At 45.0% G+C, this 275,043-nt stretch overlaps 1 protein-coding gene and 4 long non-coding RNA genes across 6 annotated transcripts; 3 read left to right on the forward strand and 2 right to left on the reverse strand.

Annotated features, from left to right (window-relative positions):
* Positions 1-41,790: 41,790 nt before the first annotated feature.
* LOC146019663 (uncharacterized) lies at positions 41,791-137,004 on the reverse strand. Its single transcript, XR_014450648.1, has 3 exons — positions 136,929-137,004; positions 133,773-133,825; positions 41,791-41,835 (listed from the first exon to the last, which is right to left on the reverse strand). It is a non-coding gene; the product is annotated as an uncharacterized LOC146019663 (long non-coding RNA).
* Positions 86,849-90,035, forward strand: LOC146019661 (uncharacterized). The gene is made up of 3 exons (XR_014450646.1): positions 86,849-86,874; positions 88,606-88,791; positions 89,930-90,035. It is a non-coding gene; the product is annotated as an uncharacterized LOC146019661 (long non-coding RNA).
* On the forward strand, positions 94,029-99,246 carry LOC146019662 (uncharacterized). Its single transcript, XR_014450647.1, has 4 exons — positions 94,029-94,254; positions 96,527-96,567; positions 97,059-97,288; positions 99,069-99,246. It is a non-coding gene; the product is annotated as an uncharacterized LOC146019662 (long non-coding RNA).
* A 6,260-nt stretch (positions 137,005-143,264) lies between the features above and the next one.
* Positions 143,265-159,269, forward strand: LOC146019664 (uncharacterized). The gene is made up of 4 exons (XR_014450649.1): positions 143,265-143,393; positions 150,868-150,896; positions 152,411-152,613; positions 158,894-159,269. It is a non-coding gene; the product is annotated as an uncharacterized LOC146019664 (long non-coding RNA).
* Positions 159,270-164,307: 5,038 nt separating this feature from the next.
* COL6A2 (collagen type VI alpha 2 chain) lies at positions 164,308-201,108 on the reverse strand. Of its 2 annotated transcripts, none has more exons than XM_083154619.1 (28): positions 200,950-201,103; positions 197,817-197,909; positions 191,738-192,348; positions 186,846-186,866; positions 186,449-186,514; positions 185,393-185,446; positions 185,257-185,301; positions 185,126-185,152; positions 185,015-185,041; positions 184,875-184,919; positions 181,852-181,905; positions 180,930-180,992; positions 179,443-179,505; positions 178,306-178,395; positions 178,088-178,150; positions 177,921-177,983; positions 177,095-177,157; positions 176,905-176,967; positions 175,527-175,577; positions 175,400-175,435; positions 174,702-174,764; positions 174,543-174,605; positions 174,283-174,318; positions 173,580-173,625; positions 172,464-172,616; positions 170,960-171,412; positions 170,761-170,799; positions 164,308-166,311 (listed from the first exon to the last, which is right to left on the reverse strand). In XM_083154619.1, the coding sequence occupies exons 2-28, from the start codon at positions 197,902-197,904 to the stop codon at positions 165,713-165,715; spliced, it is 3,045 nt and encodes a 1,014-aa protein (XP_083010745.1). In that variant the 5' UTR covers positions 197,905-197,909; positions 200,950-201,103; the 3' UTR covers positions 164,308-165,712. The 2 variants fall into 2 exon arrangements, with proteins under 2 accessions (XP_083010745.1, XP_083010747.1); XM_083154621.1 differs by lacking the exon at positions 164,308-166,311 and adding an exon at positions 166,331-167,466 and having other exon boundaries at positions 197,817-197,911; positions 200,950-201,108.
* Between the last annotated feature and the right edge of the window lie 73,935 nt (positions 201,109-275,043).

A 275,043-nucleotide genomic window follows, 5' to 3' on the forward strand; every position in this document is an offset into this window, starting at 1 on the left:
CAGCAGAGGCTGTGTGCCCCCCGCCCAACCTCCATACTGACCACAGGACACTGCTGTCCGGAAGTTGGGCCCCCTTCCATTGCTGTAAACAGAAGCCGGCTCGGATGAAGTGGCATACCCATTTACACTGACCCCCACCCGGGTCCTCACAGCACTTGTATGCACAAAAGGGCACAGTGAGCTATAGCAGAAAAAAACAGGGTCCCACTGTGTGTAGCCAGACAGTGTGCTTGCAGAGCACGCAGCTTACAGTGCATGCATTGCGCCGAGCCGCAGCGCCTTATATGGGATGCAAGTCCCATGAAATTCGACTGGGATTTGAGTCTTGCAGGAACACCAGAGTAGTGGCTTGGGCGAGATTCTGTGGAATCTGAGCCAATCATCCCTAGTTCATAGACCAGCATTTGAAAATAATAATTATAAGAGTAAAATTGTAAACATTGATATCTTCATTGTAAAGATACAGTACATGGTTCAACTCTTCAAAACATAAACACATGCATGCACATATATAAAGTAAATTAAAGTGACAATCTTTAACCAGTATTAAAAAAATGAGACCATTAATTAGTTCCATAAATAGTGTGGATAGTCAAACAAGAAATAGCCAAATCAGCCACAGACATCAATCACAGGAGTTACATATACTCTGACTATTATGATATAAAATAAGGCAATCACCTAGCACTGACTGGCAAGTGAACTCCCAAGTTATGGCACTAGGGGGCAGATCTGAGACAAATATTGACTTACTTTTCAGCATGTAATGTAAGTGTATGGTAAACTAAAAAAATTCTAACCAACTAGATTCTGTCATAGATATACAGTAGGTGGATATAACCTAATTACTTCTAATGTAAGGGATTTTTTTTAATGCATAGTGAGCCTGATAATAAATAATATTATATAATTATTAGTGTCCTTATCCTGCTGCTGATTACCAGTAAATAAGTTAAATCAATATGGGGATCCCACTAATTATAGACTAACCATCATGGCAAGCCTGGCTGCGAGCAGGGGCAGATTGGCAAAGACGGGGCATCACAGATGGTGTAATGGTTAGCATTACTGCCTCGCAGCGCTGAGGTCATGGGTTCTATCCCCACCATGTGTTATATATAGGGGGCAGTACGGATGGTGTAATGGTTAGCATTACTGCCTCACAGCACTGAGGTCATGGGTTCAATACCCACCATGGCCTTAACTGTGTGGAGTTTGTTTATTCTCCCCATGTTTGCGTGGGTTTCCACCGGGTGCTCCGGTTTCCTCCCACAATCCAAAAATATACTGGTAGGCTAATTAATCCTAGACTGTCTGTGTGTGTGCGTGTACATTTGGTAGGGAATATAGATTGTAAGCTCCACTGGGGCAGGGACTGATGTGAATGTTCAACTATACTCTGTAAAGCGCTGCGGAATATGTATGTGCTATATAAGAAACTGTTAATAAATAATAATAGACAGAGAGGTTTACTGGTAGGCTGACACACCAGTGAGGCTGCTTGTCGCTCAGTGACTTTTTGTAATGAAGTGGTTCTGCCCTGAGTACTGAACACATCCCGTTCCATACAAGCAACTTTTGCCGGCTCACAGAGCTGAGTACACAATGCTGAAAATCTTGTATAAGGTGGGCGCCCATCTATGGGGTTTTTTAAGACCAGATCGGTGCTCTGAGAAATTGCATCAGATAGCCAGAGTGATATCCCGCCCTGTGCATGGCTGCAAATACTTGCAAAAATCACGCTCCCTATAAATCAACTAGCAAATGGCTAGCGATCAGGAAAGACGCTGGATATTCTAGCTAAAAGGTCTTGCACATGTGCGTTTCGATGCATAGAGTACATACAGATAGAGCCCCTCTCTTCCTTGGCTGGAGCTCGCTCCACCGGCAAGCACTGGCGGAGAGGGACTCCATCAGACTGGGAGGCATGCGCTTCTCACACGCACACACATCCCATGTGTGTGCATGCGACCATGTCTGACCATGTCTGTCTCCGCTTCAGGGAGATGGGAAGGGTTGGGGGGGTTTTGGGGCAGCGGAGGGGGGTGGTGGTGGGGACCGGTGATGGCGCAGTAATCGCTTCGTTGGAACGGCTGGTGATGGCTGGCGATAGATTCGCTAGTCCCTGCAAAGATGGAGCACGCTCCATCTGTAGTTGAATGATAATCGGCGGCCTTGCAAAATCACAAGGCTACGACCAGGTCTGAATAACCCCCAATATCTATTGTGGCTTCTGTTGAAAGGACAGGAGTGGGTGCTATCTGGGGGTGTAACTATTTTTGGGGTGTTTATGGACTCCATAGGTGGCAGGCATTGTCCCGCGATGGGGGGGGGGGGGGGCAGTTGTGAGACCCCCTGTCCCTCACTGCGGGGGGGGGGGGAGATTGGGGACGACGACAAGTGTACCTATAAGGTTAGGGGGCAGTGTCAGCATTGCATCCCAAGTGCCGGAAGCCAGCTGCCAATCCAGTAATGACCAATGGCATAAAACACATGGGGCTTTGATAAGGAAGATGGTCACCCTCAGGGACGGATTAAGGGGGAGGAGTAGGGTTACCACCTTTCCCCTTTAATTCCGGACACATATTAATTACACAGGTTCTGTGGCTGGCTGACTTCAAGACTCCATATCACCTGGTTTGAAACTTCCACAGAACCTGTGTAATTAATATGTGTCCGGAATTAAAGGGGAAAGGTGGTAACCCTAGGGAGGAGACTCAGGGGGTCAGTGGTCGGCACGTATTTAAAAAAAATTCAGCTAAAGGTTTTGTGCATGGGAGTGGGGTAGTGCTGCAGCTTCACCTATCTGCCAATATGACAATGATTAATGGTGCTGAGCATCAGGAGCTGAGGCACACTGGGTGCACAAGTGTGCAGTGCATTTCTGGGAGTTGACAAAGGGCCAGATGTATCAAACTTAAAAAGTGATAACGTGGAGATTGCTAAAAATCCATCCAATCAGCTCTTACCTATAATTTTTTAAACCCAACCATGACAGGTAGGAGCTGATTGGCTGGCTTTTTATCACTCTTTATTTTATCACTTTTAAAGGTTGATACATCTGGCCCTTAGTCCCATGAGACTTTGCACAAGAGGTCAGAGGCTGAGAGGCTTGATAGAGCTCATCACATGCTTCTCAGGCCCATGGAGGACAGCAGCAGCAGTCTCCTCTTGGGAGGGTTTTTAATCAGAGGCAGTGCTGAGCCTGTGAGGTCTCTTACAGAGTAAGGTACAGAGGGACAAACACAGGCTTTTCATGTGGTATATATCTCCCCCCTACAGTTACTCATTGACCAAGTTTATACTGCCTTTACTCTGTATTTTGACAGTGTAATATTCACCCGTGCAGTTTGCGGCCAGTAATGACAAGTGGGAGGGGGGCCCTCTGTTTAAAGTGACCCGGGCCCCCCAAAGGCTTAATCCAGCCCTGGTCACCCTGAGGTCTCCTGCTGCATCTCCTCTCCGGACTTCTCCCAGAGAAGAGACAAATAAAGTAGGTAAGTATGCTTCATGCTCACAGCTCTGTATTGGAGATTATAAAGAATTGTGAATTATATAGGTTGAGTATCCCGTATCCGTGCATCCCTTATCCGAATTATTCCAAAAACCGTAACCCTCTTTTCATACTTACCAAGTCCCAGGGTGTCCACATCAGTCCACCGGCATCTTCTCCAGGGTCTCCAGGGGTCCCAGGAATGCATTGCGTGAGTGTGCGCGCGCGCCGGTGACGGCACACTCGCCGGCACACTCACGCAATGCATTCCTGGGACCGCTGGAGACCCAGAGAAGATGCCGGAGGCCTGCTGTGGACGCCCGGGGACTGCGTGGACGCCGAGGGACCACCGGACACCATCAGGGGACAGGTAAGTATGCCTAAAAAAAATTATTCCAAAAACCGAAAAATTCCCCTATCCGGAATGCTCGTGGTCCCGAGCATTTCGGATAGGGATACTCAACCTGTATATATATATTTTTAGATAGGCATTTTAGAAGAGGATGGGGCCAGGAATTAAAGTGGTCATGCAGAGGTGGGGGAATTCATTTCCCTATGCCACCCAATTACCCACCCTCCCCTCCCCCAATTAGGCAGAGACAGGGCCAGTGGTAGGGTTTTCGGCATCCCCTGCAAACTAGAATGCTTTTCTGTGAGAATTAATGTGCTGGGCCAATGTGGAGGATAACATTTTCCACTTCACCATTAGAGGTGGTGGAACTCAGTTCCACCCCGTTCCCCCTCACTTTAACCCCTGGAAGTGGGCCATGTGCAGGCTCTTCCTTTCCGGGCCGCCTCCTCTTTACCTGGTAGCACTGTAGAGTCTGAGCACTAGAGGGAATATCTCACAGCAGACATGTGTCTGTGATCTCTACAGCACTGCTGCCGTCGGACCCTCCTGGACTTTGGGTCCCTTGTGGACCATTCACATTGCGCCCTTTATAAATACGCCAAAGTAGTTCTCTATTTTTCTGTTAAATAACATGGTGATTAAGAAGTGCAATGGGAACATCATCTGCTTTTGTACATAATGAAATGATTACTCCTTATGATGCATGACTAAGGGATGTTTTATGAACTATGTATTATGTGCTATTAATGCATTATTGGGGCACTTATATCATCATGGAAATTTATGTTTTCCATTGAGAGTCCTATAGTTAGATACTGTAATAAGTGTTCATTATAGTGATCTTGGTATTTTCAGTATACATTCTCTCCTTTGTTCTTTCTCACGTAAACCTGCGTACTTCCAGTTGGGTCATAACTTTGGAATTTAAAAAAACAAAAGGCTGTAGTAGCATGAGGGAAGATGTACTAAGCCGTGGAGAGTGGAGAGGGATAATGTGGAGATCTTTTTGTGTGAAATGAAGATATAATTGTTACTTATCACTAGTATATATGGCTTTGTTCACTACTGTATATATCATTTTAATTAATAATTCATATATACTTACCTTTCCGGTGATGCGATCTGGGCAACAGCAGGCCTCACTTCCGCTGCAGTCCAGCGAAGTGGCATGGAGGTGATGGCAGGTTCTTCCTTTGCATGTGCCGGTGGCTAAGCTCAGGGAGGCTGCAGTGGCTGCTGGGAATTCAGGGGGTGTAGCCAGAGCAAACGCCGGAAAGAACACTTGGAAATATGCAACTTTGCTGCACTGGTCAGGTCAGGTAACTCAGTCTTTAAATAACACCAGGCAGGGAAAAGCCGTATTTACCACAAAACAGGGCATTTCTCATCTCCATGAATACACTCCAAAGTACCAAAGTACCAGATGACAGGGGTGGATTGGCAATAGAAGCCACAGGGAATATTCCTGGTGGGCAGATGTACCGTTAATGTGGCAGGTGGCATTTAAGGGGCCACTTTTTGGAAATGTTCCAGGGTACTTTAAATTCCTAATCCACCCATGCCAGATGACAAACTCATAACTGTCCTGTTACAGATTGTATTTGAAAAATTAGCTAGGAGATCACTGTATCTCCAAAGCTTAGTAGATCTGCCCCGTGGTCTTAATATCTGCTCCACCTTGTGAATGACCTTGTGAATGACCTTGTTATTTACCTTGCTCAACTTTTCCTCTGCTACAAGGATTCCTGAGACCACTGCAGTGCAATTAAGCTCTGAACTTCCAGTTCTAATTCAGCATTAAACACCTTTGTTTCATCTCTGAACTTCAGTCCTGCTGGTTCAGTCCCTGGCAATCTACGGCTACTACCCATTTTGGTCTTCAGTCTGCATCTGTTCCTACTATCTATTATCTAAGGTACTTATCCAGTGTACAGGTTGGTTACTTTACTGCTACACTCTTCCTTGCTACATATACCATCCTTTCGCCAACACCATTTCGCTGGTTTTCCAGCGGTCAGGATACGGACAGTGGCACCAAGTGAGGAAGGGTACTCTTTACTCGGGCCTGGGTCTGACGAGGGGCCCGGGGCCTGCTACATCCACCTGTTGCAGAGAGCTGGATAGTGGGAGAGAGAGGACGGGCAGCTGTAGCCAACATACGATCAGTGCTGTGTGCTGAGCTGTGGTTCATCGCCACAGTACTGGGAGACTTTTCCCCCACCGGGAGTATTCTTCCTCTTCTTTTGCCATTACAAATATTATTTTCAAGTTCCCCTAACCTGTATGCAGAATAATCCCAGAGGTACACATACCCCAGGTACCCCAACCACTGCCCTAATACATATATAGGTATTTTTTTAGGATAAAACTTGAACTGACAATGACCTAATATATGTATCATGAATGCCTAAGTACACCACTGCGGAACCACTGCGGAACCGTGTAAATCCTCTGCCTTCTGGAGCACCATTTATCATACACAATGAGTTTTTTCACTGGTTGATAAACGAGCACCTAAGTTCTAAGTTGCCACTCTAAACATTATGGTCACATTTATGCAGAAGTTCCAAAAATTTTAAAGGGTTCACAAACTTTCGGCCACCGGTGACCTACAATGTAAATCAGCAACACTCAATAATAAAAGTGAGACTTAATATATTACATACTGTATTATCATTACCAGTATGTTACCAATATCAACAACACTTACTAGTACAGGGTCAGAATATTCATATGCGTTTTCCAATTGGGAAAAAATGGTAATAAAACAAGAGTTGGGAATAACAAACAAAGAGGTAGGAGGGCCCCGCTCGCAAGCTTGCAATCTCTAGAATCTCTATACAATCCATACATGTTGAACAAAACTTATCATCTTTTTTTCCTCTGTCATCGGCTGACAAACTTGTTATTACTGTACATATAACCGCAGGTGCCTCAGAGGATGGGAATGTCTAGTAGTTAATTAAAACTTACTTGGAATGTAAATTGAGATGCCCGTTCTGTGCCCAGCCTCTAGTATCATTTGCATATGTTATACCACCCTCTTGCTGCTATAAAAGTAGCAGAGTCCTATTTGAATGATCATATGTCTACAGCCTCTGCTGTCAGTGTCAGGTATGTATAACATATGCATTATTTGTGAAAACATCTTCCTGCCCATGGTACGGAGGATGTAGCAAGGAGGCTGTTATATAGGGGGTGTGGCCTAACATCAGGAGGCGCCTGCCCCATCAGAGACCTCTGCTTCAGTCAGGTATTCTCGCTCCCTCTCTCTCACCCCCTCTCCCACCCTGACGTTCTCTCTCCATACATGGTGAGCAGGTGGCTGTGTAGGAACATTTCCAGTGGACTTGAATGTGCCCCCCACTTTCTAACACCCACCTGTGTTACTCATGAGACATGGACATTTATTCAAAAATGTTCCCCTACAAGCATCCGCTTCCCCGTAACTGCATGGGGCCCTTGTATGGCTCACCTCCCACAGTGTAACCTTCGTAGTGCGCCGAACATGGCTGCCTGATCCTATAATATCACTCATTTGATTCGAACATTATCACTCTCCCAATGCCAACTGTGGGAGTGGCTTAGTCTATATTTGCTTATTTAATTGACTCAATAATAATTATCTACTGATAGACCAAAGAAGGAGACCATTTCATCTGTATTTTTCATTACCCTTTTTAGACATCACATGACTGTTTTTAATGAGCTTAAATTGCATATTGATATTTGTCATTTATATGAGGATAGCTATCCTGCTTTTCAATGCAATAAATTGTTTATTATTATGTTAATTTTGGTAGCTATTTTTGTAGTTTTTTTTTATCAGCGATACCGTGCGCTGTTTTACTCTGTATCTATATCTGTTTATCCATTGGTGGAACCTAACACACCCCACGGGCACAGCTGTGACAGTAATCCTGCTCTATATAGTTCTAGCTTACATTGGTGTATTGTGAGTAATTTTGCATTTGTTTATTTTTAAGGTCACTCCATCATGTCATACTACGGTAAGTAATCGCTCCTGACCATTTATGATCATGGTATCCTCCAGTATAGGGGTAGCCAACTCCAGTCCTCGAGAGCTACCAACAGTTCGAGGTGAGCTGGAAAAGGTGAACTGTTGGTAGCTCTCAAAAACTGGAGTTGGCTACCCCTGATCTAGTAGACCTTTTCTGATATTTTTCTTAAATAACACTGATACAATATATCACAAATATGGATCTCACATGTAACTCATAGGGGGTTAATTAGATCTCATTGGACATCTGCAAATTCCTCTCCACTCCCCCTACCCCTCCTCTGCTCCCTCTCCTCTGCTCCCTCACCTCCTCCACTCCCCCTCTCAACCTCATACTCTCCTCCACACCCCGTCCTCCTCAACCCCTCTCCTTTACTCCTCGTCCTCTTCACTCGCTCCTGTTCTCCTCCACTCCCCCTCTCCCCATCCTCTGCTACCCCTGACCCTCTCCCTCTCCTCTGCTCCCCCATCTCCTCCTCCTCTTCCTCTCTCCTCTACTCCATCTCCTCCACTCTTCTTCTCAACCTCCTCCTCTGCTCCGCACCCCCTGGCTGGCTGATTTGTCCCAGTTTAAAGGGATACAGTAGTAGGGTAAACCTACTACTGTATCCCTTTAACACTGTACAAAGATTGCACCTTAATAGCCATAGTCTCATTTAAGATGGCAGCAGCCATCAGGCAAGGATAACATAAAGCAAAACTGTGTAAATGGTAAAAAAAAGATAAAATGACTATTACTACTACTACTACTACTACTACTACTACTACTACTACTACTACTACTAATAATAATAATAATAATAATAATGTATTTGGATATATGCTAAACATTATAAAACTGTAAAGCTTTATTTAGAAAACTGAATGTGGTTGGTGTGATATATAAGAAGATTTAGAAAAAGTACACCAAACACTTAGACCAATAAAAAGGGGTATGTCTTTTCGGGTAGAGAATGTAGAAGTCCCCAGCTGAATCATTACAGCATACCTTCCCACATCTGAGCAAAAACCAGTAAAAATTCTGAAAGGGGGCGTGGTGACGGGAAAAGTACAGGCCATAAAAAGACAGTACTGTACCTGCCACAAAGGTACAGTTGGAGGGTATGTTACAGTGGGCATGGCCTTCTGGAGAGTCCCCAATTACCTCACTCCGATGACACGCTGTTATGATCCAGAGAGGAAATACCTGAGTTAACCAAAGGGAGCGGGCTGAAGGGATCGGATGTTCTGGAATGATGGTCAATGGCATCCATTTTCTGGACACTTGCCCCGGTACACCCAGGTGTAAGACTCACAGAGGTCACCAGCAGCTCTTCTTACCTATAATAGCCACGTTCCCATAAGGCTTTATACGCCTACTGGTACTTGGATGCCACCAGGACTTATGCTACTGGTACCAGAGTAAGCTTACTGCATAGTGACCAGGACAACTGTCCGTATTATAAAGAAGAGCACACAGAAAAGAGAACTACTATACTATACTAACAGAGTACTAAAAATAATTACACATAATGAATGACGAAGCCTATAATTAAGAACTAATACTATTGGGAATAATATATATAATTGTGTAATAACAATTCCTAAATCTGCCAGATAGCGAAATACAGTTTAACAAAGTAGAGCAAAGTATAATGACGCTAACAGATATGTATATATATATATATATATATATATATTCTAACAGCATGCAAATATATATAAATACAGTATAACAAAATATAGAAATGGTAATTTTGCAGAGCATATAAAGAGAGAGAGATATGCATATAAATGTATGAGTATAAGATTATATATATACTGCAAGATGTATAACAGCAGAATAATGGTATTTGCAAAACAGGTTCTGGCAGTAAGAAGGACTAAGGACCCATACATTAGGCCAACAGCCCTGACTTTCCCTGAGCTCTCCTGTTAGCTCCCCAGGAGAGCTTGATAAGATTTGGCACTTGATGTGCCATTTTTTACACATGATAAATAGGCTCAATTTATTACATGTAAGGGAGCTGCAGGAGAGCAGGGTCCGGGGGGAGCTGCAGGAGAGGGATCGGGAGCGGCGGGGTCTGGGTCCGTGGTAGGTGTTACATAGGGGGCGGGGAGCGGGGACAGGAGAGCAGAGTCCGGAACCCGTGGCAAGCAGCGGAAGAATATAAAAAATCCTATTCAAAAGACTGGGGGCGGCCGCCCAGCTTTTTTAATAGGATTTTTTCTATGCTCCCGCTGCTTGCCATTACCCTGGACTCTGCTCTCCGGTCCCAGCTCCACACCACGGACCTGGACCCTGCCGCTACCTCTTCTGCAGCCCCCCCCCCCAGACTCTGCTCTCTGGTCACCGCTCCCCGCCATGGACCCGGACCCTGCCGCTACCTCTTCTGCAGCTCGGCCCAGACCCCGCTTCCCGTCCCCGCTCTCTGCCTCACTGACGGCTGCACATAAGATTTATCTTATGTGCACACCATCCGACCTCCATATCTGATCCGATGGGCACGGGACCGCTCATCGGATCAGATTGTATCTCATACTCTACGCAATTTGGGCAATTTCACCCAATTTCATGGCCCAATCCCAACAATCTGGTGAAATCGGGCCCAAATCGCATAGTGTATGGTGAAACACCTGTTTCATCAGCTGCCGGGCATTGGAGAACACCCGTCCGTCATCAGCATCCCCGTTACCAGGCAATCAGTGGCTCCTGGTAGCATCTGCACTATCAGATGCTGAATGCACGCCGCCAGCCACTACAGCCGGAAGAGACACCGCATCTGGTTTCCAAGCAACCACCGTTGTGTCCCCGATACATCACAGGGCAATTTCTAACACATGCCCAGTACCAGGCTCTGACTACACTGTAGGCTCCTCCTCAGTGACAGAAGCCAAGTGCACACTGCAGCACTTGGCACCTGTCACTGTGAAGAAGCAGGAATTTTGGTGTCAACCCCTGAAAGAATGAACCAAGGTTTGGCCCATACCAGCATTGCAATGCCTTTGAACAGTAAAGCCATTGTGAAATTTCTGCATTATTTATCAATACACCAAAGATAGAGAAGTGGTCTGGTTCTTTGATAATACCAAATAAGGCCCCATACATACAAGTCAGTCCTGATTTCCCTGGCAGCTCCCCGGGAGGGCTCACATACGATTAGGCACTTGTGCCAATTTTTGTATGTGGCATAATAAATAATTAACTTTCAAACTGATCAAACATCATCCCTGATTCACCGAAAATGTTCAAGTTACAGTACAATGAAATGTATTATATATGTGTGGTACTAATATTATTATCAACACCTGAAATCTATTTTCTTTTTCAGGCAATCATAATATCCTCCGGCCAGCAGTCGCTGTTATACCTGTCCCCATTGTTGTGAATCCAGTGCCCAGACCAGTTGTCCGACCGTTCTATCCACCCCCTCATCACAATCATTTCCATCCCCGACCCCCTCCTCCCCCTCCTCCCCCTCATCACCATACACACTACCCATACTATAACAATGGTGGGCATTATCCCGGACACAATGAACATCATTAGAGAACAAGCATGATCACAGCAAGGTGAATATGATTCTCTTCTCTCATTTAAATTGTCCCTCTTAAGGTGGCCATACACTACTGCGATGTACCGCAGCAGTGTATGGCCATCCGACCAACCCTGAGCAGCCTGAGACATTTCCGGGTGGCAGGATTACATGCGATGCGATGTGTCGCATAAGACCCGCCCCCACCACCAGGAGAGGGGCAGAGCTAGAAGTCTGGTGGGCAACAGGTCTAATCTCCGGCTTAGGTCTGATGTGCCAGTGATGTGTGCTGAGCAATCTATCATGGGCAGTGTGAAGTAACACTGGCAATGATTAGATCTATACTGCATAAATTGTCAGACGATAGGGACGTTGCAGGGGGCCATACACAGGAAGCGATCCGTGCTTCGTTTCTAAGCGATCTAGCCAGAACGCTTATAAACGAGGCTTTAATCGGCCCATGTGTATGCCCCATTACATCAGCACAACAGTCAGACTAAAAGTTCAGTTCCATATGAAATTTTTAGGAAACCACCCTTGATATAGGGCCTTATTCTGGTTCACTGGCACATTCCTTCTCAGATGGACAAAACCATGCTGGATAGAATTAGATTTGGGTGAGTTTTTTTCCAGTGCAGGGAAAATACTGACTGCTTTATTTCTACACTGCAATATAGATCTCACTTTGAAGAAAAACCCCACCCAAATCTAATTCTATCTGCACAAGTTACATCTGCCCCACCTGCAATGCACATGGTTTTGTCCATTTGAGAAGGAATTTGCCTCTAAGAGTGAACCAGAATCAGGCCCATAATCATCTGCATAATGCGGGGTTATTCAGACGAATTTGCAGGCTAGACTATTATCGATAAACTGCGCTTGCGTACGGCCCATAGTATTCGTGCGTGAGGCCATCCTGTGATAAAATACTGCTGCGGTTTTTATCGCTGGCTGTACATAAGTTGATTGGCAGGAAGCCGGCACTATATCTGCTTAGGTGACCTATTTATTTATTTATTTATTAACAGTTTCTTATATAGCGCAGCATATTCCGTTGCGCTTTACAAAAGGAGACAGTGATACAACAAACAGGGTATTTACAGACAGTCAAAAGGTAGGAGGGCCCTGCTCGCAGGCTTACAATCTATAGATTACAAGTGGTGCTGACACTGCCGACACGCACTTTCATTATATTCATTTATATTTATCTAGAATGTACATTAACCTCTTATTTTATTCTCTTTTACAGAGCGGACCTGGAATTAAACTGAGTCTGACAAATGTTTCCAAATCCACTTGTCACTGTCACGCTGAGGACACAGCTGCACAGGGACATGTTTAATCCTTTAATCTTAAAAAAATAATTAACATCAAAATAGTAGATTGTGTATTTCCTGCCTTGCTTATTGTTATACATTCACTGCACTGTATAATATATCATACATAAAGCTTGTCAGACTCATAACTCAATGTATTTCTGTGTGGGTTGTTTTTTCCATATTATTGATACATGAGTGAACTGGTTACATTTGTCTATTAAGCCAAAAAAGACAATAAAAAAATTGTCCAACTTGCCCCATCTTATAGAAGCCTATTACCCATACATGCATACATTCCCAAAACGGCCAGGAGGCTTTTGAAAAATGGGAGTCCCCCCTGGATCCTCCATAAAGGTGGGCAACTCTTATGCATCCTGTCACGACTCAAGGTTTGAGAAATACTTATTTACCATTTAGATGATTCACCAGGCTTGCGCAGAGACTGTCACCTTCCTTCTTCCTGCAGCACGCCGGTCCCTGACCAGCGCCGGGTGCCTGCGACCAGTGCTCCCCGCGGTGTCATCTGAGTGGGTGCGGTTGGATCGCATCGGCGTCCTGGTCAGTACGGCGTCTGGTGCTGGCTCCCCGCTCCAGTACAGGCCTCAGGCCTCTCCACGAGGATGCCAGTCGCAGGCATATTGGTTTGGAAGGACCATGTGGGCGGATCCAAGATGGCAGCACCCATGCCGCATGGGTGCTGCCATCTTGGATCCGCCCACATGGTCCTTCCAAACCAATCCCCAGTCAGCCATCTCTGACATCATCCCACTGCATCCAATCATCTGCGTGCTCTGTCTATAAAAGGGCAGAAGCTGGACTCAGAAGTCAGCAATGTTGTACTTAGAGAAGCAGCATTCCTAGATTTCTGAGTACTACTGCTATTCACAGCACCTGCGGCTTTCCACTTTGCTGCAGACTGACTCCCTCCAGTGTCCAGATTGGGATATTGCATCCTTATTGCATCCTTCATTACAGTGTTACCTGTTCCTAGCTGATCATCTGCAAAACCTGCTATTTAATACCCCATTCACACCAGCCTAAATTCCCGTGTTGAGTCCGGGAACAACCCGGTACTAGAGTGAAAGGTTCCCGGGACAAAATCCCGGGCAAATTTCAACCCGGCTAGGTACCAGGGTTGTTCCCGGGTTCAACTGTGCTGTCTGGACGGGAATCCACACAGGCGGCGGGCGCAAATGACGGGACAGCCGGTGGATGATGATGACGCAGCTCTCCGGCGGCAGTGAGGACGCCGGAGAGCTGCGTCTTCTTCATCCGCAGCCTGTCTCATCATTTGCGCCGCCGCCTGTGTGGATCCCTGGCCTGCACGGAGGACCAGCAACCGGGGTGAGTATTCTCCCCAACTCCGCCGCCATCCCGCAGACTGCCCGTCTCCTCCCCACCTCCTGCCGGCCTCCTTCCCGCCCCCTTCTCACACCAGAAAATGTAGGGACATTTCTGGTGTGAATGGGTCCAAACCCGGGAATGTCCCTGCTTGTCCTGGGAACTGAATTCCCGGGTTTGTCCCTGCATTTCTGGTGTGAATGGGGTACAAGTGTGCCTGCAATCGGTTCCTGTCTGCTCCTCATTTTCACTACAGTTACCAGTCACCATTCGGAGACAACATCAATACTTCCACCATAGGCAGATATCTGCTGTTGCCATTATCATCATCATCAGTGAAGTCTCCAGTAACTATATTAATGATATTTACCAGAGCATACTTACCTGCAGTGACTTCTTCAAGCAGTCTTTATTGTTGGTCAGTGTCAGTCAGAGCCAGTCCACATGTACCTGTTATCACCTGGCTCCTCCTCTTCAGTGACTTCATCATTACTCCTTTGTGGAGTTCCTCTACCGTCTCTCGTTATCTCATATGCAGTCTAAGCTTATCAAAGAACCCAGCTTCTGTTATACTCCAGCTCCAGTCCAAAGTCACCCCTCAGATGGGATACATCCTTCCTAGATCCCCACCAGAGGCGGAACTACCATTGGTGCAGCAGGTGCATTGCACCGGGGCCCCTGAGGACTAAGGGGCCCACTGCTGCCATCCATTGCTGTGTGGCATATTGTGAACTTGGGTTGGGGTGGTGAAGGGGGGGGGCATATTGCGAGTGGTTGCACCTGGGCCAACCACTCGTAAGTTCCGCCACTGATCCCCACATCTGCCTCAGCCGCAGAGACAAATACAGGCATTCGCAGAGCTTGGGGGAGGGGACCGGGCTAAAATAACGAAAATCATATAATTTTGCATCATATAGGGGTATATTCAATTAAAGTTGGATCCATTCCGACAGGCATTTTGCGGAATGGATCCTACAAAAACTATTCAATCTGCAGCCAAACCCGACAGTCGGATTTGGCTGCTGCTGCTCACCTGGCCTGGCGCGAGGACCGGGTGAGAAGCAGGAGGACGGTGCCAGAAGGACAGCCCCGGGTGAGCTGCTGCTGCTGCTGCTCACCCAGCCAAGGTCAGCTGCTGCTGCTGGACGGTCGGTGCTGGATGAGGTGCTGCTGCTCCCCCGGTGCCGTCCTCCCCGCCTCATCTCCTCAATCCAAATTTTTTAAAGTTGAATCTAAATGGACCAAAACCTGTCAAATGTGGCCCCGTTTCTGACAAAAGCATGCGGATTAGAGGCTATTTCGCCAATCCATGTGGTTTCCGATAGGTCGGAGCATTCCGACCTGTCAGGAAAAAAAATATTGAATAGGTCAAATCATGGCGTCGACTAAAAAAAGGCGGATATTGCTGTTTGCTGACAAAAGTCAGTGTCAGTTGAATACTGTCCTTTAGCTTTGTTAGGAATCATGGCATTTGACGGCTTGATAACATCAGAATCCATCCCCTCTCCCCAAAGTGCACACCTAGGATTGCTGGTTTTATCTTATTTATGAAAAAGGGATCAATCATATTAAACTAATTTGCTCAAATTGGAATAAAATAATAGAAGGCTTCATTATTATTATTATTATTATTATTATTATTATTATTATTATTATTATTATTATTATTATTATTATTATTAATACAGTAGCAAATACCATTTTGTGACATTACATGGTCCTTTCTTTGGTTAAATGGGGCATGGCTTCATGGAGAGGGGGTGTGGCCTTACAGCTCATTATTCTCTCTAGCTACCCTGGATATGTTGAGTTGCCCCTGGATCAAGGGCTAAAATCAGTGGGAATAGGGTGGAACTTACAGTAGTTCAACCACCTGTAATGGTAGGGAAAACTTGTTCTACCTCCACCACAGACATGCACAATAACTCCAATAGAAAGCCTTTCCTAGTGGTTTCCTTTTCTGGCACGGCATACTGCGATCTCATTGGGCTGATTGGGACTGTAGCTAAAGTCACATGACTTCCCTGAAAATGCTTAGGCATGTCTGCGTTTTATCTGACACTTCCAGAAAATGGCTGGGTGACACCTGGCTTCCTGTCAAACACAAAGAATGGGGTATCGATTGCTCTCAATTGACGACTGAAAAAGGTAAGTATTAAATGGTAAACACTAAAATACAAGAAATTAAATTAAAAATATTGCAAGAAATTGGAAAGGCTGTATCCAGTTATTGAAACATCACCTTAGTGAGAGTCCACAGTTCAGTGTGGGGGGAATGAATGACGGAAGAATCCTCCAGACAGTACACAATGTGGTATCCCTTACAATGCTTCCTCCAAGTAGGTGGTGGGGGTGGCGTTCCTCCCAATTTTGGAATATCTGAAGCTGTAGGTGGTCCACTGGGTACCCGGGTAGGTGCTTTACAGAGGTGGCTTTCCTTCAGTAGGTAGTACCATACCCAGGTTGGTGTAGAATGGCCAAATGTAGTCTGGGTCCCCGTTTTTACTGTTCGGTGATTCTAAGAGGTGGTAGGTGGGTGATGTCTGGAACAGCAGCATGAGGGGTGGAAGGGGCTGGATGCCTGAACCAATGTGTTTCACTGCTGAGTGCCGCTTTTTCAAGGACTGCCTGGGTTTTATCGGACACTTCCAGAAAATGGCTGGGTGACACCTGGCTTCCTGTCAAACAACTAACATACTGATAGAGATTAGAAAAAGACACTGGATTTTATCACTGGATAGCCTCGTGCATGCATACTGGGAGCCGTACGCATGCACATTCGTTGAAGGATGGCTCTTGGCAGTAGCGCACGCAGGGGGGGTTTCTGAGTACCCAGAAACCCCCCCAGGAGTCTAAGGGCCCTCAGCTGAAAGCTGAGGGTCCCCTCTTTCCATGGGTATAAGAATTGTAAAAATCGGCCCTTGGGAACCGGAGATATCTGACTTCAAAGCAGTGGTCCCCATCCAAGCCTGTTAATTGTTATTCCCAGTCAGATATTTCAGGTTCTGTCTGACTTAGAGTTTTTCTGAGGGTATATTCCAAAAGCTGGGACTCTCCCCCTTTGATGGACTCTAGTAGCTTGTCTCTACTGTTCCCAGAACCAGAGATATCAGCCTTCCAGCAGCTGGTTACTGCTCCAGCTTCACACACCTGGTATGTAGTTTTATATACTCGTTGGCAGATTGCTCTGCATCCTGAACTCTGATCCCCTAGTCCCCAATACCATTTGGTAGGTGGGATTCTCTCGTTTGTAATTCCAGTAAAATCTAAGAAATCTATTTCCGGGAACTGGAGATATCTGCAGTCAAGCAAGCTGTCCTCCCACCAGAAAATTCAGAATAATAAGCCCACTCCACTATAAACCCCTCCTCTGCATATTAAACATCCTCTACCACCCTGGAAGTTATGTATCAGGGCCCCTTCATTCAGCCCAATGCCCCCTTCTCCGACCTCATCTCCCACCATCTGTGCAGTAAAGGGGTAATTAGTGGAAATTACTGATCCAGGCCCTACATGTTGAGCGGTTGATATAATACCCCCTACCACCCGCGGGACATCAAAGCTTCCCCCACCCCTACCGCTGGAGGATCGGTAGGGGCCCCAATACATTGCTATGCCCAGGGGTCATACACTGCTGTTGACGCCCCTGTATGTATGTATGTATATGTATGTATATATATATATATATATATATATATATATATACATATATATATTTTTTTATATTATTATTATGTATATACATTTGGTCTATCTATAATACTTTAACTGACACGGCATATACTGGGTCACCTAAGTGTCCATCTCCATGCTTTGCTCCACCCCTCTGGAAACCCCCTTCTGAAAATCCTGCGTTTGCCACTGCTTTGTGTGTCATGAGGCTGCCACCAGCTTGGCCCTCTTATAGGACAAGCTTGAAAGAGCAGCCGGCCAATCATGGTCAATAATTTCTTAATTTAAAAGCATTTACTTAAAAACTTATTGAGCCCCGCCCCCATTGCAGCCAAAAGCCGTGATACGCAGCAGTTCAGTGAGAGGGCGCATCTAAAATGAAGCAAAATGATGCAAATGTGTGTCCTTTTATCCCCACCCCCTCCCGAACTGCTGCGAATGTTGGCTTTAAATTCACTTCCCTTTGGCAATGCAATACGGTGGACAGGAGGTCTGGGATCACAGTAAAAATGTGGGGCACCTGCCTATCTTTCTGGGGGGCCTGGAGGCAGACCCATTTTCCGGGCTCCTCCCAGCCATTCCGGGAGGGTAGACAAGTATGCTAAGAATAATATAGCAATGTCTCATTTGGTGTTTTGTAATGCTTAAATGGGTTGCTGAGATTAAAATAAATGTGTTACATATACAATAAATGGGCTGCTATTTTAAAATAAAGACGCAAAAAAGCATAAATATGCTGCTAGTTTGAAGCTGATGCATCACAATGTGGTTTTATATAGCAGAAATGCGCTGCTTGTAGCTAGGGCACAACTCATTTAACAACTGGGCGTGGCCTGGTGTGATCAAGGCCACACCCATTTTTGGCATGGTATAGAGGCTTCTGATAGGTGTTCAAGGATTATTTAAAAAAGCATTTTATGTGTATGTAAGTAAGAGATACATGAAATGCATTAGTAAGTACATCATAACTGGGGGATAAACACTGAAGTATGGGGGTTATTTTGGTTGATTCGCAAGGCTGCGAATTCGCAGCCTTGTGAGTCCACCAAACACGCCCGGTTTGCAGCCTGTGCGTGGGAACACACACAGCGAGGCGGGGGGGGGGGGGGGGCGCTACCCCTCACAGTGTGTGTTTCTACGCACAGGCTGCAAATGGATGTTTATTATAATCCATTTGCATCCATTTGCATGCTGCGTGGAACACCCGCATCTTTCGATGGTCACCGACCATCGAAAGATGTGGAAGGTGCATGCATAGGGACTTTCTAGTCACTTACATATGCGTGCACGCTGGGACGGAAATCCGCGTCACGGCCTCATTACCATGAGAACGCCCATGAAACGCATTTTGCAAATGAAGAAGAGAAAAGCAGATAGCAAATTCTGGAAAAAAAATTATAAAGAAACAAAATTGGACCAAAAAATACTGTAAACCCAATAATATTGTATTAATTCCTTATCTTGGTTGTACCTGGGAATTTATTTCTCTACCTATTAGTGTTCCTTATTTACATGTTTGCATGTTTAACTTAGAAACATAGGGCCTGATTCAACTGTTTCCTGCACCCCCTGCTGACCGTATATAGCAATACACATCCACCAAAGCTCCTTCTTTGTAGTTCTGATCAGATGCGCATTATCCTCGGTACACACATTTGTTTTCACAACCTATCGAGGAGCAAGAGTCCAATCACATCAATCTAGATCCAATTCCTACTATTTGGATGTAGATTGTGTGGTGATTGGCCCTTTCTGTCCTGTTGTGATCCGAATCCGATCAGATGCGCGGCCCCGCGGGTCGGTCGTTAATCAGATCCTACCTGCAGCAGGTAGGATCTGGACACGACCATACACCCGGGTGCGGGTTACGATCGGTGCACATCATGAGTGGTCCGAGCGCTCCGCGTCATCGTGAGCGGGTCGGATGAGACACTGACGACCCGCTCACGATGTGCATCGTGAGCAGGTCATCCTGGTGTGTACCCTACATTATATAAAGATGTAGCCAGCTTCAACCAGCCCGCCAGCTTGCCATGTCACATTTTTCTGGTGGAGCTGGTGGACGGCGGGTGGGGATGGTGGGGACGCACTAGTGTCTGACACGCTTGCTGGGGTCCTGGGGTTGGTACAGGCTTTGGGTGCAGGCGCATAGGCTGCAGGGTGAGCGGTAAAGCAGATCTGTGGGAGTGGGAGCTCTGCTAGAAAGTGTCAATGGGACTGCTGCAAATGGGGCGCGCGCACGTCTCGTGCATGCGCGCCCCTTCCTGGTGCATGTCGCTGGATGGCGATGGTGACACAGTAGATTCTAATGGACGTTTGTCCATTAGAGAATTTTTGGTGCTTGCTTCCTAGCACGGCGCCCATCGCATCGTATACCATAGGCATGCGATGCAATACAATGCATAAGATGCCATGCGATTGAAAATCGTGGGCGCCGTGCTAGGAAACAAGTACCAAATTTTTTTTTTCAAGCCCTTAATACATCTTCCCCCATGTCACTATGGAATTTTGTTTTATAAATTCCTAAATTATGATATTATGACCCAACTAAAAGAAGGCAGGTTTAAATGAAAAAGAACAAAGAACATAGGAAAGAATGTATACTGAAACGACAAAGATCATATGAAAAATGACATAATTATCATGAACACTTATTACAGAAGGGATCCCAATGCAAAACAAACTACTCATCTATGGAAGATATGCCATAAATGCAGTGTATACATCACCAATTAGATAAATAGAGCACCAAAGCCAGTATTTCATGCTAAGATGTCACTATGATTATGTCCAAGGCAGTCATACTGCCAAATTAATTGCATTGTAATTACTGTGTGTATATATATATATAAATATATATATATATATATATATATATTTATATATATATTATTAATTTAACTCATTTATGTACAGTATATGCAATCTAGGTCTCATCAGTCATCAACTGACAAACTTGTTATTATATTATAACCACAGGTATTTTAGAGAATGGGAATGATTTTGCATCTTGTGGAGCAAGTAGTAGTTAATTACAAATAACTTGGAATATCAATTAAGATTCTGTACTCTAGTATGATTTGTATGTTTTATTCCACCCTGTTCTCCTGTTGCTATAAAAGTAGCTGAGTCCTACAGTATCTGAGTGATCATATCGTAGTCTACAGTCTCCGCTGTCAGCGCCAGGTATGTATAGGATAAACATTATATCTACAACATATGCCGGCTCTTGGTGGCTTCCACATTATTGCTTTGCTAAATCTCCTCTCTGCCCAGTATTACTTAGTATATTGAGTGAGAAACCTCTGCTAGGATTCTCAGTCTCTCCTCTATTCAGTAAGGTCCCTGCACTCACTAATAGCACAACGCATAGGGTGAGTGCGGATGGACCTTATTCAGGTAGTTTCGCAGCAGGACTTCATTCACACGTGGACTGATGTTGTGTTAGTGCGCATACGCAGGGCGCACACACCCATGGCAAACATTCTGTTCGCTGGGTGCACACACTCAACACAGTGCGGAGAGGGGCGGGGGCGCCAGCCAGCCCCATTAGCATATGGGAGCACCCAGCATTTAATGGGCATTAACAGGAGAATAATGCTAATGCATGAATGACAGACAGGCGGGTGGCGGACAGCCTGTCATCAGACATGAAGTAATCAGAATTAGCAGGTATATTCAGGGCCGGCGCCACCACTAGGCAGCTCTAGGCATTTGCCTAGGGCGCCGGCACCTGGAGGTCGGCAGGGGTGTGTAAAAAACTTGCGGCGCCGGCGTCCCTGCAGTGCTGGAGTGGGCAGGGGTGTCCGTGCCGCGGGGGTACCTGCGGGCGGCGCTGTCATTGTGTATAAAGCTGGCGGCGGCCGGCGGGGTCCCTGCAGTGAATAGAAAATAACTAGCGCTTCCCGCGCCGCCGCTCGCATAGCGCTAGTTATTTTCTATTCACTCCAGGGACCCCGCCGGCCGCCGCCAACTTTATACACAAAGACAGCACCGCAGGTACCCCCGCGGCACGGACACCCTGGCCCACTCCACCATGCAGGGAAGCCGGCGCCGCATGTTTTTTACACAGGTACCACCGCCACCGCCCCCACCCCGACTCGCCTGGGGCGCTCCGGTGCCTTGCACCGGCCCTGGGTATATTCATGTAATCTGCTTTGCATGACTTCCAAACACCGGTTATATCAATAAAGACCTAAATTATAGATGCCAGGTGTGGAAAATTTCTCGTAATTGAGAGTTATCGGTTTAGAAAAATAACATCAATCACGGTTAATTGGGCTACTGTATATCTACAGTAGATGGGACCACCAGAAGAGTGACTTATAATACAGTACAGTATATAATTTTCATGTATAATTAAATTGTAAATATCGCTAAATTATTAGAATTTAAGGTTGCCCCTAAATGGATGTATTATGATAATTTTTTTGTTTGTTTATTTTTAGGGTCATCCAATCATGTCACACCACAGTAAGTAATCCCTCAATTACGGAATTGGTGATTGTTCATCTTATTACAGAATTGGTGATTGTTGATCTTTTTGACTTAATGAGTAGCCGTCTCTCCTCTCAAACACAATCATGAATAATTATGCGTGGTTATCAAATATGACTACAACTATTATATCTTTATAATCATTGTTTCATTCAAGATGGTCGCAACCATCTAATACACATAACATAAACCAAATACAATGTAAAAGGTGAAACAAACAAAGGTGTATATCTGTTGTATGCATTATTAAACTATAGCTATATTTCAAAAAGTGAAACAAAAATAGTTTATGGTCAGTGCCAGTGTCATCCAAAATTAGCAGGCTGGCGCAATCCCCAAAACACCCCCTGTATAGATAACTTAAAGGTATTGAATTTCATATTGGCATATTTGGATGTTTAGGCCATGAATGGTATATATGTGTGGATGGACAGTTGAGTTGTGTTCGAGGAATATATAAATAAAATTATTATTATCATCATCATCATCATTATTACTTAATGTGAGATGCACATCGCAATAAGATGTGAACCAAGAAACATACTGTAACATACATAAATAATACTTTTATTAAGCAAAAATCACACGTATGTCAAAGATAAATGATTTACTGTAAAACAAGTTTTCACAATTGATGCTTAAATTACATGATTAGATTAAAATTAAAGAAAGGGAAAAAATAAAAGTAAAAGGATCACAAGATAAAAAAAAGTACTAATTGCTAATCCTGAAAATAAAGCATTTAAAACAGTAAAAAGTGTTTTTTTACGCGTTTCACTGCATTTTATGTAGCCAAACATGGGCTCAGATCAAAAATTAGTAAATTATTATTGTTTAAGCATTATTTACACACCAAAACAGCACTGTGGTGTGGTTCTCAAAAATAAATAAAATAATCCTGTTGTAAATAAAACTTAAAAATTACCCCCACATCAAGTTTAGTATGCACCCTAAATGTAATAAAAATTAGAAAAAATGCAATAGGCACTTACAATCATATAACTGAAATCTGTAAGTATCTAGCAAAAAAAGCCAAGGGGATCAAGACATTTAAGCTTGCAGCCCATCATCAAGGGACCACAATGCTCTGCAAGCCCTTACACTAGCATATATGCTAATGTTAAGGTCCCCATACACTAGTCCGATTTGGCCTTTTTTCACCCATTTCTGACAGATCGAGCTGAGAAATGGTGTGAAAAGTGGTCAAATCAAATGTGTTTGACAGCCAATCAGATGCGCGGTCCCGTGCACATCGGATCGGAAACGGAAGTCAGAACTGCTGCACATCTGACCCCCGACTGGACTCCCTCCCCACAGTGGGGAACATGGTCGCACGCGATACATCATATGTCAAAGCATTGCATGCTTTATATTGCATTCAAGCCTGCAGCCTAGGAAGGTCCCAGGTGGCTCAAGGGTAATAAGATGACTCTACACTGCTGCGAGAAGTCATGTTAACAACCTAAATTTTACCAACATGTATGTACATAAGTAAGAGAATGAGTACAATTTTCATTCATACACACACACACACACCTAAAATAAGTTGTATACTTTCTTTAAAAGGTTTCTGTATAATTCATCCTCTCAGTCTCTTTGGGCCTTATTTTGGTTCATTCTTTCTGACAAAATCCTTCTTAGATGGACAAAACCATGTGCACTGCAGGGGGGGGGGGCAGATGTAACATGTGCAGAGAGAATTAGATTTGGGTGAGTAATTTTGTTTCTGTGCAGGGAAAATACTGACTGCTTTATTTTTACACTGCAATATACTGTAGATCTCACTTTGAAGTAAAACCCCACCCAAATCTAATTCTCTCTGCACAAGTAACACCTGCCCCACCTGCAGTGCACATGGTTTTGCCCATCTAAGAAGGATTTTGTCAGAAAGAATGAACCAAAATAAGGCCCTTTGTTCCTACATGGACAATTCTGGAATGCAGAAATTAAGGGGTTAATATTTACAATACTGCAGGCTTTTTTAATGTGAGATGCAAGAGTGTAAGAATGACTTTTGCATATTCCCGTCCCAAAAAGTTGTATCTTAATTTGTACTATATAATGTATGAAGTGATTACGTATGTCCTCAGAGTCTATAAAATATGAATACTCTGTACTGTAGTCATTCAAACTAATTTAATTTCAGTTGACAAAGGGCAAAGACGTATCAATAAAATGTGCAATAACTCAGGGCCTGCTCCAGGGTCCATTGTCAGTGGCCAATTAATCTACCTGTACATGCTTTGAACCCATGTCCTACTGTACATTTTATAGTTATAATTATCCAGGAATATATTTCATTGCTCTTTATTAACTTTCAACTTTTAAATGTTGGTATTTTGACCATGTTGGTCAATTGAACACGTTGGTATAGTTAATGTTGGTATACTGACTGTGTCAGTATTTTGACTGTTGGTCAATGGGTGTTGGTATAATGACCATTGTTCAAACATCAGTCGAGAAATCATACTGAACCCAGGAAAGACATTGCAACGTCTCCGATTCCCGAAAATGTTACAGTCATAGTACATATACTATTGTTAATGGTGATTAAAATATAACCAGAGTGACAATAAGTGAAAAGCGTTGATTACGTAATAAGTCCGCAACCAACGTACCCTTTATACCTAGCTACGTGTGAACAAAGCGTAGCGCAGCGTAGCGTACCTTTTATTGTATTATGTATACCAAGAACCAATACCTTAATCAGAGATTCCTTCGCAGTACTTTGTCTCTAATCTGCGAATATACCTTATCGGACTGTGTCCGCAATATACCTTATCGCTATTATGCGAATAAACAGACAACGACCACTGTATAGAAATATGGAGATAAGAGCTCCGTAAAAAGGTTGTATTTGAGTCCCTAATGGACAAAAGGGGGTTACAGAAATAAGAATAAACAGGTATAACAAGTAATACAATATACTAACAATGAACGCTAAACAGACTCTGCTAAGGGGAAAGAATACAGATACAAGACACAACCAGCCAACTATACAATAAGTATAAATACCGTTAATGCAACCGTTACCGTTCTCATCAAATATGCGAAGTGTAGTCCGGTCAGAGCTCACTATCGTTCAGGGATGAACTATAGTCCGGTGGTCAGGTCAGGGAAAGGTAGATGTGCCGAAGAGACTTTGGCTGCTCTGGGTCGCCTATCTTATAGGGTCAGAAAGGGGAGGTCAAAGGCCATTCTCATTGGTCAGAGATCATATGTCCGGTCCACTGTGATTGGAGGTTAGACGCTGTACCTGGTCTGACCAGGTGCAGGGGAGTGAACTTTAAGAGTCCTTTGTTTGGTGGTTTCGGCGTCAGCAGGGATAAGAACTGGTTTCATCTAGTTTCCTTTGTTAACTACTTTCAACAGAAACTGTCTCTGAGTTATGGATTATGTCCATAACTATCGGGCAGTGTACATTGTGAAATATTCGCAATGACCGGAATACTTCGCATAATGAGCTGAACGGAACGGTACTAAACACGATACAGATAGATGTATGCAGGGCTAACTAAGCTATGTGTGGCGTTCTAAACCTTTAACTATATTTTACTTAGGGTCAGTATGTATTTATGAATTTATGTGTGATAGTATGGCTACTCTTCTGGTCCACTTTGCCACGCATACTCGGGTATGGAAACTTTATTTGCGCAACTCTGCGAACCAAAATGGCGGCCATACTATCCTAAAATGGCGTGTGTGTAACTCGACTTCCATAGTCCACCCTTTAACAGTAATTATAAAACTGTTACAATACAAAACATTTCACACGACAATACAGAAATTCATAATCCTAACAGAGAAATTGGGATACATGAATTAAACATATAAGGGGAGTAAACCATCTGCTCTCGGCCGATCCAGGATCATGGATAAACGATGGGCCGCATTTATCGAACAACCTACTCAGGGTCACGAAGGATAATGTACAATTTTGGGATAAAAATAAAAACAGGGGTGGTTACAACATATACACGTTCACAAATATGGTTTCCTTAAAGGGAGGTGGTTTCGATTTTAGGGTCATATACCAAACCCTGGTCTTCCTCTGTATCTCTCGTTCTTACACTCATGATTTCGGTACGTTTTGTCTTTCCCCGGGTCACCACCTTTATACATTTGAACAATAGCACAAAGACTATGATGGCACCACCGATACAGAGAAGGAGTTTTCCTATGCTAGCTATGATCCCTTGCGCCCATTCTCCTAAACCAGAGAACCAGTGCATTGGATTCAACCAGGAGGTCCATTCACTAACTTTGTTACCTATTTCTGCCAGGCTGATATTATGTTCCCTTCTAAATTCCCATTTAAGCTGAAGAATCTCATCCATCCGATGATCGATGATTTCTTCTGGGTCTTCAGTATTGTTGGTGATATATGTACAACACTTCACCCCAAACTGTGTAGAGAGGGTGACACAATATCCTCCTGTCATAGCTGTCAGATAGTTCAACACCATTCGATGTTGGACTAGCTCTCTTTTATACGCTTGCAACTCCTTCCCAGTGTATCTAAAGGTGTCATCATAAATCTCAGTGATGTTATCTACCAAGCTGGCTAATGCTTGTATATATTTAAAATTTATGACTCCTCTGGCGGTATGGGTGATGTCTAAAGCAATGAGGAGTTGGATACCGAACGACTCGTGTATCATTTCGGAAGCTAGGGGTTCTTTCCTGATGGTTAAATCCCTTTTATGGATTTGGTCATAATGGGTATGAGTGTAAGGAGGAGAAATACCTCTGTGTATGTTCATCATCTCATCATGTGTGAGGGTCATCACTTCCGGTAACACTCTGCCTAGATAACAAATACCAACGTAGTTCATGGAGAGCCATTTGTACGCCCTCCTACCACAAATATAATAAACATCGTCAGGGAGAAAATAGGGGACAGAGTATTTCATGATCTTGTCACACATTATCCATAAGAACATCCCCGTCCCCTGTTCCCTGACTTGTTCCTCACAGATTTCTGGCTGTAGGGTTACATTACAGTAGCCGGCTGATACTCTGCCGGCCATCATTTTACTTCTCTTCACCGTGTAGACATATTTATAGTGTCTCCCACTGGTTCGGATTTTTAACAACAATTCTTTATCAATAGGCTCTCCATCTGGACGTTGGGAGTAAGTTATTGTCTGGTTATGCCATGTCACTTCCCAAGTACCAATCGCTCTGGAACTCGAGAAGTTCATACATACCAGGGATTTATCCACTTGGTATGGGTGTAATCTAAGACTAGGGGACCTGGTATACAGGTATCTCTTATCCAATGGCCTCCCCTTATTTAATACGCTTATCTCTGAAATATTAAGCGGGTATGGGACTAGGCCTACACTACTCCTTTTATGTAGCACTTGTGAACACACCCAGCATTCTGTTTGGTTTAAAACCTTACCCACTAGTGAGTGGTAATCACTCAAGGGATGTCGGCCGGTAGTTGCCTTACTTGTCGACTGACATCGCTGGATGCATTCTTCTTCCATTTTAGGTTGACTGGGTCCATTATTACACTGTCAGAACTCCGCTCCGATCGCTCTAGGATGTGGCAGCCACCGAGTATCTTTGAGTGAATAAAAGAACACAGAAAGAAAACAAAGACATATATGCATAACTGTGAACCTTTTGCTTGGAGTCCTTCCATCATCTCTACCAGGGGACTTTTATTTTGCTCTGCTCTTAGACCTTTGTTCGCTCAGGTTGCTCGACCTTGGCTGCTTCTCAGTGTTCCCGAAACAATGCTTCTAGCGACACTTCTTCTCTCTCGCTCTCTGCACACTGGGACTCTGGGTTACTGGCTTTCTTGCAGTGGGACGAATGTATCCAAGTCTCTCTCTCTGCGACTTTAATTGATGTAGTGCTGGTCAACAAAACTTGGTACGGTCCTTCCCAACGGTCTATCAAACAACCTGAGCGTAAAAAATTTCGGATCATAACAAAGTCTCCTGGTTTAAGATTATGACAATTCTCTGTAGGCATATCAGGGTTCAGTAATTTCAGCTGCTTTTGTTGCTCCCTTAGCTGTTTGTTTAGCTTTAGGAGATACTGTACAGTTAGCTCATTGTTACATTTGAGATCATCCTGTGGGTCTATCATGATGTGTGGCTGCCGACCAAACAATATCTCGAAGGGGGACAAGTTGAGCGGAGTCCTGGGAGTGGTCCTAATGCTATACAACACAATAGGCAGTGCCTCTGGCCATAACAACCCTGTTTCAGCCATCACTTTACCCAATTTGTTCTTAATAGTACCATTCATTCTCTCAACTTTGGCGCTCGCCTGGGGACGATATGGAGTATGAAGTTTACTATTAATCCCCAGGAGTTTACACATGATTTGGAAGACCTCTCCTGTGAAATGAGTGCCTCTGTCACTCTCAATGACCTTTGGGATACCATACCTACAGACAAACTCCTGACATATTTTCTTTGCTGTAAAGGTAGCAGTGTTGGAGGCAGCGGGGAAAGCCTCCACCCAGCTAGAAAACATGTCAACACAAACTAATACATATTTCAAATTCCTACAGGGTGGTAACTGTATGAAGTCGATTTGTATTACCTGGAAAGGGCCTTCTGTAGGAGGGATGTGGGATGGCTCTGTTGGGATGGCTTTTCCAACGTTCTTCCTCAAACAGGTGAGGCATGACATTGCCACTCTACCTGCTTGAGAAGCGAACCCTGGTGCACACCAGTAGGCCTTTACCAGCTTGCACATACCTTCCTTCCCAAGATGTGTCAGCCCATGGGCCGCCTCGGCTAGACTAGGAAGGTATGCTCTGGGGGCCACTGGTTTCCCGTGTCCATCTCTCCAAAGTCCGGTAGACTCTTGGCCACATCCCTTCGACTTCCATACTGCTCTTTCCTGTGGGGAACACAAATTCTGCATGTCTATCAGTTTGGATGTGGATACTATGTTCAGTGTACAAAGGTTGGTAGGATGGGTGAAAATATTTACAGGGCATGCGGCCCTTTTCGCTGCCTCATCAGCGCGGCTGTTACCAAGTGACACCGGGTCCTTCTCTGATGTGTGAGCTTTGCACTTGATAACAGCCACTCTGTCTGGAAGCTGAATAGCTCCCAGAAGTCTCCTAATATATGTCGCATGCGCCACTGGTGTGCCAGCCGCCGTCATGAAATTTCGGAGGCGCCATAGGGCTCCAAAATCATGGACTACTCCGAAAGCATATCTGGAGTCGGTATATATGTTGATTGATTTTCCTTGGGCCAGTTCACATGCTCTGGTCAGTGCCACCAGTTCCGCTACTTGTGCTGAGTGAGGTGGTCCCAAGGGTTCAGCTTCCACAATACCTTCTCCATCTACTACTGCGTAACCTGTGCACAGCTCTCCCGTGTCCGTCTGTCTATGACAGCTACCATCTGTGAATAAGGTTATGTCTACCTCACTTAATGGGCTGTCGCTTATGTCAGGACGTGCTGTGAAGGTCTGATTCAGGTAGGACATGCAATCATGTTTGTCCTCACTCTCACTAAACTCTGCTTTACCATATTCAGCAACATTCCCATCACCCTCCACCCTTTGTGCCTCGGAAGGCACATGAGGAAGGAATGTGGCTGGGTTTAGTGTGTTGCATCTTTTGATGGTAATATTTACTGGGGCCATCAGCGCCAGTTCCCACTTAGTGAACCGTGCTGAGGACACATGACGTGTTTGGGCAGAATTTAGGAGGGCAGAGACAGCATGGGGAGCATGAACAGTTAAATCGTGTCCCAACACTACGTCCTCACTCTTACTTACTAGTTGTGCTATTGCAGCCACACTTCGTAAGCAAGTTGGGAGTGAGCGTGCTACTGTGTCCAGCTGGCCACTGTAGTACGCTATTGGTCGGTTGGCATCACCATGTTTTTGTACAAGCACTCCTGCCGCACACCCACCTGATTCAGTTCCGTACAGTTCAAAGGGTTTTCCATAATCTGGCATTCCCAGTGCTGGGGCCTTTGTTAGGCTCACCTTTAGTTCCTCGAAAGCCAGTTCAGATTCCTCAGTATGAGAGACCCGATCTGGCTTAGTTGAGGAAACCATCTCTTGTAGTGGTAATGCCAGAATAGAGAAACCTGGGATCCAATTGCGACAGTATCCACACATGCCTAGGAACGTACGGATCTGATGCTGGGTCTGTGGCAGTACCATATTCTGAATCGCTTGGATTCTGTCGTCGGTGAGGTGTCTCAGCCCTTGGGTAAGGCAGTGGCCCAGATACTTAACCCTGGTCTGGCATAATTGCAGCTTATCCTTAGATACTTTATGTCCTGTCTCTGAGAGATGCATCAGCAGCTGTCTAGTGTCATCCACTGATGACTCCAGTGACTCAGAACACAACAATAAGTCATCAACATATTGTATCAGTATCGAACCACTCATGGGTTGAAAGGATTGTAAACAATCATGCAAGGCCTGGGAGAAGATGCTGGGGCTGTCTATGAATCCTTGGGGGAGTTGTGTCCAGGTATACTGTACTCCTCTGTAAGTAAAGGCGAACAGATACTGGCTGTCAGGATGCAAAGGGACGGAGAAGAATGCTGAACACAAATCAATGACTGTGAAATGAGTACAATGAGGTGGGATTTGCATTAGGATGACAGCTGGGTTTGGCACTACGGGGAATTGGCTCTCAACTACCTTGTTTACCCCTCTTAAATCCTGCACTAGTCTGTAGCCCCTCCCCCCGCTCTTTTTCACAGGAAAGATGGGACTATTGGCCGTGCTGGAAGTTCTAACTAGGATTTCCTGTTGGAGCAATCGTTGGATCACTGGAAATATTCCTAGCTCAACTTCAGGTTTTAAAGGGTATTGCGGTATTTTTGGGGCTATCCTGCCTTCTTTTAAGCGGATTTCTACTGGAGCTACATTTGCCATTAGCCCAGCGTCCTGTCCATCTTTAGTCCAAAGGGAACTCGGTATTTGTGCTGTAATTTCAGCTACCCTAGATGGATTTGATTCTACAACAGTGGAATACAACATTAGCCTCTGAGGACTGTCCAGCATATCTTGCACTTCTTGTGTAAGATTTTTAGGAGTATCTAGGAATACCCCATCGGGAGTACAATAGATGACACATCCCATTTTACATAGTAAATCTCTACCCAGGAGGTTAGTCGGGGCCGCTGCAGCCAACAGAAAAGAGTGTTTGGTATGCAGAGGCCCGATTGTAACCTCCGCTGGTTTCGTCAGTGGGTAATGTTGTATTTTTCCTGTTACCCCAATTGCCGCTACTGATTGGTTAGTGAAACCCAAGTGAAGAGGAGTGTTGAGAACAGATCTGGCCGCCCCTGTATCAACCAAAAAGGTTTGCCTTACTCCAGCTATATCAACCTTCACCTGAGGTTCCTCTCCAAGGTGTTGTGTTAGTCTAACTGGCTGTAGGATACAGGTGTGACCTGTTTCCTATGGTCTGACCTGGGTTGCCCTTAGCACAGTGTCAGCCATCAGATGGGGAGGAGGCATGTTGCGTGACCTGTCTGTCTCCTCCCATTGTCTAGGGGCTGGGTATCTCCGTGTCTCACCTTTGTGAGATTCCCATTCTCGCTTATGTGTCTGATAATTCCTGTGGTTTCCTAACCTACAATGAGCTGCAATGTGTCCCTCCTGATTGCAGTTGTAACAGATAACTGGCTTTCTACCTGTGTCCCTGGTGTTTCGTTGGTATGCAGCTTTGTTTGGGGCATTAGTAAGGGCTTGGATGCTAACCATCATCAGTTTGTCAGTTTGCAGTTCTCTGCGTTTCTTGATGTTACGGTCGTGGTCTACAGCAGATTCCCGTAGGGCATCCACTGTCATTCCACGCCAATTTGGAAAAGAAGTTTGGACTCTGGCTCTCAGGTTTTCGTTAAGCCCTTCCACCAGCACAGAGACAATCAGCTCCCTCAGGTGGGGATCGTCCTTAGGCTCGGAGACACCAGTGTACTTTGATACCGCCATCAAACCCCGGTTGAAATATTCGCTAGCTACTTCACCATCTTGTTGTTTGATAGTGAATATCTTGCTATATTCCACTGCTGCAGGAAAATACACTCCCAACTGTAAGTTAATCAGGCGTATATTCTCCTGGTTGATCTCATCATTTATCTCCTTGTCCACTTTCAATCCACTATCCTGAATGAATTTCGGGATGTCAATGTGAGTGGGGAGACAGGCCCTCAACATGATTCTCCAATCCTTGTTGGTGGGCTCATCAGAGTTTCCTAGATCCCTTACAAATTTCCGGCACAATGCCAGATCTTTCCTTGGGTCAGGGAAATCTGTAATGATGGACCGCAGCTCTAACCGTGTCCATGGGTTTAGCATGGTCATCTTTCTGGTAGGTATCACACCCTCTCTGTCTGCCTTACCATAGGGAACCTCCAGTGTGCATACAGGGTATGTTTGTACCACATTCGCATTACTGGGACCTGCTTGGGAGTCATTTGTGTCTGTGCTGTGTGGTGCATCATTACCTGAGTCCAATACTATGCTGTTGGCATCAGCCGTCTCCTCCTCCTGTGCTGGGGCCTCAACAGCGGGTTGAGCTTTTCCCTCAATCATATTAATTGCATGAGAGACGGCCAGTGCCAACAGCTGCTCGTTTTCCTCTCGGGTTTCCTTGTAAGGGGATAAGACAGGGTACAGGTTAGCAACGGATACATTATTACTTATACTTTTCTTATGAGTCATTATCCCCTTCGGCACATATGGGGGTGGGGGAGCTGATTCTATTATGGCAGCGGTTGCATTTATATTTTGGCTGATTGTGTCAGGTATTGCCAGACCTCTGCTTCCCCATTGTTCCTGTCCTTCCTTCTGCCACAATTTAAGAATATTGATATGCTTCACTCTCTCCTTACGACTGGAGAGTAGGCATATTTCATCTTTTACTGCTGATAAGATTTCCGGATCGAAGCTACCAACACTGGGAAATTCTAACTTGCTGCCTTGTGTCATTTTTCTCCATTTATTTTGGTAAACAACTGCGAGTTCACCGTGCTTCCTGCACATAATAAAAGCAGCCGATCCTCTTGGCCGGCTTGCTTCCTCCCTATCCTGCACGTTATCACAGCGTGACCCGTTATTACCCATAGTTACAGGAATAAACGTTCACAGCTTAATAGATAATCGGTGGGTTATTACTTATCTGAGAGCTCCCCAACCACTCACTTCTCCACACAGCGACACTACAACGCAATCAAGCGAAGAGCCCACAATGCGAGGTAACGTACTCAATCACCAAGTCTTTCAACTAGCAGCGAACTTCTAGCCAACTTGCTTGGCGCGGCACAATTTTTCCAGGGTATAACAAACTTGTTTTCCTATACCCCCAAAAATCGGATTTCTAAAGTAGCTAATCGGAAACAAGTGCGTTCCGATATATCTTCTTGTACCCTCCTAGCGGAATCAATTCCACTGAAGGGGCAGTTCCTATGGGCACGTCGTCACGTGAACCCTAACCTTGTCCTACCTGGACTGTCCTACACTGGACTACACTGCGCTTGAGTCGTGTCGTCACACACCCGTTCGCCTCAGTTATTTTTCACACTGGGCGCTGGTTACACCTTGGTCTTATGCATATATTTGAAATATTTCTGTACAGAAAGTTTTCCCAGGCCGGTAGCTTTTCACTAGATACTTATGCAGGTATAAATCCCTTATAATACGCTATAGGAATCTATTAAAATAATGCTTGAGTTGCTTGCTTATGAGAAAATGAACAAAAAGAAAAAAACTTATTTTCTCTTTATTTAATCACCACCTTATCCACAGTATATTGCTATACTGTTTAAATAAAGCTAGTGGTTCAATACTGTTCACCTTTGAGTTCCTATGTGTGCTGCATGTGCAGTACTAATGAACAGTCACGTGTGTACATGCGCTGTTCACAGGCCGCCGGTGAATCGGCCACCCACGTGTTCTATAGTGTATTTGCAAGGTTGCACTCGGGTTTCGCTATACGCAGTAATTGCGCTTAAATGTGGAATAAATCCCTTAACTCCGTCCGAAAGTTACGTATCAAGATGCGAAATAAATCCCGCACTTAATCCGTAAATCACGTACAAAGATGCGAAAATTTCCCGATATGGGCACGTGCGCGCGCACCTTGCGTAATACACAATAGACGCTTTACGTTACTGCAAAAGGCCCAGGACTTGTCGCCACGTGGCGGAGTCCCTGTTTTTGCGGTAACTAACAATAAACAATTATAGTTTTGCACAGAGGGGATCCTCTATGTACTATAATAAACACAGATTCCACGTGTGCGAACCTTATCGCACGTGGTACATATACTGTAATGAACAAGCAACTCAAGACACTATACCCCGTTAAACTACTTGTGGCAGGCAGAAGTACAGTTTACTAAACACTTAATATATGTTTTAAAACACGTGGCTTTCACTTATTGTACTCCGGGTTCAGCGCTAGCACTTCCCGAACCCCGCACCGCCGCGGACTCGGCCTATCCAGCAATGGAAACAAATAAATACTTCCACCCTTTTGCTGGTATAGGTCGGGTCGCACGCCTGGTACTGAGTTCTGGACTGTGGAGCGGACGGACGAGCCCCCAATTGTTAATGGTGATTAAAATATAACCAGAGTGACAATAAGTGAAAAGCGTTGATTACGTAATAAGTCCGCAACCAACGTACCCTTTATACCTAGCTACGTGTGAACAAAGCGTAGCGCAGCGTAGCGTACCTTTTATTGTATTATGTATACCAAGAACCAATACCTTAATCAGAGATTCCTTCGCAGTACTTTGTCTCTAATCTGCGAATATACCTTATCGGACTGTGTCCGCAATATACCTTATCGCTATTATGCGAATAAACAGACAACGACCACTGTATAGAAATTTAGAGATAAGAGCTCCGTAAAAAGGTTGTATTTGAGTCCCTAATGGACAAAAGGGGGTTACAGAAATAAGAATAAACAGGTATAACAAGTAATACAATATACTAACAATGAACGCTAAACAGACTCTGCTAAGGGGAAAGAATACAGATACAAGACACAACCAGCCAACTATACAATAAGTATAAATACCGTTAATGCAACCGTTACCGTTCTCATCAAATATGCGAAGTGTAGTCCGGTCAGAGCTCACTATCGTTCAGGGATGAACTATAGTCCGGTGGTCAGGTCAGGGAAAGGTAGATGTGCCGAAGAGACTTTGGCTGCTCTGGGTCGCCTATCTTATAGGGTCAGAAAGGGGAGGTCAAAGGCCATTCTCATTGGTCAGAGATCATATGTCCGGTCCACTGTGATTGGAGGTTAGACGCTGTACCTGGTCTGACCAGGTGCAGGGGAGTGAACTTTAAGAGTCCTTTGTTTGGTGGTTTCGGCGTCAGCAGGGATAAGAACTGGTTTCATCTAGTTTCCTTTGTTAACTACTTTCAACAGAAACTGTCTCTGAGTTATGGATTATGTCCATAACTATCGGGCAGTGTACATTGTGAAATATTCGCAATGACCGGAATACTTCGCATAATGAGCTGAACGGAACGGTACTAAACACGATACAGATAGATGTATGCAGGGCTAACTAAGCTATGTGTGGCGTTCTAAACCTTTAACTATATTTTACTTAGGGTCAGTATGTATTTATGAATTTATGTGTGATAGTATGGCTACTCTTCTGGTCCACTTTGCCACGCATACTCGGGTATGGAAACTTTATTTGCGCAACTCTGCGAACCAAAATGGCGGCCATACTATCCTAAAATGGCGTGTGTGTAACTCGACTTCCATACTATGTATTATGTCTGTGTGATCCTAATATCGTTATCAACAACACAAGTATCATCTGAAATCTTTTTGTTTTTGCTTTTTGTTTCAGGGGAGTCCTATACCCAGTAGATAATGGGGACAAGGGGAGGGGGTTGAGGGTCCGCACACACGTTTTTCTTATATGATGTTGCTTATATTTTATTCAGGGAAACATTATTCTGACGCCGTTATTCTGTTCATGTAGGCGATGGGTGCTATCCGGGCAACAAAATCGTAATAGTAGTTTCGAGAGAGAAAAGAGTTGCACTGAGGATGCACACCAGAGAAAAGAGGATCTTTTGCAAGGCAGAAAAAAGAGTCCTTACGTTTTGAAACTTATACTTTTATTGATATTTGTTAAAAAGAAGAAAGAGCAAACCTGTGTGGATTTTTTAGCATATAGAATCTCACTAGGTGATCTTCTTCTGTGCCTTGTGAAAAATTTTTTTTTTTTTTCCTGGGCCAGTACACCATTCTGGGCCAGAACACACCACTGTTATTGACCCTGTTCTAATTGCTGTACCGAACAAACCTACTCAACCACATCCACTTTTTGTTTCAGGGGAGTCCTATAATCATCCTGGGCCAGTACACCATTCTGGGCCAGTACACTCCACTGTTATTGAGCCCGTTGTTGTAATTCCTGTGCCGGACAAACCTACTCAACCACATCCACTTTTTTTTTCAGGGGAGTCTTATAACCATCCTGGGCCAGAACACCATTCTGAGCCAGAACACCATTCTGAGCCAGAACACCATTCTGGGCCAGAACACCATTCTGGGCCAGAACACTCCACTGGAATTAGGCCCATTGTTATTGCTGTGCCAGTTCAACCACATCCGATACCATTTATTCCTGTTCTGAATCCGCATCATCCCCCACCTCCTCACGAACACGATGGACATCATTATTAATAGAACAACCATTGCTGCAGCAAGGTAAATTTGATGCCCATCTCTTGTTTCATTTGTTGAATGTAACATACAATAACTGCTTGGTACTTCATAAATAATACAGATTTTGGATCGCTATTCTCTGCAAGTCCATATGCAATTCACTCACCATTGAATAATTTCCCTGGTCTGTACAAATGTGAGAAGCGCTGACCATTCTACAACTGTGCAACAGAGTTAGGCTGATCGAGGCCAGTGCTGACATCACAGACCACTTGGGCACACCTCCGTTTTTCCGGACACTACCAGAAAACGTCCGGTTACCATCAACAAATGACGACTATCTGTCAGTCAAACTGCGAGGGGATAGCAATTAGATCCATACGATATATGTTTTTTGCTAATTTGTACAGCAGCAATCAACTCTGAATAACCCCTTGGTTCAGAACCCTTTGGCCAACCCCTTTAAAGACTAATTAGACACTTTGAATTTTTTTGATAATTTTTAATTAGGCAATATTTCAAAGTCAGTTTTGGTTTGAAAAAAGTTTAAGGAAATGGGAGTACAAGGTATGGGACAGGTATATTGCGGTGCTTTATGAGTGTGACAAGTGTTTTCGTACTTGCAATTGGGAGTAATCGGTTTAAACTCTTTAAGACTGCCTTTAACTGACACAAATATATATATTGTGCCACCAATGTTTTTATCACTGTTTTTTTTTTTTTTAATGCATATTCCAGCCATTTAACACATTTTAAAACTCCAAAATCTTTTTATTTTGCCCTCTAATATATTTCAATACTGTTATCAGATGTTATCAATCCATTTCTGGGGGTGCAGGTTGAATTTCCCAATTTGACCTCCACTTTTCGCTGGTTAATGTATCGCCGGTCACCAGTTTTGGTAATTTTCTAATAGGATAGGTTGAAAAATGGGAGCGGGCATACTCATGATAAGAATTCTTTTCAGGCAAAAGGTGTAATAATTTGACATGTGATTGCGTTATCGCGGCACATTATGCAATACAATATGTCTCCCCTATTTAGATGTTGTGTTTGAGCCCCACCTCTGGATCCGCCACTGCTCAGTCTTTGTACAGTGCTATTCAATATGTACTGTATCCACACATAAAACACCACAAATAATAATATCAATAAGCGGCACCACCAATTCATCTGCCTGTATCTCCATTTAGTTTGGTGCTGAAATTCCAGAAATGCCTTTTCCGGAGATTTATTTATATTTATTTTAAATGTGACTAACCCAAAATGTTGCTCTCTTTTACAGTGTAGATATGACTTTATATTGAGTCTCTACTATCAAAAGAAAAATATTTCCAAAACCGCTCTACACCTTTACAGATGCCTGGTGAACAGTGAACAAATATACAACAAATACATGTTTAATCCTTACCATACCAACCCTATGAATTAAAATATAAAATAAGAATAGTAATTTGTATTTTTTTCTAATCTGATTTATACTGTTATCATTTACCGTACAAGATTATAATAAAAAAGCTTGTCAGACCGAGCACAGTGATGAATTATGTATTATTTTACTGTTTTAATATTTCCGTTTTGCTTAGTCCTATATTTCTGTGTGATGTTGTTTTGTATTATTTAGACATTTTTTCATTAAGTAAAAAAGCGAAGCATAAAATCTGTTTCCCCCTCATTTGCCCAGTGGCGTAACTACCGAGGGTGTAGCTGCTATGGGGCCCGAGCTGTTTTCAGGGCCGCGGCTACCGGCCTGCACTCAGCCACTAGCTGCTCATAAAGCCCACTGGCACCGCTGCTCCCTCTTCTGCTCCTGCCGCTGGAGTAAAGCGATGGCGAGCTTCCACTTGAAAGGTAGCACGCTCCCTTCCCTCCCTCTGTCCCAGCTCTACAGCAGCATCTCACACAGGGCCGGAAGTCTGGGCCGCAGACTCAATGCTGGAGAGTGCTGCTGCCACTTGAAAGGTAGCACCCCATCCCCCGGCTCCGCAGTCGAATCAACGCTGGCGGATAAAAGAGCATATGCAGCGGCCAGGGCCTCACTGACTGCTCCAGTCCTCCTACTCCCCAGTCCAGCTGCTTGTCAGGAGACACACGCAGGGCACATAGGTATACTTCTTTGGGAGGGAGGTGGAATGCACGCCCCTGGTTCCTCTACACTTATATGTCTGTGTGTCAGTGTGCCCCAGGTGCCCATGCAATGTGTGTGTGTCAATGTGGCCCTGGTGCCCATGCAATGTGTGCGTGTGTCAGTGAGCCCCTGGTGCCTATACAATGGATGTGTGTCAGTGTGTTGTAGTGTAGGAGGATGTAGCACCCACCACACACTGCGGCAGAGTAGGTCCCAGCCTGGCCGACTCTCTGCAGTGAAGTGATTCCTGAGTATTAGTGAGGTGCCCCCCCACCATCAGAGACCTGTGGCGGTGCTGTAGCCAGGTAGTGCTAACCCCTCTCTCACTCTCTCTGCCTTACTCTCTCACTCTCGTTTCTCTCCCTCTCTCTCTCGATCTCTCTTATTCCCTCTTTTTCCATGAAATACTCTCTCTCGCCCCCCTCCCTAACTCCCCCCCCCAACATATATCTCTCACCCTCTCTTTCTTGCTCCTCTCTCAATCTCTTTGTCTCCAGCAACATCCTCTTTGTCTCTCACTCCTCACCCCTCACTCTCTTCCTTCTTCCCTAAAGGTCATTGTAGTGACAAAGGGGTGGGGGCCCCCTTCACAATTTTGCTATGGGGCCCACGAAGTTCTAGTTACGCTCCTGCTGCTACCATGAGACCAGGACATTTATGATTTTATCAAAATAATGGTTCCCAAACTTCCCCCCTTTTGTTAGTTCAGTGTAAAGATATTTAATATCATGTGCTTTTCCTATAATGTTTACCTACACAGATTGCAGACCCTGCCATAGGTGACCTACGCAATGCCCAGATGGTTGCCTCAGATGGTTCCTCTGTGGGCAGAATGTGCTTCACGTGGATGTCTCCTTATAGGGTATATCATACTACTACACAAGCATCCGCTTTCCCATATCTGTATTGGGTCCTTGTATGGCTCACCCCCTACAGTGTAACCTTTGTAGTGTGCCTAACATGGCTGCCTCATCTGGTACACATGTGGTTGAGATGTAAAATACATGGACCTGACTGTTTTGCTGGGACCCTACTCTTCACTGCAATCACCCCATTATTGTGTCATTTCTACTAGAGCTAACCTATTGCACCCAGGGTAATCCTATGCAGTTAACCCAAGATGGCTGCACACCTGGTACCTTGTGAAGGAATCCGTGGAAGTTATTGTCCAAAATGTCTACACCAATCCTGCATTATGCTTTCTGTACGCTTTAGGTTTTCTTTTTATGTATGTGTGGTAAAACCTCCAGTAATAGCAATTGTGAAAAAAATAAAAAGGAAGGGAGTACATTCGGCGCTGAAAAAGAATGTGGGATATCAATTCAATAAAAGTCAAGTTTATTATTCTTATTGAACAGATTAAAAAATCAATACTTCACAGAAGAAAAGTTTATAATAAAAAATCCATGGGACAAAACACAAAACAAACACTCAACAGTGATCCCTTATGTTGGAAATCCATATGGGGAAGCATAAAAAAAATTGGATGAAATATGCTAGTCAGTGGGACATCATGGAGCATAGAGGATACATTTTAAGTGGATATTACCTCTGCTCCTGATTTTATTAGTGCATGTCCCTCTCTCCATGTCTGGAGTTTTGTGGAGAATGTGCTCTCCTACCCGTGTCGGGCCGATACCTTGTGCGTGCAGTGTGCTCCTCTCCCTGGTGGATCTCACCAGTGGGAGGTTGATGGAAACAGGAGACGATGTTCAGTGTCAACAAACACCTACTCCTTCCTTCCAAGTTTCAGAGTGACGTCTCTAACCCGTCACTGTGACGGGCAGACTGCTGTGCACTATACTGTACATGCATCCAACATCACCGGGATCAGTGTAAGGGTCTCCTCTTAATGTGTGTAATGGGGGAGATCAGCCACCAGAACTGCATCAGCGCTGTGAGGGAACTGTCACTGAAAAGACAGGACTGTGGTTCAAACCACTTCAGCCGCCTCGGGAATCAACACCACCGTCGACAGCAGAACTTTGTTCCTGGATGGAACAATTATGGGTCTGTTTAAACTGTGCAGACATAAAATGATTGGTTACCCCATTTTTCACATTTCTTAGGTGTTCATCCATTCTCAAATATTGTTTATTGCATTTACATTGTAGCAAATAGATGACATTCTTACTACTACAAGTGGCAAATTGTTTGATTGCATACTCTTTTTTAGTAACACAAGATGAAAATGTTTCTATTTTATTTCCTTGGCTAAAGGTATTCAGCAAAACCAGTGCACAGGCGTCATTAATACAAAAATATTGCCCTGAAGAAGCCGGAACCCCGGCGAAATGCGCATCGGTGTGTCACATAGGAGCACTCTTACTTAATGGAATAGGATTGCCACCTAGCAACAGCTGGTGGGTTGGGTGGCAAGCCTCCCGACTTCCGCTCGAGTAAGTAAAGTGAAAATAAATTTATCGGGGGAGTGGGCTGAAGCAGGCTGCGCAGGTGCTTGTGCGTGCGCGCGCACATCTACTGTGCACAGCGGCACCAGATGTACTGCGTATGCATGCATATTAATAAGGCGCGTGCAAATGAGCTCCACAGTGCGATCACGCTGGTCACGTGAGCGCATAGAGCATAGAGCATAGCAGGGGAAAGCTCGCCCCCTGTTCAGATTTTACAGAAGCTTATGGATGGCAATCCTTAGCACATGAATACTAGAATATAATACCACGTACTACCGTATTAAATCAGAGTCAAGAGACCGAATGATGCAAGATGAACAGTGTTTAATTAACTCAACAACAAGAGAGCAATTAACTCGTATCTCAAATTCCTTTTTGTTGCTTAGATGACTGCGCTTGCTGTTTGTTCTGGTTCTTTGGAGCGCCTGTAACCAAAAGAGAGAAGAAACATATAACAACGCAGCAAGCGTAACCACCAGACCTAGCAAGGTAATGGGTTGGTTGGGTGGATGCTGTTGCTAGGTTGAAATCCTATTCCCTAGAACAAAGAACGTTTGCAGGTCATAGATTTCTGCAAACTACTGTTTGTTCATCGGGAGGCTTGCCACCTAGCAACAGCTGGTGCGTAGACTACCACATACCTGGTGGTTGCTCTAAGGAACTCAACCTTTTGGTGGTCAGATGGTCTCCAATAGTGCCTCACAAAGGTACGAGGGGAAGACCATTGAGCCGCCTGCATAATAAATTGCAATGGCAAACCCTTGGCTGCTGCAGAGGTAACTGTAGCTCCGCGGAGGGAATGTCTTTTGAATTGTGATGTGTCTATATACGCATCCCGCATTACCGACACAATCCAACGCGGATTGTGCCCAGTCTGGCTGGGCAAAAGGGTCTATGACAGGTAAGGAATAGTTGGGAGTGTTCACTTCTTATTGGTGCTGTTATAGAAAGATATGCGGATAAACACTCTACGAGACACAGAGCAGAATCTGATTGATCTCTAAGTCGAACTCTACTAAAAGTCTAAACATAGAATTTGTCTTTGTGTGCCCTTTGAGAATACTGTGGAAACCCACTGGGGTTGCAGTCATCCATGAGGCAGCAAAAGCTTACTCAATTGTTTCACTAGCGCACACAGGATGGGGGGGGGTTTCTGAGTACCCATAATTCCTCCCTCCTGGTATGGTATGGCAATAAGAGCCACCCAAGATATGCAGGGACTGATTTAAGTAGCAGGCTGCCCATAGGCACAACATTGTGCACCCCCCCCCCCCCCTGTACCTGCTAATGTATAGCCGTCACAGTCCCAGGTCTGGAAGAGGCACCCTGTCTTCTCCTTCTCCCCAGTGCTGGGAATGTCGCTACTGCCACTTCAGCTGGTGCTGCAGTCACTTCCACAGTGCTGCTGGGATATGGAGCAGCATCCCTTCTGCAACCCCCCACGATTCGTGGACCCCCCTGCGACCCCCCCAATTCGCAGAACCCTTGCGACCTTCCCTCCCACGATTAGCAGACCCCTGCGACCTCCCTCCTGTAATTTGGGGAACCCCCCACGACTCCCCCCTCCCAAGTTTTGCGCCCCCCCCCCCGCAAGATGGGGGAATGCCGTGCCACCCCCAGCAGGTGCCTAGTGGGAAATTCAGCCCTGAAGATAAGAGTGACTGATCCAAGGTTTCTTCCCATTCCAAATAAAGTTTTTACAAATACAGTAGTATAAGTTGTGGCAAGGAATGAGCCAGGGAACGGAACAAGTTTTAACTGTAAAAAAAAAAATTAGAGGGAGCATATTGGTGTATAAAACCAAGAGATCTAGATGGGATTCCAAGCAGTGATATCATACTAAAACCCCATACACACTAGGCGATATTGTTCACAATATCGTCCAGAAAGGGTTTTCTGAGTGACATTGTATACAATATCGCCTAGTGTGTACACTCCATATCGTTAACAATGTGCGCTCGCATAGAGTTCCTGCCTATTGGATTTTATAACACGGAACATGAATCAGCAATAGTACTGGGTTTTATGCGCTACATCAAGCATGGCCAACCCTTGGCTCTCCACTCCAACCATTGTGAAACTAAAAGTCCCAGCATGCCCTGCCACAGTTTTGCTATTAGGTAATGCTAAAACTCAGAAGAGCATGCTGGGATGTGTAGTTTCACAACAGCGGGAAAACCACGGGTTGGCAAGGCCTTCACTGCATATAGATGCTGTGTAACATACAGATGGGGCAGGTCCCATCTTGGCAGGGGTTGGCGATGGCGACGCCAGCCGCCATCCCCCGCCAGCGCCATATGCATAACGAGAAGGGGATGCGCACGCACGAGAGGCGCGCGCGTCCCCTTCCGACGGCGCTTCCAGCCGCACCCCTGGGTCACCACCGGCTTGTCGGCTGTAACCCGGGGTCCCCGCCGCCTGCCCGCACCCCCCCCCCCAACCCTGTCCATCTCCCTGAGGCGGAGACGGACAGGGTTCCTGTCGCCCCGCCGATGGAGATTGAGACGCGTGTGCGCGTGAGACACACGCGCGTCTCAGTCAGATGGTGAGGCAGGCCGCTGGCGGATCGTCAGCGCTGACGTTCTGGCGATTCGCCAGCAAGGAAGAGGCCTGCCCTATCTGTGTCTTATATCCAGTGCAATCTTGTCATCTCTGTCATCGGCTGGCAAACTTGTTATTATATTATAACCACAGATGTATCAACGATTGGAGGTAATTAAATAGGTAATTAAATAAGTAGGTAATTAAAAATAACTTGGAATATAACCTAAAATGTTGTGCTCAGCCTCTATCATTTGCACAGTATGTTTTATTCCACCCTGTTCTCCTGCCACTATAAAAGCAGCCGAGTCCTATCTGACCGATCATACCGAAGTCCACAACCTCCGCTGTCAGTGTCAGGTATGTATATACGATATTTATTATTATTTCTGAAAATATCTGCCTGCTCCTGGTGGTTTCCATTTTAAATAATTCATTTGCAAAATCTCCTCTCTTCTTAATATTAGTACATTAGGGGAGGATTTTTACTCTTGGATTCTTTCAAATCCCTCTATTCCACAGGTTTTCAAAGTCGGTCCTCAGGACCCCACACGGTGCATGTTTTGCAGATCTCCTCACAGAATCAAGTGAAATAATTAGCTCCACCTGTGGGTCTTTTAAAATGTGTCAGTTAGTAATGAGTGCACCTGGAAAACTTGAGCTGTGTGGGGTCCTGAGGACCGAGTTGGAGAACCACTGGTCTATTTAATATGGTCACCACACTCATTACTAATAAAATGCATACCTCCCAACATGACCCATTCCAGGAGGAACATGCTCTGTTCCTGGACTTCCCTCTTAATGTATGATTGCCATCACCTGTTCTAAACAGGTAGATTGATAAAAAAGATGTTTCAATATAGGTGATCGTAATCATAAATCAAAATGGAAGTCCAGGAATAGAGCATTGTGTCGCTCCTGGAAAGGGTCATGTTGCGAGGTATGACAATGGACGCTGGCCGTACATCAGACCAACTTTCCTCCAAACATCCAACTAATTGGTTGAATGGAATAAAAACCTGGTACTGGATAGAAGCAAATGTAATTTGTAATTAAGCCATTTGTTTCCCAAATCTCAAAATGGACAACAATTGTCACTCAGACAATGTACTGTAGTTGGACCTATTTGATTTAAACAATTTCACTGAATGTTTTTGTCCATTCTCCTGAGTTTGTAAGCAAATTGCTTATTGGCAGTTGTCCCCATACAGTACCAGATTTTCAGTCCAACCAACCAACTAGAAATTACGGTAAATTGACATAGTGTTGTAACTGCCAACAAGGGGCCAATTTATCAATGCTAAAATTAGTTATGAATGATAGCACATTTGGTATATGATAAATGGCACTCCAGTCAATCAGATCCCAATTGTCATTTGTTAAACATATCACAGTTAGGAGTGGAACACATGGCAGTTAGGAGCTGAACACAGGACCATTTGGAGGCGATTGGCTGGTGCACCATTTATCATGCTTGTCAATGATAAATGAGCACCCAAGTTAGAATTATTATGCAGCGTATATTGGTGGTATTCGGTGGTTTGGCATGTACGTCAGAATCTCCTCATAGATGTTTGGGGGCCCTAAGATGATCATATCTCCCAACACTGGAGGAGAGCTGGTTGGGACATGGAGTATTGCCGTGGAGTGCACTAGGCTGCCATTAACCCTCCCCTATAACTACCCTACAATGGCTGTAAATATCTGTCAATTGTTATAACCTAATGTTTTCACTAGTTAACCAAATCAAGGTATTATGATCATTTTATTTTTAATATTTGTTTATTTTTAAGGTCACTCCATCATGTCAAAGCAAGGTTAGTACTCACTCGTCAATCACCCTGAGAGCAGTGAGGATAGGCTGCGGGAGGATTACGGTTATGCACTAACAAGGAGGGGGCTATTGTTAGGCTGTGGGCTGAAGAGGGGGTTAGGTTTAGGCAGCGGAGTTCGGGGGTTAGGTTTAGGTACTAACAGGGAGGTAACGGGTCAGGCTGCGTGTGGGGGGGGGGGATTTGGGTTAGGCTGCTGCAAGACAAGTTAGGGTAACGGGGATAAGGAGAGAGCCGGGTTAGGTTCCTAACAGAGCCCCTGTCTGGTTCCTCCATATTGGGATGCTGAAATTTGTCTTCCAACCACTGGCATCCCCACGCTGAGGGGGACCTGCTCCAGGATCCATAGTGAGCAGTTCACTTATCTAGTAGTATGTGCTATGGTGATGCATATACACAGTGAGATCATACAAACTCCACACAGATAAGTATACTCTATAATCTTTTTTTTTATTGTTTCAGGTGATCTCTATTCCCAGCCTGGGTCAGAAAACCCCCGTAAATATCCACCCATTATTATTATACGGCATCCAGTAATTATTGATCCACCGCCCGCTCCTGCCACTGAATACCTCCTTCCAACCCCCTCATTTGCTCCTCAGCCACTTCCATCTCCACCATCTGATCACTGACTTAATAGACATCATTAGCAGAACAAGCGCAGTCACACAAGGTGATTATTATTCCCTTCTCTTCCCTTCTCTTCATTACTATGCTGGGTCTTAGTGTCCGGCTCTTACTGTGGAACTGTTGGGTGGATGTATTTGTCAATAGATGGGCAGCACGGATGGTGTAATGGTTAGCATTACTGCCTCACAGCACTGAGGTCATGGGTACAATTCCCATTATGGCCCTAACTGTGTGGAGTTTGTATATTCTCCCCATACTTGCCTGGATCAGGTATTCTGATTTTCTCCCACACTCCAAAAGTGTGTGTGTGTGTGTGTGTGTGTGTGTGTGTACATGGGCAGGTAAGTGGTTCTTATCTGCCCTCACAATCTATGGGGGGGTATTCTGGTTGATTCGCTCTGATGCAAATTGGCATCCTTGCGAGTCAACCAGATCCTGCCTTGCGAATGGTGGCACGCCAGCCCGCCATTCACAAGAAGTGTACATTCACACTGGCTGGGAATGGATTTGTTTTACATAAACATCCATTCGCAGCCGGCAAGGGAACACCCACATCATTCGATGGACGCTGAGCATTGAATGATGTGGAACGCATACGCAGAGCAACCTTAGATCTGCAGGCACATTCTGTGGGAAGTGGGCGGGCAGCTGACATCCGGTGATGTCAGCTGCCCGCCCCCGCACCCGTGTAATCGGCCCATTAGCATGACAAAGTCAAGAGTTCTCATTCGAACGCCCATGAAACGCTGGGCATTCCCATATGCTAACGGGCCACCCAGCCTCCCACACCCTCTGCTCGCAAGGATGGGTGTGGGTGCAGGCACCCAGTGAACAGTTTGTTCGCTGTGGCCGCACACACCCATGCACGTGCACAGAACTGCGCAAAGAGAAAACATCGGCCCCGTGCGAACGGACCTGAATAAGGTCCTATGTTTCTATACCATTTATAAGTGGAACATCAGTCGTAGAGTCACAAACAGTTAATAATTCCACACGTAATTACTAGGTAACAACCCTTGGTACATTCAGCTGTAGAACAGGAATCACCGTAAGGTGCCAACAGTTACAATGTTGATCATCACATTACCGGCAATGTAATATGGAACCTTTACCAATCTCTTCAATGCAAAGCATCCAACTAGTTACTCTAGACTTTATGACCAGTAAACAAAAATGGGAAAAACTCACGTGGTCCTTTTGACTTTCCCATTGTCGACCTGATGCTTGTGTCGACCTTCATACAGTCGATCCTATGACCCATACCCCGGAGGGCTGGGCTCTTTTCAGTGCCCCTATCCAGGCGGGTGGTATTTGATACATTGGGGCACAGTGGCGTAACTATAGCACCGCAGCCCCCGCCACCGCAGGGGGGCGCTGTGCATGTGGGGGCGTCAGGGACTGCGGTGCTATAGTTACACCCCCCCCCCCAATCCCCCGCAGACTTACCTATCTCGCTGGTCCCTGGCGGCTCCGTTCTTCTGATGAGGACCACCACAAAATGGCCGCCCCCATATAGCACACAGTTCTCTGAAACTGTCTGCTGTATGGGGGCGGCCATTTTGTGGTGGTCCTCAGCAGAAGAAGAACGGAGCCGCCGGGACCAGCGCGATAGGTAAGGCTGCAGGGGATTGGGGGGGGGGGGGGGGTTTGCATGGGCGGCGGGGGATTGGAGGTGCGCGGCGGGGCAGCGGGGGGGCGCCCAAAACTTAGTTACGCCACTGTTGGGGCAGATGTATTAAGCCTTAACAAGAGATAAATACAAGGGTGATAAGGAGAGATAAACGTCCAGCCAATCACACACATCCTAACTGCCATGTTACAGGCCGTGTTTGAAAAAAGTCAGTAAGAAGCTGATTGGCTGGACGTATATCTCTCCTTATCACCCTTGCATTTATCTCTTGTTAAGGCTTAATACATCTGCCCCATTGGTTGGTATATAATTTCTTACTGCCCCCAAATAGCGGAGATAAGAAATGACAATGATTGTGTCTGGAACCATTGCGTTATTTAAAGTTTTTTATTTATTTTTTGCTTATATTACATTTCCATTAAAACAGATTGAATTTTTCTTTGTGTTGGTGACTGTATTTGAGCAGTATTGTAGCCATGCACGGGGATCAAAGGGTCGACACCAAAAGTTTGGCATGTGCTATGTGGACCTTGACAGAAGTGGACCCCCAATAAGTGTAGCAGGTTTGCCCATGCATGGGTACAGCTGCTCTCCACACACTGTACTGTTCCCAATCAGAGTCCACGCTGATATATGTCAAAATTTGTGTCAACCTTTTCATGTGTCGACAATTGCTACGTCAACATTTTGCTTGTGTTGACCTTTTGTCAGTGAGAATGGGGCAGATGTATTAAGCCTTAACAAGAGATAAATGCAAGGGTGATAAGGAGAGATAAACGTCCAGCCAATCAGCTCCTTACTGACTTTTTTCAAACACCACCTGTAACATGGCAGTTAGCAGGTGATTGGCTGGACGTTTATCTCTCCTTATCACACTTGCATTTATCTCTTGTTAAAGATAAATACATCTGCCCCATTGTCTGTTAAATTATACAACAAGTTAATATAACTCTAAAATGCAATAATTAAAATGCAAAACAATATAATCATCCACTTAATGCACATATTATTAAAAGACAACCAATCCCTTGTTCCTAGTAGAGTGACAGGACAGGATTTACAGTAGATGAAGAATTAAGCCCCATACATGCTAGAAGACGGGGGCCGCAGCCGATATAGTTAACCAAATCAGCAGTGGCCGATATTGTGTGTCCACACTGTAAGATATCGACCCCCGATATCATTCAGTGATGTCACCGGGGCCCGCTAAACATCCAGGTTGCTTAGCTATATTGCAAAATTGACCTACATGTTTGGAAGACATCAATCATTGCTAATGACGCGCAGGAGCATGTGTGACACCCCAGAAAACCACACATGCATCGTTAACAATATTGAGATATCTTTCAGAAAGGGCTTATAAAAATATTACTCAGAAGACTCTTTCTGAGTGATATCTTTTACAATATCTTCTAGTAAGAAACACAGAAGGCTGAATAAGCCTGAGGTGACATAAACCACTGAGGGTTCTCCCAGGGTACACACTGCTGTTGATCACATGCTATTGTAATGAGGATGGGCACAAGGCCTATCAGAGCAGGGGGAGGGTTTAGACAGGGTAGGAATGATCACGAGTTTAGAGTGACCACCCTCTGTCCAAGAAGCTGGTAACATACCTCCCAACTTTTCATGTGAAGAAATAGGGACACTCGCGCGGCGAAGCGTATGCAAATGAGGGCGCGGCTTATGCTAATTAGCCGCGACCTCATTTTTATACGAGAATGCGCATGCGCACAGCGTCTATTCTACTACATTGGGGGGTCTCCCAACTGCCACCCCCCCCGCAGCGGGACAATGCCTGCCGCGGGTGGGACGTCGGGACAGGACCCGAAAATCGGGACTGTCCCGACGGAATCGTGACAGTTGGGAGGTATGTGGTAAGGCTAAAGCTGTATCTTATACTGTCTCTCTATCTTTTACTAAATCTTTCAAAAATCTTTCACCTTCTCTCTCCCCTGTTAGATTCTTCCTTTTCTGTCTTTCTCTTTCTTGCTGGAAGCCTAGTGTAACACACAGACAGGCAGAGCCCAGTGTAACACACAGACAGAGCCCAGTGTAACACACTGATACAGAGCCCAGTGTAACACACTGATACAGAGCCCAGCAGCTACATAAGACTAATTTACTGCATCTTTAATTACTGAATCTATAGTTAAATGTACAGCAAAGCCCAGTAAATACAGATCTAATGAAATGAAAGTATGCACTGCCTAGCCAAAGTCTATGTGTGGGGTGTCTGTGAGTGAGCATGTGTGCTCATGCTGCTCACCTTTCTGTGATACTATCACTATACTATTAGTCCAGATGCCAAAACACTTACTGCTGCTGCTTCTGGTACTAAGGGGTAGATTTACGATTGTGCGCAGAGGGGTTTTTGCGCTATCCCCCTGCGCTAAAGCAGGGGATAGCGCTTCCCCTCATTTATCAAACCTGCTTGACAGGTAAAATATCGGCGGCGGTGCGGGGGCGGAGAGATAGCGCATGTACTTTTTTCAGTACAGGGCGCTTATTGCATACCTGATTTATCACAGTTCTTTATGCGCCTCTGAGGCGCTGTCCTTATCGCCAGAAATATCTGGCGCTGCAGGTCTCTCCTGCCGCTTGCTGGTGTTCGGCGTTTGCAAATTCAAACTGCGCATGCGCCGGGTACACAACATCCCCGGCGAACATTACCCCCCGCATGCGCAGTTTGAATTTGCAGACGCCGGAGATCAGCAAGCGGAAAACTGCGCATGTGCCGGATACACAACGCGAGACCAAGGTATCCGGCGCATGCGCAGAAGACACCGCCGGACGGAGGATCACCCTTCGTTATGGGAGGAGGCGTATCACCACAGGTCAGTGATAACGCACTCCCATAACGTGCGCACACATATTCATAAATAAGGGCATGAAACAGGTACGCTTCGCTGCGCAAAAGTGGCGAAAAATACCTGCGCCCATAACGACCATTTGCCACACATTGATAAATCCACCCCTGAGTCCTGAGCATACTGCTGGGCTAAATCTTCTGCTGGGACCTGTGTGTAGGTGCTTTTGCAGCTACAATGTTATTCAGCTCTCTCATTATGTAATATACAGGAGGCAGTGCATGTTAGCTACCACAGGTGGCAGTGCAGAGCTCAGACATGGTCTGGACTCTGCGGATCTACATTGTCCTGATGACTCATGAGTCATGCAAATAGTTCAGTAGTTCAATTGGTTCACTTTCTACAGATCCCTGAACTAATCTCTGGGCCATAATGAGACTGTACAGTGTCTCTGGGCTGCCATGTGTGGCACTGCTGTGCTCAGGCATGTGTATTGTGTGTATGGAGCAGAGCTCACGAGCTACACTTCCAATCAGCACACACACAGTGCTGGGTGCTGTATGTTATACTGTAGCTGTTTACTCCACAGGACAAAGATGGATATGGATGAACCTTCATAATACATAAAGTGGAACAGTTTCCCCTAGCAGCCGATCGGCTTAGGTCACATTTTAGACTGTGCAAGATAAATGACAGAAACTTACTGGATATTTTGCAAACTCTTTACTTTATCTCTCTCTAAAGTCAGTTGCATTGGGGCAAAGGGACATGTTAAATACTGTATTTTAAAAGCAAAAATAGTGACAGTATATTACTCTGAATTTGGGTATTTTACTTGCATATTATGGAAGTTAAAATAATAGCCAAAATGGGATAAATATTGCAGAGCTAAACAATAAATAGGTCCCTATAGTGCCGCTTTCGCACTGCCTAAACGTTTTTACAAAGCTGTATTTTAAGGTGGTATTCAAGACGGGTCTGAGCCTTGACATTGCAGTAGATTGCTGTTTTGAATGCCATTTGAATACCATTCACATCAATCAGCCCGTTTTGATCCCCTCAACATGTTTCAAGGCGGAATGCAGGGGACAGGTCTGTAGTCTGTTGTTTTTGCTAAATACCGTTTCGAGCCTTTCTCACTGCATAAAAAATGTCCCATAAAACGTGTAGGACTCTGCTTTTAAACGTTTTGAAATATCGGTTATCTTTAACTGGTAAATCAATTCTGGCACTTTCCGTTTGCCTAAAACGTGTTGGAAATGTGAAACAATGGCAATAGACCGTTTTACAAGTGCAGTGTGATAGGGGTATAAGGGTGCTGTATAATTTACTGCTTTTCTAAATTGAAAAATAATCTGATTTAATAAACCTATCTGATCATTCTAACAAGACCATTACTCCTCCAATGAGCTAGTATTAGAAATCCCTGCTCTGCGTGTAATAATGTAGTCTGGTTCATCTAGTTCTAATCACCCCTCTCAGTCTCTGAGTTGGTGATGGAATAATGAGCCAGACAAACTGCTGTATATATGCTCGAGTGTAGGTCGACCCGAATATAAGCCTAGGCACCTAAGTCTACAAAAAAAACTGTGAAAGCTTATTGACTCGAGTGGGACCCTCAATTGAGTATAAGGGCATTTTCAGCATAAAAAATGTTCTAAAAAAAATTGGCTTATACTCGAGTATATATATGGTAATCTTCTGAACTAATCTTTTGGGTGAACTAGATCATAATGATAATAATCATAATAGTCACAAAAATTAACTAGATTTCCCATCACTAAGGGGTAGGCCCTGGCAATGGCGCCTGGACCTCCTAGTAGCCTGGGGGTCGGGCAGAGCTAGTGCCCATGGCGCAACTTCCCGGGGGCGCGGCAGGGCCACCTGGATGATACCACTGCCCAGTCCCCGCCATTGCTCCTGCCACGGGCACTGCACGCCCCTCTGGCATTCCAAGACTGGCCAGCGGGGTGGCGGGAGATGGGGATGTAGGGCTGCTAGTGCAGGCTACTGGGGAAGGCCACCCCCCTATTTTGGGACCCCCAGTCACTCCTGTCAATCCCCGGGGACATGCCTCCTGCAGGACCGGCCAGGCGACAATGGCTGCAGAGGACCAGGCTGGTCCGCAGCGCTAAAGGGGGGTCTAGGGTAGTTCCCAAAAATACTTCCCCTCTGTTGGCTGACGTGGTGCAGGGCCCCTGCCACCTACTTCCGGTAAGGGAGTACAGCAGTTTATGGCCCTTCTGACTTCCTTTATGGACCGCATGTCTGGGCTTTCCCCTACTGGGGCTTTGCCAGCTCCCAACCCTGCCATTTTGCCAGCCCCTGCTGAGCTGCCTGGGGTTACAGCCTCTTCACAGGTGGCGCCCGTTATTGTGTCCCCAACTAGTGCCGTGGCCCGGGAGCTCAGGCCGGTTGCCACTTCGGCCTCGCAGGGCGGGCCCGGCTCCTCCTCTGGCAGTTGTTCCTGGAACCTCGGCTATCGGGACCCCTGGTGTGTCCACGGCACTTCAGGTGATCAGCCCGGAATGGAGGGGCTAGCTATGCGGGCTATCGTGCCCAGGACACTGTGGTGCTATCAGGAAGGATGGCACGAGGGGGAACAGTTTAGGCTGTCTGCCCCTTCTGCAGGTAAGACACCTGGTGCGGCCATGGGAGCCTTTGTCTGGAGTTTGTACTCCTTGGGGTGTTCTGTTGCCTCAGTACGCAGGATGCTGGCAGGGGTGTCTTTCTTTTCATCTCGGCATGGTAGGGCGGACCTGTCCCGGTCCATTCTGGTGTCCAGGGCGTTGCGTGGATGGCTGCACACCTCGCCGGCGCTCCCAGACTGCAGGCGACCAATTGATTTGACATTGCTCCCAGCCTTGCTGGGTGCCCTGAGGGACATTTGCTGGCCTGACTATGAGGTCCTGTTGTTCCGAATGGCGTATGCAATGGCTTATCATGGTGCCTTCAGGATCGGGGAGCTGGTGGCGCTGTCAAAGCGAATGCCCTCACCACTGACCGTGGATGACCTGGTGGTCCATGTGGATTCGGTGCTATGTCACCTGCGCCGTTCCAAGACGGACCAGGCTGGTAGGGGGTGGTGGCTGACTTTGCTCCCATGTGCGGTGGAAGGGGTGTGCCCCGTGGCGTTGGTTACGGCCTTCGCACAGGTGCACCCAGACCTACCTGGTGCATGGTTGATGCATGATGATGGGTCACCGCTCACCAAGTATCAGTTTTGCCACGGATTGGGACGGGCGCTGGAGGCCACGGGTCTCGATCCAAAGGAATTTGGGTCGCATTCCTTTCGGATTGGGGCTGCTACCTCGGCGGCTGCGGAGGGCCGCTCCTATTCAGAGATTCAGTCTCTGGGTCGATGGCGCTCGGCAGCATTCCGTAGGTACATTCGGCCGACTTTATCTATCACTACTCACCATGGTCGACTGGACGCATAAGCGCTCGCCAACTTCCAGTGGGGGCCTTGAGGTGTGTTTTCGCATCCGCCCGGGGGCACAATTTGGCTTCATTTACAATCTGACATGGCGTACCTGTTAGTTTACTCCGGGCGGTGTGTTTTGTGCCTCAAGAGCTGGTCGGCCACGGTTTTCTCTTCCCTCTCTCTCTCTAACCTGGTTGGTGTGTGAGGGCTGGTTGCAATTGAGTCCCCTACTAACTAACCTCTTGTGTGCATACTTCAGGTCGACAGAACGTTAAGTCCGTGTGGATGTTGGGCCATTCCTTTGTTTACTGGGCCTCGCAGGCGGATCTCGCCTCTGATGTATGCATTATGGAAGTACATTTATTTATATATGCAAAGACTATCTAATTTATTCATGTCGCACGCAACCAATAAGAGAATGTCCAGCTTTATAATCAATGAATATTATTTATGAATGTAAACTGATGAAACTGTATCATGGATTACAAAATATAACAATACAGGTATTATACATAATAACGATTATTATGCCAGCATCCTTAAATAAAGCTACCCTCAGTGATAAATATATATGAATGTATATATATATAAATGTGAATATAATGCTGTAAGGGGGAGAAAGGGGCGTGTACGTGAGGCAGCGGCCATCTTAGCTAGAACACATGTTAGTCTGCCACATGGCATTCCGCCATCTTAGATTCCACTACATAGCACACAAAGGAAACCTTAGCAAAAGACTATTAACTTCCGCCTGGCAATCACACATAAACTGACTGTACGTTCATAATTTCTATTCACAACATTTACTCCAAATTAACCTCTAACTTGCATCATGCGATACTCACAATCCTGACTATACTTGCACATCCATCAAACACACTATCCCTGCAGCATCATGCTAACAACACACAAAGCATTCACACTCTTCAATACAAAGAGTCCATACATGCTCACGCATAGCCTTACACATGCGTTCAGATTCATGCTTTCCTTTGAGCAAACACACACTTGATTAAGCACAAATGCTGGAGTCCATACATGTTCACGCACAGCCTAACACATGCTTTCAAATACATAGTTGTAGATCAATCTACCAAGCCAAACACATCCTCTCTGAACAGATCACAATCACCACACTTTCAACACAATACATACCTCCATATGTCCAGGGGCAACATCCCATTGTTCCTATGCATACACCATATACTCCACTCACGATTCATAACTACAGGCTAATAACACAGCACGTTTCAACCATTAGATCTATGTATGATATATTATTACAATGCCTTATCTCAATGATCCTAGCTAATCATTGTTCACACAGGTCACTTCTCAAACACAGACACAAGCTTTCTTTGTATAGCTATATGTAAACATATTCTGGGCCTTTACACATGTTAATATCTGAAGACACCCAAGAATGGAAGTTAACTACTCTTAAACTCTCTAACATAATCCATTGCTCCATAACCGGGGTCCTAGTACACAATTAATCAGTCCTACAGGTTATACATTACTCAAAGCCATGTGCCCATCTTGTCCAGGAGTGTTGCATCCCATCTTATCTGGTCAACGTCCCAATAGCAAGTAAGTGGATATTTTTCTTTCACTATCCAAGAAACTTTCTAGGGGGAGGGGTTGATCCTATTGTCTTCCCAGAGACCATTCATTCACCTGGTTTCACTAGCCCATAGACACGCCCCTTTGTTTACAGTATCCTGTGACTGGCTCGCTGGTGCTTTCCAGAGAACCATTCATCACATTCTATCCATTAGCCTATAGACACGCCCCTCTGTTAGCTGTATCTTAATATAGTGTGAGCTTATAATTTGTAATAACATGTGAGTGCAATATCATATGGAATTCTAATAACTGTCATCCGATAACTAATGTAATTTCGCTCATTTAGAGTTTAAACATGACATTATGGGCTGAAATGTGTAACTTGAAATGCAATATTTCCTGGCCTATGGGATAAAAATGATTATGTATTCCTGACTATATTAATATTATGGGCATGGTTATAATTATAATTATGGAAATTATATGCTGGGAAAAATTAGACATTGACAGCATGTTCCCACAAGCTGGGGAGGTTAGGTGGCTAGGAGTACGGGGCATGAGGTGGTGTGCGCTGCAGGCTCAGCTGATGCTGGCCGTGAAGCAGTTTGGGGTCCCGAAGGTCGTTATATTCCACTTAGGCGGGAATGACCTTGGGCGGGGATCCGCTCTGGAGCTGCGCTCCGTGATTATCCGGGACCTCCACATCATTGCCCAATTTTTGCCATCTTGTGTGTTAGTGTGGTCCTCCATGATCTCAAGGAGAGTTTGGAGGAACGCTAGATTGTGCCCCCGCCTGGAGCGTTCACGTAAGAAGGTGAACCCTGCGGTTGAGAGATACCTGCTAGTTAACGGCGGGGGTGTCATGACGCCATCGACTTCCAGTGTCCAGAGCTGAACAGGAGCGATGGCGTTCATCTGAGCACAGAGGGCGTGGCTCAGTTTTCTAGGCAACATTTTCATGGTTATCTTCAAGGTGCTGAGCGTTATTAGTGGTGGCGGTGGCTGCGGCCTAGGGCCTGGCTGTGGCGGTAAAGAACGGTCATTCTTTAAGAACTCTGTATGTGTGTAGGTAGTGGGGTGCACTCTCCCTCGACATCGATTGTCATGGGCCATGCTTCTGTCCGGGGAATGGCCGTCACCACCAGGCCTGGTGGCTGACCAGGGAGAGTGGTCACCCAGCGTTGTATGTATGCTTAGTGATCTTTAACCCCACCTTTCCTATAGTGACCGTTCTTTAGTGCCGCCACCATTCATAGTCTTAGTTAATTGTCAAAATAAATTTGACATTCTTTTTGAAACGCCAGCACTTTGTGTCGTGTCTTTATTTTAAGTTAAGTTATATAAGGTTTAGAGTTAAGTTTGTATTTAGGTGTATCAACCGTCGGGGTGGGCCAGGGGGATACCCGATGGTGAGTTTAAGAAACACAGAAGGCTGAATAAGCCTGAGGTGACATAAACCACTGAGGGTTCTCCCAGGGTACACTCTGCTGTTGATCACATGCTATTATAATGAGGATGGGCACAAGGCCTATCAGAGCAGGGGGAGGGTTTAGACAGGGTAGGAATGATCACGAGTTTAGAGTGACCACCCTCTGTCCAAGAAGCCCCACCCACCCTTCCCTATTTCTCTTCCTCTTCGGCGGCGGTAAAGAACGGTCATTCTTTAAGAACTCTGTATGTGTGTAGGTAGTGGGGTGCACTCTCCCTCGACATCGATTGTCATGGGCCATGCTTCTGTCCGGGGAATGGCCGTCACCACCAGGCCTGGTGGCTGACCAGGGAGAGTGGTCACCCAGCGTTGTATGTATGCTTAGTGATCTTTAACCCCACCTTTCCTATAGTGACCGTTCTTTAGTGCCGCCACCATTCATAGTCTTAGTTAATTGTCAAAATAAATTTGACATTCTTTTTGAAACGCCAGCACTTTGTGTCGTGTCTTTATTTTAAGTTAAGTTATATAAGGTTTAGAGTTAAGTTTGTATTTAGGTGTATCAACCGTCGGGGTGGGCCAGGGGGATACCCGATGGTGAGTTTATGTACACTCAATATCGTTAACGACCGCCCTGCCCCTCTCGGCTGAACATGCAGGTCAATTTGGCTATACAGCCAAAGAGCTGCACGTTTGGCGGGTCCCGATATCGCTCATTGTTTACACTTAATATCAGCCATCTGCAGCCGTGGCCAATACCATTCACTAACCAGGATCGCTTGGAGCAGGCCTGTCCAAACTATGGCCCACCAGCTGTTGTGAAACTACACATCCCAGCATGTCTTGCCATAGTTTTAGTATTCCCTAATAGTAAAGCTGTGGCAAGGCATGATGGGACTTGCAGTTTCACAACAGCTGGAGGGCCATAGTTTGGACATGCCTGGCCAAGTGTGTATGGGGCTTAAGGGAGGTCGCACACTCCTTATTGGCAGATGAAATGAAATGTACCGTGTAATTCCCAACAACCTTAACTGATGTATGAATATTTCAATAGTCCTGCATGGATCACTGGCAGACAAGAATGTCCTATCTATCAGCGTCGTTGGTCCAGATGGATAAGCAAACTATGTCCATGTTCAAATAGGGCCCAAATGATATCCAATTGTGTGTTCAGATATTGTTCCAAGCTAGGTTGCGCCGTGTACTGGTGGATGTAGAAAGAAGACTGACGCGTTTCGCTGCCAGCTGCAGTTTTTTCAAGGTGGTCTGTGAGGTGCTGATCCAGGGTTTAAATACCTGTCTGCTTACCTGCACTTTAATGGGGGTTATTCAGACCTTATCACTGCTCTGTTAAATTGCAGCAAATCCATTCGCACGCTGCTCATCATCAAATGATCTGTGTGTAGTCTGTGCATAGCCCAGGACTTACTTGGCGGCTGCGTTAGAAACAGGCTGCTCTGGGACAGAGTTGACGTCACCCGAATTGCCAGAAAACGGCCAATGACCACCACCAAACGACAACTTCTTGTCAATTAACTTGCGTACGGTCAGCAATTAAAAAAAAGTGGCAGAATTTTATTGCAGGAAGGCCTCGCGCATGCGTACTACGAGATATACAGATGTGGAGTCTATTGATAATCGCCTGGCCTAAGAATTCGCAGCTGAGCGATTTGGTCTGAATAACCCCCAATCATTTATGTTTATCTAAAACCCGTAATAACCTAAGATGTGACTCTTTTTTTACAGAGTGGATCCGGATTTAACGGGAAACTTGAAAATTGCAGGAAAAATGTTTCACCTTCCCAAATGCCCGGTTTAGAACATAACACCTCCAGTATACAGACATAAGAAATACTTATATAAGAATAGCAATATGCTGCTGCCCTGATTATCCTTATTCCCATTTACGGAACTGTATAATATATAAAAAATAAAGCTCGTCAGACCAATATAATGTACTGTTTCTCTGTATCAGTTGTGCGCAGTCATTTTATAACAATATGGGTTTCTTGTATGACTTTGATGTATGTGAACTGGTCACATTTTTTTCCATTAAACACAACAGCTAAATGTACAATCCCCCCCCTCCCCCATGTATCCCATGGGTCATGCTATTGTGCAATTTAACTAAATGAATATTGTGGGAATAACTGCTGAGCAACTACAGTATTCACAATGAGTACAGGAAATCATTGTCCTTGCCCAAAAACTCATTTGTGGCACCCCAGCAGGCTGAGTTAAGCTGCAGTAAAGAAACTAAAAAATGTAGGATTTTTTTATTTACAATCTGGGGTAGCAGGAGATTAGACACCGAAATGGGAGTTTCCTGCAGAAAGCTGGATGGTGTGCAAATAAGCAGTATTTTAAAAGACAAAACCAGGAAGGGAATTGCTTCTACTGCTGTAGATTTTGTTGAGGACAACTAAATGCAAAGGGGGTATGCAAATGTTTGTTCTTTTTTTCACGCCTATTCTCCCTTTTTTTCACAACATTTATATGTCGTGATATTAGTTTCATATTCAGTTCTTCCCCGTCTTTTAGAAGTTAACAGTTTTTTTAACATCTTTTATTTCACGGTTATTTTCAATGGGCTTCGTATTCAAATGTTTGGTGATAAGTTTCAGGCCTTTTAATAGTCGCCTAAACTTGGTAATTTTCTCGTCATTTTAATCAGCTGGGTGTCGGGTGGTGATAAGTGTCATTTTTTTTTTTTAAATGTTTTTAAAGGAATGTTTTATTTAATGAGATTTCTTTTTTTTATAAGGGGTTAAGGATAAACTTTAAGAAAAAAATGCAATCGAGCAGGGGTTCTCAACTCAGTCCTCAGGACTCCACACAGTTCATGTTTTCCAGGTCACCCGCAGGTGCACAGGTGCACTCATTACTCATTGACAGATTTTAAAAGATCACAGTTGGAGCTAATTTTTTCACTTATCACATGCCATGAGGAGACCTGCAGCACTGTGTGGGGCATTGAGGACCGAGTTTGAGAACATGCGCAATAGAGTATAGGCACATAACCATCCCCCCCCATAGAGTATAGGTACACCTCCCACATACTGTATAGTGTAAGTACTCTGGCAAAATGCATGTGGGTCATTAGGTCGACCACTGAAGATCAACAGGGCTTAGGTTGACACTTGGAAAAGGTCAACATGGCTAAAGTTGTCAGGGTCAAAAAGTTGACACATGCATTAGGTCAACAATGGGAAGGTCGACAGTCAAAAGGTTGACATGGGTTATTCCCTTTTTTGTCCCTAATGTTGACATACAGTAGTCGACAGGGACACAGAGAAAGTGACCTACAAGTCTCCTAACAAGTGTGTGTGTGACAGATGAATCACCTTGGTGGGTCAGAGGCAGCCGGCTCCGGCTCCCTGCACAGCGCAGGCACAGCGGCTCATCTTCTCTTCTCTGGGTGGCAGGCTCCGGCTCCCTGCACAGCGCAGCGGTTCATCTTCTCTCCTGTTAGTGGCAGACTCCGGCTCCCTGCAGAGCATATCGGCTCATCTTCTCTCCTGTTAGTGGCAGGCTCCGGCTCCCTGCACAGCGCAGCGGTTCATCTTCTCTCCTGTTAGTGGCAGACTCCGGCTCCCTGCAGAGCATATCGGCTCATCTTCTCTCCTGTTAGTGGCAGGCTCCGGCTCCCTGCACAGCGCAGCGGCTCATCTTCTCTCCTGTTAGTGGCAGGCTCCGGCTCCCTGCAGAGCATATCGGCTCATCTTCTCTCCTCTGGGTGGCAGGCTCCGGCTCCCTGCACAGCGCAGCGGCTCACCTTCTCTCCTCTGGGTGGCAGGCTCTGGCTCCCTTCACAGGGCAGCAGCTCATCTTCTCTCCTGTTAGTGGCAGGCTCCGGTTCCCTGCACAGTGCAGCGGCTCGTTATCTCTTCTGTGGGTGGCAGGCTCCAACTGCCTGCACAGTGCAGAGGCTCATTGTCTCTCCTGTGGGGGGCAGGCTCTGGCTCCCTGCACAGTGCAGAGGCTCGTTGTCTCTCCTGTGGGGTGCAGGCTCTGGCTCCCTGCACAGTGCAGTGGCTCATTGTCTCTCCTGTGGGGGGCAGGCTCTGGCTCCCTGTACAGCGCAGCAGCTCAACTTCTCTCCTGTGGTTGGCAGGCTCTGGCTCCCTGCACAGGGCAGCAGCTCATCTTCTCTCCTGTGGTTGGCAGGCTCCGGTTCCCTGCACAGTGCAGAGGCTCGTTATCTCTTCTGTGGGTGGCAGGCTCCAGCTGCCTGCACAGTGCAGAGGCTCGTTGTCTCTCCTGTGGGGTGCAGGCTCTGGCTCCCTGTACAGCGCAGCGGCTCATTGTCTCTCCTGTGGGGGGCAGGCTCCCTGCACAGCGCTTATTACATAAAAATGGAAGTATCGCAAGCGTTTGATAATAAGATAAATCTTTACTTATAAACACAACTGATATACAAGAAATATATAAAACACAGATAATAAGAATAAAGATAAAAAAATACTTTCACGTTCTCAGGAGGTAAATGAAGGGATTTGATAGAAGCCCATGTGGAGAAATGTCACAGAGGTAAGTGCACTTTACCAATTGCTATATACCACCGCTAGCTGGTGGGTTCCGCTCCCCGTGCATTTGAAGTCCTCACTAATTATACGGAGCTCCTTGGCAGCCGCTGGAGGTAGATGGAACAAGTAACCCGCAAAGCTTGGACTTGCGCCCTCTCACACAGGTGGCCGGGTGTGATTGAGCCGCCGGAGGAGTCCAGGGTGCGGGATCCACAAGTTGAAGTAGGGGAAGGAAGCAAATGGAGCAGGCTTTTTGGGTTATACACAGTAGGCAATTGTATCCCAAGTGTTGAGTTGGCATTTCATTGCCGACTGCAGCTTTATCAAAGGTGTCTGGCATGGTTCCTAGTCTGGGTACCCTTCACAATGAGTAAATGATCAACTTGTGTGTGGTTCAAACACTTGCATATTTATAAAAAGTAAATAAAACAGGATGAGGAGACGGACGTACATATAATAATTAGAACCGAATACTATACAGAGTAAAAAGTGGAATAATTCAGGCTCCGGCACCCTGCACAGCACAGCGGCTCTTCGTCTCTCCTGTGGGGGGGCAGGCTCCGGCTCCCTGCACAGCACAGCGGCTCTTCGTCTCTCCTGTGGGGGGGAAGGCTGCAGCACACGTTCTCCGCTCTTCATCATCCCCAGTGGCTCCCTGAATGTGGCATCTGCCTGCTCGCACATCTGCTTTTCAGAATCACGGCGCAGGACACATCAGGGTGTGGTTGGGCGAGGGCCATGTGAATTAAATAGTGTCTGCTTAACAGGGTGAGGGGCGCTCTTATAATGGAGACAAACTTGTATGACTGGGCAGAGTAAAACAGGGTGGAACAAAATAGGGAATAAAAAAGAATAAAATGGCACGCAAATACGCAAATAAAATATATGCAATCCGTGATATTAAAAAAAAGGGAAAAAATGGGCGTGAGATTAAAAGAGGGGAATAAATGGGCGTGATAATTAAGACAACTACAACAGATTAGACGTCTAAAAAAAAACCATTTGAATAGCAAACCCGAACATTACTTCAAAAGACGTCAGATGCGTGAATTTGAAAGGTGTGAAAATTTTACAGCCAAATGTAAATATTTGAATACCCACCAAAATGTCACACATTATTGCACAAACAAATGTAGAATTCAACCATTGTAGAAATAAATATATTGTATAAATATAGCACAGAAATGGGCATACAGTAGTTGCCATAACTATCTGTTGTGTTCTCTAATGGTACTGTATCTTACCATACTATTCAACAGAGGCGTAACTACAACTTTGTGGGCCCCATAGCAAAATACTGAAAGGCCCCCCCCCCTCCATTGTCACTACAAAAGAGAGAAGGGGGGAGAGGAGGGGGGGAGAGCATAAATGGCAAAAAAGGCAACACATTATATATTGCAATAATATTGTTATTGTTTAATTAAACTGATAAGTTTCTAACTTATCAGCCCTGAGACTTTAAATATAATATATGTGTATTGTGCTATTAGCCTAGTACACCTAGCCTGGTCATTATGCTGGTGTAAATAGATTACTTCTGCAGGCAAATTGCTATGAATATTGATATCTCCTGCCAGAGTTGGTACATTGTGGGGATGTAGGAGAATGAGGCTGTATTATTTTGGTTCTTACTTTTCTTGTGTTTGGAAATGACCTCCCAGATACTGCGCCTAGAGCATGGGTGCACTCCAGTGGTGGGTTCATCTAAAATGATGAGTTTGTGGGGAGGGGGGGGGGGGGGGGAGGGTTGGGAAGAGGGCTCAGGGATGATCTGGCAACCCTGGATAGGAGAGAGAGAGAGTGGAGAGAGAGGAGGGGAGAGGAGAAGGAGGGGGAGAGGAGGAGCAAGGGTTCTAAAGTGTCCCCCCCCCCCCCTGGCAGTGGCAGCAGGTCTACAATTGAACTCACCAGCAGCAACTCCTTTCACTGGTGCTCCCCTGCTCTTCTGTGCTTCCCAGCACCGCTGTCCCCTGCTCCACTCCGTGAGGCTTGTCTGCTGGCTGCTGGCTGTCCCGGACTTTACTGCACTCTGGCGCTGGGCTCCACTGGTCCGCAGACGGCACCGGGTTCCAGTGCTCCACGGGTGGTGCATTCCTTTACTTCTCCTCCCCGGGCGGAGCTAGGCTGTACATACTGCTTCCGGTCCCTGGGCTCACTGCTCCCCGGCGCCACTGACTGAATTTCTTAGAAGACGGCAGCGCGGCCACCACTGCTGCCGTGCAATATTCACATTAAAGAAAAAAAAAAAGATCATGGGGGTGCAGGGGATAGCCTGCTGGGGCCCCAGGCCCCCCAAGGCCTGGGCCTCATAGCAATTGCATCCCCTGCACCCACTATAGTTACGCCACTGCTATTCAATATAAAACACTTAAGTTATCACAAATTATCTCCCATCTCGGTCACTCCGCTCTGCACAAGATCTGCGTCTCTCTTCTGCACAGATCACTAGCTCCCTTCACTTTTACAGGACTTTAATCGGGCTGCTCCCACCCTATGGAACACCCTTCCACGCACAATAAGACTATCCACTAGCCTCCAAACGTTCAAGTGTTCCCTGAAAACTCACCTCTTCAGGCAAGCCTATCATATTTAAGATCTACACGCGTAACCCTCTGAGGCACTTATGTATTATATAGCTTCCCTTCTGGACTTGTAACTTGGTGGGACTGCTATGCTATTATTGATGCCTGTCCTTATGTTTCCTTCCTATAGATTGTAAGCTTGCAGCAGGGCCCTCTAACCTCCGTCTGTCTGTTTGTTTTATCACTGTCTACTATTGTAAAACTCAATGAAATCTGCTGCGCTATATAAGAAACTGTTAATAAATAAATACTCTGGTGTGTCCTTGTTCTGAATATTCCACCGACCCAGCACAGATAGATACAAGGTACGTGACTGAGACAAAATTCCAAGAAGGAGCAGTAAAAAAGTCAGGAGAAGGTCAGGGCAATTAGGCTGAATATAGAAGGGATTGAATATGACAGTTCATATGTAATTAACATTCCAAAATGCAAACAAACAGCTAATTAATGTAACTGTATTTAGAAATTCAACAACGTTATAATGTACGCATCACTGTGATGATGATGATTATTACTTAGAGGTTTTTGTTTTTTAGCAATGTCTCTGACTTTTAATTAATTTTCTTTTTAATTTGCAGTTGCAACTTTTGGGCAAGCTTTACTAGTGTACATAGGAGGTTATTCTGGTTCACTCGCAAAGGCAAGTTCACTCTCTAATGGACAAAACCATGTGCACTGCAGGTGGGGCTGATGTAACACGTGCAGAGAGAGTTAGATTTGGGTGGGGTTTGTACTTCAAACTGATATCTATATTGCAGTGTAAAAATAAAGCAGCCAGTATTCACCCTGCACAGAAACAATATAACACCCATAGAGTATCTAACTCTCTCTGCACATGTTACATCAGCCCCACCTGCAGTGCACATGGTTTTGTCCATTAGAGAGTGAATTTGCCTTTGCGATTGAACCAGAATAACCTCAATAGTTCTTAATTTTTGGCTCATTATAAGTCTTATGTGAGTGGAGTGTTCACACCGCTGCTTTCACCCAGGTTATTGCCAGGTTGACCCGGGTTGCAGATCAGTGTGAAAGGGTCTCCAAAATAAAAAACCGCCATGGACCAGAGAATGCAACTGTTGCAACCTGGGTTGGATTCAGAAATGACCCAAGCAAAAGGTCTTGTTCACAGTATAGGAAGAACTGGATCCCCAGCACTTGGAGATGGTATCAAGTCCATACACCGGCTGGAGACATAAAACTGCACCCATGTGTAAATAGGCCAATCTGTTGAAATGGGTCTGTTCTGGGTCCAATCTGTATTGGTGGTATGGAGCAGATGTATTAAGTCTGGTGAAGTGATAAGGCAATCAGTGTCCTGAAAGGCAAATGAAGTGCTTGGTAGTAGGAATGGGGTGTTATATTGTGTCCAATGAAAATAATGGCCCACTCATGTAATGTGGCAGCTTTCCTAGTATAAAAAATAGTAGGTCTTATTTTTCTGCAATATTGTACCTCTTCATAGCAGATATATATTCTAAAAGAAAAAGAAAAAGTGAAGATTTTTTATACTATATAGACTTCTGCTTAATTACTGAAAAAAAGTATTAATGCCAAAAGAAGAATCACAAATCATTTACTTGTGGGGAAAACAAACCATGCTTGTTTTTGGTTCACTTTATGGGCCAGATGTGCTAAGCTTGAAAAGTGATCAAATGGAGAGTCATAAACCACCAGCCAATCAGCTCGTAACTGCCATGTCACAGGCTGTGTTTGAAAAATGACAGCTAGGAGCCGATTGGCTGGTGGTTTATCATCCTAAATGTTATCACTTTTCAAGGCTTAGTACATCTCGCCCCAAGGAGAGGATAAATAGTGATGTCTAAAGCTTGTACCTGTCTTATAATAGTTGGGGTGGAACTAAACAGCCTCATGTATATATCTGATGGGGGGGACGGATAATGTTGTGCCTAAGGGTGTCATTTCCCCAAAATTCACCCCTAGTGATGGACCTTGCATTGGCAAGTGAATGTCAATGCAGGCGGTGGCAGAACGATGGGGGATGTCATTCTGCATGGCATCACTAGTGGTGGCTTCTAAATTACCCTGCAGCAGGGCCTACAGAAGACATGAGGTGGGGGGGGGGGGGGGCATATGATTGGGCATACACACTAGACGGTAAGGCAAGTACATCATTCTGGAAGGCCAAGGTAAGGAATTTATGGGCTTTACGGGTTTCCTGGGAATAAGTGCAGTATATCTATCCAACTTTTTTTATTACCCGGTTCAGCATACCACATGAGAACATGGCTTGGCCGGACCTGGGGAGTATAATTAGAAACAAAGGCAGTTCCTAAGGGACCGGTCCCAGGTTTATTCCTATTCCAAAAATGTTTATATAAATATTCCGAATTTTGTCAACAAATGAGCCCGGAACTGATATACTGTAAGTATAATCTTTGAAAGGTAATAAAGGAAGCTGGGGTACAGTGTGTGTACCCCTTGTATGCTACAGACCGGTTGGGGGTATTCAAAAATAATATCAGTAATGGAGGAAGAAGAGGAAGAAGTCTCCTAATGGTAGAAAAAGTCTCCCGGTGCCGTTGAGATGAACCACGTTGCATCACTTCCGGTTCCGTCTGCAGTGTCATCAGCATCTCCTCGTGCTTTTGCCCGACCAGTAATCCACTGGGAGCTACCTGCGCTGCCCTCAGGCATCAGTGATTATCTGCCCTGCGCTGACCAGCTTTGAGGAAGCAGCGGCATTAATCCTACAGGCGTTAGCGGGAATCCCAGAGACAGTACACAGCCAGCGGACAGATACAGAGGGACCCGATTCCTGACCGCACGCTACTCCTTAATATAAGGACACACATAAGGATATGCATACCACTTACTTCCACTCTACTAGTAAGTTATGTGAATATTTCAAATTGAGATGAGAAGGTACAAATTGAAAAGCCTAATCAAGGAGGAAGGGAGAGAAAAAACGCTGAGAACTGCTGTATTAGACCATGAGGTGTAGACAGGGTTCCAAGCAGTAAGGTCCTGTTTTACAGAATTCTATAAGGGAGCATAATTTGCCTGGAGAAGTTAAACCCTATTTCCCAACTTTAAGTATTACCGTACTGGGACATCTGTGCACGCCGCAGGCGCGCGCCTGAAATTTGGGGACGTGGCCCGATGGCAAGGGGACGTGGTCTACAAATCGCATCATTCCTCAAGGCCATGCCCCCATTTTGCCGCTGTGGGGGCATGGTCAATAAGCTCTGTGAGCTTCTAGCCATGACCCCAGCCCCTCTGGCTGCAGGAATAGACGCTGCTCATTGGGTGACAGGGGGGACTCCCAACTGCCCCCCCACGCTGCGGGATACTGCCAGCCGAGGGTGGGACGTGGGACTGTCCCCTAAAAACTGGGATGTTCCTGCAGAAAGCGGTACTATTGGGAGGTAAGGTTAAATGACTTCTATGTAATTATTGTTCCTGCCGTTGGACTTTGTAGTACGCAGCCTGAATGAATAGCATGAAAAGTGGGCTTTATGTTGTACATATTAATTCTGTGTAATATATTTATTCTCAGTACAATCTTGTCATCGGCAGGAAAACTTGTTATTATAAGATAACCACAGGTGTCGCAGAGGATGGGAATGTCTGGTAGTTAATTAAAACTAACTTGGAATGTAAATTGGGATCTCCATTCTGTTCTCAGCCTCTATTATTTATATCTGTTTTGTTCCACCCTGTTCTCCTGCAGCTATAAAAGTATCTGAGTCCTATCTGAGTGATCATATAACAGTCTACAGTCTCCGCTGTCTGCGTCAGGTATGTATAGGATATTCATTATATCTGCAAACATCTGCCGTCTCCTTGTTTCCTGTGCTCATCCCAATCTTAACTAAAATCGGTATCCTCTCTTTCTCTACTGGTGTCTTTCCTTCATTGTTCAAACACGCAGTTATTACTCTGATTCTATAAAAAAACAGAATTCTGATCCAAGCTCTCTCTCAAACTACCGTCCCATTTCTCAACTTCCATGCACCTCCAAACTACTTGAAAGACTTTTCTTCACTCGCCTCACACACTTTCTTAACGCGCACAACTTAATGGACCCGCATCAGTTAGGCTTTTGCCCAACACTCCAAAGAATGATCTGGTCACTGCTAAGTCTAAAGGCCACTATTCACTACTAATTCTTCTAGATCTCTCTGCTGCTTTTGACACTTTTGACCACATACTTCTCATACAAACAGTACAATCCATAGGTTTTAAAGACACAGTTCTCTCTTGGTTCTCATCCTACCTATCTAACCGCTCCTTTAGTGTTCGTTTCTCTGATTCTACCTCCTCTTTGCTACCTCTTTCAGTTGGAGTACCACAGGGTGCAGTTTTAAGTACTCTGCTTTTCTCAATCTATACCTCATCTCTTGGCAAACTAATCAGCTCCTCTGGTTTTCAGTATCATCTGTATGCGGATGATACTCAGCTCTACCTATCCTCCCCGGACCTGTCCCCATCTGTATTGAGCCGTGTCTCTGAATGCCTTTCTGCTGTTTTATCCTGGATGCCATCTCGCCACCTCAAACTTAATATCTCAAAAACAGAATTAATTATTTTTCCGCCAATAAATAGTAGTTACCAACTTGATATCTCTATTGCTGTTGAGAAGATGACAATCACTCCTACCTTTCAAGCTCGCTGCCTAGGTGTTATCCTTTACTAAGAACTTTCCTTTGTACCCCACATTCAATCTGTCACAAAATCATGCCACATGCACCTAAAAAACATATTTGAAATTCGCCCTTACCTTACACAAGATACTGCAAAATCTCTAATCCATGCTCTCATCATCTCACACATTGATTATTGCAATAGTCTCCTTATTGGCCTTCCCCAATACAGACTCTCACCACTACAGTCCATTATGAATGCTGCAAGGCTAATCTTCCTAGCCAGACGTTCCTCATCTGCAAAGCTACTCTGTCAGTCACTTCATTGGTTACCTGTATTCTACCGTATTCAATGCAAAATTATTTTACTTACACACAAAGCCATAAACCAAACTACACCAACATACATATCTTCTCTTATCTCAAAATATCATCCAACACGACCACTACACTCCTCCCAAGCTCTGCGTCTCTCATCCACACTCATTCATCGCTCCCATTCCCGACTGCAGGACTTTCTTCGGGCTGCATCCACTCTGTGGAATGCCCTCCCAAGCACAATAAGACTCTCCTCCAGTCTCCAAAACTATAAGCATTCCCTAAAAACTCACCTCTTCAGGCAAGCTTATCAAATTCCAGAACCAGTCATAGAACCTTGCATTCTGGTGGAATCGATGCAATAAAGAATACAGTATCTATCCTTATGTATCAATACCTATTTCCCTATAGATTGTAAGCTTGCGAGCAGGGCCCTCCTACATTTTGACTGTCTGTAAATACCCTGTTTGTTGTATCACTGTCTCCTTTGTAAAGCGCAACGGAATATGCTGCGCTATATAAGAAACTGTTAATAAATAAATTATTGCTTTGCTAAATCTCCTCTCTGCCCAATATTAGTACATTGGGTAAGGTTCCTCCACTGGGATTCTCACCAATCTCTCTATGTTCCCCATGCATAGGCCTAATCTGTATGTGAGCTTGGGGATCCTGTGTCATATGTTGTATGATGCAGCTCCCCCAACTATTGTTCTAGATTTAGCAGATGGCTATGTAAAGTGGAGATCCAAAATGTTATTTAGACCTGATACTAGAAATGTTTCATGCACTGGAAAGATTACCCTGGCCTTACAGATGTGATAGACATGAATCAAGCTAGAATAACAGAAGGAGCAGTGGTTAAAGTGATTGGGAATGGGGTGGAACTGAGTTCCACCTCTACCACAGCCCTGAACAGTAATTCTAACAGAAAAGTCTTTCCCGGTGGCTTCTTCTTCTGGCATGGTGTATGTGATGTCATGCCATCACCGCCGCTGAAGTGAAGAAGAGCCACTAAGAGGAGCAGGGTTTGTGCTTGCTGAAAACAGGGTGAGAGGGGGCTGTAGGGACTCAGAGGTGGGGAAGCTGTTGGAGGGACACAGGGCATGGAGCTGCTGAGGGACATGTACAGTGAGCTGTTGAAGTGACAGAGACAGATGTGTATAAGCAGCACAACTGTGGATATTATGCGTATAAGGGGGCACTGCTGTGTGATTTAGTATGAATCAAGGGCACTACATGAGGCGTAATGTGTATATGATTGTGCTTCTGTGTTGTCATTTTAATTGGAGTTACTATTGTGTGACCACACCTCTTCCTTGTCGAACCATTATCCCTTTATGGGAAGTAGGCTCTGCTTAATGAGGAGGTTGGGTTGGTGGTAGGGGAAAGGAGTTCCACCACCTTTCCAGGACCACTTTAAGCCATGAGTAGGGGGCATGCAGTCTCTCCAAACATGGAGCTATCACGGACAAAGTTGATGTAGTTGAGTAAACCACAGCACATATGGGAAAGAAGTGTGGTGTAATCTGTCTACATTTTCCAATTGGGAATGTTGGCAGCTATGTATAATTTAGCATCATATACAGAGTCATCCAAAAGGAACAAGGCCCAGGCAATGAGAGAGCCATTAGAAGCACTTTATTATCATCAAAGATTGGCTCTATTTTGGGATCAAAAGCTCTACGAATAAAATGAAGTAAATAATTTTCATTTTTAATTAATTGTAGACATTTTTGAATAATAATAAGCTTTTCTGTGCTTCATTGTTCCTGTATTGTATTACATTCATTCTATCTGTTAAGTAACTTGAGTCCTATTGGAGAAAAAGCGCTATATAAATAAAATTATTATTAATAAGGTTTACCCTGACTAACCAAATGAATGTATTATGACTTTTATATATTTTTATATTTTAAAGGTCTCTTCGCCATGTATCACCACGGTAAGTAATCTATGAAGACCTATTAACAGAGTTGGTCACACTTTGGGCCTTATACTTCACCTCTATTGATAGGGAGAACTAATTCCACCTCCACCACAGCCCTGCACAGTAATGACAACAGAAAAGCCTGTCTCAGCAGTTTCCTTTTCTGGCACGGTGTATGTGATGTCATACCATCACCGCCGCTGTAATGTAGCAGAATCATTAAGATGGGCAGGCTCTGTGCATACTGCCAAAGAGAGGGGGCTGTAAGGACACAGGGAGTTGGGAAAGCTGCTGGAGGGACACAGGGTTTGCAGCAGCTGGAGTAACAAGGGTGGTTGGATACTGGAGTGTCAGGGGCGAATATATGTATAAAGGGTACTACTGTGGGAATTATGGGGTGATTCTGGCTGAACACTCTGCGTTTCCCGGGTGTACCCACGAAAATGCTGTGATAAACTTATTTATACTGTATGTACATTTATGGATTTCATTTATGCCTGTATTGTAACCACAAATAAATCTGTTTTTTATAATATAACAGTGAATGTGTTAATTATAGTATACTATAAACTTATGCATTCTTAGGGGCGCATTTACAGTATCAAGATCGCATTTACAATGCGATCTGGGCGGAATATTACCGCCCAGGATCACATTGTAAAATGCGATCATATCACCGGGATGTATCACCTGTATCACCTGGCAGAGCCGGAAGCCGGGGGGTCTGTGCATGCGCGGTTACTCGCTGATTCCCCCGCGAACCCGCTGACCGCACTGTCGCTTGGGCAATGCGATGTGCACCCATAGGCTACAATGGGCTATCCCTATATCAGAATGGCGATATCCCAGGGGTGCGATGCTGGGCTGCCCGATGTTGATACCTATGGGGGATGCGGCCGGTGGCGCTGCAGGGGGGGATCGCAGCAGGGATCGGAGATTCCTGCTGCGGTCCCCTTTAATACATTTCAGTGATACTTAATATTAACCCCCGAAAACTGATGTTTTCGGGGATTTAGCCGCAAATATTGCTTGATAAATGGGCCCCTTAGTGAGGTTAAGCGCAGGGTGACACCGCAAGGTGTATATCCTTTTACTGAACCCATGAGCACAGTGCTAACCACTGTGCCATCATTACCATTATCCAAGAATTGAATTACTTTTTCTTTCAAACTTTCAAACCTTCAAACCATCAAAGAGGCCACAACACAACAGGATATGGAACTTATATGTTAGTTGGGCGCCCACTAAGCTATTTGCTTAGTTTTCCGCTTCCCCTTGTGGGGCTCGCTACGCTCGCCATGCTTCGGGCTCAGTGGCTCGCTGCGCTCGCCACACTATATAAAATCAACTCCATGCCGACATGGATAGAGGGGGTATGAGCGTACTAACTATAGTGGGCGCCCAACTAACATATAAGTACCCAGGATACGCATACCACAACAGAGCGGGATACCCATACCGCAACACAGTGGGATACGCATACCGCAACACAGCGGGATACGCATATCGCAACAGAGCGGGATACCCATACCGCAACACAGCGGGATACGTATATCGCAACACAGCGGGATACACATACCGCAACACAGCGGGTTACGCATACCTCAACACAGCGGCATATGCATATCGCAACACAGCGGGATACACATACCTCAACACAGCGGGATATGCATACCGCAACACAGTGGGATACACATACCTCAACACAGCGGGATACGCATATCGCAACACAGCAGGATACGCATATCGCAACACAGCGGGATACACATACCGCAACACAGCGGGATACTCATACCTCAACACAGCGGGATACTCATACTGCAACACAGCTCAGCCACTGATAATGTTTTATCCAAGTTACAGTACTGGTAAATCTAGTGAGTACTATGGTTCTGTTTGACCATCAGTCATACTGTATGTATCTATATATGTTTTTTCTTATTTTAAGGTCATTTCGGGCATCATGGTTTCGGAGGAGGAGGAGGATTCTCCTTGTTCCCTTTCTCCTTTGGTATAAATGCTCAACCATATGGTTACTCTTATCCTTACTATTATCCATCTTACGGATACTCATACCCATACCCATACAGCTATTACTAGCATCACTAGGAGGACAAGTATGGTCACAGCAAGGTGAATATGAATGACTTCAATTTAGTCATATGTTGGGGGTTAGTGTATCTTACTGTGTGACTCGTTTGCAGACTTCACGTCATATAGATTTCTGTTACTACGAAACAGCCGTTGATGAAATCAGATGTTAAGTTGTGTACCAACTTTTATGTCTTTTAAATGTCTATTGCAAGTTTGATACACATTAGACCTTCTGGCCGATCCGCTGAACTTATGATTGGTAATTGAATACACTGCTTACCAATCATCTGCATGATGTGTTGTGGCTGACATCACAATTGTGCAGGTGTTTACATCTGCCCGCCCAGTTGTGATGTCAGGCTCAAAAAAAATTTCAATAGCAATTGTTAAAAATGTATTGTTAAAAAACAACATATGTCCTTGCATGTAGACAATTGTCTGTCAGAACTCATGTGAGAGAACAGTAGTAAGTACATCAATAAGATGGTAGAACCCAACGCATTTCATCAATCATGACTTCATCGGGGGTTATAATACAGAACCATTCGATTGAAAAGGCAACTGCAATATATATATATATATATATATATATATATATATATATATATATATATATATACATACCTCCGAACTATCCCGCTGTTGGTGGGAGACTTCTGAGATGCGCATGTTTATCGCGATATGTGGAAAGATGGAGGGTGCTGCGCTGGTTATGATTTGAAGGTATCTCTGGGGTGCACCATTAAATCTAAGTTTGTACTACAGAAATGTACCGTCCTAAGACTTATTTATATGTACATATCTAATAGGTGTATTGTACTCTCATTTACAGAGTGGACCTGGATTTAAATTGAGTCTGAGCTATCAAAGGAGAAATGGTTTCAAATCCGCTCTACACCTTCACAGAAGTCCGGCTCATCACTGAGCACCTATATAACACATCGTACATGTGTAATTACTTCTGCTCATCATTAAATAATATTCACTGCACTCCATAATACAGTATAGCAAAAATAAAGTTTGTCATCTTAAGCAAAGTGATAAGTGTACATTTTATTTAATTTTTAAATTTCTTTTAAATTGGATTTCAGCAATAATAAAACAGTACATTCAGGGGGGAATTTACTAAGATACGAATACGATTTTTCATATTCGTATTCTTAATACGAATGAATACGAATGCAAATGGCTGTGTTCCAAAGCAGTCAAATACGACTGTCATAACCATTCGTATTAGCGGCCGTATATAGGGCACCCGGACCCCAGGACCGATGGACGGGGACCTACCTACGGGCTCAAGTATCAGTATGTGTGGGCTATGTATGTATTAAAGTTTTATTTTTCATGTGTATGTCAGTGTGTTTATTTAACTATATTTATTACTGTGGAACTACAAGTTCCAGCGGGCCCTTTAATTCCCAGCATGCTGGGACTTGTGGTTCTCCAAGTGCAGGGGAAGCTTGCTGAGACTCATAGTTCCACAGTATTAGACAATAGTTTTTATTTCTATTTTTTACCCAGGGGTACCGGGGACAGCCCCAGGCTTCAGCCTGGGCAGGGATATTCTGGAGGGGGTGGACCCCTTCATTGGGGGGGTCCCCACTCCCCCAGGACCCCTGCCCAGGATGAATGGTCAGGAGGTAATGCTTTGGCCAGGGAGACTTGTATAAAAAGTCTCCCCCAGCTGTGGCATTACCCTGCTGGCTGGTTGTGCCTGGTGCTGGTTCTAAAATACCGGGGATCCCTAGTCATTTTTTACCCCGTATTTTGGGAACCAGGACTGGCCCTTGAGCCTGGTGCTTGTTCTAAGAGATAAGGGGAACCCCTACTCGGTTTGTTCCCTGATTTTTTTACAACCAGGACCGGCCCTGTGAGCCTGGGGCTGGTTACGGCCGTGAGGGGGACCCCACGCCGTTTTTTTTTAACCCCTTTTTTTTTGCACTGAAGCCTGCATGGATCTTACTGATTTGTGCAGGCTTCTGCCAAATTCTCCAGGAAAATGAAGTGAATTTTCCTGGCGTATCTTGCCGGAAATTAGCGTCCGTATTTTAATACGCTTAGTAAATTAGGAATCACCATTCTTTTGAATGGTGATTCCTGATGTATTCTATCAATGCTGTATCCATTCGTATTTGTAAATACAAATACGAATGTGCCATCAATGCGAATACAAATTGCTGTATTTTCGGGATTTTTACCAATTTTCTTTAGTAAATTTCCCCCTCAATATAGAGCAAAAAGAAAGTAACACAAATAATTCAATCATAAAGTCAATGGACAAAACACATAACAAGAAAATAGCACAAGAATACAAACCCAACCAGTGGCAGAACTCCTGGAGGCAATCGAGTCATCTACCGCCGGCGCTGGCTCCATTCCCCCCCCCCATGTTCCATAAACAGACTGACTGCTAGTTGTACGCTAAGCTGCACTGGGTCCCCGCTCATCAGATATGCACCAACGGCATCGTGCATATCTAATGAGCGGGAACCTAGTGCAGTGAATATCTAATGAGCGGGTCCCGGCGCAGTGCTTACTGAATGAGCTGTTACCCGCTCATTCAATATGCAGGGGGCGGGGTCCCAGATATTCACTGCTCCCAGCATCCAGTGAGAGCCAGCAGAGAAGCAGTGGTATTGGGCGCACACTGCATAGACTGATCCCTCCCAGCGTCTGGCCGCCACTTATAGCCTGCACATACGCAGGGACTCATAATACAGCCGAACTGGTGGGGTTGGAGATGAGGATGACCTGCCCTGGCTGGCTCTAGGCTCTGTCCGGCCTCTTGCTACTAATCTCCCTCTCCCCAGGTAGGACCTATGTGCAGAGCCGGCCCTAACCTATTTGATGCCCTAGGCAAAATTTTGGCTGGTGCTCCCTAGAACTGCGCTAGTTTCACCTCTGACCCACAGCATCCATACAGCCACAGCAGGGGTCACTTGAGACTGCAGGGGAGCAAGGTGAGAGAGCAGGTGAAAAGTTGCAGCACCTGTGACTAAGAGGATGTGCACACTCGCAGTCTTGCATCACCAAGGCCAGCAGGGGCATCTGCAATAGATAAAAGTGGGGGGTGTTGCTGGCCAAGTCAGAATACAACTTGGGAACTGTGCTAGTGCAGAGGAGGGTCAGAGGTTGATTGTGAGACCTGCTGGCTGTCACTAGGAGGAGTGGCAAGAGTGGGGTGAGGCACTAGTGGGGCTGAGAAGATGAATGCCTTATCACTGAGGTAGTATGGTGGTGTGAAGAGGACAGGCCTGGAGGAGAGGGAGGACAAACAATAACCATGAAAATGTAATGTACCTGGTGATCAGGCTGCAATTCTGTTGCACACATACCTGAAACTAAAAGCAGGAGATGCAGGCTGGAGCGCTGTTACTGAAGTCTAGATGCCTGCCAAAATGTTGCAGTGCACCCCCTGCTGCTTCACAGCTCCACGCGGTGCTGGCGGGCGGAGCATCCTCCTTCCTCAGCACAATGTGCATGACAGAGTGTGTGTGTGTGTCAAACTGTACCCCTACTCTACCCCTGTATGTGTCACTCTATACCCCCACTCTACCCCATGTGTGTTTGTGACACCCTGTACCCCCACTCTATAGAAGAGGGGCCCATTCAAATGTTTGCTTTGGGGTCCATTAAATCCTAGTTAGGCCCCTTGGTGTGTCAGAGGGGTAGCGCTATTGCATATTGCATTATATATATAACAAAGTGGGGGGCACCAACATTCATCTTGCCTCCGGGTGCCTGGGACGAACTTATGCCACTGAACACGACATTATGTTTACATGAATCCAATACATCAGCCCAAGTGTTAACAAATACGTAAACTAAAAACAGATGTGTATGGTTACTGTTGTGATTTGCAGCTTTTTTGGGAGTGGTATTAAATAAAGCGATTTGCATCATTTTAGCCCTGCCCCCGCCCAAAGAGCCGTGAATGCCTATCTTTAACCTGAAGAGGGAGGGGGTGTGGGGGCCCCACTAAATGCGGTAGGCTTGCCCACCCTTCAGGGGGGCTGGGAGGTGAACCCAATTCTTGGGACCCTCCTGGCGGTATCCGGGAGGGTTGCCCACATTTCCGGGGGGCCAGGTGGGGGAACCAATTTTCGGGAGCCTCCCGCCCATTCTGGGAGGGTAGGCAACCCCGTATATAATAGCTACAATATTGCTATTGATATAGGCAACCCTACCACTTTTTAATTTTCTATGCCCTGTGTGTTTCCTCCTGAATCATGTCCTAGTGTGTACAGGGCTGTCTTAACAGCGGTGTGGGCCCCTGGGCAAAGCAATGCACTGGGACCCTTACCCATTCTCCCCTCCTAGGGGTGGGGGGTGCTATCAGCAGCAGCTTTGATGTCCCACGGGTGGCAGGGGGTGCTCTATCTTCCATTCAACATGTAGGACCTGGAGCAGTAACTTCTGCTAATTACTCCTTTACTGCACAGGTGGTGGGAGGGAGAACACTAATGTGTGGAAGTGGGCACTGAGCTGAATGAAGGGTCCCTTGTAAATGACTTCCAGGGAGGTAGGGGGTGTTTTATACGCAGGGGAGGGTTGGATAATGGAGTGGGCTTAATATTCGTCATTTTCCGGTGGAAGGGCAGCTTGTTTGACTGCAGATATCGCCATTATCTGGAAATAGATTTCTTAGCCTTCAATAGTATAAAAACCTAGAGTCCCAACTTTCAGGAGGTGCTGGGAACTTGGGGATCAGAGATCAGGAGCCAGAGCAATCCATTGACAAAAATATAAAACTGTACACCAGACGTTTGGAGCTGGAGCAGGGACCGGCTGCTGGAAGGCTGATATCTCTGGTTCTGGGCATGATAGAGACAAGCCACTAATGTCGACAGAAAGGGGATAGTCCCAGCTTTTGGAATATATGCTCAGAAAAACTCTAAGTCAGAGAGAACTTGAGAAATATGACTGGGAATTGCAATTAACAGGTCGGATGTGGACTGCTGCTTTGAAGTTGGATATCTCCAGTTCCCCATGGCCGATTTTCAAAATTCTGGTATCCCTGGAAAAAGGGGATCCTCAGCTATCAGCATAGGGCCCTTATACACCTGGGGCCCCTGGGCAAGTGCCCATTAAGCCCATAAGAAAAGACGGCCCTGAGTGTGTACAGAGGCTGCTGCTAATCTTGCAAGTGACAAAATAAATAATAGCTTTTCATTTTTTTTAAATCAAGTACATTTTATTAATTTTTTTGGTACTTGTGTAGTTTCACGGCGCCAGCACGCACGCGCCCACTGTGCGCTGTCCTCCCAACCTTTTCATACCCCCACTATCCATGTCGGCGTGGAGTTGATTTTACATAGTGTGGCGAGCGCAGCTGTGCACACATGGGATGCGATTGCAATGGCCATGCCCCAAACTCAAGGCTCCATTGTTGAGCTCCGCCTCCAGCCACACCCCTTTCATGGCACACCTGTCAGCCCCACCCCCTTCCTCTTCTATCTGGCTGCCCTCACCCTGCTTTGTAATATGTGGTTGGATGCATATGTGGCTATGTTTGGATGTGTGTGTGGTACCTGGCATTATCCGCAATAGTGGTATTGTAACTTATGATAATTACACTCTATTTTACCTGGTGACTGATTCTTCTGTACCTGGTTCAGGTTCTCTTCCTCATATTCAGAGGGTTAACAGTGGAAATTAAACAGTCCCCTTCACAGGAAACGTTTATTTGAAGAGGATTTGAAATCTCAGTATTATTTTAATGGAGGCTGCTGTCTGCTGTACTGTGCAGACAGCAGCGGAGCCAGGGAGGAGGTGAATGAATGCCTGTGTGCGGCATCCATTCACCTCGTGGAAGGGGGGCTAGCGGTGCACGGAGGCTGGGGGCAGCCCAGCAGCTTAGCTGGGTGCTGGGCTTGCCCCCAGCACGGCGATCGGCAATCCCAGATAATGTCATCTCCAAGTGCCGATCCTGTATATGCTGCGGGACGGCAATGAAAAATCCCGGAACCCACCTGGATTGGAACTGTGTTTCCAATACCGGGTCGGAGCTGGGATTTTGGTGTAAAAGGGGTATTAGAATGTTCATACTGTAGATAATGTCCCAAATCTTCACTGATCAGCAGGGCAGCCGAGAGGAATGTGTGTGGGCACTTCCCGCACTTAGGTCATGCCCCCAAAATTAGAGGAGGGTGAAAGAAAACTCTTAAAACTGTAATCTCAGCAGCAGCACACACCTACAGCATGTGCTGTGCTGACAGCAGGCTCAGCATGACCTCTCACGCTGTCAGTGAGACACTCATGCTGAGCCTGCTGTCAGCACAGCACATGCTGTAGAAGTGTGTGCTGCTGTTGCTACCTGGGAGGGACGGAGGGGGAAGGGAGGGGTCGGACCAGGGTCCCTGAGGGGCCCCTCCAGCAAGCCTGGGCCCGGGTAATTAGTACCGCTCCCCCCCCCCCTCTCGGCTGCCCTGCTGATCAGCACAATGAGCCCAAACATGGTAGAGTACAAATTATTCCTTTTAAGCAACGTAATCCTGGCAATGTCTTGCCTAACAGTAGGCTTGTAATTCCAGATCCAGACCAGGTGTTGGTGTCATCGTGGGAAGGATATATACTGTATATACTGTAATAGCTATTATATGGAAAGTTTTACTTTACTTCAAGAGGCCATAAAAGTCTTTACCTGTAACAGCATCTATGAGTGATGTCAGGGTGGCATAAGTACAAGACTCACCACTCCTCTGAGGCCTGCTGGCGTCTGTTTGGCAGAATGGAGTCTGTGTTAGTAACTGTAGTAGAATGGTGTACTCTCATTGTTGGGGCTCACTATGCAGTTGCTGTAGCTATTGCTTTCTGAAGCTGTCTGTCTGCTTGTCTGTCTACGTACAGTAGGCACTATCTGGTGAGGTTTTAGCCTATCTGTCTATTGTACAGTAGGCTCTATCTCATGAGGTTTTAGCCTGTCTGTCTACGTACAGTAGGCTATACAGTATCTGGTGAGGTTGTAGAGTGACTGTCTATGTACAGTAGGGTCTATCTGGTAAGGTTTTAGCCTATCTGTCTATGTACAGTAGGCTCTATCTGGTGAGGTTGTAGACTGTCTGTCTATGTACAGTAGGCTCTATCTGGTGAGGTTGTAGACTGTCTGTCTATGTACAGTAGGCTCTATCTCATGAGGTTTTAGCTTGTCTGTCTATGTACAGTAGGCTCTATCTGGTGAGGTTGTAGACTGTCTGTCTATGTACAGTAGGCTCTATCTCATGAGGTTTTAGCTTGTCTGTCTATGTACAGTAGGCTCTATCTGGTGAGGTTTTAGCCTGTCTGTCTACATACAGTAGGCTCTGTCTGGTGAGGTTGTAGACTGTCTGTCTATTTACAGTAGGCTCTATCTGGTGAGGTTGTAGACTGTCTGTCTATGTGCAGTAGGGTCTATCAGATGAGGTTTTAGCCTGTCTGTCTATCTACAGTAGGCTCTATCTGGTGAGGATGTAGACTATCTGTCTACGTACAGTAGGCTCTATCTGGTGAGGTTTTAGCCTGTCTGTCTATGTACAGTAGGCTCTATCTGGTGAGGTTGTAGACTGTCTGTCTATGTATAGTAGGCTCTATCTGGTGAGGTTTTAGCCTATTTGTCTATGTACAGTAGGCTCTATCTCATGAGGTTTTAGCCTGTCTGTCTACATACAGTAGGATATATATCTCATGAGGTTTTAGCCTGTCTGTCTATGCACAGTAGGCTCTATCTGGTGAGGTTTTAGCCTGTCTGTCTACATAAAGTAGGCTCTATCTGGTGAGGTTGTAGACTGTCTGTCTACATACAGTAGGCTCTATCTGGTGAGGTTGTAGACTGTCTGTCTATGTGCAGTAGGGTCTATCAGATGAGGTTTTAGCCTGTCTGTCTATCTACAGTAGGCTCTATCTGGTGAGGATGTAGACTATCTGTCTACGTACAGTAGGCTCTATCTGGTGAGGTTTTAGCCTGTCTGTCTATGTACATTAGGCTCTATCTGGTGAGGTTGTAGACTGTCTGTCTATATACAGTAGGGTTTATCTGATGAGTTTGTAGACTGTCTGTCTAAGTACAGTAGGGTCTATCCCATGAGGTTTTAGCCTGTCTATCTATCTACAGAAGGCTCTATCTCATGAGGTTTTAGCCTATCTGTCTATGTAAAGTACAGTAGGCCCTATCTCGTGAGGTTTTAGCCTGTCTGTCTATGTACAGTAGGCTCTATCTGGTGAGGTTTTAGCCTGTCTGTCTACGTACAGTAGGCTCTATCTGGTGCGGTTGTAGACTGTCTGTCTATGTACAGTAGGCTCTATCTGATGAGGTTGTAGACTGTTTGTCTATGTACAGTAGGCTCTATCTGGTGAGGTTGTAGACTGTCTGTCTATGTGCTGTAGGCTCTATCTGATTATGTTGTAGACTGTCTGTCTATGTACAGTAGGCTATATCTGGTGAGGTTGTAGACTGTCTGTCTATGTACAGTAGGCTCTATCTGATGAGGTTGTAGACTGTCAGTCTATGTACAGTAGGCTCTATCTGGTGAGGTTGTAGACTGTTTGTCTATGTACAGTAGGCTCTGGTGAGGTTGTAGACTGTCTGTCTATGTACAGTAGGCTCTATCTGGTGATGTTGTAGACTGTCTGTTTATGTACAGTAGGATCTATCTGGTGATGTTGTAGACTGTCTGTCTATGTACAGTAGGCTCTATCTGACGAGGTTGTAGACTGTCTGTCTATGTACAGTAGGCTCTATCTGGTGAGGTTGTAGACTGTTTGTCTATGTACAGTGGGCTCTATCTGGTGATGTTGTAGACTGTCTGTCTATGTACAGTAGGCTCTATCTGGTGAGGTTGTAGACTGTTTGTCTATGTACAGTAGGCTCTGGTGAGGTTGTAGACTGTCTGTCTATGTACAGTAGGCTCTATCTGGTGATGTTGTAGACTGTCTGTTTATGTACAGTAGGATCTATCTGATGAGATTGTAGACTGTTTGTCTATGTACAGTAGACTCTATCTGGTGAGGTTGTAGACTGTCTGTCTATGTGCTGTAGGCTCTATCTGATGAGGTTGTAGACTGTCTGTCTATGTACAGTAGGCTCTATCTGGTGAGGTTGTAGACTGTCTGTCTATGTACAGTAGGCTCTATCTGATGAGGTTGTAGACTGTCTGTCTATGTACAGTAGGCTCTATCTGGTGAGGTTGTAGACTGTTTGTCTATGTACAGTAGGCTCTGGTGAGGTTGTAGACTGTCTGTCTATGTACAGTAGGCTCTATATGATGAGGTTGTAGACTGTTTGTCTATGTACAGTAGGCTCTATCTGATGAGGTTGTAGACTGTCTGTCTATGTACAGTTGGCTCTATCTGGTGAGGTTTTAGCCTGTCTGTCTATGTACACAACAAATTGGGAGACTTGCCTGTACATACATTTATTAAGCCATGAGTTATAGTCAGGGTTCCGAGCAGTAAGGCCTTGTTTTACAACATTCTGTAGCGGAGGGTAATTTGCCTGGAGAAGTTTAGGGACTCCTAGGTAATTATAATTCCTGCCTGTTGAACTTTATAACACACCACATGAATCAGCAACTCCCGGCAACAGTTAGTAGTGGGCACATATTAATACTGTGTAACATTATTTATATCCAGTGCAATCGTGGCCTTCTCTGTCAATGGCTGACAAACTTGTAATTATATTGTAACCACAGGAGTCTCAGAGAATGGGAATGACTTTGCATTGTATGGCGCAAGTAGTAATTATTTAAAAATAACTATAAATTATAAATTAAGATTCTGTGCCCAGCCTCTAGTATGATCTATATGTTTTTTTCCACCCCGTCCTCCTGCCCGCTATAAAAGTAGCTGGGTCCTATCCGGGTGATCATATCACAGTCTACAGTCTCCACTGTCTGCGTCAGGTATGTATAGGATATACATTATATCTGCAACATCTGCCGGCTCCTGGTGGTTTTGACTTTATTGCTTTGCTAAATTTCCTCTCTGCCCAATATTAGTACATTGGGGGAGATTCCTCCGCTAGGATTCTCCCCATTCCCTCTATTCGGTATGGTCCCCTTGCGCCCTACTAACATAATGCTGGGAAACAGTGGCACAAAGTCGGATGCTATACTGTAATGTCTGACTTTTAAACAGAACTCAGCCAATTAGAGGCTTAACTTTATGAGGCAATGGAGTCATATGCCGCCGGACTTCTGCTCCAAAGGGGGCACCTCTCCTCCCCTGTTAATTTGAATTAGTTCATTGAAAGCTGTCGATATCGCTCCTCTGGCATATATTCTAAACATATACACGAACACATGCATACATATATTTATATAAGGTGGTGCGTGCGTGCGTGTGTGCGTGTGTGTGTGTGTGGGGGGGGGGCAATATTTATCTTGCATCCGGGCAACTGGGACAAACTTACGCCACTGCGGCCAATGTAACGGGATGCTCTGAATGTAAATTGGATCCGACTTCACAGTATTTTTAAAGCAAGAAGGGGAAATTTTATTAAAATGGGAGTGGGGATGATGGGAAGATGGGATGTTGCTATGGACAATCATCAGATTATATGTATTATCTTCTAGATGGTGATAACTAAATAAGAAGTACAAGCTGATTGGTTGCTATGGGCAACATCCTATCTTCAAAAGAACTCCCAATTTAGTAAATTTACCCCTGAACATCAAATTACCGGGTGAAGCAGTTCTACGCGGTAATTTGTTCAGAGTGAAAGGGTCAACCTGGGTCTTTACCAAGGTCATAGACCTGGGATTTGCGACCCGGCTTGACTCTTTCACACTGAAGAAATAACCGTGTAATTCAGCAGATTACTACGTTGACACTTTTAACCCGGTAATTTGTTGTTCGGTGTGAAAGAGGGTTAGACTGCACCGGCAAAATGGCCCAGCACTCAAAATACCGGGTAATTGCCGGGTCATATGTCTGAAAGGGGTATAGGATGTGAGTACTATTTCACATGGGTTGTTGCTATGGGCAACCAATCAGAAACTACTTTTTATTTATTTTAGCCCCTTCTAAATGATAATAGGTAGGATCTGATTGGTTACCCATAGCAACATCCCATCTGATATACTATTCCCATCTTAGTAAATTTCCCACAAAGTGTCCAATTTTTTCAAAGCAACCACAATGCGTGATATAGTATAACATTGGCAGGCTGCGATATGTTGGGAGCTGAGTTAGCAAGTCTCAAACAAATCAGCTCTATAAAGTTGAACATAAATAGATCTGTTTATTTGGCCATGTTCAATATAAATTTAATGTACAGAAGTACAGCAAATTTGTAACAAATAAACATTATAAATTTTTTTTTAAAAATTATTATTTTTTTTATTTAACCATAAAAATTAAAAATTATACTTCGGCCTGTCAAAATAGCTCAGGTACTGTTGATTTCTTCATTTTTCCCCACATTAAATGCATCTTATGATTAGCAAAGCGATTCACATAAGATGCATTTAACGGGGGGAAAAATGACAGGTACAGTACTTCAGCTATTTTGACAGATCAAAGTATATTTTAAATTTATAGGGGGATATTCAATCCTCCACCGCTATTTTCTCCGTTAGAAATAGTGGCGGGAGCCTATTCAATGCGGCCGTGGATCGCCGAGCTCCTGGCCGCAGCTCGACGCTCCACGGGCGTATCTCGCGGCCACGCCCCCTTCTCGCCGATCGGCAGGCAGGACATTGTATCCCGCATACCGATTTCAAGTCGAGCCAGCCGAGAACAGGGCAAGGTCACACCTGTAGGGCCAGCCCGGCAGTCGTGAACATAGATTGAATTTCCCCCTTAAGGATAAAAGTTATTTTTACAATGTTTCTTTGTTGCAAATGTGCTAAATTGTGTACTCACAATTGATTTTGAACATGGACGAATAGAACTCACCCACCCAAACCAGCTCTAAATATATGTCTGACTTTATAGAGCTGTGTTGTGTCCAACTTTTAAACTCAGCTCCTGTTACAATGGCCGACTTGCATGTTTAACATAGTAAACACATTTGCATCTGTATTCAGATCTGAAAGCATGAGACTTCAAGTGATCCCATTACACCCAGGCCGATACGTGAGTTCTGTCGAAATGAGGGGTTTTTTTGCACCCGCCCTGAATTTCGGCCATTTCCGACCAAGATAAAAGTCAGGGTAGATTGACTTTTAACTGTGATCAGAAAATAAATCATTCAATGGTCGGCGACCATCGATTGATTTTTCACCCGGGCAGTCACATGTGAGGAAAAATATAAACATACACATCCCCTCGCATGCAAATGTAGGGATCCGCATGGCGGGGGAGGGGGTGGGCGTTTGGGTGGCCAGCGGAGTGTGCCATTTACCTGTTCTCTAGGCTGCCAATTTTTGCTGCCAAGCAGACAGGTTTGAATCAGGCCCTCAGTGTATGTGTGCATGCAGGATATGTACAGGAAAGCGAGATTACCCTGACTTTACAGATGTGACTGCTAACAGACCTGAAGCAAGTTAGGATTACAGTAGTAAACATACAGGGTCAAATGTAACAGGGTGCGAGAATCAGAAAATGAGAGATTTTTGGAGAGTTTTCCAATTTTTTTAAAACGGCAATCATTTACATTGCAATAATAAATAAAAAACAGCCCCGGCCGCCCCGCTTATTCACTTGCATGTGTGCCGGGTTGGCGGCCAATGCTGCCGGGAGTCTGGGGGATACGCTGGCCACGCTGTCTGAGTCCGGCCAGTTGGGATCCCGACTGTTGGGATCCCGACTGTCGGAAAAACATACCACACCCCTCGGGAGAGCCGGGCAGCATCAAAGTGGGTGCTCAGACCTAAGGCATACCTACAGATTGGTAGGCCCCATAGCAAAAGTTTGCAAGGGCCCACTATTTAGCAACTGCTGGTTATAAAAGTATGTAAAACATATTACTTACACAGCAAAGATGGCCCCCCTTCAGATCTGGGCCCAATAGCAGCTGAACCCTTTGCAGCTATGGTAGTTGCGCCCTTGGCTCAGACGCTGCCCGGCATTAGATGCGCATGCGCAGTCTAATCCCAAAATCCAGGGATTGGAAACTCCTATACCGGAATTGAAATCCCAATGTTTTTGGGGCCAAATCCCAGGATCCCGCTGATCTCAATCGTGGGATTGGCCACCCTAGTCATATCCTTACTGCTGTTCAAAGGTAGTGGTTTAGAAAATTATCAGTTTCGACAGTTACCTATCGGTCCATGGGGTACGTTTATATATTTTCTTCTAGAAGGTGCTAAATAAATAAGAAGTATAATCTGATTGGTTGCTATGGGCAACATCTCACCTTCAATAGAACTCCCATTTTAGTAAATTTACCCTCGTCTGCTTAATGACCTACATGAGCCAACTGTACTTATGCTAGAGGACATGGGACAGTCATAAGAGGCACTTGATGACCAAACTCTGAATACTGTATATAATCAAGCGTATCATTTTCATCTAGAATTAGTTGTAGGCATCTCTAATGATTATAATCTGTTTATACATGCTGAATCAATATGGATTATGACTCAGTTTTATATATTGTTTTATGTACAGGTCACGCCATCATGTACCACCACGGTAAGTAATCTATCAAGACATATTACTGAATTTCAGACGCTTGAGGACTTATATAATAGCCTGTGAGATGCAGGCGTGGGCAGGGCTGCCGAGAGGTATGCCGAGCCCCGGTAAAATTTTGAGGGCAAGGCCTAATCATGGGAGGCGTGGCCACCTCCCGCGATATGGCCATGCCCCAAAAATGTTTAGAAGGGGGTGAAAGAAACACTCTAAAGTCGAGAGGGTATTATTGTCTTCCCCCCCCCCCCCCCCTCAGCAGCAGAAGCACACACCTACAGCATGTGCTGCGCTATCAGTGAGACGCTCATGCTGAGCCTGCTGTCAGCACAGCTGTAGAGGTGTGTGCTGCTGCTGCTGCTGCCTGGGAGGGATGGAGGGGGGCAGGGTAATTAGTAGACCCCCCCCCCTCTTGGCGGCACTGGGCGTGGGGGTGATCCTAGAGCTAGGCAAAACTAACCTATCACTCACAGAAGAGCCATCAGCCTGTGCTTGGATTCTTCTTGAATGCCGAATGAGGTATAATTGACAAAACGTCCCTCAAAATGAAGGTTGAAGGTTTGTGATTCCTGAACTGACAGGAGGAATCACAAACCAGGTCGGGGATACACGCTCTGATTCCTCAAATCTTTATTGAACGGGTCTGCCATCCTTGTGGATCCCATAGAGCCTGTCACACGGAGAAGAGGACCGTTCCCTCTTTCAGAGGAATGCATACAGTAGGTGCCGATTCTGTGGGTGCTCAAGGGCTCGAGCACCCACAGGAATTAATGAGCACCCACATGCCCGTAACTCCAGAGTCCCCATGCCGGCCCACTGTATTTGCTTGTTGAGCCTTTCAACAGGCTTGAGCACCCACCAGCAAAAACATAAATCGGCACCTCTGGAGGAACGTATGGTATTTTGTTTGCATATATCTGCCATTTACCTACTCGGTGAAGAGGAATGTACCTTCATTTTAAGGGACGTTTTGTCAATTATACCTCTAGCACCATTGGAGGGCACATCCATCTATTCTTTGTTGCCTGTGTTTTTGAGTGGTTCCAGGGTTACCACTTTGTTTGGATGTACCGCCCGCCAGGCAGCTTTTAGCGCACAGGACTTCTAAGTCTGCTTTGTTCTTTTACTTGGATTCTTCTTGTATCATGTGACTTTTCCTCAAAGTAGACACATAATAATAATAATAATAATAATAATAATAATAATAATATAGCACTTTTCCCTAATAGGAATTAAAATGCTTCACATTTGCCTACAGCACAAAATACAAAATAAATGTAGCAGTCGATATTAGTGAAATACTTAAGTAAACAGGAAAGTTTTGAGTCTGTTTTAGAAGAATTCTGAAGGTACAGTACTGTACTTTTTTATGGCCTGTATCTTTTTTGGGTCTTCAACTGCCGATTGTAAGTATAGGAAAGATAAGATAAGATACACTTTATTGTCATTGTAAAAAAAAACAACGAAAATATAATCCAGGTCACAAAGTAATTATAATTCCCTCTTTACACGTGGCCACGCCCCTTTCCAAATTTGTACCGGTTTTTACTCTTCAGATGTTGGAGGGAATATGTAGAGTGTAGGGTTCTCAAAGTGCGCCACAACACAGCTCATTCACTGAAAATATTCCTTCTAAGTTAAAGTATTAGGAAATATGTATGAAATATAAGTATTGTTGTTCTGTGTGATCATCTGTCATTCGTATCAACTAAACTCTAAATATGTGTTTTTCAGATTATAACAATGTCCACCATGGTCCAGGATACAGCCGTCCACCTGTTCCCATTGTTGTAAATCCTCCTCACCCATACTACTCACACCCTCCTTACTTCTGGCCTGCCTACCCACACTGGCGCAATGTCCCGCCACCTCCCCCATACTATCATGGGCATCATCATTAGCAGAACAAGCATTGTCACGGTAAGGTGAAGATTATTCTCTTCACTTTAAAGCCCCGTACACACAGGGGAGATATATTGCTCAGTTTCTCCTGTTCATCAGCGACCAGAGATGGTCGCTGATGAAAAAGAAACTGCCAGGGGGAGCCCGGCAGTGGAAATCAGCTGGTCGCAGGAGCATGTTCCTGCGACCAGCGATCACCACAGGGGCAAAAACGGGAGCGCGCACCAGGCGATATATCGCCGGTGCACACTCCCATTGCGGGCAATATGGTCGCTCAGCGACCATATTTCCCGCGATTTTGCACAAAATCGCCCCCGTGTGTACGCACCTTAAGTGCTAGAAACAGAATGAAATCAGGTGGGAACAGAAGGCATCTAAAATATAAAAAAGCCCATACGATATAACCTTCCGATCCCACTGCATTGCAGGAGCGTCTAAAGGCATCTATCGGCTAATTCTCCTGCATCGCTCATGCATATACACCTATACAATCATCGGCCTGGTCACTTATTAGGTGACTGGGCCAATGGTTGTATAGGTCATACTTGCCTACTCTCTGAAAAGTTGCTGGAGACTCCCAATTTTTGGGGTAGATCCATACACTCTTGAAACAGTTCAGGGATCTAAAAATCCACCCTCCATCTGAAGTGGGCAGGACGGGGAGATAACATTGTCTCTATTGTGCAGGGGCGGGGCTAAATAACACCCCCACACCTTCCTCGTGGAACAGCGAATCCCAACATTTTCTTGCTGCTGGGAAAGGTCCTAATGATGTGTAAGCCCAGCCCCGCCCCCGAGGTTCTCTGCAGCATCTCTCCTCTGAGTTTCTCCTGGAGAGGAGTCCTAAAAAGTTGGCTAGGATGGTATAGGTGTATTCCCCTTAAATTAGGAGTACAATTAGCACACTCCTGTTAGTTCCAAGCTGTGTTGTTGTTGACGGCTAAAGATCAGGATGTTCATTCTGATACGGAGGTCGGGGAGGGGGGGGGGGATACTGCGCTGTGCAAAATGTGGAGGCAGATACATTATCTCCGGGGTGCACAATTACATATGCCTGGGGGACCATAAATTATTACTGGTACTGCAGAAATATACTTTCATCAATTTATATGTATCTAATATGTGTATTATCTGAAAATTGTACCCTCTTTTACAGAGTGCACCTGGAATTAAATTGAGTCTGGGCTATCAAAGGAGAAATGGTTTCAAATCTGCTCTACACCTTGACAGAAGACCTGCTCAGCACTGAGCACACATATGACACCTCGTACATGTGTAACCCTTTCATTACCAACCCTGTGAATATAATGACCACTTTCCTGCTCATCACTATATAATGTGTACTGCACTCTCTAGAATAACTCAAACAATAAAGTTTGTCAGACTAAGTAAAGTGAGTGTCTACTGTGTTTTACTGTCATTTCTTTTTATCGGGCTTACAACAATAATACAAACAGTACACATATTAAAGGTCAAAATGAGAGTACCACAAATAATACCATCGCAAAGTCAAAGGACAGTAACACATAACAACAATAGCACAAGAATTGCAAACTAGAACTACACAACGCACATATATCAGCCCATGTTTTAACCAATACATAAACGAAGATAGGGACACAGACAGAGCCTAAGGGCCCGATTCGGACGACTGCACATGCGCACTGTACCCTCTGCGCATATGTGAGCCATCTGTACAAAGGCAGCCACCGGAAGCAGGGCAGCGATTACCTGCTCATTGGGGGATGAACACTCACAGCCCAGCAAGCGGGTCTGAAATGGGACCCAAAAGCTCTAAGCAGACTAGATGATATCGTTGATGAATGATATTGTCAATGATTCCTGATTGAACTGCTGACAAATGCATACACACAGAGGACATTGTTAACAACCCACGGTATCGCACATCGTTAACAATAGTGAGCGCACACACTAACCAATATTACAACCGATATCACTCAGAAGGGACAAAATGAGCGATATCGTTTAAAATATCGCTTAGTATGTATGGGGCTTTAGGGTGGTATTGTATGCTATGCAGGCATCCTTTTCCCCAATTCCCGTCATCAGGTACATCTGTCAATTAAAATAATATAGATACTTGTGTACTTTCACAGCTCCCATCGCATGCCATCGCATGCCATATGTAGTGGCATGCGATGCCATGCAATTTTCCCGTATTTTTATGCATTTTTATAAAATCGCATGCATGTAATTTTTCACAGAAATGATGGACATGAGTTGACATCATGTAAAATGCACCCCAAATGTCATTTTTCACACTGTACCACCCCCACTATCAACGACAACCCAAAGCGTGGCGAGCGCAGCGAGCCCGCGAGGGGCGGCGGTATGCGTCCTACGACCTTTTCATACCCCCACTATCCACGTCGGCGTGGAGTTGAGAATAGAAAGTGTGGCGAGCGCAGCGGATACCTTCACAGGTATCCGTGTCCCCTCGTGGGCTTCACAGGTATCCGTGTGCGTTCGCCATGCTTCGGGCTCGGTGGCTCGCTGCGCTCGCCACACTGGATAGTGGAGGTATGAAAAGGTCGTAGGATGCGTACCGCCGCCCCTCGTGGGCTCGCTACGCTCGCCACGCTTCGGGTTGGCGTTGATAGTCAGAGCCGGATTAACAATGGGCCTGATGGAGCTACAGCTCCAGGCCCACTCTCCAAATAGGCCCATTTGGTAGCTGAGGGCCAGGGCTTTCCAACGAGCCAAGCCCTGCGTCGCTAGCCCCCACGGGAACCGGAGATACCGCCAGGCAAACCTGGAACGTTTTCCCCATAGGATAACATGGGACCCGCTAATTCCGACCTCCACCTGGTTCCAACGGCGGCCAGTTCCCCCTCCGGCATCACAGAAGCTCGAGGTTGATCTCAGTCAAACCCAAATCGCTGGGCCTTCAATCTGATACCTGGTCCATATGGGTTCATTGGTTCTAGAGATATAATGAACCCATATGGAAAACCATTTTTTTTTTCATTTCTGAAATGTAATTTCATGGCTGTTCATGTTGTTTGAGGACGGATTTCTCTGGAACCAAACGGCCCAGTTTCAAGGGGCCAAAATCATTCGAAGCCTACATGTAAATGGGTCAGTTGGTTACGAAGATATAGCTGGTTGTTTAAAGGGGGACGGGGTGATTTTCTCTCCCCTCACATCAGAAAATGTAGGGACTAGGCTGGCGTAAAAGAGGCCAGTCCGGGAATGTCCCTGCATGATCCTGGGACCATATTCCTGGGTAAATCCCTGCATTTTCTGGTATGAAAGGGGTATTATTTCAAATAGCCAGGACATGCAGTGCTCTGAATAAAGCCGGGCAGCCCCCTGCTCTCTGCCCGGCTGTCAATGGCTGTCATTTCTGCCCAGTGGCTGTCCCCCAGTTACCGCAAGCGTGTATTCCCCCTTGGCAATGAGCATGTAATCCCACATGGCAACGAGCATGGAACCCCTGGCAATGAACATGGAACCCCTGGCAATGAATATGTAGGTAAGCAACACTTATGTAGCTTCATTTTTAATAGGCATTATGGTGTTCGGCATAATACGTAATGGAGATTATGGTGTGAGGCTTAACATGTAATGGGCATTATGGTGTAAATTTTTAATGCGCGCCTTTGGCGCGCAATGCCCCTATTTATGAAGCATATTGTGTATTACTGCACAATCTGTTTGGTATAGTGCAGGCATGTCCAAACTATGGCCCTCCAGCTGTTGTGAAACTACAAGTCCCATCATGCATTGCCACAGTTTTGCTATTAGGGAATGCTAAAACTATGTCAAGGAATGCTGGGACATGTAGTTTTACAATAGCTGGATGGCCACTGTTTGGACATGCTTGGTATAGTGTGTATTTTGGCTCAATCCATGTGGCAAAATGTGAATTTTGCCTTAATCTGTGTGCCATAGTGTGAATTTTGGCTCAATCGGTGTGAATTTTGGCTCATTCCATGTGGCATAATGTGTAAGAAGCAAGTACAGTATAAGGGGGTTACTATTGTTTTGCATGATTTGTATAAGGGGTATATGGTGTGGTAAACTTAGGTGACCACATAAAAGGTGCTGAAATGTTGTCTACCCAGATTCGGCTTTCAGTATTTTTTATGACTGGAGTGCTGCCTCAACCCGCAAGTATCCTAGGACATTGGCATCCTGCGGGTGCACCTTTGGAGGGCACCCGCCAATATATCTCCCTGCATTTTTCTTATGCCCGCCCCCTGCCCTTTCCAGGCATATATAATTAGTTGTAAGTAGTTACACAAATACAGACACACCCATGAGCAGACCACCCGAACAGAACACTGGTCCTGCCACCCACATTATTAGGTGCTGGCCACAACCCCTATTCAGGGCCGGTGCCACCACTAGGCAGCTCTAGGCATTTGCCACTGGAGGGCGGCCAATTGGAGCAGCCCTTTACCCTTGGATCAGGTGAGTGGCTCCCTCTCTCTCCCCAGCTCCCCCCCCCCCCCGTGGAGCTATGTAACTCCCGCCGCCGCCGCACGCACCCCAGTGCTCTCTCTCTCCCCCACCAACCTGCCCCCCTGCAGGGAAGTGAGTGACGCTGCGGCCAGCGCCGCATCTCCAGCAAACACCCCCCGCCGTGGAGCGAAGCAGCTCCGGACGCTTCACCCCCCACCCCTCTGTCCCACCCATGGAGCGGGTGAGCGCCGGGGCGCGCCCCCCCCCCCCCTCCTAGGGCGCTCCTTGCACTGGCCTGATAGTGGGGGTGGTACAGTGTGAAAAATGACATTTTGGGGTGCATTTTACATGATGTCAACTCATGTCCATAATTTCTGTGAAAAATGACATCGCATCAGATCGCATGCGATCTCATGCGATCGCATGCGATGCGATTTTTCTCTGTACGATGCACATCGTGGGAGCCGTGAAAGTACACAAGTACCATAATATACATTACATTTACTATCCAAGTGAGACCAACTGAGAAGATAATTACAGTAGCATCTAGTTACTGACAAGACCCAAAGCATACGGAACATATTCCAAGTTGGAATCTAGGACCAGAAAGTCTACTTATCATACTGTACATCCAATTGGGGATTTTTTGGTAGAAAAGGCAATGTTTTGAAGCATTTTCCTGACAAATTTAGAGTGGGCGTTACCTGTTGTTGTGTTATCTGCTACATACAGTAGACCGTAGACGTCGCAACAGTAACCTGTTGTTCAGGAAATACAGCAGTGATAAGGTGACAAAGGTCGGACTGTTAATATGTATTTGTTTTGCTGCTGGTCTTGTGACTGACTCGGTGAGTCAGTGGAAGAGAGAGGGAAGCAATTTCTTCAACGGTAGACTGCTCTATCAGGTATTTGTCATCTACAGCCTGAGCTTAGTCACTGCCTGTGGCAATAGTCGCCCGTCTCCTCCCTGTTTTACACTCCCTGTTCCTTCTTTGGTATAAAATTCTAGAGTTCTTAAGCAAAGTAATCTCATCACGAAGACTCCATTACCTGGTAAGTATGATATCCAGGTGCTCCAAAGTGCTTGCTTTTATATATACTGTATATTTATATATATATATATATATATATATATATATATATATATATATATATATATATAACCCTTTAAGTGCCAAGTGAATTTGTCAAAATACAGTAAGTGCAAAAAATTAGCAAGCAAACATTTTTATTTATCATAATGACCTGTAATGTTTACCTTGTATAGGAAATACAGGGGCAGATGTATTATTCCTTAACAAGAGATAAGTGGTGTGATAAAGAGAGATAAATGTCCAGCCAATCACCTGCTAACTGCCATGTTACAGGTTGTGTTTGAAAAAAGTCAGTAAGTAGCTGATTGGCTGGACGTTTATCTCTCTTTATCACCCTTGCATTTATCTCTTGTTAAGGCTTAATACATCTGCCCCCATTATCTTCTATTCCACAACATTTATTATTTGAATTTATGTAACAAATTTCAGTGACTCTGGCATTTTCAGCGGATATTTTAAACATCTCTGACAGAGATGTTGGCACTCAAAGGGTTAATGTTGTATAGTCTACTTTAGCTAGAATATCATCTGCATCTGGTTTGTGAGGACGCAGAGTTTTGTTATTATTACAGTTTTTATAAGAAGCCTGTACAGTGTGTGACGCTTGTTAACCCTCCCCGACTATACTGTATTTACAGGCACAGGTATGTGTAATAGTTATACATACTGTAGAGAGTATTTTATTTCTTTGTGGCTACTCTAGGGGAAGCCAGACTTTTGGAGTCGTTAATCTACTCTGAAAGCTATAAAGCTTTTGGGATCTACCAGGGAGGCATTAATGTTAGTACCCCCCAAAAAAGGGGGTGTGGCCTCACAGCAAGGGGTGAGGCTGAAATAACACATTAGCCACCACAGTGAAAAAACAAAAAAACAAAAACACAGTAAAAAAAAATGCACCCGGAAGGGGATTTACAGTACAGGGAGGAGGAGATCACAGGTCCGGGCAGCACAGCGCTGTGCTGCCCGGACACAGGTTAGGGGGGATCGTCGGGGGTCCGTGCGGGGTGGCGGGGGTCCTTTGGGGCAGAGTGGGTCGCGGTAGAAGCCCATAGGCTTCTATGGAGCATCGCCAGCTTTTGCTGGCGATGCCCCCCCGTCAAGGTAACCCGGCGAGGTAACCCCGGCGGGTTTAGAGCATCCCACAATGCAGTAAAAACCTGATAACGGGGGTTTTAGCGCATTTTTATTTTACAGAATCCCACCCTGTACCTTACGTTTTTTTGCATGTTATATACTGCACTAATCTATGGTCTTCTTTATGTCCTACAGTGCATCTCTATTATTTACTTTATCTCTCTCTCTCTCACAGTGGCGTAACTATAAATTTTGCCCCCCCAAACCAAAAACAGTGTCTGGCGCCCCCGACCCCCCCTCCCCAGCCCTGCGTCCATCTGCGTCCATCCGGGCGGCGGGGCGACGGGAACCCTGTCCGTCTCCGCTTCAGGGAGACGGACAGGGTTAGGGGAGGCGGTGGAGGGAAGCGGGGAGGCGGTGGGGACCCCGGGTGACCGGCGGGGACCGTGGGTTGCACGTGCATCTCGTGCGCGCGTGTCCCCTTTCGCAGAGCAGATGGCGGCTGGCGGGGGATGGCGGCTGGCGATTCTGCCGCCATCCCCTGCAAAGACAACGCCGGCTCCATCTGTATGTTAGTTGGGCGCCCACTATAGTTAGTACGCTCATACCCCCACTATCCATGTCGGCATGGAGTTGATTTTATATAGTGTGGCGAGCGCAGGGAGCCACCGAGCCCGAAGCGTGGCGAGCATAGCGAGCCCTGCAAGGGGACGCGGAAAACTAAGCAATTAGCTTAGTGGGCGCCCAACTAACATATAAGTACCCTCAATATATACACAGTATATAAAGGGGTCTAGGCCACACACTTAGCTGGCCACACCCTCTCTGGAAGCAGATCCCACCTTTAAGCATTAGCCCTTACCAATGCATACCTTACAACATGACCTTCTACAGTTATATACCCTCATTTAGAAAGTATACACCTTTAACTTCTAGTTCCTGTCTCTTGCTGAAAAAGTGACAGTGAATAGAAAAATGTATCCTCTTTTCTTGCTTGCAGAAAGTACACGGGGTGATCAATATACTGTAAACGGTGTGGCTGACACATTGGCTGGTGATGAATTGTTATTCACTAAGAAATATTATCGTCTGTATAGCAAAGTAAAATACATGCATTGATTTCCAGATATTAATTTGATATTTGTTTTTATTTTAAGATTTCTAAACATGTGGAACCCTAATCCTCTCCCAAACCAAGGTAAGTGATCTCAGGTGCTAGGTATTCACTGAAATTACCCCTAAACTAAAACAAAATGACTTAGTATTTCCTTCCTATTTCCTTATTTAGTTTTCCCCATTCCAATTGGTTGTTATTCCCTCTGTCCTAACCACTGATTTTCTTCATTGAAGTACCCGAGTCCTCTTCACCCGAGTATTAGTTCCATCCTTGGTGAAGAGGACTAAAACCAGCAGGAACTCTGCATACATTTAAATAACTTAGTAGCCTGCGATTCCATCTGAATGGCCACGGCCCACTTATTCTAGGTGTGAAAGCCCAACTGCCAATCAGTACCACTCTCTAAGTTGCTAGAGGATACGCACTGAAATCCATTTGGATCTGAATTTCTGTAGTTGCTCAAATTAGCTTATGCAGGATCTGATGCAGGCGCAGTCGCAGCCCGGGGTTGTGCCCAAATATGAATCAGTCCTATCATACTAGTAACTTACTCTTCTTTTGTTTTGTTACAGGGATAACAATTGTCCAGCCAGGTTATCCAACACCACCTCCCCCACAAGTGTTCATCTCCGCACAATGCCCACCAGGTTATTATCCTAATGGTGGTCCATACTATGGACCTCATGGACATCAGGAACATCATGGACATCACCACCACCATGGACATCACGGTCCCTTTGGCCACCATGGACCTTTTGGACATCACCATCATCATCATCATGGACACCACTAGTACAAAAAGGTGAGTTTTATTTATATAGTGACGTTCTGCTCTTTAACATACAAATGCCATATGTAGTGGCATGCGATGCCATGCAATATTCCCGTATTTTTATGCATTTTTATAAAATCGCATGAAATCGCATCGCATGCGATCTGATGCGATGCGATGTAATTTTTCACAGAAATGATGGACATGAGTTGACATCATGTAAAATGCACCCCAAATGTCATTTTTCACACTGTACCACCCCCACTATCAACGCCAACCCGAAGCGTGGCGAGCGCAGCGAGCCCGCGAGGGGCGGCGGTATGCGTCCTACGACCTTTTCATACCCCCACTATCCACGTCGGCGTGGAGTTGAGAATAGAAAGTGTGGCGAGCGCAGCGAGCCCCGCAAGGGGACGCGGATACCTTCACAGGTATCCGTGTCCCCTCGTGGGCTTCACAGGTATTATTTCATAATAATAATAATAAGGGTGGGATATAATCATGTATATTTCTGATATCAGAACATCATTTACATTGCGGTTTTCTTACTTACTGGCTTTTTGATCGCTGTGTATATCGCCTACGATTTGTCTGTTGCGGTCAGAGACACTCCCCCTCTCCCCGCTTTAGCACACGCCCCCTCTGTTCCTACTGCTCATTCGTGTTCTGCTGTATTCGGTCATGTGCAGTAGGATTTGCTATTTATATAAAAGTCAGGCTTTATATGTGCATGTGTGTTTGTTAACAGTTATAAAAAACCCTTTAATGATAGAATTCAGTGAAATATATTACACAATAAAATAATACAACATATAAAATAGGCCCACAATATTATCTTATGCCCAAATAATATAACATCTAATTAAGAAACTCAAATTGGTTGCAGTGGTATTTGAGCGGTATTATAGGGCTATATGGGCCATACAATCTTGCAAATAACTGCGACAGGAAATTGTTGGGCGATATTCAATACATTTTTTCCACATTGTTCGCGCTCATTAAGAGCAGGTATAGCCGTGCAGAGCTGCAAAACCCAACCAAACTAATGGGCACGCAGAAAAAGTCTCATTGGAATGCTCCAATGGGTGACTTATGTGTGTATTTCTGCTCTCCACCCCTGGGGTGAAATACCGGCACCGGAGTCCATGGTCCATAAGTAGGGAAGTTATGTCTACCCAGGTTTAGTCACACATAAAGAACATACATATTACTAAGTCCAGGACTGAAATTAGGATGTTGGTCACAGGGGAAGTCAGTAATATGGCTCCACTCCGTCTCCCTCAATTGCATATATATGGGTATCACATACAGCAACCTTCTGCCTTCTGATTGCATCGTAACGCATGCTTTGCGGTGCGATGCAATGTGATCCAGCCCATAACGGATGCGATCATCGCACATCTTGCCATACCAGGATCATATGTGTTGATTATTGACCCTTTGAGCGCCAACGTTGCTGTGAGCGATTTTAAAAATATCCGCTAAAAATAACCAGCGTCGCTCACAGCGGCTGTTCTTTTAGTATAAATAAATACAAATACAGCCAAGTCAATGAATTGAAGTTTAGTTAAATATTGCACCAAATAAAAAGAACAGTCGCTGTGATAGACTATGGCAGTTTCAACGGATAAGTTGAGTAATGTTGGCACATGTGGTTTGCTTGGCAATTTTCACACCTGTTTTGACAAATTCCCTTGGCACTCAAATGGTTAAGCTCCTGTTACCTGTTATTTAACTGTAAATATTTGGCAATTAGTTTGATTTAGGGATGACTAAAAATTTCACTAACCGGTATTTATTCTCATTACAGGATGGGTGTGAACTGAGCAGCAGGACGGAGAAGAGTATATATTATTGTTGCTTGTGTAACCCTCACACAATTACCCACATATACTGTAGATGGGTCATCATCATCCTTTACTCATGAGTCTATTCATGGATTTCTGAATGTACAATAACTATTGTATAATAAAAGTGACTAGACCAACCCCTTAGTGTGGTCTCATTGTTATTGCACTTTTGTGTGAACATTATTATTACATTGCTTGGTGTATATCTCCTGGAATCCTCTTTTCAGCTAGGAGCAGGGCCGCCGAGAGGGAGGGGTACTATTTACCATATGCCCAGGCTTGCTGCAGGGGCCTGGCAGGGGCCCTGGTCAGATCCCCCCTTCCCTCTCCATCTCTCCCAGGCAGCAGCAGCAGCACACACGTACAGCATGTGCTGTGCTCAGGGCCGGCACAAGGCACCGGAGCGCCACAGGCGAGTCGGGGTGGGGGTGCCCCGGTGCCGGGGGGGGGGGTACTTGCTGCACCGTCTGACAGGAGCGCACAGGGGCACCTGCGGCAGTGTGTATAAAGCTGGCGGCGTCGGCGTCCCTGCAGTGATTAAGGTGCTGGAGCGGGCAGGGGTGTCCGTGCCGCGGGGTTACCTGCGGCGCTGTGTCTAAAGCTGGCAGCTGCAGAGTCCCTGCAGTGAATAGAAAATAACTAGCGCTATGCGGCAGCACGGGAAGCGCTTCTGATTTTGAAAACACTGGCCACACGCTGATTGGCTGAATCTCAGCCAATCAGCGTGCGGCAAGTGTTTTCAAACCCAGAAGCTCTTCCCGCGCCGCCGCATAGCGCTAGTTATTTTCTATTCACTGCAGGGACCCCGCCGCCCGCTTTTTACACAGCGCCGCAGGTACCCCCGCGGCACGGACAACACTGCCCGCTCCAGCACCTTAATCACTGCAGGGACACCGACAGCTTTATACACAGTGCGCTAACCCTCCATGCTGGGGCGAGGGGCGAGGGGCGAACTGCCGCCCTCCAGTGGCCGGCGCCCTAGGCAAATGCCTAGAGCTGCCTAGTGGTGGCGCCGGCCCTGGCTGTGCTGACAGCAGGCTCAACGTGAACGTCTCACTGTCAGCGTGAGAGCTCATGCTGAGCCTGCATTTGCTGTAGGTATGTGCTGCTGCTGCTGCTGAGGGGGGGGGCAATAATAGCACTTCCCCCTCGACTTTAAAGTGTGTTTTCACCCCCCTAAACAATTTGGGGGTGTGGCCTAGTTGCGGGAGGTGGTCACGCCTCCCGAAATTAGGTCACAACCCAAAATTTTACCAGGGCCCGGAATACCTCTCGGCTGCCCTGAATAGGGGGCACCAATGACGGCTAGACAGGCAAATGTGCTGGGTCCCGCATGGTGAATCCGGTCTACCGAGCACTGGCATATATATAGCACTGGTTATATAACTTCCGGGAGCGGGATATAAACTATAATAATATAATATATAATATCTTTATCATCAAACTATAAATTTGCAATAGCATAAATGGCAATGCTCACATAGAGAAAATACCTTCAGTAAAATGAATACTTATTTATATATGCGTGATTCCGTCAATAAAAACAGCAGTGAGATGAGCTGATTAATGACCCAGTATACAATTGCTTCTAAAGTAGCACCCAATGCAGATAGTTATACAGAGTTCATATTTAAAATGGAATTACCACTATCAACATTTAAATGTCAATATCATGAGTTTATCCTATAAGGTGCGTACACACGGGGGGAGATATATTGCTAGCAATATATTGCTTGCAATATATTGCTGAGCAATATATTGCTCAATGTCTCCTTTTCATCAGCGACCAAAGATGGTCGCTGATGAAAAGGAACCTCTGCTGGGGGAGCCGCAGAGGTAATTAGCTGGTCGCAGGAGCAAGCTCCTGCGACCAGCGATTACAATGGGGCAGAAAACGGGAGCGCGCACCCGGCGATTTATCGCCGGGGCACACTCCCAATCACTGCCAATATGGTCGCCTGCGACCATATTCCCAGCGATTATAGCCCCTATCGCCCCCGTGTGTACACAGCATTATCCTGCTTGTTAGGATATACAGTAGAGCTAGCATCTAAACTGCAGTATTTGTAACAAATTAGCTTAATAATAAAGCTGTGTACATACAGGGGCGATATGGGCTGATATTGCTGGCAATATGGTCGCAGGCGACCATATTGCCAGTGATGGGAGTGTGTCATGGTGATAAATCGCCGGGTGCGTGCTCCCGTTTTCAGCCCCGTTCTAATCGCTTATCGCAGGAGCTTGCTCCTGCGACCAGCTGATTACCTCTGCGGCTCCCCCAGCAGAGGTTTCTTTTCATGAGCGACCATCTCTGGTCATCGATGAAAAGGAGACATTGAGCGATATATCACTCGGCAATATATCACTCGGAGACTCGCACCTTTAGAGTTTAATTAATCGGCATTTAGTGTATAGATTTATTTTGATGCCAAAGCAAGATATTACTCTGTAATGATGACTAATTGCTGGATTATATTTAAATACCTAAGAGATCATCTTATAATTGCCTATTACTGTGTAATACTAATAATACAGTTATGTAATTCCCATGTGTTATCTCACATAGGATAAAGAGCTTAATTCAGTAAGGGCGAATCTAATGTCGCCAGATATTACAGTATGTGCTGCACATAATATCTATCGCATTGCATGTGCAATCGCATGTGGTCTGAGAGAGAATCTCTCAGCCAATCAGTGGCCGCCCGAATGTGAGGCCTCTGATTCGCTGAGAGCTCTCTCAGACAATCAGAGGGACGCCCAGTCTTTTGAAATATTTGTTTAAAATTTTGCCGCCCGCCCCAAGCTCAGCTGACTACTATCGCCCGCAGGCCTCCTGTCGCCAGCTTCGCTGACTTCCATCGCCCGCCAGCCCTCTTCCAGCACCCGATGTGTCATCGCAGGCGGCATGCGACATCAGGTGCTGGAAAAAAGCCAGTAAGATGCGACTGGATCGCGATGTAGCATCGCATCCGATCACACAAGTGTATGGGCACCATTAGCAATACAAATGCAGGAGGAGGTGCATACCACCTCCTGCCTGCATATCACCCAATGCCTGCATACCACCTCCTGCCTGCATACCACCTCCTGCCTGCATATCACCCAATGCCTGCATACCACCTCCTGCCTGCATATCACCTCCTGCCTGCATATCACCCAATGCCTGCATACCACCTCCTGCCTGCATATCACCCAATGCCTGCATACCACATCCTGCCTGCATACCACCCAATGCCTGCATACCACCTCCTGCCTGCATACCACCTCCTGCCTGCATATCACCCAATGCCTGCATACCACCCAATGCCTGCATACCACCTCCTGCCTGCATATCACCCAATGCCTGCATACCACATCCTGCCTGCATATCACCCAATGCCTGCATACCACCCAATGCCTGCATACCACCTCCTGCCTGCATATCACCCAATGCCTGCATACCACATCCTGCCTGCATACCACCCAATGCCTGCATACCACCTCCTGCCTGCATATCACCCAATGCCTGCATACCACCCAATGCCTGCATACCATCTCCTGTCTGCATACCACCCAATGCCTGCATATCACCCAATGCCTGCATACCACCTCCTGCCTGCATATCACCCAATGCCTGCATATCACCTCCTGCTTCCATGGTACCTCCTGCCTGCATACCACCTCCTGCCTGCATACCACCTCCTGCTTCCATGGTACCTCCTGCCTGCATATCACCCCCTGCCTGCATACCACCTCCTGCTTCCATGGTACCTCCTGCCTGCATATCACCCCCTGCCTGCTTACCACCTCCTCCCTGCATATCACCCAATGCCTGCATATCACCCCCTGCCTGCATACCACCCAATGCCTGCATACCACCTCCTGCTTCCATGGTACCTCCTGCCTGCATACCACCCCCTGCCTGCATACCACCTCCTCCCTGCATATCACCCAATGCCTGCATATCACCCCCTGCCTGCATACCACCCAATGCCTGCATACCTCCTCCTGCTTCCATGGTACCTCCTGCCTGCATACCACCCCCTGCCTGCTTACCACCTCCTCCCTGCATATCACCCCCTGCCTGCATACCACCTCCTGCCTGCATACCACCCAATGCCTGCATATCACCCAATGCCTGCATACCACCTCCTGCTTCCATGGTACCTCCTGCCTGCATATCACCCCCTGCCTGTATACCACCTCCTGCTTCCATGGTACCTCCTGCCTGCATATCACCCCCTGCCTGCTTACCACCTCCTCCCTGCATATCACCCAATGCCTGCATATCACCCCCTGCCTGCATACCACCCAATGACTGCATACCACCCAATGCCTGCATATCACCCAATGCCTGCATACCACCTCCTGCTTCCATGGTACCTCCTGCCTGCATATCACCCCCTGCCTGCTTACCACCTCCTCCCTGCATATCACCCAATGCCTGCATAACACCTCCTGCCTGCATACCACCCAATGCCTGCATACCACCTCCTGCTTCCATGGTACCTCCTGCCTGCATACCACCCCCTGCCTGCATACCACATCCTGCCTGCATACCACCCAATGCCTGCATACCACCTCCTGCTTCCTTGGTACCTCCTGCCTGCATGTCACCCCCTGCATGCTTACCACCTCCTCCCTGCATATCACCCAATGGCTGCATAACACCTCCTGCCTGCATAATACTCCCTGCCCACATACCCCCTCCTGCCTGCATGCTACCTCCAGCCTGCATAATACCCCCTGCCTGCATATCCCCCTGCCCACATACCCCCTCCTGCCTGCATGCTACCTCCCGCCTGCATAATACCCCCTGCCTGCATACCACCTCCTCCCTGCATAGCACCCCCTGCCGGCATACCACCTCCTGCCTGCATGCCACCAACTGCCTACATATCACCCCCTGCCGGCATACCACCTACTGCCTACATATCAGTCCCTGCCTGCATTTGCAATAGCTGTTTATGAAGGTCATTGTGACTACCGGTTGCAATTACCCTCTGAAACTGCAGCTAAATCTGTCTTGTCGCAGCCTGGCTTGCATGACCAAGGAAACTGCCCCTTCCAGGGCATTCCTTGGCCTGGCCCAGGGTTGCCTACCTCACCCTCATCATGAGGGAGAAAATGCTCTGTTCCTGGACTTCCTTGGTAATGTATGATTGCCAGCACCTGTGAGGAGCTAATTCATTGATGGTAATCATAGATTACCAGGGAAGTCCAGGAACAGAGGATTTTCTACCTGAAGGAGAGGGTCTGGTAGGCAACCCTGGCTTGGCCGCTACCAGAAATGTAAAAGATGTGCAAAAGATCCGCTAAAAAGTCAAGTGTCGATCACATTTGTTATTTAAATTCAATTGGGAGGTATGAGATTATACTGTATTTCCTATATAAGGTAAACATTACACTAGCAAGTGTGGGACCTTATACAGGTGTGTGCCTTTCCAAATCATGTCCAATCACCTGAATTCAGCACAGGTGGACTCCAATTAAGCAGTAGGAACATCTCAAGGATGATCAGTGGAAACAGGATGCTCCTGAGCTTAATTTTGAGCTTCAAAATGATCAACGGCTGTGAATACGTCTATATATGTGATTTCTTAGATTTTATTATTTTTAATATATTTTCAAAAATCTCCCAAAAAACTTTTTTCACGTTAACTTTATGGGGTATTGTCTGTAGAATTTTGAGGGGGCAAAAATAATTTATTCCATTTTGAAATAAAGCTGTACCATAACAAAATGTGGAAAAAGTGAAGCGCTGTGAATACTTTACGCACTGTATTTTGACAAATTCACTTGACACTTAAACGATTAATGTATAGATTATAAATCTGCACACTGGAGGATCATTATATTGCCTTTGTGCATTTGTGACTCCTAATAAACCCGGAATACACAAAAATGTGTGTTCTCTGTGTCTGGGATTGAACTGCCTTCAGCTTGTGAAGCCAGTAGCTTACAAATGAAGGCTGTCATGATCATCTGGATTGCTATGTTTATTTTTAACTTTTCCTATTTGCTCAGTATGAGTCATACGGTGACAGTGCACTAACCAGCCTCCACCTCAAACATCGTGGCATGTTGTGTAACAGCATCAAGTGCGCTGATTGACAGATTACATTCTGTGCTCTTGTAATAAATATTATTAAGCTTTATACATTATATGGTGTGAGAAGCCCGGTGAGACTGAAATGTTTTAAGAAGGGTAGTGTATGGCGGGATACGGTCATATTGTCTACAGCATTTAGGTCTACAAGCATTAGGTCTACACCACTAGGTCGACCTGCATTAAGGTCGACCTGCATTTAGGTAGACATGCATTTAGGTCGACATGACTGAAGGTCGACAGGGTCATTAGGTTGACAGGGTCATTAGGTCGACTTTTATAAGGTAGACAGGGTCATTAGGTCGACATGGGGAAGGTTGACCGGCAAAAGGTCGACATGGAGTCATTTGACTGTTTTATGAGTCGACATGTGCCGACAGGCAGTATTTCATGCCCTACCATCCACTACTAGGGCATAGTGAGAGAATAAAATAGTGTGCCGAGCGTAGCGAGCCATGCGAGGGGACGCGGTGCTATGTTGACTGTGTCGACACTTCAAAAAAAAAAAACATGTCGACCTAATGACCCTGTCGACCTTATACCTGTCGACCTAATGACCCTGTCGACCTAACACCTGTCGACCTAATACATGCCGACCTAATGACCCTGTCGACCTAATGACCCAGTCGACCTAACCCATGTCGACCTTCAGTTAGGTCGACCTAAATGCAAGTCGACCTAATGGTGTAGACCTAATGCTTGTAGACCTAAATGCAGTCTGACGAATGATCCCATTCCGTGTATGGCATACAGTATGTCTTTAAATGTTAAATAATATTTGTTGAGAAATTTACTAAGATGGGAGATGTATTTCACATGGGATGTTGCTATGGGCAACCAATCAGAACTTCTTATTTGTTTAGTACATTCTAGGAGATAATAGATATTATCAGATTGGTTGCCCATAGCAACATCCCATATGAAATACAACTCCCATTTTAGTACATTTACCCCTTAGTCTATTGCCACTTTTTAAGTTCCGCAATAACCTGTCTCAGTGGAAAAATTCAAACAAATGACCCGGGTCCAGTTACAAAAGGCAGTCGTGGGTCAACCGACCAGGGTGTGCCAACTTACACCCCTTTTCCACCAAAATCCTGGGTCAGACCCATGATTTTGTAACAGGGATTTTGTCAGGTCTCACTCTCCAATGTCCCCATTTCCCAGGCTGAAAACCGCCTCTTCTAGATTATCCACTGGTACAAGGGTAATGACATCGGCTGCCAGAGCCCAGGATGGACCAATCAGCAGCTTTTTGGAAATTCCCAGGTCAAAAAACCCAGGTAAGAGCTGTCCCCATTGTCAGGGACTTTAATGCTCGTTGCCAGGGGGCAAGTTAATATGCAAGTTGATTCCCTGTTGGCCTTTGGTGCTGCTCCTTGCCATTGAGCACTATAATTGTATTTTGAGCCCCCCCAAATCCCTCTCTATTAATGACTCTCCTAGAATTTCCACATTTAAAGAAAAGGCTACTCGCGCGTTACTATTCCGAAAATACATAACCGTACATTTCTCAATAATGACTACTTAAATCATTAATACAAATATTAAAAAGGAGTGGCCACAGCACCAAATCTTGTGGCACGCTACAAAAAATTTACACCATTTTGAAAATGCTCAATTTACCACAACCCTCTGTTCCCTATTCTCCAGCCAATTTTTGACCCAAGTGCAGATGTTGGCTCCCCTATCTGATAGATCAACCCCATGTGAGGCACTGTATCAACGGTCTTAGCAAAATCTAAGGTACTTGTGTATTTTGGCGGCGCCCCCGATGTCCGTCGTACGACGAACAGATCGCATCGCATCGCATGCCATGCACCCGATGGCATACGATGCGATGCGACGCGATTTTGACCCCCTATACGACCAAAAATCGTATAAGCACCCTAAAGGGTGCTTTTGAGCACCCAAATGGGTGCTTACAATGTTAAATGCACCCCCACGCCACCCCCCCACTATATTCTATTCTCAACTCCACGCCGACGTGGATAGTGGGGGTATGAAAAGGTCGTAGGATGCGTACCGCCGCCCCTCGCGGGCTCGCTGTGCTCGCCACGCTTCGGGTTCACGTTTATAGTGGGGGGGTGGCGTGGGGGTGCATTTAACATTGTAAGCATTAGGGTGCTTATACAATGTTTAATCGCATCGCATCGTATGGCATTGTATGCCATGTACAATGGCATACAGCTTCAAAATTGTATGCCATCGTGCACTATCGTACGATATCGCGTCGCATCGCATACCATCGTATGCGTTATGGTATGCGATGCGATGGGCGCCGCCAAAATACACAAGTACCAAATCTAAGTAGACCAAATCCACTTCGTTACCCAGGTCTAGGTTCCCACTTCCTCCCTCATAGAAGCTAATAAAGTTAGTTTGACATGACCTATCCCTCATGAATCCATGCTTCCCAATAAATAATCTTATTGTCTCCCAAGAAAACCTGAATGCTATCCCTTAAAATACCCTCCAGCAATTTCACCACTATATATGTTAGACTTATGGGTCTATAATTTTCTATATTTGTTTTATTACCTTTGTTAAATAAAGGCACCACATATGCAAATTAAAAAGCGCTGTTGTCTCTGGCAGGGATCACCAAAGGGGGCGGGCTTTCACTCTACCACTCTAGCAAACAAGATGTTAATACATCTCATCAGTTTAGCTTCCGGCTTCTCCTCGGTAAAGCAGGAACTGCCATAGCAACATATGTCCTGGAAAAAATATCTCCCCTTTATCCCTCTCTACTTTATCACTCATTACAGAGAAGAGAATGAATATAAAAAGAGTACAAAAGACGCACATTAGTATATAAAATAAGCAATCAGACAGAGGATTCCTTGCCGGCTAATTATCCCCTTGCGTGTCAATGTGTAGCAGTGAATAAAATGCACTAAAAATAACAACCCAACACTGCACAACAAGTCTAACCAGCTTTATAGTTCTGTTCTTATAGTTTAGAATACTGTGTACAAGCTGTAAAGTAGTTGGTACACAGCAGGCCTTCCAACTGTCATGATTCTTCTCAGTCACTCGCTGCTCTGGCAGGGGGCATGCCAGCAGGCAGCTTATACCGCTTACCCCAATAGTGATGAAAACAGGGGTATAACTCGTGGTCATTGCACTACCTGAAAGACCACGCCCCGTAGTTGGGATGCCACGCCCCTTTTCTGTAGCGTGAGGGCCTTTGTCTCGCATGGGTCCCATTTTAACAGGCCTCAAAAGTTGGTAGGTATAACATATTATGGGCGGTATTCAATGAGCCAGAATCGCCAAGTTTTATGGCGATTCTGTGTTTTTTTCATGTGTGCCGGCGATTTTATGAGCTGTATAAGCGAATCACCCTATTCAATGACCTATAATCGCCGTTGTGGACCGGTGAATGAAGCACCAATCGCCAAATGTAATTCTCTAAAAATCGCCGTTTTTAGTCTATAGGATTTTGCATGGGGAATCGACGGTAGTCGAGGGGAATCGCCAAAAGTGTATTCAATGTGAAGTTGGCGATTCCTTTTTCTTGTTACATATCGCCGTTCCTCACCGAGTGTCCCTCGTCATTTTTTTCTGGTGAACTTTGATAGGAACATGTCAAATAATTGGTTTTAAGTGTTCTATTTAACTGTGCAAGTGTAATGTATTATTATTTGCTGCCCTTGTGTGATGTGATGGTCGTAGAAGTGCTATACAAATATATATTTAATTTTTTGAGGTATTTTTTTTTTTCCCACAAAGCACTGTTCTTACCCATGGTGCACCTCACTTACCCATGATTCTCCTCCCCACCTCACTCCTTCGTTTGCCCTTTGAGCAGATTACCCAGCGTTTGCCGTATGCTGTATGGGAAGCGTTTGTCCAGGGTAATTTGCTTTTTTCTTGCATTTCTCTGCATTTTTTTAAACAACTGACTACATTAATGCGGCTGTATAGGGAAACGCCGGTATGGCTGAGAATCGCCGTTAGGGCCGGCGATTCTCAGCCACGTTGAATAGGGTGACTTGGCGACTCCCCACGAATCCCCATGCATGGCGATTCACAGCTAAAAACCGGCGATTGGCAGGCGAATGTTAAATCTGGATCACTGTGACCAACGATTCTGGCTCATTGAATACCGCCCTATATCTTATATATTAAGTCTTCTATATGTACTTTATCAGTTAGACAGAGATTGTGAATTAGGATTGATACCAGATGGCATCAACCAATTCACTTTCCTGGCGCTCCAATAAAAAAATAATAATAATTATATTGGTGCTATATATTCCACACCTATTAAACAATTCCCCAGCTGCTGCACGTGTTGGATGAGCTAGCCAAGCTCATAAAGATGGACAGAATATAAGGGGGGGTTTCAACACAATTGCGCTGCTGGGTAAGTGTAGTAAAAGAGAACTCCAAGTCTAGTTAGGTACGGCCAGAAAGAAATGACACTGGACACGCTTGTAAATTGTATTATTTTATAAATGTAAAAAAGAAATAATCACATATACATATATAATAACACTAAAACATAAATATAAAAATATATAGGGTTAAATCCTGAATGGTAGAGGGTGTCTCCAAGGTATAATATAATCCCAGTAATTGGGGTAGCTCAGTTCAGATGTTAAATAGATTGTTAATAATCAAATGAAAACGGGGTATCCTGCAGTCATGAACTGAGCTACCCCAATTACTGGGATTATATTATACCTTGGAGACACCCTCTACCATTCAGGATTTAACCCTATATATTTTTATATTTATGTTTTAGTGTTATTATATATGTATATGTGATTATTTCTTTTTTACATTTATAAAATAATACAATTTACAAGCGTGTCCAGTGTCATTTCTTTCTGGCCGTACCTAACTAGACTTGGAGTTCTCTTTTACTACACTTACCCAGCAGCGCAATTGTGTTGAAACCCCCCCTTATATTCTGTCCATCTTTATGAGCTTGGCTAGCTCATCCAACACGTGCAGCAGCTGGGGAATTGTTTAATAGGTGTGGAATATATAGCACCAATATAATTATTATTATTTTTTTATTGGAGCGCCAGGAAAGTGAATTGGTTGATGCCATCTGGTATCAATCCTAATTCACAATCTCTGTCTATTTGTTAAATTCTTTTTGCCTTCCTGTGCTGCCCATTTCAATTTAGTATACATATATTATACATTTCTTGAACTCCTAGTCTGTTGTTGGTCTGACCAGAAATGAATGATTTTAAATGTTATAATGATCGCAAGATGCGACGTGATTGTTATTTGTCATCCTTTAATACAAACCAGAAAAGTGATGAAAATATGTCCAGCGCTCATCCAGACATGAATAAAATATTCTATAATCTTGAGGATTTACTCAAAGATGAGATGCGTAATTGGTGGGATAGCATCTCTTTACAAAAATATATAGATGCTAAAATTATCCCAAGAGGTTTAAGAATTTTTAAACATCTTTCCATTAATGACCACCCTGATTTGTTAAACAAATGGAATGAAGCGTTGGACAATTGTTCATTCACACTCATGAGACTCCTAATAAAATACAGAAGTGAAATGGTTGATAAAATCACAACAAAAATAGATAAAATAAAAGACGACCTAATACCATTTAAAGATCACTCTAATTTTAAAGAACGAGATGAACAAATAAATAATAGAGTTGAGAGATTTGAGAGAGAGCTAATTACAAACAAAAAACGTAAATGGGAGAGAGATCAGAATGATTACCAAAAGGGAATTGTGAGAACCTACCATAAGAGGAATTTAGATGAGCCTAAGAGAGATAATTACCCTTCTCCCTTAACCAGACCCCCATTTCGCCCAAGAAAAACCTCCTACAAAAATGAGAGATTCAATAATTACAGTGAGAGATATAACCCCACCAATCATAATTATAGATCCCACTATAATTACAATCATAACGGCAATAATAGATCAACATCCCATAACAACTATACACCTAATCGACCCAATAAAGATCAGGTTTTTCCACTCAGAGCCTGGCAAGACCCCAACCCCTACTCCAGTCTAATCCATCACACCCCAAAAAGAACCAGAGAAGGAGAGGGAGAAGAGGAGGCGGAAAGAGATCACAGAAAACAAAGAATCAAATAGATATGACAGGTATTTTTAATTTAACAAAACATCCATTATCAGACTCTCAAAAAATACTGTTATGTAAAGGTTTGAACTATGCCCCCCAGAAGGATCCGAACATATTCGACCTTTTTGTTGATTTAAACAAATTTACCCGTGATTTATGCAGGAAGCGTTACTTTGCCACTAAAGATTTAAAACGATCACAGTTGGAAACTGATAATACCCCTATTGTCCTAGATGAAACTGACCAACTGGGTCTCTCTAATTTAGAATCTCTTCTCTTGGAAAATAATCCACTTGAAATAGAGACATACAATATTAGTGCTTGTAATATATCTGTAAGTAGACCATTATTTAAAAAGAAATCCCAATTTTTTCCTTTAGAACAAAAAAGTCCCGCTATAACCATTTTTTACAATAAAACTATGGATGATTTAAAAAAACTCTGCTCTAATTCAGGAAAAAACAACAATAAAAATAAAAGTAAGGATAAGCTAAGCATTAATGAACGAAAAGCCCTTAATGAACTTAAAAAAGACCTTTCCATTATAGTTAAACAGGCAGACAAGGGCGGTGGGGTTGTCCTCATGGATAGAGAAGCTTACCTATCCGAGGCATATAAACAACTGAGTGATGATAAATACTATACTATATTATCCTCTAACCCCACTGCCCTTTTCCAATCTCAATTCCAAACACTGTTATCTGAGGCAGAAACTGAGAATGCAATATCCAGGGAAGAATCCCAATTTCTATACTCCCACCACCCGGTCACACCCACTTTTTACTTTCTCCCCAAAATACACAAACACCTTACTTCACCTCCTGGGCGTCCTATAATTTCTGGTATGGGTTCCCTCACTTCCAATTTATCACATTTTGTTGATTCTCACCTCCAAAAACATGTCACTGCACTTCCCTCACATATTAAAGACACTACCCATATTTTAAATAAAACACATGAGTTGTCCTGGAGGGTGGGCTTTCCTTACCCTTGACGTCCAGGCACTATACACTAATATTCCACACAATTTGGGGGTGACGGCTGTTCAACACTATCTAAATCACGACACTACAATATCACCAGAAAGGAGGAAATTTATTTTGGAATCTATTCTTTTTATCCTTACACATAATTATTTTTTCTTTGATGATCACTATTATTTGCAGCGCCTTGGGACGGCCATGGGGACCAGATTTGCACCAAGCTTTGCTAACCTCTATATGGGCCGCCTTGAGGAACAACTTATATGGGGGGGCCCATATAGAGAGAATCTGGTCCTCTATGGCCGTTTCATAGACGATCTGTTTATTATTTGGAGAGGATTTGGCACAAGAGTTTGTTAATCACCTCAATTCTAACACGTTTAATTTAACTTTCACCCACACTTTTAGTTACACATCGGTTAATTTCCTGGATATTGCATTCTCCGTTGATAAGGGCATTCTGATATCAGCAAATTATGTCAAACCAGTTGGGACCAATAATTATCTCCATTACAATAGTGGTCACCACAAACCTTGGATTCACAATATACCCAAAAATCAGTTATTAAGGCTACGCAGAAATTGCACAAAAGATGATGAGTTCTTTCTTCAATCACAAAATATGCTCGAAAATTTCAAAAGAAGAGGTTACCCAAAAGAATTACTTTCAGATGCAATGAATACAGTCACAAAGATTAATAGGGACAGTCTACTGAAACCTAAACAAAAAGAAAAAAATAACTATATACAATTCTGGAGAATCTATATCATTTATTTCAAAATTTAATTCCAAATCTAACCAGATCAAAAAGATTGTTCTAAAAAACTTTGAGATATTAAATCATGATAAGATATTTCAAGATCTTCATATCAAACCCAAAATTACTTTTAGAAATTACTTTTAGAAGAAACAGAAATTTGAAAGATCTCATTGCGCCTTCTCTTCTCCCCTCCATCACCACTACTTCCAAACCCACATGGCTTCCATCAAAACCTCCTGGCAGTTTTAGATGCAACAAAAGTATTTGTCTTACATGTAAATACATATTGAATGGAATTAATAATATAACATCGTTCTCAAATAAAAAAATTTTCATTGTAAACAATTCATCAACTGTGAAACCAGTTATTGTGTATATATTTTGGAATGCCCGTGTAAATTACAATATGTGGGACGTACAATAAGAAGTATCAAGAGTAGATTTAGAGAACATAAAAATAATATACAAAAAAGAATACAAAATCATAGTGTTCCCCGACATTTCTGCCAAAAACATGATGGTGACCCGAAAGGTCTTTCAATAATGGGGATAGAACATATTGTGAACACCAAGAGAGGGGGCGATCGATTTAAAAAACTCTGTCTTGCAGAGACAGCCTGGATCTTTAAATTGGAAACATTAAGCCCACAAGGCTTGAATGAAGCCTTGGACTTTACCTGTATTGATTAGTAACATTTGGGGAGTGCTGACCCCCTTTAGTTCTTTGCTATGATCATCCTATTTATATTATTGCATTTACATAACTAGTCTGTGTGAGATGTGGCGACAGGAGTTCTACTAGAAATGCGCACATTAATTGTGTGATGTTTCTGGTTTGCAGTCCTCCCTTGCCCCACCCCACACAGATTTCTCGCTATGCTATTTAATTAAATACTATACCATCAGAAAGAAAAAATCTAAAGCTAATAATGTACTATTAATCTAAAACCCCCTCCTCCTGTGTCTCACAATTACTCTTGTATACAGGTATTCTGCGTGACATGTGGTGATAGGGATTTTGTCGACAGAGTGTGAGGTTTATTTTATAGGCTTCACCTGCCGGCGACCCCTTTTCGCCCTGGCTCCGACAGATTATCTGGAGTTTATTTAATAGATATTATTAATGCACACGTATACCATCATAACCCCACATTAAAAATATATATATTTTTTTTTATGTTGCTTATAATTTTATATGATCTCCATCTTAATCATAAATTGAAATAAACAAAATTCTTAAAATTTCTGTTGCTTTAAATCTTTAGTATTAATATAATCCATATATGTACAGAGATATGTATATTTTGCCTCTATTTTTGAGATACCAATATATATTTACACCTGTATTTTTATATTTATATTTATATTTGTTTATAATTGTCTGTATATATGTTTATATATAAATAATGTATTTATTTATAATTATTTTTATTATTATTAATATTTTTATTTATTTATTTATTTATTTTGTATATTTTTTTATTATATATTTTTTATTTTTACTTATTGATATATTTAAAAGTACAATATCAGTGAAAATTACTCTATTCACTGTGTGTAAGAATATTATAACTGCTTTTCTTAAAAAGGATCACTTTGACATATATGTAAATGTTTATTCTGGACTCTCTCTCTCTATACTTTGAAAAAATTGAGTGATATTTCACCATTGCGGTATTTAACTGATTAAATGAAAATAGCTAATTAACTTTGCTACAGACTAAAAGGATGTTTTTTATAATAACAACTGTATCTGGTTATTATTTTTTCAATGAATTATATTGCTAAGTATAAATGTATTCATAGACTATAGGACCGTAATATACTGGACGCGCTTGTTTTTAAGTTATATATGAATTGTACTGATTACTCCCAATTAAGTTAGCCCTTTAAATAAAGCACCCTCATAGAGGTTCAACACTTGTCTTGAAAAAGTTCCCGTCCATAGAGGGTACGAAACGCGTTGACGCATTACCTACACCTCCAGACGTGTCTCCAAGGTCCCGCCTTCAGCCTCAGCCTCCAGCCGCACAGCTATTGCTAATTGTCTGCCGCAAACCCGACATCGGCTTTCCACGCGGCCACCGGCTTGCTCCTGCCTCTGCTGCCGCATTACCAGCTCTGACGAGCGTAAGCAGGACACGCTGTTACCCTGCCAGTCCCCCGGATCATCATATTGGGGACGCCAGCTGCTAGCGCTATCGAGCGCCAACATCACTGCCTTCATTCTCACCGATTTACCTGGCTGTCTGTCACCGCCATTTGGAGGTACCCTCACTTCAGGGTTGAGCCAAACAAAAATCTACTTGGCTCCCCGCTGCCGCCAATATATGGGTGAGAGAAATTCTAATATTACCCTTCTATAATTACATGAACTGCCTTTTCATCTAGTGCATGTCTGCCTACATGCTAAACTGGCATTACTAATCCATGACTGCAGGATACCCCGTTTTCATTTGATTATTAACAATCTACAGTATTTAACATCTGAACTGAGCTACCCCAATTACTGGGATTATATTATACCTTGGAGACACCCTCTACCATTCAGGATTTAACCCTATATATTTTTATATTTATGTTTTAGTGTTATTATATATGTATATGTGATTATTTCTTTTTTACATTTATAAAATAATACAATTTACAAGCGTGTCCAGTGTCATTTCTTTCTGGCCGTACCTAACTAGACTTGGAGTTCTCTTTTACTACACTTACCCAGCAGCGCAATTGTGTTGAAACCCCCCCTTATATTATGTACTTTGTCAGTACATCATCATTAAGATAGGGCAAGCTTGGGCAGTGGTGTATTTATAATGGGTGCATGCTGCACACACAGTCCCGTGCATATCGGATCAGTGCCTGAGATCACAAGGGCTGCACCTAGGATTTGTCTGAGATCGCATATGATACATTGTAAGGAGCGCATACGATATATCATATGCGATTCTAGCCGCTATGTCTCCTCTCCGGGAGAAGCCTAGGGAGACTGACAGCTGCAATTCGTGGGGTGGGCGATGACATTAATGTCCATTACAGCAAATACTGCGATTCGCAGGTCTACGGGGAAAGGGCGGGGCTAAAATTACATGATTTGCGTCATTTTATTCTTGCCCCCTTTCCAAAGAGCTGCGCACCGTCAGAGATGGAATATATAGAATATTCGCTAAATAAGTAATGAATACATTTTAAAATATATATTTGAAGAGAATTTTAGGTGACATAATACAATTCTGAATACAATTTTATATACAAAATAATAATAATAATAATAATAATAATAATAATAATAATAATGCATATATTTAGACACATAGGTATTAAAAGCATATAGGCATAATACAAATGATGGAATTGATAACATATACATCTCAAAAAGTTTGCTGCATATCCCTTTTTTGGTGGTGTTGTGCCTCATCCTCCTCTGCAGATTATTACAGAACTTGTGTTGAAAAACAGTTCCTGCCACATTCCCTATGAGTGTCGTCATTGCCACCTCTCCAGGATTTCCTGGATTCTCCCTGAATTGGTGGCAACCCTCCAGGACGTTTTTGCAGTCTCCCGGATTTTGGGATTCTCCCGGGATCCGGGTGACTTTGGAAGCCTCCACAGACTCCCAACTAAGTGTGCACACTGTCAGGGGCGTAGGGAGGGTGGTTCCAGCATAGCGTGAGCTCCGGGTGCCAGAAAGGCCACAGGACATGTACAGTGCGTCTCCAGCTCTCGCGAGTTGCTGCCCACCCCACAGCTCCCTCTACCTCCAGAAATAGTTCAACTGGGCCGCAGGAGAGGATGGAGGAGCACTGTGCAGCCAGCAGCTTAGGATGCTGCAGCAGTGCTTCCTCCCAAACTGACCCAAACTGAGCCTCAGAGGAGAGATAAGCCGGCTGCTACTGTGTATCAATCCCAGGAGACCTCTGCCGTCTGTGCTGTCAGGCGAGGAAATGGTGAGGCCAGTGTGGAGGGGGGATTTGTGTGTGTGTGTGTGGACGGTCAGTGTTTGGGGCAGATATGCTTGTTAGAGAAGTGAGGGGGTGGAGGAAGTTGCTGTGAAGTTGTTGTCACTGGTGTCAGGGTGAGGGGAGGATGTATGAGGTATCTCTGTGTAGGAGTTGTCAGTAGGGGAAATGTTGTTAAATGTAACAATAGGGACTTCAATACATGTCTGTATTAGAGACCACCACCCACTTTTCTGAAGAGATCATGCCCGTTTTACAAAGCCACACCCACTTTTCCAGGTGCGCGCACGCACATGAAGGTAGGGGGGGGGGGCGATCTCCAGGAATCTAAGATGCCTGAGGTGGCAACCCTAGTCGTCATGGATACTGTGTAACCAGGTGTGTCCTACACATGAAAGTAGCCAAGGACTGCCATGAAGTCATAAATAAAAGTAAAGAACAAATTACTCTGCACAGTGTAACATAGACCACCAGGGCCGGTGCAAGCCTACCCCCCGCCCCAGGCAAAACCTCCGCCCGCTGCCCGATGCACCCCCCGCACGCGCTCGGGGGGGTTTCGGGCGATACTGCGGCGGGCGCCCGGGCTCCGGGGGCGGGGGTGTTTGTGTGTGACGGGGACGGGACTGTTTTGTGGGCAATACCACAGCGGGCAGCCGCGCTCCGGGAGGTGGGGGGGGTGTGTGTGTGCGGGCGAATACTGCTGCATTGCTGCCGATACCTTGTCCAGGGGGGAAGGAGGGCAGCGTTGATTGATGGGCGGGATGGGGGGGAGTGGAAGCCCACGGTCTTACCTGCTCCTCGCTCCCAGCTTTCTATGGTACCTCTATGGTACCTCTCCCCGGCGGCTCATTACCGCCCTCTATTGGACGGCGCCCTAGGCAAATGCCTTGTTAAAGTCGAGTTACATGCACGCCATTTTAGGATAGTATGGCCGCCATTTTGGTTCGCAGAGTTGCGCAAATAAAGTATAATACCCGAGTCTGTGTAACGAAGTGGACCATATGCGCAGCCATACTAATACACATAAATTCATAATGTGTCACTAACACTAAATAAAATATAGTTAATTAAAGGATTAGTGCACTACACATAGTTTAATTAGAAATACACGATTGTTTCTGTACATGTTTGGTATCTTTATGTTCAGTGTCCCGTGCGCAGCATTCCGGTCGCAGCCAAATATTCGCAAGTCCTATGGTCTGATAATTACGGACAAAATACCTATTATATGTACTTCTGCCATGTGTCCTGTGTGAGACAAAGGAATGCAGTTGTAACCACTTCTTGTTGCTGCTTACGACCCCTGACGACGATGCCAGCAAACAAAAGGACACCAAAGTACCCTTCCCCCCTTCACTTCTCCAAGCCAGATGTAATACCTTGCCCCAATCACTGAGGACTGGACATTTGAACCCTTAACCAATCGTAAGGGCCTTTGACCCCCCTTCCTGGACCCTATAAAATAGCCATCCCTGAGCTGGCTCGCTCTCTCTCACTTTGGCACTGCTGATAATCAGCTGTATCCCCTCACCATTGACCCGGGCTATAGTTCAATTTGAATATAGCGAGCTCCGACCGGACTGCGCTGCGCATATTCCATGACGGTAACATTTGTGTTCCCCTTCTGTCTAACGTGGCTGATTATAATTGTATTCTGTATATGTTACTGTTCCCCTGTTTAGTTTAGAGTATATTAGTATTGTTATATAATTGTATCACGTGTTATCCTGTATTTTCTTTTTTCTGTAATCCCCTTTTGTCCGCTATGGACTAAATACACTATATTGGAGAATCTATCTCCTCAATTGTCATATCATGGTCTTGTCTATTATTCGCATCTAGCGATAACGTATATTACGGACATTGTCCTTAAAAGGTATTCGCAGATTAGAGACTAAGTACTGCGAAGGGATTTCCAATTACTGTAACTGATTTATCGTGTACAATACACGGAAAAGGTACGCTACGCTGCACTACGTTTTGTTCGCACGTAGCTAGGAATAAAGGGTACGCAAGTTACGGAATAAGTACGTAAACTGCACATTTCACTTATTGTTCTTTGATCATATAAATATCAGGTATTGATAGTTGGGGGCTGGCGTCCGACCGTTTCATACTCTAGAACACTGTACCAAACGCGCGGCTTGAACCTATACCAGCAAAAGGGTGGAAGTGATTATTTAACCATTGCTGGATAGGCCAAGTCCGCGGCGGTGCAGGGTTCGAGAGGTGCTAGTGTTTGAACCCGAGGTACAATAAGTGAAAGCCAGAGAGAAATTACGTGTTGTGTTTAAAGCATATAAAATATTTGTATTTTACAAGTAGTTTAACGGGGTATAGTGTCTTGAATTGCTTGTTTATAGTTATGGTACATGTGCGCGTGCGATAAGGTTCGCACACGTGGAGGCAAAGGCCTGTGTTTATTATAGTACATAGAGGATCCCTTCTGTGCAAAACTATAACTTTTATTGTTAGTTACTGCAGGGCCAGGGAATCCGCCACGTGGCGATAAGTTCTGGGCCTTTTACAGTAACGTGAAGCGTCTATTGTGTATTACGCAAGGTGTGCACGCACGTGCTTACGTTGGGAAATTTTCGCATCTTTGTACGTAATTTGCGGATTAAGTGCAGGATTTATTTTGCATCTTTATACGTAACTTTCGGACTGAGTTAAGGGATTTATTCAATATTTATGCGCAATTACTGCGTGTAGCGAAACCCGATCGCGACCTTGCAAATACACTGTAGAACACGTGGGTGGCCGATTCATCGGCGGCCTGTGAACAGGTTTAACAAACACACGTACATATGTGGCTGTTCACTGGCACTGCACATGCAGCACACATAGGAACCCAGAGGTGAATAGTATTAAATCACTAGCTTTATTTAAAAACAGTATAGTAACATACTGTGGATAAAGCGGTAATTAATAAGAGAAAATAAGTTTTTCTTTTATTGTTCATTTTTCTTAAAAACAAACAACTCAAGCATTATTTTAATAGATTCCTATAGCCATTAAAAGGGATTTATACCTGCATAAGTATCTAGTGAGAAACTACCAACCTGGGAAGATTTTCTGTACAGAAATATTGCAAGTTTAAGCGTAAGACCAAGGTGTAACTAGTACCCAGTGTGAAACAATCACTGAGGTGAACAGGTGTGTGACGACACAACTCAGCGCAGTCCAGATCAGGATATTAGTTGTGTGTTGAAATAAGACATATAGGTGCACGTGACGACGGGCCAATAGGAAATGCCCCTTTCCTGGATCTACCTATTTTGATCCATCAGGAGGGTACAAGAAGCTAAATCGGATCCCAGTGATCTGATCAGCTGCTTTAGAAATACCTGTTTTGAGGATACAGGAAAAACAAGTTTTGTTGTGTTCTGCAAAACTTGGCCGCACCCTGCAAGTCGACTAGCATTTCGCTGCTAGCCGAAGGCGAGTGGTGATTGAGTACAACCACGTAGACTGCGCGCCTCGCTTAAGTGTGGGAACGTTGCAGGCTGCTGAGGAGGAGTGTTTTGGGTATTGCTCACTGATAAATTACCCACCGGCCCTTTAAAGTGAACCTATCATTCCCTTAATGGGGAACCGTAGCTCGCACCAAGGGGCCGTGCTACCTAGGGAAGAATTACGCCGACCACAAGGATCGGCGGCATTCATAATGTGCAGAAAGCACGGTGAACGAGCAGATGTTTACTTAAATAAATGGAAGGAAATGACACAAGGCAGCAAAGTAGAATTTCCCAGTGTTGGTAGTTTCGATCCAGAAGTCTTATCAGCAGTTAGAGATCAGATATGTTTGCTCTTGCCACTCGAGGAAAGAGTTGAACAGAATGAATGTCTAAAATTGTGGCAGAAGGAAAGTACAATTTAAAGGGAACATAGTTATCTGTCGGATGCAAGTGTAATCAGCCACAGGAATACGAATGTTTCTACCGCCCAATATGTAAAAAGGGAACAATTCAAGTCCAAAGTGAAACCAAAGAAAACCTGAAAATGAATAACCTGTATACTGTTTTTACCCCCTATAAGCAAGATCCACAGGAGAGATTCCTGACATCAGCCATCCCTTGCGAAGCTAGCGGAAAGGAGAGAGAGGCTGAGACAGCCCAAGCCGCTGCTACCATCCTGGTCGAGGAGATGGCTGATGCCAGGAACACAATTGGAGACACAGGTAAGTACACACAACACAGCACAGAGATAGTTATTCCTGGGATGTTGTCCAATGGTGCAGGGGGGATACAAATCCACCCTCTGCACACAGTGGAACCTCCTTGTGGACGGGGAGGCAGGGATGAGGTAATGCCTGTAAGGGATAGCGACATGCACAATACGTGGACACGATTGGAACGTCGTTCAATCATCAAAAATTTTCCTGATCCCAGCAAAGATCTGGCAAAGTGTCAGAAATGTGTAAGGGAACGAGGAAATTCAGATGAGCCCACCAATAAGGTTTGGCGATACATGTTGAGAGCTTGCCTTCCTTCACACATAGATGTCCCGAAATTCATTCGGGACAGTGGTGTGGAGGGCGATAAGATTTTAACTGAACAGGGCAACCAGGAAAATATACGCCTAATAAATATACAATTGGGTGTATATTTCCCAGCGACGGTTGAAAATACTCTGATGTTCACCATCAAACAAAAAGATGGTGAGTCTACCAGCGGATATTTCAACCGTGCTTTGCAGGCGTTGCCAAAACACTCTGGTATCCCCGACCCCAGGGACAACATACATCTTAAGGGAGTGATTGTCTCTGTGCTGATACAAGGTCTTAGGGAAAATTTGAGAACCAGCATAGAAACCATTTTCCCCAACTGCAGAGAGATGACAATAGGTACTTTAAGAAAATCTGCTGTTGATTTAGACAAACAAGTTATGAGAGAAATGCAGACAAACGGTGTGCTGAAACTGATAGCAGCTGGCAGTCCCGCTTTCAGTAGTGCCCCAACCAAAAACACACAACACACAAGGCCAGACACGGTAAGACGGAAACAAACAGTGTGTTTCAACTGTGGTAAGAAAGGACACCTAGCCAGACATTGCAGGGTAAGTAACCATAGGAAACATAACACATATGTAAGTGACTGGGAGACACAATGGGAGGAGACAGGTAGGTCTCAACACATAGCCATAGCCCCACCTAGTAGCCAACGCCGCCCTAAGCATGACACATATATGCAAACAGGGAGTAGGACACACATACACCCCACAACCAGGTAACATGACACAATATCTGAGGGAGGAGCCTCAGATATGGGTAAGTGTAATGGTTTAAATGCAAAAGTTTTTTTTAAATCAAACCCGTTAATAACATTCCCTCCTGATCTAGGTTGTGCCAAGCAAATAGCAGTTACAATTGGGGTAACAGGAAAAGTGCAGCATTACCCATTGGTAAAACAAATAGAGATCATAATCGGGCCCTTGCATATCAAATACTCTGTCCTATTGACTGCAGCGGCTACGATTGACCTTCCGATTACAGAACTACCTTGAAATATAAGTTATGTCTGCTGCTGGACTCCAGAGAATTCATAACTTAGAGACAACAGGACCAGTATGCACCAACTAGATGCAAAATCGTTAGATATACCCCCATGACTAATGCTGCACTGTACTGTTATAGATTTTTTTTAACCCATCTAAGGTAGCTAAAAACTACAGCGCAAATACTGAGTTCCCTTTGAACTAAAGATGGGCAGGACACAGGATTAATGGCAACGATAGCTTCAATAGAAACCCATTTAAAAACAGAGAGCATAACGCCCCAAAGTACAGCTTCACCATTTGAAACCTGAGGTCGAGCTGGAAAAATACCCAGTGAGATAACAAGGTTCCCAAAAGATAACTTTTTAGCTAATACCCCTAGACACAGCCCATAGTCACAACCCCACTGGGTAAGAGAAAGGAGGGAGGGCTTACAGATTAGAACAGGAGTTGAAAAGGGTGAGAACCAAATAGTTGAGAGCCAATTCCCCCATAGTGCCAAATCCTGGTGTCATCAAAATAAAAGAGAAATTTCTGTTGCAATAAATGTACACATTGCTGTCATTAATTTTTCTACCCTTTTGATTTTTTTCTCTCTTTTTCCATTTTTTTCCCCTACCCTTCTGTTCCAGAAACTTTAGAGAGCCACAAAGCCCCTCCCCCGGGTCTTGCGGGATTGCACACTGTCCTTACAGCCCACAAATGGTTTGATACCGATACAATGGGCCAATGATCTATTGTTATGTTCTTTCTCATCCACAGCACCAGCAGTTGGCGATAGACAACTTCTGGTGTATCCTCCTGAGGCAGGACATAAGGTATCTCAGGACAGATTGCAGTTGTGCCTGAACGGGGGGGGGGGAGGGGGGAATCTGGGACACATTAGTAACCACAAACCCACAAATGATAGAAAAGTAGTTCGAAAAATCTGTCGCACACCCAGCAGAGAAATACCTATTATGAATATGCAGTACCCCATAAAACAGCACGAGTGGACAAGAGAGTAGTCACACTATTTTTCAGTAAATTTTGAACAAAGTCCCAGTAACCTTAAGCATTGCTCCTTATGTTACCCAGGGCAACCACAGCCACCATCTTGTGAAAAGCAGTCCAAGAAGTACAAAAAGCATTCCCCTTCAACAGAGAATGAAAAGGGTTATAAAACGCATTTACATATGAATAGGTGCAATCACAAAACCCATGTCCTCACAGACAGATGTGGATAGTAAAGAATGAGAAACAGGCCTGATTACAGCCTTTGCCCTGGGTATGACTGACACAAGAGACCATGTGATTTGGAATACTAGACATCTGCTGCGTGTGCGACAGATATAGTGACTTAAGAAACCTGGTGGTGCCAGCCTGACCAACATCGTACTGCAATGTACAATTAAACCCAGTTATTCGGGCATTTTGTCTACACAGTGTAGTTGCCATAGCACTACCGGTAAACAAGACTGAGAATTTGGTGTTGGGGTGTGTTTTAACTGGTTATGCTTCTCATATAGACTGGACACTCCTAAAATTCTGCCTAAACATGAGAAAAATATTCATCAGCCAAGTTCACTAAATGGGAACTTGCATTGATGAATTCTATAAATGTTACCAGTAAAATGGGTAATATTGTAAACCCAGCAACACTCTTACCAGGTGTGCCCTCCAAGGCACAAAGGGTGGGGGCTGAGGCTGAGGTTGCTGGAATGGTGGAAGTTAGTGGGAGCCTAGATGAATATGATTGCATGACATGTTTGAATCAGACCTTTGCAGCATGCCCCGAAAGGGTGGTAACAACCCATTGGAAGAGGTAATTCATTTTTTTCCCTTTTTCTTTCCACAACACTGAGATGGGAAAATTGTACACTGGCTATACCGTAATAGATGGAGAAGGCATAGTAGAGGCTGGACCCCTTGGACGTCTCACTCAGCAACAGCAGCCTCATTAGTAGTGCTGCGGGCTGAGAGAAAAACAGCCAATATTTATGCCGACTCCAAGTACGTTTGTTGGGGTAATGCAGAAGATCTTGGGCCCTATGGCGCCTCAGAGATGTTTGTTTCAGTAGCTGGCACTCCAGTGGCGCAAGCGTTGTAAGTTCAAAAGATTCCTGACAGTCACACAGCTGCCGGACAGAGTGGCTGTTATCAAGTGTAAAGCCCACACCTTCGATAAGGATTCAGTGTCACTTGATAATGAACATGCTGGCAAGGCAGCCGGGTGAGCCATGCGCTCTGCTGATAATGTTTGTGCTCCCCTGTATATGTCAATGTAGTCACATAGAAATACAAGATTTGTGTCCCCTGCAGGAGAAGCAGTCTGGAAGCCGAAGGGATGTGGACAGTAATAGAAAAATAGACAAGGAAAACCAGTGACTCTGAGAACATGCCAAACTGTCAGGGCAGAGATAGCCCATGGCCTGACTTGCCTTGGCAGGGAAGGTATGTGGAAATTAGTCCGAAATTATTGGTGTGCCCACAGACAGGTAAGACGACAGGGTCATGCCTTACTTGTCTGGGGAAAGATACTGGAACGGCTGTTCCCACAGAGCCATCTCCACATCCCTCCTCCAGCAGGATCCTCTGCAGGTAATACAAATTGACTTTGTACAGTCCACTCTAGAAGCGTTTTAGGTATTTATTTACTTAATTTTTTATATGTGTTGATGTTTGTGTGTATAGATATGGTAGCCCAGAAGCACCCCTGAGTACGCAAGTGTATATGAAAGGTTTTAAGTCATGTGTAAACCTCTAGGGACTGATGGTACACCCCACAATCTCTTTTTGTAGTAGTAGAATCACTCTCAGAACTCCACCTCATTTGTCCCCATCGAAACATTGCTTGGCGGGCAGCCACACGTTATGGTAATCCCACAAGAAGATCCTAGACCACACCACGCAAAAATAATGCAAATGATGTATCCACACCTGGAAAACTGCAGCAAAAGGACTTTGTTGACACCTGTTGTGAACTGTCATAACCATGAACCAGGAGATGTTGTTGTTTCCCATGCTTTGCCATATACAGGTTGCTTGATAGACCTTTGAAAAGAACCACCCCAAGTCTTGTTGACCAGCACTACCTCAATAACAAAGTCGCAGAGAGAGAGATTCGGGTACGTTCGTCCTACTGCCAAAAGACCAGAAACCCAGAAGGTCCTTACATTCAAGAGCGAAAGAAAGAAATCGCTAGAGGCACCATTTCAGGAGGACTGGAGAGCAGCTAAGGTCAAGCAACCTGTACAAGCTACAAAAAGGACTGTGACACACCCCACTGGTAACAGGTTGGAAGGATCACTAACAAGTTTTTTTCCCTTTCTCAGTTTTCTCCATTATTTTGGGTCCTATTTTTGTCCCCCCCCCCCCCCCACTATCCGTTCTTATCCCCAAAGGATACTGCTTTCGCACTGCTGCCAGGTATTGGGCAGACGATACAGAGTTCTGAGAGTGTGTTACCCGTCCCAGTTTAGGTCAAGATAGAATCTCTAAGCTTGACACGTTACCCAGGACCGGATGTTTGATAGTAATAATACTAGCATACTTAAAAGTATACCAAAAAGAGAGACAACCAAGAATTCAAGGGTCTGTTGTCACAAACAATGCCTACCAAAGGATGCCATATTTGAAAAACAATTGTATATAGTGTAACCTCCCCTGTTTTTATTTTTATCCCCCCCAAAAAAAAAAATTGTATATTATCCTTCGTTACCCTGAGTAGATTGTTCGATAAATGTGGCCCCTCATTTATCCATAATCCTGGATTGGCCTAGCGCAGATGGTTTACTCCCCTTCTATGTAATATTCAAGGATCCCAAAATTATTGTTAGGATTATGAATTTCTGAGTTTTAGGAAATATTTTTGTACTGTGACAGTTTTGTATTTACTGTCAAAGGGTGGACTGTTAAAGTCGAGTTACACACACGCCATTTTAGGATAGTATGGCCGCCATTTTGGTTCGCAGAGTTGCTCAAATAAAGTATAATACCCGAGTCTGTGTAACGAAGTGGACCATAAGCGCAGCCATACTAATACACATAAATTCATAATGTGTCACTAACACTAAATAAAATATAGTTAATTAAAGGATTAGTGCACTACACATAGTTTAATTAGAAATACACGATTGTTTCTGTACATGTTTGGTATCTTTATGTTCAGTGTCCCGTGCGCAGCATTCCGGTCGCAGCCAAATATTCGCAAGTCCTATGGTCTGATAATTATGGACAAAATACCTATTATATGTACTTCTGCCATGTGTCCTGTGTGAGACAAAGGAATGCAGTTGTAACCACTTCTTGTTGCTGCTTACGACCCCCGACGACGATGCCAGCAAACAAAAGGACACCAAAGTACCCTTCCCCCCTTCACTTCTCCAAGCCAGGTGTAATACCTTGCCCCAATCACTGAGGACTGGACATTTGAACCCTTAACCAATCGTAAGGGCCTTTGACCCCCCTTCCTGGACCCTATAAAATAGCCATCCCTGAGCTGGCTCGCTCTCTCTCACTTTGGCACTGCTGATAATCAGCTGTATCCCCTCACCATTGACCCGGGCTATAGTTCAATTTGAATATAGCGAGCTCCGACCGGACTGCGCTGCGCATATTCCATGACGGTAACATTTGTGTTCCCCTTCTGTGTAACGTGGCTGATTATAATTGTATTCTGTATATGTTACTGTTCCCCTGTTTAGTTTAGAGTATATTAGTATTGTTATATAATTGTATCACGTGTTATCCTGTATTTTCTTCTTTCTGTAATCCCCTTTTGTCCGCTATGGACTAAATACACTATATTGGAGAATCTATCTCCTCAATTGTCATATCATGGTCTCGTCTATTATTCACATCTAGCGATAACGTATATTACGGACATTGTCCTTAAAGGTATTCGCAGATTAGAGACTAAGGGCCTTATTCTGGTTGGAGCGTCCGGGCCGTACGCGTACGTCCCGGGGTTTTTCACGATCTGCGCATGTGCAGATACGCTAATGCGCCGGCGCGAACACTCCACAACGCTTACGGCCGGTGTCTCAACGTGCGAAAAAACCTGTACGCGAGTGTACGGGTAATGGGGCGGCATAGGGGCGTGTTGATGGGAGCGGCCGAAATAATGAGGGAAAATGGGCGTAAATATGGGCGTACACGGGGGTGTGCACCAAAAATGAGCGGTGCTACTACCGCACGATCGACTAAGGCACCGTTCATTTCGGACACCAAACAGGCGGCCGCCAACCGCCAGCTCAAACCACCCCTACAGATACCGCATGCCAGCGTGCGCCTGAGTTGGCTAATTAACGCTGATTACTACTCAAACACATACACCTGAATGTAATAAGCAATGCTGCAGTCTATTAACTCCAAACCATGATTTCACTGCCTGCAAGCCACACATACACAGCACGCAAACACATTGGAAGCTTATGTTTCTATACTTCTCCACATTTAAAGGTTTGTTTAATTTAAGGTAAGAATCTTTTTATACGCTAAGGTAGGTATTTGCTAAACAGTTAGACACATTCACTACGTGCTTTCATAGACTTTACGCAGTAGCACATGTGTCAACGTGTTCACTCTAATACTAACATAGGTTTTGTATTTAGGATACAATAACATAAACCACATCTAACACCTACAAAGGATGTTTCAGCAATGTTTTAAGCCCATGCCCACTATTTTGCACACAATCTTCTATTGAGTTAATAGAAAACAATAATTGAATAACAAATAGATTAATTAATCAATTGTCAGATTAGTAGTTGAAAGGCAAGATTTGCAGGTCCATATATGTGAAGGGTATGCCAGCGTGCACGGACGTACGCTCACTCTCACGAGCGGTGACATAAGCTGAGTTTTCCATTGAAAACAATAGGGACCCGTCCGTGCAAACTGGCGTACGCTCAGATCTCCGCAAGAAGTCGGTGGGGAGACGGACGAAAGACGGCCGTAAACGGCGCCGTACGCTCAGTTGTACGCCTGTTGTCGGAGTGCAAGGGCTGGGCCGGCCGCGTACGTTGCCGTACGCTCATTTGTACGCCACTCCCCTTCTACGGTATTTCTGGCCGTACGTAAGCGGCTGATTTGTGGGTGGACTTAACCCTAACGGCCGCGTACGGCTAGCGTGCGGTAATGGCGAACGTACGCACGTTTGGCCGCTCCGACCAGAATAATGCCCTAAGTACTGCGGAGGGATTTCCAATTACTGTAACTGATTTATCGTGTACAATACACGGAAAAGGTACGCTACGCTGCACTACGTTTTGTTCGCACATAGCTAGGAATAAAGGGTACGCAAGTTACGGAATAAGTACGTAAACTGCACATTTCACTTATTGTTCTTTGATCATATAAATATCAGGTATTGATAGCCTAGACCTGCCTAGTGGTGGCGCCGGCCCTGTAGACCACCCAGCGGATGCGCTACGCAGTGGCAGTGCCATTTCCGTGATACCTCGAGGCGAGAACCTGCAAATCTCTGTATCCTATAATAATTTGAGGAAACTTATATATCTATACGTACACAGGAACCTTGCCCCTCGGCACTATGACACACTTTTCCTGTGACGTACTGTAAATACAATAAAATAAGTCATACATAATAAAACATTTCTGGACATGCTTTTTAAAAGGCAAGTATTTTTTACTGTATATTTGCCAGGGGTGACCGTGGCATGATTATATTACTCAGGCCCCCATAACCCAAGTGAATTAGGACCCCACTGCTGTCTTGCGGCTGCTTTTACTGATTACCCCTATAGTTGAGCCTCTATGCTATAGTACAGGTCTGGCCAACCTGTGATTCTCCTGCTGTTATGGAACTACACATCCCAGCATGCGTTGCTACAGTTTTAGCATTCCCTAATAGCAAAACTCTGGCAGGGCATGATGGGACTTGTAGTTTCACAACAGCTGGAGAGACACAGGTTGACCAGGCCTGCTGTAGTGGAAAGGTTGTGTCTAGGTCCATTTCTGTTTTTTGAACAGGATTGTGACGTTAGGTGAGGGCGGAAGTAGTCAGATGCACTCATAGCGTTTTTTATTTATTTTATTTGTATTTTATGTAGGTGTAGGTTATTTTATTGCAGCTGGATTGGGCTCGCTTCGCTCGTCACAGATTTATATTCCCCCTCCAGGTCTACGTGGATCCAGTGCATGATGGGAAAAGTAACAGAAAAAACAGAAGTGGTTCTAGCTGCAACCATAGTGGAATACTTGTCTAATTTTTATAACTCCTCTCTGGGAGAAGCTCAGAGAGGAATAAAAGGGGGACGGGATGAGGCTACATTTCGGGGGCGGGACGAGGCTGTCATCAACAAGCCAGTCACCCCATGACAGGCAGTCACGTTAATTCAGATTGGGGAAGGGCTAAAATGACGCCAAATGTTGTGATTTGAGTCATTTTAACCCCTCCCCGCAGACCTGCGAAATTCGTGAGTCTATACCGCGGGGAAGGGGGGAACAGGCGCTGCGGCAGTGATGTGGAAGACTTGCCCACCTTCCCAGGCGGCTGGGAGGTAGATCCAATTTGCGGGACCCTCACAGTCATTTTGGGTCGGCAAGTATGGTGGAAACCAAACCAGGAAGTCTAGCGCGGCTGCTTCTTCCTTATTAGTGGCTAACCAGTCCTTTTTTATTTATGTGATTATTGTTGTTACTTCTCCTTCCCTTAGTTCCCCTGTGTGTGGGAGTGTAATACCTCATGCACCACAGTATATCATTGCATGGGTAAACAAAGGTGTGTGCTGACAAAAAGTCCCAAGGGGTGTCACGGTTACAGAAATAGCTTTCCAAGGTGTGACACACAGGGGAAGCTGATGGAGAGCAGACATGATCACAAGACTGACAGGGAAGCACGGAACTATTCCACAGCGGAACATAAGCCCTTCAGTGGATGCGCGATGCATTGCCGTTGTCACATAAGTGATAACACAGTACAAGAGTGTGCCTATATCTCTCCTGGGAGACAGTAACCTTGCACCTGGGCACTTTGACACACTTGTTCTATGTCAGCCCACACCCTGTAAATATAATAAATGCAATTACATCCTAAAGTTACACGTTTCCTATAATACAGACGGATTTTCACCATTCACAGCAGAAGGACGACTTTCATGAGTGACATATTTCTAGGATGCTAAACACTTACACCTTTTATATCATACTTGCCGACTTTTGCTGGCTGCCTTCCGGGAGAGGGCAGCCAGCTCCATTATACACGGGGGCAGGGCTATCGCCGGGAGCTTAAAAGAGGCAGATTGGGGGCGGAGCCACAGACAGGCTTCCCTGTTGGGGGGCGTGCCTACAGTGATTGCGCCATTTTAGCCACGCCCCCCTCCGAGCAGTGCCGGTATTTCAGGCATTGCACGGCAGGGGGCGGGGTAAAAATGAGAGGGCGAGGGGCGGATCGTGGGGGATTGGGGTTAATGCGGGAGGGTTGCCCCCCTTTCCGGGGGGCCGGGAGGGGGACCCGATTTCCGGGACCCTCCGGCCATTCCGGAAGGGTAGGCAACCCTGTTTTATATATTATAATAAAGTATAAATGATCTAAAACAATTTAGGTATAATCTTTATTGCATGTCATTATTATTATTATTATTATTAATAAGATATTTGTATTATTTGTTACTGTTTATTGTCCTGAACTTGATGACCTACAATTAGGAATATACATAAATAGTTTTATATATTTTATATTTAATATTAATATACTTTATTTGAATGAATAAATGGTGTAAGTACTTAGGGCCTGATTCACGTTGACTCGCTAAACTGCGTTAATTCGCTGCTTAGCCAGCCATCTAACGTCACCCGCCGGGCGAGCGAATCTGGAGGGCCACAGTTTGAAGACCCATGGTCTACAGGGTCAAAAGGTCGACAAGGTCAAAAGTTCAACAGTCATAAGGTCGATATGGTCAAAAGGTCGACATTCAAAATGTCGACTTGTAAAAGGTCGACGTGAGTTTTTCCTGTTTTTTGGGGGGCCTCTATGTCAACACAGGTCGTATGGACACTGTCTAAGTGTACCTAGCTAGGCTCGCCATGCTTTGGGCGCGGTGAATCGCTGCACAATATTGTATTCTCCCACCACGCCATAGTGGATGGTAGGGTATGAAATACCGCCTGTCAACGCGTCGGTTAAATTTTTTTTAAATCATGTCGACCTGTTCATGTAGATCTTTTCCATGTCAACATTTTGATCATGTTGACATTCTGAATGTTGCCTTTGACCATGTCGACCTTTTGACCATGTTGACCTTTTGACTTTGACCTTTTGACTGTTGACCAATAGTTGTCGACCTTTTGACTGTCGACCTAGACACTGTAGATCTAATGACTGCATACCGGGCGGCTGACGTCATCCGCTTGCCCCGGAAGGCATCGGGCCGCCTGCGTACCCTATTGGAACGCCCACTGTTTTCATGGGGACGCCGTGCATTCCCATGCGCCATCTCCCTGACTGAGTCCATCCCGCCGCCCCCCTGTGCGAACGCCTCGGCAACTGTGCAAGTCGCTGAAGTTGTCCGCCTGCCGGCCCTGCACATGCGTATATTAGCATATTTGCCGAATATAAAGCCCAATGAGAAACTAATGTACTGCAATTTTTGAGTATTTGCATATTATTTTAAATGTGGATTATTTTAGACTGGCCGGTGTAATTGTTATTGTATTTGTTATAATTAATTGAATTGTATTCCACTATTGCTGTTTTCCATTTTTTTTTGTCATACTGTATATTGAAGGGTTGAGTTTCCCTTAAAAAACAGCTACAGTGGAAAAGGGATATGTAGTCACATGATCAGCGCTTAGTCATTTACTTAGTTGGTGAAATCTTCCTGCGCACCTGCTGGGTGACCCGGAACGTGCGCACCTGCTGGGTGACCCGGAACGTGCGCACCTGCTGGGTGACCCGGAACGTGCGCACCTGCTGGGCGACCCGGAACGTGCGCACCTGCTGGGCGACCCGGAACGTGCGCACCTGCTGGGCGACCCGGAACGTGCGCACCTGCTGGGCGACCCGGAACGTGCGCACCTGCTGGGCGACCCGGAACGTGCGCACCTGCTGGGCGACCCGGAACGTGCGCACCTGCTGGGCGACCCGGAACGTGCGCACCTGCTGGGCGAACCGGAACGTGCGCACTTGCTGGGCGACCTGGAACGTGCGTACCTGCTGGGCGACCTGGAACGTGCGCATCTGCTGGGTGACCTGGAACGTGCGCACCTGCTGGGTGACCTGGAACGTGCGCACCTGCTGGGTGACCTGGAACGTGCGCACCTGCTGGATGACCCGGAACGTGCGCACCTGCTGGGTGATCTGGAACATGTGCACCTTCTGAGTGGGCTGGATATTGCAGCCGCCCATTAAGCAGAGAGCTTTCAATATTTGACTCCTAAGGGGGTGAAAAGAGACACAATGTTCCACCCAGCAAACCTTTGCCCATTTGAGACCAGGCACATCAGCTGGTACTGGAATTGGTTCTGATCTTACTGTAGAAGCAGTTAATAAAAGGCGCACAAAGTGCTTTTTCTCTCTTTACACTGCCCCCAGAGGGGGTTATTCAGACCTGATCGCTGATGAGCAATTCTGCAGAGCTCTAAGATCAGATAGCCGCCCTGCTAGAGTGAATTCACGTCCTACACACCTGCAGTCATTCCATAATCAGTTACCATGCAAATTTGCCCAACAGCAATCAGCTCTGTATAACCCCCAGAGCTGGGATAAAACTTCCCGTCATCACCCATGGGCTCTTAGTGGAACAGTGGTCACCAGTAAAGTGATTGAAAATCTATTTGAAGAGAATAAAAATAATCAAATCGCTGTAATCTTAAAGAGAACGAGCCTCTGGGGGAAATTTACTAAGATGGGATTTCTATTTCAGATGGGATGCTGTTGCTAAAGGCAACCAATCAGATACTATCTATTACTGTATCTTCTAGAAGGAGCTACATACAGTATATAAGAAGTAGATTCTGATTGGTTGCCAATAGCAACATCCCATGTGAAATAGATCTCCAATCTTAGTAAATTGCCCCTTCAGAGCGGCGGGATTGAACAATTACAGATTGATTAGCTAATCAATTTAATACCGGGTCTCTACAATACATTGCTACAATAGTATATAATTCCGTATATCAGTCATTCTGTATATAAATCAGATTGTCAGCCTTTGATACTTAAATAAGGATAATTAATATAAGCAAATACAAACCCCTTGTTTATACAGCCACAACTATTTACTTTAATTTGCATTGGTTGTTGATCATTCAAACTTGATTGATCTTTTGTTTGTTTACCTGTCTTTGAAGTGGTTTAATGTTGTTCAGTGGCGTAAATTCATCCCAGTTGCCTGGAGGCAAGATAAATATTGGTTACATGTAAATTCCTGCTATAATAAAAATCTGCCAACCAGGGGGTTGGACACCAAACTGAATCAGAGATGCTGATGCCCATGAGAAATATAACATCGCCACAAGGTTAGCCTAGACACAATGGGCCAGATGTACTAAGCTTAAAAAGTGATAAAATGGAGAGTGGTAAACCATCAGCCAATCAGCTCCTACATGCCATGCTACAGGCTGTGTTTGATAAATGAAAGGTAGAAGCTGATTGGTTGGTGTTTTACCACTCTCTGTTTTATCACTTTACAAGGCATAGTACATCTCACCCAATAAATGGAATCAACATGTCATGGAATGCTGCAATTGCTGACATCCCTGCTGCCCTGCATCACAGCAGCTGTCCACACATGAATGGACATGATTGGGCTTGATCACAATGACGTTTTTGTGATCAAGCCCAATCGGGGCGAAACACGTGTCTTCCGACATCAGGGCTTCTCTAGCCACACGGAACCCTCCTCCATCCTCTCTCCGGCAATCGCGGTAGCAGCTCCGACGGTGGGAAGCGGTCCATAGACAGACTGCATGTCTGTGACTGAACCCCGCCGGTTAGCTTAAAGGTATTTAAACCCTGGCATTATATCTGTGTATATATCCCTATGCTCACGGACAGACTGTGTGTCTGCTACGTGACTCCGAAGCTACCGCCACTTTACATTGAGCCGGACGCTCACACCTCACCCGACTGTCACCCTAACGAGCAGCTCGTGGTGGTTTTGGTCTGAGCATCACTTATTTTAGACATACACCCCTCTCACAGGTTAGCCACTGTTTTACTGTTTTGCCGTACCCTATGATTCTGGGGCTTTGACCCTAACCCAAGGACAGCAGCCATCCGGCGGCTTGCATTTATTATATTGACACCGGTCTCATTTTTCTAGAGCATAACCAATTGACCCACAGGCAACAGTACCTGCTGATCCTGGGGCTCTGACCCCAACTCACCGACGGCATTCGTCCGGCGGCTTGTATCAATTACACTGGCACCAGTCTCATTCGTCTAGAGCATAATTAATTGACCTACAGGCATTAGTACCTGCTGCCAGGGATTACCATAATTAATATCTAAACTGGTATTCATCTAATCGAACTCTATTACCTTTGCGCTCAGCATTTAACAGCTATAGAATAGTGGGTCCTAGCACCACTCATACAATCCAGATTTGATATTTAGATCATCCCTACTGTGCAAATTTCCCTGCTCTTAATAGGGGACCAGCTGTCGATATTTGTTTTCTACTTTGTTTCATTTTTTTATTATTTATTCTTTGCCGATACAAGTAAATGTGACATCCTACTATGTATGTTGCAACTAATGACCATGTGACCAGTGTGCACATACATTAACCCATGGTTCATAAAGACCTTACTCACCCCTGCTTGTGGTGCAGTGCACAGTATCTCCCATTACTGGTACAGTAACCACAAAACCCGGAAAACTCTAGCAGTGGGCACATATAACCATCTATTCATATATATTTAGTGTATCTGTGCATCACCATTTTTCTTCTCCTCTGCCTATTTCCACCTTATTATCATCTCTCACCTGGACTCGCTCACTCTCTCATTCACCTGGGTCACACCAGGTGGAAAGCAGAAGTGACATCTGGCTCCCAGTAACATTTGAGGCTCTCTCATCTGACGATATATACTGCCATACATCGCTGTGCCGCCTGATCCCATCGAACTCAGCAGCTAAGCAGTGACTGGCTGGATCAGTACCTCTTGGGAGACCACCAGGGAATATCCAGTACTGTATTAACATCCAGACAGCAGAAGCAGCGAGTGCATACGAAGAGCATTCTCCCCTTTTCTTTATCCACAAAATCCACTACAAACAACTTAACCTGTGACCCACATGATTATAGAAGGGTTATTGTATGTTATCAATTGAGGGTCCGCAGCAAGACTCAGTCAAATTAATCAACCGTAATGGCACATAGGTTATGTATGTGATTATCACTATTTTTGTCTTGCTCAAAATTTGATTCTTGTCTGGCTAAACCCCTGCAAATCATTTTCGCCCACTTGACGGATATTGTGTAACAACCCCCGTTACATCCTGCATTTACTATTATATAATTTATTTTTACACCCCTAATGCATTTGCTATTGTGCTTATAAAATTTGTCCATTGCATTAAAATTGACGTGTGCATATATGTATGTATTTTAAGTATCAGTGAATAAAGGTTAGATTTTATTTCACCCATTTCTTCACAATTCTTTCACTTATCTATTATTTAAAGTGTACCCCAAAAACCCATTCTGTTCTCCCTGCGTCTATCTTTAGACACCCATCCTAATTCACACATGAATGTCTGTAAGGACCAGAATGAAGATATAACTACAAAAAGCAGCTAAGGGATACATATTCATTAAGGTCGGTTGACGCAATGGTGTTCAAACGAAATATCCAAGCAGCCTCCCTTTGTGGTTGCCTTCTCTGTTGTTAATCAGGATTTGTTCCAGCATCCAATATCGATGGGCGGCCATTCACTCCTCCATCAAGATGACATTGGAAGGTGCAATGTCTGACCAGCCTGTAGCCAGGCACTTCAAGGAGTATAATCATACCTTGCCTACCCTCCGATGTGGGTACTTGTCCCAGTACACCTACCCCATTGTTGGTTTGCTGTTTACTACTGCTGCTTATATTACCATCTCCTTGACAAAGGTTCGCACCAGGACCGAAACGTCGGCAGGCTATCAATTTGATTAAACTCTGGACTTTCATGAGAAGATTGGTGAGTGCTGTTTTTCCCTCTTTGGGGATTTCTGGGAGTGCTGACTCATTACAGTACTCTCTAAACGGCACCCGAGCGGACACCTGGGTTAATGGTGGTTGCAGACACTCAAATCAAACACATGCAATAAATGGCGGGGTGCCGATGCAAGGATAGATATGTAGCAGACAACAATGGCACTCTTCCGGGCTTGAAGAAACTGGACAAGAGACACAGTGCTGTGGTCAACGTTTTGGAAGAACTCTACATCCTTTTTCAAGACAGAAATGTGTGCAATACAAATCAGAAAGGGTAAGTTCGCTTACCTATAAAGGTGTACATGAGGAGGTCCGCCCTTCACATTTGACGAACGCCCGGTCTCCATCGTCCTCCCGGTCCGGCGTCTGCTGGAAGTGCGGGGACAACGTCACTTCCGCCCGGCTATCTGACACTCCGGCCAATCAGAAGGGGGGAGGGAGCCGACCTGATAGCGCTGCTCTCCGTTGCTGGGTAACCAAAAAACAACAAAGCGTGCTAAACAAAAATAGACTGAGTGGATAGCGATGACTGTGAACCATGTGGACATAATCTCTATATTTATTTTATTTATTTATTAACAGTTTCAGTTAACTGATAATGATGGTGACTAATGGGGCCTACACACGTGGAGATATGCAGAGCATTCTGAGCACTGCACGGCAATAGGAATGCGCATCCCTGCGGCATCACTATTGCCCGGTCAAATAGGCTGTGCAGGGAAGGCAAGAGGAAATAGAAGGGAGGAACATCGCTCAGTCTCGCTCATTATTAATATAACATACAAGTGAGTATCGTCACAGTAAAACATTTATTCTTAACATCTAAAACAGGATAATGAATCCTCATTTATACGAAATAAGGTAAAAATATACAATTCTTCGATAAAAGCACATATAAATCAACTAAAGGCCTGATTTCTACTTTATATACCTAAAGGTGAAAACCTCTTAATGGGATCTGGGTACTGATTTTGGGCGATGAAGACTTGGTTTGAGACATGGGCTAATGCAGCATCTACAGTAGTTCTATTTGAGTAAGGATTAAGGAAGATACATATGAGTTACTGTACAGGTGGTACTATGTGTCTTCACGATTCAGTATAATTTTTCCTGGAACATCAGTTAGATGCTGACGGCCTGTCCGAAGATAGCACCGCTTTGGAGGGAAGTAATTGGTCTCACATCCCACTTACTCAACATCTCTATTACCTATGACCCTAAATATTTTGTCCTCCCTTTAAGTTTTCCTCAATTAACTAGACCTCAAAATAAATGAATGCGCCATATAGCTACAGGGCCGGCGCTACCACTAGGCAGCTTTAGGCAGCTGCCTAGGGCGCCGGCCACTGGAGGGCGCCTCTTCAGCCCAACAATTAAATCAGCAGCAGCATTCTAAAAACTGTCCCTGGTCCCTGCTGCTGGCGATGACTGCCTAGCGCTGGTGGTGAGACACTGGTCCCAGAAGATGCCGACCTGCCCCTCACCATTGGCGTCAGTGGGGAACAGTGCCTCTGTGGCAGCAGCGCTACGCAGTCAGTGGCTGCAGCAGGGACTAGGGACGGATCTCCCCGCCAGTCGCAGAAGAAGGAACCGCTGCACGGGTCCTGACCTGTGCAGCGGTGAGTGGCACCAGCGAGGTGAGTGTCACCTCCTATACCTTCCGCCACCCCCCAGCCCCGGGAAATGATGCCGGGCATCACCCCCCGCGCCAAAACGCAGCGGTGGGCTGCCGGCGCAATCACCGGCACCCCACGTGTACAGCGGCCGGGTGAGCATCACAGCTCCCCCCCCCCAGCGTCGCGGCGGCCTGCCGCCTCAATCACCAGCTCCCCTCCTCCTGTACAGCGTCCGGGGGGCGGGTGGGCACCGGAGCGTCCCCCCCCGCCTGGGGCGCTCCGGTGCCTCGCACCGGCACTGTATAGCTACTGCCATGAATTGCCAGTTGGCAGCAGACTAGAAGCAATCCGCTCCTCCATCTTTACAGTCTATTCCAGGGATGTCGGGTAAGGTAAATGTCTGAGGAGGCCCTGGCTATACCAAAGCCAGATTTATGCACAATATATGAGCCCAAGGTATTCTATCCCGAATATGGTATATCTATCGTATGGAGTACATGACCAGTATCATTAGTATCCGCTTTCTAAATCATTTGATTAAATTTGGAGCCCATGGTTAGCCTCTTAACATAGCCTTTCCCGTTTAACCATGCAATAGCCACCTACAGTATACTGTATATAGCAATTCTTGGCCATACAGTATACTGTAGGGAGGACTAAAATGGTCCATGGCCTACATCACAAAACTTACACGGAAAGACTAAGGGGGATATTCAATGTAGGGTCACGACTGTCGGGCTGGCCCAGCAGCCATGACCCTGTCCTGTTCTCCGCCGGTTCGACACTGAATTGGCAGGTGGGATTCAATGTCCCACCTGCCGAGCACCAAGAAAGGGGGCGGGGCCATGAGATGATGCCGGTAGCTCATCAATTCCAAGCCGTTCTCGCCAGAACATGCGCAACTGCTTGTGAAGTCGGGCACATTCTACTTACAAATGAAATGATGAATCAAGCATGTAAACAGAAACCAGGGGCAACAGCAGGCAGTAGGAATGTCCAAAAATGATAGCAGTCCAGTTCCAGATACTGGTGAAGCCGTCCAAAAGGTCCTGAGCCTGAGGTCCTATGGGAGCAAATAGTCACAATATAAGGGCAAAACATGCAAAATACATTTTGGATCCTTCTTCAGTAGGCTACTGAAGAAGGATCTGTGATTTGAAATGCATTTTGCGGGGAAGATGGCATTGAATAGGGCCCCGTCGCTATTCCCAACGAGGGAAGATTGAATACCCCCCTAAAAGATCTTAATATGTATAGTTTAGAGCAGAGAAGGGAAAGGGGTACATGTAGAAACTTTCAAATATATCAAGGTTTTAACAAGGTACAGGTGGGAGACATTCTTCACAGGAAGAGGAGCAACAGAACACGAGGACATGCACTGACACTAGAGGGAGGAAGGTACAGGTGGGAGACATTCTACACAGGAAGAGGAGCAGCAGAACACGAGGACATGCACTGACACTAGAGGGAGGAAGATTCAGGTGGGAGACATTCTTCACAGGAAGAGGAGCAGCAGAACACGAGGACATGCACTGACACTGGGGGGAGGAAGATTCAGGGGAAATGTGAGGAAGAATTACTTCACAGAAAGAGTAGTGGATAAGTGGAATAGCCTCCCATCAGAGCAATTTAAACATGCTTGGAATAGACATATTGATAGCCTTACAAATAAATTATTATTATTATTATTATTATAATTTTATTTATAAGGCGCCACAAGTGTTTCGCAGCGCCGTACAAAGGAACAATACAGGGAGACAAAACTTGGCATAACATTGAATAAATAACAAAAATACAGTACAAATAAAGAGCACCACAGTTCAATACACATTACAGCTTAAATGTAAGTAGTGAGGACCCAATCAACATACAACTAGAGGCTTGAGGCCAATGATGGAGATGAGTATGAAGATGGTCACTGAGTGTTGGAGTAAAGGAGAGCTGTGAGTGAAATGTGAAGAGAAGTGGGCTTTGACAACAGGAGGGAAGAGGGCCCTACTCGGAGGAGCTTACAATCTAGTAGGAAGGGGAGACAGACAGATTACAAGAGGTGCAAGCGAGGGGGTGGTGGTTAGATAGCAGGATGTAAACAGGCAAGGGGTCGGAGAACCAGCTGGTTTATGCAGTGGAAGGGTAAGCTTTGATGAATAGGTGAGTTTTCAGTGCCCGTTTGAAGCTTTGCAAGGTCGGGGAGAGTCTAATGGAGCGAGGGAGTGCGTTCCACTGAAGGGGTGCAGCACGGGCAAAGTCCTGTACTCTAGCATGGGAAGCAGTGATCAGGGTGGAGGAGAGACGACAGTCGTCAGCTGACCGTAGAGGGCGGGAGGGTGTATGAATGGAGATGAGGTTAGAGATATATGGAGCAATGGAATTAGAGATGGCCCTGTATGTGAGTGTGAGGTGTTTGAAGAGGATTCTGTAGGGGAATGGAAGCCAGTGCAGATTTTGTTGAAGGGGAGTAGCAGAGTTAGAGCGGCGGGAGAGGAAGATAAGCCTGGCTGCAGCATTGAGGACAGATTGGAGAGGAGCTAGTTGGGATTGAGCGAGGCCAGTGAGAAGAGCATTACAGTAGTCAAGCCGTGAGATGACCAATGAGTGGATGATCAGCTTAGTTGCACTCTGTGAGAGAAAGGGCCTGATGCGAGCAATGTTGCGTAACTGGAACCGGCAAGAATGGGCCAGGGCTTGGATATGGGGTGCAAAGGAGAGGGAGGAGTCAAGAGTGACACCCAGGCAGCGGAGTTGGGGAACAGGGGAGATGATGGTGTTGTTAACAGTGATAGAGATATTAGTAGGGGGCATAGCTCTGGGTGGGGGAAAGATAATAAGTTCGGTTTTGTCCATATTCAGCTTCAGAAATCGCTCAGACATCCAGGTAGAGATGGCAGCGAGGCAGTTGGAAACTTGAGAGAAAACAAGTTTCCAACTGAGTGAAATAAGGATCAAATATGGTTTGAGTTAACATGTTTTTAAAAAAGGGGGCAGACTAGATGGGCCAAGTGGTTCTTATCTGCCATCAAATTCTATGTTTCTATGTTACCCCTAGGTCTCTTACCAGAGGCTCTGTTCTTTCCCATCTTCTCATTTCCCTCTTTCTTTTGCTTTTCTTTTCTCTTTTTGGGGTAACATTGGTGTGGGGTGCAGTGCCCCTGGATTGGTGTGGCTGGGTGGCTCTGAGGTGGCACACACTATTACATTCTATTTAACATTTTTCTCTTACTAATCTTTTCACTAACACTATTTCTTTACTATTTTCATTACATTCATTACTAATGCGTTACTTTTTGTATATATCTCTGGCTTCTTAACATTAACATTGGTACTTGTTTCCTAGCACGGCGCCCATTGTATCGCATACCATAAGGCATACAATGGTATGCGATGCGACGAGATGTCCCCCGATGTCATACAATGTTAAAATTGTACAGCATTGTATATGGCATACAATGCCATATAATGCGATGCAATGCGATTTTAAATGATATAAGCACCCTAATGGGTGCTTTCAATGTTAAATGGCCCCCCTATAACATTAATAATTGTATAAGCACCTAAATAGTTGGTTACAATATTAAAAGCACCCCCACGACACCCCCACTATCAACGCCAACCCGAAGTGTGGTGAGCGCAGCGAGCCCCGCTAGGGGACGCGTAATACATGTGAAGTAATACTCGTCCCCTCGCGGGGCACGCTGCGCTCGCCACGCTTCGGGCTCGCCACACTATATAAAATCAACTCCACGCCGATGTGGATAGTGGGGGTATGAAAAGGTCGGTGGACGCGTACCGCCGCCCCACGCGGGCTCGCTGCGCTCGCCACGCTTCGGGTTGGCGTTGATAATGGGGGTGGCGTGGGGGTGTAGTTTACATTATAAGCACCCATTAGGGGCTTATACAATTTTTAATCGCATTGCATGCCATATACCGGCATACGATGCGATTAGATGGCATACAATGTAATATCATCGGCGCCGTGCTAGGAAACAAGTACCTTAACATTTATTAACACTTTAGTTTTCTCACCGGCGTGCTGCCCTGGGCTTTCTGGCTTATGATGATTTTTGGGGTACAACACCCCACATCTAGATATAGCAATAGGGACCTCCAATACACTTGGGCTTGGGGGCTTATTCATATATTTGCAAATATATGTACCCAAGATCTATTACCAGGTACTGTAGTATTTAAATCTGGTTACTGATATCACTCAGTGTGCTGGGGGAAACAATCCGTTTTTCTCCTCTTTATAATCTTCTAAATCCCTTTTGTATTTGCTACATTTAGGGGGTGATTCTGTAAGCAGTGAAAATCGCTGCTTATCGAGTGCTGAAACACTGCCCCTCCGACACACACACTCCCCCCACCCGCCGCCGAATCCCCTCGGTACCTTGCGACGGGAGCGTTGTCGACAATCACATGGTCGAAATTAATTTTTCACTTTTTTTGGTGCCAAAAGTCACAGGTCGGCTTGGTTCATACTTTGCCATCTGAATGGATGTAGAGTGAGATTATAATAGTGTGCCAAGCACAGCAAGCCATGTGAGAGGACACTGTGCACATGTACAGTGTCCATGGGGACCCCTGTGACATTCGGCAACAAAAAATGGGAAAAACTCATGTTGATTATCGACCACGCTTCCGCCACTGGTGTCTAGCCATGTACAGTACACCTTAATTTAACACTCGGCTCTTATCTTTGCACATCCAACACTCTGTCCCTGGCTGCAGGGGCTAGTAAATCATTGCGGTTTGAGATACTGATCTTTATATACAACAGTTACTGTACAAAAACAATGAACGAAATATGCATCCGGGCCTTTGCTGCTGTCGTTATGCTTTTACTGCGGACCTTTCCCCCAGCATTGTCAGCCTCCTGACTCCTTTCATTGTCTCTATACACTGGTAAATGTCTCTGTGCTGCAGGGGAGTGCCTGTCCAGGGAGTATACTGTTGATGAAACAACAATGACACACATGATGTCAACTGACTCCTACAGTATGTGTTATACCTAAACTATCACATTTAACGTATCTACTTGTGAGATCTCTCCTACACTACTCTACTACCTGCTCTCCAGAGTATAAATTCAGCTGAGATCATCCCAAAGCAATCAGTGATCTCCCTGTACCAGCGGAAGGTATGTTCAATACTATACATGATCTACTGTACATCAGGCATTCCCAGTCTCTGTCGGCTAACGCTGGCTACACACCTGAAGATTTATCTGTCCAATCTGTCAGGTGGGAACAAAAATCTGGTGATGTATGAGAGCATCTAACAATCAGCCGTTTTCTCGCAAACGCTGGAAAATGGAAAAAAGATTGTTCAGGTAAATGTGTTAAATCAAACTGATTTAACCTATTTCATTGTCTGTTTCCAGCATTTCGGAGCAAATAGTTGATTGATCTTTGCTCCCATACATTATCAGATTTTTGTGCCTACCACACACATTGGGGAGATACATTTTTAGGAGTGTACCCAGCTTAATAGTCCAGATGTTAAGGTGCCCATAGATGTGCCGATTCCGGCGCCGCAATGTGTGCTTTGAGATGTGCGCTCCCGCGGCATCTCATCGCACAGTACAAAAAGTATGTGCTGCACATACTTTTTGTATTTGCTTTTTTTTACTTGCAAAGCTATTTAAGCTCAAAACGCACAGCCGAATCGGCACGTGTATGGGCACCTTTAGTGATATACAGACTTTAGCACAGGTGACTTAATTAGTACCTCAGTTATTTTGATTTAACCATCTGTGCTGAAGCCAGGATAACAATCAACCAGTCGCTCCCAAACGCTGGAAAATAGACAAAAACGATTGTTAAGATAAATTAAATCAAATGGGCTTTACCCAATTTGTCTAAATGAGCATTGTCTGTTTTGCAGTGTTTGGGAGCAAATGTTCGATTCTCATATACTCCCATACATTACCAGATTCTTATTCCCACTAGACAGACTGGGCAGATAAATCTATAGGTGTCATACTGTATCTGCCAACATGACCCATTCCAGGAGGGACAAAATCCTCTGTTCCTTGACTTAACTCTTAATTTATGATAGCCATCATCTGTTTTGAAAAGGGAAGTCCAGGAATAGAGCTTTCTGTCCCTCCCGGAGAGGGTCATTTTGGGAGGAATGATGTGGGTACCCAGCTTTAAAGTGTGCCCTGAGGACCGAGGTTGGTAATGCCTGATCTACATGTTATTACTACAGTTCTAGAAGATCAGAAATCATACCCTCAGGTGTTTTTGTAAGTCCAGAAATGTCTTAATATATATGAGCTATATCTTTATATTTCTAAATAGCAGAAAGAAAGATAGTACATATAAGTCCTTTCTGGTTTTATTTTATGTCTGATTTACTTAGTGATCTTACTGCTGTCTACTGTACATAGCATCTGCTACTGTCATCTCCCTTTAATAAATAGACCTACAGTATTAGTATCTTATAATCATGCAAATAGTACGTTTATTATTCAATAGTTTTTCAATCTAATTAAGAATACCTTGACATGTATTCAACCCCACTGCAGATTACAAAGACTATAATCTCTCTGGCTGCTCCGTCCCCCGGCTCCCAGAAAGCTCCCTGCCGCGGACGCTCGTCCGCTGCAGGGGTTAAGACTCACCGCGAGTGGCGGCGAGTCTTAACCACATTGACTACAGGGAGCAGGAGTGGCAGCGAGCCCTCCGGAACACGGAGAGTGCATGGAGAGCGAAATAAAACGCTCTCCATGCACGGAGAACTATGACATTGAATACTGCCCTGTTAAGCTTTACTGGGACATAGTACCATCTATAAAATAAATTGTATGCATTTTCCTTTAGTCTTACACATATTGAGCTAGAAGAAACATTTTTTTGAATTTCAGACCATTCTTCGTCATCTAAAGGCTCTCCCAAATCTTTTTCCCATGCAATTTCATGTAAATCTCTAGTGTTTGAACCCTGTTGTAATAATAAAGGATACAATGTTGATATAAGGCCCTTAGTGGGTGTTCTGCAGTAGACTAAATTTTCAATTGGTGTCAAGTTTCTAGCAGTGATTCAGATGATAGCAGAGGTTGTATCAGTCAGATACAGATTCTGAGTTAGGGTGCCCACACACGGTGCATTTTGTCCTTGAGGCGTTCGCATCTAGTTCAGATGGCATGCGATACGCATGGGATACACTAAAAACAGCGTGTGATTTAAAGTAGAAGTGATGGGATCTAGTACAAGTACTGTGTGCACATACTTTTTTGACTTGTGATATGTAGGAATGCGCATTGCATCGCAAGCCAAAAGAAACACAGTGCGATGTGAACTGCATGCGATACTTTTTGAACTAAACGTTCAAAACGCATCCAACCATCCCACCCACCGTGTGGGCACCCTTAAGTTTTTTCAATCTTACATGCAGCAATCTTCACAGAAATGTGTTGAATATACCACTTATCTGCTAATAAGTACAGATGGACCCCCGTCATTCAGCCGGGGGCTGACGAATTGCCAGCTGCCAGCCTCCGCCAGCTCCCACCAGCTGCCAGAAGGGAGCGCGTGCACAGCCAAGAGGGCATTGCCAAGGTCCAAGCCTTCATACCAGTGGTAATAGTATCATAATCAATGATTTGTCTAAAGAAATTATAGTGTATAGATATAGCCTTTCCTTCAGCTACCCCAGACCCAAGCATTGTATCCAAGGTGTTTGTCCAGTCTGCCTCCGAAAAATGGCGTATTACCTCAGTTACATAATGTTTAGCCTGTATAAAGGCCAGGGGATATTTCCCAAATGATGGGAATGTCTCCGCAGCCTTATCGTAGGGCAATGGTTTTTTCAAGTCTATATCGACCAGAGATCTAATTGAAACCCTCAGATCTGAGACTATTAAATGGTTGGCTAGCCAAACCTCCCTGAAATTCTGGGTTATGCAAGAAAGGTAGAAATAGGGATTTATAAGAATACACCTCCCGACCATGCAACAATCTCAAATGAAGCGGACTATAGATTCTTATTCCCACTAGACAGATTTGACAGACAAATCTATAGGTGTCATACTGTATCTGCCAACATGACCCATTCCAGGAGGGACAGAATCCTCTGTTCCTTGACTTAACTCTTAATTTATGATTGCCATCATCTGTTTTGAAGAGGGAAGTCCAGGAATAGAGCTTTCTGTCCCTTCCGGAGAGGGTCATTTTGGGAGGAATGATGTGGGTACCCAGCTTTAAAGTGTGCCCTGAGGACCGAGGTTGGTAATGCCTGATCTACATGTTATTACTACAGTTCTAGAAGATCAGAAATCATACCCTCAGGTGTTTTTTCCAAGTCCAGAAATATCTTAATATATATGAGCTATATCTTTATATTTCAAATTGCAGAAAGAAAGATAGTACATATAAGTCCTTTCTGGTTTTGTTTTATGTCTGATTTACTTAGTGATCTTACTGCTATCTACTGTACATAGCATCTGCGCCTGTCATCTCCCTTTAATAAATAGACCAACAGTATTAGTATCTTATAATCATGCAAATAGTATGTTTATTTTTCAATAGTTTTTCAATCTAATTAAGAATACCTTGACATGTATTCAACCCCACTGCAGATTACAAATCATTAAGGATGTGTGTTACAATTATCTCTGGAGAGATAGCTGGTAACCGTAATAATTTCCTATTCAGATCGATTTATATCAATTTTATTAATGAGAAGTCATTGAATACATATAAAGTGAGCATTACAATTTTCTTATAAGCTTATATTCAATAGTAAAATTTTAAGAACACTCTGAAAAATATTACATCAAGATTTGTCTAGAGCATTTTGGAAATTAAAAGCTTATTCTTTAAATTCATATTGGGCAGTATTCAATGAGAAAAAATTGCCGTGTTTTATGGCGAGTTTGTGCTTTTCTCGCGTTGGACGGAGACTTTTGCTCTCAAAAAGCGAGTAACCCTATTCAACGTGCACTTCTCGCCGTCTTTCTAAGTGATTTTCGCCGTGTCTCTCCGTGTAGCAATTCTCCATCTTTTCATGGAGAAGGGGAATGTGAATTATTAAAATAAAAGTTTTTTTGTTTTAATTTTGGTTTAAAAAAATCAGGAATTTTATTCCGAGAAGGGGCATGCTTTTTTCATTCATGTGCTTATAGCACACAAATATATATTTTTTAATTTAAAAAAAGTATTCATTTTTTTTTTTTTTTACACAGAGCAGCCAGCAGGGGGCCGGGAGCCGAGCCGCTCATTAGATATTCATATATTCACTGCACCCGATCATTACATATGCATGATCGGGAGCAGTGAATATACCCGGTCCCCTGCTGGCTCTGGGGGGAGGGGGGGCAGCTTGTGCTGCCTGGGTCCCGGGGAGCCCACCTCCCCCCCACATACGTTCTGGGGCAGGCAGGGAGACTTCAATCTCACTGCCTGCCACCGTCCCACGGCTCCCTGCTCCCTGCAGGGGTTAAGATTCGCCACGAGGGGCAACTCGCCCAGCCGACATTGAATACGGAGAGAGCGAGTGGCAGCCAGCCCTCCGGAACACATCGAGTGTGCAGAAAATCCTAAACAGGATTCGCTGCACACGGCGAAATTTCACATTGAATACTGCCCATTGTCTTCATTCAATTCAGACAGACAACTCATTGAGTTTTTTAAATAAAATTAAGAAGAAAAGGAAAGGAAAGGGAACCAAACCGGCTGTTGATTGAAAAAAATTTTTGCTGGCAATGTAATGAAAAGCTTGGGGGATATTGAAATATGAAGTCCATGGGTTCCAGACTCTAATACATTTTGCAGAAGAACCCTTTAAAATGCTAGTCATATACTCCATTGAATGAACATTGCCATATTTTACTATTTATCTCAGCTGAAGTTGGCAGTTCCGAAGATCTCCAATGACTAGCAATACAAGTTCTAGTCACAAGAACTATATGCATGAATAATTTGTTCTGAGCATGACTAGCCTCTGGGATGCTCATTGAAAGAAGATAATATCCAGCCTTAAAAGGGACCTGAATTGCTAAAATTGAGCTAGTCAACACATCTATTTTTTTCCAGAGTGGAATTAAAACTGGACAATCCCACCATATATGAAGAAATGTGCCTTCCATACACTTACATCTCCAACAGACAGAGGAACTTTCAGAATTCCTTTTGTGGGCAGTATTCAATGAGAAAAGTTCTCCGTGTTTTATGGAGAATTTTTGCTTTTTTCACCTTGGACGGAGCATTTTGCTCTCCAAAAGTGAACCACCCTATTCAATGTGAAATATTCGCCGTCTTTCTAAGTGATTTTCGCCGTCTCTCTCCGTGTAGAAATTAATTTTGGTGTCAAAAAATCAGGTTTTTTTTTCTGTGAAGGGGCATGTTATTTTTATTCATGTGCTTATAGCACATGAATATATATTTAATTAAAAAATATATATTTTTTTTTCCTTTTTTTTTTTTTTTACACAGTGCAGCCAGCAGGGGGCCGGAGCGCTCGAGCCGCTCATTACATATTCATATATTCACTGCACCCGATCGTTAATATGCACGAACGGGTGCAGTGAATACTGGGTCCCCCGCTGGCTATAGGGGGGGGCAGCCTGTGCTGCCTGAGTCCCGGAGAGCCCCCCTCCCCTAAACATTCCTCTGGAGCAGCCAGGGAGACTATAATCTCTCTGGCTGCTCCATCCCCCGGCTCCCTGAAAGCTCCCTGCCGCGGACGCTCGTCCGCTGCAGGGGTTAAGACTCGCCGCGAGTGGCGGCGAGTCTTAACCACATTGACTACAGGGAGCAGGAGTGGCAGCGAGCCCTCCGGAACACGGAGAGTGCATGGAGAGCGAAATAAAACGCTCTCCATGCACGGAGAACTATGACATTGAATACTGCCCTGTTAAGCTTTACTGGGACATAGTACCATCTATAAAATAAATTGTATGCATTTTCCTTTAGTCTTACACATATTGAGCTAGAAGAAACATTTTTTTGAATTTCAGACCATTCTTCGTCATCTAAAGGCTCTCCCAAATCTTTTTCCCATGCAATTTCATGTAAATCTCTAGTGTTTGAACCCTGTTGTAATAATAAAGGATACAATGTTGATATAAGGCCCTTAGTGGGTGTTCTGCAGTAGACTAAATTTTCAATTGGTGTCAAGTTTCTAGCAGTGATTCAGATGATAGCGGAGGTTGTATCAGTCAGATACAGATTCTGAGTTAGGGTGCCCACACACGGTGCATTTTGTCCTTGAGGCGTTTCGCATCTAGTTCAGATGGCATGCGATACGCATGGGAAAAACTAAAAACAGCGTGTGATTTAAAGTAGAAGTGATGGGATCTAGTACAAGTACTGTGTGCACATACTTTTTTGACTTGTGATATGTAGGAATGCGCATTGCATCGCAAGCCAAAAGAAACACAGTGCGATGTGAACTGCATGCAATACTTTTTAAACTAAACGTTCAAAATGTATCCAACCATCCCACCCACCATGTGGGCACCCTTAAGTTTTTTCAATCTTACATGCAGCAATCTTCACAGAAATGTGTTGAATATACCACTTATCTGCTAATAAGTACAGATGGACCCCCGTCATTCAGCCGGGGGCTGGCGAATTGCTCCCACCAGCTGCCAGAAGGGAGGGCATTGCCAAGGTCCAAGCCGTGTGTTACTTGTGTTACCAGTGTTAATAGTATCATAATCAATGATTTGTCTAAAGAAATTATAGTGTATAGAATGATATAGCCTTTCCTTCAGCTACCCCAGACCCAAGCATTGTATCCAAGGTGTTTGTCCAGTCTGCCTTCGAAAAATGGCGTATTACCTCAGTTACATAATGTTTAGCCTGTATATAGGCCAGGGGATATCTCCCAAATGATGGGAATGTCTCCGAAGCCTTATCGTAGGGCAATGGTTTTTCAAGTCTATATCGACCAGAGATCTAATTGAAGACAAACCCTCAGATCTGAGACTATTAAATGGTTGGCTAGCCAAACCTCCCTGAAATTCTGGGTTATGCAAGAAAGGTAGAAATAAGGATTTATGGGCATTTAGGTTTAACCTGTGCCTGAGAATATGCCATACCCTACGTGTTGACCACAACAAGGGATTCAGCCGAATCCGGTCATCCATCTCAGCATCATGCATGTGCAGGAAGCCTACCAATCCACAGTTTTCCAAGAAGGCATCCTCAATTTGTGAGTTAGCATACACCTCCCGACCTTGCAACAATCTCAAATGAAGCGGACTATAGATGAATGGTTATAGTGTAATATATTGGGGAAATTTATACCCCCGTTAAAGAAAGGCTGCTGCAATTTGTGTAGCCCATTTTCAGAACGATTTTTAAGATGCTTCCTGCTGCATTCCCTTATTAGGGCATCACTGCAGCATCGATGTAATCAGCAGGAATACCTCCTCCAACCACATCTGAAGTGGAATGCAGAGATGTGTATACTCGACTCGAACCCAAGCACAAAGCTCCAATTTTGCTTGTGTATCTGAATTAGGACCTAGAGTATATTTAAATTATACAGTATATTATAGGACAATAGCACTGTCTGTAGGACATACCTATATTTGATACTGTATGCTCAACTATGGATCATTAATTCTTTTTGTTTTATTTCTCCTCTGTTTTTTTCTCCAGGCTCATCACAATGGGAAATTCAAACCAAGGTTAGGATCGTACAATATCCGTCAATAGAAGAATTATCACTGTGGAGCTGATATCCATATGGCTGGTCTATTATATCGTCCTAACAATTTTTGTAATATAATTCAGGACCAGACCTACCGTTATTATACATTTTCTTGACACTTTTGAAATAGTTTTCTCTCTCTAGTGCACTGAATGGGATATAAGGAGTTACACACTGTACAAATAGTATTGGACTGTTACAGTTATTGAAATAATAGATGATGTGTACAAAACCTTTTTTCCTCGGTCTTAACGTATGAATGTTGAAAGAGGAGTGCGCTACTGCACAGACTCCAGTCTTCCCGTTCTCCAGGGAGACTTCATGCCCTATTCCAAAATGGCCACCAAGATAACTACTAAGCATGGGTGGAGTCATGGAGAAGTAGAGACGGTGTCTATATCAACCAATCAGCTTCTAGTATTTATTTATAAATTACATTCTGTAAAATGATAGGTAGAAACTGATTGATTGCTATGGGCAACGACTTCACTTGTCCACTCTTCAAAAGGTTTGATACATCTTCCATTCACTTCCAGCAGCTTTCTGTTGCATTGCCCAGGACCTTTGTTATGTTGGATATTTCTACAGCATCTCATAGGTCTTTACTATGTTGTTGGATAACATTGTAATTTGTCCATGATTTTCTGGCTTTATGGCCAAATGTTATGGGCAGGACAGTTAGGAGAAATTTGTGGTCCGATAGCTATATTTTCACATGCTTTTTATTATAGTACACTCTCCAAGGGGCTCCCTCTCCCCTGACTTAATGTACTGAACTTTTACCAAGGTAGGTGCCTGTTTCCTCTTCCTCTACTGCACACATATACTTGCTGTTGAAGCAGTAAAATGCTGGCTGAAAGTCATTGCATTCTGAGGCTTCCAATGAGTGTTGTGAGGGGCTCAATAAGTCCCCTGTAGAACACAACCATGCTTTTCTCTTTTAAGCACAGCATGTACATGGCAGAAGGGTCTAAAGTTACATAGCTACATGAGGACCACCCCCAAGAGGCCTTGATGACCACTCAGCTGTCCGGCCACATTGCAGCTGCCATTGCTGATCGCCTGGTTATGTTCAAAATGACAGCGGTTGCCAGATAATTATCAAGTTACCAGCCCATCAAAAGGATGGAACAACAGAACAGTAATGTCAGTGTTGGCGACATCTGGTGGCACCAGTGTGCATGACACTTCCAGCAGAGTTCGTCTTTTATTTTATAGAATTGTCTTGCCTCCCACAGTAGAGTAAATAAGCAGCATTCCTCGTAAATGTAGCCATACATTTGTCACATATAATAAACGATGCCCTTTATATTACATTCGATGAGTTTACCTTGTCACATCACAATTTTATTTCACATCAGCTTAAGTGTTTTAAGTATGTGAGCGGTTATTCCTTTCTGTATTTACTACATACTGTACATGTACTAGATACCTGCATTGTTACGAGATCTAAAAACATAACTCAAAGACTTACAGCATGCTGTGTTCCAGGACCACATCACCACCACCACCATCCTCACCCAGGCCCTCCTCCACACCATCACCACCACCACCACCCAGGTCCACATGGGCATCCTGGGCCGCATGGACACCCCGGACCACATGGGCATCCTGGACCACATGGACACCCTGGATCACATGGACATCCCGGCCACCATGGTCACCACTAACATCATACATCTAACCACAGAAAGGTGAGCCTTAGCACAGATGTGGATGTCAGGCTACTCACTGAAGTTCATGAGATGTTCTTCCCACCTGGGGTAAAAAGTGACTAGCACTGTCACCATACTGCACTCGGGCCATGGTACTGATTCCAAGCAGTTCTAGCTGTGGGAAGTTTGTAAGTTCTACATAGCACATTATCAACCGGTTGAGGGATTCACAGGATCCCTTCCCAGTAATAACCGTGAGTCCATGGTCTGATGGCCTGTCGGAGACCTTGCAGTAATAGAATCCATAAGAAAGGTCCAATACTTGATAATCAATAAAAGACCTCCAATATTTCTGTCCTGACCGCCTCTGAGCTCTGGTACCACTGAAGAGAATCATTTTACAGTAAATATTCATAATTTTGTCTTTCTGAAATTGTGTCAGTATTTTACATTGCGTGTACATTTTTTTGTGTCATGTTTACCTTTACCTCTATTATTTCTTGAGTGTCAATACCAGCAAAATGATAGATAGTGCTTGGTACACAAACACTTGCACTGTATGTCAGTTGCTCAAGTGTAACCTCTTTACGTCCTGTTGGTCTGAAAACCAGCTTGTCCTTTATGAATGCTCTCTCCATAATGCAACTTTCTAAATAATGTTAACACAGTTCTAAATTATTATTTGTAGTTGAAAGAAACAAACACAGTAACCAGGTAGTGATATATACAGGGCCTTCTTTTCGTATGGGCTTAATGGGCACTTGCCCAGGGGCCCCAGGTGTATAAGGGCCCTTTACTGATAGCTGAGGATTCCCTTTTTCCAGGGATACCAGAATTTTGAAAATCAGCCCTGGGAAATGGAGATATCCAACTTCAAAGCAGCAGTCCACATCTGACCTGTTAATTGCACTTCCCAGTCATATTTCTCAGGTTCTGTCTGACTTAGAGGTTTTTTTCTGAGCTGAAAAGATGGGACTCTTCCCTTTCTGTGAACACTAGCGGCTTGTCTCTATCATGCCCAGAACCAGAGATATAAGCCTTCCAGCAGCCGGTCCCTGCTCCAGCTCCAAACGTCTGGTGTACAGTTTTATATTTTTGTCAATGGATTGCTCTGGCTCCTGATCGCTGATCCCCAAGTTCCCTGCACCGCCTGAAAGTTGGGACTCTAGGTTTTTATACTATTGAAGGCTAAGAAATCTTTTTCCAGATAATGGTGATCAGGGCCGTTTCTAGACAATTTAGCTCCCAGGGCGAAGAAATAAAAATGAGCGCCCCCAATAGACAACATAGCACCATAGAAATTGGGTGTGTGGCTTAATTTAAAAGGGGTGTGGTTTAATATAAGGGCGTGGTCTAGCAGGAAAACAATTACCTTACATCACACTTTTGCGACCTGCGTTACCGCAGGAATTGTTATTGTCCTCCCGCACCTAAGTTGGCGGGCTGAAGGCCACACAGTGACATAAAAACATAAAGGCCCACACAGTGACCTAGTACGCCTCACAGGTCAAGGCCAAACAATGACAGGCTACTTAAATCATTATACACTATTTATCCGTGATGCCAATTACACATTACGCTGTACACTGTGATGACAATTACATATTACGCCGCACACCGTGATGACAATTACACATTACGCCGCACACCATGATGCCCATTAGACCCCACACTGTGATGGCAATTACACAATACTCCCCACACCGTAATGCCCATTACACATTATGCCCCATGCGCCGCTGCCGCACAACTGATGCAGTTTACTAATATGCCCCCACAGTGCCAGATATGCCCCCACAGATGCCCCCACAGTGACAGAAATATATGCCCCCACAGTGCCACACATATATGCCCCCACAGTGACACACATATATGCCCCCACAGTGACACACATATATGCCCCCACAGTGCCAGATATGCCCCCACAGCGCCACACATATGCCCCCACAGTGCCAGATGAGCCAGATATGCCCCCACAGTGACACACATATGCCCCCACAGTGACAGAAATATATGCCCCCACAGTGACACAAATATATGCCCCCACAGTGACACACATATGCCCCCAGTGACAGAAATATATGCCCCCACAGTGACACAAATATATGCCCCCACAGTGCCACACATTTGCCCCCAGTGACAGAAATATATGCCCCCACAGTGACACAAATATATGCCCCCACAGTGCCACACATATGCCCCCAGTGACAGAAATATATGCCCCCACAGTGACACAAATATATGCCCCCACAGTGCCACACATATGCCCCCAGTGACAGAAATATATGCCCCCACAGTGACAGAAATATATGCCCCCACAGTGACACAAATATATGCCCCCCAGTGACACAAATACATGCCCCCACAGTGCCACACATATGCCCCCACAGTGCCACATATATGCCCCCACAGTGCCAGAAATATATGCCCCCACAGTGACACAAATATATGCCCCCACAGTGACACAAATATATGCCCCCACAGTGCCACACATATGCCCCCACAGTGCCACACATATGCCCCCACAATGACACAAATATATGCCCCCACAGTGACACAAATATATGCCCCCACAGTGCCAAACTCACTCTATCTCTGGGTCACCGTCTCACTCTGCTGCTGCTTCCGAGGTTAGGGGAGGGGAGCGGTGCGCATCGCGCCTCTGCCTCTCTCCTTCCCCTTCAGTGTGTGTACCTGAGCTGAGCCGTCAGCCATTCATACCTCGCGGGCTGGCTCCTGATTGGCTGCCGGCCCGCAAACTCTTATTGGCTGACAGCGGCAGCCCAGTGACATACAGTGAGCGAGGGGAAGGAGAGACGCGCAATGAGTTCCCCTCCCCTGGGAAATCTCAGCTTGTGGTGTGTAGAGTCGGGCCGGGGAGCCAGAGCGGCGGAGGAGGAGGGAGGAAGGGAGGAGGAGGCGGCTACGGCGGCGTTGGGGGGAGACTGCCGGGCGCCCTGGCTGTTAACAGAGGTGGACAAGCCGTGCGGCACCCCGGGCTGCTGTACGGCTTGTCCGCCTCTAGAAACGGCCCTGATGGCGATATCTGCAGTCAAACAAACTGCCCTTCCACCGGAAAATTATGAATATTAAGCCCACTCCATTATCCAACCCTCCCCTGCATATAAAACACCCCCTACCTCCCTGGTAGTCATTTACAGGGGACCCTTCATTCAGCTCAGTGCCCCCTTCCACACGTTAGTGTTCACCCTCCCACCACCTGTGCAGTAAAGGAGTAATTAGCAGAAGTTACTGCTCCAGGTCCTACATGTTGAGTGGAAGATAGAGCACCCCCTGCCACCCGTGGGACATCAAAGCTGCTGCTGATAGCACCCCCCACACCTAGGAGGGGAGAATGGGTAAGGGCCCCAGTGCATTGCTTTGCCCAGGGGACTACACTGCTGTTAAGACGGCCCTGGATATATACACACAGCACATGTATATACATTATGCATTCAGCAGCCATACCGGTACTGGTATACAGTACACGCCCAGTCCCAGGAGCCGGGTGCTGCAATATAATACTCTGCTCCTGTCACAGATAATGATCCAGGAATGCAGACCGCCCCATACAGTACCTGGGGATGCTGGACACCCCCTTGGAGTGAAGAAAATGGGGTCCCATGAGGAAACCCTTTCAATTAGGTTGTGCCATTTTCCAGGCGAACGGGCCTCTGGCAGGGGGTAGAGTTAATGCATAGTGTGAGTGTGTACCAGGTGTCACCACACCTGGTTATGCCTTTGGGCCAGGGTACATCAAAATGCATACCATTAATTTAACAATGAGACATTCTCAGCATGCAATACATAATCATGAACCCGTGACAGAAAGAAAGCTAATAAAGAATGAAACAGCCACAAAAGGACAGGAACAGATCCCAAACCACTTGGAGGCGAAAGAATACTAACAGGGTTCTGCTAGAAAATCACTTCACCCAATCATTTCTTTATAGGGTTAGCTGCTGAGGAGAAATGATGAACTCCTGCCAACTCAAAATCACCATAGTCATGTACTCAAGCCTCAACAGTTTCAGTTGTTGTTATCCCTTCCGAACGCCAATTGTATGTAATTAAGGGCGGTATTCAATGCAGGATTCCGACTGTTGGAACGCCCTGGCAGTCGGAATCCCAGCCCGTTTTGGTTCTGTTCAAAAGATGCTTGACAGGTGGAATTTAATGTCCCCCCTGTCGAATGGTGAAAGGTGGGCATGTCTGCAAAAACGGCCGTGGATTGTCCTTTCTGCTCAAATAGATCAGACTTGTTTTAAAGCCGGATCTGTTTTGTCCAAATCCGCCTTCAATCGTGTTGGAAACGGTAGCATTGAATAGGCGGCTGTCGCTATTTCCCCCGTTGGAAATAGTGTCTGACATTGAATACCCCGCTAAAGCTTTATCTGCTATTCGGTTTGCCCCATCACCTATCGGCAGGGGCGAATTTAGGGGTCAGGCCGCCCCTAGGCACAACATTTTTGTCTCCCCCCCCCCTATTTTAATGTAATCATATATGTATATACATTGTTATTTATATATATTTCATAAAAATGTAACTGTAGCCCACCTTAACATTTTTTTAAGCACTCTGGACTGCTCACTGTACGGAGGACCCGGAGGGAGGGAGGCACTTATTAGTACAGTGATTAGCGCAGTGTCTCCGTCAGTCTCTCTCTGGACTGCTCACTATATGGAGGACCTGGAGGGAGGGAGGCACTTATTAGTACAGTGATTAGCACAGTGTCTCCGTCAGTCTCTCTCCGGCTCACACACTGTGACTGACTGAGCGCAGGGAGGATCTGCGCGCCGCTCAGCTCAGCTGCTGGATACACAGCAGCCAATAGTAATAGTGTGTGTGGAGTAGCCAATGGGCGGGAGCCGGCAGCAGTGAGCCTGAGCCATTTCCGGACGCGCAGAGGGACCGTCAGACCCAGCCACCAGAGGTGATGTAATGTGCATGGCTGAGTGGGTGGGCAGCGGCGGGTGACTAGCGGCGCTGCCGCCTACATATGATAATTCATCTCTGTGGCGGCGGTGCTCGTCACTCGCCGCTGCCCACCCGCTGTGCCATTTAACAGAATGTCAGCCAGCCTGCCGCCCTTAATTGGTGCCGCCCTGAGGCCGGTGCCTCACGGGCCTAGGCACAAATCCGGCCCTGCCTATCGGTCACCAGAGGCGATATCTCCTTGCTATACATGGAAGAGTGCGGATCATTTAGTCACCAGCAAGTTGTTAGATAGTCATTAGGTCGACACCATTTGGTCGACATGCATTTAGGTCATCATGTGTCTAGGTCGACATGAGACTAGGTTGACAGGGTCATTAGGTAGACAGGGGTAAGGTTGACAGGGTCATTAGGTCGACTTTGGTAAGGTTGACAGGGTCATTGGGTAGATATGGGTAAGATCGACAGTGAAAAAGTCGACATTTTTTTTTTTTTTTACCCTTATGTCCTAGTGGATGGTAGGGCATGAAATACCGCCTGCCAGCACATGTCGTGTCAACATGGACACCGAAACGTACCACTGTATCCCCTCGCATGGCTCGCTGTGCTCGCCATGCTTCGGGCACGGTGCCTTGATACGCGTGGCACACTTTTTTATTCTCCCACCACCCCTAGTGGATGGTAGGGCAGGAAATACCGTCTGTCGGCACATGTCGGCTCAAAAAAAAACCAGTAAAAAAAAAAACCATGTCGACCTAATGACCCTGTCGACCTAATGACCCATGTCGACATAATAACCCTGTCGACCTAACCTATGTCGACCTAATTACCCTGTCGACCTAACCCATGTTGACATAATGACCCTGTCGACCTAACCCATGTCGACCTAAAGTCTTATCGACATTACGGCCTGTCGACCTATCTGCATGTCGACCTAAACTCATGTCGACCTATCTGCATGTCGACCTACTTGGTGGTGACCCAATGACCATATCCCACATGGAATAGCGCTAAAAAAGTGATCAGAAGTTTCAGTGCCGGCCCGATTGGCTGTGATTTTGCACAGCAGCCAATTATCGATACATTGCACATAAGTACGATTCGCAATACACATGTGCAAGGCCATCCTGCAATGATATCTTGCTACTATTACTATTCACACGCCGATCACAAGGTGGTTGACAGGAAGTAGGTGTCTGGGGATGGAAACTGTCCATTTTCTTGGCGTGCTAAGAAAAACTCAGGCGTGCCTAGGAAACCGCTGGGAGTGTCTAGGAAAAGGCCTGAGCAGTATAGGGGAGGGTTTATACTGTAAATGATTGCAGCTGATGCAATGATGTGTGGGTGTGTGGTGTACTTACCTATTTATTCTTTATATTACAGCACAGAAAGGAAAACCACAGCGGATACTGACCAAGAAGATCATTAAACCATTATTATTATTTTTTTACCACTAAATGATTTCATCGAATCGGCCATGAAGTTAAATTCTTCAATTAGTAGTCAATTTCCAGAAACAAAATTAACATTTCAATACGGAAAGGAAAATGATTGAAAAATATACAAATCTATATCTTTATACATATGAAGCTGATGTAATATAAGGTATAACTGAAACTACAGCCTGCTTCCAGTATATTTAGACATATATATGTGTATATGCTTATTTTATAACTCATATCTGAGACCTTGAAGATTTTACTGATTGGACAATTTCTGCCACTTATCCGTTATGATAATAAAATTGTGATTCAATCATTGCATGAGGTAATCCTATATTATAAAAGGAGAACGTTGCTCCTCACCTCTGTGGTGCCGCCAGCGGTGGCCTCCAGATCCCGTGAGTGGACTGTTGGAAATGTGAAGCCGCCCACGGGATCCGGAGGTAAGCACTCACCCGCACCAATCTGTCTTCTTGCAAAGAATGTGTACAATCTTCATAGAACCACCACTATGGCCTGCACAGCAGAAACATTGGCCTTGGTGATGATGGACACAGGTCATCCGCTACTTGTCTTCCAGCGACTATCTCCTGCACTACTGAAACTCAGTGGTTTGGGATGGTGCTTCCTCCCCAAAAGCAGCTCATAGTTGGTTAAAACTCTCCTGCTATCGCAGACCACTCTTGTAGTTGCAGAAGATCGTGGTTCTCCAGTGTTGAACTTAGAGATGTGCAAGTTCCGATTTACTAGGTTCTTATCTCCAAAGTATCACAAGTTCAAATTTTTCCTATTGGCTATTGGCTGTCACATGTTTTGTATAACCAATAAGATCCCGCTGTTAAAACCATGTAAATCCAGGTAAAACCGAACCCGCACATCTCTAGTTGAGCTTCATAATGAGTTTGTGAAGGAATTAAACATAATGACATCTTCCGTGTGCAGTGCTGCTTATATATATTTAACACCGCAGATCACCGGGAATCCACAAATCTTGGTAAGGCAAAACATGAAACATTAGTACAAATATAAGATTCCATGGTTACGCAGGATTTGGACAAGGCAGATCATGATACAGGTATGTAACGAAACATCAGGGATCAATGACCCAGCCCTGAGTGCTCCGATCAGACTAAGGGGCACATTTATCAACGAATATTTGTGGTTAAATCCCCGAAAACACCCGTTTTCGGGGGTTAGCTGCAAATATTAAGTAGACCCTGAATGTATCAAAGGGGACCGCAGCAGGAATCTCCGATCCCTACTGCGATCCCCCCTTCACCGCCATCGGCTGCATCCCCCATAAGTTTCTATGGGGGATGCGAAGCTGCCCAATGTATCAACATCGGATGCCCCATGTACCAGCATTCCTGGTATAGAACAGCACTGCGGGAGTCCTGGTAGATACACACAATATGCCGGTGATCAAAAGACTGACACCGGCATCCCGATACAAAGAATTCTGACAGGGGCTCAGTATGGGCCTTATTCTAGTTCACTCTTTTTGACAAAATCCTTCTTAGATGGACAAAACCATGTGCACTGCAGGGGGGCAGAAGTTACTTGTGCAGAGAGAATTAGATGTGGGTGAGTTATTTTGTTTCTGTGCAGGGTAAATACTGGCTGCTTTATTTTTACACTGCAATATAGATCTCACTTTGAAGTAAAACCCCACCCAAATTTAATTCTCTCTGCACAAGTAACATCTGCCCCATCTGCAGTGCACATGGTTTTGTCAATCTAAGAAGGATTTTGGGGGAGATTCTCTAAAGCAGAAATGCGGTAAAAACCCCGTTATCAGGGTTTTTACCGCATTTCTGTATGCTCTCTGGCCCCTCCGCAGTGGCAGCGCTGCGGAGGGAATCACCAGCAAAAGCTGGCGATTCCCTGCAGAAGCCTATGGGCTTCTTACCACAGCGCTGTTTGAGGGATACGTCACGGATCCCTCCCAGCATGCCCTGCGGCCGGCGCCGTCACTCTGCGCATGCGCAGATAGACTCCCGGGTCACAGACCCAGAAGTCCAGTGCCGGCATATGTTACAGCATATGCGATCATTAAGAATGCAGTGGCCGAAGGGGGACGATAATGGGCAGTGGATGTTACAACATCCCGCCCTTTGTCAGAAAGAGTGAACACACACACACATACAGCCTGAGCCCAACCCTCCCCGCTAGTGCTTAAAACTAACCCCCCCCCCCCCCCTTTCCCCGGCATAAACTCCAGCTCCGCCCCTTTCTCAGCACGTCCGCTGCCCCCTACTTCTAGCTGGCTGTCCTCTCCTGAAGAGGACAGCTTAAAAGTAGGCAACCCTGCTGCAATGCAAATAAGATGCAAAATGTAAAGAAAAATATGTAAGGACACATCTGTAAGAAGTTTGCATGACTTATTTGCTTGTTTGTGTGAGTCACAAAAGGACTTTATTCAGAGAGCGGTAGAAGTTCCCAGGCTGTGGATGTAGCTTTGGATCATGTGACTATGCACAGTGGAAGCAATAATGTCGGTGGAACACCAATTTGAACATCCACGTCACCAGGTATGTCCCGTCAGCAGGAACGTTTACTGCATGGGACATATATCCAACCTTAGCTTGATGAATCAACAGGACGTCTCAGTAAATGCTGAGTGCTGGAATAACCACTGGATGGCAGCAGTAGTCCACTCAAAGCCTTCCAGATGCCTTGAGTTAGTTAAGAAAGTATTCATAGATAGATTACAGTTGTCGCTGACAAATCCACACTGTGGCAGCAGTGCTCTGCATAACTTGACAGTACAATAAGAGTCCAAGAAAAGCTATATTACAGGTAGTAAGCTTCATCTTACTAGTAGTCATAGGCACATTGCATTAGGGTGTTCATAGGGTGTTGAGAGATTCCCGGACAGTGACCTGCCCCTTGACCCACCCCTAGCCCCACTATCTGATCTGCCTTATAATGTTTTTATTTTTTTTATTTTTTTTGGGGGGGGGGGGGTTAACCGTTGCCTCAATTCTATTTATGATTTTGCTAAATATATATATATATATATACTGTATAATGTATGTGTATGGTCACTGTATATGCAGACCCCTCAGTCAGAACCTTTGGTTGGTGCGAGTTGCTATCGTCAGACACCCTTGCTTGTGTACAAATTCCCTTGGTGGAGGGCAATTTGGATCGGAGATCTCAGGAGTCAGGCTGAGGGTTCCAGTCAGAAGCAGCAGCTGCAGGAGTCACCGGAGGGCTCTTCGGAGTCCTTAGATTAGATTCAGCCTCACTCAGGGCAGGAGTAGCAGAGAGGACCAAGGCAGGAGCTGAGCCTAGGGCTGCTAGTGCAGGGACTCCGACCTCAGCCACAGCCAGTCACAGACCCACACAGGGCTGGAGCACTGCACTGAGGTGGTGAAGGACTCTGCATCTCTATGCCGCAGCTCTGAATCTCTCTACAGCTCTGCATCTCTTTACAGCTCTGTATCTCTTTACTACAGCTCTGCATCTATTTATTACAGCTCTGCATCTCTTTACTACAGCTCTGCATCTATTTATTACAGCTCTGCATCTCTTTACTACAGCTCTGCATCTATTTATTACAGCTCTGCATCTCTTTACTACAGCTCTGCATCTATTTATTACAGCTCTGCATCTCTTTACTACAGCTCTGCATCTATTTATTACAGCTCGGCATCTCTTTCCCACAAGTTCTGCATCTGTATTGATTGATTTTAGCATCTCTGTAAGGATGTACTAAACTGAAAATGCTGTAAAAAAAACAGTTATCGGATGCACCAAAGCCCCACCACCGGGGCACCGATGCGGAGGGTTACACCAGGGGCCTCTTTTCGTGACCCCCGCCACCCTCCCTCATCTGCTGTACAGGCAGCATCCTGCTGTGCTGCCCGGACCAGTGACCTCCTCCCTAACACCTTCCTGGTGCAGGGAGGAGGAGCCCAGCAGCCGTCTGAGCAGGAGACTGCCGGTCACAGGAGGAGGGGGGAAGCCGCGGGTCCCTGCTCAACCCCCCAGCTGCTTCAATAAGGGTAGCTCTTATTGTCAGAGCTGCCCTTTGCGATACAATTCGAATATGTTAGTACATATGCAATTAGTATCAATGCGATATGTCTTTATCACAGCCCTGTTTCCCTGAAGCAGTCTTCATCTACAGACCTTCCCCTCACACTATGGGACTCTAGTTTCCCCAGTTGTCCCTCACTGAGGGCTACATCCCATCTTTTCCTTTATTATGGGGCTTCCAACTTCCTATTCTAGCCCCAGACCTTCAGCAGTGACCCCCTCCTGTTACTGGCCGCTTGGGGCCTTTGGGGCAGGCCCGGTGACAGGGGGGGGTCAAGGGGGACAGCCGTCCCGGGCCCCGATGACCTGAGGAGCCCCAAGGCCCGCCACCCCCCACTCAGCCTTCTGTCCCTCTCAATCACTTTGATGTTGTCCCCCCTGCCTTCCCTTCCCTCACATCTCTAGTAATAGAGACCAGGACATGGGGTGAGGGAGTGCGTTATTGTGATAGAACGCAGGGTGAGGGAGTGCGTCATTGTAATAGAACACAGGGTGAGGGAGTGTGTCATTGTGATAGAGTGCAGGCCTCAGGGTGAGGGAGTGCGTCATTGTGATAGAGCACAGGCCGCAGGTTGAGGGAGTGCATCAGTGTGATATAATGCAGGTCACAGGATGAGGGAGTGCGTCATTGTGATAGAACGCATGTCGCAGGGTGAGGGAGTGCGTCATTGTGATAGAACGCATGTCGCAGGGTGAGGGAGCGCATCAGTGTGATAGAACGCAGTCCGCGGGCTGAGGGAGCATGTCAGTGTGATAGAATGCATGCTGCAGGGTGAGGGGGTGTATCAGTGTGATAGAACGCAGGTCACAGGGTGAGGGAGTGCGTCATTGTGATAGAACGCATGTCGCAGGGTGAGGGAGCGCATCAGTGTGATAAAACGAAGTCCGCAGGCTGAGGGAGCATGTCAGTGTGATAGAATGTAGTCCACGGGCTGAGGGAGCATGTCAGTGTGATAGAACGCATGCTGCAGGGAGAGGGAGTGCATCAGTGTGATAGAGCGTGCGTCGGGTGCTGAGGGAGCACGTCAGTGTGATAGAACGCCAGCCACAGGGTAAGGGAGTGCATCAGTGTGAAAAAGCGCAGGGTAAGGGAGCGCATTGGTGTTACAGTATAGAGCGCAGGCTGTGGGGTAAGGGAGTGCGCCAGTGTGATAGAGCCCAAGTTGCGGGGTGAGGGAGGGCGTCAGTGGGAAAGAACGCAGGTTGCAGTGCGTCCAGTTTATGTTCCAACAAAAGGGGGGATTGATAGCTTTTGAGGTGGTGGGGGCACTTTATTTAGTGCTATGTACAGTAAGTAAATAAGACACAGAATGACAGGAGAACATTTTATTGTTGATACAGCAGAATGTTCCAGGACAAAGAAACAATAGCCCCTAATTCCAGGGTTACTGCTTCAATTGATGACAAGCTGTTGGTGGGGCATAATCCCCTCTCTCCAATGTACAAAAATACGATTCTATGTAAACCAAACCTTGCCTATTCCCTCCCCTGCCACAGGTTTAAGATGTAGGATACCCTGATATGGGCCCTTCAATTAGCACCACGTAAGAATGACACGAGAGCGACACTGACCACATTTACGTGTGACAGCAGCTGATCCATGTCACACTCAAAAATGTTTCCCTTCGTTATAATATTAAAACACCAAATATTCAAATTCCAGAAACAAAAAACTAAACTGTAGAGTTACACAGATGTGACCTCGTACACTTATCCTTTTTTGTGACATACAGTATTGTACCGAGCGATTATTGTGCTGCTTATTTTTACAACAGTTTTGTTAGTTGTTCCTCCACATTGTGCTATGGCCCCCGTACACTAGCGAGGGACTGCCAAAATTTCCCCTGGCAGCCGGGAATATTATACATGTTAAAAAGTCTTGATTCCCCGATTCCCCACCGATAACCGATCAGCAGTTGGGGAATCAGGGAGTAGATGTATGGTGGCCTTTAGTGTACTCGATTCTTAAATTGTTGTTGAATAGTTTTTGTTGAAGAGTTCTGTGTAAAAAGTCAGAGATAAATACTGGTGCATTGTGCAGGTCACTCCTATCGGGCAGCGCTACCCTAGACTTATCCCATTTCCCCAATTTTGCAACCACTTGCCCAATTTTGCATCTTAATTCCCCGATAGAGTACTAGGTAATAATTAGGATTAGTGTTTTGGCACACCTGTGTCTCAAAGACCATGGCGCGCTTAACATGGCTGTTTGGCACAATTTGAGAATAGGTGTATGTGGACACATCTGTGTACTTTGCCTGACCTGTTAGTTGTGTGTCTGCTTGTTATCTACACCATACAAGCTGGATAACATTTGACCTCCATTATGCAGTCTTTCTATGTTGTTGTTACACATCTGTGTGTCAGTTTATATGTGAATTATCCTCGTCACTCACAGCTCATGATACATGGAAACATGAGAAAACGCTCTGTAACTACTATGCCGTTGTATGATATTAGTTATTCTTTATCATAAAATAACATAGTAATTAAAGACATATTTTTACAGATCTTCCAGCACAGCCCAATTTTACCCCATGCGCAAGGCCAACAAACAAATTCTTTTGCTACTTCGTTAAAAAACGGTTTGAGCCAATTAACTGAATTTTAAAAAAAAGACGAAAGTGTTAGAAGCAGAGAGCATTGGGCACAGGGCAAAATGCGTTATGCTGGGAGAGCCATGTTTTCTCATTGCTTGACAAAACTAGGCCTGTGCTCAGCACACCCAGCGCACAAACCTGTCCAGAAATGAACTTTCAGTCAGTCTGGCATAATCGTGTTCTTTAAAGATGGCCGCACCCTCGCCCAAACTAAGTTGCTTCAGAACCTGCAAATCCAGGTCCTTCCCCACAGACACCAAAGTAGATACCACATTGCTCTTTTTCATGGCTGTGATAGCCTCCCCCAAACCATCAACACCAGTCACGCCGTCGGTGATAAAGACAAAGGATGTCTCTGCAAACCCTCGCGCACCTCTAGTCTTGTCATTCAGGATGTTGTTGATGGCATAGAGGATAGCATTTCCGATACTGGACGATGAGTCGTAGTAAATGAGACGTTCCAGCCCTTGGGATATCTGAGTTATGTTAAAACCGAGTGGGAATACTACAGCTTGTTGATCTTTTCCACCATACTGTAACAGGGCGACACGGACATTAGAAGGGTCGTCATCCCTTCTTGCTAGGGTCAGTCGTCTAGCTACAGTTTCAACAAAGGCCGATGCTTGTTGGAAGTTATGTTTTCCTATTCGCTCAGAGCTATCCAGAAGGAAGACAAGATCCACTGGTCGCTGCGTGCATTGAGCAACTGTAAGCTCTGTGGGAGAGAGATACATATACACAATATATATAAACATGAAATAATCCTACGTACTACTTATATATTGATGGTAGCAGAAAATCACTAATATGTTCCTTTGTAAGTCACGCGTTTCACTCAACTGTATTTTTGTGCGTAATGTAAGTGGCAACCAATCATATCAGTATACGTTCACAAAGAGACATGCAAAAACAGTAATACATCATAAAGCAATCACGTTTGCTTAGAAATGCATAAGCGACGCGTTTCACTTAACATTCCCTGAAATGCTACAATAAATCAGGATGTAACTATATCTCTGTGCAGTGGTGGATTCAGGGGTGGGGACAAGGCATGTGCCCCCCCTGTCATTTTGATCTGGATCCACCCGTACTCGTTCACACAGATCCATAAACGGTAATACATTACGATGCAATGATATGGGCACAAACTGCAATATAGATATAGGAGGAAAAAAGTGATATGCAATAATGACAGATTGTGACTAAGCAAAAGAGAATTGAGCACACAATGAAGACATTTCTATACAAGATTACAAAAATAAGACGACACAGATTCCCTGATGAAATAAATAATTTCCGCTATCACCACCGAGTATGTGCACTAAACTATAGTATTATATTTTATATAGCTGCAATAAATTACAATACAAAATTTTTCAATAGAGGTTTATGAATAATGTGGCCCTACCAGCATCCTGTCTGAGGACCAAGTTTATATCTCTGCCTTATGTGTATGTTAAATCTATATTATAGCTTTGTGAGTACTTGTTAAAACCTGATCATAATGACCTGTTAAACCGGTAACAGGAACACGCTACCTCTGTGCTAAATGGGGGTCAGTCGATGAATGTACGTTAGCAAATTCCCAACAGTCCATTTGCATCTCCTACAATGTCTGTGTGGACCATTCTAAAAGCGTCAACAAACAACTCAGTCCAGTTCTGTCTCTCCTCTCCATTGGAGAACTTGGCTCTCTCAGCCGTATAGACCATCATAGCAACAAGCTGGGAGTGCGTTGGGTGCTCGGAACTGGCCTTCTGGGACTCAAGGAATTCAGCAACCTTAGGTAAGGTTTTAGGAAAGGCGATCTCCATACCCTCTTCAGTAAGGTCGTAATTAACGATTTTTTCGGGGTTATGTCCCCTCCCACCTGCAAGTGAGTGTCAGAAGGACAGGGTCAAAGCTCCCTTTCCCCTGAGACAATTATCACTAGACTGAGAACATCTTGAAGTCCTTGCTGCCTGTTATCTATTTATAATACCCCCCCCCCCCCAACCTATTTCTAGAGGTAACCACTTTGACATACATAAACAAAGCGAGGTGAGGTGTTAGAACCAAAGAGGTGTTAGAACCAAAGATAGGATAGGCAGGACATGGCAGCATGCAGAGAAACCATAGCGACAGAAGCAAGCAGATGGAGTGGAGTGATCACAGTTCTCCATATCAGTACTCCAGGTGTGTTGTCATTAAGGTACATGGAACTCAGCAACAAAGAACCTGCAAGAGATATGACTCCCGAAAGGAAAATCCATGGATGTGTCCACCTCTATCTGGGATGTAATTGTGTGAACATGACCTTTTTGTATTAAGCATACACCAGGGTCCGATCTTGTGAAATGTCTGATTTTACACAATAGGGCAATGTAAGTGTCCAAGTTCGTGGTATGACCGGAAATATTCCGGACGGAGCTATCCCTGAAAGATTTCCGGGCTACACAACTTTCTGATCCCCTGAGGACCGCATCGCTGATTGCGGTGGCTCGGGAATAAGCATCATGCATGGGGATAATGCTCATGCTGGAGATCCCCACTGGTGATTGTGATCCCCAGGTGACCTCCCTGTGACCACTCCCTGAAATCCCCCCGGCACCCAGCACAATTAAAAAGACATATGCAGGGGTGTTTTGTTTTTAATTACCCACCACTGAAGGGGTTAAAAATAGAAAGATTTCAACTCGGAATATGAGAGCCAGTAATAAGTCAGATCCAGATGTTTTCACCATGTAAAACATACAACTAGGCCGATGTAATAGGAGACGAGTTTGAAAGTCAGGCCCAAAAACAGCTCTATAAAGTCGGACGTATCAAGAGCTGTTTTGTTTGGGTGAGTTAAAATTGGCAATGTTTAAAAATATGTACCAGTACAACATTGGAGCACATTTGTAACAAATCTTCTAACCTTAAAAATGCCAAATATACTTGATTTGTCGGATGAATGCGTCTTATTCACATCAGGATGCTAATCAGATGCACAAGCAGATTTTGCTGATTAAAATGATATACAGCATACCTATATTCTGTATGTAATTGTATCTACAGAAAAAATCATCTGATACATTATTTTCCAGTTAAACAGTGTAACATTATTTGTTATGCAAATATAGTCGCAATTAGACACAAAATATAGACAAGCCGCTAATTGTATGCCTCTGTATCTGCTTACCAATTAATGGCATGTACAGTGCAGGAGCTATTTTGAGAAATCACAGTAAATTTAGCATTTTTAAGGAGATAAATAATTTAATGTGCTCCAAATGTGCTCCTGTATCTCCACTTGGGAGCAGGTTTAATCAATTCTATTGCTGCCAAAAAAGGGGATGTTTAATGTTAGGATGATGTCAGCTGATAGAGAAAACCAAGAAAAATCCTTATTGACGGATATATATATAATTTATTATTTTTCAATTAAATTAATGGGGTTACTGGGGTTAGCTTATCTTCTGGGGGTAAAAATGAGTAGCTATAATATCACTTTATGTCCATCCACAGATGTGTCCTATAAAGGGGTGTGATATAGGGTTCCGAGAGTCGGGATCTCCCTATAAAGAAGTGGCGGTGGATGGTATTGGGTCATGGCAGCGCCAAAACGTACCCTCCCGCAAATGCTCCCGCAAATGAGTGCTGGGTTCAAGGGGCAGAGCTCCCGCTCATCAACTCTCGCCGGCACCCCCTGAAGTTTGTTGGAAGCGAGAGCAATACTGTCGAGTACCATCCGTGTCTTTTGCTGTGTCTGGTGTAGGGACAGCAAGAGTGTACCGCTACCATACCCTGTGTTACATCACACAGCCCACGATGTGATCGTATATTGGGCAACAATAGAAGCGGACACATCTGTAAATATCTATACTGTATATTTCATACATACAGTATTCTCAATACAAAACCGATAGATTTGCAGATATTGAGGGGGAACTGTACTGAGATGGGAGTTCTACTCCACATGGGATTCTATGGGCAACCCATCAGAATCTATGGGCAACCAATCAGAATCTACTTATTTATTTAGCACCTTCTAGAAGATAATAGGTAGGATCTGATTGGTTGTCCGTAGCAACATCCCATCTGATTTACTATTCTCATCTTAGTAAATTCCCCCCTGAGTCACTTTTATAGCGTTAGATAGTTAATGTAAGGTAAGTTTTTTGAAGACCATGATAAAAGTTTTATGTTAATAAGGTTCTACAAATAAAATATAATTAGCGCTGACAAAGTGCTTATTTTTCATCAACTGTTTAAATAATAATAATTCTTAAGATATTGGACAATTAGGGGTACATTTACTAACGCTTCTAAAAATGAAAAAGAGGTGATGTTTCCCATAGCAACCAATCAGATTCTCTCTATTGCAGTGATTCTCAACCTCGGTCCTCAGGACCCCCCAACAGTGCACGTTTTCCAGGTCTCCACACAGAATCACAGGTGACATAATTAGCTCCACCTGTGATCTTTTAAAATGTGTCAGTGAGGAATGAGTGCACCTGTACACCTGCAGGGTGGAAAACTTGCACCGTTGGTGGGGCTGAGGACCGAGGTTAAGAACCACTGCTCTACTGTCTCCTAGAAAATTGTTTTCCTTGTGTTTTCCAGTGTTGTCTTTGAAGCAGGACCTTATAAATAGTCTGCCACCTAATCATATAATGGTATAAAACAGTCTACTACAGTATAAAATAGCCAAAGGAATAATGCTATATAATAGAAACAACATATTTCATTATTTTATGCAGCACAGCAAGGAAACACCTAACACAAAGCCATCAGACGATAGCTTGATCTTTATTTTGTTTAGATTGTTAATAAGTTGGTTCCAGAAGTGGGGCTGCAGCGCGGTCCATAATCCAAATAGGGGAGCCACACCAACTGCCACCCCAATGCCAAACACCTCCCACCGGGAATCAAAAGCAGTTGTTGTGGCTGTACTGCAGTCTCACCTCTGAGATTTAATTGCTAAGAACTCGCACAAAAGTGCTCTTTTGTGTGAATTGGAGTGCAAATCAGATAGGTGAAGGGTGCAAGAAGGGCTGCCGGTATTAAAATACAGCGGCAATGGCAATTTGCATCCTTCAGGGGGCAGATTCATTCCCACTCCCTCTTGCACGCACACATGTACCCCCGCACACATGGACACGCCCCCACACACAAATACACACACATACACACAACTTACCTGCTTGGCATGGCAGATCCGGACACACAATCTGAGGGTCTGCAAAAATAAAACATGTAAATCGTTAATGAATAAATACAGGTCCGCTAGACATTGCCGCACTGACATATTAGCATGATTACTTGTTTAGATAAAATAAAAAACATCTGTGAACCAGATGTTCTGCAGTGGACATGTCTCTTCCACACATGCAATGTACCTGGGCACAGCTGTTCCTCCATACTATCGATGAACTCATCCGCAACGAGCTCAGAGAAGAGCTTCATCTTCTGGACTTGTTGCTTATTGTCGCAGGCAATAGAAGTCAGGGTCTCGCCATCATCTTCCTTGTTAAACATGTCACCGATACCGATAGCATTCACTGTGACATTCCCGCCACACAGCGACTGTAGACGATCATCGGGATCTCTTGGGTCATGGCGCCCATCGGTGATCACCACAGCAAACACCTTGGCCTTCTCGCGTCTCGTCTCCTTGATCAGGTTGTCGTAAGCAAACTTCAATGCAGAAGGAGTCCACGTTCCTCCAGCAATCCATTCCAGACGCCTCACTGCCTCCTTGAAGCTTGATAGAGAGTCAATGCGGGGGTCATTCAGCTGAATGGCTTCAAAAGTGCCTTCATGACTGTACTGGACAACGCCAACTCGAGCACCTGTAGGAAAACAGTCATTTACAAAGGAAGAACCGCTACCGGTGGATGTTACATAGTGATAGCCTTTGCCCTTTGCTCTGCTTAATAACATCAATGGATGTTGCTGTACAAGTACAAGAAAAGCCCAAGGTGAATTTATTAAACACTGGCTTTCAAATAGTGTATTGTGTTCTACTGTAGTCAGCCTGCTATTCCAAATATTATGTCACTAGTTAAAAGCACGTCAAAATGATGGCTTCTGCAATGTACTTATACTTTGTGCTGTGACAGTTACTTTCAGGCTGTCCCCAACGCCTCCTCCTCCCCCCTGTAGCCGGAAGGACCTCCGGTTGTGTTGCTAGGGGGAGGAGGAGCTTGTCGGAGGTGTATGCCGGGAAGGAGGAGTAGGATTGGCATCTGCGGTGGGCGGCGATAAGAGGCCCATAGGCACCTATATACACCTTTGGGTGGCGATACCCTGGCCGGTGAAGACGCGGCAGCCGGGTCTATGTACATTTGAAATTGCTGTAAAAACCCCCAAAACAGGGGTTTTACCGCATTTTTCCCTTAGTAAATCCTGCCCAGTGTGTGATGTCAGCACCAGGCCGGACATGCCTGTATTCATCGCAGCCGCCTAGTAAGTCCAGGGCTAGGCAGCACTTGCGATGAGTATTTGCCAGTGGGGAAATCATTTGATGATCATCATTTTAGGTGTAGACTATGCACATAATAATAATAATAATAATAATAATAATAATAATAATAATAATAATAATAATAAAATCTATAGCATCATTATCAGGCATGTAGCTAAGAGTGGTTAGAAGATAAACATTGTGTGTGTTTGGCCATCTTCCGATCACATGAAAAGGCCCCAGGGATGCCATAACCAATTCTGCCCCCCAAAAATGGTAAAGTCAGACACTGATCCTATTGTACAGAACCGGTGCTATGCTTCCGCCTGTGTAAGCTCCACTTCCGATCGCTCGAGGTCAAAAGTCTGACCTGTCATGAATCGGAAGGATACTTGTGCTATTGTAAATGACTTGTGGCCTGTATGACTGTTTGGCACCTATGTCGGAGTTTGGATCTTTGGCAATGGATCCCAGTCTGCTCACAACGTTGATGACAAAGTTCTTCTCCAGAGAAAAGTTGGTGTAACCGATACTCTCAGAGCTGTCAATTATAAAGACGATATCCAGAGCACCACAACGCTTCTCACAGTCTATAAAGAAGAGAGACACAATGTCACTACGGTACAATATAAGTGATGTTGTCATATTTTGCAATTTCAGTAGAGGTAAGGAGTACCACCTCCTAGGGGCTATTGCTAAAAAATCCATTGAAAAATATTAGAATGATGCTCATACGTTGGTCAGAACGATCAGGCTAAGGGTGGTATTCAATCTGTGCCGCTTTTTCCACCGTTGGAAATAGCAGCACCCGCCTATTCAATGCTGCTTTTACCGACAGCATTGAAGGTAGTCATCTCTTTTGATGGAAACGGCCGCAGATTGTCGAATTCACAGCCGTTTTTCGATAATCCGCACCTGTTTTCGGCAATCCACTGACTTCCAGACACAAGACAGTCAGAACATTGAATTTCGGCTGTCAATTTACTGTCGGGTCAGATGAAACGGCCCGGGGATTCCGATGGTCGGGACGTTCCAACAGTCCGTATCCAAGATTGAACACCGTCCTAAGGGTCCTAAGACCACTGCAAGGGGGGCTAAGAGGCACAGGGGGATTGGGGGAGGCAGCAATATGAAGCAACCTTTAGGACAATGTTGTCACTTTTAAATCAAGAAAGTATATTTATGATGTTAAAATCAGGGCTAGATTACAAAATGGCCGTCACATAAAATGAGGTCCATTATCGTGAAAGCGTGTTGATGACTATCTGCCCAGCTGGCCCGAGGGTCGGCCGTAAATCATGAGCATTTTAATTTTCCTCACATATTCATGCAATTCTTCTAGTTTATGTATATAGAGAGACATTGGTACTGATAGTGTAGGGGATGTACACCCCAAAATGGTGCTGACCACACCCACACAGGACTGGCCACACCTCCTTTGTGCTTCTTACAATTTGTCTTTGAAAATCTTCGGTTCTAGGCCCATGCGACCCAACCACTGAATTATACGAGTGAGGAAAAAAATATGTAATTTAATCAATGTGAAAACTAACCGCAGCATCCACATGTCTCTCGGACGTATGTCATGACATCACATTCCTGAGAAAGAAGAACAATCGTGTCACGGCTATATAGCGTGTTACATTAATTTTACCCTACATTCTGAAAAGTCCTTCTGTTTGTTATACAGGTACTCCACCGATGATCCAGCACCTTGGGTTTCAACACTGTGCCGGATTATCTGTTTTGGCAGATTATCGCTGCCATCGGTAAGCATCCACAGCAGAAAAGCCCCCAGCAGCTCCACCCCCCCCCCCAAATCCGACTCCTTCCCTGCAGCCCACCCCCCCTGCAGCCTGACTTCTCCCACACGGTGCGACTCCCCTCCCCCCTGCCTTACTAAACCCTCCCACTGCTCCTCTAAAGCCTCCCACTGCCCCGCTAAACCGTCCCACAGCCTAACTCCCATCCGAATCCTGACTTCAATTGGCACCTGATGGGGTAAATTTACTAAGATGGTAGTTCTATTGAAGAAGGGATGTCCATAGCGACCAATCAGATTATATAGATTATCTTCTAGAAGGTGCTAAGTAAATAAAAAGTAGAAAGATTGGTTGCTATGGGCAACATCCCAACTTCAATAGAACTCCCATCTCAGTAAACTTACCCCGATGGGTCTGGAGGTGCCGGTGCTGTACATAAAGATTTTGCCATAATTTGTTATATAACACAGGAGTGAGATCACACAATACTTACCGTCAAGGCAGGGTCACCTGGAGGTCCAATGTCACCCTAGGTATAAAAGATAAATTGTATATAGACGTCACAGAACCAAACCTCACTAATGCCCTAGTATTGGAAGGTATTTTGGCAGAGAAGGTAAGGCCATGAAATATGTGTTTTTATATAAATGTGATATATCTGGTGTGTAGGTTATAGCCATGGGGACTGTTGGAGGGTTGGGTGATAGTAAATATAGAGTAATGTGTAACTAATCTGTATGGTCATATATGTACCGGAGAGCCAGGGCCGCCTGATGGTCCTCGTGTGCCTGGTTCTCCTGGAAGTCCTGGATCACCCTATGAAGAGAACAATGAGTATGACTTACTCTATGATTATCCTGGTAGTAGGAACCATACATGGTGCACACACTTTAACCTGACTGACATACGTACAGGTTCTCCTTTCCCTCCTTTGGGTCCAGATGCTCCTTTCAGTCCAAAGTCTCCTCGTCCTCCCTGTGGGAAAAGTCAACACAAAAGATGACATAGTGCACAAAGCAAAGAATACAATAGCACAACACTTGTATGTATGGAAGTTGTCAAATGCCCCCCATTCATACCATTTCCTCATCCTTCTTCAGGTTATTGAGATTTAATAATACAATGGGCGGAATGCAGCAAGTATTTCAAGTAACTAGCGACGCATGCCACCAGTCTCCGCATGCATAAAGTGGAGAGTGATAAACAACCAATCAGCTAGTACCTGTCTTTTGTTTCAAACCCAGTTAGGAGCTGATTGGCTGGCTGTTTATCACTCTCCACTTGATCACTTTTTTAAGCTTGATACATCTGGCCCAAAATCTCATAATATGAAAATGACTTCACATTTTCTTCATGTGTTTCCAAATTCGTAATCGCTTCACTATTTCCCTATGATGTCCCCCTGTCCCTATCATTCCTCCTTTTTGCACCCTATCTTATCCATCAAGTTAAGACAAAATAAAACATTTAGAAAAATTGTTTTAAAAAGTTTTATTTTGAAGACTGTGCATTAATTCTTTTATTCTGCTCTGTATTCTGTCTGCTCCACTACTTGTAATCAGTTCAATATTATAATAAAACAATTTGTCTTAGACCATAGTATATCTTACCAGTGGTCCTGGGGGTCCCTTGTCACCCTTATCACCCTAGGATAATACATAAGAAAATCGGTTACTATAAAATCAAGACAGAACCTAAAAAGTAGGTGTATTTTGTAGTCTTTGAATTCATACTTACTGAAGTACCCCGAGGTCCTGGGTAACTGATACCAGGTCTCCCTCTGTCTCCCTGTGAGTAAACAGAACAGCAATACAATATCAGCATCATAGATTTACTTGGTCACAAGATTCGTCATAGAGTAGTGTGTTCTTCATTTTACACATTATATTACTCGCTTTGTAGTTTGTTATTACAGGTTTAGTATCCAAATATCCGTTATCCAAATTATTCCGAAAACCATAGTCTCCAAAATGTACTTTAATTTTTTATTTTTTGCTAAAAACCCACTGGGACATCTGTAATTGGCACTACTGGGGAAATAACATGTAACTGGCACTCAGCGGGATAGTCAATCCAGGATCACGGCTGTCGGGCTAGCCCAACAGCCGTGACCCTGTCCCGTTCTCGGTCGACTCGACTTGAAATCGTCAGGCGGGATTCAATGTCCGGCCTGCTGAACACAAAAAGGGTGCGTGGCTATGAGATACGGCTGTGGATCGTTGAGCTGCGCCCGGGAGCTTGACAATCCACGGCCATTCTCGGCAGAACGGGCCCGACTGCTTCTAAAGTCAGGCCGGTTCTTCCAAGATCCCTGTTTAATGCTGTCAGGGAGGACAGCATTGAATAGGGCCCTGCCGCTATTTCCACCATAGGGAATAGCTGTGGGAGATTGAATACTCCCCTAAACATGTGCAAGGACATGATTGCTTGGCATTCAAAGTGAGTTTCTGAGATTGTACACAAGCTTTGTCTCATGTTTTAAAACCTTATTTCATGCACAAATAAAATATATTTGTGTGCATTTCATGTGTTTGATGTGCTTATACAGCATAAATGCAAGGTACCTCAAGATACATCATTCAAACATAAAAATATTCCAAAATACGGAATAATCCGTTTTTCAAAATTCTTCTTCTTTGGATAAGGGATACTCAGGAGAGGCCTGAAGTCCGTGGACTCAACTCAAGTGCACAGTGGGTCAGACAGTCTCCCCAGAGTTGGCAAAGTTTTTATTTGCCACCATTGTTAAATAATAAAAGCTGTAGCCATGTTCTGCATTATTTGTGTGTTTTTTCTGGTATGTTATGATTATTTAGGACAATAGGCAGAACAAACTGTATTGTTTAATCAATACATTTAAAACATAGAGATTTAAAGACACCTCGGAATTCTGTTATCGAATAAAAGGGCACGGTAGGTATTACTGTGTTTTTATTGAGGGCATTGGTTCTCAAACTTGGTCCTCAGAACCTCACACAGGTCAAGGTTTAAAGGTCACCCGTAAACCCCGCACCCACTGTTTTGAGGGCAGATTGGCAATCAAAGCCTATTTGAGCAGTATGAGAGGGACACAGACAATTAGTTAAGGGGAGATAAAAGGATATAAATTAGTTACCTTTGGTCCCGCTTGGCCTGGATTCCCTCTTTCACCCATGTCACCTGGGTCACCGCGTGACCCCTGCAAAAGGAAAAAAAAAAGCAAATAATAAGAAGATAAATAAAATTTGTGCCAATCTAAACACTAAGCTGACAATTTAATTTAAGATAGATAAATAGTCAAGAATCCAAGCAATGGACATACTTACATTCCTGCCGCCTACGCCAACAACTCCTTGTGCTCCCCTTGGCCCTGGTGCCCCACGATCACCCTTTAGGAACAAAGGCGGGTGAGTACATGATTAAATCAACATCAAAATATTTTTTTAGGTTAGGTTATGTCAGTAGTGCATGTTGTTATTTGCAGTAGAATTGTTAAATTCATTCATTTCTACTGGTTATTCCGATGTAATCACAATGTTTAAACATTTAATGTATTGAGAGTTCTCCTAAAAATGAACTCCCGTTCTAATAACGCTTCTACCCTTACCCGTATTTCACAGCACATTACTGTTAGGTTCGACTACATACAACTGTGACAACAAAAATAACACATCGGGTAGACAGGAGAACGGCTCTGTAGGCACCATTATTAATCTTCATGCTGGCCATGAGTGAAGTGTGATATGGGAAGGTGAAGGTAATACATGGGTTTTCTCCTAACTGTAAGGGTAGGGGGATTCAATTAGCCATGGAACTTACCATAAACCTTTTGCTCCTGGGTGAAGAGCTCAGAGCTATTCAATTACTAAATGTGGGGTACACTTGGTGCAGATTTCTGTTCGCACCTTAAGAAGGTCCCGCAATTACATAATCTCAGGCACTTAACCTGGGATCTATGCCCACCCCCACCCCCATTTACCTAGGTGCTGACTTACTGCTAATTGAATCCCCCCCCCTAAATCAGCTCCTATATGTAGAAATGCATTGGCACTTAACACAGGGCTTCAGTCCGTTGTTTGCTGTTGGTGCACTGTTGGGTGTTTTAGCATGATGTGACTGTGTATGTGTGTAATCCTGTCACCAACAACTCACCTTTCCTCCTTTCACACCAGCTTCACCACCAAGACCTCTTGGACCCTCTGGACCAGGATCTCCCTATAAATAAAAGTACAATATAACATGACACAGTAGCCCAATTATGTTTTGAAGAGAAGTCTATTGCACTATTTAATGATCTACTGGAACACAAGTGTACCAACCTTCTCTCCCTTGGGACCATCAGTACCAGAACTTCCTTTGCTACCAGGATCTCCTCTACGACCCTAGAAGAAGACGGAGAGTGAATATATATGAAGCAGGACAGAAGTAATAGCTATAGAGGAAAACTATAATCCAAATAAAACAGACAGATCGTGTTTAAGGCAACATCCATACAGTCAGTGCGCATTAGACAGAAACTAGACAAACAGCATCTTACTGGCTCTCCCTTGGGTCCTGCTACGCCAGCTCCTCCTTTACCCCCTTTCACACCTGGTGACCCTGGAGCTCCGAGGTTTCCTTGGGGTCCCTAGGAGAACAGAAGGGGGATTAGCGAAATATAGGATATGGAGAGATAGACAGTGTATTATAACAAGGAAATTTCTACGAATTGGAATAAATATGTGGATGAGAAATAATATAAAAGAATATAAAAACATAACATTAAAAATAAAGACAAAAATAAGAAACAATAAGGATCAGGGACATGGAGAGATTCATTTTAATGAAGAAATAAAGAAAGATAACTTAGATTCAAGGCCGGTTTAAAAGAGAACAGAACACATTAAAACTACAGACCAAGACGTACAGTACTGTACAGCTAGGAGTCAACTCAATTCGAGGCGAGGGAGGTTAGTTACCATAATAATGGTGGGGAAACACCATCAAGGGGCTGCAACTTGCCCCCTTGCAGCCACACCTTGCTCTGGACTCATGGATTTTTGTTTGGGGCTGCAAACAAAATCAGCCCATGCCGTAAGTGCAGAATATAACCGCATCTAACTGCAGATGTGAGAAAATCACATGTAATTGAATTGACTCCTGAGAGTGAAAAGACAACATTGCCAACAGTGACACTATAACTGAGGGTATAGAACAGAGGGCCTGATTCAGACATGCGCGCTGGGCTGTGTATATTCTCTGCCTAGTGAGCAGGTAAACGTCTCCCCGTCTTTGTGGGTATGCCCATGAGACGCTAGGCGGACCCCATCCCCAGCACCATCACGGCGGGTCTTGGACATGAGCATATTCAAACAAGCGAATGCGCAAACCCCAACCATTGGGACCGGGGGTGAATTCGGATCTGAGCGATCCGTTATGAATTGCCCCCAGAGTTGTAACAACATTTCTAGACATCAATAATTATTCAACCAAAAACCCTGTTTAATAATTCACCAGACATCTGAGCAGTTCCGATGCTTCAATATGGATTCAGCGAAACATTCCAACAATCTCTATGATGCACGGAACGGAGTCAGTATAGATCTTGCGGTAAGATGCCAGAATACACAAGGCTGGATCTACAGCAGCACAGGAGTCATTAGGAACTGGTTTATGTGCGCTCATATCTTAATACCTTATCTCCTTTCTCTCCAAAATTCCCCGAAAGACCGCTACGCCCAGGTCGGCCAGGATCACCCTGTAAAAGAAAGAATGCAGGATTTATAATGTATTCCAGAAATAGATTAAAAACTTGAATTATTATTCTTAATATTTTAGGCAATGTTCATGTACTGGTATGTTAATGTATGATTTGGCACATTCCGTTATGCATACACTATAAACTCCATGTACATATAGTAATAATATAACACGGTATGTAATGCTTTCAACGATACAGACATGTAGATGCTGTGAAATAATCGGTATTGCTCTTAGGATGAATTTTTGTACATTTTACAGTTAAACCTATAGGATAAGAGAATATTATAAGTGTAACATGATAATATTCATTTCGATTGACATTATAGTATAAGTTAGGGCTATTCAATCCCAGCGCTATTTCCGCCGGTGGAAAAGCCGTTTCCGACAGCAGTGAAGGCAGTTTTTGACAAAACAGATCCAGCTTGAAACCAATTCGTTATTCATTATTTATTTACCGACTTTAAAACAAGTCAGATCTGTTTTGTTGGAAATGGCCGCGGATTGTAAAATTCAAGGCCAATTTTTGACAATCTGCAGCCGTTTTTGACAATCTGCAGCCGTTTTTGACAATCTGCAGCCGTTTTTGACAATCCTAGGACTTTCCAAGACTCGACAGTCGGAACGTTGAATTCCGACTGTGGAGTTTCTGGCGAGAGAATTTAAAACGGCCCGGGATTCCGACTGTAGGGACGTTCCGACAGGCGGAATCCCAGATTGAATACTGCCTAAGTATCAGCTATAATAAAAAATGATTTACAAATGGACATTGACAGTGGAGTATTCAGTTGGATATAAAGGAACTACCCTGACTAAGGGCCTAATTCAGAGATTTATGTTAATTTGATGTTAACGCACATCTCCGATGTTTACAGATACGCATCGTGTATGCGCAGGACCTGCACTGGACATGTGCACATCTGGGGCTGTGATCTCAGTTTTGTGCCCCAATAGCCGCAGCATGATTGGACAGTGTGTTTTTGCCCTACATCCCAAGTAACCTAAGGGTTATAAAGAAGTCCAAATCATCTCTTGACTCAGCAGCAAATCCCCAGAAGCCGTCAGCGTGCGTCTTAGTAACTTTACTTTTGCATAATTTTGCCCAGCTGCTGCGTACTGAGAGCCTGATTCGAAAAAGTTGTTCCGTTTCATACCAGTGTATTTTCTAAAATGATTGTGTAAATATTGTGCCGTTGTAGTGATGTGATTGGCAAAATAAGGAAAACCGATACGCTAACTGCAATACATGTCTTTCTGTTATATCTGTTACGTTGCAGATGGGCTCAAGTAAAGTGACATGGTCTACAACATTTTAGTGCCTATGTACCTACAAACAGCATCTGCCTATACTGGACTTTATATGAGCAGGGTTTTGAGACTACCGATACCCCACGTTACACAGATCAGTTGCAAGCCACACACCTTTACTCCTGGATCTCCATTTTCACCTCGGGTTCCTGCATCTCCTGGGTATCCATCAGGACCCTAAAAATATGAGTTGGAGAAATTCATCCTGAGCTCTTTATCATAAGCATTGCCCTACTTGTTACAAATAGACATCATTACTGATCACTAAAATATAATAATACATTTTACCAAACTTTGACGAGTGCCTAATCGGGACTCCTGAGCACAACCGCCTGAAAGGGGTGTGGTCTCAGTAAAAGAGTGTGTGGTTTGCAGGAATGCCACGCCTCCACATGTTCATCACTGTGGGGACAAGCCCAACTCTCTGTGAGCTTCCAGCTATGCCCCCAGCCCCTCTCTGAGCAGCAGTAACAGGTGGCCACCCAACTAACCCCACCCCCCACTGCAGGACTTTGTGGCCTGTGGGTGGGAAAGCGGGACAGTCCTAAAAAAATGCCCCGACAGTTGGGAGGTTTGAATATAACATTATGTTATACCAGCACAACTTGCACACTGGTTATTTCTATTTGAAGTCAAAATATAACTTCTCATAGTAATAATATATCTTGAATAACAAAAGGCATTGGAATATGCAAAGCTGGGATCCCTACCGATGTGTGCAACCCAATTAATTTTTTTGCATTTCTTTCTTAAAAAAAAATAATTAAATAATAACATATAAATGTATTTGAACACAAAACTGAATTGGAGTTTGTGTGCTTAAATACATTTGTATTAATTCAAATTTGTGTAGCTCAGACGATATCTTCTATTCCAGCCAACATAGTATCACAGGATAACATATTTAGGGTGTAAAGAATGCAATTCTCCAATTCCGACCCAAAAATGATCAAAATCGTCAAGTTGGGGATTTTTACCACCTTATTAGAGAAATACACAGTAATGCAACTGTAAATAAACTATTCTGTAGCCTCACCTTGTCTCCGGGGTCTCCCTTACAGCCAGGGGAACCAATGCGACCGGCTTTGCCCTAAGAACAGACAAGCGGTAGTTTATTTTCATGAAAATATTTTAAAACATGTTTTTTTTTAAATCAAGTTCGTCTTAAAAGCATGAAAACAGCTAACTTCAAATGTTACTAAAGAGACAATAATATAACTAAATATCATGGCACTTAGATTTCATTAGAAACATTGAGATATTAATGGACAATACATAATCAATAAGACCAGTTACAAGAAAGATTCATTCGGACATGGCCCTCACCAGGGTTATCATTAGTGGTTAAATCAGGTGGGGCCAAGGATTAAAGTGGTCCTAGAGAGCTGGTGGAACTCATTTCCCTCTGCCACCCAATTCCCCACCCTCCCCTTACCCCACAAGAGGCAGAGCTGGAGCCAGTGGTAGGGTTTTTGTCACCCCACTGCAATCTATCATACTTTTCTTTTATGTGTAGGGCCAAGGTGGAGGTTAAACTAGTTCCACCTCACCATGGCCCTTATTCTGATCGGTGCGGATATTCCCGCATTCTTACGGTGCGGTCCGTACGCCACGGTGTTTTGCCGCGTGCGGCCATCGTCCGTAGAAACGCCCACGTGTCCTCCGCATTCGGACGGACTCACTCTTTAAGAACAGGGCGTGTTTACGGACGACATACAAACCATGCGTGTGCGGGAGAAACACTCCGATTCGGCACGGTATTACAGAGTATTACAGAGTACGCTCGGGAATACCGCATCCGAACGGGAGCCAAGCGGTGCTACCGCACGTAAGCGGAGTATTTACGCCAAACAACCCACTATGAAGTATCTTCTGCTATACATCACATGACCCACTTATTCAATTACCTATCCTCATAAAAAACTGCTTATTTGGAATTGGAATCAATTAGATTCCAATATATCCTTACAAGCATGCCTAACACATGCATTGCACACATTAACCCTTACAGCAATTGAAGTGCATGAATATAAATAAATGTGTTTACTTTACCCAAAATGTGTGGTTTCATGAGTACATGTCAAATACACATGTGTATTGCTAGTATTAATATTCTGTCATGTCCATTGTTAGCAGTTTGAAAGTGTCTGACAAGTACAGCATATGTGGGTGTTTAGTACGGGTTCCTTGAAGCAGCAATGGTTTCAATTAAAGCACTGACAAGCGTCCTATTAGTGAGTAATGAGTAAAGGAGTAGATTCTATTGGGTTCAGGTGTTAATGGTTGTAGTCATTAGGCGTACGTTCGCCTACCGCATGAACGAGTGGTGTCCGCAAAGCAATAGTACACTTGTGGACACCGCACATTTCTGCCCTTTTTGATCGCGTGCATTCGGAGTGGTTTCCGAATGTACGCCCCCCAACATAAGTGTACTCCCCCGTGTCCGCCCATGTTTCCGCCCCGTTTTGCCCACTTTGAAACTACGCCCATGTGCCATTCCGCATGACGCCCATAATACGCCCATATTTCCCGACTGATTGCGGGCAACAGTTTTGGACGGGATTTTGCCGAACTGGTACGGAGTCTAGGCGTGGCACATGCGCGTTGCGTTCTCCACGCATGCGCAGACGGCGAAAAGACGCGATCCGTAAGAATGCGGTAAAGTCCGCGTCAATCAGAATAAGGGCCCATTAGAGGCTGTTCCCCTCCCCACTTTAACCGCTGGGTGGGGCTATTATGTACCAAATGTATACTAATGAAGGAAATGGGGGCTTCTCCACTGGAATCAGCAGTGAGCTGGGATTCCAATAATATTCCCTATAATGTACCATATTTCCCAGGACAGCCCCTGTGTATTCAGTTATGTATATATAGAAAGTTACAGCTAACGATTACAGTCCACATATGGAGAATAGGGGGTTCTGAGGCTAGCCACCTCTGACCTCCGCTTCACTAAGACGTGTCATGAGAAGGAATCTACCATCTAGTTGAGGTTACATAATGACAAAAAACAAATTAGGAACTGTGTATCACTTATGTTATAATTAGAGAAGACAATTTATAGAGAATTGTCATAAGTCTTTGGTGAGGGAGGTATGTAATTAGGCCATTTAGGGGGAGATTTATCAAACCGCCCAAGAAGGACAAGTCGCGGTGTTGCTCATTGCAAACAATCAGATTCTCGCTATCAGTTATTATAGTACTTTCTATAACATGATTGCTAGAATTTGATTGGTTGCCATGGGCAAGTTCTCCATCGGTTTTCGGTTTGATATATCTCTACATTAATGTGTGACTTTTCTACATGGGCTTGTTTTTCGATGAGTGGGAGAAACAAATACGGACAGGAAGTGAAAATCCTAAACCTTAATATTTGATTAGGGAATCAGCTCTGTATGGATATAGGTTGCTTGCTGGAATCATTTCATTATTCCTTTGGGTAAATTTGCCTGAAGGACCTCAGCCGAGATGGGTAATGGTAATCTGCCAGGGATCAATCTGACCTCAGCTTGTATAAAACCATGGTGGAACATATTAATTAAAACCTTTTCTGTAATACAGGTGACTAATATTTGCCCAACTTCTAGTGCCTGCAACACTATGATAATTGTTCTGAGGGATCTGATCCCCAGGCCATGTACAGTATGTGGCTTTACATCTTGCAAGTTAAATATAATCAGTATGATTAAAGTCTTCTTGGGCAGGGCCAGCTCTTCCATTAGGTGATTTTTTTGCAGAAGCCTAGGGCTCCAGAATCTAGGGCTGCCCCGGATTCTGACTATCACAAAATTATGGATGACTCAGAGTGAGGCATCCTGTTGATCTTAATGCAAACAGCAGGTGTTGAACTTCTAAGACGCCACCACTAGAATTTCACCTGAGGTTCTGGAAGTTGGGATTGGTTTGTGGGTGGTGGGAGCAGTAGGCTGAAGTTTTGCCTAGGGTGCAGAAACACCTTGCACTGGCCCTGCTTATGGGTACTGAAACTACCCTTCCATAGGTAATATATGTAGGTTAGATAGGGTACACACATTGCATACTGTAGCATGATCTCCTTACCTTTTGTCCATCTGTACCATTTCTTCCATGGAGCCCAACTAGTCCCTAACGTAAAGACAGAACAGTCAGTATTCCATACACATATAAATTTCAGCTTCTGAAGACTTGACATACACACAGACATGACAACGCCAACATACCTTCCTTCCATCTGTACCGTAATCTCCCTGGGAAACAAGAGGAACATGGTTATAAGGGAAGAAACATGGGTACAGAGTCAGATGTGAATTTCCGAGAACTCAAGCACTTACCTTTTCACCTTTCAGCCCTGCAACACCCTAGAACAGAAGAGAAACCCGTTATATGAGGCTTCTGTTGGTGCAATGGTTTGATATAGGTACTTACAGTTGCTATTGGTCTACTTCTCCGCAGAACCATTTACCTTTGCTCCTGGATATCCAATAGGTCCTTCAATTCCAGGGTCTCCCTAAAAAGATAAGAATGTGAGTGCACTGGGCAAGAAAAGTTTCTGGTCTAGAAAAACCACCTGGCATATGTAGGTGTGGTGGGTTACTCACCTGCCGTCCTTTAAAACCAATGGCTCCTGGTTCTCCTGCATTTCCTTTGGCTCCCTAAAAATGGGGGAAAACAATTAAGATCCCACAGTGATATTGGGCAGTGGGCAGGGATGAGGCAAGGGCAGGGGGTGGTTGAGGGATTGGGCCTCCTGCTTCTCCTCTGTTAGGTCTGCACTTGTTCTCAGTTGGAGTCTGATGGGTATGTCATATACATAGTAACTAACATTATAGCTATTTTTGTCCTTCTTTGGATTAGAGGATAACGGACACTCAGTCTATTGGAATACATTTTATTAGGATGAGCATGTTCCAGGTACATCAACTCTGTCTGAGTACTAATAACACAACACGATGACCAGGACCAGCATTAGTGGCACAGCACAGTGTCCCTATGGTCCAACGAAGGCCCTATCTGTGAAGTCTGTATGTTCTTCACGTGTTTGCGTGGGTGATCTCTTCATCCTGTCCCAATCATGTCAGTAGCTTAATTGGCTGCAGACAGCATGGGTGCATGATCCAATGATAGATGATTCTATTTCGCTATAGCATGCTATAGTGGGATACAGATGTAACCTCTTGGTAAAAGAAACATTTTTGTATTTACAATTGGGTTCCAGCTTTCCTTTAGAAACAAATCCCCATACATACTGATAAATCACTATGCTATAGGGATACATTTAAGTAAAAGGGGATCAGTTGGAAATAAACCTAAAAGGGTTATATGTGAAGACAGGGACAGATTGGGCAACCAAATCTGCCCTGGCATTTATGCATGCCGGGCATGCATGCACTACTGATCCTTGCATGCCGGAGTGAGGGGCATGGCCACGTGTTATATCCCGATCTCTCCTGGACCTGATCAGCGCACAGAGAGAGCCGCTGGACTTGCCGCGAGTCCAGCGTCTCTCTCTGTGTGCCGATCGGGAGGTGGTGCTGTCACCGCCAGTCTAAAATAATCAGCCCTGGATGGATAAATCGGCCCTTCTGGCTATTTGCCAGAAGTGCCAGATGGCCAGTCCCACCCTGTGTGAAGATAATTGGGTGCTTCAGTCTTACCTTCTGTCCTTTCTGTCCAGAATTACCAGGAGGTCCTGGAAGCTCCAGACAGCTCATCTTATAACACTGCAAGAAACAAGACACGAGGATTTACAGAGAGGAATGCTATATAGACACCCTGTCTTACCTTATTCTTCCCAGTAGGCACAGCGCCAGTCTTGCCCATCTATGCCCAATCATGCTCTGTTTGATACCATCTATGATAATTATGCCCACAGCTCATCTTCTATAATCATCAATATATCTTTGAACTCATGCTCTAGGTTTATAAAGCTACACATGCGCTTTGTCTAGATTAGATTACCACGTGCCTAAATAAAATAGTGTTCTCCCTTTTTACTGTAAAAGCAAACCCATGCATGCCACCCACATGAAATGAAAGTGAGGGAATACGTACCGCACCGTAAGCCTCGTGTTTCTGCGGAAAAGACAAAAATATATTAGACTCTGTAATATGTACATATCCCTAACATTACTCCCCTGTATATATTATCGGTTCCAAAGGCAGGATATACAGTGGCTAAATACTTTTATACCAGGCTGATCTGTATGAGTAATGTGTAATACGGAAGAAGTCACACTGTCATAAGTCCTTCTCTAAACCTAGATGCAGTGATCCAGAGGAGCAAGGCAGTTATCGATTTACCCTTACAGAAGACCCCATGATAATGGCGGTATTCAATGCTGCTGGGAGAGGGGGTTAAACAGCAAAAATCACCAAAAAGAAGCCACCCTCGCCGTTTAACCCCCGCACCAGCTGCTCACCCTATTGAAAGGTCCAGGGGAATCCTTGCAGGTGAGGATTCCCCAAACAGCGAGGTTCGCGGCTAATGCAGGGAGCCCGCTGCATTTAGCCGCGAGTCACCCCATTTTGGCAGCCGCACCCGCTGTTTCCACCTCTAAAAACCAAGCTAGGTGGAAATTGCGGTTGCAGGGGGGTCAGTTGAATACTGACCCGCGAGCTGTGACAGCGAGCAATCAGAACTGCTCGCTGTCACAGCTTGCCAAAAGTGCATTGAATATCGCCCTTTGTTGTCAGAGGAATTCCCTGACAACAAAGAATTATACTTCTAGGCTGCAGACTGTATAGAACCAATATTTATTTATTTATTGCTAAAGGCAACCATCCACTAATCACTAATTTGACCAGTTTTCACCAGATTCAGATAGATCTGACAGACCAATCTGAAGGAAAAATGACAAATCTGAGCTCCCTAAGATCAGAATTGCAGCTGAATCTCAGATCCATCTGACAACCAAATTTTAGGTGCTGCACCAAAGATCCATCTGATCTTATCGGTGGCCACACACACTAGACTGATTTTTTTTGCCGATCGGAAAATTTCAGACCAATCGGCCTGAAATCGGCCAATCTCGATCGGATGTGCGCTCCCGCTGATCTTTCGCACCTTTAAAGGCCCCCATACACTACGACGTGATTTGGGCTCAATTTCACCCGATTCTGGAGGATCGGACCGAGGAATCGGGTGAAATAGCCCAAATTGCATAGTGTCTGACATCCGATCTGATTCGGGGGAGCAGGGACCGGAGAGCAGGGTCTGGGGAGCTGCAAAAGGGGTAGCGGCAGTAGAGGTAGCTGCAGGGTCCGTGGTAGAGGCAGGCGGGGAGCGGGGACCAAAGAGCAGAGTCCGGGGGGGGGGGGGGGCGGTGAGTGGCGGGAGAATAGAAAAATCCTATTCAAAAGACTGGGCGGCCGCTGATTGGCTGAGAGCTCAGCCAATCAGCAGCCGCCTTGAGTCCTGTTGGAGAAAGTGCGCTATATAAATTAAACTTTCTTACTTACTAATCACATAAATACATTTGCCAGAATAACGGGTCTGTGTATTCAGTTCAGTAGCTTATCTGTGTTCCTTTGTACTGGCCCTATTCTGTTTTACGATCACGGTCAGCTGTCTGGTCCCTGAGCATGGCGTTCATCTAGAACAGGACAGGCCAACCTGTGGCTCTCCAGATGTTGTCAAACTACAAATCCCAGCATGCCTTGCCACAGTTTTAACACTCCCTTATAGAAAAACTGTGGCAATGCATGATGGAATTTGTAGTTTGACAACATCTGGAGAGCCACAGGTTGGCCAGGCCTGATCTAGAATGTGTTTTTTTGGACATTGGACCTAATTGTCGTCCATTCGTTCCCCTGTGTGTTTGCACAGGGGAGCGATGATGTGCAATTGCACATGTGCATAAACCGTTATATGCAGCTGCTTGGTGCGAGTGGCCTTAGTGAATTGAATATCAATTTGCCGGCCACACGCAAACAGCACTGTGGGTGGGCGGCATGGAGTGGCGGCAAGCAGTCGCGCCCATGGGCATTCCCATTTAAACGCTGGGCGTTCCCATGGAAGTTTCCACAAATCCATTCACAATTCCCGGAACAATGAAGACAATCAAAGAGTACCTGCCATCTGTGCACATTGGCAGTTGTTAGCTGGCAATACATCTACGGATTGATTGTCAGATTGGACTGGTTGGAACAATATCTGAATGGCAGTTTGGCAGTTTTCCAGCATTTCAAAGCAAACGGTCAACTGTCATTTACTCTCATCCATCACCAGGCTTTTGTTCCAACCAGTCAGATCTGACAGTCGATCTGTAGATGGATGGCCAGTTTTAAGTCTCAGGCATCCACTAATCTGCAACTGAGACAGTCTGGAAATGGTCAGTAATTGGGTGGATTGGAGCTGAGAGGTGAATAATGATTATGAGGTTAGTTCTTGCCCTTCGTCAGGTTTAGCAAGACCAATTATTCTTCTAATTGAAGTGTCTCTAAGTAACCCACAAAATGAATGTATTTAACAATTTTGTTTTCCTGCATTTTATTTGAATTTCTTGCCTAAGGTCACTGTGGAGGTGGAGAGCATTTTACTAAAGATCAATTACCTGTGTTGCTATTTAGACAGTAACAAACTGTTCATCCACTGAAATGCATTAGCAATGGTATAGATTTGGCTACAGTTTTGGTATTGATGGGAAATACTGGCCCCACTGGCCCCATTGGAGGAATTATTCTCCACCTGCTGGCTATAAGGAGTACTGCAGCCAAGAATAAAACTGACATTCACTCCATATACAGTAGGCACAGATTTATTTATTTATTTACAGTTTCTGATATAGTGCAGCAGATACGGATACAGAGTAGCAGCTTCCAAAACCTTTTACATATAAAAAAAAAAACTAAAATAGTATCTTTTTAATGAGTTATTAAATATTTTTACTCAGCCTTTTGTTTACGCAAATGGTTTAATGACATCAATTAGACCAACCTGCAGCTTGAACAAGATAAATCTGACTTGTAGGCACCATACTACCATTAATAACGCCATGATAACTCATGCTAACTTCACAATTAACTCCATGATTATGTTTTTATCATATGTACTTTACAGTACGAGCAAGACAGCATTGCCCTTAAATGTGAGCATTTACTATCAGAGAGCAGATAAGGCAAAGCTCAGAGGAGGGCATGTGTTATGTGACCTTCTTAATGAGTTCATTGTCTATTGCAGTGGTTCTCAAACGCAGCCTTCTGGACCACACACACAGGTCACGTTATCCAGGTCGCCCGGCAGCTGCCCTCTGTATAACCAACTGTCACATTTTAAAAATCCACCGGTGACCTGGAAAACATGAGCTGTGTGAGGACCAACATCGAGAACTGTGATCTATTGACCATAGAGAACTACTGAGTCAATAGTGACTTCCAGACCTCACCTCTATGTGGAGTGGTTCACTGAGTCTTGTGCCCAGGGCAGGCGACAGGGGGGGGTCAAAGGGGACACCTGTACCGGGCCCCAAGCCTGTGAGGGGCCCCTAAGTTCTGATGGCTGTAAGCATAGCTGCAGCAGTACAGTGCCTATAAATGGTTTATAAAGGCACCCGTCTGGATTCCTGTAAGGGTACTTACCCAGACACCCCTCAATATGCAGTATACCAAAAATATTCTGCTCAAGGGTTAGGGGGGCCCCCAGAGATATCCGTGTACTGGGCCCCAAGATTTCTGTTGCCGGCCCTGCTTGTGCCAATGTGAAAGGAACACAACAATACAGATCCCCTACTTGAAAACCTAAATCAGCGACCCTAGGGCTACCGCACATGTGAGCACTAACTTGCGGGTTTAGCAAGTCCACTCTAATTTAAACAACATCTTTAAATTGGCGATTTGAATGAATACAGTGATCTGTGGTCTCTCCCTAAAGGTAACGTGCAACTTCCTAATGGAATTGAAGATCACTTGTAAAGTCCTTAAATGTCTTATACTATCATGCTACCCACCAGTGTTGTAGCATCTGGATACCAGTTTATGAAAGACTAATGGTGCCCATACACAGATCCAACTTGTCGGATAGTCGGACGTGATTTTTCTTGAACTTCCCTGGCAGCTCCCCGGGAGGGTTACATCCGATTTGGTACTTGACCGTTCATTGGATCGGATGCCAAACACATCCAATTTTATCACTTTTCACCCAATTTCTCTGCCCATTCCATCGGAATTGGGTGAAAAGAGGCCAAATCAGACCAGTGTATGGGCACCTTAAGATTTGCTATCCCATGGATCCCATTCCTTGCCCATTTCTTGTGGTTATTACATATGCCCAACATGGAAGCCTCTAAGGCAGGCACGTCCAAATTATGTCCCTCCAGCTGTTGTAAAACTACAAGTCCCATCATGCCTTGCCACAGTTTTGCTAATAGGGAATGCTAAAACGATGGCAAGGCATGCTGGGATGTGTAGTTTCACAACAGTTGGAGGGCTATAGTTTGGACATGCCTGCTCTGAGGCTACTGTACCTCATTGAGGATTCTATGGGTGTGAGCCACACCCCCCGCTACTGTAAGTGTATGTGATACTGCATTCTGGTAACGCTTGCTATGTACCTTTCATATAGCACCTTGCCATAACTAACCCAAGGAACACAGAGGGGAGGGGGGGATTTATCAAAGAGTGCAGAAAGATAAAGTACTAACTAATTAGCTCCTAACTGTCATGGTGTACATTGTGAAATTACAATGAATTAAAAATGGCGTTTGGGAACTGGTTGGTACTTTATTTCTCCAGAGTGATAGATCTCCACATAGTTCTGATGACTTCTCCAGCTTTGGGAGGTCCTTAGATGTGCCAGTTTTAAAAAGGATACAATTTTCTGTTAAGTGCAGATACCGTTACATATCATTTTAAATATGACAGTAGATTATCTGTTACCCATTTGCTGCTTCCCTAACTCTGTCGTTTCACGTTCTGCATCAAGCGCCATTGCTTTATCATCTACTTACCATAACTTGGATGATTTTATCAATGGTCTCCTGATTTATCTCAGTCTGGTCAGTCGGACCGGTTACTGAGTATGAATTGCGGAACAGCTCGTACGGTGTGTTGGCAATCTCCCGTAAGCCGGACTCATAAACATCACGACTTGCAGCAACTGAGAAGAACTTGATACCAGCACCTTGTGCCCTCTCCACCTGGTTCTTCACCCCTCCGCATGGGTTTCCTGTCACATGCCCATCTGTGATCACCACTGCAAAATTCACTGCATTTGTCTGACCTTGAGTCTGAGCCAGAATCTGTGCGGTCATGTTAGAGATGGCGCAATCCGTAAAGGTGCCGCGTCCAATATACTGGACTTTGCGCAGGTTGGCGATGTATTCATTTTTATCTTCTGTGATTCTGCTGTAGACCTGGACCTCATCGGAGAAGTGCAAGCCTCCATATTTCCAGTTCAGCGAAACCTGGTCTAGGTATGCTACGTTCTCTAACTTTCCCAAGAAGGCTGGAATGAAACGCTTCATTTGATCCAGGAGGCTCTGGATAGGAGCAGTCTGTAGAATTATACTTTCAGATGTGTCAATGAGAAAGTACACGTTGATTGGACAATTGGCCTTATCTATAGGAAAGGGTCACAGAAAAGAACAGCTCGTAAGTCTTGTGGGAAACAATCATTACAATGGCACTTTGAGTCCTAGCAGTATATCAACTAGAGAAGTGCCAGATATATTGAACTGTAAAATGCTTGAAGTCCTCAGATAACTATAGATGATCAGGGGCTGGTGCCCACTAGCTAACTAACGTCATCATTAGATGGCATTGGCTATAGAAGCCTACAGGCTTCTTTGCACAAAATTCCTTTTTGGATCCTTCTACATTACTTGCTGTGTGTGCAGCTGGCAAGAATGTATTCCTGCATATCGTCAATGTAAAATGCTGGATATACAGTAGGGGAAGGTGGTCAAATTCTGTTTCTATGACCATAGTATATTTGCGATTAATGAGATATCTCTCCATGGAGGACTTATGTTTGGGAAGCCCTGGATGAAAGTTTTTCCAAGCATAAGGTGTGATGGATATTACGGTTTCCCATGTAAACCAGAGTGCCAGCAGATATATCTGCCGTCAGATTGGGCAGCGTGTTGTCCATACACACTGCCCAATCCATCCTGCCTGACATTACAACTGGGTGGGGGTACTTTCATGCGCCCGCCCAGCTGAGCTGTCTATCACCGCCGTCTACTGTGCGGGTGCACAGGTGGTCAGCAGATCGCCGGTACACACAGAACGGAGTGACAATATATATTTAGAAATATCTGGCATCGGCTGTGTTGCATAGCCGACGTGATATTTCTGTGAACGGAGCCTTGCACAGACATATCGCTGGAACACACTGCTTGATGTTCCACTGATATATTGTCTGTTCGAATGAATGGCCGAAATATCGGCTAGTGTGTACCCAGTATTATACACTATGAACCCTTTGGCTTCCCCAACTGAAAGTCACTACTGATATAAGCACTAGTGCAAAGCTACCTAAGCTGCGTACACACTGAATGATATATCGCTGGACAATCGGCCAATGTGTACCAGAGATATGTCTGTGAATGGATTTGTGATATACTCAAAGATCAAGAGCTCAACTGGGCGGATGTGCCCGATCAGTTGTGGAATCAAGTCTGAAAGATCTGTATGAAGAACTCGCTGCTTGATACATCTGTACATATATCTGTAGATCTGTGACTCATTTGATCTGCAGATATATCTTCCAGGGCATACTCAGCCTAGGGTTAAAGAACCATCTCAATATTCCAAGTAACGGTGCTTTAAAAAACAAACACTTTATTCAAATTAAAGAGGGCCATACACCAGCAGTGGTGATCCCCGGATTAATGGTGATCCGCCGAGGGATCGGTGATATTAAGCATGTTAAAAAGTCCCTCTGGGGACTTCAAGTCCCTCGCGAATGTCAAGAAACAGGGAATTGCTCCAATACACCGCTAGGGTAGGGCACCTTTACATAGCCAGATTAAGGTGGGGCGCAGGGGATACTGTACCCCGGGCCCTCCTCTGGTAAGGGGAGCCAGGGCCAGAGCACAATGACATCTCTCTCGCTCCTGATTCTTGTCCCAGTAGATTTTCTTATTCTATGTGTATTTTATGTTGTATAATGATATAATAATATACACTCCCCATCCCACATGTCTTAAGTGCCCCGGGCCCCCCAAAGCCTTAATCCGGCTCTGCACCTTTAGAGATATTAGGGACGCACAACGTCAGATATAAAAGGAACAGCTGAGTGTGGCTTTATGATGCTATTCGTGTCACGAAGAAGGGTGACTAGTTGTACGATGACACAGTATGCATTATCAAAGTTTGTACCAGCAGCCTTTGCTGCATCAGAGGGCCTGCTCTCCAGGAAATCGGGAAGGTCTGCCAAAAATGTGTGAGTCTAATGCCTGGCTCCAGGAGACAGGGAGGAGACTGAGGGAGGAGACTGAATACAGGCACTATCATTTACTGGAAAGCCCCAGATACTAGGAATTTCCCATTCAGTCTATTTGATCTGAGAGTCTTACACCCATTAGATATCTCACATTGTATGGCCACGATATCTGGATGATGCCCCTGAGGAGACACGTGGAATATGTGGCAGTCAGCAGTGGCAGTGTATACACCCGGCCGGTGCGACTGACCTGTACAATCATTTAAGATATATCACATTGAACATCGAAATACCATTAGATATTTTAGGATGGACCGTACACATACACAGTACAGTTATCTGGGTTTATCACACAAATAATTGAATAATTACTATGAAATGTGTACTCTCTACAGTCAGTGTGATTGGCATTGGTGCATTGGATATCTAGGTAATGTGTCCTCTCTACAGCAGCCATGATGGCACATTTACTGTGCAGTAAATAATTACTTAATGTGTCCTCTCTACAGCAGCCATGATGGCACATTTACTGTACAGTAAATAATTACATAATGTATCCTCTCTACAGCAGACATGAGGGGACATTGGGACAGTAAATAATTAGGTAATGTGTCCTCTCTAGGACAGCCATGATGGGGCATTGATACAGTATATAACTAGGTAATGTGTCCTCTATAGGACAGCCATGATGGGACATTGATACAGTAGATACTGTAACTAGGTCATGTGTCCTCTCTACAGAAGACATGATGGGACATTGGGACAGTAAATAATTAGGTAATATTGACTCTCTAGGACAGCCATGATGGGACATTGATACAGTAGATAACTAGGTCATGTGTCCTCTCTACAGAAGACATGATGGGACATTGGACAGTATATAACTAGGTAATGTGTCCTCTATAGGACAGCCATGATGGGACATTGATACAGTAAATAACTAAGTCATGTGTCCTCTCTACAGAAGACATGATGGGACATTGGACAGTATATAACTAGGTAATGTGTCCTCTATAGGACAGCCATGATGGGACATTGATACAGTAAATAACTAAGTCATGTGTCCTCTCTACAGAAGACATGATGGGACATTGGACAGTATATAACTAGGTAATGTGTCCTCTATAGGACAGCCATGATGGGACATTGATACAGTAAATAACTAAGTCATGTGTCCTCTCTACAGAAGACATGATGGGACATTGGACAGTATATAACTAGGTAATGTGTCCTCTATAGGACAGCCATGATGGGACATTGATACAATAGATAACTAGGTCATGTGTACTCTCTACAGAAGACATGATGGGACATTGATACAGTAAAGAACTTGGTCATGTGTCCTCTCTAGGACAGCCATGATGGGACATTGATACTGTAGATAACTAGGTCATGTGTCCTCTCTACAGAAGACATGAGGGGATATTGGGACAGTAATTAACTAGATCATGTGTCTTCTCTATGGCAGCCATGATGGCACATTGATACAATAGATGACTAGGTCATATGTACTCTCTACAGAAGATATGATGGGACATTGAGACAGTAAATAACTAGGTAATGTGTCCTCCCTAGGGTAGCAATGATGGGACATTGGGACAGTAAATAACTAGGTAATGTGTCCTCCCTAGGGTAGCCATGATGGGGCATTGGGACAGTAGATAACAAGGTAATACTGTATGTCCTCTCCTTTGTAAAAAACGGAATATGCTGCGCTATATAAGAAACTGTTAATAAATAAATAATAAATACGGCAGCCACAATGGAACATTGGTACATTAAATAACTACATAATGTGTTCTCTCTATGGCAGCGATGATGGAACATTGGTACAGTAGATAACTAAGTAATGTGTCCTCTCTACGGCAGTCATGACACTGGGACAGTAGAAAACTAGGTCATGTGTCCGCTCTATGGCAGCCAAGATGGGACATCGGTACAGCCGATAACTAGGTCATGTGTACTCGCTATGGCAGCCCTGATGGGATATCTATACAGTAGATAACTACATAATGTGTAGTCTCTACGGCAGCCATGATGGGACATTAGTACAGCAGATAACTAAGTCATGTGTCCTTCTTACAGTCAGTGTGATGGGACATTGGGACAGTAGATAACTAGGTAATGTGTCCTCTCTACAGTAGGCATTATAGAACAATGATACAGTAGATAATTAAGTAAAGTGTCCACTTTACATCAGACATGATCGAACATTGGTACAGTAGATAACTAGGTAAAGTGTCCTCTCTACAACATGCATGATGGGACATTGGTACAGTCAATGACTAGGTAAAGTGTCCTCTCTATGGCAAGCATGATCAGACATTCGTACAGTAGACCTGACTGGACATTGGCAGAGTAGATAACTAGGTAATGTGTACTCTCTACGGAATGTATGACTGGACATTGCAAGAGTAGATTACTAGGTTAGGTGTCCTATCTACAGCATGCATGATGTGACATTGGTACAGTAGACCTGATTGGACATTGGGAGAGTATATAACTAGGTAATATGTACTCTCTATGGCAGACATGATGGGACATTGGTACAGTAGACATGACTGGACATTGGGAAAGTATATAATTAGGTAATGTGTACTCTCTATGGCAGAAATGATGGAACATTGGTACAGTAGACCTGACTGAACATTGGGAGAGTATATAACTAGGTAATGTGTACTCTCTACGGCAGGCATGATAGGACATTGGGAGAGTAGATAACTAGGTAAAGTGTCCTCTTTACAACAGGCATGATGGGACATTGGTACAGTAGACCTGACTGGAAATTGGCAGAGTAGATAACTAAGTACAGTGTAATCTCTACGGCAGGCATGATCTGACATTGGTACAGTAGACCTGACTGGACATTGGGAGAGTATATAACTAGGTAATATGTACTCTCTATGGCAGGCATGATGGGACAATGGGACAGTAGACCTGACTGAACATTGGGAGAGTAGATAACTAGGTAAGGTGTAATCTCTATGGCAGACATGGTGGGACAATGGTGCAGTGGACCTTACTGGACTTTGGCAGAGTAGATAACCTTGTAACGTGTACTCTCTACGGAAGCCATGATGGGACATTGGTACAGTAGACCTGACTGGACATTGGGGCGTATATAACTAGGTAATGTGTACTCTCTATGGCAGCCATGATGGGACATTGGTACAGTAGACCTTACTGGACATTGGCAGAGTAGATATCTGGGTAAGGTGTACTCTCTACGGCAGGCATGATAGGACATTGGGAGAGTATATAACTAGGTAATGTGTACTCTCTACGGCAGCCATGATGGGACATTGGTACAGTAGACCTTACTGGACATTGGCAGAGTATATAACTAGGTAATGTGTACTCTCTACGGCAGCCATGTTGGGACATTGGTACAGTAGACCTTACTGGACATTGGCAGAGCAGATAACTGGGTATGGTGTACTCTCTACGACAGGCATGATGGGACATTGGTACAGAAGATACAGTGTTCCAGCTACAGCAAGTCAATGGCATGGCGAGACTTTACTTTTATTGTAAAGGCTTATCAAGTATTTCCATTCAATTCATATGACCTCCACCACTAATATCTAGATGGTTCTTAATACTGTATATGCCTTGTGTATTTGTATAGAAGGATTGGTTACCTGCACATGACTTCGGGTCTCCGTTCTGTGCTGAGAGCGATCCAAAGACCATGCAGAGCAGCAAACACAGCATCTGTAGTTGGGCCATGACCACTCTATGGAGAAACACAGAACATTGTACCACCAATAAACCATATAATTTCCAATACATCATGGAAATACACAAGCTAAGGCACTCTTACAAACAGAACACCTATTCTTCCCATCAAGCAATGCCCTGCTGTGACGGTGTTGACCTGTGCACATCATGGTAGAATATGTAGCATTTTACCATCTTGGGGGCACTTAATGCCCGATTTAGACAAGCTCGCTAGGCTGCATATATCCACTGCCTAGCGAGCAGGTAAACGCCGCCCCACCGAAAGCACACCCACCCCACAGCATGTGCATCCGCTCGCATGCGCCCACAAAGAGGACCATCAAATGAGTTTTCCTCTCTTCGTAGATTAAATTAAGCCTGGACTTACTTTTATGCTGGATGTTCTTCTGCTGGGAGCGGGCGCTGACTTCATGTGATGTCACCCGCCCTGAGCAGGCAGGGGCACGCCTGCATTCGCAGGGGTCCGCCCATCATTTCTATGGGCCTGCCCGTGAAACGCTAGGCGGAACCCAGCAACGGCCCCCTGCCTGTCACTCAATTTGCGAACGCCCCGGCTAGTGAAAAAATCGGCAAAGGTGTTTCCTCCGGAGGTTGCACATGTGCATGAGCACACCCCCACCATCGGAGACTGTAGGAACAGGTCTGAATCAGTCCTCTTAGTGCCAATGCTTAGAACTGAATCTCTATCAAGCAGGTCCACATACGTCATTATCATCACAATCATCAGCCAATAGTCTAGTAGAAATAGAAATGGGCGTGTTTCGACATAAATTCTGCATATAAAGGGGCAGATTCAACGAGTAATATTTTGTTATCAATCGTTCTGAATAATAAATGGCGCTCAAGCCAATCAGCTCCTAACTGCCATAAGACATTAGTGGTCGACTTAGTCACTGTTGACCCACTATACCCTAACCCAGTGGTTCCCAAACTGTGCGCCAAGGCTCCCTGGGGTGCCTCGGAACACTTGCAAGGGGGACTCTCAATTTGGTGATCTAGAACCATTTAAAATTATTTATGGTCAGTGATCGTGGCTTCCAGTTATAAAATATGTGGGTAAACAGTAGTGAATCATGTTCCTCACCACATAACTGGACCTAAGGATACAAATGAATCACAACTTATTTAATTTATTATATATTTTTTTAATTCTCAGTAACAAACTTTTGGCCTAGGGGTGCCGTGAAAAATATTCTGATACTGTAGGGTGCCATGATTCAAAAAGTTTGGTAACCACCTAACCGTAAGAACGTCCGCTACCTCAATAAACAGATATCCTATGTTCCCTGGTGAAACATCATCAGCAAAAAATTGCTCTTTTTCGCTGTTTGTTCCCCAATGTTTCGCTGATGTTTTTATCTTACCCAGCCCCTTCTGATTGCTTATTGGTTAGTATAATTACATGACTTGCTATGATTGGTGGCCCTTCATGATAATAAGGAAGAAGGCGGGGCTGCTGAAACATAGACTGGAAAGATGTCACAATGGAGAATATATACACACACACACACACACATATATATACATACATATATATATATATATAAACACACAAATATTTATATGTATAAAACAGGTATTAAGTTAATTAACTTTAATATGGAATAACTGGTATATACATGCTGACATACAAAATCAATGAAAATCGTTATTTTAAAGGCTAAAAAGAAATAATCATTGTTGTCCATTATGATATAGGAGTCTATGTTCTAAGCATAAGGGTGGATGGGGATGAAGTGCCAGCCAACCAGCTCCTAACGGCCATGTTACAGTGTGTTTGGCAGATGTATGAAGCAGTGATAAGGGAAGAAATGTGAGCCAGTAGAGAAGTTGCAACCAATCAGCACTGAAGTAACATCTATAATTTGCATACTTTTAAATGATACAGAGCAGCTGATTGGTTGCCATACGCAACTTCTCCACAGGCTCACTTCTCCTCGCTTATCACTGCTTCATACATCTGCCCCTGTGCTAAAATGGCAGTTAGGAGCTGGGTGGTTGTGACGCTGGGTGGTTGTGACCCTGGGCGACATGCACTAAGATTTGAAAAGTGACAAAATGGAGAGTGATAAACCACCAACCAATCAGCTTCTTCCTGTCATTATTTAAACACAGCCTGTGACATTACAGGTAGGAGCTGATTGGCAGGTGGTTTATCACACTCCATTTTATCACTTTTCAAGCTTAGTACATCTGGCCCATAATCTCTGTCCACTTTATCTCTCTCCAAGCTTAGTAAATAGACCTCTTTATCCATAAAAGGAATGTCGTGTAAAATGGCACAGATCTCTGTGATGTGAGTAAACAACACTGTGAGCAAAGGGCCACAAAAACTGTAAGTTGGCAGCGTAATTACTGAGACTGGCATATTGGCGGGGCACCAGCCTAACATCATTATTTCATGTATGGGCATAGATGTCTTCGCTTATAGATTCCTCTCTAGGCATACTGACAAACACATACCAGTACTGCCAGCCTATGTACATATCGTGTCTGGCTAACATTAGGAAAATACACTGCTGCTCCTTATTAATTATTGTATTATTAGTGACTAACATTCTTATTCATTGTGCAGACTGCTGCCTATATGTGAGGCTGGGCAGGCTGATGTGGAACCGTAAGTCTCAGCATGCTCTGTCAGTGTGATGATCTGTAGACAAGCTGGGATCTGTAGTCTTACAACAGCTGGTAGTACATAGGATGCCTGGGTTTGAGCCACCCCAAAAAAGTTTGTGTCTCCTCAATGCATTGTAAACGGAGGTGTCATACAGACAGTTGTATTAATAAACCACAACTGCTGCTTTTTGGATGTGAATGTATAGATTAATGAAGACCAAAAAGACATATCGATGACAAAAACGGTTCTGTACACTTAAAGAAAAACACAATAGAATATACAAATATATATATTAACTAGACTCAGTGATTTATATCAGAGTAAGTGTCATTTGTGTGATCTAGTATCGGGTATTCTTTCCTGTGAGTACAGGAAAAATAATTGTATAAATCATACAAATAAAAACCCAATCCTACCTTATAGATGGTAACACAAAGGTAATTTAAATTGTCAGCTGCTGGTTAGCCCTGTGCATCCTCCAAGGGGAGAGAGAGAGGATTCTTCTTAGGATGGGACCTTCTTCCACCAACACAAAAGTGTGCTCCCTACACCCAAAACTTCTCTCTGCAAACTTTTTTTCTCCTCCAAGTTGGGTCTGCCCCCTCCAGGCTTTGCATGTTATATGAAAGCGTAGTACCCCCTGTGAGCACTGGGTGGCATTGTGGATCCACTATAAGGAGGAACTCACAAAAGGGACCCATCTGCTCAGAGAATGTCACTGATCTTACAGTTTGTAGGTTGGTCAGCAAAATAATTGATTCATTTCCTGGGAATAAAGCTTTTAATTATTTACTGAAAGCAGAAGAGGCAGCCAGTGTGTGTGTTTCCAGCTCTTGGGGAACTACAAGTCACAGCATGCACTGCTAGTAAAGTGGATATTATGCCAGCTCCAGTAATTAAGGACAGGAAAACTGAACTTGAGTTTGATCATGGGGATTTTGCAAACAATTTGTCCGTCCGGCATCTGTGTTCTATCAGTCTGGATCCAGTTATGAGAGTGTGGTCACCAGTTTAACTCATCTGGAAATGCTGTTTCTGCAGGATTTAAGTATCCATGCAATGTACCCAAGGCTTGAATGAAGAAGTGATCACTGAGGTGTATATACTTGTTCATATTACTCACAGCATGTGTTTTACTTAAGATCTACCATTATGCAGTTTAGGCAGCTGCCTAGGGCACTGGGATCTGGGGGTGGGAGGAGGGGTCGCCTCCGAGTCTGTCCATCACAAAATTAAGGGTATCTATGAGAAAGACATTCATGTACTTAATGCAAGTGGCATCTGTGGAACTTCTTAGAAGCCCCCTCTGTTCTTTCACTTGAGGCACTGGAAGTGGGTATTGGTGGCAGTGTGGGGTTGGGAAGGCTGGAGATGGCAATAGATTGAAGTTTTGCCTTTGTCTTCTATAAAATATATTCATAAAAAAAAAAGAACTTATGTTATGGCAGGTGGACTGAACTTACCTGTAGATGGATCTTTGACCAGCTATTGGCCGTCTTTAACATAGGCACCGAGAGGGGGCGAGTACAAAAGTGCTTAGCTCCAGCCTTAGTGCTCGGGAGTTCAGGGTGGCTATAACTAGCCGTTATTGTCTTACCAAGGCTGCTCGTGATTGGCTGCCTATCCACGAGCTGTGATTGGCACATAACCAGTGTCAAATGTATTGGTGGCAGCCACCAAAAGTGCCGGATGACAGGTAATTTTGGTGTGCAGCCCGCACAAAAATAAAGCATTGAAAAAACATTGCTACAGTATAACAGATTTAGAGCAAGTATTAATGAGACATATATCTCCTACCATGTTGCACTGTACAGTAAGATAGACAAGATGGCCCCTGCAGATGCATGGTAATGCTTAAGGTGGCCATCTTGATATAGGGCATGAATCTCTTATAGAGAATGAGGAAACTGGAATCTACACAGTAGCGCACACCTCTTTCTCCAGCTACAACCCCTCTCACCTAGTGCCAATGGCTACCTGATGTCTTTCAGAACTGCTCCCACAAAATAATCTCACAAAAAAATTTAAAATGTCAAAAGGGAATTACAAGGTGGTACCAGTGGTTGTCATAGCACAACAAATAAGGTTGTTTTAAAGATTGAAAAAAATGCTATTTTGTTTCAGCTTCTAAAGAGTTAACTACCGTTGCTGGTACCATATATGTGTATCCGTTGGTGATCTAATAAAGGGCCTTATTCTGGTCGATGCGTAAAATTCCGAATTCTTTCGGATGGCGTTTTTAAGCCGTCTGCGCATGCGTGGGCAATGCTATGCGCATGTGCCACGCACGGTCTCCGTACTCGTTCTCACTAATACCGTACAGAAATGTGCACCGCATTCACTCGGGAAATATGGGCGTAATATGGGCGTCATTCGGAAGTACACAGGGGCATAGTTTCAAAGTGGGCTAAACTGGGCATAAACATGAGCGTACACGAGGGAGTGCACTAGTTCTGGTAGGCGTGCATTCGGACAGAACACCAACTGCAAACGAACCAACAGTCAGGAAATATGCGGTCTTCATACGCAAGTTTCACTTTGCGGACACCACTCGGTCATGCGCTAGGCATTCGGATCGCCCAATTAGTACGGCCGCACCTGAACCACAGTCAGTTGAACACAATACAATCCACTCCTCTACTCATTACTCATTAATTACACTCTTTTCATTGCTTCAATTGGAACCATTGCAGCCTAAATGGACCTAAAATATATGCTGAAAGCACGGCTGCATTTTTTACGCACATTTACACTGCAAGCAATGGACAGAACTTGGTATCACTAATATAAATATACATGTCACTTTTACATTCAGCAATAACACCACACATTTGGGGATCAAATGAAAAATGTATTACAGTTAGGGAAAGCATAACATTTTAATAGCATGTTATGTGGCACATGCCAAAAAATAAAGGGCGTAAAGGGGCAAGAAAGAATGGGCGTAAAGGGGCAAGAAAGAATGGGCGTAAAGGGGCAAGAAAGAATGTTTGGAACTTTGCATGATGTAAGGGTTAATCTAAAGTGGTAGTAATGTGTTTAATGATCAATTCTAAAAATAATAGATGACCATTAAAAACAATACCTTTTAATGAGGTAGCCTAATTGCATAAGTGTGTCATGTGTGTGATGTATGAGTTCCGATGATATGAAATACACCGCATCGGTGTGTACAGGCAGCTTCCCGTCCGTTCTGACGCCGTAAGACCGTGCAGACGCTGTAAGACCGTGCAGAATCTGTGTGTGTCCACCGCACACGCATGGTTTGGATGTCGTCTGTAAACACGCCCTCTTCTTAAAGAGTGAGTCCGTCCGAATGCGGAGGACCGTTGGGCGTTTCTTCGTACGATGTCCGCACAGCGTGGCGTGCGGTCCGCTCCGAAAGAATTCGGGACGGGCCGCATCGACCAGAATAACCTCCAAAGTGTCTTGGTGTCATTCATTGGACTTCCAGAACCCTCCTATCAGACTCTGCACTGACATTGTACTTTATGACTGGCTTCTGCAGGACACTACAGTAAACCAAGTCATACTGTATCTGACTTATTTTACATTGCCACCTTCTCACGTACATAGGTCTGCATAGGCACCTCCATGTTGGTAACATCAGCTGACCTAATCATCTAATCACTGACTGCTTTATTTCTAACCTGACCAAGGCTACCAATGAGCATCTAGGGCAGCGGTGGCCAACCCGCGGCTCGCGAGCCGCATGCGGCTCGCCGAGCTGTAAACTGCGGCTCCAGCCTCCCGTCTGCAAAGCGGGGTTTTGAATTTGGCGCCAATTCGGCTGCCAAATTCAAAACGCCGCATCGGCGGCCAATAGGAAACGACCGCGGCGAGCCATCAGCGCTCGCCGCGCCGTTTCCGCCCTGCCCCCGGCGTCTGACATCAGACGCCAGCGGGAGGGCGAAAAGTCTTCTTCACGCCGGCGGAGCGCAGGAGCGCTCCTGAAGACGCGAGAAGCCGCCGGAGGATGGCGCAGAAGACGGCGGCGGGGAGAAGAGTTCCGGCGCCGCTGAAAAGGCCAGAAGACGCCGGGATCAAGACAGAAGATCTCCGGCGCCTTCTGCAAGAAAAAAGAAGATGGCTCCCGGAGAGGCCAGCGGGGGTGGGAAGCAAAAGAGCTGACGAAGCTCCCCCCAGCGGCCTCTCCCAACACCAGGTAGGGGCCTTTGGCCTCCTACCCTCCATCCAGCCTAGACCACCGGGTGTCGGGCACTAGGCCCGTGGGCAAATTCAGGCCCTTCTGGCCTGTGTGCGCATTAGTCGGGCCCTCTTGGCCCGTGGCTCATTTATTTGTTGGGCCCTCCTGGCCCTCTAGGTGGGCCCTTTAGTTAGGAAGCTGGGCCCTCCAGCATAGGTGTTGCACTGTGGGCAACACCTGTGCTGGAGGGCCCAGCTTCCTAACTGTGGGGTCATATGATGTTTGGCACTGTGGGGGGGCATATGTTTGGCACTTTGAGGGGCATGTGATGTTTGGCACTGTGGGGGGCATATGATGTTTGGCACTTTGCGGGGCATGTGATGTTTGGCACTTTGCGGGGCATGTGATGTTTGGCACTTTGCGGGGCATGTGATGTTTGGCACTTTGAGGGGCATGTGATGTTTGGCACTTTGAGGGGCATGTGATGTTTGGCACTGTGGGGGGCATGTGGTGATTGGCACTGTGGGGGGCATGTGGTGATTGGCACTGTGGGGGGCATGTGATGTTTGGCACTGTGGGGGGCATATGATGTTTGGCACTGTGGTGGGCATATCTGGCACTGGGGGCATAAAGTTTTGTCATGTGGCCACTCTCCTTGTGTCATATGACCACGCCCCTGACCACTCCCCTGATCACGCCCCTTTTTGCCAGAACAACTTCATTCATACCAATCACCTGGCTCCAGGTTCAGCAGATTCCAGTTTCCCGAATCCTTTCCTGCGTCTCTACAGCAAGTAAGCTGTCTAACCTGTCGAACATCATCAGCTCCCCCAACTGCCCCTTCCCCCTTTCCCTCCCGAGGTACACTGCCACACGCTGGAAGAACAGTGGGACTGTCCCGGTCCCGCTGTAATTGGGGCAGTTGGGAGATATATGTCATTGCATGTGAATTATTTACCTCAGAAGGCCCTCAGTGCACAGCTACATAATAACTAGGTGCTTAACATGCACATTACTCCGACATTGGTACTGAAACAGCTGAGAATTACATGTTATTATAAGTGAACGTATGAGGCACCCATAAAATTTAATTTAATTTACATTGGATGTTAATGGGGCTGCAAAGAAAATCCTGTATTTATATAAAATGTGTTTTACCGGAGGAAATGGCCGCTGTATGTCAGTTATATGACAGACTTCGTACCCTGCACATTGATGTAATCCAAGCTTTTATGTCTCACAGTAAGAGAAAACCTTAAAAGGCGCTCAGTCCCCTAATACTGGGACAGAAGCTGCTGTTATTAGGGAAACTGCCAGTTCTCATAAATATAAGAGGACTAACAGTGCGAGCTGCGCTCTGTTACTCAGTGATAAAGGAGCGTAGGCAGAATGACTGGCTTAGAATCAGACTGTGTGGTGGATCCATTGCCAAACCATTTCCCAATGTATTAATGCACTAACCAGCAAAGCAGATCATAAAGAACCTTGGTGAGTTCATACATGTGTATTACATATTCAAATGAATCCACAATTCTTGAGTAAGATGCCACTGTCATGCATTAAGTCAACAATAGGTCGACACAAGCATTAGGTCGATATGGAAAAGGGTGACATGAAAATGGTTTTTGCATGTTTTTTTTCTTTAAAAAGGGTGGTTTTTCATACTTTATTATCCAAGTGGGAATATAATAGTGTGCCAAGCGCAGCGAGCCATGCGAGGGGACCCAGTACACTCTTACAGTGTCCATGTCGACATAGACACCAAAAACATGAAAAACACCAAGCTTATACGTTGATTATGTCGACCATAAGCTTGTGACGTCCTGTTGTCAATATCGACATTGGGTATGTTGACCATTTCAAGGTGTCGGCCTATTCACTGTTGACCATTAGTGTACAACCTAACGACTGTTGACATTGTCTACCATTTATACCGTAACCCTTTCAAACTGGGATGGCAACACTGTGGGGGTGCCGGACAGTTTCCCGACAGTCGGGATCCCAACAGTCATTACCCCGACGTCGGGGTCCCGACAGCCACCGGCTATTTTCCCTCATGGGGGTCCACGACCCCCATTGAGGGAGAATAGATTAGGTGGCGAGCGTAGCGAGCCACCGTGCCCACAGCGTGGCGAGCACAGCAAGCCCGCAAGGGGCTTTGTTGCGCTTGCCCCACTGTCTGAGTCCGGCCAGTCGGGCTAATGGCTGTCGGGATCCTGACTGCCGGAACCATATACTACACCCCACTGTGGGGCCACTTTCAGTTTTATTTGAAGCAATGATCAGATATTATTCAGTTTGTTGAGAAAATACAGATGTTCTAGTCACAAAACATGGGGTGCAGACACAGATGGAAAACACTAATAAGAAAGTCATATGAAAATCTTGAAAGCTGAAAATTCAAAGGGGGAAATGTAATATCCTGTAAGATGTGGGCATCAGGTCTGCCCGAAATATTAATCCAGCAATAAAGTAAAGGGCAAAAAGAACCTTTTTTTTTGCCTTTTACATTTTTATTGCTTTAAAACTTACTGTAGGGAAGACTAATCGGAAACGCACCCAAAATATCTCCCCAGCGACTCTGGGGGAGATTTACCATATCTAGAAGGAGGGTAATTCTGGTTGATTCGCAACGCTGTGAATTTGCAGCCTTGCAGGTCCACCAAACATTGCCTTGCGGATGGTTGGCTGGTACCACCCATTCGCTAGGGTGACTCACTCACAGGGGCTTGTGAATGGTTGTTACACAGTAACATATATTGGCAGGGCAGGGGGAACCTCCCACATCATTTGATGGTCGCCGACCATCGAAAGTTGTGGAAGGTGCACACATATAAAAGTGACTCTCAAGTCACTTACATATGTGAGAACGCTGGGAAGGAAATGGGATTCCTCACAAAACTACAACCATTGGCTGCAGGCTGCTGGGGGTTGGCCACTGGGCAAGGTCACCCCGGACAGGGTCCCACCCCGTGATGCCGCACAGAGTCCCGCCCCGCGATGTGTCTGCCAAATTTTGCCGGCACACCGCTCAAGTGCGCTTGCTTCCCTATACAGCAAAGAGCTTGTACATAACTGGCTTCACCTGGCTGACGGCCTAGCTGCGAAGCCAGGTGCAGGTCAGCCATGTTCCAGGTCGCAGCAGCTGCGTACGACCTCACACAGCCGCCAAAGCCCTCCCCCGGAACAATCCTGACATGCCTGTGTTGTCTGGCTGCTCCCACAAAACGGTCTGATTACCTAAAGGTGCCCATACACGGTTCGTTTAACGGATCCGTTCAGGACTTAAATAGTACACATTGCATCGCATGCCTTGTGCATGCAGTGTGCATGCAATGCGATGCGATGAACAGCTAGTACAAAAAGTATGTGCAGCACATACTTTTTGTACCATACGATGAGATGTGCGGAAGCGCGCATCTCATAGTACAGAACGGACGATCCGGGAACGGACCGTCTATGGGCAGCTTTACTCTTATTTTTTAAACGTTCCTGTAACTTGACAGTTTATTTATGAATTTATTACCAGTTATTTACAGTGGCAGCCACTGTCATCTATCTCTATAATAGGATTATGTGAGTAATAGGATTACTATGCTAATCCCCAACTCGATTGTTCTATGTATTGTATTGCAACTGAGAACAATAGAATAGCCATGGTGAGCCACGGTGAGCCATGGCCTAAGGAAGATAGGTGAGATGGGCTCCTACAGATAGATGAGATGGGCTCCTACTGTACATAGCGCACACATATTCCGCAGCGCTTTACAGAGAATATTTGAACATTCACATCAGTCCCTGCCCCAGTGGAGCTTACAATCTATATTCCCTACCACATGTACACGCACACACAGACATTCTAGGGTTAATTTGTTGGGAGCCAATTAGCCAACCAGTATATTTTTGGATTGTGTGAGGAATCCGGAGTACCCGGAGTAAACCCACACAAGCACGGGGAGAATATACAAACTGCACAACAGTAGATGTCCATGGGTCATATTACACGTCTTCTTACTGAGCTGGTATTTGAGCAGCATTTGCTTTACAGTAACGTGTGGCGTATAATACTATTTTATTTGTCATGCTATTGAGCACCTCCTGGGTTATTGCATGATTGTGAATAGGATGCCAGTGTAGGAGGCATATTACATTAATCCGAACTAACATAAAACATGTTGGCGTATAAGACTACTTTGGGTTAATTCAGTCCATTTGTAGGTTTTCCACAGTTTGTGTATTCAACCTCACAGCGGTTTATGATTACATGGATTATTTCCCAGGACTACATGGTTGCATGTACCTCAACACACTGTGCCATAATAACTAGTCATCTAAAACAAGTGGTTTCTGTGGTTATACCATGGGCCACCTACAGTACTGTTCTATGAGTCATAAACTGTCAGTGTCCCTCATCCATCCATCCTGGCTCTGTATCATATCCCTGCCTCAGGGCTGCCGACAGGGGGTGCCAGGGGTACAGCTGTCCCGGGCCCAGGCCTCTGGAGGGGCCCTGGCATCTGCCTACAGTGGCATGGCACCACCCCCCCACACCCGCACAATGAATCCCCCACACGGCGGCCAGGCACGCACAATACACAGTACTGAAGGAGAGAGAAGATGCTGCGCTGCCGCTGTTTGAGCCTGGGAGATGTTGCGCCGCCGCCGCCACCGCTGGTAAGTAATAGTAATTGGGGGGGAGGGGGAGGCAGGGTGCCGGCGCGCAAGGGGGGGTGCCGGCTGGGGGCCCGGGCTGAAGGTCAGTCCTGGGCCCCAACATTACTAGTGGCGGCCCTGCCCTGTATCTTATACCCATCTTACTACACGCTGGCACTAATTATCTGGCCTGGGCTTTGCCCGCTGTGCCCAGGTCTCTCTCCGGGGACATGTATAGTGCTACAATAGATTACTGTAAATCAGGGGAATAAGAGACAATGGAGGATCCAACTGCCAGGCTCCAAGCTGTGAAAAGGCACCTGCATGTACAGCAGCACCTGTGTGGTTCACAGTGGGATCCAAGTGTAACCATTGCATTAGCAATGGAGCTCTGCAGCGCACCTGTAGCTAATGGCTTTATACCAGGAGTCCTGCTAACATCTGTAATAGGGGACAGGGTGGCTCCTGTCTGGAACCACTCAGCGACAGTTGCATCAAGCAATGCTGCTGGACTGGGGGGCACCAAACTCCAATGACTGTGAAAATCTTACGCCCCTGCTGTAAATGATATTAGAGTGACCACATACTCCCTGTTTGAGACCATTGTTTTGATTGGTCCAATGCATGGATATGCTAGATAGTCTGCTATTGTCTTTGGGCTAGTTCTGCACGTGGAAGGTAGTCAATGATAATAACATGCGCCTTCACTTTTACATGTTTCCCATATTTCTGTGCAATCGTAAGGTTACTAAATTCTCTAAAATTAGCTGCTTAGAAGCTCATTGTACAATTCTATTCATAACATAATGGAAAGAGTTAACATTTCTGCTTCTTGCTTTTTCCGTTAAATTAAAACCACTTGGAAGAAAACCGTATGTTTTATTTTTCGGTCTCCAAGAGAAACTAAGCGGAAAAAAATCTGACATTTGGTTTCCATTAGGAGATCCCAGCGTGTACAGCGTCTCATGACTCATAATGTACAGCCTGTTTGAGGACTTACCCTGGAGTGAGGGGGTTATATCCTGGGACCCACATTACTGACTATTCCATGGAAGCAAGCTAATGGCTGTGTATGTTGGTTCCTCTATATACCAAACATGTTCTCCTGAACTATTTCCTCTGAAAATCAGAAACTTGGACCACTTATAAGAACCTCCACATGTTCTTCAGTGGGACCATGGCCATTTCTTACACAATAGAGCGAGACTACAATGCTGGCCAGACTACTAACAATGGATCCTATATCATTTCTGTGGAAACCAGATTCCAGTAGCACTTTGTCCCTGAATTACGGAGCTTCCAAGCTTTTTTTTTTAAATATCAAATTGCTAAAGAGGGTTAGATGGGGCGAGTAGTTTGTGCCCCCCATATTAGCAGTAGAAAATCTATAAGCCAGCAATTCTGCAAGAGTGCTTCCGTATCCTGATTGCATCATTGTGCCAAGCCACGCCCACTGCAGTACATTGCTGGGCTGATGCATAGCAATTAGTGCTACCGTTTGCGAAGGGCGGGTTCCGTGTGTCCACACTGCAAGTGCTCACAAAGTGATCAACTGCATATGCAGCTATGCAGAGACAACACGCATTTTGCCAAATCTTGATTGCAGTATTGTGCCACAACCACTGCAGTACACACTGCCAGTGACAAAGCTGCTGGCGCTGTTTTTTTTTTGGCTACTGTTCAACCATTGAACAGTGGCAAACAGTTAGGGGCAGATTGGGATATAAAACCAGCCCAGGAAATGTATGGAAGCAGCTCTAATGGGGGCGGGGCCTGGTGAGGGAGGCGGGATCCCCCCCGCATAGGGCCTGATTGTAAATTGGACACAATTGCAGCCTTCCTTGCATCTTTTGCTGCAGTTGCATCTGAAGATTCATGCTAAGGCCTCTACAATATTTTTTTCACTGGAGTACGCCTGTGTGTCTAAGCCAGGAATGAGAGGCCCTCTTTCAGTGTCTACTTCATCCTTTGGTTGCAACAGTGAAACTTTAACCAGCCCTATGCTACAGTAGGTGCAGATAATCTAATAATAATAATCAGTATGCCCTCCAATGTGAGAAATTCAGGGTCTACAGTATATACAGTACATAGCCATTTTCAGCAACACGCCCATACTAGGTACTTGTGTACTATCTGGGTGCCCGATTTTTTCATTGTATTACATCGCATCGCATGCAATATAGTGGCATACAATTCATGCGATGCGATTTTTCATTGTAAAGACCAGATTTTTAATTGTATAGTCACCCATGGGTGATTTCATACCCCCACTATCCAACTACGCATGGAGTTGATTTTATATAGTGTGGTGAGTGCAGAGAGCCACCGAGCCCGAAGCGTGGCGGGGCTCGGTGGCTTGCTGCGCTCGCCACACTATATAAAATCAACTCCATGCGTAGTTGGATAGTGGGGTCATGAAATCACCCATGGGTGACTATACAATTAAAAATCGGGTCTTTACAATGAAAAATCGCATCGCATCGCATGCCTTAGGTAGTGGCATGCAATGAAAAAATCGGGCGCCCAGATAATACACAAGTACCCCATACTATGGCCCTTATTCTGATCGGTGCGGATATTCCCGCATTCTTACGGTGCGGTCCGCACGCCACGGTGTTTTGCCGCGTGCGGCCATCGTCCGTAGAAACGCCCACGTGTCCTCCGCATTCGGACGGACTCACTCTTTAAGAACAGGGCGTGTTTACGGACGACATACAAACCATGCGTGTGCGGGAGAAACACTCCGATTCGGCACGGTATTACTGAGTATTACAGAGTATGCTCGGAAATACCGCATCCGAACGGGAGCCAAGCGGTGCTACCGCCCGTAAGCGGAGTATTTACGCCAAACAACCCACTATTATGTCAATTCTGCAATACATCACATGACCCACTTATTCAATTACCTATCCTCATAAAAAACAGCTTATTTGGAATTGGAATCAATTAGATGCCAATATATCCTTACAAGCATGCCTAACACATCCATTGCACACATTAACCCTTACAGCAATGTAAGTGCAATGGTTTTTATTACACCCTGTGTAAAAGATTATAAACAATCTACACATATACTGTTTCAAGTGCAAATAAAACCAACAACTGTGACAAGTACAGCATATGTGGGGGACTAGTAAGGTTTCCTTGAAGCAGCAATGGTTTCAATTAAAGCACTGACAAGCGGCCTATTAGTGAGTAATGAGTAAAGGAGTAGATTCTATTGGGTTCAGGTGTTAATGGTTGTAGTCATTAGGCGTACGTTCGCCTAGCGCATGAACGAGTGGTGTCCGCAAAGCAATAGTACACTTGTGGACACCGCACATTTCTGCCCTTTTTGATCGCGTGCATTCGGAGTGGTTTCCGAATGTACGCCCCCCAACATAAGTGTACTCCCCCGTGTCCGCCCATGTTTCCGCCCCGTTTTGCCCACTTTGAAACTACGCCCATGTGTCATTCCGCATGACGCCCATAATACGCCCCTATTTCCCGAATGATAGCGGTGAACAGTTCTGGACGGGATCTGGCCGAACTGGTACCGAGTCAAGGCGTGGCACATGCGCGTTGCGTTCTCCACGCATGCGCAGACGCCGTAAAGACGCGATCCGAAAGTATGCGGTAAAGTCCGCGTCAATCAGAATAAGGGCCAATGTTACATTTGTGTCTGATTAATTGTACAACGCGCTGTAACCGCCGAGGACCGCCCAACACATTTCTAATACACTTCTTGGTGCTGAATCTGTACTGCCATACCTCCCAACTTTCAGTCCGGAGGAGGATTACTGAACATTTGGGGGCGTTTCCTAAAGCAATGGGGCGTGGTCTATACCCGTGGCTCCCTATGAGGCCACGCCCCCATTTTCACCACAGTGTGGGCATGCCCAGCAGCTCCATGGTCTGCAGGAATAGAGTGCAGGAACAGATTTAGGGTGACAGGGGGGACTCCCAACTGCCCCCCCCCCCCCGCGCGGCGGGACACTGCTGGCCACGGGAGGGATGCGGGAACATCCCAAAAAAGGGGATGTTCCCGTGAAAAGCGGGCAAGTTGCGAGATATGGTACTGTGCCTCTGTATGAGCACCATCGGAACACATGCGTTGCCCAGCTTAGATGCATGAGGTGGGTGGGACCAAAGCCCATGTTCTGCTTGTTCACATTTATTTTTATTGCCGCTGAAGGTGAGTGGCAGGAGACATCGCAGCATCTTGTCCTATGTGCTGTACTAACTCTCCATATATATGTCTGTGTCTGGGAGCCAGGTGCTGCTAGAGTACATGCAGAGCCCCTTCCCTTATACTACTGTGTGGTTGCAGCAACTACTTATGAGATCCATTCTATAGCGCAGGCAGTAGAGGCAGATTCAGGGGTGGGGAACCATAGTCTCCGTTATCCTGCAATGATAGTCACACCTGAAGCCTCTAAAAGTGTTTCTTTATTGTCTTTGCATTACAATATACTGACCTGTTATATCTATCCAATATATTTTTGTGACTCTGAGAAAGCATACAGCTATTGCATATGGGGGTGCATTTGTCAAGGGATTGTTCCCCTTCCCTTCTGTAAACTTATTTTGCATAGAACTTGGACACAGAACCTGTAATGTGATGGGGATGAGTGATGTTGAGAACAGAATATACTTTGCAGCCTCTGACTAATCCAGTGCACTGATCTGTGTACCCTGGGGAAGGTTGGAACTAAATTCCAGGATTAAAGTGAAGTTAGGGTGACAGGACTAGGACAGAGAGACAAGGGAAACCAGCAAAACCAGGAGGAGACGCAGGCAAACAGTGGAGCAAAATATCCGCTAAAAATGCCAGCGCCCCTCGCAGCGACTGTTCTTTCTTTGGGTGCAACATTTAACTAAACTTCAATGAATTGACTCGGCTGCATTTGTATCTATTTATACTAAAAGAACAGTCGCTGTACGCGACACTGGCATTTTTAGCGGTTATTTTGTCTAAAACATGACAGAAGCTGATTGGATGGAGCACCATTTATCATTCCTAATGAGTGATAACAAGAATATTACTCAATGCTAAATCTGCCCTGTGTTTTTGCATAACCAAATTTAGAGTTCATTGATAACACAACTAATGCTAGGATCTATATAAGGCAGAGGTTCCCAATATCAGCCATTACCGTCCACATTGTTAGGATATTCACGGCTGAGTCTAGGAAGGGGAAGCACTGTACCCATATATACTTACTTAACTTTAGAGATGGCTAGATTGATTTCCTCTATTGTAATTTTTCTGGACATGATGTCTGCTTTGGGGTGAGAAAGGGCAAAGCTCCATCATTAAAGAAAGTATTTTGAGTACTAGGATCTACAAATGAAGAGACAAAGAGGTTAAAAAATTAAGTCGGAAACTGAGCAGCGATCTCAGCGATGTGGAATGTTTGGTAATCATCGCCAACAATTTGCCAGCCTTGCCTACCCACCTTTAGAACCTGTACCTGGTATAGAACCTGGACTGGTATAGTCCAATGACCGCTTTGCCTGAGTGGCCAAATATGTCTCAAACAATTGTCTAGCCTGTTTATACGTTTGTAAAGTATGTTCAGAAGGATTAGCTGAGTAGTCTCGGAAGGCCATTGACATTGCACTATTAAGATTATCATGTTTTATCTTGGCCTCCTTTTCTTTTTAGAGACATATCCAATAATATGTCCTCGCATAATGGCCTTGGAAGCGTCCCAGAAAAGTTCTGGATGAATCCCAATGTTTTCATCTACATAGTTATTCCAACTAAATGGTATAGCGGAAACAACCTTGACCTCAACCCCCTCAAAACGGTGGAGATGGTGGTGGACTTCAGAAGGAAACCAAATGTCATGCACCCACTCATAATATCTGACAGAGTAGTGTCGAGGGTCGACTCCTTCAAATTCCTAGGAACAAAGATTTCCTGCGACCTCAAATGGGGTCCCAACATCATTACAACTGTCAAGAAGGCTCAGCAGCGGTTGTTCTTCCTGAGGCAACTCAAGAAATTCAAAATCCCGCAGGAGCTGCTGCTCATCTTCTACACTGCCATAGTAGAGTCTGTCCTTTGCTCCTCGATCACAATCTGATTCGGTGGAGCAAACGAGAATGACAGACGAAGGTTGCAAAGAGTGGTGAGGATGGCAGAAAAGATCATTGGGGCGGATCTCCCCACTGTCCAAGAACTATACCTAGCCAGGGTCAATAAGCATGCAGGAAAGATCTTGGCTTCCTACACCCTGGCAACAACCTGTTTGAACCCCTTCCGTCAGGCAGACGTTTTAGGTCCATCCCAGCAAAGACGACAAGAACTACAAAAGGCTTCTTCCCAATAGCTGTCCACCAACTAAACCGTATTGAACATACCAAATACTAAATACTAACTCGAACTTTTCTAGATACATGTGATGTATGTTTATGCCTCTCTTCCCACCCCCTTTGTGTTCCCTGATTGATGCTGCACTGTTACCACAAAAAATTCCAAGCATACGCAAGTATACCTGGCCAATAAAGATGATTCTGATTCTGATTCTGATGATATACCAAGTATGACTTGAAGTCCTCAGAGGAGGATAAATAGGAAGGAAACCTCGAAATGTCATCTGTCGGATGCATAAAGGAGTGGTTGATAGCAACCATAACCACTGCATGGTCTGAGATCACAATGTCATAAATATCAACCCTGCAGACTTCAGTCATTAGTTCATCAGCTATTTAAAATTTTATCAATACGGGAGAGAAGGATCCATGAACCATCGACAAATGCGTATGCATTTTGTCTGTGGGATTTAATAATCTCCATGGGTCAGTAAGGCCCAACGTGGCTCTCAAGGACAATAGAAAACAACCTTGAAAATTAGAATCTCTAGAAACACAGGGCGATCTAACGTAGGATCCTCCACCATATTGAAATTGATGCCTAAAATTAAAGGATAATCAGATCTACTTTGAAGTATATGTTCAAAGTCCTGGTCTAGAATAATGTAACAACCCTCGGGATCCAATGTTTCACATAAAATAGATACTGGGAGGTCTTTACGAAATACAGTCGCCACACCCCTTACCTTTCTATGAGAAGAAGCAGAGAGGCATTGACCAATCCAAGGAGCCTTTAAAGTATTTAGTTTGCCAGAGATCCAGTGTGTTTCTTAAAAAAATTATATTGGGACTAAAGCGTTTAAGACATGTTAGGACCCTCTTCCTCTTTATAGGGCTATTTAATCCACCAACGTTCCAGGAAATAAAAGTCAAGGGCCTAGGGGGCAGCTTAGTAGGGGGATCAGAGGACGGCATGGCTACTCACCCCACCAAGTTCAAGCGAGCCGAGAGTTTTCCAAAAAACATGGATCTAGTGAAGGGACATTTCCTGCACCTGTTGATTCTTACTTGAACAGTAGCAATAATAATGAAAAGAAAGAAAGAGCATCAATACCTGATGATTGGACAACAACATACTAGTGTAAAGTAGGTTATATACCAGCAATGTCTCATAATAACATTTTCCTAATACCAAACAGGGGACTGTGGGCGTCATCTTTGTACAGAGGCGCACACAGAGAACTATTAATCAATAGTATTTATAATCCTGATAAGACATGAGAGGTGTAGGATAAGTGGTGTAGGATAAGTGGGAGGCCCCCGGCCCCCTTCCGCGAGGGTGCGGGAACTTGAGGCGCGATCAATGGAATCGGAATATACATACCAGACCAGTCATCTGGAGGCAGATAGGGTTGAATGGCTGAGACGGCAGGCAGAGTGGCTGGAATATTTGCAAGGTGTAAATTATCGTAGATTGGGCACTAGGGCGCATCAGGGGTACGTGGGCTCAGATAAAGCGGGCAAGTATATGGCCCTATTATTGAAAATGGATAGGCCCTCTAATATCATACCCTGCATCCGTACAGACCAGGGGGTGAGTCTGACATCTACTGTTGAAATCGTTGATGAATTTGTGGCACATTTTAGTAAAGTTTATCAATCGGTTCAGCGACATGGGAGGGAGGAAATAAAGGATTTTTTTATAGATCTGACTCTCCCCCGGGTGTGTTCGGATGCTAGGGTAGCCCTAGACGCCCCGTTTACATTAGAAGAAATAGGAAATGTAATTGGGAACCTGCCTCGGGGTAAAGCTCCGGGTCTCGACGGGCTTCCGGGGGAGGTTTTCCAAAAATTCAGCAGCATATTAACACCTCGGGTGTTGGCCCTGTGTCAGGGGGTAGAGCAGGGGGACGAATTACCGGACTCAATGAAAGAGTCTTCTATAGTTTTTTTGCCTAAAAAGGGCAAGGACCCTTCTAGCGTTGACTCATATAGACCTATCTCCCTGATGCCGACTGACGCTAAGATCATTGCGAAGGTCCTGGCAAATAGGTTAAACAATGTAATTCAAGATATTGTTCACCCGGATCAAACAGGGTTTATGCGGGGGAAGTCTACGGTAGTCAACGTTAGAAGGGTCTTTACATTTATCCAATATATGAAGGTAAAGGGGGTAAGGGCAGCGGTGGCCTCATTCGATGCAAACAAGGCATTCGATTCTGTCGAATGGGAATACCTGTGGTACACACTAGAGGCGTTTGGGTTCGGTCCAGGGTTTGTACGGTGGCTAAGATTATTGTATAAAAATCCTAGTGCCAGAGTTTCCATCAATGGGCATACGTCTCGGCCATTCCCTTTATTCAGAGGAACCCGTCAGGGGTGCCCCTTGTCCCCTTTAATTTTCGCCATCGCTGTCGAACCCCTGGCCTGTCTCCTAAGAGCAAAAATACATCATTATGACCCTGGCAGGGACATAAGATATAATATGGTGTCGTTGTACGCCGACGATCTACTGGTTGGACTAGCAGATCCAGATAAAGATCTCCCAGTAGTTATTAGCTCTTTGAGTCAATTCGGGGAAATATCTGGGCTCAATGTCAATTGGAGTAAATCCAATTTGCTATATACGGGTAATAGCAGCGGGGGCGATAATGGGGTACAAGAAGGGCCACTGGTAGAAGTTCAAGGGTTCACATACCTGGGGGTAAGGGTCTCGGCATCTGCAGAGGACTATTTACGGGACAATATAGGATCAATAATCCAGGAAACTAAGTCAAGACTGAAGTGTTGGGCCAGACTGCCTCTCTCAATAATGGGACGGGTGAATATGTTGAAAATGGTAATTTTACCTAAGATATTATATCAGCTACAACATTCGCCCATTTTTATTAAAAATGAATATTTCAGTAATCTCGACAGTATAATGTCATCGTTTATATGGGGTAATAAACGCCCAAGAGTAAAATTATTGACGTTGTGTAGAACCCGGGAGAGTGGGGGTCTGGCCCTCCCTAATTTCAAGAAGTATTATTATGCGGCCCAACTGGCACATCTAAGGACATGGGTGAGTCACGAGGAACAAACCTTAGAACTCAGTAAACTAATCAGTTGTATCGATTCTAGAGCGACGCCCCTTCAGATACTACTAGCTGGCCCTTGTAGGAGGAATTACCCCCCTATTGCTACCCAAGCCGTTAAAATCTGGAAAGCAGTTAGCAGGCTGGAGAACTGGCAGGGAGTGGATCCTGAAGCATCTATTATATTCTTCCCATCAATGAAGGAGTTGATGAGACAGCAGGGGGGGAGAATGTGGGAGCAGCATGGTATCAGCGCAATAGGCCAGTTCTATCATGACAGGGCCCTCAAGTCATTCTCTCAGCTTCAGGCGGAATATGAGCTGCCGCAGTCCATGTTTTATAGATTTCTCCAATTGCGGAGCGCTCTGATCGGATGGGGTAGAGAGAATGATGGTTGGTTAAGTGAGACTCCCGTTAAGATGTTCCTTAGGAAGATATCAACGCGGAAAGCGGTGGCGAATCTTTACAAGTACCTTTTTGCATGCACACAGGACGACGGACTCAGCCAATTAAGATTGAGTTGGGCCCAAGATATATCTGAGATAAATGAAAATAACTGGCCAATAATGTTAGCCCTTCCCAAAAAAGCAACAAATTCCACTAGGGTGCAACAGGTACAGTTTAATATATTACATAGGACATATATGACTCCGATTAAATTAAAGAAGATAGGAGGGTCGGACAATGACAGATGTCCTAAGTGTGGGGAGAACGGGGCCACATTCTGGCATCTTATTAGAGAATGTAATAAAGTTGCTCGATTTTGGGATAATATAGGTACGGCCCTTAAAGATCTGGGAGTGACACAAGCCGCTATATCGGATATCAACTATATTATGGGGATGTGGCAGGAGGAAACTGGTACTAAAGAATATCGCTCTTTGTTGACGCAACTTGTGGCACTAGCCAAAGTTATAGTGGCACGATGCTGGATGGCGAAAGAAGGTCCATTGTTTACAGAATGGACAAATCTAGTGAACACTAATTTTGAGCATGAGAAATATTATTATGCCTCCAAAGGCCTTAGCACTAAATTTTATTCAATATGGTATGTGTGGCAACAGTCGGTATATTATCAATTTAAGGGTCAGAGAGGGTGTTAAATATATATTGTGTATTGTTTGTAACATGAATAAGTGTGGGGATTAGATTTCCTTTGATCACTGTTTAAGGGGACTCAGCGGAGTCCAAAGAAGCACTTAGGGATGTAGTTGAATTAGAAAAGATAATATTTTGCTATGTATTTAGTATATATGGGAGAGGGGTTGTGCACAAGCACAGAGCAAGGGTTGTTTGAATTTTTTTTTTTTTTTCTTTTTTTTTTTTTCTTTTTTCTTTTTTTTTTTTCTCTTTGTGGATAGCGGTATAGGTATATGTTTTCATAGTATAGTAGCCAGATAGCATGTCCATTATATATTGTGCGAACAGGAATATGAGTCGTCAACAAGTTTAGCAGATAGACACCTGTCCCACTAGGGACACTACTTGTAGTGCCTATCGCTAAAACCAGTATTCAGTAGAAAGCACCTTAAACGCAGTATTGTGCTAACATTTGTTTGTTCGTATGGGTAGTGAGGTATAGGCCCCAAAGAAAGAAGTCTTGTCTAAATAATGGTATAGTGCTGCGTTAGTGTATGTCTAATAAAGTCTCAAAGATCAAGGATTTTATAGGTAGTAATAAAATCCCCTCCAGAAGGATACCCTGGAGGGTTCGTTCATTAAGTCAGATGTATCCTCATCATATAGCTCAAATCCCTAAATGCAGTAAAAGTTCACAAGCCCTGACTATGTATGTGTATGTGAATGTATTGTAGATGTGTCTGATGTGTAATGTATTGTAATGTATTTGTGTATTTTGTATGTATTTTAATAATTTGGAAAAGTAAATAAAGACTCAATTAAAAAAAAAAAAAATAGTATTTATAATCCTAGAACAATAAAGGGACAATAACTAAAACATTCCCGCCCAGGGGTATTAAGTCAAGAAACAATTAGTGCTTGTAGTGAGAAAAAGGTTCACCTATTAGGGGATCACCTAGGTGACCTATCAGACATGAAGTGAGCCTTTGCCTCCTCTGGATCAGTGAAAAACAAAGATGTGCCATTCTCCACCACTCTCAACTTTGCAGGACAAAGAAGAGTAAACTTTAAATCATGCCATAAGTACAGATTTCTGAGAAATCTTTTCGTTTCTAAACAACTGCTGCTGAAAAATCTAAAAAGATCACGATTTTATATTCTCCCACCTTCAATTCTTTGGTTTTACGATATGCCGTCAAAATACTTTCCTTTGTCATATAATCTAAATAACGGGCAATCACAGTCCGAGAACGAGTAGAAGTGTTGTCACGTGTTGTTCCCAATCTATGGGCCCGTTCTGTATATGTCAAGTCAATGCTGTCTGTTATACCTAGGGCAAAAAAGTGACTGACTGATAAAGTGCGCATGCAAAACTTTAAGCAGCTGGATTCAATCTACAGGTGTTATTCTTAAACCACCTGAAACATAGAACGAATTTGCAGAAGGTGGATTGATATGCAGCGCTAAAAGGGTTCTCCACAAAAGTCTTGTGGAGAACCCTTTTTAGTGCTGTATATCAATCCACCTTCTGCAAATTAGTCATACCTAGGGCCCTAGGTAAGTCTGCACTTAGGAATGTAAGGAGAGCATTGCCCAAGAAAGATTCGGGGATACTTATAAAATCTTAGATTATTTCTACATGACCTGTTTTCCAAGTCTTCAAGCTTCTCCTGAAGCTGTTATATGATCCCCTCCTGAGTATTGACCGTGTCACGGTATTTCTGCAAGTCATCCTCCATATCACTGACTCACGTTTCTAGGGCAGTGATATATACGTGCTAATCCTGCATCTACGCTAGCTTGTAAATTGTTAAACCTTTGGTCCAGGAGAGGCATCATAAAGTCCAAAATCCTCTTTAGCCATGAGGGCAGTATGTCTATCTCCAGCTAGTCCCCTCCTCTCTTAAGCTTCTGATAGTTTAATCAATTTGACTTAGGTAATAATTAAGTCCATTCTGCCCTTTATAGATCATGTAAGGGCCACTGGCCAAGCTGTGAAGAAGAGACGTTTCTGGACAACTGGAACACCCCCAGCATTTGACTATGTATATACCTATGAATGACATTACTATGGGCTATGTTGAATTGTACATAAGCTGAGATCAGTTTCATTTTAGATAGATCAAGACAACAGCTAGTGCGCGTGTCCATTAATAATAATGGCTATGAGACCAAGCATATAGTAAGGGCAGTACAGTCAAACTGATGCATTTCATGTGGCATACTGGCAGTTGACCTACTGTATTTATTTTATTGCAGCTGCAATAGGGCTAGTGGAAGTTTCAATGGTGCAACTGTCCTGATGCAGAAGTTTGAAAAAGCAAAGCAACATTAGCATAAAGATGATAAGGTGACTGTGTCTGCCTCTACTGCTAGACCGACCCACAGTGTGGCTGTAATCTTTCCCAATTAGTGCTTGATCCCAAAGGATTCAAGACATGGGTGTAAGTTCATATCGGAAGTTCCCACAACACCCCAATCCCAGCAGCACTCAGACACACTCCCCCAGCCCACATATACTACCAGTTACACCCACCCCACATTAACTGGCAACATCCCAGCAGCACCCAGTCACCCCACCCCCACATTCACTGCCAACACCCCAGCAGCACCCAGTCACATATCCCCAAATTCACTGCCAACATCCCAGCAACACCCAGTCACCCCACCCCCACATTCACTGCCAACACCGCAGCAGCACCCAGTCACCCCACCCCCACATTCACTGCCAACATCCCAGCAGCACCCAGTCACATATCCCCACATTCACTGCCAACATCCCAGCAGCACCCAGTCACATATCCCCACATTCACTGCCAACATCCCAGCAACACCCAGTCACCCCACCCCCACATTCACTGCCAACACCGCAGCAGCACCCAGTCACCCCACCCCCACATTCACTGCCAACATCCCAGCAGCACCCAGTCACATATCCCCACATTCACTGCCAACATCCCAGCAACACCCAGTCACATATCCCCATATTCACTGCCAACATCCCAGCAGCACCCAGTCACCCCACCCCCACATTCACTGCCAACACCCCAGCAGCACCCAGTCACATATCCCCAAATTCACTGCCAACATCCCAGCAACACCCAGTCACCCCACCCCCACATTCACTGCCAACACCGCAGCAGCACCCAGTCACCCCACCCCCACATTCACTGCCAACATCCCAGCAGCACCCAGTCACATATCCCCACATTCACTGCCAACATCCCAGCAGCACCCAGTCACATATCCCCACATTCACTGCCAACATCCCAGCAACACCCAGTCACCCCACCCCCACATTCACTGCCAACACCGCAGCAGCACCCAGTCACCCCACCCCCACATTCACTGCCAACATCCCAGCAGCACCCAGTCACATATCCCCACATTCACTGCCAACATCCCAGCAACACCCAGTCACATATCCCCACATTCACTGCCAACATCCCAGCAACACCCAGTCACCCCACCCCACATTCACTGCCAACACCGCAGCAGCACCCAGTCTTCCCACCCCACATTCACTGCCAACATCCCAGCAGCACCCAGTCACATACCCCCACATTCACTGCCAACATCCCAGCAGCACCCAGTCACATATCCCCACATTCACTGCCAACATCCCAGCAGCACCCAGTCACATATCCCCACATTCACTACCAACACCCCAGCAGCACCCAGTCACATATCCCCACATTCACTGCCAACATCCCAGCAGCACCCAGTCACATATCCCCACATTCACTGCCAACATCCCAGCAGCACCCAGTCACATATCCCCACATTCACTGCCAACACCCCAGCAGCACCCAGTCACCCAACCCCCACATTCACTAACAATCTGTGATCCATTTAGTTACCCTTACCAAGGGCATAAAGTGGTCATGCAGAGGTGGGGAACTAATTTCTCTATGCCACCTAATTAGCCCCATCCCCTCCCCCCATTAGGCAGAGACAGGACCAGTGGTAGGGTTTTTGGCACCATCCCCCCTGCAAACTAGAATGCTTTTCTGTTAGAATTACTGTGCAGGGCCAATGTGGAGGATAACATGTTCCACCTCACCATTAGAGGTGGTGGAACTCAGTTCCACCCTGTTCCCCCTCACTTTAACCCCTGCCCTTACCTCTGTACTGTTACCCTCATATCTTGTACACAGGACATGTGCCCCCTAGCCCTAGTTGGGTGGCCGACAGTGGGAGTTCCAACGATCAGTATACTCGAACGCCTGTACTCTGACAGGGGGGTGAGCACAATAAAGCTCTTTATCTGCTCGCTGCGCTCGCCACAGGTTCCATTCTTATGAGGGTCGTGGACCCCCACAAGGGAGAATAGCCCTGTAAGTCGGGATCTCGACTATCGATCATTTAACATTCAGGATTCCGATGTCGATATAGTGACTGTTGTAATCCCGATTGTCGGGAGGTCATCCGGCACCCCCCTAGTAATGATCCTGTATTATGTAATTAGAAATGTTTGGTTTCATTACTTAAATTCCTAGAAACTCAAAACTATGAAATATTTGAATTTGTCTGTACTATGAGTACGCAGGATTCATACACATGGAAACATCTTAATTGATTCAATGAGTGTTATATTAAATCGACAATTAATCCTTCCACCAGGTGGAGGTCTTTTATTTGTTTCTTTTGGGACATTTTAGATGTACATATATGACATACACAGTATATATCATTTTCTGACCATGTGCGTTTGTATGTCAGCTCCACGCTGGTGGTCGTGTATACAGTACGCTGCTTAAATCCATGTCTCTAAATATTTATATGGAAATGCTCTATGTGCTGTAGTATAACAAATAGCAGCATCACGCTTTCCCTTACAAGAACCCCAAGGGAGTGGAAACAGATATTAAAAAGGATAAAAAGTCCATGTGAGATTTATACATGGCATACATACAGCCCCGATATCTCCCCATGTGACTCCCATATCTGCGGCCCCTTAAAAAAAAAATCACTGATAGGTCAACGGTTCACCTGTGACAAGGAAGTGTAGGACAAATCCACTCCCTTTTTACGCACTGGGATCAGTGCATCAATGTCAATGGCAATTATGCATAGTTGCAATGTTACACATGAACTGTAATTAAATATTCTTTCATTAAAACATTCTTTACATACAACCATAGTCTCCTTTAATTTGGGCACACCTTTTATTTAGCACCTTCTAGAAGATAATAACTAGTATCTGATTGGTTGCCCATAGCAACATCCCATCAGAACTAGAACTCTCATCTTAGTAAATTTCCCCCCTAATAATCATAATACTTCATTAAAATACAAATATGAGTTTTATTGGGCACTTGCTCTGATGAAGTTGGTAATCTATACAATGGAATGCATCAAGTACCATTTTATTGAACAGCAGCAACTGTTGAACATAGACTGGTCATTCTCGAGGGATGCAATGCACTGCAAGCCTACTTTGTATAATAATTTCCCACCCTGTGTATTAAACTGAATGGAAACACCATGTTTATTTGAAGTGTCTAGGATCAACCTGAGTCTCTTTGCACTTGTGGCTGTTCGAATTCTCCCCTTGCATTATCCAACTAAGTACACCTCTATTGGAGGTATTGTGGGTTATATCGTAAATGCCAACACAAGATGTACTACGCACTGGAGAAAGATACAGCGGAGAGAGCTGAAGTACCAGTTAATCAGCTCCTAACAGCCATGTTACAGGTTATGTGTGATTGGTTGGTACTTTGGAGCAGAATTAGACTTGTTTGTTTGGGTCCGAATTTGGCCCCTTGTCCAACGGTGGGGAGTTTCGCAATCAGAAACAATGTTGTATAAGCTATGTGTGGGAGGACATCTACTGGTAAGTACAGAACTGCCTTCCATCTCCCCTAATCTTCCAGTCTGACACTATAACCCCACAATTACATGCACACATAATTCCATTATACTTAATACGTACATAGGTACAAACAACTAGAACATATGCAGAGTATCATGTAGACTTAATGTTCAGAGACAGAGATTTCTTAATTATAATTCATTGTTTTTATGTCTGGGCCTCATTCCATAATACCGAAGGGACAGTGTTGGGACGAGTCCACTTCTGAATGATTTCCTTATGCAGGCAGTGTGAGAAGTAGGGCACTGGTTAGAACTGGATGACTACTGAAGAGCTGCTAAGTTAAAGGTCAGTGCAATCATTGCCAACCAATACATTGAACGCTCAGCTGGATCAGTTACTATTACAGTGAAAGAAGAATAATCAGCAGAATTTGAAATAAACAGAATACTTATATAATATATGTACTGTACCCCCAAAGGCAGGCCATCCCCACCCTGTGCATGCACCTCTCTATCGCCACCCGGGACATTCCTACTTTTTTGTTTCCTGTGTGGGAGATGACCAGAGAGGAGACAAATAAACCTACTTGGGGGCGGGAATGAACAGTGATGTCATTGGCCCCAGAGTCACAGTGACAGCTTACAATGAACCCAAAATTCCCCTGTTACAGACACAGCCACAAGGAAGAAGCCATAGGCAGTACAGCACTCAGAAAACACACACTGTCGATGTCCACCTATGTACCCACCGATCAGTGGCGTAGCTAAGTTTTGGGGCGCCCCGCCACCCATGCAAACCACCTCAATCCCCCGCAGCCTTACCTATTGCGCTGGTCCCGGCGGCTCCGTTCTTCTGCTAAGGACCACCACAAAATGGCCGCCCCCATACAGCAGACAGTTTCAGAGAACTGTGTGCTATATGGGGGCGGCCATTTTGTGGTGGTCCTCAGCAGAAGAACAGAGCCGCCGGGACCAGCGAGATAGGTAAGTCTGCTGGGGATTGGGGGGGGTGTGTAACTATAGCACCGCAGCCCCCGGCGCCCCCACATGCACAGCGCCCCCCCCCGCGGTGGCAGGGGCTGCGGTGCTATAGTTACACCGCTGCCCCCGATGCCTTGAGCTCAAGCTCCACTCGCTCCACCCCTGAGTGTGAAAAAGCTTAAACAGTGTTATCACATGGTGTAAAGAAGGCGAGCAGACATGGGGGGAGATGTATCAAATCTTGCAGAGAGGTATAGAGACAGATGGACTTAACCATGGAGATGTCAAGATTTAACAATGATTCGATTAAGCGAGGGCTGCATAGGCATGAGGGCATTTAAGAGCCTGAGGATTTTGTGATTGTGTGAATAAAGTTAGTTGAAGAAGTTTCTTACCCCATGGTCCATGGTAGTTATGTGTAGCCAATCAGGTGTAGAATGGGTGGTAGCTTAGGCAGGGTATATAAAGGGTATCCTACTTCCTCTTTGAGTCCGGATTCCCACCCTCCCTCCCTTGCTTGCTTCAATTACCACCCGGCCTTTCGGCCTTCACACAATTTGGCTTCACAAAAATTAATTTTAATTGGCGGGAGGGCGCTCTCGACCAGCTGTCAAGTTTGAGGTGCAGGAGGTCACTGTGCGGTATTACCACCCTCTGCCAGGATGGCTGGTGAGTCCTGCCCCTGAGGGGGGATGATGGCGACTTCCTTGAACTGTCCTCACCATGCAATAGGAGGGCCGGTAAGACCGTCACAGTGCGGGCTGTGCCTTGAATTCAATGGGGGCGGTTCATCGCCCTGGTTACAAGTTGGGACATTGTAGTCGGCGCCATTGTTAACATTTGTGACTTAGCTGGTCTCCAAGCGCTCTCCTGGCCATCCCTTTCAATAGGGTCATACCAACAATAAATACTGTTGACCTTTTAAACTTATGCAGTTGTTGTCCGTATGTTTATTTTTAGTATAAGGTGTCCGTGTGATTTATTTCTAGGGGTAATCAGATTTAGGTTAAGATAAAGGTCAATCGCAATAATCCAATAGGTGCCTTATTGCAATCACTCATTACGTATGTTAGCCAATCAGCTCCTAATGTGTTTGAAAGGTTGTCAGTGTAATCCACCCATGCTCTGTAACACGTCTTAGAAACCCTTCTTGGTCCATTTAATCTGCCCACACACACAACAAAGGTTTTTTTGCTGTGAGCCAGTTAACCTACCAGTATATTTTTGGAATGTGGGAGGATACCAGTGTACCCACACAAGCAAGGGGAGCATATACATACTCGAGTTGAGGCCCACAACCTCAGTGCTGTGAGATAGTAATGCTGACCATTACACCATCCCTACTGCCCATACTGACGTTCTTACCTGTCCCATACCCCTGGCCACTGTATAACAGCAGCAGCGGCATATTGGGTAGGGAGAGATACCCAATAGGCCCAAAAGTGTTGCTGCTTCAGTGCAATTCCTCCCACCCCCCTGACCTCTAAGGGGTCCATTCAAGGAGCTGCGGGTCAGGACATAGGGAATGCTGCACTTACAATGTCCAGAGTCACTGATTTTGTTGGCAGGCTCTGCATGAAAATGGGCATGTCCAAGATGAGATGGGGATGAGAAGAAGTACCGGTGAGGGCATTTCCCTATATTGTATCTGTTGACTGATGGTCCTCTTGAAATGCTACAGTTTATAGTGAACTTTACAGTCTATCTCTGAAAACAAAAGATTGACATGTCTGCGTGATACTTTCTTTTAAATGTGCTTCCAGATGTCAGAGCTGTGGACTGCAGCTGGTGACCTCGTTCCTTCTTTATGACACGACAACGTACTGTGGAGCCTGAATTCCAGACTTCCAAGATGCTCTAGTACTTGATTGGGACTAATGACATGCAAGCTGATTCAGATTAATATAGTTTACAACATTCAATGGGATGTAAACTCCATGTATAGATGTGGCAACATTGCGTTAACATACATTCTATAAGGCATTGACTAGAGAACAGCCTAGCGGTGCATGTTCTGCTTGTCACACATGACCTGGAACATTGCATCATACATCCTTCAGCAGACACATTCATTAATTGTTTAAAGTACAGTACAACTGAGTCTTATTACTCAAAGTATCATCAGTGTAAACCACAGGGATTTCGGAATTCGCTCTATGATGAACACATGGTGTCAGTATGTTAAATGTTTAATTAGAATGAAATGTCTTTGTTCTCCAAGAAATGTTTTCTCATATTTTAGACATAGAAGAAGGTTTCTGTGTTTCACGGCATAAAAATACCCTTCCCACGATTCAGCAAAATGTTATATAGCCTGTTCTGGGAAAGCAGTCCACATAGAAGCTGCAGCCGTTACCTAATTATAACCAATTGTAATTAACATTAAAGAGCATCTATACCCATTATAAATAACTTAATGCAAAACTTGAAAGATGCAGTTCCACATTTCATCTTCTTAAAAGTTCAAGTTTTTCATGACCCCAAAGTGGGTCGTGACAATTTCAGCATAGGGTCGTGAATATGTTGCTGACTGTCAGGCTGAAGACTTCTCTGATCTCTCAAGCAGTGATCCAAAGAGTCTGAAAATCAGTTGAACTGTCTGTTGCCTCAGACTCCTCACATCAATGACTGAGAGACTTGAGGAGTTATCAGGCAGGCTTCCTGACATCCTCTACCTCCCCATGTCATCCACTGCCTCCCCAATGCCTTCACAGCAGGTACAGCACGCTTTAACATTTGTATTTGAATGTATTAAAAAACTCATGCAGGACAAGCACTCTGAAAGGAGCTCCTCTCTGCAATTGTGTAAGAAATGATCACTTCGGTGTTGTATATCCGCAATGCTGCCATGCATGGCCGGTCTGCTGACCCCACATGTGGCGGGTTTCCTGCAGAAGCCTGCTGAGGTCCTGTAATCATTTTTAGTGTCTGATGAGGTCCCAGAGCAAAATAGTTTCAATATGCATGATAATATCATTAACGATATTGTTATTATGCATATCATTTGCTAAAATCCAGTACTATTTTTATGGAAAAATAGGTCCAGGAACTCTGGGCCTGGGGGTGGATCGATTAATAAAAATAGAGAGAGAGAGAGAGAGAGAGAGAGAGAGAGAGAGAGAGAGAGAGAGAGAGAGAGAGAGAGAGAGAGAGAGAGAGAGAGAGAGAGAGAGAGAGAGAGAGAGAGAGAGAGAGAGAGAGAGAGAGAGAGAGAGAGAGAGAGAGATGTATATATATTGTATTGAGAAACAAAGGCACTCACAGGGGACATTCAAATAAAACTTATTTTATGGAAAGTACATTTTGGCCCAGAACAGGTTCAGGAACCCAGTTCCTGATGATGTCATATTTAATTAGAGGTTCAGGAACTGAGTTCCTGCTGGTTCCTGCTGAAAAATAGCACTGCTAAAATCACAGTATGTACCCAGCTTAGGTTTTAAGGATATCCATACTGCTAAGATTATTAGTGCCTCAGTTATTGCATAGTTACCTCCCCTCCTGCATTCTGCAGAAGACTCCCTGAAATATCAGCAATCTCCCTCTCTTCCTCATTAGTCTAGCAATCTCCCTAATTTCACCTAGCCCACATTACACTGTTACATCATAGTTACCTCCCTTCCTGCATTCTGCAGGAGACTCCCTGAAATAGCAGCAATCTCCCTCTCTCCCTCATTGGTCTAGCAATCTCCCTCATTTCACCTAGCCCACATTACACTGTTATATTTTTTGGGGAAAAAGCAATGAGAGATAGATACATTTACACCATTCACTTCACTAAGTACAGTATCTCTTACTAACTGCTTTGGGGCTCATCTACATTTGGAAACAAGTCATTTTAAAAGATTCCTCTCAGATGTAGCAGCACACCCACGCTTCTAGGTGCCACAATCTCTCCATATATGGAACTAGACACGCACTTTGGGTGGAGGATGACACGCCCCCTCAATGGGGCACTGTGCAAAATTCTGCCACCAACTATAATCTCCCTGAAACTAGTTTTCAAAAGTAGGCAAGTATGAGTTATTGTGATGTTACAATCTGTGCTTAAGCATGCATATGGTGTTAACTACAGTTCATTGTTATTATAAGCATGATGTTCGCATAGGACTTGCAGGAATTTTAGGATCCATGATGCGGACTGCAAGCTTACAGGTTGTTATCATAAGATAAACTAAAGCCACATAGTTTCATATAGTCATGTATACAGACTTCAGGGCAAATGAGGCCAAGAATCGTCTTTTAGTTTTGTATCCATATAGGACACTTGGGGCCTGATTCAGGTTCACTCGCAAACAAATTTGAGGCCTTATTCTGGTTCATTCGAAAAGTACATCTGGGGGGTTATTTTAATTTAATCGGTTCCCTGCATGGTCACACGGGGCACCGTTTTGTAGCGTCTGCACATGCGCATGTGCAGATGCTTTGTGCGAGTAGCACGGCGAACTGCATGTTCGCCACCCCACTCGCACCTAGCAGTGCGGCATGGGGTGGCGGGGAGGGGGCATAGCCCATGGAAACTCCCAGCATTTTAATGGGCACTCTGCCGCTGATCTGCTAAGCAGGGGGACTTCCAGCTAGCCCCCTCTCCACCGCGCAACATTACATTTCTAAATTTGAACTACATGCGCCAATTATCACGCAATGGAGCCATTATCGGCACATGCGCCAAGGTTCCGCTGTGATCCGCTAACAATGAGGAACTGAAGGACAGGTGGTGACCTTTCAGGGTCACTTTAATGGACAAAAACTTGTGCACTGCAGGTGGCGCAGATGTAACATGTGCAGAGAGAGTTAGATTTGGTTGGGGGGTGTTCAAACTGTAATCTAAACTGCAGTGTAAACATATAGCAGACAATATTGATACCCCTTTCACACCGCACTTGTTGAACAGTATATTGACGTTTTTTTCCATTTTAAGACATTTAAGGCTGCAGTGGGAAAGCGCCAGAGTTCATTTACCGGTTAAAGATAACCGGTATTTCAAAACGTTTAAAAAGCAGAGTCCTACACGTTTCAGAGCCGTTTTTTATGCAGTGAGAATGGCTCTGAAACGGTATTTAGTAAAAAACAACAGACTACAGACCTGTGATAGGCGGATGTAAATGATATTTAAACTGTATTTAAAACGGTAATCTACTGCAATGTGAAGGCTCAGACCCATTTTAAATACCGTTTCAAAATACCGGTTTTTAAAACGTTTAAGCAGTGTGAAAGCGGTATTACCCCACACAGAAACAAAATAACAACATCAAATCCAAGAATTTGCTTTTGCCATCCATAGGCCACTTATGTGTATGCAATCGTGAATGAATCTGCAAAGGCCACGTTGACACCCCTGGAGGAATGTAAGGATTTAGAACATGAGCTGCAAGCTTACATATACATACCTCCCAACATGACCCTCTCCAGGAGGGACACAATGCTCTGTTTCTGGACGTCCCTGGTAATGTATGATTGCCATCACCTGTGTTGAACAGGTTAAATGATAAGAAATGTGCTTTAACACAAGTGATGGCAATCATACATTCAGTGTTAAGTCCAGAAACAGAGCATTGTGTCCCTCCTGGAGAAGGTCATGTTGGGAGGTATGCATATATATATATTGATGTTTTGATCAATATATAAGCTAATAACGCATTTTGCTGGATTGCTGACAGTAACTATCTTTGGGGCCTATTTATGATGGATCACATATTCAATGCAATCTGGGCAAGATCTTGCTGACGGCATGCATGAAGCTGCCGAGGGGTCTGCCCGTCATCCAGACTGTGCTGTACAGCGGGCAATTCCAGGAAGGGTTCTGGGAGAACCTTCTGCCCAGCTTACTACGCCGTAAGTAGCCCATATGCTACACTGGATTACCATGTTACCAGCTCCCTCCCCACCCCTCCTGGTGCCCCTGCTGATAGATAAGGAGGCAGTGGTGTGACTATAGCGCCACAGACCCCGCGGTAGCAGGGAGGCACTGAGAAAGTGTAGAGGGTCTGCGGGGCTATTGTTACGCCACTGCCACCTGCCGCGTCTCTGTCCGGGACCCGCAGATTTACTTGTCCCGGCTCTTCTCCTGGCTCCTGCTGCTGTTAAAAACTGAACTTCAAAAAATGGCCGCCCCCATACAGCAGACAGTTTTTGAGGATGCTAGAGGAGGCAGCATCAGCAGGGGGGTGCACAATAAGTAGGGGGCGCACAATGAGTAGTTACGCCACTGTAAGGAGGAGCCCAGTTTTCCCCAGAGATATGTCCATTCTGTAGTTAAAAAACACCCCATTCTCCCACGAGGACCAATGTGAGCTCTTAAGGTGCCCATACACTGCCTGCGACAGCTCGCAGCAGTGTACGGACACCCGACAGAGTGCGAGCCGCCGGGACCTTCCCGGCGGCAGAGACACATGCGATCCGTTGTGATGGATCGCATGCGTCCCTGCTTCCCGTCCACCTCACCACCTGGTGGATCAGGTGGTCGGACGGCCTGCCGGTCCGACCACCTGGTCGGGTCAGATGTGCACAGGACCGCGCATCGGACCCGACGGCATCTCAGGTAGAGGTGATTCGGCCCGATTTAACAGGCCGATTAGTCGCAATCGGCCGAAATCGGACCAAATCGCCTCGATGTATGGGGCCTGGGGAGTATGTAGCAATTGTTCCATGTACAGTGTATCCTTGGCTGAAGACAAGTAAATGTTTTTGCAAGTTCTGTGCATTTCTTCCCTCAGTTCTACAGTCAGCCCACCCCCACTGCGCTCCCCCCAACTCTCCCCCAGTTCTCCCCCTACTCTTAAGGCTGGATTAAATCCAAGATGTTAGTGTTGTACAGATGACTCATTTCTTAGAGCTCACAACAGCGAGATCCTTTTACATTTATTTACAAGCTGTGACTTCGAGCTGAACCCAGTAATATATGTGGGGGCTTGTATGAAAGCTAAACTCCAATCCACATCCCGAACTCTCCACTCCGGTACCTCTACGTAGATAAGGCTGAGTGTTTCCATCTGTGTTCCTGCTGCTGCCTCTGGTGAAGGCAGGAGCTTAGAATAGTAACAACAGCGCTGCTCCATGTGGCCACATCTTCTGTCTCTGACATTGTATTGTTCCAGAGATCTCACTGCAAAGTACTTCATTGTCCCATTTATTTACGTGTCCTATTACATCACTATTATATTACATCACTATGGCTGTTTTCTTTTACATGCTGTCATCTATCATATAGTTATAGACTTCAACATATTGTACATCTGTTTCTGCGGTACTTGTTTCCTAGCACGGCCACAATCGCGGGCATCGTGTACCTTTGAGTTAAGGTACACGATGCACGCGATGGACCCGATTTCCTTTGAAATCAGGTCCATTTTGCCGGCAAAGGCAAAATCGGGGGCATCGCGAACGACGCGATGCCCCCGATTTTGCCATAGGCTTCAATGTTAAAATATTTTTAACATTGAAATCGGGAGCATCGGGTTGGTCTTTTATTATAATTTATTATTATAATGGCACAAGATGAGATGGACTTGATAAAGTCCATTTTACATAGGAAACAATGTGAAATGGGCCAATATGACCCATTTCACATTGTATATGGCCCCGTCATGGGTTACGCAACCCCATTGTGAGCGTCACCCCACGATTGATGCCAACCCGAAGCGTGGCGAGCGCAGCGAGCCCGCGAGGGGCGGCGGTGCGCGTCCTCCGACCTTTTCATACCCCTACTATCCACGTGGGCGTGGAGTTGAGAATATAAAGTGTGGCGAGCGCAGCGAGCCACCGAGCCCGAAGTGTGGCGAGCGGACGCGTATACCTGTGAAGTTATACGCGTCCCCTCGCGGGGCACGCTGCGCTCGCCACGCTTTGGGCTCGGTGGCTCGCTGCGCTCGCCACACTTTATATTCTCAACTCCACGCCCACGTGGATAGTAGGGGTATGAGAAGGTCGGAGGACGCGCACCGCTGCGCTCGCCACGCTTCGGGTTGGCGTCAATCGTGGGGTGGCGTTCAGGGGTTAAAATTGGGGGTCTGGGGAATACTTTACATTGAATCCAATGTAAAATAGGGTCCCAGGGGCCCTATTCACATTTGATTCAATGTAAAAATCGGGTCGATCGCGTTGGTCGCATCGCATGCGATTTGGTCGCATGCGATGCGACCGACGCGATTTTTCCGACACGATCACCCCGATGCAAATCGGTGTGGCCATGCTAGGAAACAAGTACCGTTTCTGCTTAGCGGAAAATATGCATTTCCATATTGCGCTATTGTGTCCTACTGCTCCAGAACGTCCAGTGTGCTGGATAACTATGGTGTAGGGACGCCAATCCCGGGGCATTTTTTCAATCCCGGGATTGAAAAATGCTCAATCCCGGGATTCCCGGGATCCCGGATCCCGGGATTGGCATCACTATTAATCCCATGGACATCCCCACACCGGCCGACCCACACATTTACTTACATTAGCGAGTGGGCGGGTGGCTGGGAGTGGGTTTGGAGGTGCACGGTGCCTCCCAGCAAGTGCACCTCCTCAGCAGACAGCAGGCGGAGGCAGGCGGATGGAGGAGAGGAGGAGAAGAGGCGGGCGGGCGGAAGAGAAGAGGTGGCGACCTCTAATGTCACGCTATGCAGGCCGCACACTGGGGTCGGGATTTGGATACAGCTGGGCAGTGTCTGAGCGGGTGCTCAGATGCTGCCCACAGGGCTGGCGCCACCACTAGGCAGCCTTAGGCATTTGCCTAGGGCGCCAGCCGCTGGAGGGCGGCAGTTTGGAGCTGGTCCCCCCCGTGCCGCATCACCTAGCAAGCTGCACACTCCCTACTTCCTGGGGAGCATCGTGTCACATCCAGGCGACCTGCATCACCCACCAAGCTCACAGTGACAGACACCCCCCTCCACTCCCTGGGGAGAGTCGCGGCGGCCAGCCCCCCCCCCCCCCCCTGGAACATCACGGCACCGGACACCCCCCTCCCCTCCCTGGGGGAATTGCGGCGGCCAGCGCCGCTACGTATGGCAAGCGACACCCACCCCACCCCCGGATGTCACGGCGCCGCATCACTGGACACGGCCTGGAGCGGGTAAGTGGTTGATCGCCGGGGCGCCCGCCCCCCTCCCTGCCTGGGGCGCTCCGGTGCCTAGCACCGGCCCGGGCTGCCCGGCATTAGAATGCGCATGCGCAGTCTAATCCCGAAATCCCGGGAATCCCCGGAATTGAAATCCCAGACTTTTTGAGGCCAAATCCCGGGATCCCACCGATCCCGATCCCAGGATTGGCCACCCTACTATGGTGCTCTCCCGCGTAACTTCCGCTTCCCAGTAATATGAGCCAACGGGTTGGGGGTGATGATCTCATGGTGTGAAACGTGGGGACTTAGATCCTGATTCTGATTCAAAGTTTGCAGGTTACCGAGTCCCAGAGGGCCTGCCCGCTGCCTGTCGCATCACCACCCCCCACCGCATTTTACATCAATGACACCTTAGGCCTAATTCAGGTGTTCCTGCTGTTGTTGCTATCCTTTGCCGTATGCAATTGTGATTGTATGCTAATATAGGCAGAAGCTAACCTGAGCTAAGCCTGAGATTAGCCTGTTACTAGTCCCGAGTTAGACGCAGACATTGCAAAAACTATTCGATGGTGAGTGATTGGAAATGGATTTGCAGCTAGTCACAGGGCTGCAAAATGTTTGCAGGCTTATCCCAGACTTTCCCCGGGGGGGCGGGATGTCACTCTGGCGGGACAGCGACTATCTGATCACAGGGCTCTGCAAAGTGCGATCAGATCTGAATAACCCCCTATATGTGCATGGTGGCTATTGATGATGCTACCATTTTCATTTAATTATATTAAGTACCTTTTAAACTTTGTACTCACTTCTGTGATACATCATGGAGCTGCCTAAGGAATTATACTGTACTTAGTTATATATCTAATCTCACTGTATGTCTATAAATCCAGCAGATTAGATCTCTATATTTATAAATCATGTTTAAGTCCCTAGGAAACAAAGCTGGTGATACTCGGAATGCAACTTGGGTAATACCAGGAGGAACGATTCCATAAATCAACGGTTTCTGTTTTTGCAGAAAAATACCTGAATGTACCAAACATTATTACTGGGTGCAACGTATACTGTTCCAGCTGGCCAATCCCACTGTAGGACAGAGTGTCCCCCATTCATTGAAATGGGCACTTCAAAAAATTGACTTTTCCCCAAAATGTGCCCACGTTGCTTAAGAACTCACTTTATTATTATTATTATTATTATTATTATTATTATTATTATTATTATTATTATTATTCATTAAGTTATTGCATAACCTCCTCAGTCTTATGGCATCTACATGGCATCCAGCATTCAGATGCCACGTGGCAACAACATGGTACCCAGACACCAGAATGTACACCGCATGGCATCTACTGTACTTTGTATTTACATGCTACCAGTCTCCTTACTATACACTTATCTAGATTGGTGCCCACGCTTCAGTCTCCACATTGCATCTAGGCGACATGTAACCTTTAGTCTGTGCATGGCATTTACATAGTATGCAGGCTTTAGCCTCTAAACAGCATCTACATGGTACCTAGCCTTCAATCTGTCAATGGCATCTAGTACATGGCATCCAGCCTTCAGTCTCTCAATGGCATCTACATGGAATCCAGCCTTCAGTCTCTCAATGGCATCTACATGGAATCCAGCCTTCAGTCTCTCAATGGCATCTACATGGAATCCAGCCTTCAGTCTCTCAATGGCATCTACATGGAATCCAGCCTTCAATCTATTAATGGCATCTACATCTCATCCAGTCTTTAGTCTCTCAATGGCATCTAAATGGCATCCAACCTTCAGTCTCTCAATGGCATCTGCATGGAATCCAGCCTTCAGTCTCTCAATGGCATCTGCATGGCATCCAACCTTCAGTCTCTCAATGGCATCTACATGGAATCCAGCCTTCAGTCTCTTAATGGCATCTGCATGGCATCCAACCTTCAGTCTCTCAATGGCATCTGCATGGCATCCAACCTTCAGTCTCTCAATGGCATCCACATGGCAGCATCAAGCCTTCAGTTTTTCTATGGCATTTACATGGCATCCAACCTTTTGTCTCTCAATGGCATCTACATGGCATCCAACCTTCAGTCTGTCAATGGCAAAAAGGAAAGGAGATTGGGTGGACACCGTTAAAAGGTGTCTATCTGGGGGTGCTCAATATTAGAGACTTTTCTCTCCCACACTTTTACCCCCAACCTCTGCCCCTGTTGGACTCTGGACCAGCCCTATTGGAAATAATATTTTCCTCAATTGTCCACACCATCCACCAACCTGTGAGAAGCACTACCTGGAAAACCTCCAGTGTCCGTGGAATTCATCCATCTTTTCCGGGTCATTTACTAGAGAGGATCCATCACAACATCTGAATAACATGTACTTCATATGTAACTGTTTTAATCCAACTTTTTATTCACTGTATACAGTTTATTTTTATCATTAGAATGTTTATTAAAATTATCTTGTAAAGATCATCCAATTCATTTTTAAGCAATATCTGTACATCAACTTTTTCAGAAAAAGTCTTCAGTAGTGCTGCAAAGGAACCTTGTGTTCACTTTCTTTTCTAGTCTCTAAGTGGCATCTACATGGCATCCAGCCTTCAGTCTCTCAATGGGATCTACATGGCATCCAGCCTTCAGTCTCCACATGGCATCTGCATAATATCTAATAATAATAATCACTCTCAATGGCATCTACACAGCACCTAGCCTTCAGCCTCTAAATGGCATCTACATTGCAACCAACAGTAAGCCTCCACGTGGCATCGGTATGGCACCCAACCTTCAGTCTGTAAAAGGCACCTACATGGTATCCAACCTGCAGTGCCCTTCCTGTCCTCTTAAAAGTAGAAATATAAACTTTTTTCTGTATTTTTTTCTCTTAAACAATACACCGTCCCCCATAAGCACCCCTCACGCACCCTCATAAATAAATCTCTGCAGGTCTGGTTTGCCTTATATGTCAAACAACATTGAAAAATGGAAATAATAGTAATTATAGTAAATCCCCAGTGACATATCAGTACATTTATCTCCAGCTGTTGCTGGAACAGGACTAGATCTCCTTCTCACTCACTGGCTAATGTACAGTAAAGCTAACTTGTTTACTTTTTATTAATAGCCACTACCATAACTGGGGGCAGGGCGGATTGGCCATGGGGCTAACAGGGCAGATCTCTGGTGGGTCAACGTATATCTGATGACTGTTTTGTTTACTGACATGTGGCCCCACCCCCTGCAGACAGCCCACTGTACTCATTACACTGCAATGTCCCCATTCATTATGTTATTCCATCTCTGCAGTACAGTAACTTTGCCATCCAGTGATGCTGACATGTGGCTTAAAGTGGTCATGCAGAGGTGGGGGAATGCATTTCTCTATGTCACCTAATTGCCGCCCCCCTCCCCCAGTAGCGCACGCAGGGGGGTTTCCGAGTACCCAGAAACCCCTCCAGAAGTCTAAGGGCCATAGGCTGAAAGCTGAGGGTCCCCTCTTTCCATGGGTACAAGAATTTTAGAAATCGGCCCTTGGGAACCGGAGATATGTGACTTCAAAGCAGTGGTCCCCATCCAAGCCTGTTAATTGCTATTCCCAGTCAGATATTTCAGGTTCTGTCTGACTTAGAGTTTTTCTGAGGGTATATTCCAAAAGCTGAGACTCTCCCCTTTGAAATACACTAGTAGCTTGTCTCTACTGTTCCCAGAACCAGAGATATCAGCCTTCCAGTAGCTGGTTACTGCTCCAGCTCCACACACCTGGTATGTAGTTTTATATACTCGTTGGCAGATTGCTCTGCCTCCTGCACTCTGATCCCCTAGTCCCTAATACCATTTGGTAGGTGGGATTCTCTAGTTTTTAATTCCATTACAATCTAAGAAATCTATTTCCGGGAACTGGAGATATCTGCAGTCAAGCAAGCTGTCCGCTCACCAGACAATTATGAACAATAAGCCCACTCCACTATACACCCCTCCTCTGCGTATTAAACATCCTCTACCACCCTGGAAGTTATGTATCAGGGCCCCTTCATTCAGCCCAATGCCCTCATCTCTCACCATCTGTGCAGTAAAGGGGTAATTAGTGGAAATTACTGATCCAGGCCCTACATGCTGAGCAGTTGATATAACACCCCTACCGCTGGAGGATCAGTAGGGGCCCCAATACATTGCATTGCCCAGGGGCCTACACTGCTGTTGATGCCCCTGTATATATATATATATATATATATATATATATATATATATATATATGTATGTATGTATGTATATATATATATATATATATATATTTGTTTTTATTATTTATATACATTTGGTCTATCTATAATACTTTAACTGACCCGGCATATACTGGGTCACCTAAGTGTCCATTTCCGTGCTTTGCTCCGCCCCTCTGGAAACCCCCTTCTTAAAATCCTGCATTTGCCACTGCTCCCCCCATTAGGCAAAGACAGGGCCAGTGGTAGGGTTTTTGGCATCCGCCTGCAATCTAGAATGCTTTTCTGTGAGAATTACTGTGCAGGGCCAATGTGGAGGTTAAAATGTTCCACCTCACCATTAGAGGTGGTGGAACTCAGTTCTACCCAGTTCCCCCTCACTTTTTATTCTGTTATTCCATCTCTGCAGTACAGTAACTCTGCCATCCAGTGATGCTGACATGTCGCCAGGTATCGCCTGTAACCAGGAGGGTTTCCCACCTTTCCGGGGGGCAAGGAGGGGGACCCAATTTTCGTGAGCCTCCCAGCCATTCCGGAAGGGTAGGCAACCCTGGTAATAATATAATAACATGATGACAATGGATGGAGACTTCCGATAGGTGGTCATGGATTAGGGAAAGAAACATTTTATTTGTATTTAAATAAGAGATAAATAAAAGGCATTAACCCCTTCCTGACAGAGCCAGTTTTTGCGTTCCTGACAGAGCCCTTTTTTTCAAATCTGACATGTCTCACTTAAGTGGGGATAACTTTTTTTTGCTTTTACTTATCCCAGTGATTTTGAGATTGTTTTTTCGTGACACATTGTACTTCAAATTAGTGGTAAATTTGGGTCGATACAGTCTGTGTTTTTTTGTGAAAAATACCAAAATGTCGTGAAAAAATGGAAAATTTAGCAATTTGCAAAATGTTAAAATTTCTGCTTGTGAGACAAATAATCATACCACTCTAAATAGTTAATAACTAACATAGACCATATGTCTACTTTATGTTGACATCATTATTTCAACTTCCTTTTCATTTTTTTGGACACTAGGAGGCTTACAATATGAATAGCAAATTCTCAAATTTTCAAGAAAATTTCAAACACTGATTTTTTTAGGGACCAGTTCAGTTCTGATGTGACTTTGAGGGACTTGTATGTGAGACACCCCCATAAATGATACCATTTCAAAAACTGCACCCCTCACAGTATTCAAAACAGCATGTTGGAAGTTTGTTAACCCTTTAGGTGTTTCACAGGAATTAAAACAAAGTGTAGGTGAAATTTCAAAATTTCATTTTTTTTGCAGATTTGCAATTTTAATACATTTTTCTAAGGAACACAGTACATTTTACTAGAGAAATGTGACTAAAAATTGATTCCCCCAATTCTTTTGTTTTCATAAATATCCTATATGTGGCCCTAGTGTGCACGTTGACCAAACCACAGGCTTCATAATAGAAGGAGCACCTACTTGATTTTGGAGCCTCCTTTTTATGAGATTATTTTTTAGGCACCATGTAGGTTTCTAGGCACCATAAGATGCTAAAAGTTAGGAACCCCCCCACAAGTGACCCCATTTTGCAAACTACACCCCTCAGGGAATTCATCTAGGGGTATAGTGTACATTTCAAACCCCCAGGGGTTTCACCAATTGTGGTACAACTGGGCAGTGAAAATGAAAAATTAAATTTTTTACACAAAAATGCAGTTCTGGCTCAAAATTTTTCATTTTCAGAAGGTATGAAGGAGAAAAAGCACCCCAAAATCTGTGCCCCAATTTCTCCCGAGTACGGCAATGCCTCACATGTGACCAAAAAATACCATTTGGGTGCATGGCAGGACTCAGAAAGGAAGGAGTGATTTTTGGATTTTGCAGCTCAGATTCTGGTGGAATGTTGGTGGGTGCTATGTTGCATTAGCAAGACCCCCCAAGCACCAATACAGTGGAACCCCCCCACAAGTGACCCCATTTTGCAAACTACACCCCTCAGGGAATTCATCTAGGGGTATAGTGTACATTTCAAACCCCCAGGGGTTTCACCAATTTTGATACAACTGGGCAGTGAAAATGAAAAATTACATTTTTTTACACAAAAATGCAGTTCTGGCTCAAAATTTTTCATTTTCAAAAGGTATGAAGGCGAAAAAGCACCCCAAAATCTGTGCCCCAATTTCTCCCGAGTACGGCAATGCCTCACATGTGACCAAAAAATACCAGTTGGGTGCATGGCAGGACTCAGAAGGGAAGGAGTGATTTTTGGATTTTGCAGCACAGATTTTGGTGGAATGAATGGTGGGTGCTATGTTGCACCAATACAGTGGAACCCCCCCACAAGTCACCCCATTTTGCAAAGTACACCCCTCAGGGAATTCATCTAGGGGTATAGTGTACATTTCAAACCCCCAGGGGTTTCACCAATTTTGATACAAATGGGCAGTGAAAATGAAAAATTACATTTTTTTACACAAAAATGCAGTTCTGGCTCAAAATTTTTCATTTTCAAAAGGTATGAAGGAGAAAAAGCACCCAAAAATCTGTGCCCCAATTTCTCCCGAGTACGGCAATGCCTCACATGTGACCAAAAAATACCAGTTGGGTGCATGGCAGGACTCAGAAGGGAAGGAGTGATTTTTGGATTTTGCAGCTCAGATTCTGGTGGAATTTTGGTGGGTGCTATGTCGCATTAGCAAGACCCCCCAAGCACCAATACAGTGGAACCCCCCCACAAGTGACCCCATTTTGCAAACTACACCCCTCAGGGAATTCATCTAGGGGTATAGTGTACATTTCAAACCCCCAGGGGTTTCACCAATTTTGATACAACTGGGCAGTGAAAATGAAAAATTACATTTTTTTACACAAAAATGCAGTTCTGGCTCAAAATTTTTCATTTTCAAAAGGTATGAAGGAGAAAAAGCACCCCAAAATCTGTGCCCCAATTTCTCCCGAGTACGGCAATGCCTCACATGTGACCAAAAAATACCAGTTGGGTGCATGGCAGGACTCAGAAGGGAAGGAGTGATTTTTGGATATTGCAGCACAGATTTTGGTGGAATGAATGGTGGGTGCTATGTTGCACCAATACAGTGGAACCCCCCCACAAGTCACCCCATTTTGCAAAGTACACCCCTCAGGGAATTCATCTAGGGGTATAGTGTACATTTCAAACCCCCAGGGGTTTCACCAATTTTGATACAAGTGGGCAGTGAAAATGAAAAATTACATTTTTTTACACAAAAATGCAGTTCTGGCTCAAAATTTTTCATTTTCAGAAGGTATGAAGGAGAAAAAGCACCCCAAAATCTGTGCCCCAATTTCTCCCGAGTACGGCAATGCCTCACATGTGACCAAAAAATACCAGTTGGGTGCATGGCAGGACTCAGAAGGGAAGGAGTGATTTTTGGATTTTGCAGCTCAGATTCTGGTGGAATTTTGGTGGGTGCTATGTCGCATTAGCAAGACCCCCCAAGCACCAATACAGTGGAACCCCCCCACAAGTGACCCCATTTTGCAAACTACACCCCTCAGGGAATTCATCTAGGGGTATAGTGTACATTTCAAACCCCCAGGGGTTTCACCAATTTTGATACAAGTGGGCAGTGAAAATGAAAAATTACATTTTTTTACACAAAAATGCAGTTCTGGCTCAAAATTTTTCATTTTCAGAAGGTATGAAGGAGAAAAAGCACCCCAAAATATGTGCCCCAATTTCTCCCGAGTACGGCAATGCCTCACATGTGACCAAAAAATACCAGTTGGGTGCATGGCAGGACTCAGAAGGGAAGGAGTGATTTTTGGATTTTGCAGCTCAGATTCTGGTGGAATTTTGGTGGGTGCTATGTCGCATTAGCAAGACCCCCCAAGCACCAATACAGTGGAACCCCCCCACAAGTGACCCCATTTTGCAAACTACACCCCTCAGGGAATTCATCTAGGGGTATAGTGTACATTTCAAACCCCCAGGGGTTTCACAAATTTTGATAAAAGTGGGCAGTGAAAATGAAAAATTACATTTTTTTACACAAAAATGCAGTTCTGGCTCAAAATTTTTCATTTTCAGAAGGTATGAAGGAGAAAAAGCACCCCAAAATCTGTGCCCCAATTTCTCCCGAGTACGGCAATGCCTCACATGTGACCAAAAAATACCAGTTGGGTGCATGGCAGGACTCAGAAGGGAAGGAGTGATTTTTGGATTTTGCAGCTCAGATTCTGGTGGAATTTTGGTGGGTGCTATGTCGCATTAGCAAGACCCCCCAAGCACCAATACAGTGGAACCCCCCCACAAGTGACCCCATTTTGCAAACTACACCCCTCAGGGAATTCATCTAGGGGTATAGTGTACATTTCAAACCCCCAGGGGTTTCACCAATTTTGATACAAGTGGGCAGTGAAAATGAAAAATTACATTTTTTACACAAAAATGCAGTTCTGGCTCAAAATTTTTCATTTTCAGAAGGTATGAAGGAGAAAAAGCACCCCAAAATCTGTGCCCCAATTTCTCCCGAGTACGGCAATGCCTCACATGTGACCAAAAAATACCAGTTGGGTTCATGGCAGGACTCAGAAGGGAAGGAGTGATTTTTGGATTTTGCAGCACAGATTTTGGTGGAATGAATGGTGGGTGCTATGTTGCACCAATACAGTGGAACCCCCCCACAAGTGACCCCATTTTGCAAACTACACCCCTCAGGGAATTCATCTAGGGGTATAGTGTACATTTCAAACCCCCAGGGGTTTCACCAATTTTGATACAAGTGGGCAGTGAAAATGAAAAATTACATTTTTTTACACAAAAATGCAGTTCTGGCTCAAAAATTTTCATTTTCAGAAGGTATGAAGGAGAAAAAGCACCCCAAAATCTGTGCCCCAATTTCTCCCGAGTACGGCAATGCCTCACATGTGACCAAAAAATACCAGTTGGGTTCATGGCAGGACTCAGAAGGGAAGGAGTGATTTTTGGATTTTGCAGCACAGATTTTGGTGGAATGAATGGTGGGTGCTATGTTGCACCAATACAGTGGAACCCCCCCACAAGTGACCCCATTTTGCAAACTACACCCCTCAGGGAATTCATCTAGGGGTATAGTGTACATTTCAAACCCCCAGGGGTTTCACCAATTTTGATACAAGTGGGCAGTGAAAATGAAAAATTACATTTTTTTACACAAAAATGCAGTTCTGGCTCAAAAATTTTCATTTTCAGAAGGTATGAAGGAGAAAAAGCACCCCAAAATCTGTGCCCCAATTTCTCCCGAGTACGGCAATGCCTCATGTGTGACCAAAAAGTGGCAGGACTCAGAAGGGAAGCAGTGATATTTGGATTTTGCAGCACAAATTCTGGTGGAATGATGGTGGGTGCTATGTCGCATTAGCAAGACCCCCAAATCACCAATACAGTGGAACCCCCCCACAAGTGACCCCATTTTGCAAACTACACCCCTCAGGGAATTCATCTAGGGGTATAGTGTACATTTCAAACCCCCAGGGGTTTCACCAATTTTGATACAAGTGGGCAGTGAAAATGAAAAATTTCATTTTTTTTACACAAAAATGCAGTTCTGGCTCAAAATTTTTCATTTTCAGAAGGAATGAAGGAGACAAAGCACCCCAAAATCTGTGCCCCAATTTCTCCCGAGTACGGCAATGCCTCACATGTGACCAAAAAATACCAGTTGGGTGCATGGCAGGACTCAGAAGGGAAGGAGTGATTTTTGGATTTTGCGGCTCAGATTCTGGTGGAATGAATGGTGGGTGCTATGTGGCATTAGCAAGACCCCCGAAGCACGGTGAAATGATGAACCTAAAAATCCATAGATGTGTGGTATATTTTAAAACACTCCTTTATACATAGGCCTGGTTTGTCGGGGCAAGTGTCACACTGGAAAATAGTTTGCTTTCTTATTCCCTTTTTATAGCAAACTTTGCACCTTTTTTGTGTCCTGCCCTTTTTTCCAGTGGAGGGGATTTCATCAGGAAAATGCTGCCCTGGTACAATACGGGGGCCAGTACTAGAAGTACTGGGGCCCTCTGCCTGCTGGTTCCCAAATATTAGGCCCTTTATGACTTCCTCTTGAAAGTGCATAAATGTCCCCCTCTGGCCGGTAGAACGGAATAGCACGTAAGCGTTATACAGTGCCATCTGGATGATATACACGGCCAGCTTCTTGTACCAGATTTTTGTTTTCCGCAGGGCACTGTACGGCTTCAGTACCTGATCTGAAAGATCCACTCCGCCCATGTACCTATTGTAATCCAGGATACAATTAGGTTTTGAGGTGTGGGTACTGGTACCTCGTACAGGGACGGAGGTGGTACTGTCTCCGTGAATTGTTGTCAGTATAAGGACATCCCTCTTGTCTTTATATTTGACCAACAACATATTTTCGGTGCATATTCCCCTGCTTTCACCCCTTCTCAGTACTTGGGCAATGTGCGTTTTTGGGAGGCCTCTTTGGTTCTTGCGCACAGTACCGCAAGCTGCTGTACCTCTTGAACCAAGGGCCTTAAACAGGGGGATGCTGGTGTAAAAGTTATCCACATAGAGGTGATAACCTTTATCCAGGAAGGGGTGCACTAAATCCCAGACAATTTTTCCACTAACACCTACGAGGGAGGGGGGGCATTCTGGCGGTTCAATTCTTGAATCCTTCCCTTCATATACCCTAAACCTGTGAGTGTACCCTGAGGTGCTTTCACACAGCTTATACATTTTTATGCCATACCTTGCCCTCTTACTGGGAAGGTACTGGCGGAATTTAACCCTTCCTTTAAAATGTATAAGGGACTCGTCTATGCAAATGAATTTATCTGGGATGTACATGTCTTCAAATTTGGCACTGAAATGATCAATGACTGGCCTGACTTTGAATAGCCGGTCAAAGGTGGGATCATCTCTGGGTGGGCACTGTGCATTATCGTTGTAATGCAAAAATTTAAGGATCGTCTCAAATCGAGCCCGGGGCATGGCCATACGGTAAAATGGGGTGCTGTACAGAACATCTGTACTCCAATATTGCCTAATTTCTGGCTTTTTTACTATGCCCATATGAAACACCAGACCCCAAAACGTCGTCATCTCTACTGCATCTACAGAGGTCCACCTAGCAAAAGATGACGTGGGGTTTTGAGCAATAAACTGCTGGGCATATAAATTAGTTTGGTCCACCATTAAATTTATAAAATCATCAGAGAAAAATAATTTGAAAAAGTCAATTTCTCTGAGACCTGTGGAATCAAATTGGATTCCTGGCATGGCCAAAAACTCAGGAACCTGGGGCTCAAAATTGTCTGGTGGTGGGGTCCATACGAGATCAATTATTGGGGGGGGGTCTCAGCTGCTCTACGGGGACGTCTTTGAGGGGGTCCCTCATCACCAGAGGAGGAAGAGGAGCTTAAGGCGAATCCTTCAAATTCCCCGCTTGCATCACTGGCTGTGTCAGAGTCAGAAGCAAGCATGGCATATGCCTCCTCCACAGAATACATTCTTCTGGATGACTGGGATGACATTTGGGATGACATTTGGGATGACATTTGGGATGCCATTTTTATTTTTGTGTTACTGGTAGTGAAATGTTTCAACACGTGTATAGTGTAGGGGGGGGTACAAACTTTATTTCAACCTGGGGGGAATGTAGTGTGTAATGTGTATGTAGTGCAGAAAAAAAAAATACTTTATACCAAAAAAAAAAATTGAAGGGGTTAAAAAAAAAAAAAATTGAAGGGGTTAAAAAAAAAAATTGAAGGGGTTAAAAAAAAAAAAGGTCCTGCGCCAAAAATTGAGCACAGATGTTGGTCAGTAACGTCTGTCACTGAACAGCGCTCAAAGGCAACAGGAATTTGATCAAAAAAAAAAAAAATAGATCAACCCTGTGCCGAAAAAGCTGATCAGTGATGTACGTCACTGATCAGCGCACAGTGGCCACAGGACACCCACAAAATCACAGTGTGTGTAAAAAAAAAATTAAAAAAAGACCACACAGCACCCACAAAAAAAAAAAAAAGGTGATCAGTGATGCGACACTGATTACCAGTGAGGGGCAGCAGGTGCACAACCTTTGGTGCAACTGGCAGCAACTGACAGGTATATATAAAAAAAAAAACCTCTGCGCCCCCAAAAAGTTGCTGATCACCTCAGATATGGTGATCAGCACAAAAGGCGGGGGTAGCAGACACAAAATATACACTCTCTATCACTCTCTGTCACTATCTCTCTCTATCTCTCACTATCTCTCACTATCTATCACTATCTATCACTATCTATCACTATCTATCACACTGCAGCAGCAGCACTGACAGTTATATGTATAAAAAAAAACCTGCACCCCCAAAAAGGGGGGGTAGCAGACACAAAATATACACTCTCTATCACTCTCTGTCACTATCTCTCTCTATCTCTCTATCTCTCACTATCTATCACTATCTATCACTATGACACTGCAGCAGCAGCACTGACAGTTATATATACATACCTCCCAACTGTCACGATTTTAGAGGGACAGTCCCGATTTTCGGGTACTGTCCCGCTGTCCCACCCGCGGCAGGCATTGTCCCGCTGCGGGGGGGTGACAGTTGGGAGACCCCCCAATCTAGTAGAATAGACGCTGTGCGCATGCGCACAGCGTCTATTCTCGTATGAAAATGAGGTCGCGGCTAATTAGCATAAGCCGCGCCCTCATTTGCATACGCCCCGCCCCCTTTTCGGACGCTCGCGCGGCTTCGCCGCGCGAGTGTCCCTATTTCCTCCGGCCACAAGTTGGGAGGTATGTATATATAAAAAAAAAACCTGCACCCCCAAAAAGGGGGGGTAGCAGACACAAATCTCTCTATCTCTCACTATCTATCACTATCTCTCACTATCTATCACTATCTATCACTATGACACTGCAGCAGCAGCGACAGTTATTTATATATAAAAAAAACCTGCACCCCCAAAAAGGGGGGGTAGCAGACACAAAATATAGCTCTCTCTGTCACTATCTCTCTATCTCTCTCTATCTCTCTCTATCTCTCTCTCTCTATCTCTCTATCTCTCTATCACACTGCAGCAGCAGCAGGAAGTCTCAGGAAGTCAGATCCAGGAAGCGTCCAGCACGCTACAAGCAGTGATCAGGTAATCAGGTAAGGTATTTGCAAGGATCAGGTAAGTATTAGCAAGGATCAGGTCAGTATCACGGCAGATAGGCACGGTGACCGCTCTGCACGCTACTCCAGACCGGAATGGCGTCTGCAGCGCAGTCACCGTTAGTTTAAATGTCGCGCCTTGGCTGTGATTGGTCCGTGGGTCCCACGGACCAATCACAGCCTTGGGGGCAGGTGGGGTGAGGGTGGGGTGAGGTGTCATCGTCACCGATGACCCCCTCATGCCCCCTGACGCCCGGCGGTGATTGACACCTGTGTTACCGAGCGTCTGATTCGCTGGTAACACAGGAAAACGCTGTAATTGGCTGTTCACACTGAACAGCCAATCACAGCGATCGCCGACGGGGGGGCGACATCGCAGCCCCCCCTGGGCATGCAGGGACATGTCTGCTGTCAGGGACAGCAGACATCGTCCCTCTGTCACTGCGTCTCGAGACGCAGTGACAGTTTAAAGTCATGACGTACATTTATGCCATGTGTCGGGAAGTACATCCCGGCCATGACGTAAATGTACGTCAAATGTCGGGAAGGGGTTAATAACTACATCATAAGTTTGGGATAAACGCTTCAGTACATCTGCTGCTACGTCATCAAGAAGAGGATCCAGTGACATTCTGCAAATGAAGGAATAAAAAAGAAAGAAAAACTGAAACAAAGAAGAAAGAAATAAAATCAGACTGAAAAATAAGAACAAAATAAAATACTGTAAAACCATAAATATAATTTTAATTATTTAATACCTATTTGAATTGTTTCTCTGGTACTTGTTTCCTAGCACTGGGCCCATCGCATACCATACTTAGTGGTGTGCGATGCGTGCGATGAGTGCTTGTAGAATGAAATATCGCATAGCATTGCATGCCAGCAAATGGCGATGCAATTTTTAATTGTACAAGCACCCTGATGGGTGCTTACAATGTTAAATGCACCCCCATTGTCAACGCCACCCCCACTATCAACGCCAACCCGAAGCGTGGCGAGCGCAGCAAGCCCGCGATGGGCGGCGGTACGCGTCCTCCGACCTTTTCATACCCCCACTATACACGTCGGTGTGGAGTTGATTTTAGATAGTGTGGCGAGCGCAGCGAGCCACCGAGTCCGAAGCGTGGTGAACGCAGCGAGCCCCTCGAGGGGACGTGGAATACATGTAATGTAATCCGTGTTCCCTCGCAGGGCTCGCTGCGCTCGCCACGCTTTGGGCTCGGTGGCTCGCCACACTATTTAAAATCAAATCTATGCCGACGTGGATAGTGGGGGGATGAAAAGGTCGGAGGACGCGTACCGCTGACCCTCGCGGGCTCGCTGCGCTCGCCACGCTTTGGGTTGGCGTTGATAGTGGGGGTGGCGTTGCCCATGGGGGTGCATTTAACATTGTAAGCACCCATCAGGGTGCTTGTACAATTAAAAATTGAATTGCATCGCATGCATCGCATGCCGCTATATTGCATGCAATGTGATGCGATTGTATAAGATGTACTATGATCAAAATATTGGGCGCCGTGCTAGGAAACAAGTACCGTTTCTCTTGGTTGTACCTGGTAATTTATGTCTCTACCTATTAGTTTCCCTGTGTTACATGCATGCATTTTTTACTTAGAAATAGAATTTGCTGAACGATGAGACCCACTTGGCCCATCTGTTCTGCCCTTATCACATATACATGCACACACTTACACATTAGGGGTCATTTGTGTTGGGAGCTAATTAATCTACCTGTATTCTTTGATTGTGAGAGGAAACCGGAGTACCCAGAGGAAACCCATGCAAGTGAGGACTATGTTGGGAACTGATGTGACCATTTCACGTGATGCTCACAGCAGTAGCGCCCCTTATTCATAATGCTCACAGCAGTAGCTCCTCTTACACATAATGCTCACAGCAGTAGTGCCTCTTACACATGATGCTCACAGCAGTAGTGCTCCTTACTTGTGAAGCTCACAGCAGAAGTGCCTCTTACACATGATGCTCACAGCAGTAGTGCTCCTTACTTGTGGAGCTCACAGCAGAAGTGCCTCTTACACATGTGTAATGGCCTGGATGTATATAATGTTGATGCCAATATAGGGTAGATGAATAACAGTAACCAAGGTGGCGATGGGACTTGCAAAAGACATTTGTAACACTATTCCTTGTACGGGTGCAGGGAACTGTCATTGGGGTTTTCCATCTCCAGCACCCAGCAAACGGACAAGCATGGGTTAACCAGCCGGAGGACAGGCTCGTGCAAATGCGCCAGCAGAGTTTAATAAAGTTGGACGGCGCGCGCATGAGAGAGGCTATAAAAAGCTGCTGGTGGGACGTTGGAGTAACGGTTGCCGTGAGGAGAAGTGGGGAGAGGCAGAGCTACGCAGCAGTATAGTAACGGAGTGCGGAACTGAGGTAACGGAGAGACTTACCGGAGGGGTTGCCGAGACTTCAGGAGGGGATCCTGCGGCTGAGACCGACGACATCATCCGTGGCTTCCTGGTGCGATCCGGAGTGACAGGAAGAGAGGCGGAGTACGGAGAGGCGGGCCGCAGCGTCATGGTGGAGGCGGTACCTCAGCGAGATGGACGAGAGGGACGGCCACAGAGACGGTGACTGGAGCCAGCTGTAAAGAAAAAGAAGAAGGGAACCGGTGAGTACTTGTGTATAGCACCGCACAGGCACCCGACGCTTAGTACCTCAGGCTAGTCCCACAGTAAGCCCAGCAGACATTCCACTCGCTTATCAGCCATCACAGAAAGTGCAGTATATTACCTCAGTAAAGGCTCGCGGGGAGGTGATTGCCTCCGTGAACCCCATCTAATAGCCTATCAGACATTTCACTTGCTTATCAGCCATCACAGTCAGTGCAGTATATTACCTCAGTAAAGGCTCGCGGGGAGGTGATTGCCTCAGTGAACCCCATCTAATAAGAGACCGTTTACTACTGTCAGCCCAGAGTCAGTACAAGTATCTCCGGCTAACCCTCACCCTACCGGAACCCGTCAGAGGATGGTTGTGTGAATTCAGCAGATAGTCTGAGGCGTTTTAGTGAGCAGATACACTGTGCAGCAGCAGGCTCAGGCACAGAAGATCCGCAGGATAATCCGGGCTAAACCCGACGAATTCCAGTCAGGGGACGCCCCAAAGGAAAGGTTCTTAAATCAGAGACTGAGTCTCATATCTACACTACAGTGTAGGGAACAGGCGAAACCCGGCTTAGTGAGCCAGGGGAAGGCCAACAGAGAGAAGATATTTCTTCACTGCAGTCAAGTACTCTAGTTACTCTGTAGCAACCCTAGTTGCCTAGGAACCCAGCATCATATGGGAGACTTGTAAAGCAGGCAGTCAGCCAAGGGAAGTCAGTTGATAATCTGCAGCGGCGATAGTGTGACAGGATAGGATACATCTTACTAACCAGCAAGCTTCAGTGTAATTGAAAAGGATCTACAAAGATACAGTGTTGCTTCAACCCAGCAGGAGGTGCCACACTTACTGGTTTATGTGATAACTTTGTTTCAACGTCTGTGGAAACTAATCATACTGTATCTACTTTCTCCTGTCCTGTTGATCCGTGTTATAGACTGAAACTTTTCCTAGACTGTGGCCACTAGGTAGAACTCTGTACGGGGAGAAAAAGCGCTTATTGTATAGAATATAGATAAGGAATAAGTTAATGTTATTATTGCGCAATGATAAGGTCGTAACCAGCACATAGAATATAGATGAGTTTAGTGTAACTGAAAAGTGGTACTAGTAAAGGGTCCTGAGGTTGGTTGTGGGAGAAATTGTTTATTGCCACTAACAGTGTCTTATTGAGATGTTTTGTTTACAGTGTGTACGGTAAGGTTGTATATCTGTTTAGTGGAGGCAGTCGGGACCAGAGGAGAGGCCAGGTGAAACATTGCATGTTCCGGTACAATAAAAGCAAAGTGTGTACTGTCTGAGGTTCATGTTGTCAAGAGTTGCAATGCATGTACTGAGTTGAAATGTTGTTTATATATATTGTATGCAAAACTGGGATGAAATAAACCGTTTAAAATTCTTTATATGAGCTTTTCTGAAGAAGACAAGAAGAGTAATACTTACCTTAGTGAGAAGTCCAACCTACGGCTAGTGGAAAAGAAATTTATACTTACCAGAGGATTACACATGATGCTCACAGCAGTAGTGCCTCTTACACATGATGCTCACAGCAGTAGTGCCTCTTACACATGATGCTCAGAGAAAAAGTGCCTCTTACACATGATGCTTACAGCAGTAGTACCCCTTACACATGATACTCACAGCAGTAGTGCCTCTTACACGTGATGCTCACAGCAGCAGTGCCTCTCACACATGATGCTCACAGAAGTAATGCCTCTTACAGATGATGCTCACAGCAGCAATGCCTCTTACACATGATGCTCACAGCAGTAGTGACTCGTACACATGATACTTACAGCAGTAGTGCCTCCTACACATGATGCTCACAGTAGTAGCAGCCATCACACAGTATGCCAACACAGAAGTAGCCACCTGTACATACAATTTATATAGCTGTCCCCACCCCTGTAAATATAACAATGTCTTTGTCCCTGCTCTCAATGTGCCAAGGATACTTTTTTTTTTTTTTAATTCGTGTTTATTGAAAATATGTGAAACACATGACAATAATAGATCAATACACTAATTTTAATGGAATGTAAGAGTAAGAAAGGGGATATCAGGAGGAAGGGGGTATAAAAAAGGGAGGAGAGGGGAAAAGACAAGGGTGAGGAATTACCATCGTCGTTATATAATAGCCAAGGATACTTTTAATGTAGCAGCTGACTAATAAACAATGTTCTGTCTTTAACAAACCAAGTTCTTTGGCCACTGCAAGTTTCCACACAGCATGTTACTTGAATTCTGTAACAGTTCCCACATCTATAAAGAAACATTCAGCTCAGAAAGGCTGGCCCTATTGCCACATCTAATGGCTTATTGGGATTGTTGGTCCTGTAAATGTCCGATGTATTATATACACTGCACATAGCTGGGTAAATGCTACAGATATGTCCTTATCCTTTGTTGCTTCGTTCTGTAGCATACAGTAGCGGCACCGCATTAATGGTGCTAATAGTCTCACTTGCCCCCATTGGCAGTAATAGATAGCGGGAGTTTATGGGCCTTATTCTAGTTCACTCTTTCTGACAAAATCCTTCTTAGATGGACAAAACCATGTGCACTGCAGGGGGGGGGGGGGGGGGGCAGATGTAACAGGTGCAGAGAGAATTAGATTTGGGTGAGTTATTTTGTTTCTGTGCAGGGTAAATACTGGCTGCTTTATTTTTACACTGCAATATAGATCTCACTTTGAAGTAAAACCCCACCCAAATCTAATTCTCTCTGCACAAGTAACATCTGCCCCACCTGCAGTGCACATGGTTTTGTCCATCTAAGAAGGATTTGGTCAGAAAGAGTGAACTAGAATAAGGCCCTATGTGCGCACAAGACTCGCTATGCTGCGATTCGCCACAACAAGGCTTATAAGGGAATATCTGTAATGATGCTATCGCCATGGGATGGCCACACTACATCCTACGCTTGCCCTGTATACAGCGCTGTACTCTACGCTGGCTTTACATTCACTGCACAACATTTGAGAAGTGCCGTTTACTGATTCATGTATGTTCTCCAGTGAGCTCATGAACAGCTGCATCTTCTGAATTTAATTAAAAACCTGTTACTTGGGAATTTGCTTTGGAAGTATTGGATATTCAACAGAACCAGCCAGGAAACCAGCAACACGTCCATGAATGAAACGGGGGGGGGGGAATGAAAATGAAGAATAGAAGAAGTTCCTGAGAAACAAATATTTCCAAGTAAGACATTTGCGCAGCAGGTGGCCGGTAGCCGGTTCCAAACATATGGGATCTGTATCATTACGCAGAAGATTTTTGTCCGCACAGGAAACTCAATTATACCTTACTAGTCTCATACAGTATGCCACAGAACCCTAGAGAATAAAAACTCTTTTTACGGAACCCGTAGTAGGCCAAAAGCTGCTTATTGAGAAATTCAGAAAACTATACTAAATTGTGCTTATTTGTCATCCTTAAGCCCCAAACACTCTATGAGATAAAGGCAGACAATATTCATGATAACCATATTGTTAATGGTATTATTATGCATTTCATTCGGTGGCTATGAACCATAACAATAACAGTGTGTTATTGAGACCCTTCTTTCACTGTATTTCAGGGTTGCCGACTTTTTCTTTGTGTGCACTGCACCCTAGGACACTATGGTGAAATACTCTGTCAGAACAGTGTGTGATTGTTCTGCCTCCACGCAGTGTTAGGTAATGGTAAGCTGTCTAAAAATAAATCTAAAAATTCAAACTTGCATTTCTTTTTTCTTGATATTCTTCTTGTTATTATTATTATGCTCTATTTTGAGCATTGCTTCTTTTATTGTGGGGGCCCAAACGAACCAGTCATTTCAGTCACAGGTTTGGCAGTCCCTCTAACTGAAATGATTGGTTTGTTCAAGTGTTCATATTTGTATAAGCTAAGGGTAGGTGGGCCCAGGGACAACTCCATGTTGCATCTGTGGACCCCACGGGACGGCTAGGATCTTATACTCCAGGGTATTGGAAGACAATCGTTGGACACAGATTAAGTGAAGCGGGCGAGATTCAACAGGTCTAGTTTTATTTCACACAATCTATCCAACAATGGTAATAGCTTGGGGCCTGAGACTGCGGTTACCGCAAGGTCAATTGCACAATTTACGTTTAAATGATACTAACGACACACCTTAATGTCAACCGGTACTAGCAATACACTTTACTGTCAAACAGTACTAACAATACACTTTACTGTCAAACAGTACTAACAATACACTTTACTTCCAAACACTACTAACAATACACTTTACTGTCAAACACTACTAACAATACACTTTACTGTCAAACAGTACTAACAATACACTTTACTTTCCTGGGCCCGAATCTAGTACTCGGCCTGTGTACAGGGCAAATCTACACATCCCCATTCATTAATCCCACTGCTGGGAAGCAGATATGTAACAAACTACCATCTGTTTTGCCGAGGCTCTGTCGTCTAGTATAAAATTAATAACTAGTCACCTTGCTGCAGAACTTGGCCTAAATTGAATGAAAACAACATTTTGAGCTGTAAAGTGGTCACAATTTTCTGGAAAGTGCTGGAAATTTTATGTTATTGAGGTTTATATTACTCAAGTGACAAAAAAAAGCAAACATTACGGTATTTGGGCGTTTTTTGACCATTTAAAAAAAAATCCAAAGCCTTTCACCGCCACTTTACAAATCCAAATCCATATGCCAGCGACGAATCCAAATCCAAATCTTCGGTCCTGGCGCACATCTCTATCCGAGACCGCCAGTTCTGTCTGCGAGAAATAGAATGCTGGCTTCCTATAGGTGGATTCAGTCTATAGAAGCCAGGGGCTTGCGCATCCATCACTGATCCTTTGCACAGGTGCCGGTTCCCGGAGCTTTTAAACGTGAAAAACTCATGTTGACCTTTTGATTGTCGACCAGTGGCGTAACTATAGCTCCGCAGCCCCCGCGGTGGCGGGGGGGCGCAGAGAAATTGGGGGCGCCGCTGGGGGGGCTGCGGGGCTATAGTTACCCGCGGTCTGCGTCTCGCCCGGCTCTCTGTCGGGACCTTCCTGACGTCACGGTCCCGGCCGGCTCCTGCTGCAATGAAAACTGACAATTAGAAAATGGCTGCCCCCATACTGCAGACAGTTTTCTGTCTGCAGTATGGGGCAGCCATTTTCTAAGAGTCCGTTTTCATTGTAGCAGCAGGAGCCGGCCGGGACCGTGACGTCAGGAAGGTCCCGACAGAGAGCCGGGCGAGACGCAGACCGCGGGTAAGAAGGGGGGGCAGGTTAGGTGGGGGGCGCGGAATAAACGTGCGGCGGGGGGGCGATAAATAGTTAGTTACGCCCCTGTTGTCGACCTTCCCATTATCGCCCTAATGCTTGTGTCGACTTTTAGCGATCAACCTTATGTACAGTATGTCGACCTTCATACTGTCGACCTAGAAATCATATCCCCGTATTTATTGTATTCCTTTTCTTTCTGCTTACACGAGTCTGTCTTATAGTTTCCTGTTTGTTTTCACATTACAGCTTTTACTGCTACTATCCCCTGTCCAGCATTCTTCATTACATCGCTGAGCGCTCCAGAGGATCCAGTTTTGGCATACCCCCTTCCGATCACACTGTTTTCTGCACTGACACTGTCCAGGCCTTGCACAACACAGAAAGTCTTACAGGCCTCTTGGGGCTTCTGGCATTAGAGGAATGAATGCAAAGTATTATTGTAAAACATTTTCGAATTAAAGAACTCGCGGTGTGTACACACTAGAAGACAATTGCAAACAATATGCAGGATAACAATATTGTTAATGACATTATTGCACATATCGTCTAATGAGGATCTGTGGCGGATGGTTTGCGCGATCCCGTGCGATCCAATGTTGCATCTTAGAAGGCAAAATGGATCACGGATACAAGCAGGACAAGACTGCGGAGGATGCCAGATAAAGAGCGGCAGACAGTGGAACATTCACAAATGAGGACTGGACTACATACGGAATGGCATGATTTAATTGGTTACATAGTAAGCGGTTTTTAGTTAGTATTGATGCACAGAATGTATTTGTTCCACTGGGGATCAGTTTCGGACCACGTGACTGGAGCCGATCATGTGACCTGGTATATCTCTAATATATATAAGAATACTAGATAAATATAAAGAAATATAGATATATATAGTATTTGATTCATTTTCCTCCTTGCATGTGACTTCTACAGGCAGGGCCGGTGCCACCTATGTCAGCGCTCCAGGCGCACCCAATCCACGGAGGGGGGTGGATGCGGGCGACTCAGACCAAGTACACGGGGGTTGCGGGCGCTGCTCACCTGTCCGCCCCACGCCTCACCCCCTCCACCAGGGTGGGGGTGGATGCGGCCGCCTCCGACCTGCTCCTGGGGGGGGGGTAAGGCCGCCTCCGACCTGGTCCACTAGGGGGGTATGGGCGCCGCTAGGGATGGCCATCAACGGTTTCCCTCCATCTATGGAATAGCAAAATGATGTTTTGCTTTTTTTTTCAAAGTGCCGGGACACGGAGCATAGCTCCGCCCCGACACCCGTGAAGCCCCGCCCCCTGTGTTTTGATTGGCCCACAGGCCAATCAATCAAATACAATGGATGACCATGGATATGTAAAAATCTCGATGGCCATCCATTGTATAGTTAAGCATTATCGATAGCCAGTTTTAGAATTGCCATCGATGGCAACCATCGATGGCAATGGCAATGATGGCCATCCCTAGGCGCCGCTCACCTGGCTCCATGGGGGGGGACTGCCTAGTGGTGGCGCCGGCCCTGTCTATAGGATTTTATATATTTTCATTTATATTATGTTTATTATGTGTATTAATTAACATGTGCTATTTTAATTATACATACCTGGGATCAATTAGCTAATTGAGTCAGGGTATATGAGCCTCCCTACACAAACTGCTCACTCCAGCTCCTGAAGAAGATATGGATGCATGTTGCAGTGGCAAACGCAGGATTTTCAGAAGGGGGTTTCCAGAGGGGCGGAGCAAAGCACGGAGATGGACACTTAGGTGACCCAGTATATGCCGGGTCAGTTAAAGTATTATAGATAGACCAAATATATATATAAATAATAATAATAATAATTATTAAAATATATATATATATGTATATATATATACATACATATATATATATATATATATATATATATATATATATATATATACATACATACATACATATATGGGATTCAGCAGCAGTGTAGACCCCTGGGCATAGTAATGTATTGGGGCCCCCTACCGATCCTCCAGCGGTAGGGGTGGGGGAACCTTTGATGTCCTGCGGGTGGTAGGGGGTATTATATCAACCACTCAGCATGTAGGGCCTGGATCAGTAATTTCCACTAATTACCCCTTTACTGTACAGATGGTGGGAGATGGGGTGGTAGAAGTGGGCATTGGGCTGAATGAAGTTGCCCTGATACATAACTTCCAGGGTGGTAGAGGATGTTTAATATGCAGAGGAGGGGTGTATAGTGGAGTGGGCTTATTATTCATAATTTTCTGGTGGGAGGACAGCTTGCTTGACTGCAGATATCTCCAGTTCCCGGAAATAGATTTCTTAGATTGTAATGGAATTAAAAACTAGAGAATCCCTCCTACCAAATGGTACTGGGGACTAGGGGATCAGAGTTCAGGAGGCAGAGCAATCTGCCCACGAGTATATAATACTACATACCAGGTGTGTGGAGCTGGAGCAGTAACCAGCTGCTAGAAGGCTGATATCTCTGGTTCTGAGAGACAAGCTACTAGTATCCATCAAAGGGGGAAAGCCCCAGCTTTTCGAATATATCCTCTTAAAAACTCTAAGTCAGACAGAACCTGAAATATCTGACTGGGAATAACAATTAACAGGCTTGGATGGGGACCACTGCTTTGAAGTCAGATATCTCCGGTTCCCAATGGCCGACTTTTACAATTTTTATACCCATGGAAAGAGGGGACCCTCAGCTTTCAGCTGAGGGCCCTTAGACTCCTGGGGGGGTTTCTGGGTACTCAGAAACCCCCCCTGCGTGCGCTACTGTGTTGAAATGCGTTGAGCCTGTCTGCACTTACCTGGGCACCGCATCAATTGCCAGACTGTTTGATTTTCCGGACCAGTTTCATCTATCCGAAAAGAACCATCACAATCTCAGCTAAATATAGCCGCCAAGCAAGGTATACCTTTACCATCAGTAACTGGCTAATAACATGCCTACAGTGTCTCTGAGTAAATAGGATCCTCTACTGGGCAATATTCCGGGACATTTTAATTTATCTATCTATCTATTATTCCACCCTATATCCACTAATTCCTTTCCAGTCTGGTAATTATGCCCCGTCCTAATTAAGGTGCATCAAATTGCTTTATTTGTTATTGAATATACACTGGAGAAAGAAACCAGGGGTGACATTTAATGGAATGAGAGTTTTTCGTACTTCAGTTTTTGCCCATTATCGCACTTTTTTAAAATCGCATTTTTGCTGCGGATTCGCATATTTAATGAGGTGCGTGTTCCGGTAAGAAAAGTGCGATTTAGTGCGATAATGTGCAAATTTTCGGCATGAAAATGTGCGAATTTTAGGCATGAAAATGTGCGAATTTGAGGTAATGTGCGATTTTGTGTTTGTAAAAAAAAAAAACTGTGTGTAGTCCCCCCTCCTGAGCACAACCAGCCCCGGACTCATTGAGCCGGACCTGGTTCCAAAAATACGGGGGGACAAAAAGCGTAGGGGTCCCCCGTATTTCTGAAACCAGTTCCGGACTCTTGGACCGGTTCTGGTTCCAAAAATACGGGGGGCAAAAAATCTGGGGGTCCCCCGTATTTTGAAACCAGCACCGGGCTCCAACAGCCCGCAGTGTCATGCCACAGCCGGGGGACACTTTTTACATAAGGTCCCCCGGCCGAAACATGAGCACCGTGACTGGTCAGCCTTGGACGGGGTACCTGGAGGAGTGGGGACCCCCCCAATAAAGGGGTCCTCCCCCAAGGCTTCACCCGCCAAGGGCTGAAGCCCGGGGCTGTCACCGGCGTCCGTGGCCAGTGGACGCCGGCCTGATAGGGTTAAATCTGTGAATCCTAACATTGCTTTATACAGGAGAACTACAAGTACCAGCAGACCTCCCCCGCAGGCTGGGACTTGGAGAACCACAAGTATGTCCCCCGTATTTTTTGAACCAGGACCAGTCCAAGAGTCCGGGGCTGGTTTCAGAAATACGGGGGACCCCTACGCTTTTTGTCCCCTGTATTTTTGGAACCAGGTCCGGCTCAATGAACCCAGGGCTGGTTATGCTCATTGGGACCCCACGCAATTTTTTTCCCTAAAAAACTTTTTAACACATTTTTTACCTAAGGACCATGCACAGATCTCAATGATTCTGGCCAACTCGCATATCAGAACCTGGTCTTATTCTTTGGCGAATTTAAGACACATTTCCCAAATTCGCATCTCATTAAATATGCGAATTGTATACTTTTCAATGGGAAAACATCTGGATGCGAGTTCCGGCGCGAGTTAAAATCGCACTTTCTAAAAGTGCGATTTCACGGCAAAAGCTGCGATTTTTGCCGTTTTTCGCATCTCATTAAATATGCGAAAACAGGATTTCGGACGTTTTTCGCGAATATTTCGCATCTCATTAAATGTCACCCCAGATGACTTTTATTGTGAGAATTATCATATTTTTTTTACAGATCCCATTATACATTTTTATATTTTTGTACATGTTATCTGCTTATTTTTGTGTAATAAATTGTGTTATATTTTATTCAGTAGATTGTCGCATATTTCTTTATCAGTAAATACCCCAACGCTGTACACTTTATTCTCTGGACTTCTTGCACAGGACTATTGTGGCATATTCCATCTGGCTGGGAATCCCGTTGTCTGCTCTTTCTGTGAGTGTTATTTCGGATAACCACCTGCAAGTCTATGTGTGAGATGTGGCCGGACATTTTTAAGTATCTGTTTTAAGGAACTGTTTGGAATAAATCATCTTTGATCCTGAGCATCTGGTTGGATTTCTATCAATCAATCCACAGTATGTGGGAGTCTGTGGATCAGATCATGTTAAAGAAACCTTTTGAGGGACCACTTTGATAGGTGAGTGTCATTTTACGGGTTGTTGGTGAAGTCCCTCCAAATTTGAAAGAAACCTTTATGTGTACATCAGCCACTGTTGTGAGGTGAGTCTTTTGGTTCCACTCTGAAGCCTGACCCAAAGGTGGAACCATACAATAATTAAGGATAAAGAATCTCTGGGAGGGCCTTCTAATGCCTGAGAACCCCTTGTTTTGAGACAGCGCTAGCAGAAACATTTATTTATTGTGTTTGCGAAGCTCAAGGGAGTGGTACCCCTAAGTGTTCATCCAGCTGCAGTCACTGAGGTGCAGGTGGCATAGTGCTAATCTGTTTGACAAACAGGAGGTGTTTACTTATATTAAGCATTGTAGCTCGTACACCAAAATAATTAGATTCATTCTAATTTAATATTTTCCTGTCTGTAATTGCCCTTATAAGCTAATATGGCAGAAACTAACCTGAGCGTAGTGACGCCCGTTGCTGTCACATCATTTCCATCCAGCAGAATATAATAATTGCTGATACATCACTAATCAAAACCCCCAAAAATATGGTTTGGTCATTTTTAGTGTTAGTACATAAAACATTGTAGCTCGTTCACCAGAACATTGCGATTTGTTCTAATTTTGCATTTGGAAACTCTAGCATCTGCTGGAATATTCGAAACCCCCCCCACCCCATGCCGGAAATCTTTGGGAGTGCCCCCCAACCCCCTCCCCTCACCACCACTTCCCCCAGTGAAGTCTACCCTCACTCACCCATCCGGCTTGCCGCCGCTGGGTCTACGGGACCAGCAGATATACTTGCCTGTGGTCCCGGCGCTCTTCCTGCTGCAGTGCTAATGAAAAATGCCTCCAACAAAATGGCTGCCCCTAACAGCAGACCGTTTTTTAAGGATGCTAGAGGAGGCCAACCCCTCCCCCGTACTTCATATACGACGCCTTCCGTTTGGTCTTCACATTTTATCACTTTTGGAGGCTTGATACATCTGGCACTTGCATTTTTCCTGATACTCCCAGAAAATGCCCAGTTAGCACCCCAAAACACTGGCTTCCTATCAATCAACTTGCATACGGCCAATGATATAAAATACGCTGTATTTCCTTGCAGGATGTCCTAGTTCATGGATCCTATGAGCCATACTGTACGCATGCGCAGTCAGACCCAATATGTGAAGTGTGGCTATCTCATATTAACTAACGAGATGATGATATCATTTACGTTTAATCAAGTACATTTCGACCTTTGTATATGTATCTGTGATACATCCTGGAATTGCCTAAGGAATTATACTTAGTTTTATATCTCTAATGTTACTGTATGTATATAAATCCAATAAAATTCTTCTCAATATTCAAGATTGATAAATCATGTTTTAGTTCCTAGGAAATCTAGGAAGGAATTTATTCCATTAATCAGTTACTTGGATTATTCCATTAATCAGGAAAATATTCTATTAATCAGGAAATTAGCATTTTCTCAGGAACATCTCATTAAAGTTTATCTTTATTTAACATTTTCTGGACGTACATTCATCCATAAACATTGGTACACAACTTTAACATCACATACAAATTACTTACATAACAATGACATTCTACTCTCACTAACACACTACGCATGTAAAGGTCAGCATCCTTAAAACCCTGGTCCCCAACCCTTTTGCCCTGTTCCTATCTGTCTTTTATACCCATTACTAAGCCGTGTCCTGTCTTTTACTTCAGTTCGTTAAGAAGAGGGGAAGTTATTTTTGTTTATTATTATTATTTATTTTATATATATTTTTTTATTTTTTTATTATTATTATTATTATTTTATTATTATTATTATTTTTATTTTTTATGATTTATTTTGATCTTTGACCAGACCTTGTTCCTACCTGTTTATCTTATTATATAGCCCATAATTATCTTATCACGTGTCTTTACACTATTGTGACCAGACCCACTAGTACCTCAAATCTTCATGATTTAGGGGTGTTTTTTTTGTTTGTTTTTTATTTATTATTTTTTTATTTAAACGATTTATATTTCACCTTTACTAAACTTTATGTGTACACCCTACCGTGAGTTATTAATTTTTAAATTTTTCAATTTTATTTATACTTGGTGTTACATGAAATCTATATTAGTGTATTTATACTCTTACGATTTTGTGTTTCTTTTATATTTATTATACTTTCTTTGTGGTGTTTATCTTCCATTTGGCGACTTTTCATTCGTCATTCTAAGTGCTTTGTGCTGCTTTATAATATTTTGAGTGATACCAGTCACCCCAAATTTTGTGAAATTTATTTATATTATTTCTTGTTATATATATTGCTCTCTCGTGCTCAAAAGTGTTGTTAACCAGGTTGGTCCATTGTATTAGCTCTGGTGGTCTCTTTGACATCCAATTCCGAGCAATGCAAAGTTTGGCGATAGAACTTAAGTTAATAGCCAACTGTCAGATTTCTACGGGCATGCCCAGATTGGGCCAGACTCCAAGTATCAAATTTATGGGCTTGTTCCCTGGCAGGGGTATTCCCAAACCAGTCATTATGCCCCAGATGTCATTCCAAAATATATGGACCGGGTTGCATTGCCAGATAAGATGCCAGAAATTGCATCCTCCCTCTTTACAATTTGGGCATTTATCTGCCTCTTTACCCGAAAATGTGCTTATTTTTTCAGGGGTTAGATAAATTCGGTGAATTATATTGTACTGGGTTTGTTGCACTCTTAGACAATTTGTTGAGATCTGTATTGTTAAGAGAGCCTTCTCCCAATCTCCCTTTGTTAGTTCCGGTATGTCCCCTGTCCATTTCATCAGTAGACCTTCAAGTTGGTCCCTCTTTGTTGTAGATATAATATGTCTATAGAGTTTGGAGGTACTTTTACCTATCCCCATTTTCCTGATAAAGGTTTTTATTGGGTTATCTTTTACATCAATATGTATTTTTTTTAAATATTCCTCTAAAGCACTCCTTATCTGGAGATGCTGGAAAAACATGAACTTTGGCAGATCATATTCCTCCTGGAGCTGGGAGAATGTTTTTATTCTATTTTGTTCTTTGACTTGGCCGATTGTTTTTATACCAGCAGCATGCCATATTACGCTGCCTTGCTGTTTTTCGAGTTTTTGAAACGGAGTCAACGAGAAAATGGCTGTTTCGGGATCTAACCCAGAGTAGCCTTGTTCCCTACTAAGCCATCTCCATATTTTAATTGCCTGATTAAGAATCTGGGGATATTTTTTACGGCACTTACTTGCAAGGATGGCTTGTAGTGGGGTATAGCCACACATTAACCATTATCAATAACTCACTCCACGCCCTAGTGGATAGTAGGGCATGAAAAGGTCGGAGGATGCGTACCGCCGCCCCTCGCGGGCTCGCTGCGCTCGCCACGCTTCGGGTTGGCGTCAATAGCGGGGTGGCGTTAACAGTGGTGGGGGGCCATGAAACATTTTTTTTTAAAACATATCCAATGTGAAATGGCCATATTCACATTGTCATTTTATTTTAACATTGCTGTCTATGGGAAATCGGGTCCATCGCGTCTTTTAACATTACTGTCTATGGGAAATCGGGTCGGAAATCGGGTCCATCATGTCTTTTAACATTACTGTCTATGGGAAATCGTGGGCATCACGTCGCGGCTCCTTATAACGGCCACGACCGACGCGATGCCCACGATTTCGGGCGCGATGAAAAAATCGGCAGCCCGGATAACTCACAAGTACCGATCTGTCTTGTAGTTGGGCATGCCGACCAGTAAGTCGTCTGCGTACAACGAGACAAGGGCGCCCAACCCACTCCCAACCCCCGCTTGGTTTTCCACAAAGTTTTTCCTGAGCTTACACGCGACTGGCTCAATGGCCACCGCGAATAGGGTAGGAGAGAGTGGGCATCCCTGTCTCGTCCCGCGGAATAGGGGAAATAATTCTGAGACGAACCCATTGATAGAGACTCTGGCAGTGGGACTCTGATAGATAGTAAAGATCCTATTTATATACCGTGGTCCAAAGCCAAATGCTTCTAGTGTGTTTTTCAGGTAAGGCCACTCCAGGGAATCAAAGGCCTTATTGGCGTCAAATGAAGCCACCGCTATCTCTGTACTAGTGATCTTCCCTGTTTGTAGGTAGGTAAATACACAGCGTAAATTTATTGCCGTAGACTTACCCCTCCTAAATCCAGTCTGATCTGGATGAATAATTTCATCAATTACATTATTTAATCTATTAGCTAAAACGGTGGCGAATATCTTGGCATCAACCGTTAAGAGTGATATTGGCCTGTATGACTCCGCCCTAAGTGGATCTTTTCCTTTTTTGAGTATTACCGTGATAACGGCCTCTGTCATGGACGGAGATAGAGTACCCTCATTTTCCATTTCTTGGAAGAAATATAATAACCTTGGTGCCAGCGTACCCTCAAATACTTTATATAATTCTGATGGCAGGCCATCAATCCCAGATGCCTTGCCAGTTGAGAGTCCCTTTATTGCCCCTTCAATCTCTTCTAACCTAATAGGCTGTTCTAATGATTCCCTAGCTTCAACAGATAGCACAGGGAGTTCAAGATTTTGTAGGTATTTGTTACAATCGAGAGTCCCCTGTGTACTTTTGGATCTATATGTTTCTGCCAGATGAGTCACAAAAACATCTGCCACTTTTGATATATCGGAAACTACTTCACCCGAATTTGTGCATATTTTAGGGATTACGTTTGGGGGTTTATCCACTCTGGCCATATAGGCCATAAGTTTACCTGCTCTATCTGAGTTCAGATACGTTTTGTGGGACTCCTTTAACAGCCTACATTTAGCCATTTCTTGTAAATGTGTCACCCAGGAGCGTTGTGCAACCAACCATTCTTGTTTGCTTGGTTCAGTTTGGGTAGATAGAAATTTTTTCTCTAGATTAATCATTTTTCCCTCTAACAACAATGCTGTTTCTTGGAGTATTCCTTTAATCTGGGCAGTTTTCTTAATCAATATACCTCGTAAAAAGGCTTTGAAGGATTCCCAGACAATTGCTGGTTTGGTGGAATTAATATTCGTTCCAAAGAAGCCGTCAATTTCCACCCTCACATCGCCTAAATCTCCCAGCTGGGACAACCATGCTGGGTGGAGTCTCCAATACTGGTGACCTCGACAGGGTTCAGGGTCCATTTGAAATATCAATGGAGAATGGTCCGAGATACCTCGAGATTTATATTCAATTACTGATATCTTATTGAGTAAATCTCTGGATGAGAATATCATATCAATTCTTGAAAAATTGTTAAAGGTAGGCGAGTAGCATGAATATTGACGCCTCTCTGGAAACTTTTCTCGCCAAACCTCATACCAGCCCATTTCATTAGTAAATTTGGCAAGGTTACGACTCCCCTTCGGGCTACCCCTTCTGGGGCTCCATATATCCAAACCGTAGTTCATTACATTGTTAAAATCACCTAAACATACAAATGGATTGTCAGGCCTAGAGACAATAAATTCCAATGCAGCTCTTAGTACATCAAATTTGAACGGTGGGGGGACATATACTGTTAACAGACTAAGCCTGACTGTATTAACCAGTCCATCTATAAAAACATACCGGCCGTTCTGGTCAATCTGGGCCGAAATATGCTCATATACCACAGTTTTTTTTATCAGAATAGAGACCCCACGTGAGGATGTAGTAAACGGTGCATGGAACGCTCGCGCTATCCATGGACGTTTTAAAGATAGTAATTTATCTCCACACAGATGTGTCTCTTGTAGACAAATTATGTCGGCCTCTAGGGCCTTACAGTGATTAAGAACTAGGGATCTTTTAATCTTATTGTTCAAACCACGAACATTCCACGTCAAAATTTTAACCATATTATTATTTTTTTTTTTTTTTTTTTTACGGGTATAGCGAACTCTCAGCCCAATATGTATGCTCTTCTAAGTTCCATATGGGACCATTCGCTCTATACCACCAGGTACCCTCCAAACATATATATACACATGATAAATATGGACATTAAGGGATTTGGGAGATCACAGTTACAGAGATTATTATTGGGGTTACCATTTTCTTTTTTTCGGCTTACGTAGGGATCACGGACCTGGGTGATAATGCTGCAGACATATACAACAAAAAGACATACAACATTTAACATGTACCCCCCCTCCTCCCCCCACCCCATATAACCTACCCGATGAGGCATACCTATCTCCTGACCCCCAAATTCCCACATACTTCTTTCACTTGGGGGCTTTTTACTTGATGACCACGTCTGGCACGGTGGTTGCCCCAGCACTTAAATATATATTTTGCTTAACATTTGTTTACTCCGTTATTCTCCCCTCAGTAAGGCAGACAACCCTATACAATGCTTACATTCTTTTCCCCAGCAGGCTGCCTACACTGCCACACTTTTTTAATACTTAACAATTAAGCAGTATTTAGTATCTATTCACTAGCTATTTGTTTTTTGGCAGGATAGGATTTATCCAGCCACCGGGCTGCTTCTGATGGTACAGTAAAGAATCTTGTTTCACCATTATCAATCACTCTGAGTCTCGAGGGATACAGTATTGAATATTTCAGGTCAAGTTCTCTCATCCTGATTTTGATGTTACGGAATTTGGCTCTGTCCCTCTGAACCTCTTGTGGGAGGTCCGGAAAGGTAGCTATCTTTGTCCCGTTATACCCAAAGTCAGTTTTGTCCCTGGTTAGTTTTAGGACTCTATCGCGGTCCTTAAAATTCAGGAACTTTGCAATGAGGGTACGGGGGTATCCACCTGGGATGGGAGGGCGAGCGGGTATACGATGGGCCCTTTCAATGGAGAATTGGGCAGAAAAACTTTCATGACCCAGCTCTTTTTTTAACCATTCTTCCAAGAATTTCTCCGGTTCTCTCCCTTCTGCTCGTTCCTCTAATCCAACAAATCTGACGTTATTCTGCCTCATACGTCCTTCCATGTCTGTAAACCTGGATCGCAAGTCCTGCAACTGACTGGAAATGGTAGTAACTTGGGCCTGTAGAGGTCCCACTGTATCCTCAGTTGTTGAAACTCGTTTCTCCAACTCCATGACCCTGTCCCTAGTTTTTTGTGCGTCATCTCTGATCAACATAATATCTGCTTGTAGCTTGTTAATCTGTTCAGAGAGTCGTACTTCACAATTGTTAACTGCCTCCAGTACCTGCTGTAATGTTACTTCTGGGACCTGGACTTGAGGAGAAGGTTTGGAGGGTGTTGTTTGCGGTGTGGCAAGTTGAGAGCTGTTTGCAGCTTGTGTTTGAGAGCGAGCATACTTTTCCAAGCGGGTTGCCGCCGTGGTTTGGCCAGTTTTCCCCATTTTTTTTTTTTTATTCTTTCTTTTTATTTTTATAATGATTAGATTAATGTCCCTCTAATATAATTATAACAGCTCCACTTAAATGCTGCTCTTGATTATTACTTCCAAGCACCTTTTCCTTGCAACCCTCTGTAAATTCTAAAGAGTGTTTGCAGTCAATACAGAGTGATTCACCCTAGTGGGGTTTCAGCAGGGAGAGATAGCAAACTGGGATACAGCACAATTTTATAGAGATAATTTAACCTCTGTTTCGGAGTCCAAACCAGGGTCAGGAGAGGAGACGTTCAGGAGTTATAATCTCTGGTCTCAGTTGCAGCCGTCTGCCTGGGCTGTAGTTCTGTAGGTAATCACCTGCGGCACTGCCACTGCCGTCTCCCGTCTGAGTGGGGACCTGCCGGCGCTCGCCTCCAGGCAGGGGAGCGTGCTCAGCCTCCCTCACTGCAGCGTGTAACCTTTCCTCCTCAGCTGGGGGGGATGTGCCTCGCCGTCCCAATGCGTCCTGCCGATGCGTGTATGACCTTTCCTCCTCCGCTGGGGGGGATGTGTCTCGCCGTCTCTCACCCGGCGTTCCCCATGCGTCCTGCCGATGAACGTGTGTTCTTTCCTCCTCAGCTGGAGGGGGGATGCGCCTCACCGTCTCTCACCCGGCGTGTTCGAGGCGCCCTCCCGATGACACACTGCGACGGCGCTTTCTACTGTACTGTCCAGCTACCGTTCGCTCCCCCCGTCCAACACACCCGGGAAGCGGGAGCCGACAGGGCAGAGGACAGCGTCCCAAGCCGGCAACGGAACAGCCCAACTGCAGCGGTCAGTGTGGAAGCCTCTGGAGCCCATCTGCTGGAGGTCTGTATGGGCTAGGCTGGGTGTCCACTCACATAGGGAGCTAAAACGGAGAGCTCATACACATGCCGGAGCTCCACACACCTGAGCTCACTCACACACCGCCGTGGTCACGCCCCCCGCCCTGAACTTTCTCAGGAACATCTCAGTGTGTATTACACAAGTACTAAATTATTTATTTTCCTTATTTTTCATTAGAAAACATACAGTATATTTGGGTTGAACTTTGTACAGTGAATCCGTGGGGCACCTCCAAGTGGGTTCTACTACACCCAAGCATAATGATGGCTATTCCATACGATCTTGTTGCTTCTGCGATGAAAGCTTGTGGAGCCCCCTCCAATAAAATGTCTCTCTGATGGCCAGATGTACTAAGCCTTGAAAAGGGCCCCCTGTAGTGCCACCTACACAATGCCTGCAGTGCACATCAGCACACTCCTGCTCTCCACTCGCTGAGTCCGGCAGATATTTCAAACTTGGCAACTGCTCATGAGTCAATCGGAGCTCGGGGTCCAGCAGCCAATCGCAAAATTGCCTGCTAGTCCACAAGCTCTGATTGGCGGCCGGCGCCACATTTCAAATGTCCGTTGTCCTCAGTTTAAGCAACCCCCACACCTCCCAGCCAGTGCAGGAGCAGCAGTAGTTTTTGCTACGCCAGTGGCTGGAGAGGTAAATCCCATTTGCCCAATTAGAAGTTTAGAGATGGATTGGGAGGGAGGTCAAGAGGGACTTTCTCCTCTTGGTACAAGCACATCCGAATATTACATATGGTTAAATATGTGAAATAGCAGGGTTTGGAATCAGAGCTACAATGTATTAATACATCTTTACAGTAGGGATGGCCATAGACGCTATTGCCATCGATGGTGCTAGTGCACTTGACTATCGATGGTAGCATACTATGGGATGTATGACCATCGATAGTTTTAATTATTGATGGCCATCCCTTTTATTTGACTGACTGGCTCTGGGGCTGGGCTTTATTGGTGTCAGGGGTTGAGCTATGGGGGGTGATTCTGTTTACACGCGCACACGCAGGGGAGCGACGCTTAGTGCCTGCGCATGTGCAGACGCTGGGTGCAAGCTGGCATTGCGCTGTCCCGCTTACACCTAGCAGTGCGGGCAGGGGGCGGTAGCGAGGGGATCGCAAGCATGGGAACATGCCCAACATTTCATAGGTGTTCCCATGGTAATGGGCCGGTGATGCGGGTGCGGGGGGCAAGCAGCTGATGTCAGCAGATGTCAGCTGCCCGCCCGCTTCCCTACAGGGTGCTCGCAAATGTAATGCTGTGTACACACGGTCCGATTTCCTTTCCGATGTTGACGATATAGTCAACATCGGATCGGCATCGGATCGGAATCCCGATGCGCGTTCACGTATCGGAAGCCAGAAAGTCTTGGCTGCCTTGTCTATATAGTGCAGATCTGCACTATATAGTCAAGATAGGATGCAAATCGGATGTGCCTTAAGATCCTATCCACGATCCTATCTGATCAGATCGTGGATAGGATCTTAAGGCACATCTGACCGTGTGTACACACACTAATACACCAAATGTAATCCAGCAAGCACTGGAGAAATGCCCCCGCACCCAAGGCTGGATTTTTTAGGCTATCGCGGCATGAGAGGCGGGGTGAGCAGTGGGCTGCATTAGATTCGCAGGTACTTGTGTATTATAACGGCGCCCGATTTTAAATCGCATCCGATACCGCGTCCGATTTGCGGACAATTTTAGGCCGATTTTTTGCGATTCTCTGCCATTTCCTGCCGATTTGCATGTTATTCCATCCTTGCACACCCCCAGGTACTATGCGATTGTATGCGATGTGATTTTCGGGAAAATGCCCCTGATTGTACAATTAAATATCGCATTACAACGCATGCCAGCAAGTGGCATGCGATGCAATGTGATTCGCAATGTTAAATGCACCCCCATTGTTAACGCCACCCCTACTATCAACGCCAACCCGAAGCGTGGCGAGTGCAGCGAGCCCGCGAGGGGCGGCGGTACGCGTCCTCCGACCTTTTCATACCCCCACTATCCACATCGGCGTGGAGTTGAATTTAGATAGTGTGGCGAGCGCACGCGGATTACTTTACATGTATTCCGCGTCCGCTCACCACGCTTCGGGCACGGTGGCTCGCTGCACTCGCCACACTATCTGAAATATACTCCACGCTGACGTGGATAGTGGGGGTATGAAAAAGTCGAAAGGATGCTTACCGCCGCCCCTTGCGGGCTCGCTGCGCTCGCCACGCTTCGGGTTGGCGTTGATAGTGGGGGTGGTGTTGACAATGGTGGTGCATTTAACATTGTAAGCACCCATCAGGGTGATTGTACAATTACAAATCGAATCGCTTCACATGCATCGCATGGCATGCATCACATGCCACTATATTGCATGCGATGCACTACGATGGAAATCGGGGGTGTGCAAGGTGTGCAATGATGGAACAGAATGCAAATCGCCCGGAAATCGGCGCAAAATCGGCCGCAAAATCGCATCCAATTTTTGCATGCGATTTTCGGCCGACTTTCGGCCGATTTTCATCCGATTTCATGGGCGCCGTGATAATACACAAGTACCGATTCGCACGCCACGCTACAAAATTTGCAGCATTGCGTGTGGACCAGAATTAGGTCCATGGTCCATATCCCAGCCCCTTGGCTAAGACAAAAAAAAACTATTCCTTTATGCTTTGACGTTGATGGAGCAAAACCATCTGGTTCTCCCCCACCGATAGCAAACCTAGGTACTTGTTTCCTAGAAGGGCGCCCAGGATTTTGATCTTAGGCATCGCAAGGAAAAAAATCACGTCGGTCGCATCGCATGTGGCCAAAAAATCGCATGCGATGCGACCAACGCTATTACTGCGATTTTACATAGGGAATAATGTTAAATGGCCCAATTGACCCGATTTCACATAGGGAACAATGTTAAATGGCCCACAGACCCCAAATACCCACCCTGAAGTGTGAAATGGCCCCCCCAATTGTTAACGCCACCCCACGATCAACGTGAACCCGAAGCGTGGCGAGCGCAGCGAGCCCGCGAGGGGCGGCGGTACGCGTCCTCCGACCTTTTCATACCCCCACTATCCACATCGGCGTGGAGTTGAGAATAGAAAGTGTGGCGAGCGCAGCGAGCCACCGAGCCCGAAGCGTAGCGAGCACCGCGAGGGGACGCGGAACACGCTCCCGAAGCGTGGTGAGCGGACATGGATTACTTAACATGTATTCCGCGTCCCCTCGCGGGGCTCGCTGCGCTTGCCACACTTCAGGCTCGTATTCGCTGCGCTCGCCACGCTTTGGGCTCAGTCGCTCGCTGCGCTCGCCACACTTTCTATTCTCAACTCCACGCCGACGTGGATAGTGGGGGTATGAAAAGGTCGGAGGACGCGTACCGCCACCCCTCGCGGGCTCGCTGCGCTCGCCACGCTTTAGGTTGACGTTGATCGTGGGTGGCGTTAACAATTGGGGGGCCATTTCACACTTCAGGGTGGCTATATGGGGTCTGTGGGCCATTTAACATTGTTCCCTATGTAAAATCGGGTCAATTGGGCCATTTAACATTGTTCCCCATGTAAAATCGCTAATCGCGTTGGTCGCATCGCATGTGATTTTTTGGCCGCATGCGATGCGACCGACGTGATTTTCATTTTACCATGCATTTCTATGTAAAATCGTGACCATCGCATCGGTCGCATCGCATGCCATTATAATGGCATGCGATGTACATGCGATGCCCACGATGGGCGCCGTTCTAGGAAACAAGTACCCAAACCTATTCTACAATGGTCATAAATCATCAATAATTTTGAATCATCAATGGCCATCCCTATATATATATATATATACACACAAGTAACTCGTCTTTGTATATAGATGTACTAATCACAGTGGCATTACAAACAATGTGCAGGCCGCTCCCTGATATCATCCTTCCAGGGGGCAACACAAAAGATTAACACCTCCGCATTCACAGGAGCCAGTTGCTGCAGGGGTCTTTTGGCCACCCCAGGTATCACTGACCCTGGTGCCCCTACTGATTACCCATATTGAGATGCATTTTAAATGACTTCATCAGCTCTTCCTTACACTAGATACACTTCACAAAACTTCATCCTCATGTTGGAAATACTGTTGGCATCAGTGGGCAGTTTTTTGGGACTGTCCTTTCCTTCGTCAATTCTTGGTTGAGGTTGTTGACCTTTTGTTGGAAGTAGTTAAGATGGCTGTTATGCCGTAACCGGCTCTCGTTCTCCCCCCGTACCTACTAGCGGCTAGAGCCACATTAGGCCAAGCGTGGAAATCCCCTAGTATCCCCATTTTAGTTAACATTACGACTAAAATTCTGTAAAACTTTGAAATAGAGACTTTCGTAGCGCCATATTTTATGAAGCCTGCTCCTTCTGCATCAAAATGACTTTATTGGCATTTGTACACCCATCAACATAACAAAGCTAGAACGGAAATTCTTGGTTAAATCAATCTTTTTGTAGTCTATTCAATTCATTTCCTGATGGAGAAGCAGCGGTGGCCTTTACGGGGGGGATTTACAGCCTCTTGGCGCACGTGGATATGCACAGATATGTATTTTGCTTTGTATAATGTGTTGTGAAGTATTTATGAATGTATGATTATGATATCTTCGAACTTTCCTCCTTCGTTTTTGTTTTTTTTACACCTTTCCTCTTTTTCAAAAAATTTTCGTTCATAAAATCAGTACAGTTAATATATCGTTTTTTGGAATTGTGTAAGTTCCAGCTATTTGCATCAAGCTATTTGGTAATGATCATTTACTAAGATGGGAGTTCTCCTGAAAATGGTAGGTTGCTATGGGCAACCAATGAGATTCTATCTAAATAAATGCTACATAAATAAGAGGTAAAATCTGATTGGTCGCTATAGGTAACATCCCATCTTCAATAGAACTCCCACATTAATAAATTTACCCTAGAATCTAGTAATTTACAATGTGATGGCTTTGTGCATACAGATGGAGCACCTCTCAGCCAGCGCTGGGAATCGTGGGGACACGTGAGCATCTCATCACACGCACGCGCATCCCCGTCAACAAGGCGGCAGGAGCACTTTCACTGCCCTCCTCCGCTTCAGGGAGACGGGCAGGGATCGGGGGGAGTTGGTGGCAGCTGCTGGGGGAGTCGGACAGGGCCGCCGACAGGGGAGGGGCCTGGGCAGCAAAACCCCAAGACCCCCCCCCACACACACACATTCCCCCACCCGGC

The sequence above is a fragment of the Crinia signifera genome, chromosome 7 (genome assembly GCF_055691185.1).
Source record: "Crinia signifera chromosome 7, ASM5569118v1, whole genome shotgun sequence".
NCBI classification, from domain to species: Eukaryota; Metazoa; Chordata; class Amphibia; order Anura; family Myobatrachidae; genus Crinia; species Crinia signifera.

Bases quoted from the DNA above. Each gene is read 5' to 3' on its own strand.
- COL6A2 (XM_083154619.1), bottom strand. From the start codon at position 197,904: ATGGCCCAACTACAGATGCTGTGTTTGCTGCTCTGCATGGTCTTTGGA. The intron at 180,993-181,851 runs GTGAGGCTACAG...TCATATTTTTAG, and splicing joins AGGGAGACCCCGGAGACAAG to GGTCCTGATGGATACCCAGG. The intron at 174,765-175,399 runs GTAAGATATACT...CTTTTCCCACAG, and splicing joins AGGGACCCCCAGGACCACTG to GGAGGACGAGGAGACTTTGG.